The sequence below is a fragment of the Carcharodon carcharias genome, chromosome 1, assembly GCF_017639515.1.
Source record: "Carcharodon carcharias isolate sCarCar2 chromosome 1, sCarCar2.pri, whole genome shotgun sequence".
Classification (NCBI taxonomy): Eukaryota; Metazoa; Chordata; class Chondrichthyes; order Lamniformes; family Lamnidae; genus Carcharodon; species Carcharodon carcharias.
This window is the reverse complement of record NC_054467.1, coordinates 106,524,722-106,781,976: the sequence shown is the minus strand read 5'-3', so window position 1 is coordinate 106,781,976 and position 257,255 is coordinate 106,524,722. Positions and strand designations below refer to the sequence as shown.

Here is a 257,255-nt window from a genome sequence, read left to right as displayed (position 1 = left end):
GTTTCGGACTAGGATCATAATCTAAAATTTTAACATCAGTCTGAATCCTTTTCAAAGATGACAGAAAGAAATAACAGTGATCAGAAAAGGCTCAGAGATAGAGTGAGAGAATATTCAAGCACTGGAGGAGGCTATTCGGCTCATCCAAATGAGCTGGCTGATTTGAAGAGGAATCCAGTGAGGCCTAACTCGTGCCGGATACAAATTCAACATAACCACCTTGCTCTTGTACTCTATGCCCCTGTTAATAATCGATGTTCCCTGGCTATTGACCTCTCTTTGTCTCTCTATCTCTCTCTCTCTCTGGGAATCTGTAAAAAAGAAAATTCAAAAACATCAGTCAGCCATTCTAAGTTTTTTCACAGTGGCCATTTTCTCCCCAAATCCATGTCACATCGGAGCAAGATTTACTCTTGTACACCAAATATCTGGCAATGCAAAATAATTGCAGATGGCACTTGTTGATAAGTCATTTGTTAATATTTAAATCAGGAGACACAAGCACATGTATTTTCTCTCTCTCACATACACACACATATATTCATTCTCGTACAGACACACACACACACATTCTCTCTTATATACACCAATTCTCTCTTTCTCTCACACACACACGGTCACACTCACAAAGATATATTCTCCCTCTTGCGCACATACACACGCATTCTCTATCACACACATACACACACATTCTCTCTCTCACACACACACAGACAGACTTGCTCATGCAGGCACACGCACAGATATATGCTATCACACACACAAACATACACACATTCTCTCTCTCACAGAAACACACTCACATAGATATATTCTTTCTCATGCATAGACACACATACCCACACATTCTCTCACTTCCATGCACACGTACAAACTCGCACAGATATATTCTCTCACACACACAGACACACACACACACACACACATCCTCACACACAGTCACCCGCACACAGATATATTCTTTCTCACACATAGGCAAACACACATTCACATACTCTCACACACACACAGTCCCACTCATAATATATTGTCCCTCACACACACGCACATTGTCTCTCACTCTCTTTCACACACAAACACACAGTCAGAAGCACAGATAAATTCATCCTCAGACACACACACACACACACAGTAACACTCAGATATATTCTCCCTCACACACACATCCTCTCTCTCTCTCACACACACACACACATACTCTCTCTCACAAACACACACACACACAGATATATCCTCCCTCATGAACACATACACACCCTCACACACACACAAACACCCACACCCACGGTCACACTCACAGATATATTCTGCGTCACACACACACACACACACACACACATTCTCTCTCTCTCTCTCAGACACAGACACACACATTCTGTCTCTCTCACACACACAGATATATTCTTTCTCATACACACACACAAATACACACAGTCACACATATATCCTCTCACGCATACACACATTCTCTCTCTTACAGACACCAATTCTCTCTCTCACACATGCATACACACAGAGACACACACAAACACCCTTACAGACACACACACAGTCACACTCGCAAAGATATATTCTCCCTCTCGCACACATACATACACACTCTCTCTCACACACACAAGCACACACACATTCTTTCTCTCACACCCACACATACACGGGCACACTCACAGAGATATATGCCCTTACACACACAAACATGCACACATTCTCTCTCTCACACAAACACACCCACACAGATATATTCTCTTTCACACGCACCACGTTCTCTCTCTTACAAAAACCAATTCTCTCTCTTTCTCTCTCTCATACACATGGTCTCTCTCACACACACACACACACACACACACACACACACACACACACACACACAAAGTCAAACTCACCAAGATATATTCTCCCTCTCACACAAATACACACACATTCTCTCTCTTTCCCAAACACACATTCTCTCTCCCTCTTTCCCAAACACACACACACATTCTCTCTCAAACACACACACACACAGATATGGCCTCTCATACATGCAGACACACACATGCACCCTCACACTCAAGAAATATATTCTCTCTCATACACCACATACACAGACACACAAATTCTCACTCTCTCTCACACGCACACTCCTACACAAACACACACAATCACACTCACACTGATATGATCTCTCACACTCACACACATTCTCCCTCTTACAGACATCAATTCTCTCTCTTTCTCTTCCCTCACACATCCAGGCACACACATACACAAACACCCTCACACACAGTCACACACACAGATATATTCTCTTTCTCACACACACAAACATCCTCACCACACACATTCTCTCCCTCTCTCTCATACTCTCTCACACACACACACACACTCACACAGAAACACTAACAGCCACATTCGCAGATATGTTCTCTCTCACATGCACACACATTCGCTCTCTTACTCTCTCACTCACTCTCACACACACACACACACACACACACACACAAAATCAATCACATTCACGGATATATTCTCCCTCACACACAGACACGCTCACATGCTCTCCCTCTCATACAACGCACACACAGGCACGCACACATACCCTCTACCCTCACACATACATTCACACAGATATTTTCTTTCTCACACACACGCACATTGTTTCTCTCTCTCACACACTCACACAGATATATTATTTTTCCTACACACACGGACAAACAGTCACACTCACACAGATATATTCTCTCACACACACACATTCTCTCCCTTACAGATACCAATTCTCTCTTTCTCTCACACACACACAGACAAACACACACACACCCTCACACACAGACCCTCACCCCCCCCCCCACACACACATTCACAAAGATATACTCTCCCTCTCGCACATACACATATATCTTCTCTCTCACACACACACACACACACATGCATGCGAGCACACTCACACAGATATATGCCCTCACACACACAAACATGCACATGTTCTCTCTCTCGTACAAACACACACGCACACACATATATTCTGTCTCACATGCACACACATTCTCTTTCACAGACACCAATTCTTTCTCTCATACATACAGTCTCACACACACACACTCAAACTCACCAATACATGTTCCCCCTCTTGCACACATACAGACACGTTCTCTCTCACACAGACACAGGCACGGTCATACATATATTTTCTCTCTCATAAAAACACATACACACATAGATATATTCTTTCTCATACTCCGGCACACACACACAGTCGCAGATACATTACACCTCACACACACAATCTCACTCACTCACTCTCTCACACACACACACACACCCTCACACAGTGACACTCACACACAGATATATTCTCTCTTTCACACATTCATTCTTTCTCATGCACTCACACAGTCACACTCACACAGATATACTTGCTCTCACACATGCATGCATTCTCTCTCTTACAGACACCAATTCTCTTTTTCTCTCTCTCTCTCTCTCTCTTTCTGTCACACTCTCATAGAGTGTCACATACAACCATGTGTGGGCATAATCACACAGATATTTTGCCACAAGCACACAACTGTTTTGCTGAGACCACACCTGGAATACTGAGGAGAGTTTTCATCCCAAGGAAGGATAACAGATATGTGACATGTGGGAATTACTCTCTCCCGTGTGTGTGTGTGGGCTGTATTCATACAATGGTTGAAGGATGGACAGGATTAGCAGATAAACGTTCCAGGATTAAGATGTTTCAGGCAGGATAGAGAGGGATGTAGAAGAGGTGGGGGAGTTGCACTGCTGGTTAAGGAGAATATCACAGCTGTACAACAGGAGGACACCTCGGTGGGCTCATGCAGCAAAGCAATATGGGTAGAGCTCCGGAATAGGAAGGGTGCAGTCACAATGTTGGGGGTTTATGATAGCCTCCCAACTGCCGGCGGGAGATTGAGGAACAGTTATGTAGGCAGATTTTGGAAAGATGTAAAGCAATAGGGTTGTTGTGGGTGATTTTAACTTTCCCTATATTGACAGGGAATCACTTAGTGCTTGTGGTTTGGATGGTGCAGAATTTGTAAGGTGCATCCAGGAGGGCTTCCTGAGACAATATGTAGATAGTCCAACTAGGGAAGGGGCAATACTGGACCTGGTATTAGGGAATGACCCCGGCCAGATGGTTGAAGTTTCAGTAGGGGGGCATTTCGGGAAAAGTGACCATAATTCAGTAAGTTTCAAGGTACTGGTGGATAAGGATAACAGGAGTCCTCGGGTTAAGGTGCTTAATTGGGGGAAGGCTAATTATTACATTATTAGGCAGGAACTGAGGAATCTAGACTGGAGGCGGATGTTTGAGGGCAAATCAACAACTGACATGTTGGGGGGGCTTTCAAATGTCAGTTGATAAGAATTCAGGACCGGCATGTTCCTGCTAGGATGAAGGATAAGCATGGCAATTTTCAGGAACCTTGGATAACAAAGGATATTGTGAGATTAGTCAAAAAGAAAAGGGAAGCATTTGTAAGGGCTAGAAGGCTGGGAACAGATGAAGCCCGTGAAGAATATAAAGAAAGTATGAAGAAACTTAAGCAAGGAGTCAGGAGGGCTAAAAGTGGTCATGAAAAGTCACTGGCAACCAGGAAAATCCCAAGGCCTTTTATACATATGTAAAAAGCAAAAGTGTAGCTAGGGAAAGGGTAGGCCCACTCAGGGACAGAGGTGGGAAGCTATGTGTGGAGCCAGAAGAAATGGGAGAGATACTAAATGAATACTTGTCATCAGTATACACCAAAGAGAAGGACTTAGCGGTCGATTTGTCTGGGGAAGAGTGTGTAGATAGCCTGGATCATGTTGAGATCAAAAAAGAGGTGTTAGGCGTCTTGAAGAATATTAAGGTGGATAAGTCCCCAGGGCCAGATGGGATCTAACCCAGAGTATTGAGGGAGGCAAGGGAGGAGATTGCTGGGGCCTTGACAGAAATTTTTGTATCCTCACTGGCTACGGGTGAGGTCCTTGAGGACTGGAGAATGGCCAATTGTTCCATTGTTTAAGAAGGGTAGCAGAGATAATCCAGGAAATTACAGGCCGACGAGCCTTACGTCAGTGGTAGGGAAATTATTGGAGAAGATTCTTCGTGACAGGATTTACTACTATTTGGAAGCAAATGGGCATATTAGTGAGAGGCAGCATGGATTTGTGAAGGGGAGGTCGTGTCTATCTAACTTGATTGAGTTTTTCGAGGAAGTGACAAAGATGATCGACGATGGAAGGGCAGTGGATGTTATGTACATGGATTTCAGTAAGGCCTTTGACAAGGTCCCTCATGGCAGACTGGTACAGAAGGTAAAGTCGCACGGGATCAGAGGTGAGCTGGCAAGATGGATACAGAATTGGCTTGGTCATAGAAAACAGAGGGTAGCAGTGGAAGGGTGCTTTTCTGAATGGAGAGCTGTGACTAGTGGAGTTCTGCAGGGACCAGTGCTAGGACCTTTGTTGTTTGTAGTATACATAAATGATTTGGAGGAAAATGTAACTGGGCTAATTAGTAAGTTTGCAGATGACACTAAGGTTGGAGGAGTTGCAGATAGTGAAGAGGATTGTCAAAGAATACAACAGGATATAGATTGGTTGGGTGGAGAAATGGCAGATGGAGTTTAATCCGGACAAATGTGAGGTAATGCATTTTGGAAGGTCTAATACAGGCAGGAATTATACAGTAAATGGCAGAATCCTTAAGTGCATTGACGGGCAGAGGGATCTGGGTGTACAGGTCCACAGGTCACTGAAAGTGGTAATGCACGTGGATAAGGTAGTCAGGAAGGCATATGGCAGGCTTGCCTTCATTGGCAGGGGTATTGAGTATAAAAGCTGGGAAGTCATGCTGCAGCTGTATAGAACCTTGGTTAGGCCACACTTGGAATATTGTGTGCAATTCTGGTCGCCACATTACCAGAAGGATGTGGAGGCGTTGGAGAGGGTGCAGAGGAGTTTTATCAGGATGCTGCCTGGTCTGGAGGTTATTAGCTATGAGGAGAGATTGGAGAAACTCGGATTGTTCTCATTAGAGCGACAGAGATTGAGGGGCGACTTGATAGAAGTTTACAAAATTATGAGTGGCATGGACAGAGTAGATAGTCAGAAGCTTTTTCCCAGGGTGGAAGAGTCAATTACTAGGAGACATAGATTTAAGGTGAGAGGAAAAAACTGTAGAGGAGATGTGCGGGGGCAAGTTTTTTACGTAGAGGCTCGTGAGTGTCTGGGATTCGCTGCCAGAGGAGGTGGTGGAAGCAGGTACGATAGCGGGTTTAAGAGGCAGCTTGACAAATACATGAATAGGATGGGAATAGAGGGATACGGACCCCAGAAATGCAAAATGTTTTAGTTGACGGGCAATATGATCAGCACAGGCTTGGACGGCCGAAGGGCCTGTTCCTGTGCTGTACTTTTCTTTGTTCTTTGTTCTCTAAGGAGAACAGCACCAGTTTAATCATTCTATCCAAGTAACTGAAATCTCTCATCCCTAGAATCATTCTTGTAAATCTTATTTGTACTCTGCCTCCATGTTCTTCCTAACATGTACGCAGAATTGGACACAATGGACAAAATCTAACGCCCTTCCCCTATGGTGAGTTTTGTGTTGGGGTGTATTTAATTGGGCAGGTGGGTGGGGACCTGTGGCTGAGCCAACCCCCCTGCCCTTGGTGCTGACCCTTCCTGTCCTGCCATCACTCACTTGTGGCCTGGAATCCAGCAACAATACTAGGGGCTCAATTTGGTGTCATAACTGTAGCTCTTGGTGGGAAGGACTCCCACCAACTGGAACACTTGAACCTGGGGAAGGCCCACCACAGTCCGGTTAAGTGCCTGACCACCACTTAATTTGGTGGGACTTCCCTAAATGAGGTGAATTGTGGCTCTCTCCAGCTGGTGGGCAAGACGCCCATCACCTCCATTAAATACCACCCAATACTCCATTTGAGGCCAAACCAGTGTTTTATAAAGTTTCTCCATAACTTCCATGCTTTTATACTCAATGCCCCTACTTACAAAGTTCGGGATCCTATTTGTCTTGTTAACTTAAAGAATAAAAGTTTACACGGATGCAAATTTACAATATTTGTCATTTCTCATCCGGACCGATATGGGTGAGCCTTACTTAACATGTATATATGGTACAGGATTTCCAACTGTAGTTTACTGAACAGGAAAGAGACCTGGGAATTGTAGTATTTGAATCTCTAAAAGGATTATGGTTAGGGACACAAAGTTGTAGTAAAGGCTGATGAAGTACCAAGCATCAAACACAAAATACTATACACCTTTACACAAGACCATTTTACAATACAATGTACAATTTGTGACCCTATCACATGGTGGCCCATATAGAGGTTAAGATTCAAAGAGTTACTAGAATAATTAATAATTTACAACTAGTTTTATAGCCTATCATTATCACAATAGACTCAGAGAATTATATATTTTTATACTCTTATCACAGAATCGCAGAAGGAGGCCATTTGGCCCATCGTGTCTGCACTGGCTCCCCAAATGAGCATTATGACTTAGTGCTATTCTCCTGCCTTTTCCCCTGTATCCTTGCACATTGTTTCTATTCAAATAATCACCCAATGCCCTCTTGAATGCCTTGATTGAACCTGCCTCCACCTCACTTCCAGGCAGTGTATTCCAAACTTGAAACATTCGCTGTGTGAAAAAGTTTTTTTCTCACATCACATTTGCTTCTTTTGCAAGTCACTTTACATCTGTGCCCTCTCGTTCTCGATCCTTTTACGAGCAGGAACAGTTTCTCCCTATCTACCCCTGTCATGATTTTGAACATGTCTATCAAATTTCCTCTTAGCCTTTTCCTCTCCAAGAAGAACAGTCCCAACCTCTCCAATCTATCTTCATAACTGAAGTTTCTCGTCCCTGGAACCATTCTTGTAAACCTCTTCTGCACACTTTCAAATGCGTTCACATCCTTCCTATAGCGTGGTAGCCCAGCACTGTACACAATACTCTAGCAGAGGTCTATTTAGTGTCTTATATAAGCTCAGCAAAACCTTCTTGCTCTTGTACTCTATGCCACTATTGATAAAGCCCAGGGTACTATATGCTTTATTAACTGTTCTTTCCACCTATCCTGCCACCTTCAATGATCTATGCACATACACACCCAGTTGAACAGGATCAGGGTCAAAACGCGACATTTGAAAATAGAACACATTGGTTGCCCTCTGTTACATATTGGCATTGCCACTATTATGCCAAAAGGTGCTCAATGAAAACTCATGTGATTTACCAACAAACATTACATTTATAACACCTTGCTGAGAAGGTTGAGATTACAAACTATGGGTGGAATTTTCTGAGCCCGCTGGTGGCGGACGTGAGAGCTGGCACGCGTGGAAAAATTGGCACGACCTGCTTCACGGTGGCGTGAAGGCAGGTCGCAATCGTCCACTCAGCTGGCTGACGGCGGGCCGTGTTTCCCACCATCGGTCAGTGGGGAGCTAATTATAATACATCAGCATATAATTAAAAGACCATCCCGCCAGGATCTTGGAGCCCCTGTCCGTATCGTCCGTCCACATTGGCAGAAAAGCACGCTGACGTGTTTCACAAAAGCACACAGGCGACAAGCGCTTGGTGGCCCTCACTTTGGGGGAACTGAGGTGAGTGAGCAGCAGCGTTCTCCACAGCTCACCTGATTGTTTACAGGCCTCAGGGGCACCTTTGTGGGGGGGGGGGGGGGGGGGGGGGGGGGGGGGGGGCAACTGATGCCTGGCCCCAGAGGCGACTGCTGAGGGGATGGGGGATCCAGGGGCAAGTGCTGGCCAGCCTCAGAGACGACTGTTGTTGTTGAGGTGGTGGGGGTCCGGGGGAGGTCGTGCTGCCCTGGCGCTGCATCCCGCACACAAGCAATCAAGGTGGGGGTCAGGGTAAACAAGGGAAGTGGTCACGCATTAGGAACACCTGTATAAACTGACCATGCCTTTGCAACTGAGACATATCAGGCGCAGTCAGAGTGATATGATTGGGGTCAGGCTCCTAGCCTGCCCGCCCATGCAAGCAATGCGGTGGCATCCAAGGGCCACCAGGGGCTCCATACCTTACCAACCCCTGCACCTGCCACCCCCCACCCACCCCCCCCGCCCCCCCACAACACAGACTTCGAGTCTGCCCACACTTTATTGAAGCAGTTGGACTGCACACATTGTACAATCTCCTCACTAATGCTGGCCATGTAGCAGTCACTGCTGGAGATGCTCACAGCCCCTTGCAATCTCAGCATCCCAGTTTGAGCCACTGTCCCTTATGTCACAGGTTGACAGGGCAGCCATGCAGCACACTCACCTCTGGCCATCCGAGGGGTGACCAGCACTCTCCGGAATGCTTTAAGGGACAGTCACACAGGGCCAGGAAAGGTGGTAAGTACAGCCATGATAACCATGTCTCTCTCTCTCTTTCATGCTGCAGGAGGACCATATCAGGATCATGGACCCTGGTGACCTAGCTGTATGCCTGATGGCCTCCAGAGACTGTAGAAGATTGAGGAGAGAGTGACTGAGGCCCCTGGCTGCACAAAGGCAGGAGCAGCAAACTCATGAAGAATGGGCAGCAGCCTATGTCCTGAATGGCTTGCAGATCCCTGCAGGACAGCGAGCCATGGCTGGTCGGCACCTAGCGACACCCAGGGTCTATAGATGCCTCCTGCCATTCCTGCAGATGACTGAGAACCAGTGTCACCGACGACTGCACATGTCTGGGGACCTGGTGGCTCACATCTGCCACTTACTGCAGGACTTGGCGCCAAGGGGACATGGAGGGCATCCACTGCCAGTGGCTGTGAAAGTGACTGCGGCACTCAATTTCTATTCCAGTGGCTCCTTTCAGGGCTCCACAGGTGACGTCTGTGGGATTTCACAATCTGCCACCCACAAATGCATCCATGAGGTCACAGATGCCATCTTCTCCTTGGCACACAACTTTGTGCATTTCGCCCAGGACCGGGACAGCCAAGATGCAAGGGCCATTGGATTTGCCCTGATCTCAGGCTTCCCACAGGTGCAGGGTGCGATTGACTGCACTCATGTGGCGCTCGGATCTCCATCGCTACACTCGGTGAACTTCATCAACAGCAAGGGCTTCCACTCACTGAACGTGCAGGTGATATGCAACCATAAGAAATGCATCCTGTAGGTGTGTACACAGTTTCCAGGGACTGTGCATGACACCTACATCCTGAGTGGTTTGCAGATCCCTGCAGTCTTCCAGGGTCCACAGAGGCTGCAGGGTTGGCTCCTTGGGGACCAGGGCTACCTGCAGTGGCCGTGGTTGATGACATCCATGTGGTGGCCTCAGAATGCAGCAGAGCAATGCTATAATGAGGCTCATGCAGCAGCTCGCAACTTGGGATGCTAAAGATGCCGTTGCGGTGCCTGGACTGGTCTGGTGGAGCCCTGCAATACAGTCCACAGAGGGCGTCACGCATCTTCTTTGTCTTCTGCACCCTTTACAACCTGGCACTCCAATGGGGAGATGAGTTGGCTGAGGAGGAGATGGAGGAGCTGGAGGTATCCTCAGATAAGGAGGATACCGATGGGGATGGGGGTGAGGGGGTCCTCAGTGGTGACGATATGGGAATGAGGCTCTCGCACTGGCTAGATGAGGCAGGCACTCAGGATTTGTGGAGGATGATGATGACATGCAGTGAGTTGTCCCTGTAGATCCTCACATCTCAGTTGTGAATGTTTGACTTCAGTCTGACATCGCTGCGCCAATACCCTCTGTGAGGATGCTCCTGTCATGGAGATGCAGTGGAGGGTCTAATAGCCACTCGATCGCAGGAGGATGATGTTGACATGCAGTGAGGACACGCCATAGATCTTCTCACAGCCTCTGAGAATGTCTGATCCTGTCTGGCCAAGGGCAGCTCACTTGCGCTCCATGATCAGGTCCATCACAGAGATGCAGCCATGAAACTTTAGACGCATCTGATGCTGTGTCCACCTTCAGCTCTTCAGGAGCTGGTGCACAGCATTACTGGTTGCAGATGCTGGTGTGATGGATGCCAGCCCTACCTTAAACTGTTGAGAACACAGACAGTATGAGAGAACTCTGTGGTGCCTGCGCAATACATTCTGGCAACAATGACCAGCACCACTGAGGTGCAGGCATCAGTAATGTTTCCAGGGAGTGTGATTCTGGACCATCGCTGTGATCTGAAGGCTGCACAGAGCACAGGGAAGAGGCCCTGGATTGAGACGCCTGCCTTTTATCTTGTGCAGAAAGGTTTCACATCTGAGTGACACTGCTCATCAGAACAAGGAGCCACAGGCAGGGTGACATTCTTAGGAGTTTATTGACAATAGTGAACAGTATGTACAAGTGATTAACACCCCGTGCCCAGGTTGTGCAACTACTTTTACCTAACTTTCCTAACACTACCGCTACGTTTTGGTGCTCCCCAGACATCCACAGCAGATGTGGAGGCAGCCTACTGACTGTGATGCCCTGTGATGACTTTGGCGGGCGTCATCTGGAGGGCTGAGACTTGGTGGACCCCGGCCTGCTTTCGGGGTCCTGCTTTTGGCCGTGGCACTCTCCTTGGCTGGTGAGGCTGGAGCTGCGGAGGTCACAGGAAGAAGAGATCGGATGGCCTGGTCACTCACAGAGTCACCTGGTTGGATGGCCCTGAAGTGTGCACCTGCTGATTCTCCTCCCTATGGGTGCCTAATGGCCCCTGCTGACTCTGCGAGCGGAAGGGGTAGCTGGAGTGAGATCAAGCTGCCCAGCACCCTCCTCACGTACACACTGTTGGAGGCCAAATATGACATCAGGGATGGAGTTCAGCCTACACAGCAGTGCAGGAGTGACATCCTGGACCAAGGTCTCCAAGGCAGCTGCCATCCTGCCAGTGTTAACCTCAGTGCGTTGCAATGCTGGTGCTATCATCTCAGCCTGAAGACAGACGGACTCCTCCATCATGCCTTGCAATCTGAGGAGTGCAGTGGACATCACTTCCTGATGTTCCCTAGCTTGTCTTTGCAGCTCTAGTAACTGTGACATGACTGAGTCCAGAGGCTCGTCATCTGACACGGACTCAGCAACGTTCTGGCCTCCAGCAGTCCTCTGAGTGCTGGGGACCTGGGAAGACCCTGCCTCCACCTGCAGCAGATCAGAAAGTGCAATGTGCTCACCAGTTTGTTATCTCGAGGCTGGTCTAAAGTTAGGTCCCACCGAGGAGTGTGCCTCTGCGCTGGTGGAGAGTGTGGGTGAGCACTGTGACAGGACTTCAGGGAGGGTGCCTCCAGATTCCTCTTCAGAGGTTTCTTCGGGGCTTGATTGGAGGCCCTAGGTCATGGGCTCTGTCGGCTGTTTGGCAGATGTGCCTGCGAAAGCAAGGGGATAATTAGTGCAAGGCAGTGGCCTGAGAAAGAGGACACATCACTCATGGCATGGTTGTCTGATGGATGTTGCACTGCTGGATCCTCATTTGATAGAGCAGCATCGATCTCACCGTCAGCACAGGACTGGTCCCAGTCATCGCTGGCCTGCTGGATGGCTCTATTTTCGAATTCTGTCAGAACTTTGATCTCTGGCATCCCCCACCTGTCTGCGACCTTTCCCTCCTGTTGTGAGCCAGTTTGTCCTGTATTGATAGAGATGGGGAGAGTGCATCAGGACACCTGCCGTGCCAGATGATAAGTATACCTGGCCTAAACAAAAACAGAATTACCTGGAAAAACTCAGCAGGTCTGGCAGCATCGGCGGAGAAGAAAAGAGTTGACGTTTCGAGTCCTCATGACCCTTCGACAGAACTTGCGTTCGAGTCCAAGAAAGAGTTGAAATATAAGCTGGTTTAAGGTGTGTGTGTGGGGGGGCGGAGAGATAGAGAGACAAAGAGGTGGAGCGGGGGGGCGGGGGTGTGGTTGTAGGGACAAACAAGCAGTGATAGAAGCAGCTCATCAAAAGATGTCAACGACAATAGTACAATAGAACACATAGGTGTTAAAATTAAAGTTGGTGATATTATCTAAACGAATGTGCTAATTAAGAATGGATGGTAGGGCACTCAAGGTATAGCTCTAGTAGGTTTTTTTTTATTTATATAATGGAAATAGGTGGGAAAAGGAAAATCTTTATAATTTATTGGGAAAAAAAAAAGGGAAGGGGGAAACAGAAAGGGGGTGGGGATGGGGGAGGGAGCTTACGACCTAAAGTTGTTGAATTCAATATTCATCACTCCCAACTCTCAAACTCACAAACCCATCACACATCCACACGGCCCTCACTCACTGCCAGTGCAAGGGACATCACCATTCACTCTTTCACACAAACCGTCATTGTATTCATCCCATCCTTGGGACAAATCAACACTCACAACAGGCCAGGTATACTCAGAGATAAAAACAAAAAAACTGCGGATGCTGAAAATCCAAAACAAAAACAGAATTACCTGGAAAAACTCAGCAGGTCTGGCAGCATCAGCGGAGAAGAAAAGAGTTGACGTTTCGAGTCCTCATGACCCTTCGACAGAACTTGCGTTCGAGTCCAAGAAAGAGTTGAAATATAAGCTGGTTTAAGGTGTGTGTGTGGGGGGGCGGAGAGAACACCTATGTGTTCTATTGTACTATTGTCGTTGACATCTTTTGATGAGCTGCTTCTATCACTGCTTGTTTGTCCCTACAACCACACCCCCGCCCCCCCGCTCCACCTCTTTGTCTCTCTATCTCTCCGCCCCCCCCACACACACACCTTAAACCAGCTTATATTTCAACTCTTTCTTGGACTCGAACGCAAGTTCTGTCGAAGGGTCATGAGGACTCGAAATGTCAACTCTTTTCTTCTCCGCCGATGCTGCCAGACCTGCTGAGTTTTTCCAGGTAATTCTGTTTTTGTTTTGGATTTTCAGCATCCGCAGTTTTTTTGTTTTTATCTCTGAGTATACCTGGCCTGTTGTGAGTGTTGATTTGTCCCAAGGATGGGATGAATACAATGACGGTTTGTGTGAAAGAGTGAATGGTGATGTCCCTTGCACTGGCAGTGAGTGAGGGCCGTGTGGATGTGTGATGGGTTTGTGAGTTTGAGAGTTGGGAGTGATGAAAAGAGTGACTTACCCTGGTGGAAGGGGAGATCATTCATCCTTTATGGCACTGGGTGGCTGTCCTCCTCTGCAGGGCATTTGCACTGTCCACTGCCTCCCAAGCTGGGTTGGTGACTTTGCTGCTCATCTTGCAGCCAGAGAGGGGGGATAGAACACATCCTGGTGGGCCTCCTCGGCATCCAGCAGTTGGTTGACGGACCTGACGTAGAAGCAGGGGGTTGCAGTCTTTTTTCCTTTGCTGGCCATGTCTCCTGGGCAGCGGTGGTTTGCTGGCGGCAATGAGCATTTTGCCGGCAGTGGCCTTTTGAAAAATGGCGGCCGGTGTGATGCAACAGCGGGGTGGTGGTGTGTGGGTGAATGAGAGCGCCCCCACCATAATGAGGCAGGATCAGGGAGATACGGCGTGAAAACCCACCATTTTCGTCCTCAGGTAGGACTTCATTTTACCTGCCCGCTATTGCACTTAGTGCAATTCCGGGAAAATTCCACCCTTTATCTTTTTTTTTTAAAAAAAGACCAGTCTTAGATTGTGTAAGTTTAGTTATTGTACTATATGTTGTCTTTTTGTTTTGAAGTGTGGTTTCATAAGTCATTAAACCTGACCAAGTGGTGGAGCCCATCTGCAGTGATCTAACAGCATGCTATTGGCTGCTTTCTGAGGAAGAACATGGTGGATTTTCTGCCTCATCAGCTTGGACCAGGAGAAGACCTTTGACAGAATATTGTATACCTACATGATGAATGTTCTCTCCAAAATGGGGTTTGAGGATAGAATGCACAGTTGGATCCAACTGCTCTACACAAACATCAGGAGCAGAGTTTCAATCATTGGGAGGGAATTGGAAAGCTTTCTGATCAAATCTGGAGTCAGGCAGGGTTGTCCTCTTCCCCCATCTTGTTTATGTGTTGTATCAAACCTTTTACCGAGTCCATCAAGAAGGATGTGAGCAAAAGAGGGCCTGCAAACTCAGACACTGGAGGCACTCAGGTCAAAGCCTCCCTGTACATGGATGAGTTGCCATCTTCTGCTCAGATCCACTGTCAGGGTGCGGACTGATGAGTATTTGTGACCAATTCAAACTGGTCTCAGGAGCCATTGTGGCAGGAGTGAGATCATGTTCTTTGGGAACTAGACCAACTGATCCTTTTGTCCCCTTCACCATCAGGCCAGACTACCTGAAGGTGCCTGGGATATGGTTTGGAAGGGCCAGATGTGCTCCAAAAACAGGAAGGAGTATGTAGTCATGGTAAAAATAAAAACTGGGCACGTGGGAGTGACACTCCATCTCCATTGCAGTTAAGAACCTGGTCCTCAAGTGTGAGGCACTCTCAGTGTTGCTGTAGGTGGTGCAGATCTGGCCCATACCCCACTCCTGTGCCACGGCAAACACCTGAGCCGTGTTCTGCTTTGTCTAGTGGTGAGAAGGGTCTTCCCCATCAGATCCTTCCTGCACACCCATTGGCCACCTCCTTCTGGAATGTACCTTTGCAAAGCAGGTCTGGAAAAAGTTTCACCTGTAATGATTTTTGTCAACATTCATCACAAGCTGCCATGTGGCACAGAACTCTCTGCTCTTATGGGCTGTTCCCAGGGACACACACCCAAGATAAACATCAACTGCTGCTGGGGGAACCATCAACTTGGTGAAAGGACCTCTTTAGCATGCCCAAAACTTGTTGGTATTCAAGTGCAAAGAGTTATTCATGAGAGTGTTGCAGACTGGTACATCCCAAAGTCCAGGGCTACATGCAGAGGGGCACACTAAAGCTTACAGCAGCTGGCACCAAGGCAGAATGTGGAAAGGCCACTGTCTAAGTACGGCTTTTCAGCCATAGTGCACCAAGGGGCTGGAAACTATGAAAAACCCCTCAGGCTATATATTTGAAATGTATTGAACATTGCAAGACTGTAATTGTAAATTTAGTGAGTAACAAAGTATTGGAAGAAACTGATCTGTTTTGCATTTTATATAATATCAGTTTGAATAGTCTCAACATCTGCTGCTGTTGCCATCAGAAGTCCTGGGCCAGTGTACTATATGCACATTCACTAAATGAGCACAGCCAAGTGAATAAACTAAACAGCTTCCTGATCCATATGCATCTCAAACAAGGTAACAAAGGAAGCAGACAGAGAATTAGAGAGATTATTTATGGTAAATAATTTTTAAAATACTCTTATTTACAATGGTTAAGTTTGGGTCTTTGGAGCACTTTGATAACTGTTAAACCTATTTAATTGCACTATTAGGTGGTTCATATACTACACAATTTCAAAGCTACATCCCTATACATCACAGAAGTGAAAATAACTATTTAAAAATAAGAACTTAAAGAGTTTATAAGCAGACAATTTTCTGAATATATACAATGATTTCACAGTACTTACAGAGCAGTACATTAATATTTAGATTTGTTGGCACAGCCACGCCTTTAATGGGAGCAACAGAGATAAATTGCCTTGTTCACTCATGATCCCTGGGATACCACTGAATTGAGAGGAAAATACTCCTGTTCTCATTTTTATTGGTTAGAGTACGACTATCCCAGCCTGGCTTTAAATAGGTCAGTTTGTTGGCTTATATTCTCTCTAAATTGGCCTTCAATCTTCTTTGGGGATGTGTCATTACCTTAAAGAGCCCCATTCTAGATGATACTTACCAATTTCTAGGCAGTAGCCAGATAACATTAATTTCAATTCTTATATGTTCCATAAGTGTGAGAATCTCATGTTGGTTTGGGAAGGGGAAAACCATTTCTTGCCAGCTATCATTGAGATAGCCTCTATTACATCAAGATCTTTATTATTCTGCACCAGAGAGGCTCTGTAAACTGAGGCATGGGTCTTTAGAGATTGCAATGTCCTTCAGTTTAAAATAGTGTACAATACATATTACACCGTGCACATGTTTCCCTTTAATTGACTGCTGGAGAAGCTACAAGCAGGTTATTCTTCTTTCACATAGGGACAAGGGCTAGAAATTGGCAATAAATACACAGGTTGCAAATATACAGCAAGTCTGTCACCATCCGTTGTGATTAAGAGCAAGTTAATATTTCAGATATTTTTTCTCAGTTGTCCTTTACACATTATGATCATGTCCTATATCCAACCATTCTAAATTGTAGACCAGAAGGCCAAAAACGACAGTTTTAATAGCAATGTTCCAAGCTTCAGCATTATGTTCAAATCAAGACAAATGAGCAATAAAACAAGTGGCCAATGATACAATTTTATTATAAATGCAGTGATCTTTCATATAAAATTAGCAAAAGTACATATAAAAATCAGTTTCTAATAAACAGAAGTTATAATTGAAATTGATAAACACTAAAATTTAAAATGTAAAGTGGGAAATTATCAAATACCTGTACAATTGATGAACCTTGCAGCCTAACATTCTTATTCATTTTTGTTCTTCCAACTGGAACATTGTTTTCAGCTAAGTAAGCAACTGAAATCCTTTTAATAGAATATAGATTGTGTGGCTGTTGCTTCAAAAGCATATGCCAGTTATAATTAAATCATATGCTATTCAACAAATTGATCTGATCTCAATTTCTTTCCAAAAATTACTTTCAAGAAAAGCAAAATGAAAAATGCTGCAGATCCCTTGTAAGAGGTTGGTTACGTGTGTGGTGTTTAACATGATGATGAATCCCTTCAAATGTGAGATGTAATGAATGATGTGGAGGATAAAGAATTAGAAAACCCGTGGTAGGGTAGTTAAAGCTGATTTATTCTCCACAGAAATATGTGCTGAACAAATTTGACATTCATACCAAGATCATCAAGCAGTGCAGCAAGTCAGAAATCTTTTAGACAGCAGCTGCAATTAAATACATATGTCAGTTTCAGTATAGCACACAATATATATTTTGTTAATTCAAAAAGCAGCATAGGAAAAGCAACACAAATGAAAATGTAATGGTCTATGATTATTTTCCCCTCATTATCAGTCAGAAGCAGATACTCTTTTGAATTTGACGGCAACTGAGCACTGCAAACTCGTACTCTGCCATGAGCACACTGAGTGTACTTATACATGCAAAGTTTTCATCCGTCAGTAAATATTAAATGTTATGACAACATAAGTGAGAACAACTATTTTCTCAGAACATTAAAAATTTTTTTACTTCAGTTCATAAATTTCTCAGGAAGTCCAACAGCTTGACAGCACAACTGCAGTACAGCGTCAAGTCCAAGTGGTGTGAGATACCTCAATGAAGGGCAAGGGCAAAGCCTTCATTGCTCACAATCAAAGTATGACCTAACTTAACATATATAATCACTTTTACAGTACTGCAAAATGGAAACAATGTAGAAGTGTATTTATAACCTTTAAAAAGAAACATCCTTAAGTTTGATCAATTGTTCTTCAATCCCTTAATGAGACATTAGAAAGTTGTGCAATAAAATGGCTCATCATTGCATTCAGTTATATAGAAATACTTCACACACCAGTCTTTGTTACCCCTCTCAGGCAGTGCAACTAGCAAGGTCGTCATTATTTCATCAGGTTTGTTAGGACAATAAATATGTGCACTCATTATAGTCAATGCTTCTTTAAAAAAAATCACCCCTAAAAAGACTATAGAACAGTTTTTGTTAACGTGATTTATAATGGAGAGAATCTGGTATTCCCAAATGATCAATAATCACTAAAGGAGAAAGGGCCTTGTTATAGGTTTAGGATGGGGAAAATAAAGGTTTCAATTCCTGAATTAATGTCAATGAAAGTCAAATACCACAAGAGGATCACAGGGTCAAGTAGGACTAAATTACATTGGGAATCCTGGCACCAGCAACATCTACAGCACTTTTGAAGCAGTGTTTACTTTAGGGAACATAAACCTATTTTTTCCCACATCCTCCTGGTCTGTGCATCAACCATGGCCAACCTCTTCCTAGGCCTTTGCCAATGACATTCTGAATTAGCTGTTGCCAAGTATTCAATAACAGGCTGCTTGCCATCCTTCCTGAGGAGGAGATAGGGAGAGAAGGGAAAAAATGCACCGAGGGGTATTTGGTACCTTATTTCAAAACTGATGGTTCAAACACAAATCTATATCAAGTACATGGTGTCCATGATATATCATCATAGTTGGAATTTTTTTTTAAATCAGACGCCCAGAAATATTTCTCTGCAAGTGCAGCAAGACAGTATTTAACAAGTTTAACGAACTGTTCCACAAAGGCAGAATAAGGGTTCAAACTCAGTTATTTTATGATTCAGAGTCAGTGGAATAACATCCATAAAAGAAACCCATCAAAACCTTGCTTTGCATAACATGCACATCAAGTTGTTTGCCTTCTCCATTGGCTGGAAAATGATGTGTACTGACCAAAAAAGAAGAAATCCAAACACAAAGTAAGGTTAAACCATAAAACATCTTATCCAAATTTACTTTTGGGAAGATATGAAACCCTTTTTTCCCTAAATCATACTCAGAGAGCAAGTGTGAAGGTTGGGGGTCACTTGCTCATTGGTCACTCCAATGCCACATGACCAGTTGGTAGTATGTGTGCAAGAACAGTCTGCAGATGATCTGTGGGAGTGGATAGGCTTCTCTCATTACTTCCCCCTTGTAACATAGCCAGGGAATTGAAACTTAGATCAGAGAATAAAGAATACATGCCCCAGCAATCCATATCATATTCTAGTAACTCCAGTGTGTTACACCCTCCCACCCCCTGCAAAAAACAGCAGAAGAGTCTTTGCAAGACTTCTCTTCCTTTAAAGGTTCCAGGCCAAGACACTTATTTAGCATAAGCACTTCAAAGCTGAATTTTTAAACATGAATTATCTTGTATTTGTCCTCTAAACTTTCTCATTCTCATCCTTTACTATTCCCTTAAAATTAATACCTAAAAATTATAGATAAATTAAGGTGGGACCTCCACCATCCTAAGCTAGTACAAAACTGATTAGTGATTAGCGTGGTGACTCATCAGATAATGAGGGGTTAAATAGAATACATAATTTATCTTGGATCTGTCTGCATAGGGCTCACTGAGCTATGAAAATGACAGCAATGTCAATAATATGTCCTGGTAACCATGCTTTTTGTCATGTCTAATCCTCCCAAAATTAATGAGCTAAAATGCAGTGAACAGTTATAGCATAAATACATTTCAGAAAGTCATATTACTTGGATCACCACAAGCAGTATTAAGGACAAACACTGCTTTACATCTTAACTTGAAACATCTTAACCTGAAGCTTGCATTTGAAATATCAAAAAGTGATGGCTATTTTCTGGAGAGCTTATTTGAATTATCCATTCAAACACTGATGTTCATTGATCTGTCTGCCAGCTTAAGGTGTCACAGGGTGTTTAAATTACTAATTTTAAAAATAATTGATAAACAATATTACCTAAAGTTTTATATCTATCATAATCTTCCCAGTTTGTATGAAATAGAAGTCTAAACAAATGGATTTAACTGAAGTCAACATAAATAAAGCATACTTCTGCTTGCAAAGGTGACATAGAAGGCAATTAATCTATTTAATATTTAGGTTGTTACAAAAAGCTTCTTGCATCGTATCTGATGAGTGTGAAAAGAATAAAAATACACACAAAATGAAGTACAGATAAATCTGAGGAAAATACAGGAAAAAAAGGTATGAAATCTGCACCTTCAAATTAATACCCGAAAAACACCCACAGCAATAGTCTCACTATTTTCACAATCTACACATGTATTCAGAATTCCATTTAGATAACCAAAGGTATTGTATACAATATTTAAATATACATAATACAGCTGCAGAAACGAAATTAACGTAATATATACAAATTAGTATAGCATTTCAATTCCTGGTACAGCAGAGAAAGACTATGCATATCCCCACTTGAAACCTGATAAAGTACAAGCTTGAGAAGCCAGTTAGCTATTAATATACATTTTATACACCAATACTCACTTAGAATAATTAATCTAAGGCAGGTATGGATTTTAATTAGCATCAAATACCCTGTTCTAACATTCTGTAAAAATACCCTTTAAAAACATCCTCGTCTTTCTTTGTTAACAGGCTATTCCTTAAGTTATATGAAAATAGCAGTAATTAACAAAAAGGTTGTGTGAAGTTTAGAACACTAAACTTTGCTGGTACCAAATTTTACTAAGCCGTCTGTTCAATTTTGAGATCAAACAGGCAAACTTTCAATGTCTTTCTACAGCGAAATCATGTTGCAATACTTTAGAAAGCACATTTTTTTTTAGAAGCATCAAGATACTGGAGTTTTAAATGTCAGATTGAAACAAGGGAAATTGTCAGTTTTGCCCACATTTTACAAAAAATGTTTTAAGATTAAAAAAAGGTGTGTCTTGAATTTTTGCATATTGCACTATCACTGTTAATTGAGAGAGAAGCACTCACTTTCAGGTTCCTATCTCCATTTGTCTTATCTTTGAAGTGGTGGTTGCATTTTTATCGAACAGAGCACACTTAGAAAAAGGACGTGCAAATATGCTTTCACGTTAAAAAAAAACTTACCCTAAAAACTTGTGTTGTTTTTCCATAATGTTAGGTGACCCATGTGTGACAAAATTATGTTCCATTGAAGATCTTTTGTTTGGAAAGATAAAAGAGATGACCCTTGTAGTATTTTCTCCCCCTTTCCTGATCTCCATTCGTATTTGAGACGTTGCTTCTAGGCCTCTGCCCATACTGTTCATACTAATCCAGGGACAACTCCTTACTCTGATTTTGCCTTTGGCAAGCAAGTGCCTGTGTCTCTGTTTGGAAGCTTTCTATGGCACAAATGGGCAAGATAGGGAATTTAATGTGGGGGGGGACCAGAATACCCATTGCTCCTTATTCTACTGTGCTACCTTGTGGTCTTGTTAATTGGCAGTCTTGTTCAGAGCCTACAAAGTAGTCAGGGGGGTCAAGAGCGCTGATAACCAATAATACCTACATAGGTGAATTCTGTAATTCCTGATATAAGGCGCATTCATCAGTTGATCATGAGTGTGATAAAGCACCATTACAGTCTATTAATTTCTACCACAAAGTAGGTTAACAGATTTTGAAAGTGCTGTGGACAAATTTACTCAATCCTTGATGATTTATCTTATAAGGAGGTGGGTACATTTACTTTAACAACAAGAAAGGACATATGTAATGCAAAGCTTTACAGCCACAGAAAACCTTATTTCCATCCTTTGCCTCTGTTACATTTTTAGAAGTCATTATGTCAAAAACTTGATCCTCATAGTGCTCTTTGCAAGTAATTTCTGGGAGTATCTTTAATTGAAAGTACTGTACTCAGATCATCCACTGTCAAGATCTTCTACTGTCCAAGGACAGTTTGTACCTCGGGCTAACAGATACTCATTACTTGGGGGATAGAATACCCAAGGTGTCCATGACATCCTAGGGAAAAGAAAGTCAACAAAGAGAAAGCAACTTTGCATAGAGGGATGCAAAATATATAAAATGTCACCACTAGCATCAAAACAGTGTCTCCTTCATGACGGTTTTGCATATTCACACACTGATTTTACATCATAAAATCTACTTTGTATTTTAAGCATTTTAAGTTTAAAAAGGCACCTCAGCCAGACAATGCACTGAAAGTCTGCTAAGAAGGAATAATCTGACTTATTGAAAGTTTTCACTATCTGTACAGCTGTAAAACATCATGGCAAGACCAAAACTCTTCAGTCTTTTATTTTAAAAAATTCTCAGTCAAGTTTTCCCAAGTGATTCTTCCTGTTCAGCTCTCATAGGAGAGCACAAATGGATTAGCAACTCAGAGCACAGGTATCTCCCTTAGCTTTTCCTGCTGAGTTTATAATCTGCATTAAACAGCGCCCAAATTCTTCCAGAATCATGCGTTCAGTGACAGCTTTTGTCTGGTTATTCTTCTCTGCTTCCTCAGCTTGTGCCAAAAGACATTCACAAGTTGCTTCTGCCACTTCTTTTGTCACAAATGTGAATGGCAACCTGAAAACAAAAGATAATTATAAAAAACCAGAAAAAAGGAACAAAATGTACTACAGGCTATTTCTACACTTTAGTGAGGAAAAATCTTAGGGAAGATTTCCTCCATGTTTTTGGTAGTGTAATCAAGTTGTAAAATATATTACACACCTTCATAGTTTGTTGTCTAAATACAAGGTGAGGGGGTGATGGTGGGAAGAGGCAAAAGAGCTAAGTGACTATGGATATTATGGATTTTCTGCAGTGACTATAAAAGTTTCTCATTCTAATTAAGGTCCATTGGTCTGCCTCATTAGTTAAAGATCCCCAAGGTGCAGAGAGGAATCTAGGTGAATCTGCCACTGCAGACCCGAACCACAGCTGGCAAAAGGCAGTGGGTTTTAAATTCAACATTTTAGAATTCTATTAAGTATGCCAAATTCATAAAGATTTTCCACAAATGCTTTTTGGAGGGAGGATTAAACAAAATCTTTATCCACCATGGAGGCCCCTAAAAAAATAATTCTTGAATGAAACGAGTATTTGAGAGGTTAATCATCAATTTGATTCTTGGTCCAAGTTCGAGTAGAGTCTTTCCATAATGAATTAATGGGAAAATGCTGTTGGTCTAAGCAATATTAAACTAGGAAAGCATTGGGTTTAATCTTGGGACCATTGCCAAGTTAACTGACATCTGCAAGAATGCTGAATAGGAAAAGTGAATGACTGTTCAACAGTTGAACAGTGCCCAAATCAAATGTCAATGTTGTACAGATTATGGTTTCATTGCATGCCATTTATTCACTCTCACTTTATACTTAACACCCCCAAGAGAACAAGAATTGAAAACTTATGGTGAATTGTATTATAGAACGACTGATAACATGAAACATTTTTCTATGTAAAGAATTAAAACTGTAAAATTAAACCGATCTGTATAATCAATTTGAAAAGCAAAATTCATTTTTGATAATCATAACTTGACAAGTATATATGAATGAGTACTACAAGATGTGACTACTAAAAATTCTAGTTTACCATCGGGACATTACAAGGGCCTGAGTAGTACATCTGAAAGCAAAACAAATTCAGATCCAACCCAAATAAATGGAATAAAAGGAGTTTGAACAACCTCAGTCTAGTTCTCAATGGATATCAATGCACAGTGCAGAACATCACTCAACTCTAACAATTCAGTAATATACTCTTTATGAGTATATATTGCGAAGGAAGGTGAGGGGGTGATGGTGGGAAGAGGCAAATGGAAGTCTGCTGATTGCTCATTAAATTAACAAACCTATCACAACGATGAGAATGCTGGGATTAAACAACAGCAATCAATAAGAAATATTACTTCCAGCTGGACAATACATGGATATGGATCATATCAAACAGCATGTCCCTTCCGCTGTTCATAATAGGCAAGGTACAGACCATACCCAACTAGCCCGTGCTTGCAAAACTCAAAACAGTGTTCAATATTAGATTTGATTCCACAACTGGACATCATTTGCTAAATAATCCTCAGGGTGCTAAGAATTATGCTGATAACCAATTTAAGATTGTCAGTCAGGCTCGCAGTGTGGTGCACTTGCATGTATTGGAAGCTACATATATTAATACACAGAGCCCTGTTCTTCGCAGACAGAAAGAACATGTATACACATTGCAACTGTTTCAGCTAAACAAAATAAATAATAGCCATTCGCTGGTTCATTCCTCAGCACAATGCCATGACCAGAGTCAAGATGCCTAGTTTAAATTTCAAATAATGCTTAGCAGTTAACTGTCAGTCACCATAAACTGGTGCATTCTCCATGGCAACGCCTCTACCAATCAGAGTCCACTTGCCAACAAATCAGCACTCCCTTCTCATACAGTGTAAATTATTGTTCCCTTTACATTTGGTATTCTTGCGAATTGTCCCAATGAGTGCAGGACGAAAGGTTGACAAAAAAGTCTCTTTTTTCAGCAATACTCAAGTTCTGTACTACCAAATGACTATTTAACAATACAGTTATGCCTAGATTAGCACTTCCAATATGATCCTAAAAATGGCATGCTAAACAAAAACGTGCTAAATGAAAATCACTTTCCCATAAGAAAATATGCAACAAAGGTGGGTTACATTCCTGATCTGTAATTGATGTAACTAACTGGTCGAAAAATCTTCTTACTAATTCTTAATAACAGAGGGTACTAACTCTTTCAACTTAACCTCCTAGTCACAGCTTCCCACCCCGAGTTTGCCACCTCTCCTAATTCTCCAGCTTGGCATCTTTCTTAACTTTCCAGCTTGTCACCACCTCCCTCCCTGCCTCTTTGGCTCACCGCATCCCTCAATAACTGTCCCATTCACTGGCTTCCCTCTCCCGAACTCTTGCTGTGAGCGAGGACCGGGGAGTGGGTGGGGCAGGAGGGATGGAGGAAGCAGGGAAGCGGTAAACGGGAAGGTCGTTGAGGAAAGCGGCAAGCCAGAGAGACCCAGGCCAAACTGGCGGGAACTCAGAGGAGGCCTGGCCCCCAGGCACGTGGCATGCACCCCACCAGTGTGTGGTTACACCCTCGTGTCCACAAACCAGATCCCCTGCTAAGGGTAAATAATCCCACTGCCTTGTATATGTCTTGGGAGACAAGAAAGCTAAGGGAGTAAATCCTAAAAGAAAATCCGGAATAGAGTCTCGTACGCAGTGATCTGTCATCTATCAAGCAGTTTTCTGGCAACTCCTATAGCAGAGCTGGTACCAGACAGCACTGGTTTCATCCTTTACTTTGGACTATACTGGCAATGCCGAGAGGGGGCAACACAGGGTATCTCTATTTGCCTAGGCCTGGCTCTGGAGAGGACACCCCAGCTTTGTGGTTTAAGCTGGCACAACACAAGAAGAAACTGTTACTGGTGATAAGCTCTTACTCGACTGGCATAGAGCATGAACTTCAGGCGCTACTTCCGACAGTGGGAGAGATCATCGCATCTCATGGCATAGATACTGCCCTCCTCAATCTGGGCATCCCCCAGTTAGTTAGGTGCTGTCCTGCCATGGCCTGTTTGCTTCAATGGGTGCTTGGAGCTTAAGAGAGTCATCTCCCGACAGGCGGGTTGCTAATCTATGCAACAGGCAACACAAAGTGATCAAAGGCAGCACCAGTCTTTCACATCGCAACATAAGGACCATGTGTCCTGGCCTCACTGACAACCTTCTGCAGATTGATGATGCACGCAAGAAAGCCATGATCAACAAAAAACTTACAAGTTTCAATGCGGACATTGCTGTGCTGCAAGAAACGAGGCTCGCCGAAAGTGGAGCCCTTAAAAAGAAGCACTACATGTTCTTCTGACAGGAGAAAACTCATGAGGCAAGACATTAGCATGAAATGGATTTCACAGTGAAAAACACCACTTGTGATGACTGAAGGCTCAGAGAGACTTCTTATACTTCACTTGTCAACAAGTGCGGGGCAAGTTAACCTCATGTGCATCAATGCCCCGACACTCACTTCCACCCCAGATTCACAGAATCACACAGTGCAGAAGAGGCCCTTCGGCCCATTGAGTCTGCACCGACACGTGAAAAACACCTGGCCTACCTACCTAACCCCATTTACTAGCACTTGGCCCATAGCCTTGAATGTTATGATGTGCCAAGCGCTCATCCAGATACTTTTTAAAGGATGTGAGGCAGCCCGCCTCCATCACCCTCCCAGGCAGCGCATTCCAGGCTGTCACCACCCTCTGGGTAAAAAAGTTTTTTCTCATATCCCCCCTAAACCTCCTGCCCCTCACCTTGAACTTATGTCCCCTTGTGACTGACCCTTCAACTAAGGGGAACAGCTACTCCCTATCCACCCTGTCCTTGCCCCTCATAATCTTGTACATCTCGATCAGGTCGCCCCTCAGTCTTCTCTGCTCCAACAAAAACATCCCAAGTCTATCCAACCTCTCTTGAAAGAATCAAGAAAACAATAGGTCCAGCAGCAACCAAATCAGCCTCTGTGAAGACAAAGGAATGATCATCACTGAACCGAGCAATCAGATGGAAAGATGGGTGCAGCACTCTCTCAAACTCTGTGCAATGGGGAACATTGTCACCGAAGAATCTCTCAGCACCATTCCAGACACTTCTCTGCCATGGAGGAGTTGGACCACAATAGAGCTCAACAAGGCTAGTGACCTTCTTGCTAGTGGTAAAGCCCCAGGAAACTATAGCATTCCACCTGAAATCATCAAAAGTGGAAAACTAGCACTGCTGCAGCATCTCCATGAACATTTATGTCAATGCCGGAAGGAAAAATTCACGCTTCAAAATATGCATGATAGAAAAATAGTCATCTTGTAAAAAAACAAAGGGGATCGCAGTGACCACAACAATTACTGAGGCGTCTCCTTGTTAAGTACTGTGGGGATGGTCACTGCTCACATTGATCTGACCAGATTGCATATCCTGGCATCACGCATTTACCGCGTCTCAGTTTGGCTTTAGAGCTAGCAGACTAAGTCAATGTGATTTTCACACTTTGGCAGTTACAGGAGAAGTGCCGTGAACAGCACAGACCACTCTACATGGCTTTCGCACACCTCAACAAGGCCTTCAACCTTATCAGCAGAGACGGACTCGGTAAACTGCTGTGGAAAATAGGCTGCCTGCCTGGTATCCTCTGTGTCATTTCTTATTTCTACGAGAACATACATAGTTTCGTCATAGGAGGCTTTCAAAATCAACAGCTGGGTAAAGCAGGGTTACATCCTGGCACCAATTCTCTTTGACGTATTTTTTTCTATGCTGCCTTTGTATGCTTTCAGTGACTCAAATGGGGGTGCCTACTTGCATGACAGAGCTGATGGAAAGCTGGTTAACTTGGCAAGACTGCGTGCCAAGACCAAGGGCATAATATCATGTCACTGTTGGCTGATGGCACTACACTGGCATCCCACACTGATGTTCACTTGCAGCAGCTTATAGGTCGGTTCGGGCTTGTAAGGAGTTTGAACTGACTGTATCAGGGAGACCAACGTTACGGGCCAGGACATAGAGCCTCCACCTTCCATCAACATTAACAACCTCACTCTGGAGATTGTCGACAGCTTCACATACCTTGGATCAACAATGAGTAGCAACCTGTCCCTTGATGCTGAAAACAGCACCAGGATTGCCAACCTCGCAGCTGTCATGTCAAAGTTGAGAAGTCGAGTGTGGACCAACAGCATACTAACCAAAAATACAAAGCCCTGTGTGCATCAGGCTTGTGTTCTCAGCAACCTCCTTTACAGAGGCAAGGCATTCACAACTTATGCAAGTCAAGAAAAGTGGCTGAACAGTTTCCACCTCTGCTGCCTCAGACAAATATTGGACAACTCCTGGTACTGAATATGGAAGTACACCAATGTACAGGGATCCCCAGCATGTTTTGCCTCAAGTCAGTGGTGACTCCATTGGCTGGGTCACGTGAGCTGAATGGACAATGGCTACATCCGCAAAGACATATTTTAGGGCGAGCTTGCTATTGGCACAAGACAATACAAGGGTGTCTGCAAGGGAGACTTCAAGTTGACTGGGATCAGTAAATGCATAGGAAGTCTTCACTGCTGACCAGCGTGCCTGGCGTCAAGCAGTCAGGAGGGATGTGGAAAAAGCGAGTACGAAAGAAATGACCAGATCGTGGAAAAGAGAAGGCTGGAAGGAAAAAATCATCAGTTGACCTCATCTTCTGTGCCAGCTGCGGACACCCATGTTCAATACATACACAAGTAACATACATTTTGGGCGCAGTCTATCATCTCCTGAGACAGACGGATGCAAATAATATTAATATAGTAGGTACCTTCAATGTTAAACTGGGCTGAAAAGACCACAATTCCAAAGATAAAAAAACTGCAGTTATAACAATAGTTGAACAAGAACATAGTCAAATCTCTGCAAAATACATACACATAGAAGAAAATCTCATTTCTCTGGATGATGTTAATCAAAGAGTCTTAATGGCACAGAAGGAGGCCATTTGGCTCATTGTGTCTGCATCAGCTCTCCAGATGAGCATTATGACCTAGTGCCATTGCCCTGCCTTTTCCCCATACCCCTGTACCTTGTTTCTATTCAAATATTCATCTAATGCCCTCGAGTGCTTCGACTGAACTTGCCTCCACCACAGTTCCAGGCAGTGCATTCCGAACTACTCGCGTGAAAAAGTTTTTTCTTACCTCACATTTGCTTCTTTTGCAAATCACTTTAAATCTGTGCCCTCTCATTCTTGATCCTTTTATGAGTGGGAACAGCTTCTCCCTATCTACTCTGTCCAGCCTCCTCATGATTTTGTAAACTTCTATCAAGTCTCCTCTTGGCCTTCTCCTCTCCAAGGAGAACAGTCCCAGCTTCTCCAATCTATCCTCATAGCTGAAATTTCTCATCCCTGGGACCATTCTTGTAAAGCTCTTCTGAACTCTCTCCAATGTGTTCACATCCTTCCTTTAATATGGTGCCCAGAACTGTACACAATATTCCAGCTGAGGTCTAACGAGTGTCTTATATAAAATCAGCATAACCTCCCTTGCTCTATGTCCCTATTAATAAAGTCCAGGATATTACATGCTTTATTAATTGCTCTCTTCACCTTTCCTGCCACCTTCAATGATCTATGCACATATACACCCAAGTCTTTCTGCTCCTGCACCCACTTCAAAATTCCACTCCTTATTTTATATTGCCTGTCCATGTTGTTCCTACCAAAATGCATCACCTCACACTTCTCCGTATTGAACTTCATCTGCCATCTATCTGTTCACTCCACCAACTTGTCTATCTCCTCTTGAAGTCCCACACCATCCTCCTCGCAGTTCACAACACTCTCAAGCTTCATATCATCCGCAAACTTTAAAATTGGCCCTTGCACACCAAGATCTAGATCATTAATATATCAGGAAAAGCAAGGAACCCAATACCAAGCACTGGGGAACTCCACTACAAACCTTCCTCCAGCCTGAACCATTGATCATTACTCTCTGCTTCATATTTTTCAGCCAATTTTGTATCTATGTTGCTATTGTTCCTTTTATTCCAAAAGCAATAACTTTTCTCACAACAAAAACAGAATTACCTGGAAAAACTCAGCAGGTCTGGCAGCATCGGCGGAGAAGAAAAGAGTTGACACTTCGAGTCCTTATGACCCTTCAACAGAACTAGGTGAATCCAAGGAAGGGGTGAAATATAAGCTGGTTTGGACTTAAAACGTCAACTCTTTTCTTCTCCGCCGATGCTGCCAGACCTGCTGAGTTTTTCCAGGTAATTCTGTTTTTGTTTTGGATTTCCAGCATCCGCAATTTTTTGTTTTTAACTTTTCTCACAAGTCTGTTGTGTGGCACTGTGTCAAATGCCTTTTCAAAGTCCATGTACACCACATAAACAGCATTACCTTTATTGACCTTTTCTGTTACCTTTTCAAAAAACTCCAGCAAGTTAGTTAAACACAATTTCCCCTTTAGAAATCCATGCTGGCTCTTCCTTATCAACCCTGTTTCTAGAATCTTGCCCACCACTGAAGATAAACTGACTGGTTTGTAATTGCTGGGCTTATCTTACAACCTTTTTTGAGCAAGGGCGTAATGTTTGCAATTCTCAGTCCTCTGGCATCACCCCTGAGTCTAGGGAAGATAAAGATTATGGCCAGTGCCCCTGCAATTTCTACTCTCACTGCCTTCAATATCCTTGGGTGCATCTCATCCGCTCCCGATGCCTTGTCAACTTTAAGTGCCGACAGTCTATTCAACACTTCCTCCTTATCAATTTTGAACGCTTCTAGTGACAGAGTTTCCTCATCTGTCACCATGGCCTGGTAACATCTACCTCCTTGATAAAGACGGTGCAAAGTATTCATTGAATACCTCAGTCATGGCCCCTTCATTCATGTGCAAATTCTCTTCTGGGTCCCTAATCAACACTACTCATCCTTTTACCACCCTTTTAATACTTACCTGACTACAGAAGACTTTGGGATTCCCCTTTATGTTGGCAGCCAATCTTTTCTCATAATCCCTCTTCACTTCTCTAATATGCTTTTTCACCTCCTCTCTGAACCTTCTGTATTCCTCTTGGTTTTCAATTGTATTTGTTATCTGATGCCTGTCATAAGCATACTTTTTCTTCTTTATTTTAATTTCAATCTCCTTTTCCATCCAGGGATCTCTGGATTTGTTTGTCCTACCTTTCCCTTTCGATGGAATGTACCTTGTCTGTGCCCGAACCAATTCTTTTTTGAAGGTAACCCATTGTTCAGCTACAGTTTTCCTGCCAATCTTTCGTTCCAGTCTATTTGGCCCAGCTCTGTTCTTGCCCCATCAAAATCAGCTCTTGTCCAGTTAATTATTTTTACTCTGGATTGCCTATCATCCTTTTTTATCATCATCCTAAAACGCACAGCACACTGGTCACAGTCTCCTAAATGTTCCCCCAATGACACTTGATCTACTTGGCCCACCTCATTTCCAAGAACCAGGTCCAACAGTGCATCTTTTCTTGTTGGATTGGACACATACTGCTGAGAAAATTCTTCTGAACACAATCTTGGAACTTTTGCCCCTCTCCGTCCTTTACACTACCACTGTCCCAGTCTACATTTGGGTAATTGAAGTCCCCCATTAGAACTACTCTATAATGCTTGCATCTCTCTGTAATTTCCCTGCAGATTTGTTCTTCCACGCCCTTCTCACTATTTGGCAGACTATAGACTACGCTGAGCAATGTAACTGCACCCTTTTTGTTCCTTAGCTCTAGCCAAATTGATTCTGTCCTTGAACCCTCTGGGTATCCTCTTTCTCCAGCACTGCAATGCTCTCCATAACCAATACTGCCACCTCTCCTCCTTTCCTATCACATCTGAACACCTTGCACCCAGGAATATTTGACACCCAGTTCTGCCCTTCCTTGAGCCAGGTCTGTGTTATCACCACAACCTCATATTTCAACATAGCAATCTGTGCCTGTAACTCTCCAATCTTATTTACTTGACTCCATACATTCACATACATGCATGGTAACCCTGATTGAGATTTTGTTACTTTCTCCCTCACCCCAACTTTACCTATTAACTTACTATTCTCTAAACTAGTGCTATCTGTCCCTCCCAGTATTTTGTGCACCCTGGTATTCCTCTATAATATTTTTTCTTCGTTCCCACACCACTGCCAAATTAGTTTAAAGCCCTCCCAATAGCACTTGCAAAACACCCCGTTGGGAATTCAGTCCGAACTCTGTTCAGGTGCAGTTAGTCTGGCTTGTGCAGGTGCCATCTTCATCAGAGCCAGTCCCAGTGTCCCAGAAATCTGAAGCCGTCCTTCCTGGACCATCCTTCCAGCAAAGCATTCATGTGCCTTATCCTCCTGTACTCACTGGCACGTAGCACTGGGAGCAATCTGGAGATTACTACATTAGAGGTCCTGTTTGCTAATTTTCTAGCTCCCTAAATTCTGATTGCAGGACTGCATCCCTCTTCCTACCCAAGTCATTGGTCCTAATGTGGACCATGACCTCTGGCTGATCTGGTTAAGAGGCAGCACGCAGATGAAAATGAGATGGCCAAGGATAGATCCTTGTGAGAATCTGCATGCAATGTTCAATACAATGGATGGGTAATGCTATGATTGGTAGTTAAGAGTGGAATCAAGCTAGGGTAGATGCACTGAACAATGGAGGAAGATTGCATGGTTGATCTTGCTTAAGGCTACAGAGGTCAAGGAGGGTGAAGGAGGACAGTGCACTGGCATAAAGAGTGCTAAAGATTGGATAAGACCTTTTCAATGTTGTGGTCAGGATGGAAACCTCAATGGAAAGATTCAAACATGGAGTTGTTAAAAGATGGACACTGTTTTGGGACATGACAACATATTCAACAACTGAGAGAAAAGCGGGTTTTGGAAATGGAGTGGTAATTTGCAACTACAGCACTGTTGAGGTACTTTGAGGGAGGGAATGATGATGGCAGATTTGAAAGTGGGAGGGGGGGGGGAAATAGAATCAAAGGTGAGGTAACCACTTAAAATAGCCTCCATAACCTCAACAAAAACCCATTATTGCTGAAAGAAGATACATGCTATCAAAACTTTTCATCTTGCACTCATCAGGACAGATTTGGAAGACTTCCAAATAAGGGAACATTATACTGCATGAGGAAAGGGACCAAAAGGCTGGCAAGTGGACCCCAATTGGTAGAGGCGTTCCCATGAAAAATGCATTAGGGAAAAGCCAAGCTTTTGTTTAAATTCAAATAAGGCAGGATGGCTCTGATTGGTCAAGGTATTGCCATGGGGAATGAGCAGGGAATGGCTGTCCTCCAAGCTTTTGTTTAGTTGAAAAAGGTACAATGAGTGGACGTGTTCTTTCTACTTGCCAAGGACAAGGCCCTGTGTGTGAATATTTTTAGCTTCTTGCACGCTTAAGTGAGTCACACTGTGCGTCCGACTGATAATCTTAAATTGGTTGTCAGTGCAGTTCTTAGCATAATCAGGATTGATTAGCAAGTCTGTCTGATTGCAGAATCTAATGTTGGACACTATATTTTGAGTTTTGCAAGCATGGACAGGTTGAGTATGGTTAGTACTTTGCCTGATGCGAATAGCTGAAGGGACATGCTGTTTGCTATGATCCACCAGTCGTTGGGACGCAGGGCCTGCATACCTGGCATCACACCAGCACTGAAATTCATAAAACACATTACTCATTTGTGTGATAGGCAGAACACCTTTTCAGCTTGACAGCAGCATCCTGTTAAGGGAGAAAGCCATTCGTGTTGCTATTGCATTGTAGCAGCGTGAACAGCTGGCTTCACCTGTTGCTGTAATTTTTGAGACACCTTACCTTACTAGGGTAATCTGAGGTAGACTGAGCACTTTTCAGGGCTGAAAGTGGCAGCCTTAGGTCCATGAGTTTGTGTGATATACAGCGAGCAATAATCTGAATTTCAGTGCCAGTGTGATGCCAAGTATGTAGGCCATATGTCTCAATGACTGGTGGATCGTATCAAATGATGAGTGCAAAATGAAAAACTTTGACAGCATGTCTCTTTTATCAGCAGTACTCAAGTTTTGTACTACAAAAATAAAAACCATTAGTTAAAAGGAATTAAAACATTTAAAAACTTGTGGGGAAACCAAGTAAATGTGCTAAGGTAAAATAGTTTGATACTTTCACTCCAACAACCATGAAACAATGATATTTTCAGATTGAAGCTAAAATCTGACCCAGGACCCAAGCTCTGGAATCACTGAATGACCTACTTTCCTCCTCCACTTGTAACTGCTGGTGTTGTTCTGGTCAGTAGATCGGAGATCTGTGATGAAAGCTTTGTTTTTGCAGCAGTCTGTTGCTGGACACGCACTTCTGCAGCATCTGCCAAATGCATTAGGGTCTTCCGCTCAGGGCTCTCCTCAAAATTTTTACAGCCGATACATTTACATATCGATGAGCACATGATCTTTGCCTGAGGAACAAAATATGAAAGGAAAATATTAGATCTCAATCCAATTCGTTTCACTCATTTCTCATCATCTGACAGATGGCAATTATTTTGTATTTTTAATGAGCTGAACTATTTTGATAAGATAATGTTACACCTCTTTAAAACAGAGAGCATTCCCAGCAGAACTGTCACATTCTGATTTAAAGATCCACCCAAGACACTGTATTTTCAAGATATCTTCCAAGACCACTAATCCCATCTGTCATTTTAGTCAGAACACACAAGAAAGGCAAATGTTCTTGGGTTAATCAGTCAGCTTGTGTCCTAAACTGCTGTTATGATTGCACCAAATATCAAGTCAAATATCAAGGCTGAGGGGAAGTCCTACATACTCCTCCCATTATCTCACATCCTATGTGGGGATTGCTTTTCTTCAACTAAAAAAAATGTACATTTTAGGTATCAATGTCTGCAACTAACTTATCCATTTCCATCAAGGCAACATTGAGACAAGACAATCTGCACAAAGTAAAAAAAGCACAGGTTCCATACACATTAAACTCTTCTTCATGAGAAGTCATGTTGAACTCGAAATGTTAACTCTGTTTCTCTCTCCACAGATACTGCCAGACCTGAGGTTTCCCAGTGTTTTCTGTTTTTATTTCAGATCTCTAGCATCTGCAGCATTTTGCCTTTATTTCTGCATAAGTTTTGTGTAGTCTACTATCGTAAATGTACTCAAAGGTTTTTCCAAAGGTTCCATTTTACTCTTATAAAGCTTGACATTCGGGTTAGGGCCTTATGAGGAGATTCACAGGTAGCAGAGGAGTAGTTGCTTGTTATACACACCCCACAATTTTTATTTTCATTAATGGGAATTTTAAAAAATTCACATGAGGTGTTTACAGGCAGTGGTTCTGATATTGTGTGTTTTACGCCCCCGAAGCTAAAAATTTCACCCACAGAGTTGAACTTTTATTTGGAGAAAAGATGATTGAGTGGGGCATATTCCAATAAATGAAAGACTATGAAGCACAGATGCATACAGTCTATTTGACAGAGATTGTGAGCACAGGAAAAGGGGAAAAAGATTCAATATCCACAAGTCCCAAGTGAAACCAGAATTTAGAAGAAACATTTTCCAACAAAGCAGCAGGTATATGGAACAGAATGAGCAAATGAATATGACACTATGTTCATTAATTCCTTCATTAAAAATGACGACTAGGTCTCAGTTCATATTCCTAACCTAATAAGCATAGACTAAAAGGATCAAATACTTCACAGGATCCAACATTTGCCTCCGGATTATCCTGGTTATTGTCATTCATGACCTTTTGTGTATGACTGCACTAACATGCTAACTTGGACTGAAATTTGGCATGTGGCTGACAACATTATTGAAGCTTCTCCCTGCCTGGCAGACATTCCATTATCTACAGTGACAGCAAGGCCAAGTATTACTTTTGTCTCTCTTCCAATTCCTCTGGTACCTTCTCTAAGCACCTTATCTTGTTCCACCCCTTCACCACTTTAAAATTCTCAGTGTCTACTGACCCTTCAAGACCCATGCCAAATATCATGTGCTGATATTCCCTTTCAAAATCTGAAACAATCCTTATGCTATGATTTCTCTTTCTCAGCTCCACATGCCTTCTTTCCTCTGAATATATTGCCCTCTTATTCCTCCTACCTAACATCTGCCTCCATAAAAACTCGTGTGCTATTTGCAGCCGTTCCCTCATCTTTGCCATTGTCCATTGTCCTCTGCTCCCATGGCCATTTATGACTACTTCCAGGTACCCCTCAACCACATGCCCTTAACCCTTTTCAATCCTTTTCTGTTCTGCATATGTCCTCGGGAAAATGAAACTCTGCTTAGGCCCCATGTTCTGGAATTACCTCCACAAACACCTTCAACGTTTTCACTTCCCTTTTCTCTGTTAAGACCTTCCTTAAAATTATTTAACCTCACATTTGGCCATCCCTCCTAACATCTTCTCCTTTAAATTGCCATGGGACAGGTTTTCAATATTAATGGCAATATATAAATAAATTCAAGGAACTTGGAGAGGCGGGATTAAAGGATATGGAAAGCAACTACCCTGGGCAGTATAGTACAAATGTAGGAATAGATATTCTAGTGTGTCGTATTACCATTAAGAATCCAGATTTAATAATGTTAAAGTTCCCATAAAAGGTTAACAAGTGGGATGGAGTCATGATAGGGAAAATTGTACATCAGGAATATTCAAATGGCAGATCCTGGTCTGCATCCAGATTGATGCTAGAGTCTGAATGCTCTGATCCAGTTGCCGCATCTGTTTCAAGTCTCTCCCACATTGCTGTACTCTACAGCTCTTTCAATATTCCACAATACAATATTTTTCACTGTAGAGGATACAAATAACATTACAGAAACAAGTGTGCATCAAGAGGTGAAAGTGGGGGAGGAACTTAAAACAATTACAATCACCAGGGAAAGAGTAGTGTGAAAATTATTAGAACTAAAAGCTAACTTGTCCCCAGATCCTGATGAACTTCGCCCTAGGGTCTTAAAGGAAGTAGCTGCTGAGTTAGTAGATGCATTAGTTTTAATTTTCCAAAATTCCCTAGATTCTGGAAAGGTCCCATCAGGTTGGAATATCGTGAACGTAATTTCTCTATTCAAGATAAGAGGGAGACAGAAAGCAGGGCCTGGGGACTTGTACAGTTACCACGTATAGAGTAGTGTACAATTTTGGTCTCCTTATTTAAAAAAGGACATAATTGCATTAGAAGCAATTCAGAGAAGGTTTACTTGACTGATGCCTGGAATGAGGGGTGTTTATCCTATGAGGAAAGGTTGGACAGTTTGGGCCTGTATCCCCTGAAGTTTAGAAGAATGAGAAGCACTCTAATGGAAACATTTAAGATCCTGAGGGAATTTGACAGGATGGACGCTGTAAGGATGATTCCCCTGTGGGAGAGACTAGAACTAGGAGATACAGTTTAAAAATGAGGGATCTCCCATTTAAGATGGAGATGGGGGGAATTTTTTTTCTCTGAGGGTTGAGAGTCTGTGGAACTCTCTTCCCAGAGAGTGGTAGAGGCCGGCTTATTGAATATTTTTAAGGCCGAAGTAGACAGATTCTTGATTGACAAGGGAGTCAAAGGTTATAGAGGGTAGGAAGGAAAGTGGAATTGAGGCCACAATCAGATCAACCATGATCTTACTGAATGGCTGAACAGGCTTGAGGGGCTTAATTGCCTACTCCTGCTCAGAATTCGTATGTTTGTGCACCATGTGCAAAGTACTGTAACCCAACATTGGAACGCAACCCAAGCAGCCCAGAACACAAGAAACAGGAGCAGGAGTAGACCATATGGCCTTTTGAGCCTGCTCCGACATTCAATGCAATCATGGTTGATCTTGGGCTTCAACTCCACTTTCCTGCCTCTTCCCCATATCCCGCGACTCCCTGAGACTTAAACGTGTTCAATGGTGCATCCACAATCCTCTGCGGCAAGGGAATTCCAATGATTCACAATCCTTTAAGTGTAGTAATTTTCCCTCATCTCAGTCCTAAGTGATCATTCCCTTATCCTGAGGCTGTGCCCCATGTTCTAGGTTTCCTGACCAACGGCAACGATCTCTACACTATCAAGCCCTTTCAGAATCTTGCATGTTTCAAAGAGATCAACTCCTCATTCTTCTAAACTCTAGAGAAAATAGACCCAATTTGCTCAGCCTCGCATCATAAGACACCCCCCTTAGCCCAGAGACCAATTTAGCGAACTTTCTGCTGTACAGCTTCCGATGCAAGTATATCTTTTCTTAAATGTGGAGACCAAAACTGCACTCAGTACTCCAGATGTGGTGTCACCAAAACCCTGTACAACTCTAGCAAGACTTCTTTAGTCCTGTACTCCAATCCGCTTTGCCTTCCTAATTGCTTGTTGCACCTGTATGTTAACTTCTTGTGTTCCTTGTATGAGCACACTCAAGTCTCTTTGAAAATCCACACTTACAAGTTTCTCACCTTTTAAAAAGAGTCAGTTCTTCTATTCTTTCGATCAAAGTGGATAACTTCACACTTCCCTACATTATAATCCATCTGCTATCTTGATGCCCACTCTCTTAACCTATAGCCTTGACCTGTATCAATTTGCAGCCTCTGTGTCCTCCCCACAGCTTACTTTTCCATCTATCTAGGTATCATTAGTAAACATACATTACTCTGTTTCTTCATCACATCTCAACTCATTAGTTTGGTTAGGATAGATTCAATTTATAATAAAACCTTCAATAAATTGAAACAAAATAAAACTTCTGCATGAAGCAAAAACCAGTGAAGAAATGAAGGTGTTAAGTCAATGTTAGGCAGAAGCTGTTTCCATGTAAAAGGCAAATTGATTAAATTTGCAGGTGATATCAAACTAGCAGCAGTAGGAGAGTCAAAGGAGGCAACTCAGAAATTGAGTTAGACAGAATATGAATGGGCAAAATACCTGAAGTTTAATGCAATTAAATTTGAAGTACTGCAAATAGGAAAGAAAATAAGTGTCCTATATAATCCATGAATGGTGCTGAAATAGCAGGGATAAAGCTGCAAGAGAGCCAAGAGCCTTAACAGACTCAACACATCCAACCAATAGGGAAAACAACCAAAGCAGCTACATAGCCAAAACAGTCAAATAGAAAATTATACAAATTTTATAGTGTGCTGATCAGATTGCACCTGGAGAAACATGTCTAATTAAGGTCAAAGAAAAGAAACAAGCACACAAAGCAATGTAGAAAACAGCCATAAGGCAGATTCCTAGCATTGAAAGCCTTCATTTTTTGACAAGACTGGAGATTTGGGTTTTTCAGCCTGGAAAGGAGATTTTCTTTTTATATTCATTCATGAGATGAGCACGTTGCTGGCAAGGCCATCATGGTCCATCCCTAATTGTCCTTCAGAAGGTGGTGGTGAGCAACCTTTTTAAACCACTTGTCCTTGTGCAGTAGGTACATTCACAGTGCTGTTAGGAAATGAGCTCCATGATGTTGACGCAGTGACAGTAAAGGAATGCTGATATAGTTCCAAGGCAGGTTGGTGTTAACTCTCAGGTGGTCGTGTTCTCATGCACCTACTGCCCTTGTTCTTGAAAATGGTAGAGATAATGAATGGTCAAATAAGCCCTTAGGGAGTTGCTGCAGTGCATCTTGTAGACAGTACATACTGCCGCCACTGTGTATCATGGTGCTGTAGGTGCATGCTTATTCCTGCTGGATGGAGTGCCAATCATGCAGGCTGATTTGTCCTAGATGGTGTCACACTTCTTGAATGTTGTTGGAGCTGCACTCAACCATGCAAGTGGAGAGTATTCCATTACACTCCTGACTTGTGCCTTGTAGGTGGCTTTGGGAAGTCAGGAGGTAAGTTACTTGCTGCAGAATTCCTAGCCTCTGACCTGCTCTTGTACACCACAATATTTATATAGCTGGGCCAGTTTGAATTTCTGATCAATTGTTATGCCCAGGATGTTGATGCTGGGGGATTCAGCAATGGCAATGCCATTGAATGTCAAGGAAAGGTGATTAGATTTTCTCTTGTTGGAGATGGTCATTGCCTGGCACTTGTGTGCTGTAAATGTTACTTGTCACATCACTTATTAGCCAAGCCTGAATGTTGTCCAGGACTTGCTACACGCAGCCATGGACTGCTTCAGAATCTGTCATTTAATGCCTCCTGTCTTCTGACGTATCACAGAATTTCCATTTTGATTTTTTTCTAACCCTCCCCCCATTTCACCTACTTAAAAGCTATTACATTCCCAATTCTGATAAAAGGTCACAACCTGAAATGTCAATTCTGTTGCTCTTTCCCCAGATGCTGCCAGACCCACTGAGTACTTCCAGCATTTTCTGTTGTTATTCCAGTATCTAAGGAGTTGGGTATGGTACTGAACACCATGCAATCATCAGTGAACATGTTCAACTTTGGGAAGGTTATTGATGAAGTAGCTGAAGATAGTTGGGCTTGGGACCATACTCTTGAACAACCACAACCACCTTCCTTTGTGCAAGATATGACTCCAACCAGCGGAGGGTTTCCACCCGATTGCAACTGACTTCAAGTTTGCTAGAGATTATTGCTCCTACACTCGGTCAAATGCTGCCTTGATATCAAGGGCATCATTCTCACTTCACCTTTAGAAATCAGTTTGGATAAAGGCTGCAATGTGGTCTGGAGCTGAATGCCCCTGGCAGAACCCAAACTGAGCATCGATGAGCAGGTTATTGCTGAGTAAGTGCTGCTTGATGGCACTAAGAATGGCACCTTCCATCATTTTTCTGATGCTGGGAAGTAGATTAACGGGGTGCTGGGGGAAATGGTGAGATATGTTAGAGATGACCTCAAAAAGGCATCCAAACTATCTAAAGGAACAGAAAAAGCTAAATCCAGACTATTATTTCAAATTAACTTAAGAGTAGGCTCAAACTACTGAAAAGTGAATTTAGGTCTGATTTCAGGAAGGGGGGAGGGGAAGGAGAACAAATATGTTCATTTTAAAATAATTCATCTATAAAGTCAAGTGAACTGGGTTGAGATTTGGAACCTCTGGACTTTGCTTCGTAGTCAAGTAAACATAAACGTATAAAAATCCAAATGCCCTGAACAAAATATCTACCAATCATTCTTACCTCATAGCATTCACAATAATTCTTCAGACACCCTGATCTTTTACAGTTACATCCTTTGCTGTGCCGTCTATCAGATTCACCTTCCTTTCCTTTCCCAATCTTCGGTTTAAATGCTTCTGGATTTCTGTCAAGACATGCCTGGAAAGGAAAGATGATTTTAGGGCATTTAGAGATCCAGATTTATAATGAAGTTAAATGAACAAAAATAGTGCAGTACCCTTCTGTGGTGAGATGGTATCCTGAGTAAGCGTACAGCTGAAACACAGACTTCAACCAACGCAAGAGTTAACAGACACAAGCTAGGTTTGTGATGATAGTATCCTACCAACTGTCCTTGTTAATCCTTGGTTTAAATAAAAAGTGGGAAAAGAAAATTTTTTCATAACACCAGAAAGTACTAAACCAAAAAATGACTATTTTGGCCTGCCCTAGAGTCGAATGCACAGTTCACTGCCTCAACACTTAATTAATTCTCAACAAATGTCTTACAGCTCCCCCTTCTGGAATCACAGAATTGTAATAGTGAAAGGAGGCCATTCAGCCCATCATATCTGCACGAGCCCTCCAAATGAACAATTCACCTAATGCCATTTCTCCGCCTTCTCCCCATAACCCTGCACATTCTTCCTTTTTAATTAATTCACTCTTAAATGCCTGGATTGAATTTGCCCCCACCACACTTGCAGGCAATGCATTCCAGATCTTAGCCACTCATAATGTGAAAAAGTTTTCCTCATGTCGCCATTGCTTCTTTTGCTAATTATCTTAAATCTTAGCCCTCTAATTCACAATCCTTTCATGAGTGGAAACAATTTCTCCCTATTTGCTCTATCCAGGCTGCTTCATGATTTTGAATACCTCTATCGAACCTCCCCACAGCCTCGACTTCAAGGAAAATAGTCTCAACTTCTCTAATCTATCTTCATAACTGGAATTCCTCATCCCTGGAACCATTCTTGTGGGTCTTCTCTGCACTCTGTCCAATGCCTCATATGTTTCCTAACTGGATATAATATTCCAGCGGAGGTGGAACTTGTGGCATTTAAAAGTTCAACATAACCTCCTTGCTCCTGTACTCTTATGCCCTAATAATTAAAGCCTAAGATATTGTATGCTTTATTAATTGCTCTCACAACCTGTTCTTCCACCTTCAATGACTTATGCACATTTAAAAAAAATTCATTCATGGGATGTGGGCGTCACTAGCTAGGCCAGCATTTATTGCCCATCCCTAATTGCTCATGAGTAGTGGTAGTAAGTTGCCTTCTTGAACCGCTGCAGTCCATGTGGTGTAGGTACACCCACAGTGCTGTTAGGGAGGACAGTAAAGGAACAGCGATATATTTCCAAGTCAGGATGGTGTCTTGGAGGGTAACTTGCAGGTGGTGGTGTTCCCATGTGTCTGCTGCCCTTGTCTACCTAGTTGGTAGTGGTCGTGGGTTTGGAAGGTGCCATCTAAGGAGCCTTAGTGAGTTCCCGCAGTTCATCTTGTTGATGGTACACACTGCTGCTACTGTGCGTCAGCGGTGGAGGGCGTGAATGTTTGTGGTTAATGTCAAGCTTCTTGAGTGTTGGAGCTGTACTTATCCAGACAAGTGGAAAGAATTCTATCACACTCCTGACCTGTACTTTGTAGATGGTGGACAGGCTTTGGGGAATCGGGGGGGTGAGTTACACACTGCAGGATTCCTAGTCTCTGACTTGCTCTCGTAGCCAGTTTTTATATGGCTAGTACAGTTGAGTTTCTAGGTAACTCCAGGATATTGATAGCGGGGTATTCAGCGATGGTAATGCCATTGAATGTCAAGGGGCAATGTTAGATTCTTTCTTGTTGGAGATGGTAATTTCCTGGCACTTGTGTGGCACAAATTTTACTTGTTGCTTGTTAGCCCAAGCCTGGATATTGTCCAGGTCTTGCTGCATTTGAACTTTGGCTGCTTCAGTATCTGAAGAGTTGCGAATGGTGCTGAATATTATGCAATCATCAGTGAATATCCCCACTTCTGACCTTATGATGGAAGGAAGATCGTTGGTGAAGCAGCTGAAGATAGCATGGCTTAGGACATTATCCTGAGGAACTCCTGCAGCAATATCCTGGACTGAGATTATTGACCTTGAAAAACCACAACCATCTTCCTTTGCAGTCATACCTAGTACAATCAGCAGAGAGTTTTCCCAGATTCCCACTGACTCCAGTTTTGCTAAGGGTCCTTGATGCCAGTCTCGGTCAAATTGCTGCCTTTATGTTAAAGATAGTCACTCTCACCTCACCTCTGGAATTCAGCTCTTTTGTCCATGTTTGAACCTTGTCTGTAATGAGGTTAGGAGCTGAGTGACCCTGGTGGAGCCTGAACTGGGCATCAGTGAGCAGGTTATTGCTAAGCAAGTGCCGCTTGATAGCGCTGTTGGTTGCCCCTTCCATCACTTTACTGATAAGCAAGAATAGACCGATGGGGCGGTGATCGGCCGGGTTGGGTTTATCCTGCTTTTTGTGTACAGGAGATACCTCAGCAGTTTTCCACCTTGCTGGGTAGATGGCCGTCTTGTAGGTGTACTGTAACAGCTTGGCTAGAGGTGTGGCAAGTTCTGGAGCACAAGTCTTCAGTACTATTGCTGGAATATTGTTAGGGCCCATAGCCTTTGCAGTATCCAGTGCCTTCAGTCGTTTCTTGAATCGAATTGGCTGAAGACTGGCATCTGTGATGCTGGAGCCCTCAGGAGAAGGCCGAGATGGATCATCCATTTGGTACTTCTGGCTGAAGATTGTTGCAAATGCTTCAGCCTTATTTTTTGCACTGACTCCCCCATCATTGTGGGTGGGGATTTTGTGGAGTCTCCTCCTTCAGTGAGTTGTTTACTTGTTCACCACCATTCACAACTGGTAGGACTGCAGAGCTTAGATCTGATCCATTGGCTGTGGGATTGCTTAGCTCTGTCTATCACTTGCTGTTTATGCTGTTTGGCATGCAAGTAGTCTTGTGTTGTAGCTTCACTGGGTTGACACCTCAGTTTTAGGTATGCCTGGTGCTGCTACTGGCATTCCCTCCTGCACTCTTCAATGAACCAGGGTTGATCCCCTGGCTTGGTGATAATGATAGAGTGGGGAATATGCCAGGTTACAGATTGTGGTTGAGTACAATTCTGCTGCTGCTGATGACTCACAGTACCTCATGGTTGCCCAGTCTTGAATTGCTAAATCTGTTCAAAATCTATCCTATTTAGCACAGTGGCAATGTCACACAACACAATGGAGGGTATCCTCAGTGTGAAGATGGGATATACAGCCAGGTCTCTCCTCTTGAACCTTCTTTGGAGTTATATCCTTCTATATTGTCTCTCCATGTCCTTCCTACCAAAATGAATTGGGTCACATTTCTCTGCATTGAACTTCATCTGCCACTTGTCTGCCCATTACACCAACTTGCCTATGTCCTTTTGAAGTTCTACTTTACCTTCCTCACATTTCACAATACTTCCAATTTTATGACATCCCTGAGTTTTGAATTTGTGCCCTGTACACCAAGGTCTAGTTCATTAATATATATCAGGAAAAGCAAGAATTCCATCACTGACCACTACAAACCTTCTTCCAGTCTGAAAAACATCCATTAACCACTACTCTCTATCGTTTCCTATCGTTCAGCCAATATCCATGCTACTACTGTCCTTTTTATTCCATGAGCTACAACTTTGCTCACAAGTCTGTTGTGCGGCACTGTATTGAATGCCCTTTGGAGGTCCATCCATACCACGTCAATAGCGTGATCCTCATCAACCTCCCGTTACCTCTTCATAAAACTTCAGCAAGTTGGTTAAACATGATTTTCCCTTAACAAGTCCATGTTGGCTTTCCTTAATTAACCCGCATTTGTCCAAGTGAATATTAATTTTGTTCCAATTTATTGTTTCTAAAATGTTTCCCGCTACTGAAGTTAAACTGACTGATCTCTTTTTTATTCATTCACGGGATGTGGGCTTCGCTGGCTGGGCCAGCATTTATTGCCCATCCCTAGTTGCCCTTGAGAAGGTGGTGGTGAGCTGCCTGTAGTCACTGGGCTTATCTTTACACCCTTTTTTGAACAAGGGTGTAAAGTTTGCAATTCTCCAGTCTTCAGGCACCACCTGAGTCTAAGAATGACTGGAAAATTATGGCCAGTGTCTCCGCAAGTTCAACTCTCACTTCCCTCAGTATCATTGGACGTATCTCATCTGGTCCTGGTGCCTCAATGTTAACGGATCCAAAATCTCCGCCTTATCAATTTTAAATCCTTCTAGTGTATTAATTACTTCCTCTTTCACTGTGACCTGGCTAGCATCATCTCCCTTGGCAAAGACAGATCCAAGGTGTTCATTTAATACTGGTGTCATGCCCCTGCCTCCAGGCATAAATCAACTTTTTGGTCCCTAATCGGTCCTGCTCCTCCTTTTACCACCCATTTACTATTTATATCTGTAGAAGACTTTGGTATTCCTTTTCATGTTAGCGACTAACTTCTTCCCATGCTCTCTCTTCGATTCTCTTATTTGCTTTTTCACTTCCCCTCTAAACCTTCTATGTTCAGTCTGATTCTCTGTTGTATTTTCCACCTGACATCTGTCATAAGCACACTTTTTCTACTTCATCTTAATTTTTATGCCTTTTGTCATCTAAGGAGCTCTGGATTTGTTTATCTTACTTTTCCCCTTTGTGGGGAAATACCTCGACTATACCCAAACTCTCCATTCTTTGAAGGTAACCCATTGTTCAGGTAATGTTTTTCCTGCCAACCTTTGATTCCAGTTTATCCGACCCAGATCCATTCTTACCCCAATGAAGTTGGCTTTCCCCCAGTTAATTATTCCTATCCTGGATTTGTCATTTCCCATAGCCAACCTAAATTTTATGATACAGTGATCACTGTCCCCTAAATGTTCTATTCATACTTGATCAACTTGGCCCACCTCATTCCCAAGAATCAGGTTCTAACATTGCCTCCTTTCTCATTGGACTGGACACACTGCTGTAGAAAATTTTCCTGAACACACTTTAGGAACACTTGCCCCTCTCTGCCCTTTACACTACTACTATATTTGGATAATTAAAGTCTCCCCATTATAACAACTCTATAATTCTTACACCTCTCTGTAATTTCCCTAAAATTTGTTCCTCTACATCTTCCCCACTAGTTGGTGGCCTATTGACTGCACTGAGCATTGTTATTGCTCCATTTTTGTTCCTTAGCTCTAGCCAAATAGGTTATGTCCTTGACCCCTCTGGAATATCCTCTTTCTCTAGCATTGCAATGCTCTCTTTAAATCAATACTGCCACCCTCCAAACTTTTCTTCCTTTCCTGTCTTTCTTAAACTTTATATATCCAGAAATATTTAACACCTAGTCCTGCCTTTCTTTCAGCCAGGTCTCTGTTATAGTCACAACATAAGAACATAAGGAATAGGAACAGGAATAGACCATTTGGCTCCTCGAGCCTGCTCTGCCATTCAATAAGATCATGGCTGATGTTCTTGTGTTTCGGTTACCATGTTCCCATCTAACCCCGATAACCTTTGACTTCCTTGCCTAGCAAGAATCTATCTACCTCTGCCCTAAAAATATTCAATGACTCCACCTCCACCACCTTCTGAGGCAGAGAATTCCAAAGTCACACAACCCGCTGAGAAAAAATTTCTCCTCATCTCTGTCCTAAAAGGGTGTCCCCTAATTTTAAAACAGTGCCTCCTAGTTCTGGACTCACCCACAAAAGGAAACATCCTTTCCATATCCACCTTGTCAAGGATGTTCAGGTATCAATCTAGTAAACCTCCTTTGAACTGCCTCCAATGCATTGACATCCTTCCTTAAATAAGGAAACCAAAACTGCATAGTATTCGAGGTGTGGTCTCACCAATGCCCTGTATACCGTAACCACAACATCCTTAATTTTATGTTCAAACCCTCTTGAAATAAAGGATGGCATTCCATTAGCCTTCTTAATTACTTGCTGCGCCTGCATACTAATTTATTGTGACTCATGTACTAGAACACCTAGATCCTCTGCACCTCTGAATTATTCAGCCGCTCTCCTTTTAAGTAATACTCTGCTTTTTTGTTCTTCCTGCCAAAGTGAACAACTTCACATTTTCCTACATTAAACTCCATTTGCTAGATCTTGCCCACTCACTTAACCTATCTATATCCATCTGCAACCTCATGTCCTCTTCACAACATACTTTCCTACCTATCTTTGTGTCACCTGCATCATATTTCTACATGGCAATCTGAGCCTGTAACTCACCAATCTTATTTACCCGACTTTGTGCTCTTATGACCACAGACAATGTTAATTGCTGCTTAAACCAAAACCCAAAGGGAAACTTGGCTTACAGGCCACAACCTTTATTTTGTATTCTAATAATGAGAAGACAATGTACCAATTTCAGCAGTAAGAGTAATTCCAGTAACACTTTTGGTTTTTAAAAATTGAAAGTAAAAATATTATTAACAAAGAATAAGAAAACTTAATCACACAAGATTACAGTTACACAATTAAGGTCAGTCTTACAAAACATTTCCCCAAAACTCTCTAACTGGTCAAACCCACAAGTAAACACTTTCCAGACAACACTCCTTTATTGATACTTAAATATTTAATCCAGTAATATCACACAAGGCAAACTGCTGTAGCATCAGTAAAGGTGTAACACATAACCTGTACCCCCTTTCACTTTGCTATGGAATTCACTTCAGAGTAAAACTGCTTGTTGAAGCCCAATACTTGTCAACAGCTCCAGCCATCTCCAGCTTAATAGCTCAACACCTATTCAGCTCAAAGGCTATCTCTAGCTCTCTTTACTTCAACAGCTTTCCACAGTAACTCTAATATACCTTTTTTCCCTGTACCATTATTCATACACCCTTTTGAAAGTCAAACCGTTCCAAATATAAGATCTTTCATGTTTCCACCTTGCCTTTGCTTTTGGGTCAATAAAAATATTATCTTGCCACTACTATTTACCTATGGACTCTTGCAAGATGAAAACATTTTCCTTGTTACCTCTGACTCTCCTTTGAAATTCAACAATCTCTCAACTTATCTAAAAATGCAAATATTAGATCTAACCCAAACTTAACACCTTTAACCTTTTCATGCTTCCAAACACCCAGGCAGCCTGACTCCTATCAACCTCTTGCCCAGTTTAATAAAATCCCTCACACACAGCCTTCTTGATGGAATACCACAATATTGCCAAAATACATTTTTAAAATTCATTCTCAATGCATTCATATACATGCACAATAACCCTGATTTAGACTTTATTACTTTCTCCCTTACTCTGCCCCCACCTATTAACTTACTGTTTCCTAATCTAGTGGTATCTATCTCTCCCAGTATTTTGTGCATCTTGGTATTCCTCTCTGATATTGCCTCGTGGTTCCCACTTCCCTGCCACGTTAGCTTAAACCCGCCCCCAACAGCACGAGCAAATCACCCCACAAGGAACTCAGCCCCATCTGTTTAGGTGCAACTCATCTGGCCTGTACCGGTCCCATCTCCCCCAGAGCCTGAGCCAATGTCCCAAGGATCTAAAGCCCTCCCTCCTGCACCAACTTTCCAGCTATGCATTCATCTGCTTTACCCTCCTATTTTTATACTCACTTGTGCATGGTCCTGGGAGTAATCCAGAGATGACTTCTTTTGAGGTTCTGCTTACTAATTTTCTGCCTTGCTCCCTAAATTCTGACTGGAGGACAGCATCTCACTTTCTGCCTGTGTTGTTCATGCCAATGTAGACCACAAATGCTGGCTGTTCACCCTTCCCCCTCAGGGTGCTCAGCAGCTAGTGACATACTTGACCCTGGCACCAGGGACAGAACACATCATCCCAAATTCATATCTGCAGCTACAGAAAGACTTGTCCATTTCCCTAGTTATTGAATCTCCTATCACTAATGCTCTTCCCTTATTCTTTGTGGCCCCCTGTACATCTGAGCCACCAATGGTGCCATGGACTTGGCTCTGGCTACACGCCCCAAATGAACCATCACTCTCACTGGTATTCAGAACTGAATACTGGTTATAGAGTGGGATACATTCCGGGGACTCCTGCACCACCTGCCTGCTTCTTCTTGACTGTCTGGTGGTCACCCATTCCCCCTCTCCCTGCATACTCTTAAGCTGCAGGGTGACATCTATAAACGTGCTATCCATGAAGCTCTCAACCTCAGACTCACTGGAGCGATGCCAGCTTCTATTCAAGTTCCGAAATCTGAGCTCTAGCTGCTGCAGCTGATGACACTTCCTGCACAAATAGCTATCCAAGACACAAGAAGTATCCTGGAGTTCTCACATTGCAGAGGATGTCCAGTCTAAATGTCCAAATAGCCCTGCCCTTCCTCTATTAGTTAGTGAACATGGTTACTTTTAATAAACCTTACTACTGCTGATAAACCTCACTAATTCTAATAAACCTGACTGCTATTAATAAGCCTTTACCAATACTAATAAACCTTACTAATACTGATAAACTCTTCCAATACTATGCACCTTACTAGGAGTAATAAATTTTACTTACAAATAAGTGAGGAGACTCACCAGCTACCCACTTGTTATTTGCTATTAATACTTAATATTTTTAACATTTTTTAACTTCTAGTTGTTTAGACTCAGTCCCTAAGCAGCTATACTCACCAGCCAATCAACACACGACAGTTTGATGTTATGCTCCAGACACTGTTCCCTCAGGTCCACTCTTTAAACTCCTGCCATTGTCTCACTGCTCCCTCTCAGGTCCACTCTTTAAACTCCTGCCATTGTCTCACTGCTCCCTCTCAGGTCCACTCTTTAAACTCCTGCCATTGTCTCACTGCTCCCTCTCAGGTCTACTCTTTAAACTCCTGCCAATGTCTCACTGCTCCCTCTCAGGTCCACTCTTTAAACTCCTGCCAATGTCTCACTGCTCCCTCTCAGGTCCACTCTTTAAACTCTTGCTGCTGTCTCTTAAAAATGAAATCTTTTCCTTGCTTTATTTACAAAAATGGATACTGGATTACATATGGGACAAAATTGCCTGTAATAAAAGATTTGTGTATAGAAGCAAGATAAGGATGGATACTTACACTGTTGTACACAGTTGCATAGAACAATGATGCATATTGTTTGATCAATGGTTTATGTGGCATCAGCTCATCTGGTCAGCATTAAGGGTGTTACAATCAACAACACCTTGTTCAGCTGACGAGAGTGAGTGTGTGGTGGGAAGAGGAAGAATTGTAACAGGAAAATCTGATAGGGATTCCACTTTTAAGTTATAAGCCATTAACAAGCAATACAAAAGATAAATTTGTCGATGCAAAGGAGGATCAGGTTTGGCAGTGAAGTCCCCACAGCCAAATAGCCTGCTCACTGTGTAGACTCGCACAAATGTTGTTTCATCACCAAGAATTCATTGACGGGCAATAGTGGCCATCATCTACCACTGAACATGATTTTGTTTCAAAACCAGGGACATTTTGAAAGGAAAATACACGAGTTGAATCTCACTTTAAACGGATTTGAAGAAGAAAGCCAAATTAAGCAGACCAACAAACCTGAAGCAAATTAGATAGTTCTATTTTAATACCATCCAATATTCAGGTAGGAACTTGAATATTACTCTGATTTCTATTTTGCTTGTCATTTTAATTTTCCACCCCACTCCCAGCCTACACTGTTCAAATGGAACTCAACGGAAGCCCAGCATTCTGGACCTCAGCAGGGCATAACAGGAAAGTACAGCAACACAGTCAGATGCCAAGCTCCACACACTGACTTTCCTACCACTCTCCTGCAAAACATGCCTCAGGGTGACAGACTTTGCAGCTCCACTCAATCCTCTTTCTGCATGTCCCTCAGATCCTCATCTGTCTACTTGCATGCACCCTTAAACAGTCATCATATCCAAAGGTATGTCCTTCACTCCTCTGAACATAAGCTATTCCTAACATTCCCACCGCCCTGTTTTCTGTATTTGGAGGAGGGCAGATCACATAACTTGGTAAGAATCAGGGTTGTGAGCTTTAGAGGTGGGTAGCCCTCCAGTGACAGACACCTTGGTTGGGCACTGGCAATGCAAGGTTGCCTGCTCCACTGTGAATGTGGTCTGGTATCATAAAGAAGCAGGTGTCAGCAGCAAGCTGCTGTGAGCCTCCTGAGTAGCTTGAGTGTTTGCATGTCAGGTTAGAACCTCTGTCAGGGGCTGGAATCTTTCTACCAAAACCTTGGGTGGAACCGTCCCAGATTTGCACTAGATGTGGTAGCGGGCAGGAAAAGGACATGTTATCCACTGGCCGCAATGGCAGTTTTCGTGCCGTATCATCCCCTTCCTGATGCAACTCACCTCATTAATAATGCATTCCTGAGAAACACATAGGGTCACTAGGGAAGCGAGCTCTGATTCACCCGCCCCATCCATGGCTCTGCTCATCACACGAACATTCCACGCAGTGCCATGCGTCCTGCTCACATTCTCTCCACCTGTTTTCATGGCTGAGAAGCTGACTTACAACAGCAGGGAGAGGTTCCAGGCCGAGGGGTGGAGTGGCCCACTTTAGACCCCTCACTCACTTTGAGGAGTGTGCCATCGTGCTGACTGGTAAGGACGAGGACAGTGTCTGCGACAACGGTGAGGTCAGCGGTGAACACCCACATGACGATCCTGCAGCACATCGTCCCTCTCTCAATGCAACTGTGAGTGCTCTCTCTCCTGCTTTTGACTCTGCTGCCATGCACTAATTATCTCTACTTTGGTTCACAGGGAGCTCTACCAAATGACCAATGCCCTCAGCCAGCCAGTCCTTCAGCTCCATCCACGTCCTCACCTCCAGCCAAGAGGACACCTTCTCCATTGAACAGCTGTCACAGCACTTAACCACACTCTCTACAGCACAGATACACATCACAGTGGGACCTAGGACTGGAGCAGACTCAGGTTCACAATCTAGTGGTCTCCGAATAGACATGTATCCACAGCAGGAGGAAGCAGGTTCAGTCGAGCTCCTCAGCACTTGGAATACTGCTGAGGCATCTGTGAGGTCAGAGTCAAATGACGAGGATTCAGCCTTCCAACTCATCATGGAGAGTCAGCAGGTGTGGAAAAATCATGCAGAGCTATTGGAAGCCCACAACAGAGTGGCATGTGAATCAGAGGAGTGCATCCGCCTGCTCTCTGAAGTGGTGCCCACTTGTGCACGCATTGAGGTCTCCATGGGGAGGGTGACAAATGCCATGGAGACCCTTGTCCAGCAGAACACGGGGATGCATGCAGACTCCATCGCGGTAGTCATGGGTGAGTTCCTGCAATGGCAACGTGAGGGGGAAAACGTGGTACCTTGACATTCCTCCAGGTACTCCTTCCCCTCAAGGATTCAGGCCAGGGCCCATGGGAAGCCAAAGGGAGGAAGAACGGCAGCTGGACACCCCAGGGTCATCCACTCAAGAATCTCAGAGGCTGTCCTCTCCCTCTGAATCCTTTGCCTATGACCCCCTCAACCTCATTCCCTGTCAGCACAGAGGGTGCAGCTGGCCCACAGGAGGAGAGGCAAAGCAAGCCAGGGCCCTCAAGGCCTTGGCTCTCCAGAAGACCCATGCCAAAGTCATCAGAGGCAATAGGATCAAACATTGCACAGGATGTCTCCATCCCATCTGTGGATGTCAGGGCAGTACCCAGAAGTGATAGGCCTAGAAAAGTTAGCAATTTCTGACCACAAGTGGTTGCACAGGTGAACACATTCTGTTACTTTATAATCTGAAAATATATTCACTTGCACTGAGTAATGTTAATGATGTTTTTCAGCTGCACGCAGCTGGACCATGAGAGATTGGGGCGGGGGGTGGGGTGTGTGTGTGTGTGTGTGCGCACGCGCACGTGTCAGTGAATGTGTGCATCTTTCGCAGACCTGTGCAAGCATTCTTGCATGCATGTGGAGCATACCTTCATCATATTCATCTCAATATCCTGAGCATTTTTAATGCTGCCTGCGGGGGCTCTCTTTCAGTTGCTCATCTGAGCTGACCTGCATCTATGCCCACCAATGATCGTACTCCCATGCAGCACCTGTGCCTGCCCAACATGAGGCTCCTCTCACTTTCAATTTAAAAAACAGTCCTTTCCCCTCCCCCAGTCACCTATGTCCTTTCCCCCATCACAGTTGACCAGCCCCCAGCATCACCTTCCACCTCCCCACTGTCACCAACAACCAGAACCCTTTTCTTTCCAGGATGTCCAGGTGAACGTGCACATTCCCTACCTTCCCGAGAATCCCACGCCCATCCACATAGACCTCCCCGACCTCCTCACCCCCAGTGTCTGTGTCTACCTCCAAGTCCCCACCAATCACCCTTGCCATCCCTTCTATCACTACCATCACACTCTCACCCTCGGGCTCACTCTTCCCACTCTCATACTCACCATTCCCACCATTGCCTCAGTTCGCTCCTCAGGAGGCAGTCAGTGACTCCACAGACCTCGCCCTTGCACATTCACCTGGACCTTCTCCCCACCCACCAACTTACTCCCTCCTTCCCCCATCTGGACTCCTCCCCCATACCTGCCCTCCCCCAGCCCCAGACTCCCTTAACCACCCCCTTGGACTCCTCCCTCCCCAAAGTCCTGCCCACCACCCCCTCCACAAATGCCTTTCCTTACACCTTCTTCCTCCCTTACACCTATTTCCTCAATTGCCACATTCTCCCCATTTACACCCTCCTCCCCCCATTCTCCCTCCCCCACTTCCAATCTTATACCCCACCCTCAGTACATCTTCCTCTCCCATTCAAATCTAGAGATTCCTCTCCCGGCCCGACTGATACACCACCCTCTCCCATTCACATCTGGACCTACCACTCCCCACCCTCGACAAATATCCCTAGCAGCCCACAGTCAAGACTGCGATGTAACCCAAAGCAGATCCCAGCCATCTAGTGGAGCTATGTCCATATGAATCCACCCAGCATACGATGCACATGTTTCTCCACAGTGCGGTAGCTGTAGGACTCCAGCATCTTCTGCTCCTCAGATGTCTGCAACGTGAGCAACACCCTAACAGTAAGTCACAGCTTCTGCGGGTCACACTTGTCAAGGTATGTTCTGGGCTGGTGTGTTTTCCCACCGACGTGGGTGCTAAATTTGATGTGGGGTGATGATTCCAGTGAGCAGGCAAGATGATGAGATGCAAATGCATTGAAATTAGGTTCCTGTCATCCTGCAGTGGGAAAGGCGGCCTGCCAGTGACAGGTGGAGCAGACAATTGCAAACTGGTTTCATTACGGTATGAAACCGATTTTTGGCCTTCTTGCCATATTGTCCACTCATACCCGCCAAAATGACTGACACCAATGAGGCCGGAATTTGGTTCCCATTCTCTCTCCCTATGGATAGACAGATGGCTGCTTAGAAGATAGCTGGATCATTTAACAGGACAAACCCTATGCCCTCAGCAGAGGAGAATGATGCGTTCTCAGTCTGGCAGCAAGGATGTGCAATTGAGGATGGGTCAAGTGCTGGTCAGGTGACGTGTCTTCTAGCCAGTTGGGACGTACCTGCCAAGCAACGAAAGCATTCTCTGACAGAATCAGTGCTGTGCAAAGTACCCTCTCAACCTAGGCATTTCTGTATCTGCTCAGTGTAACTGATCAAAACCTTCACAATTTGTCAGTTTTACTGATGCAGCTCCTCTGCTGTGCTCTCATTTTCTCCTTGCTACCAGATTGGGAACTCCGTGATACTGATTCCCTGTTGAAAAAGAGGAATTTCACTGGGGACATCCCTCTTAATTGGTTTCTTAAGTTCAATTGGCTTCCTGCCACTGTTGGGTGGTTAACCGTCAGCACATTCAACCTGCCCCATGGAAAAGTGGGAGGATGCTTGCCCATTGGCAATTTTTCTCATTTTCCTTCTCCCCTATAGCTCTCACCCTCCATTGACCTGGGGAAAACTCCCCGCTGTGTATCAGACCAAATTTCAAGTTTAAAATATTAACATTTACTTTACAAAAGCTAAACGTACAATCAAACCATATTTGCAGTAGACTTTTCACTTAAGTGGAAAAAATAATTGGGATCACACTTTTTAAAAACTAAGCTAACTCTTTGTACATTACTTAAACATGATAATTCCCTTTCATTAAATTTCTTGAGCACTGTGAAGGCTGAATAAATCTAAACTGTTTTATTAAATATTCAAGCTAAATTTTCTCTTTCAGGAGTTTCAAACTGATGGGTTCTCTAGAGATTTTCAAATCAGACTCAGTAACTTGAATCACATTTTAAAAAAAGATAATTCTTGGGGTTTTGACGTCACTGTGAGGTTGATATTTATTGTCTATCCCTAATTATTCTGTACACCTGAGTTGCTTGGTAGGCCACTTCAGGTGTTATAACCATGTTTGAGAGAGGCTGGAGTCACATATAGACCAAGTGTCAGGTTTCCTTCTCTAAAAGGAGATAAATGAACCAGTTGGGTTTGTATGACCTTTCAACAACTTCCCAGTTATTTTTACTGAAATCAGTTTTTTATTCCAAATTTATTTATTCATTCTTTTAAAAAATAAGTTTAAATTCTGAAAGCTACCACAGTGGGAATTGATCTAATATGTATTGATTAGTCCAGTCCTTCAGATTACCAGTCCAATAATTTAACAACCACACAACACTATTAGTCTTTATATACAAAGCAGACTATCTGAATATTTGCAGACAAATGTAACATGGAACGGCTATGTACAAACTGAACTAATCACATCAAATTGTTTAAATTTGAATTATTCCTCTGACAAGAGTTACAATATTTTATCAGGATGTGCGTAATACATGATTCTGATTTTTTTTTAAATGTAAAACATATCCAGTGACATGATTTATGAGAAGAGCCATTAAATCAAAGAGAGGTAAAAACGTTGTCACAAGTAATATGAAAAAGAAATTGCAGCTAGTGTATTAGAGAAGTAACAAAAGCTTCAAAAATTAAGGTAGGGAGACAATATGATGGATATTTAATCAATATTTTTGCCTCACAGGAGAGTGAAACAAGCCTTCAAAGACTTGAAGATGAGGACATGGAAGTGCAACTAATTTTATGCATGAACAGAAGACTTCAGGAAGTAAAAGTCGCAGGAGCAGAGCAAGACCGGCGAGCGATAACAAATGGTGACCTGAGGTCCGAGAGAAGAAACAGAGAGAGATCGGCAAGGGTATAAAAAGCTAGGTTTGGAGTGGACTGATGGCGTTCCAAAAAATAAAAATCCATGTGCAACATCACAGGAAAGCAGATAAGTGGATTGGTTGGTGGGTATTTCTTTTTTTCCTCTGTAAACAAGGGCATTGGTTTAAACTACAAGCCAGGAAATCAAAAATTACAAATTGGTGCAAGTATAATAGAAGTGAATTAATAAGAAACAGTATTAACACGTATCAGGTCTAAAGGCATTAATTAAAATTAATTGTCACAACAAGGTACTAACTAGATTCTAAAAGGGGGAGTAGAGTTTTTTTAAGATCATGGGTGGACAATTGAGACCTGCTGCTTGCAATTCCTGCACCATGTGGGAACTTCAGGACACTTTACGTGTCTTGGGTGACACACGTGTATGGTGTGTCTCCAGTTGCTTCAGCATGTGCTCAGGGCTCCCGAGCTTGAACGGTGTCTGGAATCACTGCCGAGCATCAGAGAGGATGAAAGTTACTGGATTGTATGTTCCAGGAAGTGTCACACCACAGGCAGAGTGTGTTCAGGATAGTTGATGGGTGGCCACCCAGAGGAGTAGGAAAGGGTAATTGATGCTAGGTCAATTACAGCATGCAAAAGATGCTGAGCGAAAAAAAGATGTGTGGTAAAAACAGTGGAAAGGAGTGTGCAAAATCCCTTCCGATGTGGAATCTAAATCACATACGTAAAGTTATCGAAGTGGCTTCCTGTGCAAAAATCTTTAAATTTGCTATGTACAGGACCTTAAGGGAGACCCATGGCGCATAGAGGATAATTTTATTTTGGGATTATGAATTCACCCAAGAATAAGGGCATTTACTTCATCCATTTGAGTACTTTAACATCTTTTGGCTGGCACATTCCATGCTCAACTTTCAATAAAAGAAGCCAATCTAACCACTGAGCTCATTCTCCCCGAAATACAAAAATAAATCTGCAAAATTCCTACATCACTGCATCAACACATTCATTGGGGTTAGCTGGAAAAATATTCATCAACATTTCTATTTAGGACCTCTAGTCAGTTGGTTACACACACACTTGGCAACACTGGGTCATGACATCCAAGCCCTTTTCTTTTATTTGTTCAGGGGATGGGGCATTGCTGGCTAGGCCAGCATTTACTGCCCATCTCTAATTGCCCTTCAGAAGGTGGTGCTGAGTTGCCTTTTTGAACCTCTGCAATTCAAGTGGTGTAGGTACACCTACAGTGCTGCTAGGGAGGGAGCTCCAGGATTTTGGCCCTGCAACATTAAAGGAATGGTGATTTAGTTCTAAATCAGGTTAGTGAGTAGCTTGGAGGGGAACTTCCAGGTGGTGCTGTTCCTATGTGCCTGCTGCTCTAGATGGTAGTGGTCGTGGGTTTGGAAGGTTCTGTCAAAGGAGGCTTGGTGAGCTCCTGCAGTGCATACTGAAGATGGTACACACTGCTGCTACTGTGTGTTAGTGGTCGAGGGAGTGAATGTTTCTGGATGTGGTGCTAATCAAGCAGACTTCTTTGTCCTGGATGGTGTCAAGCTTTTTGAGTGTTGTTGGAGCTGCACTCATCCAGGCAAGTGAGGCGTATTCCACACACTCCTGGCTTGTGCCTTGTAGATGGTTGTCAGGCTTTGGGGAGTCAGGAGGTAAGTTATTTGCCACAGGATTCCTAGCCTCTGACCTGCTCTTGTAGCCACAGTATTTATATGGCAAGTCCAGTTTAGTTTCTGGTCAATGGTAACTTCTAGGATGTTGATAGCAGGGGATTCAACGATGGTAATGCCATTGAAAGTCAAGATTCAAGATTAGATTCTCTCTTGTTGGAAATGGGTAATTTTGTGGCACGAGTGTCACTTGCCACTTGTCAGTCCAAGCTCGGATATTGTCCATGTCTTGCTGCATTTGGGCATGGACTGCTTCGGTATCTGAGAAGTCACGAATGGTGTTGAACACGGTGCAATCATCAGTGGACAATCCCACTTCTGACCTTATGTTGGAAAGTCGGTCATTGGTGAAGCAGCTGAAGATATTCAGCCCCAAAATCACATCCGACTCAACAGCCAGGAGTTGAGTTTTGCTGAGTTTTTCCAGCTATTTTTGTTTTCGTTTCAGACTTCCAGCATCCGCAATATTTTGCTTTTAGCCAGGAAAAGAAATTAGTTGTCAATGGTATTTTTTCCTTTTTTGTCCCTTTGTCAATTCTCTAATTCACTCGTTTTCTGAAAGCACTAAATACGTGCTAGTACAAATTTGAGGTTTCCATGCACCCTCTCATACCCTGCCCAAGTGTCTAATCTTCACACATGAACTTTAACTATTGAGCTACTGGGACATCATAATCGAGTCCAAACCAATGTCCATCTGTCAGTAACGTATGCATTTTCAGCTGGGCTTGCTGGAAGGAAATGCAGACAGCAGAAGCGATTGTTCATTCATTGGCAGAGTCCGAAATGGGTACTGGAGGGTGGAGTGAAAAGGATGAAAGTAGATTGGTGAGGTTAGTGGGCATCCTGGGCAGAAAAGATCCCAAGATCAATCCTGGGCATGCCCTTGTCAGATAACTTTTAATGCTGCATCTTTACATTCTAGAGGTACAATGACAGAATCTCACCTTTATTGCTTTTAGCCGCTCAGCTTCATGTTCCAGATTGTTGAAGCAGTTAGTACAATTGCAGTTATTGCAAAATTCTCCATTTGCAAAACAATCACAGTATCTAAAACGAAAAGTTTAAATTTTATATTAATTGAAGGTTAACAATGTCCATTAATACAAAAAGTCCACAAATACATTAAAATGACAATATGTTAATCACTATCATAATGTGTACCATTCCTGGTAGCTTGGGCAAGGAGGTTAAATAAACTCAGCTTAAATTTTATAAAGGTACTGCAATATAAATACAACAACAAAAAGGGCTGTCACCTATTTTAGTCTTAATAATCTTCTGAGCTGGTCTAGCTGAATGAGGCACAGTGTGTCTGCCATGACCCGTCATGCTGCCTGTATTGAGTGCAAGTGATCAGCTTAATTCCCAGCTGGCAGATCAGCTGTGAACGCAAGCTCCAATGTTGCCTGAATGATTTTCATAGGCAACAGCTTTTCATTACTTGCACTTTTCTCTTAACTGTGGTTTGGCTGGAGGGCGTCAATGGAGTCTGCCAATGTGGCTTCTCCATCACTTGTGGATAAATGGCACTGGGGGAATTCTGTCACTGGCTGGGAGTAGAGAGGGTTAGCCACACCAGTTTTTACATTTAAAAAAAAGGACAAAATTATCAAGATACAAATAGAACGCAAAGAAAAGTAAAGCACAATTATTTTAGCATTGTCAAATGTTCTGTGGCAAATTGCATCAAATGTGCAAGATGAAAATGTGATGTGATGATCAATTGCATTTTTCCCAGCATTAAATTGACCAATTTGAAATCTCTTATTCTTGACATTCACCAAAATTTATTTTTAAACATTTATTAACCATATGTTTTTTTTAAAACAAACATACTTTAAGTTTAGGGTGCCATACATCATAATCTGCTGTATGCAACACTTTTATTCAGTATGTACAAAATTTGTGAGGGCGGAGGGGAGGGGAGTGTTGGAGGTGGTGAGATAAACAAGAATGGCATAGCAGATGAATGATCAAGTTGTCAATTTCAAAAATACCCATAAATTGCTGAGATATTATGTAAATTTATGGCTACAATGGACAAGCCTAGAATACATTATTCAACCATGGAATTACAAGGTGAAATGTCGTGAAGAAATTATTTTTCAAGACTTTTCTTTTTCCCAGGCTGAAGCTTCACACACCAACTTTTTTCTTTTGTTCATCTCAGCACATTGCTCACCCACTGCCCTCAGCTCATTTGGCCATGCCACAAACCCTACCCCTCTGCCAGCAGTGCCTCCCTGATCCCGTCCCCCACAATAATTTATCGAACCTTTTTTTTAAACCAGCTTTCCAAAGTCTCACTGTTCCGCCCTCAATATTTTCAGTCTGTTGAGGCTTCAATCACTAGCTCTCTCTTGGCAGCAATTCCAACTGTATTACTCTTCCAGTGACCATCTCATAGGGCCAGCCTCTCTAATCATCTCTCTATCTTACCTATTCCACTGACTGACTACTGATTCTGCGGACAGGTCATAAATCATATGCCTGTTCCATACTGTCCTGGAGAGTGTTCACTCTCTTGAAAACAAGGCTCCCATTACCTATAATCTAACAGTGAATGAATCTATCACCATCTTGGTATTGACAAAAACCTTGTTTAGATGTAGGGACGCATGCTCATCTGACTACGATTACGAGTATCTCCTGCTCCTATTTCTTATGATGGTGGATCACCACCTGCCTTGCTTAACAGTGATGGAATTAGCATAACTCTTGTCAAGCCCCAGCTCAGCTGCATTCCTTACTACCTTGGTATCTTCACTTCCTCTGGCGAGCTCACTCTCTTCCATTGATCCCACTTCCCTTAAAACTTGCGTGTAATAAACGTTTAAAATTAAATATTGGTGAATGTAACGAATAAGAGATTTCAAATTAATCAATATAATGCTATGGAAAATGCAACTGATCATCACATCACAACTCCTGACATTCCTTGTAAAACGTTTTCAACTTGCATATTTGATGCAAGTTGCTGCAGGGCATTTGACGATGCTAAACTAATTGTTGTGCTTTATCTTTTTTTCTTTGCATTCTATTTGTTTCTTGATAATTTTATCTTCCTTTCTTCTCATGTGAGAACTGGAAGGGCTGGCCCTCTCTACTCTACCAAACTCTATGCCAACTTCCCCACCAATGTCTTTTTACTTTGCACCATAAAACTCCTCACTTTTGCTGATATTAACCTATGCCTCAACTCCCCTGGAATTTCCCTGTTCAATCTTAACTCAATTTCTGCTAAATAAATTCAATCATTTTCAGCCTCTCCACTTTAGAGGTCCCAAACATCGATGAGGTTATCTCTAGGATTACTTTCTGTTCACTCTTACATCTCTTTACAGTCTGCAGCCCCACTGCTGAATAACTCTCCCCAGTTCCTTCACTAATTTATTCTCAAACTCCCTCTCCCCTGAGTCTTCAATTGTGACAAAACCGCTCCCATTATGAATCTTCAGTCTTCTGCCTTTGATGCCCTCATTCTCATGAAATCATTCACCCCTGTTATTTACTGCAAAAATCTCCAGCCTCCCTTGAGTTCAAAGGTCGCCAACATGAATGAACTGGTATGTGTGTGCTAGTCATTCATCACCAAACCTGACTGAATCATATTAAGTACCATCATGTCTTGCTATCTTCAGCAAAGTCTTCCTATTACAGCATGATCAATCTCTAGGTCAGGGATGACCCATGGGTCCTTTTCAAGCATTGGAAGCCATGGTAGAGCAGTCAGGGGAAGGGAATTGAAGGACAAACCAATCATGTATTTGGTCATTTCTAAGATTTAGACCATTCATAAGCTGTGTCAACCGTCATCTGTCCCCCTCAGATCGTCAGAACTCCCACCTCTTCCCTGACCCCCTAACTCCCTTACTTGGAAATTCCTCTCTCATATATCCTACCGTCTCCATAACCAATCCCTTTCCTTAATTCTCTCCCTACTTTCCGTCATTTTAAGTAGTTCTCAATTTAAGTTTCTTCCTATCCATAGCAAAACTGTCACTAATCTCTACACAAACACCTTCGTTTAAGCTCTCCGCTTTTCTTTCTACCTTAAAAAACCCAGAAAAATATTTTGATCAAGCTTTTGTTCATTTCTTCTAATTCTCTCATTATACCTTGCTGCTCAGTCCTTCATCTTTTATTTCTACTCCACTGAGTCATCTTGATATGCTTTCTGCTTTGAAGAAACGATATAAGTTAAAGTTGCTGTTTTTATTGTTGTATATACCCTAGAACTACTTGTGCTATTCATCATCTCAATGTTTGACCACCTGTACTGCACTAGGAAAGCGGAGGGTAGAGGGTGGGGAGGGAAGGTGCTGTTCTGAAATACAGAATTGCAGTGTACTCTTGAATCAGTCTTATTTCTCATCATCTGCAGCACAATACAGATAAAATTAATTGTAATTACAAATTCAGAGGAATATAGTAGCTCTTAAAACAAGAGGCATCATTGTAGTCTAGGTCAGAGGCTATGAAAAGATAGAAAAAAGCAACCAGAAATGCTCTTCAGTAGTCAGATGGAACTTATTCCGACCAATGGGTAATAGATCTGAATAGTTATCAATGAGTATTGAACCAGATAATATGAATTAATTTAAGTAGTAATTAATGATTTCCTGCGGAGAAACATGGTTAAAGGAAATGGCAAGGAGAAAGAGACCTTGATTTTAATTTTAATTAAGAACTGATTTGTTGAGCACAATGGCTGTTTTTTGAACCCAAGAACCTGAGGCACTGTACTAGTTAGGCTGCCAACTGATTGGCCTTTGGCCCTCCATTTGCCATAATACTTCTGTAATCTACTCAACCAATTCCTCATCTCCATCCTCGATGCTCTGTATCAGCAAAGCTTGAGCTGACCAATTGTGAGTAATGTTCATAAATAGGAGAGGAATATCAGACAGCTGGTCTAGCTTGCTCTGCCATTCAATATGATCATGGCTAATCCTGGGCTTCAACTCCACTTTCCTGACCATTCCCTATACCTCTTGATTCATGCATAAGAACCAGGCAATAGCTGTCTCAAACAAAAGAGTGCTTAGCCACCTACCTTTATCGTTCAATGACATTACCATTGCTGAGTACCCCACCAACATCTTGGGAATTACCAATCATTAGAACTCGATTAGCTCAGCCATGTAATTGCTAGAGCTACTAGAATGAAGGCTGTGCAGACTCCAGCAAATAGCTTACCTCTTGTTTCCAAAGGCTCTGCATCACCTTAAAGGCACATACAGAGTGCTGAAATACTCTGCCGTTGCCTGGATCAGTGCAGCTCCAATGCTCAGAATGCTCGACACCATGCATGATAAAGCAGTTCTGCTTGATCCACTAGCCTAAACATTCTCTCCTTCTTCTTCATTTTTCCAGATGAAAATGACCACATTATCTGGGGTGTTTGGTAGGGTTACAGTGGGTATGTAGGTGACTGCCAAGGCTGATCTGTGCCTGGGATGGTCTGCTGCGAATAGGTCGGGATATCGCAGACAAGTTGCTGGCTCGGGATTTCCTCTCCATGCGTTCTCTCTCTGTCTCTGACGTGCGCTTGCTTTCGAAGGAGGCTGCATTGTTTTTTGGTTGCGCCAGATGCAGCAATCCTGCCAAGCTTCTCCCAGGACTCGAAGTCAATATCAAAACTCCTAAGTGAAGTGCAGCATCCTAAACATCCACCCCTTCCACCATCAGCACACTGTGGTTGCAGTATGTATTACCTGTAAGATGTACTGCAGTAACTCACCTTCGAACTCTCCCCTACTACCTAATACCTAGAAGGGGAAGGGCAGCAGGCACATGGGAACACTATTAACTCCAAGTCACACACCATTCTGACTTGGACCTATAATTGCTGTTCTTTCATCTTTACTGGGTTAAAATCCTTCAACTTCCTACCTAATAGCATTGCAGCAGCATCATCACGACATGGTCTTCAATGGATCAAGAAGGCAGCCCACCACCTTCAAAGGCAAACAGGGATGTGCAAAAAGTTATGCCCCTGGCAGCATTGTCCACAACCAGAATCGCCAAACAATCACCAAAAAAAATCCTTTGGGATCGTGTTCTTTTTGCCTGATTATTTCTTTGTGAAGCACCTTGGAACATTTTTCCATACAGGAAGCATTACATAAATGCAAGTTGGTTTTCTTTGATATAATTGAAATATATAACAGAGAGGTTCGATGAAGGTAATATAGTTGATGTGGTGAACATTGACTTCCAAAAGACAATGGATAAAGTGACACAATAGGGTTGCCAGCAAAGTTGAAGCCCATGGAATAAAAAGCACAGTGGCAGCATGAATACAAAGTTGGCTGAGTGACAGGAAATAGAAAAGTGGTGAATGGTTGTTTTGCCGAACTGGAGCAAGATATACAGCAAGGTTCCCCATGATCTTTGTTTTTATTGATACATATTAATGACAAGACATGGGTGTGCAGGGCACAATTTCAAAATTTGTAGATAACACAAAACTTAAAGTATTCTGGACTGTGGGGAGGATAATGATAGGCTTCAAGAGGACATAGGCAGACTGGTGGAATGAGTGGACACATGGCAAATGAAGTTACACGCAGAGAAATGTGAACTGATATATTTTAGTAGAAAGAACGAGAAAAGGCAATATAAAAGATACAATTCTAAAGAGGATGCAACAGAAAAGGGACCTGGGGGGGCATACATGCACAAATGGTTGAAGGTGGCCTGGTGGGTTGAGAAAGCAGTTAATAAGGTATATGGAAACCTGGGCTTTATAATTAGAGTGTACAAAAGCAAGGAAGTTATGGTGAACCTTTATAAAATACTGGTTCAGCCTCAACTGGAGTATGGTGTCGAATTCTGGGCACCATCTTTTAGGAAGGACATGAAAGCATTAGAAAGGATGCAGAAAAGATTTATGAGAATGGTTTCAAGGATAAGATGCTTCAGTTACATGGATAGATTGGCAAAGCCAAGGCTGTTCTCCATGGAGAAGGGAAGATTGACAGGAGATTTCATAGAGGTGTTCAAAATCAGTTCTGATGAAAGGTCACCTTGAGCTGAAATGTTAACTTGGTTTCTCGCCACAGATGCTGCCTGACCTGCTGAGTATTTCCAGCACTAACTGTTTTTGTTTCAGATTTCCAGCATTTGTAATATTTTATTTTACATCAAATCTCAGTCTTGAATACATTCATTGGCTGAGCATCCATAGGACTCTGGGGTAGAGAATTCAAAAAGATTCACAAACCCCAGTGAGAAAATTTCTCACCTTAGTCCTAAATGGCCAACACCTTATCTGTGACTAAAGTTTCTGTTCTGGGCTCCCCAGTCAGGGAAACATCCTCTCAGCACCAACCCTGTAAGGCCCTCTAAGAATTTTATACATTTCAATGAGATCATCTCTCAGACTTCTGATCTCCAGAGAATACTGGCCCATTCTACTCAATCTCTCCTCGTAGGACAGCTCTCTCATTCCACGATCAATCTAGTGAACTCTTATTGTACCCCTTTGAAGGCAAGTATATGCTTTCTTAAGCAACAAGGGCAAAACTGTACACGGTTTCCAAGTATTATCATAACAAAATGTTTCATAACTATAGTAAAACTTCCATACTCTTACTCTCCAACCTGCTTGCAACAAAGGCAAACATACCATTTGCCTTGCTAATTGCTTGCTGTATTTGAATGTTAACCTTGTGATTCCTGAACAAAGACTATAGAACCATAGAACACTACAGCACAGAAAAGAGGCCATTCGGCCCTTCTAGTCTGTGCCGAAATATTATTCCGCTAGTCCCATTGACCTGCACCTAGTCCATAACCTCCAGACCACTCCCATCCATGTATCTATCTAATTTATTTTTAAAACTTAAGAGTGAGCCCGCATTTACCATGTCAGATGGTAGCGCGTTCCACACTCTCACCACTCTTTGAGTGAAGAAGTTCCCCCTAATGCTCCCCCTAAACCTTTCCCCTTTCACTTTAAAGCCATGTCCTCTCGTGTTTATTTCTCCTAATCTAAGTGGAAAGAGTCTACTCGCATTTACTCTGTCTATACCCCTCATAATTTTGTAAACTTCTATCAAATCTCCCCTCATTCTTCTACGCTCCAAGGAATAAAGCCCTACCTGTTTAATCTTTCCCTGTAACTCAACCCCTTAAGACCCGGCAACATCCTAGTAACTCTTCTCTGCACTCTCTCAATCTTACTGATATCCTTCCTGTAGTTAGGCGACCAGAACTGCACACAATACTCCAAAGTTGGCCTCACCAATGTCTTATACAACCTCACCATAACATCCCAACTCCTATACTCAATACTTTGATTTATGAAGGCCAGTATGCCAAAAACTTTCTTTACAACTTTGTCTACCTGTGATGCCACTTTCAGGGAACTATGTATCTGAACTCCCAGATCCCTTTGTTCCTCCGCACTCCTCAGTGCCCTACCATTTACTGTGTATGTCCTACCTTGGTTTGACCTTCCAAAATGTAACACCTCACTTTTCCGCATTAAATTCCATTTGCCATTTTCTGGCCCATTTTTCCAGTTGGTCCAGATCTCTCTGCAAGAAAGCCTTCCTTGCTGTCCACAACGCCTCCAATCTTAGTGTCATCAGCAAAATTGCTGATCCAATTCACCACATTAAGACACCTAAAGGCTTTTAAATAGTAACATTCATGAGTCTCTCACCTTTTAATATCCTGCTTTTTCATCTTTCTTATCTAAATGAGCTTTCATACTTCCCCACATTATACTCAATTTCCCACCTTCTTTCCAACCACTTAACCAGTCTATATCCCTTTACAGTCACTTTGTGCACCCCTCAGAAATAGGAGCTTGGCTAGGCCATTTGACCCTTCAGGCCTGTTCTGCCATTCACGAGATCATGGCTGATCTTCTACCTAACCTACATATTCTCTTAAAAACCCCAAAATCTATCAACCTCTATCTCGAATATACACAACGATCAAGCATCCACAGCTCTCTGAGGTAGAGAGTTTCCAAAATTCATGGCCCTTTGAATTAAGAAGTTTCTCTTCACCTCAGTCCTAAATTGTTGACCCTTTTTTCTAAAGCTGTGAATCTGTGTTATATATTCCTCAGCCAGGGAAACATTTTCTCAGCCTCTCTCACATCAAACCCCTGAAGAATTTTACATGTTTCTATGAGATCACCTAACATTCTTCTAACTTCTCCTCATAGAACAATCCCCTCATCCCAGGATCCAGTCTGGTGAACATTGTTGCATTCCCTCTTAGGAGGGAGCATCCAGAATGCGAGATGTGGCCTCATCAAAGCTCTGTATAATTGGAGGGAGACTGCTTTTCTCTTCTATTCCAATTTCTTTGCAACAAAAGCTAACATATTATTTGCCTTCCTAATTGCTTGCTGTACCTGCATGTTAACTTTCTGTGATTGACAAGGACACTCAGATACCACTGAATTCAAATATTTTCCAGTCTTTCACCATTCAAAAAAAAATGTTGCTTCTTTATTTTTTTCATACTGAAGTGGATAACTTCACACTACACCACATTTTATTCCATCTGCCATGTTTTTTCCCACTTCCTCAACCCATAGACACTCTTCAGCTGCCTCTTTGCGTCTGCCTCACTGTATACTTCATGACTCAGTTTCCTCATCTAAGTCACTAATAGAGATTGTAACTGAGGCCCAAATCCTGATGCTTGCAGTACTCTGCTAGTTACAACTTGCTAACCTGAAAATATCCTGTTAATTCCTACTTTCAGTCTACTAACTAATTCTCAATCCATGTTAATGTATCACCTCTAATCTCATGAGCCCTAATCTTGTGTACAACCTCTTATGTAATACCTTATTGAATGCCTTCTGCAAATCCAAAATGTGATATCCTTTAGTTCCCCCTGATAGTTACACCCCTGAAAAGCATCTCCCCTGACAGGTCCTGTTTTCTCAACTTTCAAATGGCCAGTATTCCAGGAAGGAACAAAGAAAACACTTCAAAGACAATTTGAAGCTTTGCTTGAAGTGTGGCAGCATTGGCATTAATGACTGGGAGGAGCTTGCTACTAAACATTCAAAACGGTGACAACTTGTCCATCAGGTTGCATCACGCTTTGAGTCCAAACACCTTAATGATGAGGCAAAGCGGTGGCAGAGAAGGAAAGAAAAGGCAGAAAAGGAAGCAAATCCTGCACTCCAGGTCTCCCTACCTCGTGGGATGCCCCACGTGCCCAAAGATTTGCAGCCCAAAAATCTGCCTGTTCAGTCACATAAAGACCATGACAGAAACCCTGAGTATATCATCCTTAAATAGAGGCCGACGACACTCCTCAAAAACTAACAGCGTACTGTCTCTTCCCAAGCATGTTGCAACTTCTCAAGTGTCGTTATCAAGGCCGCATTGTAGATTTTTGTTTAGGAACAATATTCTCCTAAACTGTGCAGTTGTACAGCAGCACAAAAGTTCCAAGCACTGAATACCAGCCATGCAAATAAATATAAAAGTACTGCGCACTTAAATGAATCGGCTAGGCACTACACAAAAAATATTAGAGGGAACATTGCTCAAGAACTGGTTCAACAGTTCCCAACTCCTTCCCCACTGGAGCATTAAGAGAAGACTATCCTGTTAGTCTGGGATGGATGTAAAACCAGGTGCCAGAGGTGATACACAGGCAGTTCATCACCCACTCATTAAAAGGTAGTGCATTTAAAACTGAAGATATTTCACAGTACTTGAAGTTGTGGTGTGGGTTGGGGTGGTGGGGCGTTTCAATAAGATGCTTTATGAAAATCGGACATCAGTGTTTGGCAGGATGACTGAAAACATCTTACTTACAGCTTGAGGCACTGAGACTTTGTACAATTACAAGGTTTCCTAGGCCGCGATCCTGATTCTGATGCTGATGACCTACATAAAAGAAAAAGAGGTGAAGAGAGAAAGAAGAAAGAAAAATAAAGTTAACTTAACTGACTGATAAACAGTGACACTTTGCTTAATGTAGGAATTGTGTTTAACAAAGCAGAATTAATTTCAACACCCAAGGAATTTTTGGGATTAAGATGGGTATGCAGACTGCTCTTCATACAAATTAATACAATGTACAGTTTGCTCAAATTGGTGGTCTTACCTTAATTTTTCTTAAAAGAAATCTAACTGAAGGCATTATAAAAGTATGGAATTGTTTCCTCAAATCAGAGGCAACACTGATGATTAAAGCAAGTGTTTCAGTAAAGGCCCACATCTAACAAGCTGATATTGTCTCAACAGGAGTGAAGATTTCATGAATTACAGCTAGAAAAGTCATTGAAATTTTTGAGTCACCAAATGACCTGACTTAAGGCCACAAATGTGAAAGCGCTTCATAAATGCAGTTCAAGTTAATAATTTAGAAGAGAGTGAAACATCAATATATTAAACTCATATTCCTAAATTTTCCTTCCCTTCAAGTGGTCGGTAGGATTACATTTATGTTCTGCTTTGCCAAAATCTTATGAGGAGGAAGAAAAGACATTTGTATTGATAGTACTTTAACTAAAGATGATGAATACAGAAAGCCTAGTGGCCAGAATTATATCAGTTAACACAGGCAAGTTTCCACTGCCCATCAATACATTATTTTAATGTACAGATAAGCTGAAAAATAAAAGAAACCTGAAACTTAGGTTCAAGGAAGTCAACAGCAGAACTTTGATCAGTGTGGAACCACGGTTGTTCACAATTTATATCAATCATTTAGACTTTGGTATCAAAAAATACAATTTATAAGATTATGGTGACAGCAGGTTGGCAGGGAGGGGTAGCTGTGGTGCGGGAATGGCCAATACTGAGGGGGAAAGCAATAAATTACAAGACAACATTGGTAACTTGCAGAATTTGTATATAATTAGCAAATTAATTTCAACACAAATGTCAGGCATTATATTTTGGTAAGAAAAATAACTAGGTCATAATTTATTTGGAAGAGAATAATCTAAGTGGGATGGAGAAGCAAAGGGATCTTGGAATGCAAATACACAAATCACAAAATAACGATAAGGGTATAAAAAAGCAAACCAGGCACTGGGATTTCATCTCTCAAAGTTTAGAATTGTAAAATGAATAAGTTATGCATTAGATGTATTTGGCATTATACTATTCACCTCAACCACTTCCTGTGGTAGAGTTCCACAATCATTGAACCTTGGTTAGACCACACTTACACTGTGCATTCTGGTTGGTACAGTATAAAATGGATAGATACACTGGAGAGAGTGAGAAGATGATTTACAAGGATGATGTGAGGCTATACCCATCAGGAAATGATGAATAGGCTGGGTCTCTTTTCTCTTGATAGAAATCTGAGGGGTGACCAAATGAAGGTTTTTAAATTTATGTTAGATTTTGATAGAATAGACACAGAGAACTTTTCCATTGGGGATAAGCAAAACTAGTGGCCATCAAGAAAGTCACCACGAAATCCATTAGGAAATTCAGCACAAAATGATTTTACATGGAGTGGTGAGACTGTGGAAGTCCCTACCACAAATGCATCTCAAGGCTAGATAAGCATGAGGGAGAAGGAAATAGAGGGGAAATACTGATATAACATTAGGTGAGTGAGGATGGGAGGAGGCTCAAGTGGGGCATAAATGCTAACAAGGACTGGTTGGGCCGAATGGCTTATTACTGTACTGCATATTCAATGTAATTCTATGTAACTCTGCAATCATTATACATGCTAACATTAAGTTTTTTTTAATGACTTACCCATTGATTGGTAGTTTTGCTTGAGTCTGAACATTGGATGTTCCAGAAAACCCATTGTTACTGGATATTGAAACATATGACGTCTGTTGTAACTAATGAAAGAAAAAATTAAATAACTTGTTGCATATTTTGTCACTTTGCGCATCAATTTACTAACATTTTAAATGCCCCAAAATAGTTAAAAAATTACTTATAAGTGCATTATCAAACCAAACATAGTTTCTATGAAGCATTACTTCAATGTACTTTTAGGGAAAATGATAATGCTTCTCAGTTTTCTTCTCCCTTCTCAAGGATAATGTAATACTGGGTATCTTAATGTATGAATTAAAACAACTATTCAGCTGCTGTAAAGATCACAGGGGCCCCCCATTCTGTCATCTCTTGATCTGTATTCACTTTCCATGAGCAGACACAGAGTGGTGGGAAACCTGAATAATGTTTCCTTTTCATAACCAGGGGCATTAATGCTATTTGTAGCATCACAGTAGCTCTCTTTGCTGAGATCAGCAGTGAAACCTGGGATCTTCCGGGCTCCATGGCTTCGATTAACATTAGAGAACACTTATAAATCTAGGAATCAGGGCACATTCACTTGCGTACACTTCAATAATAGGGAGAATGGAATCCTGATCCAACTGGTCAATGTAATTTGTCAATCAAGAATTGAAAGAAATTATTAATTTATATAGTGCTCTTCATGATTTCAGGGCATCTAAAGCACTTTACAGCCAATGAAATACTTCAGAAGTGTAGTAATGGAGGAAATGCTATAGCCAATTTTCACACAGCAAGGTCTCACAAAAAGCAAGGTGATAAAAAAAAATCAGGTTATCTGGTGATTGAAATTGTTGGTTGAGGGATAAATATTGGCCAGGATACAGGGCCAAGTAGTGGCACAAGACCTTTTATGTCCACTCAAGGGAGACTGTTAGACCTCGGTTTAATGTCTCATTTCAAAGATGGCATTTGTACAGTACTGAGGGAATGCTGCATGGTTGTAATCAGCCAAGACTTTGTGCTGAAGTCTTTGGAGTGAAGCTTGAAACCACAACTTTCTGATTTAGAGGTCAGAGTGTTACCACTGAGTCATTTGTTGACATCTGCTATACATGAGCTGTTCAATTATTATATATACTAATTATTGAAGAGTTACAGGATTAGAGTGAAGAATTTGAAAAATGCTGTTCTGTAGATGGAATAATAATTCAAAGGAATGATGGGTTATCTTCAAGCTTAAAAGAGGTCAGTAGCTTTACGTAAATACTGGAACATTACCAAAACTGATGAAGCATCTTACCTGAAATACTCTCTTCACAGATGCTAAGGATCTGTATGATTCCATCCCATCATTTCAGATTTGCAGTTTTTTTAAACTCTCATTCTTTTTTCTTAAATAAAGATATTTATGGATACAGAAAAACTAAAAAGCCTGTAATTATCAGGTGCAATCAATGACAGGATGATATTCTAATCGAAACGTGTTGTTTACCACAGCATGATAATCAGTGCTCGGTGAATTAACAAACATTTTCTTTTGCTTTCAAGGCAAGGACCAGTACCTACTGCGAGCTAAAGCCATTGTTCTTCAGATCACAGATACACAATACCAGGGAAAAACGTAAATAATTAGTGAATCATGATTACAAATATAGTTTTATAGCTGCTTTTATACCACATAAACCCAATAGTTGCACCTGTCCTTTGGGCATAGCCCTCAGCAAACCTCAGTAGGTTTAATTCCCAGTTGCAGCAGACTGTATGATGCAGCGTAATCCAACAGCGCTATAACAGAACCTTGCATGGTATAAAAGCAGCCTTGGGTTTTTAAAGCAAACAACTGAATTAGGTTACATTCATCTTATATTTATGAAAACAACTTAATTTCTGAAAGTCCTAGCAAAGTAATTCTTCCACTTGCCTGTGTAACGTATTGAGCTGGGACAACTGCATAGCCCATGCTGCCAGTTCCAGGCGCTGGTGCCAGAACAGTGCCTGGTGGGAGATTTGTTAAATTAGGCTGGATCTGTGGCAGTGCAGTTGCAGGCATAATGAGTCTCTGTTGGGGCTGGCTGGTGGTAACTATTTGTGTAGTGCTGCCGATGGGTTTAGGAACCACCTAAAGCCAGAATTTAAAAAAAAAGGTGGGTCTTAAAGTTTGAATACCAGCCGCTGCGAAATAGAAAGTTAGGTTTGGTTTGTACACAATCAAACTCAAAAGCGTTTTTTTTTTAAATTAAGTGTTAGATTAATTTGGGTTTGAATTTATCTGCCCGCATTAAAGGAAACTTCAGCAAGGACCAAAGAATTTTCATTTTAGGAGAGGTTTGCAATAACTATTAATGATTACATCCAATCACTTCACAGACTTAAGAAAACAGGTGCACAAAGTGGAGGGAAAAAGTAATGGAAAGGCATTTCAGACTGAAGGGAAACATGGAGTGCTGCCCCCCCAACCATCGCCACCCCTCCCCACCCCACCCCCAACCACCATCCCCACAGGATGGTGTTAGGACAACCGTTCTCTTTGATATACATTAATGACACGAACTTCAATAAAGTTTCAAAGCTTGCAGATGACATGAAATTTGGAAATGGGAGTCAATAGCAAGGAGGGAACTCTCAGAATTCAATAGGACATGCACAAACTGATAAAAGGAGCAGACACATGACAAATGAAATTAACACAGTGAAATAATTTTGCTTGGAAGAGTGAGGAAAGACATAAACTGAATTGTATGATCTTAAAGGGTGCAGGAACAGATAGGGGTGTTATGTGCACAAATTTTTGAAGGTGGCATGACAGCATGACAAGTTGAGATGGTTGTCAAAAAGGTATCTGGGATTCTAGGCTTTATAGACAAAGGTATAGAGTATAAGAACATAAGAAATAGGAACAGGAGTAGACCATTTGGCTCCTCGAGCCTGCTCCGCCATTCAATAAGGTCATGGCTGATGATCTTGTGTTTCAATTTCCACGTTCCCATCTCACCTTGATAATCTTTGACGCCCTTGCCTAACAAGAATCTATCTACCTCTGCCTTAAAAATATTCAATGACCCCGCCTCCACTGCCTTCTCAGTCAGAGAATTCAAAAGTCGCATAACCCTCTGAGAAAAAATTTCTCCTCATCTCTGTCCTAAAAGGGCAACCCCTAATTATAAAACAATGCTCCTAGTTCTGGACTCACCCACAAGAGGAAACATCCTTTCCATATCCACCTTGTCAAGACCCTTCAGGATCCTGTATACTTCTATCAAATCACCCCTCACTCTTATCAACTCCAGTGGAAACAAGCCAAGTCTGTCCAACCTTTCCTCATAAGACAACCCACTCATTCCAGGTATCAATCTTGTAAACCTCCTTTGAACCGCCTCCAATGCACTGACATCCTTCCTTAAATAAGGAGACCAAAACTGCACACAGTATTTGAGGTGCAGTCTCACCAATGCCCTGAATAACTGAAGCATAACGTCCTTACTTTTATGTTCAATCTCTCTTGTAATAAAGGATAGTATTCCATGAGCCTTCTTAATTACTTACTATGTGCCTGCATACTAACTTTTTGTGACTCATACTAGAACACCTAGATCCCTCTGCACCTCAGAATTATGTAGCCGTTCTCCATTTAAGTAATACTCGCCTTTATGTTCTTCCTGCCAAAGTGAACAGCTTTACATTTTCCCACATTAAACTCCATCTGCCAGATCTTTGCCCACTCACTCAACCTATCTATATCCATCTACCACCTCATGTCCTCTTCACAACATTCCTATTTTCCTACTTATCTTCGTGTCACCTGCAAATTTAGTTACCTTGTCTTCACTCCCCTCATCGAAGTCATTAATGTAAATCGTAAAAAACTGAGGCCCCAGTACAGACCCCTGTGAGACTCCACTCGTCAAACCTGTCAATCAGAAAAAGACCCATTTATGCACACTCTCTGCTTTCTGCCAGCCAGCCAATGTTCTATCCATGCTAATATGTTACCCACTATACCATGCACTTTTATTTTCTGAAATAATCTTTGACATGGCATCTTATCAAATGCTTTCTGGAAATCCAAGTAGAGTACGTCTACAGGCTCCCCATTATCCATTGTGCATGCTATTCCATCAAAAACACTAATAAATTAGTTAAACATGATTTTCCTTTCACAAAACCGTGCTGACTCTTCCCTATTGCCTTGAGCTCTTCTAAGTACCCAGCTTTGACCTCCTTAATGATTGATTCTATTGACTTCCCCACGACAGATGTCAAGCTAACCGGCCTATAGTTTCCTGTTTTCTGCCTCCCTCCCTTCTTGAATAGAGGGGTTATATTTGCTACATTCCAATCTGGTGGAACCTTTCCAGAATCTAATGAATTTTGGAAAATTAACACCAGTGTATCAATTACCTCATTAGTCACCTCTTTTAAGACCCTTGGATGTAGTCCATCGGGACCCGGAGACTTGCTAGCCTACAGCTTCAACAATTTGCTCAGTACCGTTTCCCTAGTGATTTAAATATCACCAAGTTCCTTTCTCCCATTCACCTCCTGATTTGCAGCTAATACTGGAGTGTTTTTTGTATCCTTTATTGTGAACACAGAAGCAAAATATTTGTTCATTTCTTCAAAAACAAGGAAGTTATGGTAAATCTTTATAAATCATTGGTTAGGACCCAGCTGGAGTATTGTGGCTAATTCTGGGCATCGCACTTTAGTATGAATGTCAAAACCTTTGACAGGATGCAGAAAAGATTTACTAGAATGATCAGGGATGAAAGGTTTCCATTATGTGGAGTGACTAGAGAAATTGGGGTCGTTTTCAGAACAAAGAAGGTTAAGGAAAAAATTTACGCAAGTGTTCAAAATGGCAAAGGTTTTAATTGAGTAAATAAGGAGAAACTGCTACCAGTGGCAAAAAAGATCAGTAACTAGATGACAGAAATTTAACACGATTGGCAAAAGAACAAGGGACAAGCGGCACATGGAACAGACAGATCTCTTAAAAGAAATGATGGTGTAACGATGTGATGACAGACAAATTTATAGTTAACATTTTAAATATGTTGTATTGTGTTTACAAATGCTGGATCAAACAAAGCGGCACTATTTTACAAAACTTCATGAGTATTAAACCAGTGAACAGTTATTGGAATGCCAGTTTGTTAGTGATGTGGCTGACATTACAATAGATGTAAAGGCAAACTATATAATAACTTTTGGCTTATTACTCACATTTTTTATGCCCTGTGCTGGTGCAATTGGGACAGACATACGAACTTGTGGATTCAGTACAACTGTCTTAGCTGCTTGAGAGAAGTTGAAATGTGTTATAGAACAGGACAAGGTAGATAACTTACTTTAAATATATTATAATTTTACACAACACTTCTTACCCCACAAAAAAACTATGAAATCATATGCTGCTCAGAATATAATTTATAATAACTGGCAATATACAGAGTGGAAACAACTTTTGTAGCTTTGGAAAACTGCTAGTTCAAACGCACAAAGGATTAAAAATAATTTTTAAAAAAAGTAAAGTTGCTCTGCTTCACCAACAGAAGATATGCATGAAGAAACCATTGAGGTTTAAAACCTTGTTCAACTGTGGTTCAAGAGAACTTGTAATAATTTCACATACATGCGTTTACAAAGAGTAGATGAGACGATCCAGTCAGGTGTCCACGCTTCCCTTTCTATACAAATCTAATGATCCTTCATCACAGCATCCAAACGCGCCTTGAACTAATTCAGATTGTGCCTTCTACTTCTCTTGCCCTTGTGCTGAAATAATTTCACGTGCACTCAGGAATAACTTTCTTTTTAAAGTTCATTTAGCATCTTTCAATCTCTATAATGGTCTCCTATTAATCACCCCTTTTCAGGGTTGAAGACTGACCTTTTCATTTAACTCAGTCTTGACAGAAGAATCAGCCTTGACAGCCTTCTTGATAATGCTTTTCAGGGCTTGTGCTTTGATGACAAAAATGAATGCAGTACTCAAAATGTGGCCTGATCAGAGCGGTGTATGATTTTAGCACGACAGCCCAGATTTATACTTTCTTTATTTGGCAATAGCTCAGCATTCATAAGTAAAAATATGGCAATGTAGAAAGGAATTTGAAGGTTAGAAAGTGCAGAATAATAGTTGATGCATGCTTTTTTGTCTGGAAGGATACCGTGATGTCAGTGTTGAAACCAATGCACTTTTATGGATTGGGCCATTGTTGTCCAAAATCAAAATTTTAGGTTCGTGAGATAAATTTGATTAACTGCAAAACAGTCTCTCTGACTTTTACAATTCCTTTAGATTTTAAAAATTGTTGGCGATCTTGAAAAATTAACAATGTAACTAATTTTAAATGTTTTCTTCTTTTTCATCTCAGTCTCATCTTTCCTTCTATTTCATTTTCTGTACTTTGTTTTACATTAAATACTCTGATACATCCCTTTTCAAACTTAGTGCAGCACATTAACGATTCCTCAATCTGGTTGGTTAAGAAGATTCACAGTCACTTGCCCTTGTCATGAAGAGATTAATGTTTATAATGTTATTGGAAATTGTTTTTTTTTAAATAGAGTTTAGTAGTGTCTGTGTCTTAATTGGATTAAAGCCAGCTAGTCTGGGTGCTTTTATGTATAGAAAGAAATAGGTTTGAAATGGTAATTAGATAAACATGGTGAAGTTAGAAACATAAGTGTTAAAGGTGTATATTTGCATTTGTTGAATAAAGCATTCAAGAGTGGGAGTAAAATCTTGCATCTAGCTGGAAGACGCCAAGCAGTGTTTATATTACTAATAAAATTAGTGGGATGAAAATATTGTTAGGAGGTGTAACGTTACAAGTCTGGTGGTACAATGGAAAATTTACATTCAAAGGAAAATCTAGGCATAAACAGAAAGGAATGTGTGTGTGTAAGGCAGAGGCATTTAAGATCTAACCAGCCTGTATGCCTGCAACTGTGTCTTCAATGAACCTTCTTTTTGAATCTGTACAGTCAAATGTGCTTTGCCTGGGGTCTTTTAAGATCTGAGTTTTACTGTTGCCTTAACAGGGATGTAACTGAGAGTCAGATTGATTAGGGGATTTTTGTAATTATAGTAGTAATTTTGTAGACAGGTATTTGTGCTTACAATTTTTCTTGTATTAATAAATGTTTAATTTAGTTTTATAAAAAAACCTTCTCGAGACTCAGCGGTCTTATTTCTACTGAATTCAAAGCCTGCATCTCGAAACATACAAATTGCAAAAATGGATTATGACAATTGTTTCAAGTTTCCCTCTGGGATTTGAACAACTCAGCCCTTACCACCGGCTGTGTCAAAATACCCTGTTCACACAGGTCCCAGGTCCCCAGTAAAGGGTGCAGTGCTGATATGGCCTCTGATTACTGCAAGTTGCAGAGCTGATTTAGAGTTAGGTTTGAGTGTTGTCAGAATACATGTAGAAGTGGACAACATCTGTGGATGATGTCACCAACAGCTATCAAATAGATGAAAAGAAGGTGAAGGACAGTTCCTTGGGGCACCTGAGGCAACAGTGCAAAGACAGAAAGAGGAGTCCTTTTTAAGAGATATTCTGCCTACAATCAAATTCATGTGAAAGGAAGCAAGCAGGCCTTTCCAATTGAGGTGGGCTGAGGTGTTGGAGGCAGATAGTGACTGTATCAAAGACTGCAGAGAGGTTGAGGATAAAGGATAATGTACTCTGATCTTGGTGGATGTAATTTGGGGGTTAGGGCTATTTCAGTGCAGTGACTGGGGTGGAAACTTGATTAGAGCGCTTCAAACAGAGTTTCAGAGTATGAAGTTCCATTTTGGAACAATCTAAACCCATCAAGAAAAGCTAGAGAACAACTTCCATTTTCCCCCACCCTTCCTGCTCTGCTTGCACCTCTCCACATTATTGAAGCAAATACTGAGAACTCAAGATTAGTAAACTAATTACATTGAGCACAGATGTTCCAAAACACGGCACATTTTTGCTCGCGCTTAAATGATTTCTGGAAATTGTAGTGGGCTGAAAATTGCATTTTGTCCACTTGAGGCTACCATGCACACGTGTATCAGCAGAGGAAGAGATAATAAACAATACATGTTTAACAGTTCCTGCAATTTTAAATGTTCCTGGCTGAATATATAACTGTCTCTGTTCCAAGAACTTCACAGAAAAGCAATGATAGTGAATCCTGTTGTTACAAATTCTAAAAGCATAGAGCTACAATAATATTTTGAAGACTACAGAAAGTTCTGCACCAAAATAAAAAATAAAACAAAGCTTTCCATGTTTCTAAATTATATAATATGATGCCTCAAGTGCCTTTTATACTGGAGAGATTTGACTATAATAGGCAGTAGAATTGGATTTTCATGCCCCTGTCTGTGTCAGAACAAAGATGGGAAAACTTGGCCGAAATGATCCAATTCAGAGGTTCCTGCCCCATTCCCGTGATCAGCAATTTTCAGCAGTGTGGGATAGGGGTGCGAGTTCACAAGGTGCTGCCAACTTCACATGATCCTGAGATGTTATATGTTAATTTATAGTTGTTTGGTCGTACAAAATTTATGTATTGCTGAAAAAAAGACAGTTTGTCAAAGCTTTTTTTGTCTTGCACTCATCAGGACAATCGCAAGAATAAGAGGTCTGATTGGTTGGCAAGTAGAGCCTGATTGGTAGAGGCATTGCCATGGAGAATGCACCAATTAATGGTGACTGATAGTTAACTGCCAAGCAGTGTTTGAAATTTAAACCAGGCAACTTGACACTGATTAATCAAGACATTGCCCTGAGGAATGAGTCAGCAAATGGCTATCACTTATTTTGTTTAGCTGAAACAGGCATGATGTGTGTACATGTTCTTTCTGTCCGCAAAGAACAGGGCTCTGTGTGTGAATATATATAGCTTCCAGTACACACAAACGCGCCATGCTGCGAGCCCAACTGACGATCTTAAATTGGTTGTCAGCACAATTTTTGGCACATTGAGTATTATTTAGTAAATATCCAATTGCGGAATCACACCTAATGTTGGGCACTGTATTTTGGATTTTGCAAGGACGGGCTGGTTGGGTACGGTCTGTACCTTTCCTGTTGCAAACAGTGGAAGGGGCATGCTATTTGATATGATCCGCCAGTCTTTTGGACTTCCCAATGTTATTATGGGGCTCAAAGGTTCTGTACATAAGGAATGCTGGATGAGAGCGCTTAGGGAGGTGGGTAAGTGGGCATGGGGAGTGGTGAAAGGGTTGAAGGGGTGTGAAGGGGGTATGAGGTGTGAGTTAGTGGGGGCTCACATCCACAGACTAAGCCAACGTCCCAAGGAATGGAGGCAGGCCTTGTAACCAGACCAAGGCGCCCGTCAACCTCCGCTTTCTCCTCTGGCCTGCTGCCATAGGTGGCAGGTCCAATTCCAACCTGTCTCCTACTCCCTCCCCTATCATGAAAATAGCATCGGCGGGCACTGCCGATCAGGAGGCAGGAGCATGATGTAGGGAAACCTCCAGGTTCCCAGTTCCCACCTCCAAGGTAGAAAAAGCAGCCCCAGAAGTTTTCATATTTTTCTGAAATAAATTTTCTGGAAGAGAAACAGTTGAAGGATTATATGTGGAACCATGGCAAAGTGCTGTGATTTTTTTTAAACTATGGGTAGGACAAGAAGGCAGGCCAGAGCCTACCTCAGCCAGAATGGGGATTAAACTAGACATAGTTCATAGGGATGGGTTACTAAATGGAGTTTACAAATAAAACACTTACTCTTCACATAAAACTATTACTACTCCTTGTAAATCTACCATTAGCCTTTCCCTCCAAACCTTGTAACCATTATAATTATTGGCAGGAAAGCTTTCATTCTTAATACTGACACGAACCAATTCCAAGATCAGAAAATTGACATTTCAGAGATATTTTAATATTGGTTATTAAACTCCACGACTCAGAAAGAATTCCAAAAATTAAATTTTCTTGAATCAAACCTTGTGATAAGGGTTGAGTGTTGGTGCTGGAGCTGGAGTTGACCGTCTGAGGGGAGCCACTGGCTGTCGTTGCAGTAACTAGGCGCACATAATGAAACTTGCTGCCTGGTACTTGTATCTGCTGAACGTTGGGTGGTGTTGCCAGAGGAATGATGGTTTTGAACTGGGTGGCATTCATTGTTCCCACAGTTAGTGTTTGGGCAGCTGGTTTCACCGTCTGCTCAGGAAGTCCATAGAGTGTTCAGTTAAAAACAGATCATGGTATACTTTATAAACCAGGATTCTCAAACTGACAAAAAACAATTGCATTACCCAAAAACCTTTAAGCGGTTTACTTACTAGGCCATTTAAATAAAAAAACTCAAAAATTGTATGATTTGTGCAATGAAAACAATTTTCTTTGCTGGGCTAGCTTTAAAATTGGTTTTGCATTTAAAGTAGCATTTTTGTTTTAATACCAGATCTCTTGTGACACCGCTTATAGTAATTCGGGAGATAGTCTTCTTTCAACTAGGGTGTTACCAAAGTTTGGCATTGCAGAAAACGACAGGACGTGCAAATAACATGCAAAGCTTTTAATACGTAGCTAGTCCATCTCACATATCAATGTATGTGGCGAATGGAGGCTCATTGTGAAATGAGGTTAAAGGAATAGGGGAGCTTTTGGACCACGGTATAGAGATTATAATTCAGTCCCAATTTTAAGGTAACGCATTTAGGGGAGACAATGGCATAGTGGTATTGTTGCTGGACGAACAATCCAGAGACCCAGGGTAATGTTCTGGGGACCCGGGCTCAAATCCCACCACGGCAGATGGTGGAATTTGAATTCAATAAAAATCTGGTATTAAAAGTCTAATGATGATCATGAAATCATTGTTGTAAAAACCCATCTGGTTCACTAATGTCCTTTAGGAAGGAAATCTGCCATCTTTAACTGGCCTTAACTGTGACTCCAGACCCACAGCAATGTGGTTGGCTCTTAAATGCCCTCTGAACAAGAACAATTAGGGATGGGCAATAAATGCTGGTCTAGCTAGCAACGCCCACATCCCATGAATAAAAAAACATTATTTGTAGTTGTAGATAAACTTGCAGTAATTACTGAGACAGATGTAGAGATGGAGCACAGAAAGCTTTCTAAAGCACAGGATAAGGAATGGTGAGACAAAAAAAAGATTCAACGGCATCAGTGTTGGTTTATAAACATGAACATAGAAATTTATGATAAGCAGAAGCTAATGCAAGTGGCAATGGGAACTAAGTTTTTACATACAGGAAGTGTGTACAGAATAAGTTTTTTAATACATTACAGATTGCACGAGTTTACAACAATCATCCAGAATTGCAATTAACATTTATATAATACAATACTTGATGTTTGGGTTAGAAGACAAGAAAACTAATTGATCCATTAAGTTTGCTCTTCCCATAAGATCACTGTTGTGGTTTCTTCCAAATTTATATAAAATTTGAAAAATTGATAGCAAGTTATGATCAAGCCATGGCAATTATATTTTCCACTATTAACATGTATTTATATAGTGCCTTCAATGCAGTAAAAATCCAAACTTGCTTCAAAAATTGGAAATTGAGTAGACTAAAAGCATGGTTGAGGAGGTTTTTAAAGATGGGGATGGCAAGTGGAGGCAGCGGGCTTTAGAAACCTAGTGAAACAAAAAAAGGATAAAAAAAGCACATGGAACAAGATGAGGGTAGAGGTTATGATCTAAAGAATAGGGCCCAAATGTCTGAAGATTATAAACCCATTGAGTACCAATTTCCAAAATTGTTGTTTACTGACGAAATAGCTTTCCCAGTGGTGATCGAAGCTAAAATGATATATAACAGAATGCATAGTTTCAGGTTTCAGTTTAGAGAACATCCCTTAAATGTGAGGGGTTTAGCTAAAAGTTTAATTAGTTTGCAAGTCTCTTCCCTGCATAAAATGCTGTAATATTTTACAAGGAAAACAAACTGATTTAACTAAATCACCAGAAGAATGAGCTTTACAACAGATTACAGAAAGTAGTATGTGGCCTAAATCATGCCACTTCTAAATACAGTTGGTACTGAGTGTTTTCAGCAATCAAGAAGTACGGAGGTAGAGTTTAAGCTTCGAAAATTCTTCACAATTCCAGTGTTGCTGCAAGATCAAATAAAAGATGTTTTCTCTGGGGTGCATGAGGTCTTGCTGCTTGTCCTTACTCTGTTGTACAGTACTCCATCTAGAGTTCCAATGAACAATTGGATAGCTCAACCAGTAAAGTCAATGTTTGAACATGACTCCAGCTTCTCCCCAAATAGCAACTCAGTCACATGATTAAAATACTTCTGAGCAGGGTAGAATAATGATTAAACATGTCTACTTTTGTTTCTTGACCATGTGATTTTCATCTCCATTACTTCATTTTTTCTTCTTCTCTGCTGCCATTTCACTCCGCATCCTCCTCTCATTCAGTTTGATTCTCTCTCTTTCTGTTCCTTTATTTTTCATTTTTTCCTCTTCTTTAAAAACTTTTTTTTAAAATCACAAATGTGGTCAGGGAGCAAGACCAGTGTCAGAACTCAAGCAAACAACTGAATTAGAAGTAACATTATTGGGATTCAAGGGAACTAGAGACAGTGGCATCAGTGGACAGGGTTCAGTGAGAAAGGATGGTGAAGCAAGTTTAATTGTCGAAAGAATCTGGTCACCTCCAGCTGCTGGGTTTCCATAATCTGTTGAGGCTGTGGTGTTTTCATCCTTGGCATAGCAGCCCTATGTGGGCTCCTTTTTTCAAAACGCTAAATGAAAATAGGTGTACAAGCCCAACTGTAAGCCAGCCTCCTCCTTATGAGGAGGTGATGCTACAAAAAGCAGCCATTTCTGAAAAAAGCCTGCTGACTGAAAATCTGATCTGTTACAAGAATTAAACAGCTAACATTCACTTCCACTGTTGTAAAGCTCGTTCTGCTTTCCTCTCTCAAATCAGGGCCTGTTATATTATGGATTGAAAAACAAAAACTAAGTGAGAAAGATCCAGTGAGGGAATTAAGGTAATTAATATCAGCAGAGAAAAAGTACGAGAGAAACTCAAGGGACTAAAATTTGACAAATCCGCAGGACCTGATGGCCTACATCTTAGTGCTCTAAAAGAGATAGCTACAGAGGCAATGGATGTGCTGGCTATGACTTTCCAAAATTCTGGAACAGTCCCATCAGATTGGAAGTTGGCACATGTAACACTGCTATTCAAGAAAGGAGGGGGAGACAAAACAGGAAATTACAGGTCAGTTAACCTGTCATCGGGAAGGTGTGGGAATCTATTACTAAGGAAGTCTTAACAATGCCGGTAGAAAAGTGATTTTACAGGAGGAAAATCCTGTTTGGCAAATTTACAGTTTTTTTTGAGAACTGGTAGCGCAGATAAAGGGGAAAACAGTAGATGTAGACTGGATTTTCAAAAGGTATTCAATAAGCTGCTACACAAAAGGTTAATATACAAGATAAGAACTCATGGAGTTGGGGGTGATATACAAGCATGGATATGGATATAGGGTTGGTTAACCAACAGGAAGTGAAGAGTAGGCATATTTTCAAGTTGACAGGCTGTGATTAATGGCGTACTGCAAAGAGCAGCGCTGTGGCCTCAGCAATTTACAATCTATATTTACGCCTTAGATATATTGTTCTCTGTCTCTTGGCTTACGTTTGTTGGCAATACAAAGCTAGGTCGGAAGGCAAGCGATGAGGAATTCATAAAGAGGCTGCAAGGAGATATAGGCAGGCTAAATGAGTGGACAAGGTGGCAGGTGGAGTAGTAATGTGAGGGAAATATGAGGATATTCATTTTGGTTGTAAATAGAAAAGCAGGCTTTTTTAAAAAAAAAGGCATGAAACTTGCAAACAAAAGCAAAGTACTGTGGATGCTGGAAATCTGAAATTTAAAAAAAAATACTGGAACTATTCAGCAGGTCAGGCAGCATCTGTGGAGGGAAACGGAGTTAACATTTCAGGCCAAGATGACCTTTCATCAGAACTGAAGATAAAAAGAGATCTAAGAAATTTTAAGCCTGTGGAAGTTGGTGGGGGTGGGGGGAGGTTTGGTGCTGGCAATGGGTGAGGGATGGGGCAAGAACAACAAAAAGAAGGGTCTGTGATAGGGTGGATGGCAGGAGACATTAAATGACAAAATATTTCATGTTGCAACAGCCAAAGAGGGTGGTAATGGGTGTAGTAAAGAAACAAAAATTGTGTCCAAATTGATGGAGACAAGCTAGATGGACCAGTCCAAATGCAGCCTGCAGCTATTGTTGGATCATTTCCCTGCCAACCAGCCACCCAAAAAAGGGGAAAAAAAGTGCATAGCAACCGCCTGAATGCAACATGAAGGGATAAAGAAAGAAACAAAACAAGACCAACCCAGCAAAACAAAACAGAGAAGAAAAGGCACACAGTACAAGATGAAGGCAGAGGTTATGATGCAAGCTCAAGGAACAGCACCATATCTTTCAAATTGGTGCACTGCAGTGTTCTGGACTCAGCATTGAGTTGAACAACTTTTGATCATGACCTTTGCCTTCATCTCATTCCATGTTAGATTGGAGTTGTTTATTGCAGTCATACCCGAATAGCCAATTGGCAGCTTGGAATGTTATAATTTCTGTAAATAAACAGACCCCCATCTCCAAAACCTGGGTTATTTTGAAAGCTTGATTAAATATTCAGCTTTTTTTTTCCCCTTTTGGCTATAAGGGAAGGAAATCTACCATTCATACCTGGTCTGGCCTACATATGACACTCCATACCCATAGAAATGTGGTTAACTCTTAAATGCCCTCTGAAATCGCCTACGAAGCCTCTCAGTTGTATCAAACCTCTACAGAGAGAGAAATGAAGAGAGAACTAACCTTATTTGGAGATTTCAGTGGAGAGATAGCAATCTTGTTGGCTGTCTGTTGTGCTGCAGAGTTGAGATTGGACCCAATAGCACCACCTTCAGAAATGGTGATAGTGTTTGGGGCAGCTCCAAGTGCATTCTGAGGAAGGACTCTACCTGCAAAATATCACAAAACCAGAAGTAAATAGATTTAAATACCTGTATACACATTGTAGAATAAAGTTCACATAAAAACAAATCGGTAAATCACAGAGAACATTGGTAGAGTGACCTGTTATAAGGTTCTTGTTGTGGACGGGTTTGGCAATGATGAATTTTGTGATCATTGGTCCTGCAGCAGATGTGCTTGTGCATTTCTTGGCAATCTGTAAAATACATAAACTTCTGTAAAAAGGAAAATAATATATTTTTAAATTAGTCTAAAGTTTCTTTTGCTAGCTTTGTGAATAGGAGGGTGTCTGTAAAGGTACATACGGGAGAAACAATGCTTGGATGGAGACAAGCTAGATGGACCCGGGGTGGGTGGGGGTGGGGGGGGGGGGGGGGGGGGGGGGGGGGGGGCGGAGAGGAAAGAGGGAAAAAAAGAGATAAAACCAAGAGATATGTGGAAAGTAGTAAAAAAGGAGGGGGGGTTCTCTATCACAGACTACCTCAAGCCTACCTTCACTGATCAGTATACGCATTGGGATTCTTGCAGTTCCACACACTCTAAGGCTGGTCTTACCAGCAACCTTATAAATAGGGCCCGAGCCATTTGCTCACCATGCAAACTTGATGCTGAAATAGGGTGTATCAAAGACGGCAGGATGATGGCTAACCTGATCAGATCATTTCACGCTGTACATCACGCAAACTCGAATGGGCCTGAAAAGTGCCCAGTCTATCTCAGATTACCCTGGAAGGGCAGGGCATCTCAAAAATTTGAGCAACAGGTGAAGCTAGCTGTTTTACGCTGCTACTGTACAGTATCGACACGAGTGGTATTCGCCACTGACAGGATGCTGCCATCAAGCCAAAAAGACGTTCTGCCAATCACACAAATGAGTAATGTGGTATATTAATTTCAGTGCTAGTGTGATGCTAGGTATGTAGGCCATACGTTCCAAAGACTGGCAGTTCATATCAAACAGCATGTCCCAGCCGCTGTTCATAACGGGCAAGGTACAGACCGTACCAACCAGCCCATGGTTGCAAAACTCAAAACACAATGTCCAACATTAGATATGATTCAACAATTTTCAAAATTTGCTAAATAATCCTCAACGTACTAAGAATTTAAGATTGTCAGTCGGGTTTATAGTGTGGCACATTTGCATGTACTGGAATCTATATGTATTAATACACAGGGCCCTGTTCTTTGCAGACAGAAAGAACATGTACACACATTGTGCCTGTTTCAGCTAAACAAAATAAATGACAGCCATTCGCTGACTCAGTCCTCAGGGCAATACCTTGACTAATCAGGGTCAAGTTGCCTGGTTTAAATTTCAAACAATGTTTGGCAGTTAACTGTCAGACACCATCACTGGTGCATTCTCCATGGCAATGCCTCTACCAGAGTTCACTTGCCAACTAATCGGTACTCTGTTCACATACAGTATTAATTGCTGTTTCCTCCTTATACTGGTAATCTTGTGAAGTGCCCTGATGAGTGCAAGATGAAAAGCTTCGACATGTCTCTTTCAGCAATACGCAAGTTTGTACTGCCAAATGACCAAAAAAAAAAAGAGAAACAGAACTATTGAAGAGATAGAGAAACAGCAGGAGAAGAACGACAGAACCAGATAGAGATTAAATCCTCTGACTTGCGCACACACCGTTTGGGGTGGATTAATTAATACATACTTAGGTTATGAGTAGCAGACTTTAAGCAAAAATCAGAATCCAGTTACATCATTTAGCCCCATTATGCCTCACGACTTCATGGCACTGGACACTTGGACCCCACCTGACTTTGTAGAATGCAAAGAGATGGACATATAACTGATGCAATTTAAAAATGCTTTTTTAAGATTCTCTAGAATATTCAGTTTTTGATTTCCTCAATACCAATTTTTTGCCTGAAGAGTCTGACTTATTAGTTTTTGTCTGTTTTATAGATACTATTGAAAAGAAGGAGGCAGAAATCCTGCCAGGAATCAGAAAGTTGGCAAGAGAGGAGATTTGTGAAAATAGCTGGAACACAAAAGGAAGAATGTCTTTCTGCAGTAATTTATCAAGGGGATGGAGGAGTAAGGGAGGAGAGGGGAGAATCAGATAAGTGTTTCATGTAAGAAGATTCATACTGCATATTAATTTAGCATCAATAAAAAAGGAAAGCTCAGTGATTTAACTTTGATTTCCATTTTAGTGACTTAGAAGCTGCACGGGCATTCATAGTCATGACTGCAGAACTTTCAGGTCCAATTAAAGTATGGTGGCCTTAATTCCAAAAAAAACTTTACATGCACTACTGAAATGGCTAAGGAGGAGTGATAATGAGATTATAATGCAATTGCTTTGAATATAGTGGAAACTTCATTATTTATTCTCTACTATGAGAGAGAATGAGTTATGGAAGCTATTATCTCATTGCACTGTCCTTTAACATTAACCTCTCCTGTCGAACATGAATCAATCTCACGGCCTACAACAGACTGAATTCAAATTTTATTGTACTGCACTTGCCCGCATTTCTGTGACTAATGCATTGCTGTGCCATATTCTTCTTATTCATTCACAGAATGTGGGCTTCGCTGGCTGGGCCAGCATTTATTGCCCATTCCTAGTTGTCCTTGAGAAGGTGGTGGGGAGCTGCCTTCTTGAATCGCTGCAGTCTGTGTGGTGTAGGTACACCCACAGTGATGTTAGGAAGGGAGTTCAAGGATTTTGACCCAGCAACAGTGAAGGAACGGCGATATATTTCCAAGTCAGGATGGTGAATGACTTGGAGGGGAACTTTCAGACGGTGGTGTTCCCATATTAGTATGGCCAAATTGTGTGGCTTCTCGCTAACATTCCTATTTGCTTTCAGTGGGGAAATTATGTTCCACTGTATAGTCATTTCAGTTTGAGCTCTCCAACCACCTCAAAAGACATTACATTGAATAGTAAATCCAGCATGATGAAAACGTTCTTCAATCCTTTTAACTGCCTGAGTATTCACCAAAAGTGGCTTTTAAGTCAAAAGTGCACACTGTAGATTTGGGATCCAACTAAGGATATGCAAAGAAATTAATTGTTGCAACTATTAGCATGTAAAAGAAAGCAAGGCATACTCAAGGACAGCTGTATCCTGGTGCCCCCAATCTTCCTATCTCCCACTGCAGACTGTAAAATGAAGCTACTAGTAACATGGCACAATAATATTTTAAACCAAAACTAAATAAAGTAGTTAGCTCTTTTTTTAAGATTGGTTGCAGTTTTTAAAGCCAAATCTGATTGCTTTAAACTGTAAATTTTCCCAAGCCAAATGCCACCTGAGATTTAATATACTTATTAAAATGGATTCCATCTAAAGGGAAAGATTCAGTACAAATCTATAAGTTCTTAACTGGGCATTCATGAGGAGCTGAGGGCCATCAGCAGCAACAGCAAAATTGTATTCCATCACATCTATAACCTCATGGCCCAGCATATCACTCAGTTTAGCCTTACCATCACGCCAGGGGACCAATCCTGGTTCAATGAGGAGCGCAGAAAAATATATCAGGAGCAGAACAGGAATACCAAAAAATAAGGTTGCAACCTGCTGCAGCTGCAACACAGGACTACATGCATGCGAAACAGCAGAAACAGCATGCAACAGAGTTAAGTGGTCCCACAACCAACTAATCGGATCAAAACTCTGCAATTCTGCAACATCCAATTGTGAATGGTGGTGGACAAATGAACAACTAATTGGAGAAGGATTCACAAACATCACCATCCTATAGGCTGAAACATTTGCAGTCATCTTCAGCCAGAAGTGCCATGTGGTGATCCATTTCGGTCTCCTCCTGAGGACCCCAGCATCATAGATGTGAGTCTTTGGCCAATTCGATTCACTCCAAGTAATATCAACAAATGCTGAACACACTGGGTATTGAAAGGGTATGGGGGCTGACAACATCCTGGCTGCAGTACAGAAGACATGTTCCAGAACCAGCCATGCTCCTAGCCAAGCAGTTTCAGCAAAACCACAACACAACTATCCGACCATGTGGAAAATTGTCCATATATGTCCTGCCTTCAAAAAGCAGGATAAATTCAACCTGGCTGTAATAACGGATTTTGTTTTCATATTTTGGGGAATATTCTGTAAAGAAGAGAGTGTGTGTGTGTGTGTGTGTGTGTGTGTGTGTGTGTGTGTGTGTGTGTGTGTGTGTGTGTGTGTGTGTGTGTGTGTGCGCGCGCGCGCGTGCGAGATTTTATTAAGCTAGGCAAGGGGTTGATAGGAGTCAGGCTGTCTGGGTGTTTGGAAACATGAAAAGGTTAAAGATGTTAAGTTTGAGACACAAGTAAATAGATTAGATCTAACATTTTCATTTTTAAGTTGGGAGGTATTTTGAATTTCAAAGGAGTATCGGGGTAACAAGGAAAATGTTTGCATCTTGCAGGAGTTCACTGGCAAATAGTAGTGGGGATTTTTATTCACCCAAAAGCAAAGACATGATGAGACATGAAAGATCTTATATTTGGAAGGGTTTGAGCTTCAAAGGGGTGTGAGAACAATGGGACTGAGATGAAAGGGGGAAAAAATATATTTGAGTTACTGTGGATAGCTGTTGAGTTAGCTATTGAACTGGATAGCTGTTGAGCCATTAAAATGGAGATGGCTGGGAGCTGTTTGAGCTGTTGAGAAGTATTGGCTGCAGCAAGCAGTTTTATTCTGAAGTGAATTCCATAGCAAAGTGGAAGGGGGTACAAGTCATGTGGTACACCTTTATTGATGCTACAGCATTCTGCCTTGTAGGATTACATATTTAAATATCTATAAGGGAGTGTTGCCTGGAAAGTGTTTACTTGTGGATTTGACCAAGTGGTGTGTTTTGGGGAATGTTTTGTAAGACTGACCTTAATTGTATAACTATAATCCTGTGTGTTTAAGTCTTTTTTGTTAATAAAACTTTTACTTTTAATTTTAAAACACCGAAAAGTGTTACTGGACCTCTTACTGCTGAGATTGGTACGCCTTCCTCTCGTTATTAGAATACAAAAAAAAGGTTGTGGCTCGTAAGCCAAGTTTCCCTCTGGGATTTGGTTTGCGCAGCAATTAGCACTGGCTGTGGCCATAACATGGCCAATTACCCTCCCATTCCTCTATTCCTGATCATCAGCGAAGTGATGGAAGGCGTCGTTGACAGTGCTATCAAGCATCACCCACTCAGCAGTAACCTGCTCACCGATGCTCAGTGTGGGTTCCACTCGGACCACTCTGCCTCTGACCTCGCTACAGCCTTGGTCCAAACAAAAAAGCTGAAACCCAGAGGTGAGGTGAGATGAGAGTGATTGCCCTTGACATCAAGGCAGCCTTTGACAAGAGTTTGTTATCAAGGAGCCCGAGCAAAACTGAAGTCAATGAGAATCAGGTGGTGGGGGGGGAGAAGATGGACTCACCATTAGTTGGAGTCATATCAAGCACAAAGGGAGATGGTTGTGGTTATTGGAGGACAATCATCTCAGTCTCATGACACTGCTCCAGGGGTTCCTCAGAGTAGTGTCCTAGGCCCAGCCGTCTCATCAGTGATCTTTCCTCCAACATTAGGTCAGAAGTGAGGAATCTGCTGATGGTGCAGTGTTCAGTACCATTCACAATTCCTCAGAAGCTGAAGCAGTCCATGTCCACATGCAAAAAGACCTGGACAACAACCAAGTGGCAAGTAGCATTTGCACCAGGCAATGACCATCTCCATCTTTCCTTGATGTTTATCAGCATGATCATTGCCAAATCCCTCACCATCAATATCCTGCGGTTTACCATTGACCAGAAACTGAATTGGACAAGCCATATGAATACTGTGGCTACAAGAACAGGTCAGAGACAGGTGAATTCTGTGGTGATTAACTCACTTCCCGACTCCCAAAGCCTGTCCACCATCTACAAGGCATAAGTCAGGAGTGTGATGGAATACTCCCCACTTGCCTTGAATGTTGTTGGGATGGCACTCATCAGGAAGCTTGACACTATCCATAAAGTTACTGAACAGAATTTAATAAAACAGAACCACAAGATAATGCTCTACCACCTCGCTCAACTCCCCACTGGGGTGGCGGTGAGAAACACACAAAGTCTAGGCTGCTGCCTACCAGTGCCGGTCACTCTCAAGGTGCAAACCTGCCCCAGTAGAAGCCAGGCCCAGACACAGTTATGGATCCTCTGGGGTACATGGCTGGGCATAGTGAGCCTCCGTCAGCAGAGGAACATGCACAGGACAGAGAGAGCACGCAGCCTACGGTGACTCCTCCTTGACAGGCAGCGGCCCTAGTGGCTGATACCTGTTCAGTCCAAAGCCAAGACCTACTGCCACAGTTCTCCAGTTCCCTGTCAGCTGCTTTCACCAGTTGCTACACAGTGCACTATGCCAAGCATGTAAAGGCTAGAGTCCTCGTCTACCTGACTGTCAAGATCCTGGAGCTAGCAGAACGAAGAGGACAAACTGCATCATCCCCTACCACCTCCAGCTCACCTTCAGCAATGGCGTGATATCAACAAGCTGCTGAAAGGGTATCATAACCAGGGCGCAGTCCTACGCAACATCCAGGCTATGCTACTACCCAGGAAAACCAGGTACCTCAGCAAGCTAAAAGGACAAGAACAGAAAAAAAGAGTGGGATGGAGGAACCTGTGATTGGACGACCTGGAGCAACATGGGAGAGACATATGATTGAGAGAACAGCTCCTCACAGATTCTCTCTCCTGCACTCACTGGTCCTCCAATCAAAATACCTGGGGTGGCATTTCTTGAATATTTCACCCATAATTGAATTTTTGGGGGCTATATATGTGGTTTCCAAGGCAAATCCATCCACCACTCCCATGTATTTGAACCCTGCTCATGACCACCTTCCCAATGGCAATTAGGAATGTGCAATAAATGCTGGCCTTGCCAAGCAATGGTTATATCCCATCAATAAATACTTTAAAAATTGCAGCCAGTTTCAACAGTCAGCTTTTCAGGATTCTTTGGCTTTGCCATTACACCTCAAGAAAAAATACAGCTATGAGGCATGTGAATTTAAACCTCAAGGATAATATGGCTCTTCAGGAGAGAAACTAATTTAATGACCTGTGAACATGCACTGCAAACAGTATCATAGTTAAACTAAACCTAGCATGCTAGGAGCTTTCCAGGGGAGCCTGATAACCATTGTCTCTTCTAACATCTTCTGCTTGAATGCAAAAAGAAAACAGAAAAGCCCCTATGAACCCCAGCCATACATATTCAAGAATTTGACTTCAGTATTATAAAATAATATCCCAGCTTGGATTTAAGACTGCAACATCACAAATGGCAACAATCAGCTCAAGTTGCTCATCAATTCAAACCCTCCGATGCATTACTGCTTTACAATATTTAGCTTCTGGGTTATCTTAAATCTGGGTGAATTAACTGCAGCTTGTAAATGATACATTGTCAATAAGTTGGAGATAATTTGTTAACTTCAACAAATACAGCTCCAAATGTTATCTGCATTGACCATCCTCAAATATTTAGGGGGAGAAATAGAACAACAAACTTTTGGAAGAAGCTCCACACAACTCCTTGTAGAGGTAAAATGCTTTGCTTTCATGGCGGTTTTTCCACATTTGCCTGGTATGTGAATTTTTTTTGAAGTGCCGCATTTTATATTACTTCCTTCACTTGTAGGGGACTTCACTGTTGGATGTTCAAATACACCAGTTTTGACTTACTCCTCAAGAAAATTACTGATGTTCATACTTTACCTCTGAATGCAAGGTGAATTCTCAATGCAAAAGCCTGTTCCATCGACATAATAAAAAACATAATATTTTTCTTACGTAATAAAAGTAAAAAACTGCGGATGCTGGAAATCCGAAACAAAAACAAAAATACCTGGAAAAACTCAGCAAGTCTGACAGCATCTGTGGAGAGGAACACAGTTAACATTTCAAGTCTGTATGACTCTTCAACAGAACTAAGGAAAAATAGAAAAGGCGTGAAATATAAGCTGGTTTAAGGGGGGTGGGACAGGTAGAGCTGGATAGAGGGCCAGTGTAGGTGGAGATTGCCAAAAGATGTCATAGACAAAAAGACAAAGAGGTGCTGATGGTGATGATATTAGCTAAGAAATGTGCTAATGGGGACATTAAAGGTAGAAAGCAGGACGAGCAAGGTACAGATAACCCTAGTGGGGGTGGGGTGGGAGAAAGGGATTGAAATAGGCTAAAAGGTAGAGATAAAACAATGGATGGAAATAAATTTAAAAATAATGGAACTAGGTGGGAAAAGAAAAATATATATAAATTATTGGAAAAAGGAGGATCAGAAAGGGGGTGGGGATGGAGGACAGAGTTCATGATCTAAAGTTGTTGAACTCAATATTCAGTCCGGAAGGCTGCAAAGTGCCTAGTTGGAAGATGAGGTGCTGTTCCTCCAGTTTGCGTTGAACTTCACTGGAACATTGCAGCAGGCCAAGGACGGACATGTGGGCATGAGAGCAGGGTGGTGTGTTGAAACGGCAAGCGACAGGGAGGTCTGGGTCATGCTTGTGGACAGACTGAAGGTGTTCCGCAAAGCGGTCACCCAGTCTGCATTTGGTCTTTTCAATCTAGAGGAAACCGCATTGGGAGCAGCGAATGCAGTAGACTAAATTGAGGGAACTGCAAGTGAAATGCTACTTCACTTGAAAGGAGTGTTTGGGTCCCTGGATGGTGAGGAGGGGGGAAGCAAAGGGGCAGGTGTTGCACCTTCCATGGTTGCATTGTAAGGTACCATGGGAGGGGGTTGAGGGGTAGGGGGTGATGGAGGAGTGGACCAGGGTGTCCTGGAGGAATGATCCCTGCAGAAAGCTGCCGGGGCGGGTGTGCGGGGGTGTGTGTGTGCGGGGGTGTGTGTGTGTGAAGGGAAGATGTGTTTGGTGGTGGCATCATGCTGAAGTTGGCGGAAATGACGGAGGATGATCCTTTGAATGCGGAGGCTGGTGGGGTGATAAGTGAGGACAAGGGGGACCCTATCATGTTTCTGGGAGGGAGAGGAAGGTGAGAGGGCGGAAAACCTTGGTTAAGGAAGAAGGAAGACATGTCAGAGGAACTGTTTTAGAAAGTGGCATCATCAGAGCAGATGCGACGGAGGCGAAGGAACCGAGAGAATGGGATGGAGTCCTTACAGGAAGCGGGGTGTGAGGAGCTGTAGTCAAGGTAGCTGTGGGAGTCGGTGGGCTTGTAATGAATATTGGAGAACAGTCTATCACCAGACATTGAGACAGAGAGGTCAAGGAAGGGAAGGGAAGTGCCAGAGATGAACCATGTGAAAATGATGAAGGGGTGGAAATTGGAAGCAAAATTAATAAATTTTTCCAGGTCCAGATGAGAGCATGAAGCAGCACCGAAGCAGTCATCGACGTACCGGAGAAAGAGTTGTGGGAGGGGGGGCTGGAGTAGGACTAGAACAAGGAATGTTCCACATACCCCATAAAGAGACAGGCATAACTGGGGCCCATGTGGGGATTGTTTGGGCCTTTTTTCTTCTTGCTTTCATTCTTTCATGCTTTTCTTGCACCCTAAAATCAGTCTCAATAGAAAATAAAATCTGGTCTATTTTTGCAGAAACTTGAGCTCTGAGTTGCGGAGATCGAGCAGCAGCTGGAGTCACTGCGGTGCAACTTCTAGGCTGAGGATTACATGGATAGCACATTTAGAGAGCTGGTCACACCGCAGCTAAGAAGTACACAGGCAGAGGAGGAGTGGGTGACCGCCAAGAGTATCTATGTGAAACAGGCATGTAGTGCAGGAATCCCCGAGACCATCTCGCTCTCCAACCGCTTTTCCATTTTGGATGCTGATGAGTGAGATGGTTCCTCAGAGAGCTGTAGCAAGGGCCAACTTTGTGGCACTACAGGTGGCTCAGCTGCACAGGACGGGAGGAGGAAGAGTATAAGTGCTATAGTAGTAGGGGATTCCATAGTAAGGGGAGCAGACAGGCGTTTCTGTGGCGGAAGGCGTGACTCCAGGATGGTGTGTTGCCTCCCTGTGCCAGGGTCAGGATGGCTGCAGGGCTTTCTTTTGGGGGGAGGCTGAAAGGCTAGAGGTCATGGTCCATATTGGGACCAACGACATAGGTAGGAAAGGGCTGAGGTCCTGAAAGCAGATTTTAGGGAGTTAGGAAGGGAATTAAAAAGCAGAATCTCAAGAGCAGTAATCTCAGGATTACTCCCAGTGCCACATGCTAGTGAGCCTAAGAATAGGAAGATTGAATAGTTCAACACATGGCTGGTGAAATGGAGTAGGAGGGAGGGCTTTAGATTTATGAGGCATTGGGATCGGTTCTAGGGCAGGTGGGACTTGTACAAGGACGGGTTACACATTAACAAATCTGATCAAATTTTTTGAGGAGGTAACCAGAAGTGTTGATGAGGGTAATGCATTTGATGTGGTCTACATGGACTTTAGTAAGGCTTTTGATAAGGTCCCTCAAGGCAGACATGTCAAGAAAATTAGAGCCCATGGGATCCATGGCAAAGTGGCACGTTGGATCCAAAATTGACTGAGAGGCAGGAAGCAAAGGGTGATGATAGGGGGACATTTCTATGACTGGAAGTCTGTTTCCAGTTGGGTTCCACAGGGCTCGATGCTGGGACCCTTGCTGTTTGTGGTGTACATAAATGATTTAGACTTAAATATAGGGGGTATGATCAGGAGTTTGCAGATGACACAAAATTTGGTAGGGTAGTAAATATTGAGGAGGATAGCGTAAACTGCATGAGGATGTCAATGGACTGGTCAGGTGGACAGGGTGGTGGCAAATGGAATTCAACCCAGAAAAGTGAGAGGTAATGCACTTGGGGAGGGCTAACAAGGCAAGGGATTACATTGTGAATGGTAGGATGCTATAAAAGTACTTAGATCAGAGGGACTTTGGTGTGCATATCCACAGATCCCTGAAGGAAGCAGGGCAGGCAGATGAGGTGGTTAATGCATAATATGGGATACTTGCCTTTATTAGCCGAGGCATAGAATACAAAAGCAGGGAGGCTATGCTGGAACTGTATAAAACTCTGGTTGGGCTACAACTGGAGTACTGCGTGCAGTTCTGGTCACCACATTATAGGAAAGATGTGAAACAAAACAGAAAATGCTGGAAAAACTCAGCAGGTCTGGCAGCATCTATGGAGAGAGAAACAGAGTTGACATTTCAAGTCCGTATTATAAGGTGGATAGGAGGGCACTTTTTCCATTAGTAGATGGGTCAATAACCAGGGGGCATAGATTTAAGATAAGAGGTAGAGGGATAAGGGAAGAGTTGAGGAGAAATTCTTTCACCCAGAGGGTGGTGGGCTATGGACCACGTGCTGGGAAATGGGATTAGTGTAGTCAGATCTTTGTTGACTGACATGGACATGATGGGCTGAATGGCCTCCTTCTGTGCTGTAAGCGTCTACGAATCTGTTAACAGGACTGGGGTTAAAGTCCTCGTGGGGAGGTTTGCTGGTACTGTTGGGGAGAATTTAAAACTAGATTAGCAGGGGAATAGAAACCTGAGGGGAAATTCAGAGTGGAGAGGAGAAAAACTAGCAGTGGGAAGTAGAGACGTATCAACTGATAACAAGGACATATCAGAGAGTGATATCATGGTAGAGAGAATAGTTGGAGAGTTTCATAGAATTAGAGTAGGCAATAGTAAGTCATTAGATGGGGTCAGAATAACAGGGAAAATAAAAAAACCTAAATCAGGGTTCATGTACATGTATGTGAATGCACTGAGTGTGGTTCATAAGTTTGGTGAACTGCAGGCACAGGTTGACAAATGAAAATATTATATCATTGCTATAACAGAGACCTGGCTCAAAGAAGGGCAGAACTGGGCGTTAAATATTCCTGGGTGCAAGGTGTTTAGGAGAAGCAGGAAAAGAAGAGAAAGTGGGGGGGTGTGATACTGTTGATAAAAGATGGCATTACAGCACTGGAGAGAGAGGATGTTCCAGAGGGATCAAGGACGGAATCTCTCTGGCTAGAAGTAAGGAATGAAAAAGGTGCAATAACATTGATCAGTGTAGAATATAGACCACCAACTAGATAAAGGGATGTGGAGAAACAAATTTTCAAAGAAATTACAAGAGAGGTGCAAGTATTATAGAGTAATCATAATGGGGGGCTTCAATTATCCAAATATAGACTGGAATAGGAATAGTACAAAGGGACAAGAGGAGTGAATGTCCCTGGAATGTGTTCAAGATAATTTTCTGCAGCAGTATGTTTCCAGTCCAACGAGAGGACATGCACTTTTGGACCTGATTCTGGGAAAAGAGTTAGCCCAAGTGGATCAAATATCAGTGGGCGAGCCTCCAGGTGACAGTGACCATTGTGTCACAATGTTTAGGTTGGTCATGGAAAAGGACAGGGGCATAATCTAGAGCACGGATAATCAATTGGGGGAAATCCAACTTCGATGGGGTGAGAATGCATTGAGTCAAGTGAGTTGGAATCAAATGCTGGCAGAAAGGACAGTAGCTGAATAATGGGCCACCTTCAAGGAAAAGTTATTGCAGGCAATGCCAAGGTATATTCCCTTGAAGGGGAAAGGTATGACAATAAATCCAGAACACTCTGGATGAGAAGTGAGATAGAGGTGAAGATGAAAAGAAAGAAGTGCGCTTGTGACCGATATCAGGTAAAAAAATATAATGGAGAATCAGGCAGAATATAGAAGGATCAGAGAGGAAACTAATAAGAAAAGCAAGGAGAGAGCATGAAAGGAGGCTGGCAGCTAACATAAAAAGGAATTGGAAGGTCTTCTATAAGCATGTAAATAATAAAAGGGTAGTAAAAGAAAGAGTAGGGCCAGTTAGGGACAGAAAAAGAGGACTTACATGTGGAGGCTGGAGAAATGACGGAGGTATTCAATGAGTACTTTGCATCTGTCTTTACAAAGGAAGAAGATGCTACCCAGGCCAAAGTGGGAGAGGAATTAACTGGCACACCAGAAGAATTTGCAATTGGGGAGGAGGTGGTGTTAGAAAGGCTATCTTTACTTAAAATAGATAAGGTACCAGGGCAGGATGAGGGAAGTGAGTGTGGAAATTGCAGAGGCACTAGTGATAATCTTCCAGTCTTCCTTAGACACAGGGGAGCTGCCAAATGACTGGAGAATTGTGAATGTTACACCATTGTTCAAAAAAAAGGGTGCAAGGATAAAGCTGGCAACTACAGATCAGTCAGTTTGACCTCAGTGGCAGGGAAACCTCTGGAAACTATAGTATGGGATAAAATCAAGAGTCACTTAGAGAAGTGCAGGATAATTAAGGAAAGCCTGCATGGATTCATTAGGGGAAAATCACATTCAACTAATTTGCTGGAGTTTTTTGAGGTGGTAATAGAGAAGGTTGATAAGAGAATCGTTGTTGATGTGGTGTATATGGATTTTCAAAAGGCATTTGATACAGTGCCACACAACAGACTTGTTAGCAAAATTCTAGCTCAGGAATAAAAGGGAAAGTAGGTACTTGGATAAGAACTTGGCAGAGTGACAGGAAACAGAGAGTAGTGATAAATGGTTGTTTTTCAGATTGGAGGAAGGTTTGTAGTGGAGTCCCCCAGGAGTCAGTGTTGGGACTCATGCTCTTCCTGATATATATTAATGACCTAGACTGTGGTGTGCAGGGCATGATTTCAAAATTTGCAGATGATACGAAGATTGGAAATGTTGTCAACTGTGATGGGAATAGTCTCGAACTTCAAAAGGACAAAGACATGTTAGCAGATTGGACAAACAAGTGGCAGATGAAGTTCAATGCAGAGAAGTGTGAGGCGATCCATTTTGGAAGGAAGGATATGGTGAGACGATATAAAATAAAGGGAGAGATTAAAGGAGGTGCAGGAACAGAGGGATCTCAATGTATATGTACACGTGTCAGTGAAGATGGCATGACAATTTGAGAAAGCAGATAATAAAGTATATAGTATCTTAGGCTTTATTAATAGGGGCATTGAATACAAGGGTAAGGAAGTCATGTTGAACTTGTATAAGACACTAGTTAGGCCTCATCTGGAGTACTGTGTCCAGTTCTGGGTGCCATACTTGAGGAAGAGTGTAAAGGCATTGGGAAGAGTACAATGGAAATTCACAAGAATGATTCCAGGGATAAAGAACTATAAGGATAGTTTTGGAGAGTTTGGGACTCTCTTCCTTGGAGAAAAGGCAGCTGAGATGAGACTTGATAAAGGTATTCAAGATCTTGAGGGGTATGGACAGGGTAAATAGTGAGAAACTGTTCCTACTCAAGAGAACATCAAGAACTAGAGGGCACAGATTCAAAATAATTGGCAAAAGGAGTAAATGTGATGTGAGGAAAAATTTTTTCACTAGAGGGTGGTTGGACTCTGGAACGAACTTCCTGAAAGGGTGGTGGAGGCAGGTTCAATTATATTCAAAAGGGAATTGGGATTCCTACCTGAAAAGAAACAACATGCAAGGTTATGGGGATTAGGCAGGGGAGTGGGGCTAGGTGGAATGCTCGTTCAGAGAGCCAGTGCAGAATTGATGGGCTGAATGGCCTACTTCTGCACTGTAAAGATTCCGTGATCTGTGAAAGGCTCAGTTCACAACTTCAGCAGAAATTATTTATAAACCATCAAAGCATTATAATTTGCTTTGGGGTCTGGTTAATACAGTAGGTTAGACAATGACAACCTTACACCTCTGGGACCTGGGTTCAAATCCAGCCCAGACTGATGACAGGCTAAATTCAGTCACTTGGCAATGAGGGTCCTATATAAATCCAATTTGACAGACTCAATTCAGTCCAAGTGAGTATGAGCCGACAGCACAAACTGTCCATGAGTGGTTTTCAAACAGCTGGTTTTCAAACAAGGGATCAAAGTATGTCCATAAACAAGATGATATTTCAACATGTCTGGAGCATACTGCACAGCAAGAACAACATCATTAATCTTAATAAAAACAAAAAAACTGCGGATGCTGGAAATCCAAAACAAAAACAGAATTACCTGGAAAAACTCAGCAGGTCTGGCAGCATCGGCGGAGAAGAAAAGAGTTGACGTTTCGAGTCCTCATGGCCCTTCGACAGAACTACAATCTTATACTGTACCAAGTCCCATTCGCCCGTCTGTTCTTGCATCAGACCTACATCGGCTTATGGTCAGCAATGTTTCCAACTGCATTTTCTCAATTTTTTTTGAATCACTCATGACCTCATTCCTCCCTATCTCAACCTCCTACAACTTCCCTACACCACCCCACCCCCACAAACACTCCATACCACCGAGATCTGGTCTTTTGGGGAAGTCCTCCCTTTCTCTACTGTTGACAATGTACATTCAATTATTGTGGCCCTACACTCTGGAATTACCTGCCCAAGCCTATTTGCCTTTCAATCCCCTTCTCTTATTAAAAGCCATCTATTTTATCAATTTTTGAAGCCACTCTTTAACATCTCCTTCTTTGAATAGGTGTTTATTTTTAGTTGGTTACACCCATGAAACATTCTTCCACATTAAATTTGCAATATAAATGCAATGCAAGTTGTTGAAAATGCTGTATTCTTCTATACCTACAGAAAGCTTTTTGCACACTTTCTAAATACGAATTAACATATTCTCCAAGGGTTGCCTATCAGAAATTGGAACATGGGACCTTCCAGAGTATTTTAATATTTAAAGCATTAGCATCTTGGCACTAACATCCTTTAAACCGATTAGCTCAAAACGTCATTGTAATATTACTGATACTATATTCACATTTCTCTTTATTATTCAGAATTAGTTTACTGTTATGCATATCATATTAAATCATTTGTTTCAAGTTGTCAATAAATTGCATTTGAAGTCTATTACAACACTTTCAATTTTAACAACAGTTTCTGTCTTTGAATGGAAGCCGATTGAGCCACAACAGCCAATGGAATTTGAAAGTGCTGTAGCAGCATTTCTTTCAGTACATTTGAGGCCATCCCTTCAGCTGCCTAAGCCTCAAGCTCTGGAATTCTCTGCCTACCCTTATCTGTTTCTCTCCCCTCCTTTAAATTGCTACTAAATCTACCTTGACCAAATTTTTATTCGGTTGTCCCAAAAATCACTGAGACCCGGTACAAATTTTGTACAGTAATGCACCTGAGATGTCCCATTTGGATGCTTTATAGGTTGAAGGTGCTATACTTGCCTGTTGTTTTATTGCAATTTATGATTCTGTGGTCATGCGCACAGACAAACCGTGTATCACAAGAACAAAACAGAGCAGAGCAGGATTTCAATCATGAGTAAAAATCTGATTAATCTAAGACTAAAGACCTTTCATTTTATGGTCCAGAGTAGCACAAAGTAACTTTAAAAAAAGATTTGAGACTGGTGTTTGATTAGGGTTACTGCCAAAATAGTATTTAACAGTAAGGCAGGAACACCTTGCCCTCCCTACCACAACCCAGAAAGAGTACCAAGGAAAAATTCAAAACTTCAATGTAAATGTGATGGAATTATTATACATGATTAAAGTTCTGATAACCAAGTAAATCTTCAGGGTTAGTTGGTATGTTAACCAGAATGTTCAGAGATTTGCGAGACACTGACAATTATGGACACTGCAAGAAACACCAAGAGATCAGAAAAAGGCTAATGTGGTACCCCTATTCAAAATAGGTAACAAAACAGACACAGGCAACTACAGAGTTATTAGTCATACGAACATACAAACAAGGAGCTGGAGTAGGCCATTCAGCCCCTCGAGTCTGCTCCGCCATTTAATAAGATCATGCCTGATCTCACATGAAATCTGCATCCCACATTCTCCCGATAACCTATCACCCCCTTGCTTACCAAGAATCTATCCAACTCTGTCTTAAAAATATTCAAAGACTCTGCTTCTACCACCTTTTCAGGAAGAGTGTTTCAAAGACACACAACCCTGAGTGAAAAAAATTTCGCCCCTTAAATGGGCAACTCATTTTTAAGCAGTGACCCCTAGTTCTAGGTTTTTCCACAAGAAAAAAAATCCTCTTCATATTGACCCTGTCAAGATCCCTCAGGGTCTTATATGTTTCAATCAAGCCGCCTCTTACCCTAAAGTCCAGCGGATACAAGCCTAGTCTGTCCAACCTTTCCTCATAAAACAACCCACCCATTCAAGGTATTAGTCCGGTGAACCTTCTCTGAACTGCTTCCAATGAATTTACATCCCTTCCTTAAATAAGGTGACCAATACTGTACACAGTACTCCAAATGTGGTCTCACTAGTGCCCTGTACAACTGAAACACAACCTCCCTACTTTTGTATTCAATTCCCCTCACGATAAATGATAACATTCTATTACCTTTCCTAATTACTTGCTGTACTTGCAAATTGGCCTTTTGTGATTTATGCACAGGACACCCAGATCTCTCTGCACCTCAGAGCTCTGCAATCCCTCACTATTTAGGTAATATGCTTCTCTTTTATTCTTCCTGCCAAAATGGACAATTTCACATTTTCCAACATTATACTCCATTTGCCAGATCTTTGCCCACTCACTTAAACTTTCTATATCTTTTTGTAACCTCATGTCCTCTTCACAACTTATTTTCCTACCTATCTTTCTGTCACCAGCAAACTTGGCAACCATCCCTTCAGTCGCTCCATCCAAGTCATTTATATAAACAGTTGAGGCCCCAGCACTGATCCCAGCACTCATTACATCTTGCCAACCTGAAAAAGACCTATTCATGCTGACTCTCTACTTTGTGTTAGACAGCCAATCTTCTATTCATGCCAATATATTACCCCTCCATACTGAGAGCTTTTATTTTCCACAATAACCTTTGATGTGGCACTTTACCAAATGCCTTCTGGGAATCTAAGTGCAGTACATCCTCCGGTTCCCCTTTATCCACAACACATGTTACTTCCTCAAAAAACTCCAATAAGTTGATTAAATACAATTTCTCATTCACAAAACCACGTTGGCTTTGCCTGATGACCTTGAGCTTATCCAAGTGCCCTGCTATAACTTCTTTAATAATAGCGTCTAACATTTTCCCTCTGACAGATGTTAAGCTAACTGGTCTGTAGTTTCCAGTTGTCTGTCTCCCTCCCTTTTTGAATAACTGAGTCACATTTGCTGTCTTCCAATCTAATGGGACCTTCCCAAACCTAGGCGAATTTTAGAAAATTAAAACCATTGTATCAACTATCTCACTAGACACTTCTTTTAAGACCCTAGGATGAAGTCCATCAGGACCCAGGCTCTTGTCAGCCCACAGCTCCAGAAATGTACTCAATACCACTTCTCTGGTGACTGTAATTTTCCTGACTTCCTTCCCCGATTTGATTTCCTGGTTTATAGCTACTTCTGGGATGTTACTTGTATCCTCCATATGAGGCAAAATACCTGTTCAATTAATCTGCCATCTCCTTGTTTTCCGTTACCAATTCTCCAGGCTCATTTTTTATAGGACTAACGCTTATTTTGTTAATTCTTTTCTTTTTAAGATATTTATATAAACTCGTACTACCTGTTTTTATATTTCTGGCTAGCCTTCTCGTATACTCTAATTTTTCCTTCCTTTTTAGTCTTTTAGTCATTCTTTGCTGTTCGTTATATTCTGTTCAATCTTCTGACCTGCTACCTGTCTTTGCACAATTACATGTTTTTTCTTTGATACTATCTTTAACCTTTCTAGTTAACCATGGATGAGGTGTCCATCCCTTAGACTTGTTCTGACTCGTTGGAATGTATCTATTCTGTGCATGCCGAAATATCCCTTTAAACCACTGCATCTCTATTGACCTATCCCTCAACCTGATTTGCCAATTCACATTAGACAGCTCGGCTTTCATGCCCTCATTATTGCCCTTATTTAAATTTAAAAACTTAGTCTCAGACCCACTCCTCTCTCCCTCAAACTGAATGTAAAATTCTTAGTCTTACCTCAATTTCATGCAAATTAAATGAATCGATCAGGAGTAAACTTGAGGAACATACGATAAGTTAACAGCAGTTAACACAGGTTTATATATAGAACATACTGCCTGATCAACACACCTTGATTTCTTTGAGGAAGTGACAACCCAGTCACTTACAGCAAACATGACATTGTGCACATGGGCTTCCAAAACATATTTTGTGAATGGCATTGAAATAATCAAGGATGAAGTTTAAAGAAACCCACCTTTTAGAAGACTTAATGTTCAACATGTAGAGCTAATGCACAGCAGTAATCAATAAAGCCAATAGGTGACTGACTGAACCATATTGTCAAAACTGTAGGATGCGTCAGAGGAAATCACATCAAACTGGATAGTGCTCTTGTCAGAACACACCAAATACTATGTCCAGTTCTGGTTGCTGAGCAACAAGAGATATTCAGATGTCAGAGGCACTGCAGAGGAGAGCCATGAGGCTGATCCCTCATCAGGAATATGATCACTACTAAATAGTGGAAAACATAGGGTTTTTACGTCTAAAAATAGGTATTGGAGAAATGATCTTACAAAGTTATATAAAAATAGTATGGAAGTGGTTAATCTTGAAGGTTACTTTAAATGAAATAGTAGCACTTCAACAGGCACTTGAACAAATTCAAACTGGTTAAAACAAAAATTGATATCTGGAGGTTTTTTTCAGGCAATTAATAATCACATGGAATTCATTTCTGTTCAAAGTGGTGGAGGCTAAGACACTGGAATCATAAACTGAAAGCGGCAACGAAATTAAGAGAAAGATAATTTCTTTTATTTTTTTTCCAGGGGATGTAGGCATCACTGGCTAATTCAGCATTTATTGCCTATCCTTAATTGCCCTCAAGAAGGTGGTGGTTAGCCGCCATCTTGAACTGCTGAGCCAAGTGGTGTAGGCACATGTACAGTGCTGTTAGCAAAGGGGGAATGCTAATCCAGCGCTTTTCACAAACTCAGGGCATCCAAAGCACTTTGCAGTTAACTAAGTAACTTTTGGAGTGTAGTCACTGTTGCAGTGTAGGAAATACGGCTGCCAATTTGTGCACAGCAAGCTCCCATGAACAGTAATGTGATAATGACCAGATAACCTGTTTTTAGGATGTTGATTGAGCCAGGATTCTGCTTTGCCCTGCTCTTCTTTTAAATAGTGCCATCTGAGAGTGCAGATAGGTTCTTGGTTTTTAACATGTCACCTGGAAGATTGACACCTCTAGAACGTTGGTCTAGATTTTTGTGCCTGGGTCTCTGGAGTGGGACTTGAATTCATGACCTTCTGACTCAGAGATATGAGTGGTACCAACTGTGATTTGTAAGTGTAAGGCTACTCCATATGAATTAAGTTGGACCAAATCTTGTGATCTCTTATATTTAGCATTTCTTACTAGGGAATGAAATAAACCATCAGAAGTGATGAACCCAGCATTCACAGCAATGAATGTGAAAGCCCTTTAGAAAAGAAACAGGGCTAATCCCAGAGTCAAGCTGGCTGTGGGGCAAGAAAAAGGGAGAGTGAGAGAGAGAGAGAGAGATAGGGAAATAAATTAACGAGACAGAGAAAAGAAGCTGGGAGAAAAGACAATGTTCTAATGCCACTTAGTTGTGGCCTATGACCCACTTGACAGGCACAGCTTACTGCTTTTATCCAACTATACTGCAAACCATCCTCATGCGGCATATTTACTAATGACAATGTCACATGAGGCTTTTCCTATGCTGACACCTACAGGTCTGTCATTAAAGAACTGTCATTCAATAACTTCATCAGCTATACAATCTATAAAGTTTCAGTACAGTCATTGAATCTTATTAGAAAACTCTCATCACTTACCTGGTTTTGTGTAGGTTGAGCTGATGCATTTAGAGATGGATTCCCGGAACTCAACACATTTGATACTCCAGTTACCGCTTTTCCCTCAACTCTTCCACCAAGAGTAACCACCTTTATTTGTTTCTGCACCTGCGGGTCCATAGCTTGTAATTGAGATGAGACTTGAAGGTGGGCTGCTTGACTCGGCGGTAATGAAAGTACAATGGACTGTCGAGACTTTCCGAGAGTAGTTACAACCAGCTGCTGTCCGACTGGCTCTGACTTGATAGTTTGGCTGGAGATGTTGTAATCAGAGGGTTCTGATACTGGGTTAAGGACAATCTGACTTGCTGCTAAAGATATTGGTGTTCCAACAGTTGTGGTTGGGAGGCTGATTTTACCAGTAGTCTTTGATGTACTATCATCAGGATTAATTTCCATTTTTATACTTGGGTCACCTAAAACAAGTGGGGTAGCATTATTTGTCAACACAGTGACATGGTCTGCAATGCTCGACAGAATCTCAGAGTTCTTGCCTTCATTTGGATCTATAATTTCCTCGAGCTCAGTTTCCATGGGAACTGGATCCCCATGCTCTGATGTTATTGTGACAGCCTCAATACTGTCATCTTCAATGATGGTTGTGTCCATTATCTCCTCAGGAAGCAGGCTGTTCACCTCAGCCGACACCACCTCCATGTTAACAACGCAGATACTTTGTAAGGACTGGGTAACTGAAACAAAAAGGGGACGAGAAAAGTAAAATCTGCTTTTGCAACAACTGAAATAACCATAGATCAGGTTTTAAAAATAGACTTGACAAAAAGAAAAGTTCTCTCAGTATTTGCCCTTGGTGGCCAGCTCAATGAGTACTCTACTTTTACTAATATTAACAGTAGGAGAGTTAACAAAAGCTTAGTCAAAGCAAAAGGTTTTAAAGAGGATCTTAAAAGTAGAAGGGGTAGAGGGATTTAGGGAGGGAATTTCAGAACTTAGGGCCCAGACAGTTGAAGGCCACCAATGGTGAAAGTGGCACGAGTGAGGTGGGGTAGGGGGGTTCATTTTATGGTTCCAGGGGGGCTCAAAATGGGTCCTAGCCCACATTGCCCGATATCAGCCCACACAACTAAGGTTGCCAGGCTTCCTGCCTGTTATGGGCCCCTCCTGCCTGGGGTAAAATACCAGTGGCGACAGCATGAGGCCTCAATAGGCACATGGGCAGACTGGCTGCCCAATGCCTCCCATAACATTTCAGACAGGTCAGGGATGGGTGGGTAGCTGGCAGGAAAGCCACCCACTGGATTTTACATCTCCCCCCCCACCCCACCAACAGTCTTCAAAGCTGCCTGGAGGGGAGTACAAAATCCAGCCCAAGGATGACAATTTTATAAAGGAGCTGTTCGGAGATCAGGAGCCAAGGTAGATCAGCAAGCACAGGGCTGATGGATGGGATTTGATGCATTATAGAATTATAAAATGGTTACAGCAGAGAAGGAGGCTACATGGCTCATTGTATCCATGCTGGATCTTGACAAGAGCAACTAACTCCCATACCCTTTGCCCACAACCATGCAAATTTTCTTTCTTCAGGGGCTTATCCCATCTTTTTTGAAGCCCCAATTTAATCTGCCTCCAACACACTCAAGTCGTGAATTCCAGATACTAATGATTCACTGCTTAAAAAAAGTTTCTTTCATGTCACCGTTGATTCTATGGCCAAATACCTTAAAAGTGTCCCATGGTTCTCACCCCTTCCAACAATGGGAATTGTTTCAATCTAATCTGCTTACACTTCTCAATTTTGAATGCCTCTATCAAATCTTGTCTCAATTTCTCCAAGGACGATATAGATGGGTTGGTGGAATGGGCGGTAAAGTGGCAGATGGATTTTAACATAGTGAAGTGTGAGGTCATACATTTAGGGAGGTCAGACAGTTATAGGGATTACACAATAAATGGGAATATACTAAGAAGGGTAGATGAAGTGAGAGATCTTGGCGTACAGGTACACAGGTCCCTGAAGGCAACAGTTCAAGTAGACAAGGTTATAAAGAAGGCATATGGAATGCTCTCCTTCATTGGCAGAGTATAGAATATAAAAGTAAGGATATAATGTTGGAATTGTATAAACATTAGTGAGACCACAACTGGAGTAGTGTGTGCAGTTCTGGTCACCACATTACAGGAAAGACATAATAGCTCTGGAGAGTGTCCAGAGGAGGTTTACAAGAATGTTGCCAGGGTTAGAAAAGTTTGGCTATAAGGAGAGATTACATAGGTTGGGGTTATTTTCCTTAAAACAAAGAAGGCTGAGAGGTGACTTGATTGAAGTGTACAAAATTATGGGGGGGATAGAGTGGACAGGATAAAATTGTTCCCTTGGTGGCGAATTCCAGAACCAGGGGACATAGATTCAAGATAAGTGGCAGAAGGTGTAGGGGGAACATGAGGAAGAACTTTTTTACGCAGAGGGTAGTGGGTGTCTGGAATTCGTTGCCCAAGTTGGTGGTAGAGGCAGGAACTCTAAACTCTTTTAAAAAATACCTGGATCTGCACCTTAAGTGCTGTAAACTGCAGGGCTATGGGCTGGGTGCAGGAAGGTGGGATTAGAAAGGGCACCTGAGTGTCCTTGGGCTGGCATGGGCAAGATAGGTCGAATGGCCTCCTTCTGTGCTGTAACTTTGCTATGGTTCTATGAGAACAATCCCAGCTTCTCCAATCTATCCATGTAACTGAAGCCCTCATCCTTGGAACTATTCTTGTAAATCTTGGTTACACGCTCTCTAAAACGTTCACTTCCCTCCGAAATGTGGTGCTCAGAATTGAAAAGAATACTTTAATTGAGGCCGCACCAGAGTTTTATAAAGGTTTTTCATAACTTCTTTGCCTTTGTGCTCTATGGTCTATTTATAAAAGCCAGGATCCCATGTGCCTTTTAGCTACTTTCTCAAAGTGCCTTTCTAGCTTCATCAATTTGCACACATGTACCCTCAGGTCTCTCTATTCCTGATCCCCTTTAGAATTGTGCCCTTTATTTTATATTGCCTTTCCTCAGTCTTCCTACCAAAATGTACCACTTCACACTTGCTACATTAAATTTCAACTGCCGCGGATTGGCCCATTCCAGCAGTCTGACTATGTCCTCTTGAAGTCTATCATGATCCTCCTCACAGTTCATAATACATCTAAGCTTTGTGTCAATTGCACATTTTGAAATTGTGCCCTAGTCCTAGTCCTAGCACCAATCCCTTAAGAGCCCCCTGTATACCTTCTTCTAGTCTGAAAATAACATTCACTACTCTGTTCACTGTCACTCATTTGACTTCATATCCATGCTGCCATTTCATTTTATTTCCTGGGGTTCAACTTTGCTGGCAAGTCTATTTTGTGGCACTTTATCAAAATGCCTTTTGAAAGTCTAAACACAACACAAGCTGATTACCTTCATCAACTATTTCTGTTACCTCATCAAAAAAACTCAATCAAGTTAGTTAAGCACAATTTGTCATGAACAAATCCATGCTGGTTTTCCCTAATTAATGTGCCCTTGCCCAAGTGACTGTTGATTTTGTCGTGGATTAATGTCTCTAAAAGTTTTCCTGCCACCAAGGTTAAAGTGACTGGCTTGTAGTTGTTGGATTTATCCTTACACCCTTTTTTGAACAAGGATGTAACATGTGCAATTCTCCAGTCCTCTGGCACTGCCGCAGAATCCAAGGAAGACCGGAAGGTGATGGCCCGCATCGCCGCAATTTCCACCCATACTTCCCTCAGCATCCTTGATTGCATCCCATCCAGTCCCGGTGACGTATCAACTTTAAGTACAGTCTTTCTAATGCCTCCTCTTTAGCAATTTTTAGCCCATTTGGTGTCTTAATTACCTCCTCTTTCATTAATATTTGGGCAGCATCTTCTTCCTTGGTAACCTTCAGTACCTCAGCCATGCTCTCTACCTTCATGTGTAGAAACCCTTTTGGTCCCTAATCAGCACCCACTTCCTCTTACAACCTTTTAACTATTTATAAGTTGACAGAAGACTTTTGGATTCCCTTTTATATTAGCTGCCAGTCTCCTCTTCTAGTCTCTCTTTGCTTATCACTTTTCCTCTGAACTTTCTATTTTCAGCCTGGCTTATCAACCTGATGTCCATCACACGCACTCTTTTTCTGCTTCAACTTACTGTGTTTACCTCCCTCGCTATCCAGAAAGCTCTTTCTTTGGTTGCCCTACCTTTCCCCTTTGTAGAATGCACCTTAGTTGTACCCTAATCATCTCCTCTTCAAAAGCAGTCCATCGTTTCCCTACAGTCCTGCCTGCCAATCTTTGATTCCAATTTACCTGAGGAAGATCCGCTCTCCTCTAATCTAGTATTTTTAGTTTTGGTTGCTCCTTGTTCTTTTCCATGGCCAGCCTAAACCTTATATCACTATTGTTTAAAAGTTCCCTGATTAACACTTGATCCACTTGACCCACCTCATTCCCAAGAGCCAGATCCAGCAATGCCTCCTTCCTCATTGGGCTGGAAACATCAATAAAATTAGGATAAGCTCACTCGAGTTTTGGATAAGTCCAAGTTTATGGAGTCCAGAAGATGAGAGTCAGTCCAGGAGATGCTTAGAATAGTCCAGTCTGAAGGAAACAAAAGCGCAGGTGAAGGTTTCAGCAACAGCTGGGCTAAGGCACGGGTGAAGACAGGCAATATTATGGAAATGTAAGTAAGCAATAATGCTGATAGCAAGGATAAGTGGTCAGAAGCTCAGTTCTGGGTCAAAGGTTAAATCAAGGTTATTCATGATCTAATGCAACCTAAGACAGTGGTCAGAGAACATGGACTAAATAACTAGGGAATAGAGTTTGTAATGAGGAGTGAAGACAATGACTTTGGTCTTCCCACTGTTATTTAGAAGACGCTTCTGCTTATCTAACACTATGTCAACAAGCAACGTCAGAGGCAGTTGTGTGTGGGGGTGGGGGGGGTGGTTTGAGAAAGACAAGGAGCAAACAAAAGGGCGGACGAGCATTGGGGTGGGTGACCAAGCAGAAATATAGATGAATTTTAAATAGGCACTTCTAAACTCACAAGCAAAGTTGCATGTTGATTTAAAAGTTATATGCAAATAATTGACAATTAATATGAAAAATGCTGAATGTTTTTAAAAGTTGCATATGAACTTACTCTACTTCAGATTTTTGATTCAAAATATCTTCTGTAGTTACATGTTGATAGTTATCCAGTCTTTGGCATGGACATTTCTTTTGAATACAACAATTAATGGGATCTGTGATGTATTCATATACAGAAATAAGGTGTGTGTGTGTGTGTATGTGTGTCTGCTGCGTAGATATATATAAATATATATGTGTGTGTGTGTGTATATATATATATATATATATATAAAAATAAATAGTGTTGATAACAACTTGTGCCATGAACTCATCTTTGCAGACCTAGAATCTGAAATACCTAATTTGAACACTAGATCAGTGAGGTTTATGTCCTTGCAGATGGAGAACCTGGCACTGTTGGGAAATGTGCTTTTTTTCCTTCATTTTGAAGCTTTGTTTATATCTGTTACTGGACCAGCACCACTGCAATATAGTCATGGAATCCAAGAGGGTCTAAACTACTCCAACAGCACTATGTTCATAATTATTATGGACACATATGCAGCCAAAAACAGATAATGAGATTAAATCGACAAATTACACACAGGTTATGACCAATACTTGTAATTTTTTTTGGAGTGCGTGGGTGATTTTTTTTCTTTAAGTGCGCGGCTCCTATCATTTTTCTTTGCACAGTTGCACACACATGGTAATTTGATGTGTGGCTTGTGTGGGAACCTTTGGCTTGCTGTATGGCTGCACAGCTTAAAGGGAATATTGTTACGAAAACCATTAGGCCAAATAATGGCATATTTCATGGACAAACGCTAACATTTGGTTGCACACACCAAGCTCAGAGCTCACGGCTGAAGCTCATGATAATAGCAGTGAATTAAAACACCACAATACTTAAATCAGTGGCTGAGAAAGATGTGCCCTTGTGTTGGAGTGGAGGAGAAACTTAATACACACTCCTCAGTTGCACCCGAGGCATCTCCTCCAAAAGCAGCCCATTATTCTGCTACAGTTTTCCATAGAGGGACAGTAGCCTAGTGATAATGTTACTGGGCTAATAATCCAGAGGTCTGGACTAATGCTTGGGAGAAACAAGTTCAAATTCCACCATGGCAGCTGGGGGAATTTAAATTCAATTAGTTAATAAATCTGGAATAAAATGCTAGTCTCACTAATAATCATGCAACTATCAGATTGTCATAAAAACCCATCTGGTTCACTAATGTTTTTCAGGGAGGAAATCTGCTGTCCTTGGCTGGTCTGGCCTATATGTGACTCCAGATCCTTGGTAATGTAGTTGACTCTTAACTGTCCTAGCAAGCCACTCAATTGTATCAAACTGCTACAGGAAAAAAACACTCTCAAGGGCAATAAATGCTGGCCTTACCAGTGATGTTCACATTTCAAGGATCAATATATATTCAAAAAAATCACTACTGTGGCCTTATTTGTTTGAAGCATATACTCAATGGGGAAAGCGGAATGCATTTACTAGTTCAAAGGAAAAAAGGAGTCTATTCCACCCCCCTACATCCAAGCATGCTAAACCATGCCCTCCGATAGTAGTTAGCATAGGTTGCCATGAATTTTTAACATGCTGTATCAGTGATAAAGAGAAGAGGCATCAGAGCTGCACCTGATTTTTCTTAATCCATTGCCCAAAGGAGTCCCAGGTTTGATCCTTGATCCAAGCTGAGTTACCTCATCTCATTATGAGTAGCACTAAGGTGCTAAAACTGACCTCTGGCCAAGGGAGGGAAAAATCCTGGATTTCCCCGAATTCATCAACATTCAATGAGACAGGCTGGAATAAAAAAGACAGACAGAAGAAAAAGCATATTATAGCCTGGTTGGGATACTCTCTGCAGCTGAACAGCCCATCAGCAGTTCCCATATAGACTGGTTTACCAGATTAAGAGAAGGCAAGGAGACAGGGTGTGGGAGTCAAGAGATTTTTTTTGAGGATTGGGTGATGACAGGGAGAGCACCCAAGGAGTGTGAACCATTTACAATTAGCTGCCATGGAGGCTTCATCAATGCCCTTGAAACTGTTGTCACCTTTTAGGTTCACTTCAGTTTCCCCAGTTAGGTTCCTACCCCACACGGTACAGTGACCAATAAAATCTGATTCAGTGATCATGGTGCATTATTTCTCCATGACTTTCTGCAGCTTTTGACACAGTTGATAATGTCATCCTCCACCAATGCCTTTCTACTACCCAGCTCAATGGGACTGCTTTCATTTCGTCCTACTGTTAATAATCCAATCATTGCCAGAACATTGTAGCTATACCTCTGTTACAATCGCTGGACAGTCACCTTGGGAGTCATCCAAACATTCATCCATTGACTATACCCCAACCTCTCCTCCACCCCCGACCCCTTTATCTAAATGTCATCCTTTGGTGTCATCATCCACATAAACTGAGTCAGTTTACATACGTATGCGGATGTCCACTGATAACCTGGATGGCCACAATTGCTTTTCCTTCTAAACTTCAGTTCACTCAAATTCCTGCCCATTTCCTGCTCCGCACCAAGTCTGAGTTGCTCATCACCCCAGTCTTTGCTGTCCAAAATTGACTTCCAGTTTCACATTTAAAATTCTTAGCTTTTTTAAATTCCTTCATGGTCTTGTTCCTCCCCATTTCTAAAGTCCTCCCCCTACCCCTTGCTAGAGAGAAAAGGGAGATTGGGATCTCACTTTGTGAGAAAAGATAGGGATGCGGGGATGATGACAGCAATTTTCAAAGGGAGTGGAAGCTGTAAGCGTATGTTGGCTAGCTAGCAGTTAAATTATGTTCTTATGTTCTAAATGAAGGTGGGATTGAGTGAGCAGGATATTGATCTCTTGGATGAGATAAGCTTGAAGAGAGCATGGGGGGAGATAGAGAAGCTTGAGAGACAGGCAGAAGTTCAGGGCTAGGTTGAGAGGATATGTGGGAGAATGTTTGACGTAGTAGGAAAAGACAGGAAAGTAGCAGTAGAGGCAATTGAAGGGGTGGTGCCTAAATGACAAAATAACTTTGTTAGTAATGAGGATGAAGGCACTGGCAGAGAGGTTTAAAGACATAACTGACAACAGATAAAAGGAGCCTGGTCTTATCGTTGTTTTCTAGGTTAAAGCAAGCATAGTGGATTGCTTTTTCAGAAAACAAATTATAATGAAGGATTCAGGGGAATGAAGAGAGTCAGGGTGCACTAGCTAACTTAAGGAGAAACACACTATCATAATATGGGCCAAATGGCACCTTTGAGTACAAGACTCCAGAGCCTCAAGTGGTACCTACAGGAATGTTCCCTCTTTCTCTTTTCCCTATTTCTCAGAACCTGTTCCTTCATCAATCTGGGGGTGCATTTGGTCAGTGGTCAGCTCCGTCCGGGCCAATTAATTACTTTTGATGATTCGTCAAAATTCATTATAATGTCACGGGATCTAGCCACCAGTTTGCATGCATCAATGTCCCACAAACAGCGAGAAAAATGATCAGTTAGTCTGTTTTCATGATGTTGATTGAGTAATAAGTGCGGGCCAGAGCATAGGAAGAATTCCCCTGCTTTTCTTTGAACAGTGCCACGAGACCATTTATGACCCACAGGGGGCAGGAGGGATTAAACATTTCAACCAAAAGGAAGTTTTCCATTGTAAATAGCTTAAGTGATAATACATACTAGAGATGTTTTTCATGAGATCTAGTTTGTCAATATTTCAAAAATAATTGTTGCCCTTTTTAGGCACACATTTTAACCCAAAAAAAAATATGAGCAGACAACTCTAGCTTTTTCCACACAAAGTGGTGGAATGGGGAAGTAGCAGTATGACTTCCACAAACTGTCCTTCAATTTTCTTTGGAGAAAGCAGGTATTTTTTTCCCCACAGAGCATCTTAATGGTGAAGAATGCATTATGGAAATGATGGGCATAAATGCGCATCTATTATTGCAATGGTACAACTCATTAGGAAGCAATGTATTAAACCTTCCAAATAGTGATGTTTCACTCAACTGACAGGATTTACAATGTCAACCCAAGGTTCTAGAAATAATTGAAGTGTACGTCAAAATGGTAGTGACGCTACAGCACTTTATACAAGTTACTTCCAGCTGAGCAGGCTAACAGGCAGCCACTGTTAGCACAACAGCTGTTGTCTCTGTACTTTTGCATCAAAAATTGCATTGGCCCTTGGTTTGCTACACATTCCTTCACTTTAACAGGCCATACAGCAATTGCAACCAAGAGGAAACACAAGTGGCTTGCTTGATTTCTGCTAAATAATCTCTGAACCAATCACCGAGAGGAGTGTAGAAGCAGCAAGGGAGATAACATTACTCATCCACACTGTGGGAAACTACTTAGTCTCTGAACAGCTATTTCCTACAACACAACTGAAATAAGAACCATATCACATAGCAAAATGCCAAGGAGCACATTACTGTAACACATGATGGTGCCCCAAATTGCTGCATCACCATTCCAGAGTAACATTTTACCATGAAGTTCCTTTACAAATTGGCTTACAAAAAATAGATAGCTGACAGATAATTTAGGAGTTATCGATTTTCAGGATGTTGTGGACATTCATAAATTATAAAAGATTGCCTGTTATAATATGATTTCTATTAATTACATGATAACAATTAATATCATGCCAACCATCTATTATTACTTTATATATATTTCAATATATTCTTTCCAGAAAAAGTAGTCAAGTTGTTTAAATAGCCAAACAACTACAACATTATAGATCAGCTGAAATGAATAAGGTCCTTTCTTCCCTAATAGTATTTATGCTAGATTCTTTGGAGTTTTAATTTTCTAGTTTCTCCAACCCTTTGCATCAACTGTGACACATACTGGCGCAAGAAATAGTTTGCATACAGAATGTGATTCAAACAACAAGTTTACATCTTGAACCTTGACAGCGAGCATTAGCAGGCTCTTAGACTTATTTTCTGGGTCTTCTTTGCATTTTGTTGATCTGAAATAAGCTAAATAATAATGGCTAATTCAATAAAGTGACATAATTAACTGGTTTCCTACAATTTTGCTCATCCCCCACGTTTCAGTGTTGGATAATTTGGAGACTAATACAGAAGCACAAAACTGCGGGTGCTGGAAATCTGAAATAGAAACACAAAACGTTGTAAATACTCAGCAGGTCAGGCAGTATCTGTGGGGAGAAACAGCGTTCATGTTTCAGGTTGAGATGACCTTACATTTCTATCTTTCTTCAGTTCTGACAAAAGAGCTTTTAAGCCAGTGGAAGGTGGGTGCGGGGTGATGGAGGGCAGGAGATATTGAGTAACAAAAGATTTCATGATGCAGCAGCCAAAGAGAGTAGTAATGGATATAGTAAAGAAAAAGTTGTGTCCAAATGAGGCATAAATGGCTACATAGCAGCCATCTGAAACATGAAGGAGTAAAGAAACAAGGCAAGACCAACCTAGCAAAACAACAAAATAAAAGATAAAGCACACAGAACATAAGGAAGACAGAGGTTATGATCTAAAGTTGTTGAACTTAACGTTGAGCCCAGAAGGCTGTACAGTACCTAGTCAAAGGTTAAAGGTGCTGTTCCTCGAGTTTGCATTGAGCTTCACTGGAATAATGGAGCAGACCATGGACAGAAAGTCAGCATTGGAACAAGGTGGAGAATTAAAATGACAAGAACCGGAAGCTCAGGGTCGTGCTTGTGGACTGAACAGAGGTGTTCCGCAGTGATCACCTAGTCTAAGTTTGGTCTCCCCAGTATAGAGGGGGCTACATAATGAACAGAGGATACAGTATATTAAATTGAAAGAGGTAAATCACTGTTTCACCTGGAAGGACCCTTGGATGATGAGAAGGGAGGAGTTGAAATGACAGGTGTTGCATCTCCTGCGTTTGCACAGAAGGGTGCTGCAGGGAAGAAACGTGGTGTTCAGGGTGACTGAAGAGTTGACCAGGGTGTCACAGAGGAAACAGTCCCTTCAGAATGCTGAAAAGGGAGGGGAGGGAAAGATGTGTTTGGTGATGGATTTATGCTGGAGTTAGCAGAAATGGTAGAGGATGATCAGTTCAATACAGAGGCTGGTAGGTTGGAAGGGGAGGACAAGGGGAAACCTATCATGATTCTGGGAACGAGGGGAAGGGGTGAGATAAGCGCATGAAATGGATCGGACATGGTGGAGGGCCCTGTCAATCAGGCAGGGGTAGAAAGTTGCATCAGCGGAACAGACAAAATGGAATCAAGGACTTATAGGAGGTAGAGTGTCAGGAAAATAGTTGAGGTAGCTGTGGGAGTCTGTGGGTTTGTAGTGCACATTAGTTGATAGGTTAACTCCAGAAATAGAGGCAGAGAAGTCGAGGAAGGGAAGGATAGAGTCAAAGATGGACCGGGTGAAGGGAACAAAGTTCATGGCGAGAGCAGGAGGCAGCACCGATTCAGTCATCAATATACTGGGAAAACAGATGAGGGAGGGGACCTGAGCAGTACTGGAATAATGAATGTTCCACATATCCCACAAAAAGGTAGGCATAACTAGGACTCATGTGGGTACTCATAGCAACACCCTTTATTTGGATAAAGGGAGTAAAGTCAAAAGGGGGAGTTGTTCAGAGTGAGAACAAGCTCAGCCAGGTGGAGGAGGGTGATGGTGGGTGGGGGCTGGTTTGGATTCAGGTTGAAGAAGAAGCGAAGAGCTTCGAGACCTTCCTGGTGGGGGATGGAGGTATAGAGGGATTGAATGTTGAATGTCCATGGTGTAGAGGAAGTGGAAACTGTTGAAATCACGGAGTGCATTGGAAGAGTTGTGGATGTAGGTAGTAAGAGTTTGTACAAGGGAAGAAAAAATGAGTCAAGATAGGAAGAAATAAGTTCAGTGGGACAGGAACAGGCTGACATAATGACGTGACCAGGACATTCTTGTTTATGGATTATGAATAAATTGGAATTTTGCTCATCTAACCATGTGAGTACTGAACACAATAAGCAAACATAGCTTGTTGGAAGATTACAGCTTTACATATTTGCACTAACCTTCATTATCTCCAGTTACCATCCCTATTCCTCCTTCAGCAAGGGGAACAGTTAGTGTTTTTAAAAGTCATACTTATCAAGTTATCTCGTTAATCGTGTTAATGCTCAGACTTATTCTTCTCCACCACCATGTAGAGAAAACAATCAAAACAGATCAAGCCAAACAAACAATCTCTTTCCAGCTAACCCATAGATAAAATATCTCATTAACTCAAGTATGGGTCATCATGGTTGAAGTAAAGAAGCAGATTTTATTCCTCTCTGGAATTTCCTTCCAATACTCTTCCTCCTTTCCATTTCCCCTTTTCTTAAGGAACTCCATACACCCAGCTCTGGCTAAGCGTCTGATCACCCCTTCAAATCACTCCTCCTTTGGTTTGTGCCCATTTTTGTCCGATTACATCCGTGTAAACCTGGAGGCATTCTTCTATACTAAAAAGTGCTTATATAAATACAAGCGGTCATCTTTCAAATACTTCACAGAAAGAGACACTGAACCTTTGTCAAGGAATGAAGAGCAATGCCTGGAGGTTTGCTTAACCAAACAGATGGGTTTTCAGGAAGCTTTTAGAAATGTAGAGAGAAACGAACCTTGGAAGAGGTTTAGGGAAGAAGCTCCTATGAGTATGACTGAAGTGATTGAAGACTGTGTCACAATGATGGAGCAGGAAGAGGGGAATGGAAATGTAAAGAAGGTCAGTCAGAACACCTGAAGCAGCCCAAGGGGGAAAAAGGTCCAGCTGAAAAGAGAAGTGAGGTCATGATGGAATTTGTAGGAGATTGAGGATTTTTAAAGTCAATATGTTGGGGAGTGAGAATTGAGAACAGGCCAATGAGGAAAGGGGTAACAGGTAGGAGAGGCAGTGAAAAGACATGAGTAGAGGTGACTGATGTTTTGAAGTGGCAGCTAGCTGCTTGATGATGATTAGAACATGTATGAAACAGATGTGGGTTGGACAGGGCAACAAGACTTTGCCCAGCCTTGTTTAGCTTGAATGTGCAGTAAGCAAATGGAATGGAGACAAAGCTAAAGGGAGCTAATTACTTTACAGAGATGTTTTTTATTCTTTCATGGGATATGGTGTCACTGGCTAAGCCCACATTTTTTTTGCCCATACCCAATTTCCCTTAAGGCGGTGATGGTGAGCCGCCTTGTTGAACTGCTGCAGTCCTTGTGGTGTAGGTACCCCCACAGGGCTGTTAATGAGGGAGTTCCAGGATTTTGACCCAGCGACAGCAAAGGAACGGCAATATAGTTCCAAGTCAGGATGTTGTGTGGCTTGGAGGGGAACTTGCAGATAGTGGTGTTCCAATGTGTCTGCTGCTCTTGTCCTTCTAGATGATGGGAGTCAGGGGTTTGGAATGTGTTGTTGGAAGAGCTTTGGTGAGTTGCAGTGCATCTTGTAGATGCTACACACTGCTGCCACTAGGCATCAGTGATAGAGGGAGTAGACGTTGGAGGTGGTGAATGGGGTGCCACTTAAGCGGGCTGCTTTGTCCTGGATAGTGTCAAGCTTCGAATGTTGTTGGAGCTGCACTCATCCAGGCAAATGGAGAGTATTCCATCACATTCCTCACTTGTGCCTTGTAAATGGCAGCAGGCTTTGAGGAGTCAGGAGGTGTATTCTCCCAGGATACTGATAGTTACAAACACATGAACTAGGAACAGGAGTAGACCACTCGGCCCCTCAAGCTTGCCTGACCTTGGCTCAGTCATTCCTTCTGGGTCAAAATCCTAGAATTCTACCCCTAACTGCATCTTGGGAATATTACGTCACAACCTTCTCGTGGACAACTGGGAATAGGCAATAAATGCAAGCCTCATTAGCAATGCCCCATCCCATGAACAAGAAAAAAAAAGTGAAGGTTACAGATATGTATTGACAGCCAGAGTTAAAATAGGATACAGTGCTTGTTGTGACCAAGCAAACTGTAATCTGTTAAAAACAGCCACAGGTTTGAAACCCATCTCATTCACTTAAGCCTTTTATGGAAGGAAATCTGTCATCCTTACCTGGTCTGGCCCACACATGACTCCAGACCCGCAGCAATGTGGTTGACACTTAAATGCCCTCTGAAATGGCCCAGCAAGCATTCAGTTCAAACATGGACAAAAGAGCTGAACTCCCGAGGTGAGGTGAGAGTGACTGCTCTTGACATCAAGGCAGCATTTGAGTGTGGCATCAGGGAGCACTAGCAAAACTGGAGTCAACGGGAATCAGGGGGAAAACTCTCCGCTGGTTCGAATCAGACCTAGCATAATGGAAAATGTTTGTGGTTATTGGAGGCACGTCATCTCAGCTCTAAGACATCACTGCAGGAGTTCCTCAGGTTAATGTCCTAGGTCCAACCACCTTCAGCTGCTTCATCATCAATGACCTTCCTTCCACCATAAGGGCAGAGATGCTCGCTAATGATCGCACAATGTTCAGCAACATTCGCGACTCCTCAGATACTAAAGCGATATCCAGGCTTGGGCTGACAAGTGGCAAGTAACATTCGCACCACATAAGTGTTAGGCAATGGCCATCTCCAACAAGAGAGAATCCAAACATTGCCCCTTGATGTTCAATGGCATTACCATCACTGAATCCCTCACTATCAACGTCCTGGGGGTTACCACTGACCAGAAACTGAACTGGACTAACTATATAAATACTGTGGCTACAAGAGCACTAACTAGGAATCGTGCAACAAGTAACTCACCTCCTGACTTCCCAAAGCCTGTCAGGAGTGTGATGGAACACTCCTCACTTGCTTGAGTGCAGCTCTCACACCGCTCAAGAAGCTTGACACGACCTTGGATTAGTGCACTTGTAACGTCATGGCATACGAGGCAATGGGCCTAGTGCTGGAAAATGGGATTAGAATAGTTAGGTACTTGTTTGACCAGCACAGGCTCGATGGGCCAAAGGGACCTTTTCTGTGCTACAGACCTCTATGACTCTATGACAAAGCAGCCTGCTTAATTGGCACCACACCCACAATCATTCACTCCCTCCACCGCCGACACACAGTAGCAGTGTGTACCACCTGCAAGATGCACTGCAGGAATTCACCAAGGCTCCTTCAACAGCACCTTCCAAAACCATAACCACAACCATCTAGAAGGCCAAGGGCAGCAGAGAGACAGGAAGAGCACCACCTGGAAGTTCCCCTCCAGGTCAGTCACCATCCTGACTTGGAAATATATCATCATTCCTTCACTGTCGCTGGGTCAAAATCCTGGAATTCCCTTCCTAACAGCAAATGTGGATGTACCTACACCACATGGACTGCAGCAATTCAAGAAGGCAGCTCACCACCACCTTTTTAAGGGCAACGAGCGATGGGCAATAAATGCAGGCCCAGCCAGCAAAGCCATGAATGAATAATAATGAAGAAAAAATATCAGTGAGAGTATACAAATACTGTGGAGCTACACTCAACAACCTCACAGGTCAGGGCGAAATTATATTTGAATTTTCTGCATGTGCTAAAATAGAAAGGGGATTAAATAATTGGGCAAGAATTAATGAAAGAATAAGCAGTGGGGATCGTAGGCTTGATGGAATGAATAGCCTGTACTTGTTCTATGCTTTTGACTAACCCCAAGCTAAAAAGAAAAGCATCCTGTAACTAAGTCATTGTGACATTTCAATTTCCCACACCAAATATTAGCTCCTTTTACATGAGTGCTACAAAGACAAGAATGTAGCCAATGACAACTTTGCAATTCAAAGAGGACAAGCAAGTGGTTTATAGTTGTTCCCCAGCAGAAATGTCAATAAAAATAGACAAGTAGCCACAGACAAAAAAAAAACTCATTGGTTGAAAGCATTTGCCACAGGCTACTGCATATAAATACAAGTTCTTTATTATTCCCATTTTCAAATTCATCCAAGGCCCTGTTTCCCAACCCTCTCCCCAAACAAACTTCTCCAGCCCTCTTTCCTCGTCTGCACCACCCTCTGATAGTTCGACTTTTGCCCACAGCATGTTACCTTCTCCTTTCCATATTGCCATTGGTCACACAACCTACATCACAGAATGATGCACACAGGAAGCCATTGTGCCAAAGCAATTTTGCAACATTCTTTGTAATTTGCTCCTTGCTAGATCTCTCACTAATTTTAAAACTTTTGTCGACTTTCTGTAACCTTGCCCCCAAGTGAGATGTTTTGCTACATTAAAGGTGATAGACCGTTAACTTGTAGGTGTTGAAGTCTAATAAAATATCTGAAAATTGGAGCTAAACATCCATGTCCACAGACAACATCACCAGCTGTTAAACAGGATCATTGCCTCCAATGTTGAAACAGAGCTGATAATGTAATCAGGTTAACAGTTGTGAATATGACCATTACAATTTAGCTGTACATTCTGGGAGGGGGATGGGGGTTAATGTCTATATATGCGGTGTGCGCTCTAAAAATTAATATGACAGCTGGGTAAAGAAGAGGTCCAGGAATTAGGATTTTTGCGACATTCATTTTATGCATGACCTCTATTTGCTTTACCTTTATTGGTAAAAACCCTAAACAGAAATGCCACGAAGTACTGCTTCTTGGCTCATGAAATTTATCATACATTAAGTGAATGATCTCACATCGTACTTAGAACGGGCAAACTTGATGGCTAGACAACTTCCAAACGTAACCTTTGTGAGGCGGAATCTGGGCATACGTTACTGTATCTTTAAGAGAGCCACGTCTCTCTAGACGATCTCAAAAAGGAAAACAGAACTGCAGGCCTTTGCAGCCGAATTGTTCGTGCTTGGCAAGGAAATCTGACGTGTTACAAGCGTGACATCTGGGTGTAAAAAGGGAGAATGTGTCATTTTGTGATTGTGCGGCCGGGGAGAGTCCAAAGCCAGCTCAGGCTTTTCAGACTAGGCTCGGGTGTATTATTAGGCAGGGATTGCATTTCGAAAGGTCCGCCATTTTCACCTCGTCATCACATTTCCAGAGAAAGGCAGGGCCTGAACGAGACTGGGAGACACACAAAATAATACGAAAAAACCGCGGAAAAAAAACTTAACAGGAAATAACACAGTTGTCAAACAAACCCCACAAACATTCAGTCTGACGCCCTGGCGTATTCCCCCACCCCTCCACCACCACCACCACCCCCCCCCCCCAAAAAAAAACAAACTTACAAATCAACAATCTACCTGCTGGAAATAAAATCTCCAACACAAAAATACACTTCTCCCTCCAGTTCAAATCGCTGGCGGCTAACGGAAATGATTCCTGTATATAGACAGCACGAAAAGAAAACTAGACTCGGGATTTGTTCTGCCCGTTCCTGATAACATTGACAGTACAAAGCCTTTTGGATCATTATCCCAGGGGCGGGGGAATCTGTAACTAGGGAGATCAGTCAGCAGCCAAGATTAAACTCCATCATGAAATGTTACAACTGCAACACAAATCCGGACACAGCAACTACTTAGATTAATAACATTTTAAAAACGCAGATCATTTTTGAAGTGCTCACCGGTGTAAATATATTTTCTGAACAGTGAGTTATGATGTTGACCGTGAACCTCTCATGACCCAGAAATGTATTAGTTACACAATATGAATATTATGCTTCAATATAACAAAAACGAGACCCACGGCTGAAGTATGGGGGAAGGAGTTTCAAACAAATTAAGGTGACATAAAAGGAGGAACAAAGGGGTAAGCGGACGATCAAAGAACTGTCACCAGAGCAGAGTCTCGAAAAAGGAGAGTCAATGAAGCGACTGAAGCAAGACCGGGGACAACTTCAACTGGAGACATCTCAGACTGAGCAGGGGGGGCTCCGGCCCCAGCCCGGATCGGGGGGGCTTCACTCTCATTTAAGCACAGGGGCCATCAGCCGGTGTTCCCGAAGCTCTGGAAGCCGCCCAGCCCCTGTCTCCTTGCCCGCTCGCCGTCAGTCACATCAGGGCCAGAGGCAGTGCTGAAGCCTCTCCCCCACCTTCAGACATAAACACACCCGTTTCGCTGACGGCGCTCTCAGTAACTCACCGGCTATGCTGCCCGGGCCGCTCGGAGCTGAAAGCGGGCGGCATGGAGGATCCTGCCCGCTGCTTGGTGCCTGGGGCCTGAGGCGGCGCTACTGCTCCCGGTTACCACACACACAGCCCTCGTCACCGGGAGACCGACCGTGTTTGTTCAAAATAACGCGCCCAGCGCCATTCCTCCTGCTCTAACATCCCATAATATCACACGGCACCCCGGGAGACCACGGTCCCGCTCCGCGGAGCACGTCACCGCCCCTCCCCCGGCTTTCGTCATCGCATGGTGGCTCTGCGGGATTGCGTCATGACGTTCATCATCTCCCCAACACGCACGGCGCGGCTTTCGTAACCCCGCCCACTCTGTTACCAGTGTGCTCAACATTGACAAAAATAAAAATACCTGGAAGAAGTCAGCAGGTCTGGCAGCATCTGCGGAGAGGAACATAGTTAACGTTTCGAGTCTGTATGACTTTTCAACAGAACTAAGTAAAATAGAAAAGAGGTGAGTTTTTCCAGGTATTTTTATTTTTGTTTTGGATTTCCAGCATCCGCAGTTTTTTACTTTTATCTTAGTGCTCAACATTGACCCTGCTCACTTTTCCACCACTATTGTTGAGGGTCACCATGGGTTGGAGTCATGCGAATATACGAAATAGGAGCAGAAGTAGGCCATTTGGCCCCTCAAACCTGCTCCTCTATTCAATAAGATCATGACTGAGCTGTTTGTGTTTGAGTTCTACATTCCCATCTATGCCCGATAGCTTTTGATTCCCTTACCTAACAAGGATCCAACTACCTTTGCCTTAAAAATATTCAGTGACCCCACTTCTACTGCCCTCTGAGGCAGATAGTTCCAAAGTCACAGAACTCTCTGAGAGAAAAAAATTCTCCTCATCTCTGTCCTATAAGGGTGACACCTAATTATAAATAGTGTCCCCAAGCTCTGGTTTCACCCACAAGAGGAAACGTCCTTTCCACGTCCACCTTGTCAAGACCATTTAGAATCTTATATACTTCAATCAAGCCTTCTAAACTCCAGTGGAAACAAGCCCCATCTGTCTAACCTTTCCTCATAAGACAACCTGCTCATTACAGGTATTAATCTAGTAAACCTCCTCTGAACCGCCTTCAACACATTTACGCCCTTCCTTAAATGAGGAGACCAAAACACACAGTATCCAAGATGCGGTCTCACCAATGCCCTGCATAACTGAAGCACCCTTACTTTAATGTTCAATTCCTTGCATAGTAAAGGATGACATTCCATTAGCCTTCTTGATTACATGCTGTACCTGCATATTAACTTTCTGTGACTCATGCATGAGAACAAATAGATCCCTCTGCACCTCTAAATTCTACGGTCTTTCTCTGTTTAAGTAATACTCTGCTTTTTTGTTCTTCCTGCCAAAGTGAACAACTTCATATTTTCCCACATTATAATTCATCTGCCAGATTTTTGCCCACTCACTCAACTTATCTATATCCATCTACAAAGTCCTTATGCCTTCTTCACAACACACTTTCCTACCTATCTTTGTGACAGCTGAAAATTTAGCTACCATTCCTTCACTCCCCTCATCGAAGTTATTGATGTAAATTATAAAAAGTTAAGGCCCCAGTACAGACTCCTGCGGGATCCCTCTAGTCACATCCTGCCAATCAGACAAAGACCCATTTATGCATACTGCCTATTTTTCTGCCTCATTCCCTTCTTGAATATAGGGGTTATATTTGCTACCTTCCAGTCTGATGGAACCTTTCCATAATTCAGGGAATTTTGGAAAATTAACACCAACGCATCTACTACCTCATTAGCCATCCCTTTTAAGACCCTAGGATGAAGTCCATCTGGACCCAAAGACTTATAAGCCCACAGCTCCATCAGTTTGCTCAGTACAGCTTCCCTAGTGATTATAATTTCACCAAGTCCCTCTCTCCCCTCCACCTCCTGATTTATATCTATTACTGGAATGTTTTTTATATCCTCTCATTAAAATCTGGTTTATTGAGAATTACATAGAAATTACAACATTCAAAAACTGAACTCCAAGTCATTGTCGACATTTTCTCTGAAGCATATGAGGAACTGGGCCTTTCATTAAACACCCAGAAAATAAACAGTCCTCTTCCAACCAGTTCCCACAGCAAGATGCCTCCCCCAGTCGATTAAGATCAATTGCAAGATCCGGAAAATGTGGACCGTTTTCTATATCTTGGGAGCCTTTTCTTGACAGAGCCAAACAGAGATGACAAAATTCATCATTGCCTTCAATGTGCCAGCTCAGCCTTTGGCCGACTGAGGAATGGAGTATTTGAGGATCAGGATCTCAAACCCAAGACTAAGGTCATTATTTAGCAGGCAGCAGTGGTCCTCGTGCTTTTATACCCTGAGGAGACTTCCACAACTTACAATAGGCATCTCAAAGCACACTGGAGAACTACCACCAATGGTCCCTTCGCAAGGTCCACCAAATCCAGTGACAAGAAAGGTGGCCCAATAGCAATGTCCTCTCCCAAGCCAACCTTCCTGGCATCAAGGTGCTAATCACTCAAAATGAGCTTTGCTGGGCAGAACATATAGTTCGTATGCCTGACACCAGAGCCTTGAAGTCACTGCTCTATTTGGAATTTGGTCGCAAAAGAACACTTCCAAATGGACAGCAGAAACGTTTCAGGGATGTCCTGAAAGCATCTCTGAAAAATTCAAACATCCCCAATGACTCATTGCAGACCCTGACTTGTGGCTAACCAAAATGGAGAAGACTTACCTGGGAAGGCACCAAACACATTGAGACCCTTTGTCAGGAACATACAGAGGTGAAATTAAGGCATTGGATGGAGCACACAAACCTTCAAACAACCCATCTTCCCAACTCTTTAAGCACCTCCTGCCCTGCATGTGGCAGGATCTGCGGATCATACATTAGAAGTATCAGCCATCTCAGAACTTATCAAACTGGACTGGAAGCATGTCATCCTCAATCTCATGGGAATGCCCAAGAGAAGAGAGACAATAGTGCAATGGGCTAAAGAAAAAACAAATTCTGCAATGGATTTCCTCTCACTCCACACCTGCCCCCCCCCCACCCTTTACCAAACTAATTACTCTAAATTTCTTCCAAGTTTTAGAAAAATTCAACATTATCATAAACATGACCACCCTCCAACTGGGTCATCCCTCTGCTCGGTTCTTTGTGTGATACCATTTACAGTAACTGTCTCTAAGTGTTTGAAATTTTCTCTGTTGCAAATAGCTGCTGGCAAAACCCAGCCTAAGAACCACTCTAAAGGTGTCTGGATCTACAAAATAATGTTTCTTCTTCCATTTTACTCCACTCTGAAAGTGTGAAATAGCAGGCCTTCATGAACTAATGCAGACAGTACAGGGATTGAACTAACGCTATTGGCATTATTCTGTCTCATATTCTAGCTGTCTAGCCAACTGAGCTAACCACAGTCTGATTTAGGCTTAGGCTGTTGCCAGGGAGAGGGTTGGAGTCAGTAGCCATGGAGAAAAGTTTGGAATGGAAACCGAAAACAATGGCCTCTGTCTTCCCAATATTTAATTGGAGGAAATTTCAGCTTATCCATACTGGATGTCAGAGAAGCAGTTTGATAATTCAGCAATGGGGAGAGGTGAAAGAGGTGGTGGTGAGGTAGAACTAGGTATCTTCAGTATACATGTGAAAAGTAACACAGTGAATAGAAGGGGGCCTGTCTAGATCTTTGGGGGAAACCATAGGTAATAATGTGGGAGCAGGAAGATAAACCATTGCAAGTGATATTATTACAATTAGATAGATAAGAATGGAACCTTTTGTGAGCAGTCCCACCCAGCTGGATCACAATGGGGAGGTATTGGAGGGGGATGGTGTGGCTAACCATTTAAGAGGCTACAGAAAGATGAGGAGTGATAGTTTACTTTTTTCACTGTCACATAGGGCGTCATTTGGTGCTGTGGCAGGGACAAAACCTGATTGGACAGATTCAAAAATGGAGTTCTGGTAAAGATGGGCAGGGATTTGGGAGATACGAGACATTCTTGGACCTTGAAAGGGAGGTTGAAGACGGGACTGTAATTTGCAAGGATGGTGGGGTCAAGAATTTTTTTTGCAGAGAGCATTGATAACAGCAGATTTAAAGAGAGAGGGACAATACCTGAAGAGGGAGAGACATTGGTAATAGTGGCTAACATGGGGCCCAGGAGGGAATTGGGTGGTCAACTGCTTTATGGGAATATGGTTGAGGAAGCAAGAGGTGAGTCTCATGGATAGGATGTACTCAGAGGGGACATGAGGGGAGATAGGAGAGAAACTGGAGAAAGATATGAGTTCAGAGTTAGGGTTAGGGGGGGGGTTTTGGAGGAAGTTTGACCCAGTGGGCTAGTGGAAGACAGGGATGCAGCAGATGCAGCTAATCAGATGGAATTGATCTTTAGTAACAAAGAAGTCCAGGAGCTTCTCACGCTTATTGTTGGAGGTGAGGGTGGAGGAGACAGGGCAGAATGGTTTAAGAAATTTGCGGTATAGAAAAGAAGACAGAAGTTACCTTGTATAACCCTGGATGGTGAGCAGTTTTAGCAAAAAATCCACACAGTCATATAAAAAAATGGCCTCTTGATGAGAAAATAAAGGTTGCACAGTATCCAACACTGTACTCTAAAAAGGAGTTAAAGCCTTTTGAAGAGGGGAGATAAAAAGGGACAAGGATTGTCAACAAAAGGAAGGAGAAAATGTGATAATAATGAAAAAATATTCATGACTGTCAAAAATAAACACAGCTCCATATACTAAGAGGTGCATAGCCATTCAGCTCCTTAACTTATTACAGCCTTGATGCAAACATGGACAAAAGAATTCAACTCAATGGGTGAGGTGAGAATGACTGTCCTTGACATCAAGGCAGCATTTGACCAAGCATAGCATCAAGGAACCCACAGAAATCCAGCTCTGAACTGTTCTTATAGCCCCACAGCACTTATATGGCTGATCCAGTTAAGTTTCTGGTCAACGGCAACCCCAGCAAGATGCTGATATTGGGATATTCAGCGATGGTAATGCCAATGAATGTCAAGGAGAAATGGTTAGAGTTTCTCTTGTTGGAGATGATCATTGCCTGGCACTTGTGTAATGCTATTGTTACTTACCAGTTATCAGCCCAAGCCTGAATGTTGTCCAGGTCTTGCTGCGTATGGACATGGATTGCTTCAGTATCTGAGGAGTTGTGAATGGTGCTGAACATTGAGCAATCATCAGCGAACATCCCCACTTCTGACCTTATGATGGAAGGAAGGTCATTGATGAAACAGTTGAAGATGGTTTGGCCTAGTACTCTCCCCTATGGAACTTCTGCAGCGATGCCCTGGGACTAAGATGATGAACCTCCGACAACCACATTTATCTTCCTTTGTGCTAGGTATGACTCCAACCAGTGGAGAATTTTTCCCCTGAGTTCCAATGACTTTGTTATGCTTGGTCTCCTTGAAGCTACACTCAGTCAGAAAAAAAGAGCCAACTGTCTGATTTTTTTTCCCCTTTCAAGTTCAGAGGTACTGAGACCAATTGTAATATGCTAATTATTGCCCTATATGAGGTCAAATAGTTCAGCTCAAACCAGGAATTGATTTGAGTTCTGTCTGGCACTGGGCTACAAATATGTCTAGCATCAGTTACTGAAGTTCAACCTCATGATACAAGTTTGAAAAGATTGATGCAGTACTGAAACAAAATACAATTTCACAATAGCATGTTATCATATTTTCAGGTCATATATCAATGATTTGTGTAGCAGGAATATAATCATGAGAAGAGAGTTAATGCACAACTTCTTAGTCTTTGCCTTGGATAAGTGGATGATACAGTGGGATAAATACTGGGATTGAAATATAGCCCAATCTACCTGCTGATTGAACGTAGACCTGTGTTAAATGAATTGTTTAATTTCTAATGAAAAATAACTAATCTTTCTAAACCACAGGATAGAAGAAGGCTGATGTAGGAAATGACAAAACATCAGATAAGTGTATCAAGAGAGTACTGTGAGTTAGAACTGAGGTTCCTTGATGGGCAGAGAGCAAAATTTATTCTATGTTTAACTGTGTTTGATGTTGGATCCCGTAAAATTGATTTTTTTTCTCATTTGCCACCTATAATATCAGAAAACATACCAAAAAAGTGCCCATATAATTTAAAATAACACAGCAGACACAACAGAATTCAACTTTCATGACTGTATGTTAACATTATTTTTATGTTGACATTACTATTGGTTTGAAAAGTGTTGCGTGTTTTAGAAAAACAAATTTATTAAGCCTCTATCCAAAAATTGGTTTTGTATTGAGCTCGCAGTACAGAGCTCCTGGAGCTGTACAATGCTTTAAAAATTGCCATATCCATATTGACGAGTCAGCCCAATTTAAAATAATACAATCACTGTTCAAAGATCTGGTGACAGAGATATATATGTTATTATCATTGGCCTTCAATGGACTGAAATAAAGGTTTTGTGGAGAGAAGATTGTGAGAGGGATTTCATTTTGGTTTTGTGCCAGAACTGAAAATTCTGTGATTATCTGGAGAGAAAATTATCACTGAAAACAGATTAAGGTATCTTATTTCAATGTTTCTCTATCATCAAACCCTTTCCACCTGGAAAAAGATAACATTAAAAGTTCATGCCTTGAAAAATCACGTCTGTGAACACAGGACAGCATTTCAGAGTAGGGAAGTAATGCTAGAACTCTATAAAACATGACTTAGGCTGCTGCTAGAATATAGTGTACAGTTTTGTTCACTACATTACAAAGAAATAGATCCTTTCTATCCACTCTGTCTCGGTCCCTCATTATTTTATACACTCAATTAAATCTCCCCTCAGCCTCCTCTATTCCAAAGAAACCAACTTCAGCCTTTCCAGTCTTTCCTCATAGTTAAAATTCTCCAGTCCTGGAGAATTCTGTACCCTCTCTGGTGTGAATAGGAAGGTCCTATTTCCCTTAATAGAGAGGTCAATAGCCAAGCAACATAGATTTAAAGTAATTGGCAGAAAGATTAAAGGGAAATGAGGGGAAATTCTTTCACCCAGAGTGTGGTAGAACTCACTGCCTGAAAAGAGGCAGAAACTCTCAACACTTTTAAAAAGTATTTTGACATGCATTTGAAGCGCTGTAACCAATAAGGTTATGCACCAAAAGCCGCCTTCTGTGTTGTAAATTTCTATGATTCTATATGTAAGGAATAGTTATCTTCAAAGGTTTCCTAGTGTTTTGATCTTTTCAGGACTACAGGTAAATTATACAGTACAACACACTTCTTATTTTATCATATTTAAACATATATATGTTTCTTAGTGATTTGGAACAACAACTTGCATTCTATAGCATGTTATGCACAAAAATGCACTTCACAAAGGGGAAACAAAGTGTTAAAAGGGATGACTGAAAGCTTGATCAGAGAGATATCCTTTGAGATTTTTAAAGGTAGTGTGGAGAGATTTGGTGAAGAATTTGGAAGAGCATAACTGAAAGCTCTGCCAGTGATGGTGGAGTGGAGGAAGGGTGAATCACAAAGTGTCAAAGTGGGAGGGTCCTAGGACATGGAAGTGGATGCAAGGTTGGAGAGAACTGTCAAGAAAGGATGAGGCATGCAAGAGTTTATTGATGAGGGCAAGGACTTTAAATTTGATCTTTTGAGGAAAAGAAGCCAATGTATGTCAGTGTGGAGATGGAAGATAGTTGATCAGCTCTTAATCCAGAACAGAATGTGACTGGTGGAGTTTTGAATGATGGAGTTTGGTAAGGAGACGGACAGGGAATTCAAGTCTGAGATGATGAACGTGAAGGCATGAATAGGAAAGGTAGGGATGGAGGTGGGTAATGCTTTGGATGTGGGAATAAAGGATCTTGGGATGGGATTTGAAACTCAACTCTGATGAAACTGAAAGCAAGAAAGAATGGATGAAGGCTGTGGGAAAAGAATTGGTAGAAAAATAAATTCTACATGACACCTGGATGCACTGTACTGCAAACAGAAGAATAAAACATGCTGTTTTAAAAGCTTGCACACTTAACACTAAGAAACACAGCAGAAAGCCTGCTTTCACTCAATAGGTTTGGAATTAAAATATTTCAATATAACTTTAGATATTATGTTCTCTTCTGCTTTCTGTACTACGAGGGGCTAAATCTCCATTCTCTCTTGCAATTTAGCGGCTTTATTGCCAGTGGAGATTTCATGTACATAGCCTATGTAAATAACACAGACAAACTGTTAGCATCTATTAATTAAGTTGCAGTTGCCGTATGTTACTCACTAAGTGTGCTCCATGATCACTACATTGGAAACATTATCAATGGCTACCATTGCACTACCTAATGGGATACGGACTCTGTCTATACATCAAGCAACCATGACCGTTCCGAAGAATGGTATAAGAACTGGCACAACTTCAACGACATTGGAGTAGCTGAATTATGATATATTTGATCTATTAATTACAATTGCACCAGAATAAAATGTATAAACTTACAGAAAGTAGAGGAACGTTATAAAAATCCGATAACACTGAAACTGAAGGATAAGTAGATTGGGATGACCTTGATAAATTCATTGATCCGTGCTGACTTCAGACTATCCAGGGTAATGGATTCCACAAACATCATATAGAAATTCTTATCAGTGTTTATTCTGCAGAGGAAGTTAGCCACGGGCGGATTTATTCATTTCCATAAATAGGAACATAGCACCTAACCATGATAATACTAAATAATAGTTTTATTAATATTCTTTGTGGTAACACTGCTGATAACATTGACACATCGCCCATTCCTAAAATAATCCCTCCAGTCACAATTTATTTTGTGGAAACAGCCGAAGATCGTGCATCTATCAACTCATGCAGGACTATCTTTCCCAATCTTATTTTATATTTGCTAAGTTCTTGTCTGAGACAGTGGAAATTCTGGGAATAGGGTAAAGCAGCTGCATTCACCACATTCTATGAAGTCAAGGAAAGACTGGGATATGTGGAAATGCTGAGGAAAAGTAAACTGCAATTTTTATTTCCCTCAATGCAGTTGCAGCACCGATTGGATTCCCTGCCCCTCATCCAATGGAGATTGCTGTGAAGTGAACTCAATACTTTCATCGAATTGATTTCAACCTCTTGTTAACTTCAGCTGATTTGCTGCATTCACACATTTTGTACTTTTTTTCTCTCCTGTTCTGACTCTCACGAGGGAATAGTTCCACAGGCTCCAGCAATCGTCCTGTATTTCAGTCTGTGGACCTTCTTCATCTTTGACCTTAGACAATTAGTGGGGGCAGGACATCCCAAAGTGGATGGTGATGAAGCACAAGAGTTGCCTCACTTCACATCTATAGATCCAGCAGAGATCGTAAGAAAGTAACCAAGAATGTCAACCCCTTCCTATATTTCTCCTTCCTAGTTCGAATTACCGAGAGCATCGTTTAGGAACAATTTCAACACAATACAGAGTTATTTAAGCGAGATGGAAATGGAAATTGAGATCATACACAACTGAAAACAGTTACTGGTTTTAAATTACTGGATAGATGTGGTCCGAACGCAATCTTACTGGAAAAATTAGAGGGTAACTTAAGATGATAAAGTTGACCCTTCAGTCCATTTGATCTTATCTGAACAGAGGTCCTATCTCTCTATTCAGATAGACATTAGGCAAACAGTGATGGGAAGGCGGTCAGTTTGGTATTGGGGAAGGGATAAAAATCGCAAATGCACAATGTGTCACGTATTGATTTAGTTGCGAGCACCAATTCTCTGAATCCTCCCTTACAGGATGCGGTGCTACTGCTACTGGAGGATTACTACAGACCTCCAAAGGGCAGATGGCGCTGTTGCTCCGGGTGACGGACGGAGAGCAGCTCTTGTGGTCGGGAGAAGCTCGTTGCTGGAGGCGGGGGAATATGGCGGCGGCGGCGATGAGGCAGGAGTTAGCTGTGTTGATGAACTCCAGCGGCTCCCACAAGGATCTGGCCGGCAAGTGAGTAAAACAAGGAGACTGGGTGAGCGTGTGCAGGCCGCGGCCCGATCGCCGGCAGCTGGAGAAGGCAGTTGGTGGAGCTCTGGCTTCTAACGGCCCAGACTCAGCAGCCCTCCCCGAGCCTGGAGACCGGTTATCATTACAGAGCCGTCAGCCAGGTTGATGTCTCAGTGGTAAATGTGACTCGGCGCTCCATGGGCTTGTGTCAGTCTTGTCTAGTGAAACTATCTCGCCTCTTGCCTCCAGGCTGGGATCTCCAGGTTACCTGAGGTTTAAAATCTATTCTCACATTTGATAGATTTGGGTGGGGGATCAGATTCCTCCTGTCAATTTTTAGCAAAATATCTAAATAAGTATCATTTTTTACTCATTAACCTTTTTTGCTAAAATTATTGACAACATGGATTTTTGTTTCCACCATTCATGGATTTCATGATTCAAGGAGCTCCCTAACCCCGTGGTTTGAAGACATCAACCCATGTTTATCATGATTGCCCCAGATCCAATCTTCAGTCTGTGTGGTGACTGTTATCGGGTACCCAAGATTAGAGAGGGATTCTTGCTGTACGGGTTTAAGCTGGGGCGTAATATCCTTTGCAGTTAAATCTCCTTCAAGGACTCATTGTCCAGGCTCTCTCATAAGAAGAATGACCAATTACGCACAGTATTTGAAGGTACTAATGGCCATGGTGTGACCATGGCCATAGATGAACGCAGATGTGGGATTTGTCCCTGAAATGCTGAGATTACTGGTGCAAAGCACCATTATTGGCCAATATGTTCATACCATGTCAGTTCGATACAACTGATGTGAGCACGACTTTGTGCTCTTTAATTGTGAGCAAATAGTGTGGTTTTTTTTCAAGCGTAAATGTAAGGATGTTGATCCTGAGGAAAGAACAAGTAGAGCTGGCAAAAGGTAAATGGGAAATACAATTCTTCCTATTTAGACTGAGAGTTCTTTTTTACCAGTTCTTGACTACAGTGTGTTATTTCCTTGAAAAAGGGAATTGTGTGAGTGGGACATGAATCTCCAGAAAGAGGATTCAGCAAAAAAAAATGTTTTGAGAACCTCTATCCTAGCATGTCAATCACTGCCTTAGCAGAGAAAGAGAAAAGATTGGAAGAAAAAAAAGATACTCTTTAAATTATAAAGAAGAACTGTTTCTAAGAAGAGCAACTTGATTTTATACAGCTTGTATTTATTATATCTGGTACTATATATTCCTGCTATTATGTTCAGTGGAATTAAGTTAATTGCATTTTTAAATGCTATAGGTCGCAGGAACCTATCTGTTGAGAACAAAAAACAAACTGATTATAAGTCACCGCATTTCAAAACATAAAATGGCTTTAAAACATTTTTAAATGAAAACTGGTATATGAATGCAACAATTATTCAATTTTGATATTGTCACTAGGATTTCATTCAAACATAATGTTGGACAGCCAATTATATTTTGACTGTCCGAATTTAGGTGTGTCTTGAAAGAACAGTTTGAGCTGTAGAATTGTAGGGAAAACATGCTTGAGTTATTAAAACACGATGTCATTTGATATTATGATTTATGGTGGCACAGCTTTCAGTGGCCTTTGCTTGGAATGGTTTCCTTTCCAGCAGCATTCATTGTGATTTTCACATTGTTACTGCTTTGGAGAGTTAGAACAATAGTAATGGTTGGACTTTGTTCACACACAAGATGTAATAGAATTGGTATCTTCACTTAACCATTCCTTGTTGAAACATATATTTAAGGAAGAAAGCTTTCTTAAAGACTTTACATTAGTAGTACATTTTTGAGATTGTTGCACATCTTATTTTTAAGTTGTCACAGCTTATTTTTATAATGTAGGCTCTGATGTTAAACCTAAGACTTTTCTGATTTGAATGTAACAAATGATATACTGAGGCATCAGGATAGACTATAAAATTCCTTTAAAAATTGTGCAGCTGCATTTTAAATTAAACCCCTTGGACTTAGACAACCCTTCTTGATATTCCTGTGGAAATGTAATTACATTATGTGCCGTTCCCAACTTAATTCATGATGGCATTTGAAGTTTTTAATTCACTTGCTACCTTAACCCGATTGCAAGTCCATCCTCAGTATCTTGCAGATTGTCACTTAAGGCTATCTTTGAATAGGAATTTGTGAAAGTAGTACTGTCCTGTATTCAGGGAAGCCTTTGTTATTTGCTATTTTCTAGATGTCATGTTTGATTTTTGTTCACTTGGGGTAACCTTAGCAATCAGATAAGCCTCTGTCAAATTTTACTCCCTGGTGCTGATGAAACCAGATGAATACAGGATAGACATCAGGGTTTTGAGGCACAGGATGTTTATTCAAGGCTGATTCTGGTTAAATAATCTTACAAGTGATTGCAATATCAATCACGTTTGTGCCTTGTTATTGTTTGCTCCATGGGTCACAGAAATTTTTAAAATTGTATTTGGGAGGAAAAACTGAAAGTAGGTGCAGGTAACATGATGAATGGTAATCACACCGAGAAGTACAACTGTCAGCATGGTGATAGTGGGAACTGCTTTCCTGGTATAAGATCAGTCTCTTCCATGTGCTTACGTTGATGGTATTTAGTTGCAAAGAGAGAATGTTTTTCATACCTGATATTTTCCTATAATAGGTTGATGAAAGAATACTGGCTACCTTTAGTTTATAAAATCAGCATGTCTCAAAAAGAACACTGCTGAACTGGAGAGGCCTCAGAAAAGCAACAAGGATAATTTAGGACTTTGGTGCTCTAAATTATTTACAGCATCTTGTGATACTGATGTGTTTTAGCTAGAGAATAGATATAATGTCGGTTTTTAAAATGCTATATAGATAATATAGTGGCAAGCAGATTTCTTAAATTGCACTGGGAACGAAGACCTGGAGTAAACAATATAAAATGAACAAGCCTCAGGCAAGATGTGAGACTAAAATTTTTCCTTCAGAGCTTTGGATGTGTGGAATCAATTCCTGGCTAGTAGTGCCTAGATCTTAAACAAAAACAAAAACAGAATTACCTGGAAAAACTCAGCAGGTCTGGCAACATCGGCGGAGAAGAAGAGTTGACGTTTCGAGTCCTCACGACCCTTCGACAGAACAGTTCTGTCGAAGGGTCATGCGGACTCGAAACGTCAACTCTTTTCTTCTCCGCTGATGCTGCCAGACCTGCTGAGTTTTTCCAGGTAATTCTGTTTTTGTTTTTGTTTTGGATTTCCAGCATCCGCAGTTTTTTTGTTTTTATCTCAGTGCCTAGATCTTGCCTCACTAGCCTCATAGACTGTTGTTAAAGAGGATATCCTGTTGACTGGATTTTCCCCCCTTTGTTGGTGGGGGTTTGAAGGGAGAGGGGGCCATTAACAAGCTGTAAGACCTGTGTATCTAGACTTCCAAAAGAGTTTTTTTAATTAAAGCACTGCGTGTAAACATTCTTTACAAAATATGTGTAGTGTAAGCAAGGGTGGATGCCAATTTATTAATTAGTAATTGACTAAACAGAAGGCAGGCAATGCTAGTAAGAAGAACTAAATTGCCTTGAGGAGAACTATTGAATGAGGTGCTGAGATGTCTGTGATGGGATTCCCTCCCATGTTTGGTATGAATAAATGATCTGGAACCAGGTTCAGCAACCTGTGGCTCCGAAGCCATATATAGCTCTTTAACATCCATTTTGTGACTCTGAACCTAATCCTGTTGAATTGCATTAACATGAAAAAAGCCTAAAAAAATTAAGAGCTGCATTTTTATTGTCATAATGAAAGGCTAATGATGCTTCATATTATGGTTTCATATCATTATTTTAGCAAAAAGCATCATGTTCTAAATAAACCTGTTGGAGTGTATAGCTATACCATGGTTATAGATAATGCATTTTGGTTGAAGGAATATAGCTGAGATGATAAATTCTTCTGAATGTGCTGAAATAAGCTTTTTTATCCCCAGCATCAATTGTCAAAAAATGGCCTTAATTCTACACCACTTAAATTAAAAGTTTGTTTTAAAGATGACATTACTGACAAAGTTCGGGTTTAAAAAAAGGTCAAATCAGTGTTAGATCTACCTTAATTCTAAATATTTTTCTATTTATATATGTAATTTATGTATTCTACCAGAGACACCTGCAATTTGCCAAGTATTTGCTTCATAAATGCCAAATTTTCATCTTGCCACTCCCAGTAGCTTTTATCTTGGGCAAATATTTTTTAAATAGTTCTTCAGGTAAAAATGGTTGCTGACCCCTGATCTGGAGTCAAAGCTGGAATTTCAGGAAGACATTTAAGACTGCTGCAGGGACGGTTTTGTGAGGTATGTGCCCATTGGATCAATGGCAAAGTAGTAGTGTGGATTGTTGTGTGGCTGATTGGTCAGCAGAGGAAAGGTGAAGTGTGGAGAGCTGTTTGAGGGAAAATTAATTGCTGGTGTGCAATCCCACCACAGGCATTTGTATTGGAAGTGGTGTTTGTTTAACAAATTTTATAAATGGTTTAACAGAATGGAATATTGTCCAAGATGTTTTAATTTTGTGAGTGACAGCAAATTAGATATGATGACCAATCACAATACTTACTGATGTTTGCTAATTCAAAGGCATATTGATCAGACTTCGTTTAGGGACAGATAGGTGGCTGGTGTTACTTTCCACCTGTGCGAAATTCCAAGATCAGGACGAGGAACAAAGAATGTAGTTTACACATTAAATGACAAATGTGCTTGAGGCAACAGCAGGAAAGAGATCCGGGGGTTTGTATGGATATGTTGTTAAAAGCATTGGTTCCATGTTTGTAAATGTGGAGGAAACCAATAAAATGCAGGATGTATTGCTAACTGAGAGGTTTGTAAGTCTAAGCATCTGGTGACGTAGTTATGTTTTGCCTTGACGATGCCATACCTGAGTGCATTGTTGAGTTTTGTTCTCCTTATTACATGAAAGATGTATAATTTTTGGCTGGAATCCAATAGCAGGATAGGAGGTCAATTCCTGAGCTTGGAGGGCTGATTTATGAGGGAGGATTCTCTGCCTTAGTCTCTGCAGAAGAGGAGGGAATTTATCGATAGAGGTCTAAGAATTTCACTTGTAAAGAAGTTCTTCTGTTGAGTACAGCATTCAGAAGTTGAGGAACACAAATGTTGAGTCTCAAAAGAAAATAGGAACCTTGGGTAGCACTTTTTTTCATAACAGGGTGATAGAATGACAAAACATTACCAGTGGAGGTAGGGGAACAGAAAACCATGGCAGGTTTCAAAAAAGGATTGGATGAATTCCTGATAATGTCAACCTTGGCTCAGAGGTTGCACTCTCACCTCCGATTTTGAAGGTCATAGGTACAAGCTTTAAGCTGCAGGCTTGGCACATAATCTAGACTGACCCTTCAGTGCAGTACTGAGGGAGTGCTGCACTGTTGCAGGTGGTTTAGTCTTTCATCCAAATGGATGTAAAAGATCTCTTGCCACTACTTGAGGAGGAGCAGAGGAGTCCCAGCCAATTTTTGTACCTTAACCAGTATCACTAAAGCAAATTATCTGATTTGCAACCCATCTTGTTGTTTATGGACCTTGTTTTGTGTAAATTAACTGCTATATTTGCATACATTACAATAGTCATTGTGTTTATGTAGGAGCATAGCAGGAGTAGGCCATTCAACCTCTTAGGCCACTTCAAAGGTCCTTCATTAGAAGCTTGGTGCTTTAGGACATTCTGAGGTCATGAATGGCGCAATAGAAATGCAAGTTTGGGATGAAAGTGGGGAGGCAGTGACATAGTGTAATGTCACTGGACTAGTCATCCAGAGGCCCGGCTAATGCTTTGGGGACATGGGTTCAAATCCCACCTTGGCAGCTTTCGAAATTTAAATTCGATCAGTAAATCTGGAATATAAAGCTAGTCTCAGTGATGGTGACCATGACAACTATTATTGATTGTTGTAAAAACCCATCTGGTTCACTCATATCCTATTGTCTTTAAATCTGCCATCCTATATGTGACTCCAGACCCACAGTAATGCGGTTGACTCTTAACTGCTCTCTGCAAAGGCCTAACAAGCCACTCAGTTCAATTAGGGATGGGCAACAAACGCTGGCCTTATCAGTGACGCCCATATCTCATGAAAGGAAAAAAAAAGAAATACAGAACTATGGTAAGGAAACTGCAGACTCTGACAGCTTGATCTAAGACTGTTGATAGGGTTGACTGAGGAGAGGGTGGCCATAAGGGCCATAATGGTCTTTTGCCTAAAGCATTACTATGTAAAGATAAGCTAACAGAATTAACAAAGTGAATCTGAAATAATAATTGCACGTATGCTAGGAGAGTACGTTAGGTGGATTGAGTGTGCAGGATGTACATCAACATTTCTTTTGGTGTGATCTACTTCACAAACAGGTTGGCAAGAAAGGTACTTGAGGCCAACATATTGGACTCATTTAAGGAACAGCTGCTATAATGGAAATGAAGGTGTGATATGCCAGAAGATATTAAATATGCTGAAGAGCTTTCTTTATCTGAGCTGATCTTGTGGTTAATTGATGTCATGTGAATAAACTTGTTAAACACGGTACCTGAATATAGGATTGCAGAATAGGATAAGTATTGAGTTGCACAATTAATCAAATGCCCTGTGCAACATGATGGTTTCTGAGTAGCTAGGTCACAGATATCACAGCAAGGAAAGCAGCTGGTATGGAATGCACAGTGTGGAATCAAAGGTCAAATCGTTTTTGCAAAGTTTTATTTAATTTTTCTTTGAACTTTTCAAAAGATTAAGTGATTTTGTGAATGAATGATCTGTGGAAGGAATGGTCACAGTGGGCAAGTTCCATATTTTCCTACTTTCAAACATACTCACATATGGAGTAAAAATAGTTCTGTGAAAATCATTCCCAGAATGATTGCATGAATGTGATGAATATTACAGCATATTATAAAGATCTAGCCTGAAGCATACTGATATGAATGTGAGGTCAGTAATTATAGATAACATGACCACCATTGCAGCTATATTGATAATTTTTTTCTAACTGCATTATGATATGCTTTAAGAACATAAGGAGCAGTGTAAGCCATTTGGGCCTTCAAGCCTGCTGTACCATTCTATAATGGCTGATCTGATTGTGGCTTCAAGTCCACTTTTCTGTCTGCACACTCCACCCCACCCCAACAAACCCCATAATTTTGACTCCTTTAATTTAATTTAATTTAGCCAACCCATCTATCCCTCAGCAAACTTCTTTGCATCCTCCTCATCATTTACTTTCCCACTTAACTTTATACTATATTGTTGCAAACTTGGATACATTTCACTCAGTTCCTTTATCTAATTAATTAATATAGATTGCAAGTAGCTGAGGCCCAAGTGCTGATTGTTCAGTACTTAGTTAGCTACAGCCAACCAACCTAAAAATGTCCCAGTTATTCCTACTCTCTGTTTTCTGTTCATTTACCAATCTATTCATGTATACCCCAGTCATATTACCACAGTCAGATGAGCTCTATTTTTGTATAATAGCCTCTTGTGTGGCACATTATTGAATAACTTTTGAAAATCTAAATACACTATGTAAGCATTTAACAGAAGGGATAGGGAGAGGCCTTATATATACTTGATGGCACCGTTGTAGGGAGTGTGCAGGGACAGAAGGACCTGAGGACTTATGAGTGTAGATCTTTGAAGGTGGATGACATATTGAGAGAGATTAGCAAAACATTTGGGATCTTAGGCTTCATAAATAGAGGTATTGAGTGCCAAAGCAAAAAAGTTATGCTGAACCTTTATAAAGCTGTCGTTAGGGCTCACCTGGAGTATTGCATCCAGTTCTGGCACCACGTTTTAGGAAGAATATGAGGGTCTCTGAGTTGGTCCAGAGGAGATGTACCAGAGTGATTTTAGGGATGGGGGATTTTAGCTACATTATTGGATTGGAGAAGTTGGAATTGTTCTTGGAGCAAAGAAAGTTGAGGGGAGATTTGATAGAATTGTACAAGATGATGTCAGGTTTAGATAAGGTAGACAAAGAAATGCTATTCCCATTAGCTGATGATGCAAGGACCAGAGGACACAGATTTAAGGTTTTGGAAAGAAATAGAGGGGGGAATGTGAGGAAGAACATTTTGACATAGCAGCTAGCAATAAGCTGGAAGTGGAAGTGATGATGATCAATGATTTCAAAAGGAAATTGGATGGGCGCTTCAGGGAATTAAACTTGCAGAGCTACGGGGATGGAGTGGGGGAATGGTATTGACTGGATTGGCCTACAGGGAGCCAGCATGGACTTGATGGGCAGAATGCCAGCCTTCTGTGCCATAATAACTCTGTGACTACATTCACTGTTTCCTCCTTATCCATTATACTAGTTACCCCTCAAATTTGTCAAAAATGATTGCCCTTTCATAATTCCCTGTTGACTCTGCTTAATCATATTATGATTTTTTTTAAGTGCCCTGGTACCATGTCTCTAACAATAGATTCTAGCATTTTATCTACTACTGATGTTACGCTAGCTAGTCTTTCTCTCTTCCTCTTCCAAAGAACAGGGTCATTAATTATTTCCCAGTTGTTGTGGGGGGGGGGGGGTTCTTGTCTGTACATGTGTGTGTACTTATGCAAGTGAACAGGTTACATCTAACATAAGAGGAGAGTTTATTTGAATATCAGAGGAGATTCAGAGGTGTCAAGTAACGTGTTTACGTCTTGCAGGAGTTCCATAGGTAAAAAGGAAGGGTTTATTATATTTTATTGATCTAGAAGCAAAGGCAAGGTAGAAACATGAAAGATCTTATATTTGGAAGGATTTGAGTTTCAAAGAGGTGTGAAAGCAATGGAACCTGAAATGGAGGGGAAAATAGGTACTTTAGAGTTACTGTGGAAAGCTTAGGTAGGTTTTCAGCTGTTGAGGTGGAGGTGTGAGATGTACCAGCTGGAGCTGTGGCTGAGAGAGGATGCAGTTTGAATCAACCAGCCAGTCAAACCAGAAAAATCTTGGGCTGGAAAAAGGAGTTTTCATTTGAAGCTTGGATTTTCACAGCAGAGTGGAAGAGAGTTACAGGTCATGTAATATGTCTTTTTTGAAGCTACAGCAGTTTTCCTTGGGTAATATTACTTGATTTTTTTTTAAATAGATAAACATCAATGGGGAATGTTGCCTGTAAGATGTTTACTTATGGGTCTGACCAAGTGGACAGTCTTTTTGGGGGAATGTTTTGTAAGACCAAATTTAACTGTGTTACTGTAATCTTGTGTGCTTAAGTTTTCTTTCATTCTTGTTATTAAGACTTTTAATTTTTAAAATCCCAGAAGTGTTACTGGGCTTCTTACTGCTGAGATCAGTATGCCTTCTAGTTTACAGAATAAAAAAAAAGGCTATGGCCCATAAGCCAAGTTTCCCTCTAGGATTTGGTTTACGCAGCAATTAACATCGGTTATGGCCATAATAATACAGGGCGTCAGGTTCAGGGGATTTGTTGCCACTTGGTACTGGAGAAATTAATGGGACTATCTCTTAAATTGATTTCAAGTTCTCATTCTCAATAAACTATTGGTTTCCCCATTATTTCGGGATCTTTTTGTGTCTTCTACTGTGAAGCCAGATACTAAGTATTTGTTTAATGTCTCTGCCATTTCCTTACTTCCCATTATAATTTCACCCGTCTTTGCCTCTAATGGGCCTACGTTACCTTTCACTTATCTCTTCCTAGTTACATGTCTATAGAAATGTTTACCATCTGTTTTTATGTCTCTTGCCATTCTACTCTCTCGTTCTCTTCTCTTTTCTTATCAATCTCTTGTCCCTGCTTTGCTGAATTCAAAAACCTTCCCAATCCTTGGGCTTATCACTCTTTGTGGCAACATTATATGCCTCTTCCTTTGAACTAATACAATCTTTAACTCCTCTAGCTACAGTTGAGCCACTTTGCTGTGGGCTTTTTATGCTGTAAAGGAATGCGTATTTGTTGCAAGTTATGTATTAATTTTTTCAATGTAGTTTCCAAATCTACCGTAACCACTCACCCCTCATACCTGTGTAGTTTGCTTTTTTCGGATTTAAGACCCTAGTTTCGGAGTTAACTGAGTCACTTTAAAATTCTATATAAATTTCTTATCATATGGTCATTTCCTTAGAGGCCCCTTTACTATGAATATTAAATAACACTTTCTCATTGCACAATATTCAATCCAAAATAGCCTGTTCCCTAGTTGGTTCCTCAATATACTGACCTAGAAAACTATCTCGTATGCATTCCGCGAACTCATCCTCCACATTGACTGCAAAAGCTCGTCGTAACATAAACTGAATGCAAAACACCACTCCAAGATTGTATTAAAAACTTTGTTTTCAAAGCCCTGTGAATTTATTAACCAATGTTCAGTATTGTAATAAAGACAAAGTGCTGGAAATACTCAGGTCTTGCAGCATCAGAGAAGGAGAGTCATATTCGATTCAAAACATTAACTCTGTTTCTCTCTCCATGGGTGCTGCCAGACCTGTTGAATATTTTCAGCACCGTCTGTGTTTATTTCAGGGCTCTAGCATCAACTGTATTTTGCTTTTAGTTCCATATTGTTTAGTGGTCAGAAATACAAACAATAGGATGTAATTTTATGTGTATGAATATGTTTTCTGATTATGGTACAGATTTAGCCTTTTATTATTTCTGTCTGATTTGTTCAGTTAGCCAGCTACACTCGAGTTCACATCAGGTCTGTAGTCTAATAAATCTAGATTATAGCTGCCCTAATCATCCTGTGCTAAAGTGCTTGTTCCAATTTCCTTCTCCTATCGCTTGACTGGCATGCTGAGATACAGTTCCCTTGTCAATGTAACCTTCCAGTACCTTGCGCAAATAACCATTTTTCATGTGTCTAGATGGTGAGTGCTAATAAGCTATTTAGGTGTGGTATTATGATACAACTGATGGTAAAGGCTGAGTTGCTCAAATCCCAGAGGGAAACTTGAAACAACTGTCATAACCCATTTTTGCAATTTGTATGTTTTGAGATGCAGGCTTTGAATTCAGTAGTAATAAGACCACTGAGCCTGAAGAGGTTTTTTATAAAAAAGCTAAATTAAATATTTATTAATTCAAGAAAAATTGTAAGCCCACACATTTTCCTACAAAATTATTACTATAATAACTACAAAAATGCCCTGATTAATCTGACTCCCAGTTACACCCCCTTTAAGGTAATAGTAAAACTCATAAATTTTAAAGAGACACCTGGCAGAGCACACCCTGGACTGTCGCATTCAAAATGAGTTTCTTTCAGCCCGGGGTCCTTGCAGACAGACTTGAGGTATACAGGCTGGAGGCTTCTTGATGGATCTTAAAATGCCTTTGACTTACACACAATCTCCTTTCTCCTTTATACAGACCTTTCTCTTTGAATGTAAATTTTCCATTGTATTACTGGATTTTTAGCTTTTCTTCTAACAATAATATCCTTTGATTCCACCAATTTTATTAATAAGCTGAAAAAATGAACACATTGCTTGGCGTCTCCTAGCTAGGTTCAAGATTTCACCCATTCTTTTGAATGGTTTATTTAAAAATGCAAATTTCCCCCTTGACACCTATGTTTCTTCCCCATGTTTATCTAATTACCATTTCAGACCTATCTCTTTCTATACATCAAAGCCTCTAGACCAGCTGGCTTTAATTCAATTAAGACACACACAGATACATACACATAGACACCACTAAACTCTATTTAAAAAAAATAATTTCCAATAACATTATAGATATTAATCTCTTCATGACATGCGGTGTGGATTATAGCTGAATGCAGCATCCACAAATGTATACTTTGGAGTGAGAACCTTGAGCTGTCCCCTCTACTCTTCTCAGACAGGGAGGTCATTTGGCCAATTGCAGCACTTTTACTGTTGCTCTGCTTGAGTTTGGTCAGCTAAACTGAGCACTGTCTATGACCTGATTCTGGGATCCCCTCATTCGTAAGGCTTAGAACTTAAGCTAGTAATTTTAATTCTTCACTTTGACACAGATATCCTTGACGCCAATTAACTTTAACTGGAACTATTGTTTATGTAGGTTTATAAAAACAAGAAATGATATAATCTTTAAAAATTGTAACTTCCCATAAAAGCCCTGAAATACAATTTTGTGTAAAGACTGTGCCATTTGATTCCTGACAGCTTTTTGTCCCCTTTAATAGATATCGCCAGATCCTGGAAAAAGCCTTGCAATTAACAGGGGCTGAGCAACTGGAGGCTTTGAAAGCCTTTGTCGAGGCTAGTGAGTATTGCATTTTATATATTGTGTACTATATTCAGCAAAGATTGTATTATGCCTTACATGCTATATTTTTTATCAACACTCTGATCAAAAAATATCTCCATCACACTCTCCCAGTTTGAGGTGGCTGTCTTCCCCTGTCCATTGACACACCTGCCCCAAGTTCAAACTAACAAAAACAGAATTACCTGGAAAAACTCAGCAGGTCTGGCAGCATCGGCGGAGAAGAAAAGAGTTGACGTTTCGAGTCCTCGTGACCCTTCGACAGAACTTGAGTTCGAGTCCAAGAAAGAGTTGAAATATAAGCTGGTTTAAGGTGTGTGTGTGGGGGGCGGAGAGATAGAGAGAGAGAGAGGTGGGGGGGGTGGGGTGTGGTTGTAGGGACAAACAAGCAGTGATAGAAGCAGATCATCAAAAGATGTCAACGACAATAGTACAATAGAACACATAGGTGTTAAAGTTAAAGTTGGTGATATTATCTAAACGAATGTGCTAATTAAGAATGGATGGTAGGGCACTCAAGGTATAGCTCTAGTGGGGTTTTTTTTATATAATGGAAATAGGTGGGAAAAGGAAAATCTTTATAATTTATTGGGGAAAAAAAAGGGAAGGGGGAAAACAGAAAGGGGGTGGGGATGGGGGAGGGAGCTCACGACCTAAAGTTGTTGAATTCAGTATTCAGTCCGGAAGGCTGTAAAGTCCCTAGTCGGAAGATGAGGTGTGGTTCCTCCAGTTTACGTTGGGCTTCACTGGAACAATGCAGCAAGCCAAGGACAGACATGTCCTTCAAACTAACAATCTTCTCATCTACATCCCAGCTCATGATGACATTTTTCTCCCCTTGTCCCCCTTTTCATCTGATCCCCCCCTGCACAATTGTGCTGACACTGCAATGTATCCCATCACCACTCCCCCCAATTTCGGAGTGGCATTCTCTTCATGTGACTTATCTTACCTACTGCTGACCTAAGTAACACATTTCACTATATCCTATTGGCAAGAACTTTCTCCATGAGAAAGGAGGGTGGACATGGGGAGAGAAGGGCAGAGAGAGATGGAGAAGGAGGATGGAGGGAGAGAGAGGGGAATGCAGCGATGGTTGGGAAAAGAGATGAGGCACCAGTGTTTTTCCTTTACAGGGGGAAGTGGGTATGTGGCTTAATTTTTTTTAGTGTAGTAGTTTGCCAGTTTTCTTCAGTGGTGGGGGGAAATGGGATGCGTGCAGTGTATGGGTACCAGGACTTTTTTTTTGCTTCAGTGTGATGGTGGGTTGTTGGGTTTGCCTCAGCAAGTAGAGGGTGTTGGTGTTTTCTTTGGGAGTTTGGAATTGCTGGTGGTGGTGTTAAGTTGCTTTATCAGCGGAAGGAAGGTTGCATCTCATGCAGTCCCAGTGCCTTGTCAACTTTAAATACAGGCAATCTATCCAATACCTTCTCCTTATAAATTTTAGACTCTTCTTGTGACTGAATTTTCTCCTCTTTCACCATGGGTTGGTTAGCATCTTCTTCCTTAGTAAAGACAGATGCAAAGTATTCATTTAATACCTCAGTCATGCCCCCTGCCTCCATGTATAAATCTGCTTTATGGTCCATAAATCAGCTCTGCTCCTCCTTTTAACCATCCTTTTACTATTTATATGCCTTTGGAAAACTTTGGGATTCCCTTTTATGTTAGCTGCCAGTCTCTTAACATCTCTCTCTTTGTTTTTCTTATTTGCTTTTTCACCTCCCCACTGAATCTTCTGTATTCAGCCTGGTCCTCAGTTGTGTTTTCTACCTGACACCTGTCATAAGTACTTTTTCTTCTTTATCTTAACTTCTACTTCCATTTTCATCCAGGGAGCTCTGGATTTGTTTGCCCTACCTTTCCCTTTTGAGGGAACATAACTTGACTGCCCTTACCTGATCTGGCCTATATGTGATCCAGACCCACAGCAATGTGGTTGACTATTAACTGCCCTCTGAAATAGCTGCTCAAGGGTAATTAGGGATGGGCCACAAATGTTGGTCTTACCAGCGATGCCCACATCCCATGAAAGAGTAAAGAATATGAAGTGTCAGACTTTGTTTTTTAAAATGATGTATCAAATCTTAAAAGAACTTCAGTTAGGGTTTATAAGCACTGCAGGTGAGGAAAAGAAGCCTTTATTGTTCATCAGGTGAAGGCTTGAAAATAGTGATTTTAAAAAAGGGAATGAAAGACTCCTTCGAGCTTGAGCTCTGTCAGCTGACATTCTGTGCATGAGCGCTCTGGCAAGAGTGCTCGGAGTAAATTAAATTACTTAGTTTAGTTGGTCTATACTTTTTTTAAACAAAGACTTCCTGTAAATGTGAAGATTTGGACAACAGTCTTCTAGTACAAATCTGTATAAGAATCAAATAACATTGTAGCTTACTGTAGGGTATTGACAACAGTGGAGGGGATCAATTAAGAATACCATGTAGAATTAAACTATATTTGACTCCTGTGCAATCTTTGCTATTGTATATCAGTACGTTACATAAGCCCAGTGACAACATTGTTTTCTTATAAAATTATGATTTATGTTTGTCATCAAACGTATGATTTTAGGATAGATTATGCTGAATAGAATTTTTAAGACTATTAAAAGCTCAGGTTTTGAAAGTTGATTTGTCTGCATAATAAATGGTCAGTCATGTTTTAAGTGTTGAACTGGAAAGTGTGTCGTCAAATGATAGCTCCAGAGTGTGTCATATCCTGATTAATAAACTCCTCTGTCTAACTTGTTGTGGTTTTGGATCTTTTCTACCCTTCTCACTCGGTTATTTTGGCTTTCTTGTCTCAGATCGTTTTGAGCAAGCCCCAACTCCTTATATCCTCGACAGTATCTAAGCTGGTCTTGAGAATAGTTACGTTTTCAATAACATGCCTGGGATAATGAACAGCACACGGTGTGTGGTAATTTTTAAGCTTCCACAGGATCTCTCCAGTCTTCGAAAGCGTCATATAGTGTCATTTTAAGTTTAAAATATTGTTCAAATGATATACAAGTGCTTAACTTAACATTAATATAATACAATTATACCTTTACAATAGGAATATTATCTTCAAGTAAAAGTAAATTAATTCTAAGCTATTCTGTTATAGATAACTTTGATAAACGTTCTTCTCTCATAATCCTTTCTGACTTTGGGATTTCTACCTTTTCTTGTGAAAGTTCTAATTCATTTAATTATATTCTACTAACTCAACTTACTCAATACAACCAGCTATGTCTCCATCTCACTCCTTGACCTGGCTTGTATTGATTGTCATAACTGGCACTCCGGTTCAAAAATAATTGACTGCCATATTGAATTAAACAAATGACATCACCTGTATTTCATTAAACTGCCATCAAACTATTTGTTTTGGATTCAGGATTTTTTTTCTGTCACTGGTATCAAGCAATAGGCACATGACAGCAGAATTTAAAGGTATAGGCGCCAAGCCTAAACAAAGTACTACATTTTTGTCTGTACTCAATGTTAAAAACCTACAACAAATAACAGCTTTTTCATGATGAATCCTTTATAAGTGAAGAATCTGATTTCAATCAAATTATACTTGCGACATGTGAAAAGAAACTGCAGTTGTCACATTTCAGGCAGTGAGCTGAAATATGTACATTGATAATTGTGAATTATGTTTTTCAAGGAGCTCTTCTGACAAACCATAATGAAATATAGCAGCTAGTCTCAATAAATTGTTAGTGCTATATTAACCGTGGAAGGTTTGTGATTCAATGTTTTCCTTTGTTTTTATACAGTGGTTAATGAAAATGTCAGTCTAGTGATTTCCCGGCAACTGCTGACTGACTTTTGCTCCCACCTACCGAATCTTCCAGATGGCACAGCCAAAGAAATATATCACTTTACTTTGGAGAAGATCCAGCCTAGAGTCATTTCGTTTGAAGAGCAGGTATGAGCATGATGGACAGCAAGCGACAATATTTCTTTTCATTAAAATAAGTGCGGTTTCACTTTTAATTGTGAAAACGTTTAATTGATTTCTTTTATTTGAACCATGTAAAGGAAACAAAACCTCAGAATATTTCGTAAATTTTCTTGTCCTGTGCTGATATGAATAAATTGTAATGTGAAATATCAATTGCCCTTTGCTTCAAGCCACTGGAAAACAATGAAAACAGGAACTGAAGCAGAGAATCTTCACAGTCTCTAAATTCAGAATACGTGTATTTAAATATTTTGGTTCAGAACATAAAAAACTGTGTGAAGGCTTCCAGAATCAATGAAGCACAAAAATATCTTACCCTTTCTGACCCAGTTCAAATCAGCTGAAAATAACACCTTGTAATGCATTTAGGACCTCTAGCTCATCCATCCTCATTTTAGGTTTTAAAACAGGACAGTACCACTTTTATTCTATTTTCAGACATCTCCATTTAAATGTTCTATGGCGCACATGCATGGAACCTATAGTCCATTGTTTATACTCACAGCTGTCCTTCATTGAGGATGATTAAATGGACGTTCCCAATCATACCTGAGTGAGTTACATCAGTCAGTTTTCTATGTATTCAAATGTATTCTTCAGTTCTTGGTTCAATTTTTGTTAGCCAATTTAGTGTCATAGCCTGCTCATTGTTGCAAGTGTGGCTGGTGAATTGGGTGTGACCGTAAGACTGGTAGTAAGCTTGTCTATGCTGCCGTGGTATAGCAGGTTGATATTCAAAGATATTCTGCTGCTGAATGGGACATAACTGCATTTCCATATATAATCAGTCCTGTGGGGTGATGGTGAACAGCACAACTTAGGTCTGCATAGGCAGGGAAAATTTGCAGGTGAGTTTCCCACTTCCTCGTTAGTTACCTGGATCAAGGGTAGCATTCATATAGCCTTTGGAGCAGATCCTCTGATGCCATTTTTGATTGTGGACGGTCATGGAGGCCTAATAAGAGGATGAACAATCTTGAGAAAAATATTCTTATATTCCATGCAATGATATAAAATAATTTTTATTTTAAATAAAAGTGTATAATCTTAAAATAGGTTCAAGGACAACTTATTCAGTAGCTACTAATCATTTACCTTGGTTTTTAGTTTTTTGGTAAACGTCAAAGCTTCTCATCTTGCACTAATAAGGATATTTCACAAGAATACCAATATAAGGGGAAAACAACGATTTATACTATATGTGAAGAGAGTGCTGATTGGTTGGCAAGTGGACACTGATTGGTAGAGGCGTTGCCATGGAGAATGCACTGGTGATGGTGACTGACAGTTAACTGCCAAGCATTGTTTTTAATATAAACCAGGTAGCTTGACCCTGATTGCTCTGAGGCATTGCCCTGAGGAATGCCTATCACTTATTTTGAGAACTAGTTTAAGATTATCAGTTGGGCTCGCTGTGTGGTGCGTTTGTGTGTACTGGAAGCTACATATATTAATACACAGGGCCCTGTTCTTTGCAGTCAGAAAGAACATGTGCACACATTGTGCCTGTTTCAGCTAAACAAAATAAATGGCAGCCATTCATGAACTCATTCCTCAGGGCAACGTCTTGACCAATACTTGGCAATTACCTGTCAGTCACCATCACTTGTGCATTCTCTATGGAAATGCCTCTACCAATCAGAGCTCACTTGCCAACCAATCAGCACTCTGTTTACATACAGTATAAATTGTTGTCTTCCCCTTATATTGGTATTCTTGCAAAGTGTCCCAATGGTTGCAGGATGAAAAGCTTCAACATGTTCCTTTTTTCAGCAGTACCTTTTGTTTTTCTTATCATGAATTGCTTTCATTGTTGTGCTTAATTTCTCAGGTGGCTTCCATTAGACAGCACCTGGCTACCATCTATGAGAAGGAAGAAGACTGGAGAAATGCTGCTCAAGTTTTGGTGGGAATTCCATTAGAAACTGGACAAAAGTGTGTATTGGATGAGTTTCCATTCTCCTTCAAATGTAGTGTGCAGTATTGTAGCTATTTCAAACAAAGTGGTTGCTTTTAAAATTAGTGTCCACAAATCATTGCACAAAGAAACATTTCAATATTTCCCTGAAATAACATTATAAATTGCAAACAGTATACAACTGATTTAGTTGACAGCTATCTTTGGTTCCTTTGGCACCCTCGAGACAATTGTATAGTCACAGATGGCATATTTAGATAGTTGATCATAGACAATCAAGAGTTACTGCCTTCCCAATGTATAGAACGTGTTTTTGCAGCATATTTTGCTATCTGTCTGCCTTTCCCCACCAGGGATCTCTGGGCCATATCTTTTGGGAAGAGAGTGAGTGGATGAATTACCTGTTCTCAGCCCTCTGCCAGTATCACTGTGAAGCTATCCACTGGGAATTGTGTGAAATTGGCTTGGCAATGTCTCCTGATTTCCCCTTACTCCTTATTGGGAATGTTTTGGTGTTTCCTATGTTCCTTCTGATAACAACAAAATCAAGATAAAAAGCTCACTAGAGTGGGGAAACAGGCCTCCATTCCCGTCATTCCATAAAATGGTTTTATATTTGTGCTGCCTGAATTTACCAGTTGCTTCTGCTTCTTGGTTGAAATTGTGCCTTACAACTTAACAAAGGTTTAAACAACCTCATGGTTTGACATGTCCTTCACTCTACCATTATCATCAGGCTAAGGGACCAGCCCTGGTTCAATGAAGAAGTAGGAGAGCATGCCAGGAGCAGGATCAGGCATACCAAAATGTGAGGTGCCAACCTGGTGAAGCTACAACACAGAACTACATCCATGCTAAACAGTGTAAACAGCATGCTCTAAACAGAGTGATCCCACAACTGACAGATCAGGTCAAGCTCTGCAATCCTGCCACATCCAATCTTGAATGGTGGTGAACAATTAAACTACTAACCAAGGAGGAAGCTCCATAAGTATTCCCATTGTTAATAACAGGAGAGCCCAGCATGTCAGTGCAAAAGACAAGGCTGAAGCATTTGCAACCATCTTCAGCCACTTGTACTAATTGGATGATCCACCTCAGCCTAGTCCTGAGGTCCCCACCAGCATTGATGTCAGTCTTGAGCCAATTCAATTCACTAGACAGAATTTTCTGCCTGCTGGGCAGGCGGGCCTGACCCAATCTACGGCGGGCAGGGAGATGGGCCCCGCCGCCATTTTATGTGGGCGAGCTAATTAAGGCCCTCCCAGCGTGACACCTGGCGGGTGGGAGGGGATTCCCCAAAAGCGAGAGTGTGCTCTTTCGCGCATGTACATGAAAGAACGCACATCTCCCTGAGGCTAAGTGCTGCCTCAGGGAGATCGCTAACACTTTTAAAAAGAATAAAAATAGAAAAAAAAAATTCCCTAAGATGTCACCCTCATATTAAACATTTCAGAACCCTTCATGAAACCTCATCCCGCAGGTGGATGAGGTTTTGTGTTTTTTTTATTTACCGCCGGGGCTCCTGGCCTGCCCGCCAACCTTAAGGTTGGACGGGCAGTTGACAGGACGGCGGGCGCACAACTGATTTTGCTGTGCGCCCGCCTCCCTGAAAATTTAAATGGGGCAGGATGATGTTGGGGGTTCCGCCCAACGTCATCCCGTGTCATTTTACGTGTCGGCGAGCAGGCCCCGCCCCCTGCTCACTGACGGCAAAACTCAGCCCAATGTGTGCGATATCAAGAAATGGCTGAAGGCATTGGATGTAGCAAAGACAATGGCCGTGGAGCTCAGACTGATTTCTGACAGTTGCAGGCCCCCTTTAAATCCTTGCATTTTTTTGTTGGTGGATGTGGCCTAATGGACTGCTCTCTGAGGCCCACTTGCTGCTGCAGAAACAGCCTGTAACAAGATGGGTGTTCATTACTTTTACAGAAAGCCCATTCCTTCAATAATCAGAATCATCAGGATCATGATGCCTTAATAATCATGATTCTATTACATTAAAAATTGAATGCTATGGATCAATAATGAGGATCCAATTACGTCATTGTGCATAATCCTATTACATTAATAAATAGGTTCTTATCGTTTTAAGATTCAGAATGCTACAACATTAATAATCAGGGAACTATAATGTTAAAAATCTGATGCCTATTGCATCAGTGGTCAGATCTTATTGCATAAACAATCAGTGTCCTATTATGTTAATAATCAGGATCTAATTACTTTAATAATTAGCTGCCTATTGCTTCAATAATCAGGGAATTATTGCATCAAGAATATGGATGTTAATACATTAATAATCAGCATTATTTCAATTAATAATCAGAGTCCCATTGCAGCTGAAGTCACCATCACTCCCATCCCACCACTCAACAAATCTCATACCCCCAAATTTTCACTCTGGATTGCACAAACTATGAGGCATTAAATGAGTCATATCGGGAAAAAGTTTGGGAAGCACTTGGCTGTGGGCTCTGACAACATCCCAGCTATAGTACTGGAGTCTTGAGGCATTGAAACACCACTACCTCCAAGTTCCTCTTCAGCTTGTTGACCATTCTGACTTGGAGATATATTGCTTTTCCTTCACTGCCAATTGTTCAAACTCCTTGAACTCCCTCCCTACCAGTACTGTGGGAGGACTTTCGTTAGATGGGGCAACAATTGAAGAAGGTGGCTCACCGCCACCTTGTCAAGGGCAATTACAAAGCTCACATCCAAAGAACAAATAAAAAAGGAATGTTGGAACTTTTAAAATAAAATCATAAATTTGCTGAATGTTAAGTAAATGAGCAAATGAACAATAGCTACCTTGAGTTTAGTATTCAAAGGAAAGCAAAACTTTTCTAATTTGAATCCTGGAGGTATGTTCATAGTCTGCAAGACATCAGGTAATTTTCATTGGTTTTTAAATTTAAAAAAAAATCTTATTTGTTTACTTTTAAATCTTCCTATTCTTTTTAAAGACAATATAATGTGGACTATAAACTGGACACCTATCTGAAAATTGCTCGTTTGTACCTGGAAGATGATGATCCTGTGCAGGCAGAAGCTTACATAAACCGGGCTTCTCTACTTCAAAATGAATCAACCAATGAGCAGCTGCAGATACATTACAAGGTAGAATTCCGCTTTTGAAAAATAGCTGTTATTTACATGGCTAAAGACCAGTGGATCAGTGCAAATATTTCTACAGTCTGAAGAGTCCCATCTTTGTGACCATCTCAAATAATGTGAGCCTCAAGTTCAATTCCCTATCTGATTTGAGCTAGCTGATCAAGCTAAGAGAGCAGTGTGGACATTATATTCATCCTAGAACCATTGGGTCAGAGAGGGGGAGAGTCAGCTGGGGTTCCCACTCCTGCTCATGATTCAGTGACTGTTGCTAAAAAAAATTCTCTTTCGACATCAAGTTAGATTGTGCTCCACTCTCGTGCCTCACTGTTTAAGATTGCCTATTGAGTCTGCTTCATTCACCCTTTCAGGGAGTACATAACAGCTCACTTTGGCTTCAGCTTTAATGCTTTGTTAACAGTCCCAAACCCCCCCCAATCTCTATGAAGGTAGTTAAGTGTTTATGAATTAATTGTAGAAAATACTAAGCACTTTTTCTCTCATCTTTTAAAAATGTTTTCATTTTTAGCTGCTGTTCAGTCTATAATAAGCAGTTGCTTGTTTGGGGTTGGAGGGGTTGAGGAAGAAAGATTAAGAGGAATAGGTTAAAAAATAAATTTAAAAATGGATAACCGGAGGAAAAAAATTTATGACCCAATTATGTAACCCACAAAAGTATGATGCATCAGTCTTTGCAGTTTCCCAGGAGATTGATCTTGACTGATATGTATTTTTAATGTTTTCTATTGTTTCCTACATTTGTATTTTTTTCTTTTTATCTCTTCTTAGTTATAATTAAATTGCATTGCTTTCAGATGTATTGTGTGTTTTGAGAAACACATAATGACAAACGTACAGATAAGAAAAAAAAGTCCTACTAATTCTCATAGATCTTGGAATTAATTATTTTATTATTTGTACTCACCTTTTTAGCTTTTAATCATTATTCTACTGTATAAGTTGTTTATTTACAAACATATCACTCATTCCTTCCCTTTCCCATCCCTTGATAAAATATTTTGTACCAGTGTACATTTTAGTTTGTGATAGACTAACCATCAAATTTTAATTCATTATTTTTAATGCTAATCATCATAAATAATCATTTTGATATCTAGCTTGGATGTTATGTTATCCAGAAAGATAAGATGAGTCCATGTTTATCACCTAGTTGCTTTAGAACTTCATAATGGTTAGGTTTTTTTTTCTCTGAGAAGTTAAATGTTCTTCTATGATTTTGTCTTCAGGTATGCTACGCTCGTGTCCTCGACTACAGAAGGAAATTCATAGAAGCTGCTCAGCGATATAATGAACTTTCATATAAGTCTATAGTACATGAGACTGAACGACTAGAGGCATTAAAGCATGCACTACACTGTACCATTCTCGCATCAGCAGGTAATATATTTACGTTGTAGGCCAATAATGCCAAGGCTGTGGGTAGTTCTAGCAGCAATGTGGACGATAAATGTTTAATTGACTTGACCTATTTTGGTTTGCAGTTCCAAATTTGAATCAGCGTGCTTGTAGATTAGGGACCAATGTCTTTGTCTCCATCAATCGAAAAGTGCGCCAACAAATTAAAAGTGGAGTTCTAAAAATTATAAATATATCTTTAGTGTAAATTTACTCTCGTTTGATCCCTTCTTGAATTTCTGCATCAAGACTCCTCCTGAATGAGGAACACAAGAATGGCCTGGGCTCCAGACTCCTTCACAGCAGTCCTCTATTCTCTCAAGTAAACCAGTTGCAAGCTCAGGAAACATTTCCATAGAGAGTTACTTTTAAAAATTAATGTATGAGATATGAATTTAACTGTCTTGTTGCTGGGATCCAAACATTACTAATAGAGCAATTAACTAGCTTCAATAACAAAATTTAGAATATTTTAAAGATTCTGCATTTCATTGTCATGCCATCAATTCAGAAAACCATAAAATTATAGCTTTGCGCTTCACGTTAAAGGTTGACAAATCAAATGGCTGCTACATAAGCATATTTGAAAATGGCAAGCCAATTGTTCAGTTCTGAAAGCAGGTTTATTGTTGGTAAATAGTTTTTTTGAACCATCATTTATTTCAAATATAAATGCATCAGATGAGATGAATTTCATGTGTAACATGATACACAGTCAAAGTTTAGTGTGGAAAATATACTAGTTTTGTTATTCTTTCAGCTTTGGAATCTGGACCCTGATCAGCTTTTTTGGTTTTGATTTCAATGTTATAGCGCAAAAATACAGAACTCTGAGAGAAAAAAATCAAAACTTTCTTAAGTGGCTTTTTGGCAAATCAGAATTGATCCAAAAAGAGCCCAAGCACACATTAGGAGCATTTTTTGGAATAGTGAATCATCTTGGCATTTGCATTCAAATAAAATTTAGAATTTGAATATCAATAAGACATTTGCTTGCCTAAATATATGCATTTGGTGTGGTCACGTTTTGCTTTTGGGAACGTCTATATTGAAATTCATAAGATGGAGGGGTCAAAGTGAGGCCAATGGCTAAATACAGGACATGCATATAAATAATTTTTCTCCATTTTGGAAAGCTATCTAGATGCACACCATAGAAATTTATTCAAGTAAGTTTGGCCAATGTTTCAATCAGGTACATCTAGGCCTTTATGTTTCCACAGTTTGTCATAGGTTTGGCAAACAGGCTTGGTTTAATCCTTCCAATCATACTAATAAATTTAAAGCTTTGTTATGTGAAATGTCAGGTGTTATTAAAAAGTGGATGTGTCATAGAAATATTTATACATCTAAAATAAGACATTAAAATAGAATGAATGTAAAGCAGATGATTTTTTTGGCAAGAATGAATGGGAAGCTCAATTCCATGTATGGATGTAACATTGTAAACAAATACTGCAGTGTAACAAAGTTCAGTTTTAAAATTCACAGCAATCCTGTTGGTTGTATTTCCCCTGCAGGACAGCAGCGTTCCCGTATGCTGGCAACCCTGTTTAAGGATGAGCGCTGCCAGCAACTTGCAGCTTATGGCATTCTAGAGAAAATGTATCTGGATAGAATTATTCGAGGGAACCAGCTGCAGGAGTTTGCTGCCATGCTGATGCCTCACCAGAAAGCAACGACTGCTGATGGTAAAGTCTTCACAGTCAGTTTTTGTCCTGAAGGTGTGTGTTTCACACCTTTTTTTGGTAGTGTGTAGCAGAATGATTTGTGCATGATGAACTTAAAGCATATCTTTGGAACTGTAAATTTTATTTTTAGGTGAATATTGGCACCCTGCCAGGCCAAGGACACACGTGCGCACTGTTGTTTTAAGTCCAGCCCAAGTGTTAATGCTGTGCTGTGTTGAAGCACGATATATGTTGAAGCACGATATATTTTGAAGCACAATACATTGTTGAGTCCTGCATCAAACCACATGGAGAACTTCAGTGCAGTACTGTCTGTCTAAAGCCTGACTGCAAAAAATTGCACATTGCACTTCTTCATTAGTTGTATTATTGTCGTCTTCCTCCCTGGTAGTGCAGCTAAAATTCTTGTTAATAGTTGAGTGATGAGACTAAAGGCAGACTGATGTACATTTAAGGGTTTAGTCAAGGTCACCTTATTTATTGTTTTAAATTAAAATTAATGGAATTGCAGAAAAGGTTTCACAATTCTATGTAATAAAAACATATTTTAACATTTTTAGTTAAATCAATAACCTTTGTTATATTCATTCATCCTGTGGTTGCTAGTGAATTATTTTAAACCATTGTGGAATAGGCACCCTCGACTCAGCTGATCCACTTGCTTCCAGTATGTGTCTGGGAGAAGTAAAGCAAGAGATATAATATTCTTTTCCTGTGCAATGTGGCACAGTAAAGGAGACCAGCAATCTCCATAGCTTGTCTATGTTGAAATTAGTGATCCTGGTCAGAGTGGCAAAAAGCTATACATATATATTTTAAAATTCATTGAGGGCATCTTGGGTGAAGAAAACAATGATGGTAGTACAGAAGAATGCAGATTCAATCCCATTGTTAGCTGATTTCAACTGGATAGCACTTAAGGTGCTACAATTTCCTTGTGTTGGGGGGAGGAATCAGCCAGTTTCCATTTCTGATCAGAGTTCAATGGAAAGTTTTTTAAGTGGAGAGCATCTGAGAATGTGATTAAGTGTAACTGTGATGCCCTGCACAGTAGAATATCCCACCTTTACTCACTGCCAAGGTCCATGTATGAAGATTAACCACAGAGTTAATGTATAAAATGACTAGTATTTCCATTGAAACTGTACCTTAGCATGAATCAGTGCCTTCAGGTGAGGGGCAGGGACAAAATTGGAAGTTTTTAAAATTCAAAATCTTAAAACAGTATTTGTACGACAGTTTGTTACTGGTTGAATTAGCATGTTAACAATTCAGGCACTGATAGCAATTAAAGCTTCCCATCCCTTTAATTGGAAAACCGTTCAATAAATGGAGGCTATGTAATGGCAAACCATTGATTCATTTATCTCCTGGGATGAATTGCTTTGTTTCAGTTCATGAGTGGGATAACTTGTCTGTACGATGCCTTGTCACCAAGTATTCCATTTATACTTTATGATATCAAGGATTTTTTTGTTACTGTTTAAATTTTGTTTTAGTCTAGACTATTGTGGTAAGTACTTTGACATCTCTGTTGATTTTTATTATGTTTTTTGCTCACAAGCTTGAAATGACCAGAGGAGAGATTGTGAGCAGGTATAGCTATTGAGTCTAGATCTATCTGCCCACAACTTCTAATTTATCATGCCTTTTTCATTTTGAATTTGCCAACTCAGGCACTATCTTTTGTGCTCTGTGCCACTGTTTAACTAACTAGCTCAGAGCTATCCACCTTTTTGCTTTTGGAAACTGTGTAGATGCATATCAAGGAGCCTTAGGCCACACACCATGTTTAAATTCATGCTCACATAATTTGCATGTATTTCAAGCTGCTGATACCAACAGATCTTGTGTCCTGATTTTGATTTGTTCATCAATGTGTTAACAGTACTAAAAACAGCCCTATTCAAACCTCCAGCCCAATAAAGTTCAAATAGGATGAGCTAGTATATCAGAATTACAAGTACAAGGAGAACAAGGGATGAATTCCCAGATCTCAGAGACTGTAGTTTGAAGGCTGTGAATTAGGCATCTGAGGTATTAAATGTTTAGAAGTGCCTGATATTGTTTTTATGTTTGCAGTGGCCTGCCAATACAGATCAGGTGCTTTGTCTCATCCTTTGTGGCATAGCATTTTGGATCACTTGCGTGACACTAGTGTTTTTAAAATGTTATGGAACTAATTTAGATTTGTAGAAAAGAAACTTAGATTTTTAGGGTATCATTTGAGCTACTAGTATGGTTGGAATGGTGTCGAGTAAAGTACTTGCCATATCCACAGCTAAATAAATCATGCAAGTTCAAGGTGATATTAATGCAAATAGTCTCTGTTCCACATGTGCTATAAATGATGGGTCCTTCAATAAATTTTGTGTTAAATGTTTTCCTCCTTCTTAGAAATGGAAAATTTATTTGCATTTATTTAAAAAGGTCACTCCAGCTTTTCTTTAAAGGAGCTGTTAATTTATTATGTCACCATAGATTGATAAAAATGTGCTTATACTCATGATTCTCCATATTTAAGCTACTTCTTTAATAAGATTTGTCATGGAATGTGTAGAACAAATCAGAAGCTCACCTAAAGGGAAAAGTAAAAACCCTAGACTTTTATTTAGTGGTTGGATATGTTGCAGCTTTGTGAGAGGCATAAGAACTGTCCACAGACATATAAGTACAGTATGGTGAGGGTTTCTCTTCTGACTGTGTACCTCTCCTGAATGTTCCTCCCAATGGGGAAGCTGAGAGCTCGCCAAGTGTGAACTACCACTGTACTTCAATTACTGCACTGTCCCTAAGTTGAATGCTTATTGCAGTATTATTCCCCTCTCTGGTGACTTCAAATTTAAGACTTTTGGCCAGCAACTCCCAACCCTTGGGTTTCTTTGTAATCAAAGTACAAGTGTTTTAAAAATTTCTGTGACATTGTATCTATTGTAATGATGTGATGTTTCCTCCCTAATACCAGGTTCCAGTATACTGGACAGGGCAGTCATTGAGCACAACCTGCTTTCTGCCAGTAAACTGTACAATAATATTACATTTGAAGAGCTTGGAGCTTTGCTAGAAATACCGCCAGCCAAGGTAAGCTCTCAAAGTACTGACTTATTTTTTCATGTTTAACCTTGAAGGAAAATCCCAGGCAGCCAGACGCCAAACCAACAGACAGTATGAGCCTTCAGTGTTTATGTCCCGGCATTAATTCATTTTATTTATACAAGAAAAACAGCTTTTAAAGTGAGCATTTCCTACTTACTGAGAGCACTACTTTGGATAGATTATTTGAACTTGTTTTTCATGCTTTTTCCTACTAGAGCGATAAATAGATGCTGGGAGCTAGATACTGCAGCAACATTGACAAAATAAATATAAATTCTTGGCAGCTCGGTATTTTCTTTCAGATTTAAGGTTACAGGAGACTGATATTGCAATGGATTAGGGTGCTGTGTTTTCACCTTCCTGCATTCTCAACTATCCTAGATTAATGAACAAGAGTGCACTTAAAACTGTATAACTTAGTATTACTAGCCAATCCTACTGAGAATTGGCGAGGATTGGAAATATTTCACCATTGAAATAGGAGATACTTTTCTAAGGTTTGAATTAATCCTGACCTCATTATGTAAAATCATTTTAATGGAGGCTGACTATACTTCCATTATGCTGGACTGTGTTAAATTTGGTTTCTTTATCAAGTGTAAGTTGGAAACCACTTGCAGCATAATTAGGTATCCAGCATCATTAAAGAAGTGCTCTTTGGACCCAAGTGCTCCTTAAGGAGAGAAGGGTAATTTTGACAATAATTACCCATCCATCATCTATCTGGAAAATAACATCAGTAATATAAAATCATCTAATGGTTGACTGTAAAGCAAAGAAACACTGTCCACTTTCCTGTCCTTCTTTGTTACCAGTTGCCTTACTGAGCTATATTGTTCCACATCAAGCAATAATCCTATTTAGATTTAGCATTTATTAACTCCCCCTATTATTTGACAGTGCTGAACAAAACACAACTTACTTATGACCAGACCTTGATGCGCATCCAAACAATACAAAATTATTGGCATCTTGAAAGGAATGCCAGGTACAAGAATTGTTTTTTTTTGTGGAACTAATTAGAACAGTCTCAGATAAGGATGTCATCTTTGGAATTGGGATTTCACCTAACACTGAAACATTTGGGGATTTATCTGGCTCAGTAAGACTATTGTATCTGATGATGTTCAACTCAATCGAACAGCTAAGCAGTGGCTCATAGCCTGGATCTATGAAAGATATGGTGCAGCATTATCCAACAATTCAAAGAAACATAGAAAATCCTATGGCCAGAAAAGACCAAGGACCATCTTCCTGCTATTCTGTGTAATCGATGTGTTTCTCTTCTAGATGTTTGTACATTTTCTACTTGCTACTTACTCCCACCATCTTGAGGTATTCTAAAAATTGACCAACCTCCTACTGATGTAATGCTTAACCTCTATATTTCAGCTTATACTTGCCTACTGTTCTATACTGTGCCAAATCAAATGTCCCTGACTGACCCTCTACACTCTTAGCCATTAGTAATTTGAATACCTCAATCATGCCCCCCCCCCCATGTTTTTTTTTATCGCTCATGGGATATGAACAAGGCAAGGCCAGCATTTATTGCCCTTCCCCAATTGCCCATGAAAAGGTGTACCAATCTTTCATAACATTACCCATCCTTGCTGTTTTGGTGTAATATACAAGCTTTATGGTGAAGCTGCTGACACCCTCTTCCAGATTATTTCTGAAAATATTTGAGTGCAATTCCCAACACCAGTTCAGAAATGGGGGTCATTAAACAATCAATTTTGAATAATGAATGAATGGCATCAGCTGTTTAGCAGCACAAAGCTGTGATAAACACCAAAGCCTGATGAATGATAGTCAGATCTGTTGCCAAGCCAAAGTCACCTTCACTTCTCTTGGAAACAGTTTGCTTGCCAAACCTTGCCAGATAAGACAAATGTTAAACACCATAAGGCCCAATTTTTCTAATGTGAATGGTCCATGTGCACGGGGGATAAAATGGAGCAGAAATTCATCTGTGTCCCAGCCCTCTTGAGATAAATTCTTTTTGCCTTTTTGTATCTGTGCATGAGCTTTTAGTGACCTGTGAACTTGAACACTCAAATGTGGTATTACCTTACATTTCAGAAGATTAATTCAGATGGATGTTTAACATCCATCTCAGAGAGCAGATAGGGCCTCGATTTAATGTCTCATCCAAAAGATGGGTTCTCCAGCAATGCAGCATTCCACTAATACTATGCCAAAGTGTCAGTCTATATTTTGATCTTAAGTCTTTGGAATGGCTCTTGAATTTACAACCTTCTGATTCGGAGGGGGAGAGTGCTACCAGCTGGGCCACGGTTGACACTGCCATGATTTGTGACAATGCATGAAAAAGTCCTGTCAAGATGATCATCAGCCAGCAAACTGGTTAATTCTCAAGTTATCGCAAGCTATTTTTGCATGTAGGTAGGTGGAGCACCTGTCTATAATTGTGGAGGACTGACTTCACAGTGTACAGGTTAACAGAGAACTAAATGCATAGTTGTTTTTTTTTATCTGAAGGGGCTGCGTCTCAATTTCTGGTAACACTTCAGTTCCGTGTTCCTGATCTTTGGCCATCTGATGTGGAAGGAAGCGGGCAGATCAAGAGACCTGCTCATGTGACTACTCCTGGGTCTGACCAAGGTGGCCATTATTAACAGGTGCAGGCTGTGGGCAGTTGAGGGGGTCATTCAGCCTGCCTCTTTTCTGCAGCTACGCCTGCACCTGGTTGCCCTTGGTTTGAGGCCTACCACTACCGGGGTGGGTGGGGGGGGGTACTGGAATTCATCATCAACCCCAGGAATATAATTTTATAACTTTAATTTAAGTTATTAAGTTTCCATTCAAGTTTTGGTTACAGTGGAGTAGTATCGCCCCTTTCAAATGGGGCACTTAATTGGTTATGGGTTCAAAAGTGTATAAAGACAGAAATTGCAAAGGCTGAGTTAGGAGGTGCATGTAAATGATGTGTATCCCTGTAAATAAAAGCCCATACAAGTATGTAAAAATTGGCTCCAGTTCTACCCTTCATCGCCTGGCTTTCTGTACCATAAGATGCAATGGATGGTTGCTTCAAGGTGAAGGTTGGAAACTAAAAGTTTTTCAGACAGAAGGCTAAAATCCCAATAGCTATTGTGGAAAAAGGCAGTAGCAAGTGTAAATTGGGATAGAATTGTTTGGTAGTACAGAACCTGAGTATTGCTGAAAAAAGAGACATGTCTAAGCTTATCATTTACACTCATAAGGACACTTGCAAGCATATAAGGGGAAAACAGCAATTTTATTCTATGTGAAAAGAGTCCTGATTGGTTGGCAAGTGGCATTGCCATGGACAATGTACCAGTGATGGTGACTGGTATTTAACTGCCAAGCATTGTTTGAAATTTAAATGGGATGAGTGCAAGACGAAAAGCAGAGACATACTTAAATTGAGATATGATCATCCTCCAATGTTCTCAGACTCTGAACCATATGGCCAGTGAAAGAATGTGCTGGGAATGCAAACCCACATGTCACTATGAAAGAGAAAACAATGTATGCCCTTGGCATTGTCACTTCCTATAAGAAATAAAGTCAGAAGTAAAGTACTTTGTGAGCTGAAGGCAAAATACTATGGATGCTGGAAATCTGAAACAAAAACAAAAAATGCTGGAAAAACTCAGCAGGTCTGACAGCATTTGTGGAGAGAAAGACAGAGTTAGGGTTTCGAGTCCATATGACTCTTCTTCAGAGTTAAAGGGAAGTGGAAATGTGGTGAAATATATACTGTTTAAGGGGGTTGGGACAGGTGAAGCTGGATAGAAGGCCAGCGATAGGTGGAGGCAAAGGAGACATTGCAAAAGATGTCATAAACAAAAGGTCAAAGGGTTATTAATAGTGGTGGCACTGGCTAAAGGAGGTGCTAATGGTAACATTGAATGGAAAGCAGAATTTGATAATGGCCGGACCATCGTAAGCACTCTGGAAAGTGACAGATGGCCCTAAATGGGGGTGGGGTGAGGTGGGGGGAGGGGACGGTGATGGGAAAAAAGATCGAAAATAGGCCAGATTTCAAAATAGTCCTGATACTGGATACAGGTGTCAATATCATGGAAGGATTAAAGACAGGCAGAATAAAGATGAAAACTTCTTTAACAGGTGCTCTCTCTCACACTCTCTCACATTCCCTCTGTTGTCTCTCACATACTCTCGCCTCGCTCGCTCACACAGGTGGTCCCCTTGCTCTCATATATACACACCCCGCTCTCTCTCATGCACACACACACATACTCTCCTCTCTCTCACATACAATCTCCCTCTCTCTCTCACTCACCCTCTCCCTCTCTCCCTCTCTCATTCACTCTTTGCTCTCTCTCTCTCTCTCCCTCTCACACTGACTCCCCTCTCTCAGACACTCTCCCCTCTCCCTCTCTCTCTCACACACACACGCTCCTCTCATGCTTTCACACTCACCCCTTTCCAACACAGGCACACACTCCTCTCTCTCTCACACATACATATGCACACTCTCACATGCTTGCTTATTCGTGCTCTGCCTCACTTGTGCACTGCCTCGCTCGCGCTCTCCAATTTCTGACCCCATACACACTCTTTCTTCTCTCTGCCCATGCACACTCTCTCCTCTCTTTGCCCATACACACTCTCTCCTCTCTTTGCCCATACACACTCCTCTCTCTGCCCATACACACTCCTCTCTCTGCCCATACACACTCCTCTCTCTGCCCATACACACTCCTCTCTGTGCCCATATACACTCCTCTCTGTGCCCATACACACGCCTCTCTCTGCCCATACACACGCCTCTCTCTGCCCATACACACGCCTCTCTCTGCCCATACACACGCCTCTCTCTGCCCATACACACGCCTCTCCCTGCCCATACACACGCCTCTCTCTGCCCATACACACGCCTCTCTCTGCCCATACACACGCCTCTCTCTGCCCATACACACGCCTCTCTCTGCCCATACACACGCCTCTCTCTGCCCATACACACGCCTCTCTCTGCCCATACACACGCCTCTCTCTGCCCATACACACGCCTCTCTCTGCCCATACACACACCTCTCTCTGCCCATATACACACCTCTCTCTGCCCATATACACGCCTCTCTCTGCCCATACACACGCTCTCCTCTTTCTGCCCACGCACAATCCTCTCTCTGCCCACGCACGCACACTCCTCTCTCTGCCCACGCACACACTCTCCTCTCTCTGCCCACGCACACACTCTCCTCTCTCTGCCCACGCACACACTCTCCTCTCTCTGCCCACGCACACACTCTCCTCTCTCTGCCCACGCACACTCTCTCCTCTCTCTGCCCACGCACACTCTCTCCTCTCTCTGCCCACGCACACTCTCTCCTCTCTCTGCCCACGCACACTCTCTCCTCTCTCTGCCCGCGCACACTCTCTCCTGTCTCTGCCCACGCACACTCTCTCCTCTCTCTGCCCACGCACACTCTCTCTTCTCTCTGCCCACGCACACTCTCTCTCCTCTCTCTGCCCACGCACGCGCTCGCTCTCTCTCTCTGTCCTTCCACGCTCTCTCCTGCCCACCATGCCCCCTCCATCCCTGTGCCCCCTCCCCGCAGCCCCTGCCCCCTCCCTCCCTCTCTCTTTCTCACGCACACACTCTGTATGACCTTATGTGACCATAACTATGTAAGATTTAAGGTAGTTATGGAAAAGGACAAAGATGGGCCAGAAATAAAGGTCCTGTATTGGGGAAGGCAAATTTCATTGTGATAAGACAGGATGTGGCCAAAGTGGACTGGGAGCAGCTAATTGTAGGAAGTCTATATCAGACCACTGGGAGTCATTCAAAAAGGAAATAGTGAGATTTCAGGGCTAACGTGTTCCCGTAAAGGTGAAGGAAGGATCAACAAGTCCAGGGAACCCTGGATGTCAAGGGATATGGAGGATTGCATAAGGAAAAAAAAAGGAGGCTTATGGCAGCTACAGAGGGCTGAAAACAGCGGAAGCCCTAGAGGGGTATAGAAAGAGTAGGGGGTACTTTAAAAAGTAATTAAGTGAGTGAAGAGGTGGCATGAACAAACACTGGCGGGCAAGTTAAAGGAAAACGGCAAAACATTTTGTAATTATATTAAGGGCAAGAGGATAACCAGGGAAAAAGTAAGGCCTGTTAGGGAGCCGGAGGGTGTAGCTGAGCTTTTAAATGATAACTTTCATCTGTGTTCACTATGGTGAAGGACGATATAGGTGTAGAAATCAGGGAGGGGGACTGTGATATACTTGAACAAATTAGCATTGAAAGGGAGGTGGTATTAGTGGTTTTAGTGGGCTTAAAAGTGGATAAATCCCCAGGCCCAGATGAGATGTATCCCAAATTGATATGAGGCAAGGTAGGAGATTGCAGGGGCTCTGACACTAATTTTCAAATGCTCTCTAGCCACAGGAGTGCGGTGCCAGAGGACTGGAGGACAGCGAATGTGGCACCATTATTCAAGAAGGATAAACCAGGTAATTACAGCACAGTGACTTCAACATCAGTGGTAGGGAAACAATTGGAAAAAATTCTGAGGGGCAAGATTAATCTCCAGGGATTAATCAGGGAGAGTCAATGTGGCTTTGTCAGGGAGAGGTCATGTCTAACAAATTTGATTGAATTTTTCTAGGAGGGGACTAGTTGTGTGGATGAGGGTAACGTAGTTGATATAGTCTACTGGACTTCAGTAAGGCTTTTGAAAAGGTCCTGCATGGGAGAATAGTCAAGAAGGTAAGAAAAGCCCATGGGATCCAAGATAATTTGGCAAATTGGATCCAAAATTGGCTTAGTGGCAGGAGGCAGAGGATGATGGTCGAAGCTTGTTTTTGCGAATGGAAACCTGTGACAAGTGGTGTACCGTAGAGACCCTTGTTGTTTGTGGTGTACATTAATGATTTAGATGTGAATATGGGAGATATGGGAGATCTACCTGTCCCGCTACCTTAAGGGACCGGTGGACATGCACACCAAGATCCCTCTGACCCTCAGTACTTCCCAGGGTCCTACCATTCATCATGTATTCCTGTGCCTTGTTTGTCCCACCCAAGTGCATCACCTCACACTTATCTGGATTAAATTCCATTTGCCACTGATCAGCCCGTCTATATCCTCCTGTAATTTTAGGCTATCCTCCTCACTATTTTCCACCCCACCAATTTTCGTGTTATCCGCGAACTTACTGATCAACCCTCCTACATTCAAGTCTAAGCCATTTATATATACCACAAAGAGCAAGGGACCCAACACCGATCCCTGTGGAACTCCACTGGACACAGGCATCCAGTCACAAATACACCCCTCGACCATCACCCTCTGCTTCCTGCCACTCAGCTAATTCTGGATCCAATTTGCCAAATTTCCTTGGATCCCATGGGCTCTTACCTTCATTATCAGTCTCCCATGTGGGACCTTATCAAAAGCCTTGCTGAAGTCCAAGTAGACCACATCAAATGCATTGCCCTCATCTACACAGCTGGTCAGCTCTTTGAAAAATTCAATTAAAGTGGTCAGACATGACCTTCCCTTAACAAAACCATGCTGACTATCTTGGACTAAGCCCTGCTTCTCCAAGTGTAGATTAATTCTGTCCCTCAGAATTGCTTCCAATAGTTTCCCCACCACTGAATGGCCTGTAGCTCCCTGGTTTCTCTCTTTCTCCCTTCTTGAATAACAGTACCACATTGTAAGCATGTCCAATAAATTTGGTGGACTGGGTAGAGAGAGGTTACAGGTGGGAATGCAGCCTATAGGCCACTAATTGGACAGCCTGGCTTAGATATTAAGTAAAATAGGCCTGTAGTTGCTTTAAATACAATGATCTATTTTGAGATAACAACAGAAAATTCTGCAAGAACTCAGCAGGTTTGACAGCATTTGCATAGAGAGAAACTGAGTTAATGCTTCGAGTCCGTACGACTTGTCAGAGTTAAAGAGAAGTAGAAATGTGATCAGATTTATACTGTTTTAAGAGGGGGTGGAGCAGGTGAAGCAGGATAGAAGGCCAGCGAAAGGTGGGGGCTAAGGAGAGATTGACAAAGATGTCATGGGACACAAGACAAGGGAGTGTTAATGGCAGTGGTAAGGGCTAAAGAAGGTGCTGACAGTGGCATAAAGATAGGAAAGCAGAATGTGTGAATAGCAGAACAATGGTCAGCACTCTGTGGAAAAACAACATGATGCCACCACCAAACAATTCTTTTCCTCACCCCCCCCCCCCCCAGTCAGCATTCCGTGGGCACAGTTCCCGCCGGGACACTGTGGTCCACTCCTCCATCATCCCAACAAACCCCCTTCCCATGCAATCGCAGAAGGTGCAACCGCTGCCCCTTTATCTTCTCCCTCCTCACCATCCAAGGCCCCAAGCACTCCTTTCAGGCGAAGCAGCGCTTCACTTGCATCTCCTTCAATTTGGCCTACTGCATTCGCTGCTCCCAATGTGGTCTCCTCTACACTGGGGAGACTAAACGCAGACTGGGTAATTACTTTACGGAACACCTTTGGTCTGTCCACAAGCATGACCCAGACCTTCCTGTCGCTTGCGATTTCCAACACACCATCCTGTTCTCATGCCCACATGCCTATCTTTCGCCTGCTGTAATGTTCTAGTGAAACCCAAGGCAAGCTGGAGGAACAGCACCTCATCTTCCAATTAGGCACTTTACAGCCTTTCGGACTTAACATTGAGTTCAACAACTTCAGACCATGAACACTCTCCTCTATCTTCACCCCTTTTTTTTAATCCCTCTTTAAAAATTATTTTTATTTTGTATTTACTTATTTTTATTTTTATTCATTTTATTCACAGTTTTATCTCTTTTTATCCCCTTATCCCTTTTTCTATCCTTTTTCCCCACCCTCTTCCCCCACCCCATCTCCAAAAGGGCCATCTGTTACTTGTTCTATGTCTATGTTGTTCTTTTACAGAGTGCTGATCCTTGTTCAGTTATTATCACATTCTGCTTTCTTACCTTTATGCCACGATCAGCATGGCTTTTTAGCCCTTACCACTATCATTAACTCTCCCTTTGAGTTGTGTCCATGGCATCTTTGTCAATCTCTCCTTAGCTGTCATCTATCACTGACCTTCTATTCAGCTTCACCTGCTCCACCCCTCCTAAACAGCATAAGTTTCATCACATTTCTACTTCTCTTTAGCTCTGAAGAAGACTCATATGGACTCAACATTAACTCTATTTCTCTCTCCGCAAATGCTGTCAGCCCTGCTGAGTTTTCCCAGAATTTTCTGTTTTTATTTCAGGTTTCCAGCAAGCGCAGTATTTTGCTTTTAGTCTGTTTAGACAGTATTGTTTCCATCCCATTTAATCGTGCTTGGCCTTCACAGAAAGAAGAGTCTTATGGACTCGAAACTTTAACTCTGTTTTTCTCTCCACAGATGCTGCCAGACCTGCTGAATTTTCCAGCATTTTCTGTTTTTATTTCAGACTTCCAGCATCTGCAGTACCTTGCTTTTATCTTCACAGAAAGGTGTTATATCTGAAGAAGAGACAGCAATTGCAAAGCTTGTTTGGTCAGTTTAACTGGTTGTGGACTCGGGCTAGAACAGGTGCTAGTTTTGTTGTTGGCATTAAGTAAAACACCCTAAAGGAGGGAATATTTTTAGGGCAAATGAAACATTAAGAAAATTAAATCTGGAGGAATGTGTACTTAAGTTCCCATCCTTAGGTGGCCCAAAGAATATAAAGCTAGTCATTTTTGGCAATGCTTCACATGCTAATCTTTCTGATGGATGTTCTTGTGTGGCTGGTTTCATAATATTTTTGATGGCTGAGAATGGGAAATATTGTTGTTTAGCTTGGGCAGCGAAGAAAATGAAAAGGATTGTGAAAAGCACTCTATCTGCTGGAGTACAGGCACTTGTGAAGGCAGTGGATGTAGAATTCTCTAAGTGAGATTCTGTACAAAGTAGTACACCCATTGAATGTCATATGGATAATTGTTCATTGTGTGATAATTTATACTCTGTGAAAAGTGACCGTGAGAAAAGGTTATGAATTGACCTTGCTAGCTTGAAAAAATACTGGAGGGAAGGGAAATCTTTGAATTTAAATGGGTGGATGCAAGTCATCGACTACCTGATAGTTTTACAAAAAGAAGTGCATGTATGGAGAAATTTTTAGGGGTCCTGGAGGAGGGCTATCTCCCAATTCAATGCTTTTTACTGAATATAGAGGTCCTTTGATTTAATTTGTTTTAAAATTTTGGCTGTACTTGTAAGCTTTATTTTTGAGAGAGTAAAGGGAATCTAATCCTTGTATATTAATTAGAGTTAATTATATGTAGATAGTGGGCATAATCTAGGGTTTCAATTATGCTCCTATAAAGAGGAACAGTCAGAAACCAGGATGGTTAAGGTTAGGAGGTACATTTAGCTGAGGTCTAAGTAAAAGCGTGTAAAAGTAAATTAAAAACAAAAACAGAATTACCTGGAAAAACTCAGCAGGTCTGGCAGCATCGACAGAGAAGAAAAGAGTTGACATTTCGAGTCCTCATGACCCTTCAACAGAACTTCTTGAAAGGTCAACTCTTTTCTTCTCCACCGATGCTGCCGGACCTGCTGAGTTTTTCCAGATAATTCTGTTTTTGTTTTGGATTTCCAGCATCCGCAGTTTTTTTGTTTTTATGAAAGTAAATTAAGATTGGCTGCAGTCTATCCTTCACCACCTGGCTATCTTGGCTATCATAACAACTACTAGTTGGTTGTGGCCTCAAAATTGTATCCATCTCCTTCCAGATATGTTGCAGTACAGACTTATGGAAATGTGCTGTAGAGTGGCATTGAGGAAATCCTCCTTTAAAGCCACCTTATCTTTAACAGGAAGCTTTGTGCTTCCCTGCAGATACAGCCACACCTTGCATTTCTTTTATTTTCAATTGTACCTGTTATTTCTTAATCATCTGTTCCTTTAGTATTGGCAATGATTGTTAATAGATTAAGACAACCTCTGTCTTTCTAAAGTCTTTCAGGATCTTGAGACAATGTAAATGGCATGGAAGGGGACTCCTGTGAAATAGCACCAGTACAGAGTAGTTGGCCCAAAAGGCCTGTTTCTGTAATGTATATTCTATTCATTTCCTTTTAATTGTTCTTATTGTTTTAAGTTTCACTTACACAATTTTCATTTCCTATGGCCAGTATGCTCCAGAAACTCACCTAGATTTATAGCTGGTTTTGCTAATAATTATGCACATGTATTACCTGAACTCAGCATCAATAAGCAGATTATTGTTGGATAGGTGCCTTCACTTTGCTAATGATTGAATTTTGGCTGATGGGGTGGTAATTGTTTGGATTATATATATTCTGTTTTTTGTAGACAGGATATACCTGAACAACTTTCCATGTTGCCCGGTAGATGTCAGTGTGATAGCAGTACTGAAACGACTTGGCTGGAGGCACAGCTCATTCTGAAGTATGAGTCCTTGACGTCATAGCCAGGATACTGACGGCGCCAATTGATATTAATGTATTTAGTGCACGCAGCATGTGGAGTGAATCGAATTGACTGAAATGGTAGGAACCTCAGGAGGAGACAGAAATGGAAAAAGTGAAAACTAGTAAATGTACTGTATTCATAGGGATTTGGATGCTTGTACATGAAACACAAAGTTAACATGCAGGTACTGCAAGCAATTAGGGAGGTAAATGGTATGTTGGTCTTTATTGGAAGGGTGTTAGAGGACAAGAATAAGGATGCCTTGCTGCAATTGTATAGTACTTTGCTGAGACCACACCTGAAGTACTGTGTACAACTTTGGTTTGTTACCTAAGGAAGAGTATACTTGTCTTAGATGGGGTGCAATGAAAGTTTACTAGATTGATTCCTGAATTGAGAGCTTTGTCCTATTGGAATTGAGTAGAATGAGTCTATACTCTCCAGTGTTTAAAAGACTGAGAGGAGATCTCGTTGACGTATCTAAGATTCTGAATGAGCTTGATAGGGTAGGTGCTGAGAGGCTGTTTTCCATGGCTGGTGAGTTTAGAACTAGGGAAATAGTCTCAGGAGAAGGGATTGGCCATTTAGGACCGAGATTAAATATTTCTCCCGAGAGGATTGTGAATTTTTGGAATTCTGTACCTCAAAGGGTTGTGGTCGTATTCAAGGCTGAGATCAATAGATTTTTGCAATCTAAAGGACGTAAGGGTTATGGGGGTCTGGCAGGAAAGTGGAGTTGTGGTCCAGGATCAGCCACAAACTTACAGACTGGCGGAGCAGGCTTGTGAGGCCATCGGACCTATCCCTGCTCTAATTTCTTATCTATGTGTCTGAGTGAAGCAGTCTGGATGGACAGTTACTCGTCATATTAGGTTTGATGAGAATTAACTGCTTTGTGTCAAACTGAAGCTTAATGGGCATTGGTCTTCTACCAAATAATGACTGAAGCAGTATGGCAACAACTTGTGTCACTTAAGCTGGATACCATCTGTCTGTCAAGATCGCAAAAACAGTATAGCCATGTATTGAAAACAAAAACAGAATTACCTGGAAAAACTCAGCAGGTCTGGCAGCATCGGCGGAGAAGAAAAGAGTTGACGTTTCGAGTCCTCATGACCCTTCGACAGAACTTGAGTTCGAGTCCAAGAAAGAGTTGAAATATAAGCTGGTTTAAGGTGTGTGGGGGGGCGGAGAGAGAGAGAGAAGTGGAGGGGGGGTGTGGATGTAGGGACAAACAAGCAGTGATAGAAGCAGATTATCAAAAGCTGTCAACAAGAATAGAACAAAAGAACACATAGGTGTTAAAGTTGGTGATATTATCTAAACGAATGTGCTAATTAAGAATGGATGGTAGGGCACTCAAGGTATAGCTCTAATGGGGGTGGGGAGAGCATAAAAGATTTTAAGATATTTAAAAATAATGGAAATAGGTGGGAAAAGAAAAATCTATATAATTTATTGGAAAAAAAAGGAAGGGGGAAACAGAAAGGGGGTGGGGATGGGGGAGGGAGCTCACGACCTAAAGTTGTTGAATTCAATATTCAGTCCGGAAGGCTGTAAAGTGCCTAGTCGGAAGATGAGGTATTGTTCCTCCAGTTTGCGTTGGGCTTCACTGGAACAATGCAGCAAGCCAAGGACAGACATGTGGGCAAGAGAGCAAGGTGGAGTGTTAAAATGGCAAGCGACAGGGAGGTTTGGGTCATTCTTGCGGACAGACCGCAGGTGTTCTGCAAAGCGTTCGCCCAGTTTACGTTTGGTCTCTCCAATGTAGAGGAGACCACATTGGGAGCAACGAATGCAGTAGACTAAGTTGGGGGAAATGCAAGTGAAATGCTGCTTCACTTGAAAGGAGTGTTTGGGCCCTTGGACGGTGAGGAGAGAGGAAGTGAAGGGGCAGGTGTTGCATCTTTTGCGTGGGCATGGGGTGGTGCCATAGGAGGGGTTTGAGGAGTAGGGGGTGATGGAGGAGTGGACCAGGGTGTCCCGGAGGGAGCGATCCCTACAGAATGCCAATAGGGGGGTGAAGGGAAGATGTGTTTGGTGGTGGCATCATGCTGGAGTTGGCGGAAATGGCGGAGGATGATCCTTTGAATGCGGAGGCTGGTGGGGTGATAAGTGAGGACAAGGGGGTCCCTATCATGTTTCTGGGAGGGAGGAGAAGGCATGAGGGCGGATGCGCGGGAGATGGGCCGGACATGGTTGAGGGCCCTGTCAACGACCGTGGGTGGAAAACCTCGGTTAAGGAAGAAGGAGGACATGTCAGAGGAACTGTTTTTGAAGGTGGCGTCATCGGAACAGATGCGACGGAGGCGAAGGAACTGAGAGAATGGGATGGAGTCCTTACAGGAAGCGGGGTGTGAGGAGCTGTAGTCGAGGTAGCTGTGGGAGTCGGTGGGTTTGTAATGGATATTGGTGGACAGTCTATCACCAGAGATTGAGACAGAGAGGTCAAGGAAGGGAAGGGAAGTGTCAGAGATGGACCACGTGAAAATGATGGAGGGGTGGAGATTGGAAGCAAAATTAATAAATTTTTCCAAGTCCCAACGAGAGCATGAAGCGGCACCGAAGTAATCATCGATGTACCGGAGAAAGAGTTGTGGAAGGGGGCCAGAGTAGGACTGGAACAAGGAATGTTCCACATACCCCATAAAGAGACAGGCATAGCTGGGGCCCATGCGGGTACCCATAGCCACACCTTTTATTTGGAGGAAGTGAGAGGAGTTGAAGGAGAAATTGTTCAGCGTGAGAACAAGTTCAGCCAGACGGAGGAGAGTAGTGGTGGATGGGGATTGTTCGGGCCTCTGTTCGAGGAAGAAGCTAAGGGCCCTCAGACCATCCTGGTGGGGGATGGAGGTGTAGAGGGATTGGACGTCCATGGTGAAGAGGAAGCGGTTGGGGCCAGGGAACTGGAAATTGTTGATGTGACGTAAGGTGTCAGAGGAATCACGGATGTAGGTGGAAAGGGACTGGACGCCTTCTCCTCCCTCCCAGAAACATGAAAGGGTCCCCCTTGTCCTCACTTATCACCCCACCAGCCTCCGCATTCAAAGGATCATCCTCCGCCATTTCCGCCAACTCCAGCATGATGCCACCACCAAACACATCTTCCCTTCACCCCCCCCCCATCGGCATTCCGTAGGGATCGCTCCCTCTGGGACACCCTAGTCCACTCCTCCATCACCCCCTACTCCTCAACCCCCTCCTATGGCACCACCCCATGCCCACGCAAAAGATGCAACACCTGCCCCTTCACTTCCTCTCTCCTCACCGTCCAAGGGCCCAAACACTCCTTTCAAGTGAAGCAGCATTCCACTTGCATTTCCCCCAACTTAGTCTACTGCATTCGTTGCTCCCAATGTGGTCTCCTGTACATTGGAGAGACCAAACGTAAACTGGGCGACCGCTTTGCAGAACACCTGTGGTCTGTCCGCAAGAATGACTCAAACCTCCCTGTCGCTTGCCATTTTAACACTCCACCTTGCTCTCTTGCCCACATGTCTGTCCTTGGCTTGCTGCATTGTTCCAGTGAAGCCCAACGCAAACTGGAGGAACAATACCTCATCTTCCGACTAGGCACTTTACAGCCTTCCGGACTGAATATTGAATTCAACAACTTTAGGTCGTGAGCTCCCTCCCCCATCCCCACCCCCTTTCTGTTTCCCCCTTCCTTTTTTTTCCAATAAATTATATAGATTTTTCTTTTCCCACCTATTTCCATTATTTTTAAATATCTTAAAATGTTTTATGCTCTCTCCACCCCCACTAGAGCTATACCTTGAGTGCCCTACCATCCATTCTTAATTAGCACATTCGTTTAGATAATATCACCAACTTTAACACCTATGTGTTCTTTTGTTCTATTGTTGTTGACATCTTTTGACGATCTGCTTCTATCACTGCTTGTTTGTCCCTACAACCACACCCCCGCCTCCACTTCTCTCTCTCTCTCTCCGCCCCCCCCCACACACCTTAAACCAGCTTATATTTCAACTCTTTCTTGGACTCGAACTCAAGTTCTGTCAAAGGGTCATGAGGACTCGAAACGTCAACTCTTTTCTTCTCCGCCGATGCTGCCAGACCTGCTGAGTTTTTCCAGGTAATTCTGTTTTTGTTTTGGATTTCCAGCATCCGCATTTTTTTTGTTTTTAGCCATGTATTGAGTCGTTTTGATCAAGAAGATGTACATGGAATATCAATAGTGAAGCCTCACATGGTACTTGTTATGCCATTGAAGCAATCCTACATTGTGTGCTATCACCTTAAACTTTATTCACTCTATACAGATTTTAAAGTAATCACTTGTTGGACCAGAATTGCATGATAATACATTACTACCACTGGAATCGTTTGAGCCAATCCATTTGTCTACACAGCCACTTCTGGAATATCCAATGTTGCCATTCTTTGTTCGTTTTCTTTCTTGTTCTGCTGTTCTTTGAAGGTGTTATCCACAGATCTTCCCTTCAATATTCATATGTTCGTTAATGATGACCTTCTCTGCCTTTTCATGACCACCTCTAACTGTCAGACTATTAAATATTGAAGTTTTGGCTCATGCACATTAAGAAAGTCTAAACCTGAATTGTTCGACTCTGACTCAACATCTTTGTTCCTCATGCATTTCCCCACTTTTGCTGTTAATTCAGATTAAACTAGAAAGTGCACAACCTCACATTCTTACTCAACCTGGAACTGATGTTTAAACCCTATATCCTAACCGTTATGAACACCACCTCAGTAACACTACCTGCCTTTGTACCAGCTCATCCAATCTGGTATTGAAATCCCTATCCATGCTTTCCTTCCTTTCCAAACATTCTCCTTGCGACTAAACTGCTTCCTACATGCACTCAAAATTTTCCAACACCGCTCTACCTACTTCCTGTCCCACTCACCTATCATCCCCTGATCTTGTTGAATTTCAGTGGCTCCCTACTTCCAAAGAGTTGAATTCAAAATCATTCAAAAGCACTATTTGAAGAACAGCAGCAAGTGCTCCTGGTGTCCTGATTAACATTGTTTCACCAGAAAACTAATTAAGTGGTTATTCATCTCTTTTCTATTTCTGTGCACAGTGGCTGCTACACATGCCTGTTTAGCAACAAGTACTGAATTCAAACAAATCAATTATATGCAAAATATTTTGGGATTTTTAAAGAGACCTGATAAGTCATACAAATGAGTTTTTCTGCCTCTTCTCAGTGGGGTTGAGTTGTATCCTTTCATCTCTTTCTCGCTCTCCCCCTCTCTCCTACTCCATGGGCTCTAAAATCATGCTTTTTCTTCTCTTCTGCTGTCTCCATTGTCTGTGTGAGTAGTTCATTCTCCCCTGCCAGCACCTAGGGGCAACAACAAATGAAAGGGGGGATTCTTTGTTGTAGAAGGAGCAACAGTAGAAAAGGGAAAACTCCTGGCATAGAATACGTATGAGCAAAACATCAGTGGAACACTTCGTACATGCAGTAACTGACTTAGATCAAGGCCTACAAATTGATGCTTTGTTGGGGTGTAAACACTTACTTTTTCTCCTGATCAGGCCTCAGCAGACCATACCATAAGATTTCTAGAGGATCTGCTTTCAGACCTGTGCAAAGCTGCTCTTGATCTGGCTGATCGGTACACAACAGCAGACAAGCAACAACTTATTTTTCTCCTTGCGATGCAGCACTGTGGTACATTGTGTTGGTGCATCCAAGCAGCAATGATGCATAGACCACTGGAGTTTAGAACTGAGTGCTATTATAAGTCATGAATGATTGTTAGGGAATCAGTGTTCTTCCTTACAGGTTTATGAGTTACTGCACAAGATAATAAAATTCTATGGCATTTATTGGATTTCATAGGGAATAAGTATACATTAATAACTAGTATTACTGATAATGACACAAATGCTGTGACAATTATAGATAGTTATATATACATAAAGTCACACTTGCAATGGAAGACCAGAAAGTTCACTATGTTACTTATTTTGAGCTTGAAGATTTAATGGCTGATCAGGCCACTTCTGAAGTATCTATTCTAATGTCCCTCTTTTTATAGCTTTCTTTTACTCTGGCGATGGGATAATCCATATGGTTCAAAGTATTACTTAATCCAATTAGCTGGGCTAATGTTTTGATAAGAATAACTCCCATAATTTGACTCACACTCCTTATTTTCCAGATCTATGGCAGTTACCTTTCTTAGTCTAGAGCTAACAAAGACGGTTCGTTTTTTCTGCTGAATCTTATCAGTAAAGATTGTCCCTATTGTGCCTATGTACTAACTTGTTAACAGCAAGCCTCCGACTTGCATTTCTTTTAATTTAAATTGTCCTTCTAACAGAAGCTTACATAATAGGTAAAAGTTAATAAGTATTAATCACTTCCTTACAATTCTCTGATGTGTAAGTGCACTTTGTGCTGTGGTACAGAGCCAGGTAAGTTATTGGTTTGATTCTTTGCTCTCTGCCAAGTTTGCTGATCTCAGTCAGGGCAGTAGTGAAAGCAACTGCAACAACAACTTGCATTTATGTAGCACTTTTAATGCAGTAAAATGTTCCACGCTGCTTCAAAGGAGTGTTATCAGGCATAATTTGACACCAGGCCACATAAAGAGGTATTAGGGCAGGTGACCAGAGCTTAGTCAAAGATTTAGGTTTTCAGGAGCAACTGAAGAGATTAGAGAGGCAAATAGGTTTATGGGATGGAAGTCCAGAGATTAGAGCTTAGGTGGCTGAAAGCATAGCCACCACTGGTGGAGTGATAAAAATCAGGGATGTGCAGGAGCCAGAATTGGCAGCAGCACAAACTTCAATGGATTTTAGAGCTCGAAGAGTTCATAAAAATAGGGCGGGGTGAGGCCTTGGAAGGATTTGAACAGAATGGGAAGAATTTTAAAACCTAAGGTTGCTGATCTGGCAACCTGTGTCGGTGAACGGGTAGAGGGTTGATGAGTGAGCATAGGTTGAAGCGAGTTAGGAAGTAACAAAGGCACGGATGAGTGTTTTAATAGAAGATGAGCTGATGCAGGGGTGGAAATGGATGATATTACAGAGGTGGAGTGGGGTAGTCTAGGTGATGGAGAGGATATGGGGTTGGACACGTAACCCAGGGTTGGTGATTAAGGAACAGAGTTTGTCATGAAGGCAACAACTTTGGTCTTCCCAGTATTCAATTGGAGAAAATTTCTCTTCATCCAATACTCAATATTAGACAAGCAGCATGACAAAAAAAGTGAGTGGAGGAGTGGAGAGAGTTGATGGTGAGGTAGAGCTGCGAATCATCAGTGTACATGTGGAATCTGATTTGTTTGTGGTGATGTCACCAAGCTGTAGCATTTGATGAGAACTAGGCTGGGGCCAATGTGAGAATTGTTATTTCTTCTAAATATTTTTGGGGAATATTGTGTTATCCTGTGAAGAAGTGTGTGTCTTTGTGTAGGCATTAGGTTTGAGGTACAAATGAGTAGGTTGGATATAACATTTGCATTTTTGGATAATTTGAGAGTTTGAATATCAAAGGGAAGCCAGAGGGTCAAGAAACATGTTTGCATCTTGCAGGAGTTCCATAGGTAAATAGAAAAGGGTATATTATGTTTTATTGACTCGAAAGTAGACACAATAGAAACCGGAAAGGTTTTAAGTTTGGAAGGATTTGAGTTTCAAAGGGGTGTGAGAGCAATGAAACATGAGTTGAAAGGGGGTAAAGGATATTTTAGAGTTACTGTGGAAAGCTTAAGGTAGCTGTTGAGCTATTGGCTGTTAGCTGTTCTCTGTGAGGAAAATTTCTTGGAAACAGCTCTAGGCTAGGAGAAGAGGCAGTTTGAATCAGCCATCCGTTCAAGCCAGAAAAGTCTTGGACTGCAACAAGCAAGAAAAGAGAGTTTGGAGATAGCGCTAGTGCAAAGACTGCGGGAGTGGGGGCCTGGGTCAAGCATAGGTTTTTGAGGACGGTGGTACTGATGGCAGATTTTAAGGGGAGAATGATAATACCTGCCCATGGTCTCCCTGAAGATTGAAAAATCAGTCATCATTCCCATTTCTGTTCACTTTCCAGTGAAGTGTGTTGGGAGTTGAGCCCCACAGTCAAAATAGCTGCTGATACTCACTGTCTGTACATAAACATGAAGGATCACCAAGTGCGTGAGATTTTGTTGCACATTAGAGGGCCTGTGAAACCTATTCTCCAGTGTGATTCCACCGGTATGAATCATTGTCTTTAGTAGGATGGGGAAAAAAACTGGAAAAGCAAATTGATAAGCAAGATATTGAATCCTTCTTATCCTACCTGTGAACTTTATGGCTGATATTTTGCTTTCAGCAGCAAGCGAATGGCATCACCATTCATTATACTTACAGCTACCATAGGGTAGCTTTTTTTTCCATAGGCTTTTGAGTGTCAACTTATGGCTGTTGAGTGTCTGAAAATGCAATATGCCCTCCGTAGGGGTTCTTGGACCTGTATGAATGTGGCAAGCAACAATCAGACTGAAGAATTCCCATTGAAACATGCAGATTTTAAACCAGTAATAACGGTCATGTTCAGAAAGCAAAATAAAGAAGGAGAAAGAAAGAAGGGATAGAAAGAGATGAAAGATCAGGACAAAGTTTTTTTAAAAATCTGCAATAGTTAGTTCCTGACGGAATAAAACTTCACACTTGTAAAAATTAACTTTCGTTGTTAGAGAGGTTATTAGATGGTAATTAAAACTTCTGCGTTTGCGGGTGTCAGAAGTTTCTGTCCAATTTACTCATTAACCATGAATGCTGTAATCTCACTGTTATTCTTAACGCAAAATCCAGGCCTATGTTATTTATACCATCCTGTAGAATGCTCTCAAGTGTGTGTTTCAATTCGGCTGTTCGGCTTATTGACCTTTAATTATCAGGTTTGAGCCATTCTATTTCCTTTCAATATTGGAGCTACATTTTTGTCCTCCAGTGTTTGGAACTACCCCAGTGTTTATGGATGTTGAAAAAATATCTGAACTGTCATTCATCAAGGATTCAAACATGTATCTCATCTGGCCCTGAGCTTTGTGGATATTACAGCTCTTCAAGTTTTTGCAACACTGTTCATTAACCTACCTGTGCTTTGGATCTTGTAACCACGTTTGCAATAACTGTAATTTTTAAATGTATTTTTCATATTATTTCATGGGATGTGACAAGGCCAGCCTTCGTCGCCCATCCTAATTGCCCTTGAGAAGGTGGTGGTGAGGTGCTGGCTTATACAGCTACAGGGCAAGTGGCGTAGATACACTGAGTGCTGTCAGGAAGGGAGTGCTGGGTTTTTAGCCTAACAAGGAAAAAAGGCAATATATTTCAACGTCAGGATTCTGTGTGGCTTGGAGGGGAACTTGCAGTGTTCCCATGCCACTGCTGCCCTTGTTCTTCTAGGTGATAGAAGTTGCAGGTTTGGAAAGTCACAGAATCACATTCAGCCCATCAAGTCTCCACCGACACATAAGACACCTGACCTACCTACCTAATCCCATTTACCAGCAGTTGGCCATAGCCTTGAATGTTATGATGTGCCAAGTGCTCATCCAGGTACTTTTTAAAGGATGTGAGGCAACCCGCCTCCACCACCCTCCCAGGCAGCGCATTCCAGACTGTCACCACCCACTGGGTAAAAAAGTTTTTCCTCACATCCCCCCTAAACCTCCTGCCCCTCACCTTGAACTTATGCCCCCTTGTGACTGACCCTTCAACTAAGGGGAACAGCTGCACCCTATCCACCCTGTCCATGCCCCACGATAATCTTGTACACCTCGATCAGGTCTCCCCTCAGTCTTCTCTGCTCCAACGAAAACAACCCAAGTCTATCCAACCTCTCTTCATAACTTAAATGTTTCATCCCAGGCAACATCCTGGTGAATCTCCTCTGCACCCCCTCCAGTGCAATCACATCCTTCCAATAATGTGGCAAACAGAACTGCACACAGTACTCCATCTGTGGCCTCACTAAGGTTCTATACAACTCCAACATGACCTCCCTACTTTTGTAATCCATGCCTCGATTGATAAAGGCAAATGTCCCATATGCCTTTTTCACCACCCCACTAGCATGCCTCTCTGCCTTCAGAGATCTATGGACACACATGCCAAGGTCCCTTTATTCCTCAGAACTTCCTCGTGTCAAATTACTGCTTCCAAAGTGTATCGCTTCTCACTTTTCTGGGTTAAATTCCATCTGCCACTTATCTGCCCATTTGACCATCCTGTCTATATCTTCCTGTAGCCCAAGACACTCAACCTCACTGTTAACCACCTGGCCAATCTTTGTGTCATCCGCAAACTTACTAATCCTACCCCCCACATAGTCATCTATGTCGTTTATATAAATGACAATAGGGGAACGAGCACAGATCCCTGTGGTACGCCATTGGATACTGGTTTCCAGTCACTAAAGCTATCCTCCTGTCATCACCCTCTGTCTCCTACAACTAAGCCAAGTTTGAATCCACCTTATCAAATTACCCTGTATCCCATGTGCGCTTGCCTTCTTTATAAGTCTCCCATGTGGGACCTTGTCAAAGGCTTTGCTGAAATCCATATAAGCTGCATCAACTACACTACCCTCATCTACACACCTGGTCACCTCCTCAAATAATTCAATCAAATTTGTTAGGCATAACCTCCCTCTGACGAGGCCATGCTGACTATCCCTGATCAAACCTTGCCTCTCCAAGTGGAGATAGATACTGTCCTTCAGAACTTTCTCCAATAGTTTCCCTACCACTGACGTGAGACTCACTGGTCTGTCGTTCCCTGGCTTATCTCTACGACCTTTCTTAAATAGCGGAATCACATTAGCTGTTCTCCAGTCCTCTGGCACCTCCCCCGTGGCCAGAGAGGAATTAAAATTTGGGTCAGAGCCCCTGTGATCTCCTCCCTTGCCTCCCTCAGCAGTCTGGGACACAAATCATCTGGACCTGGAGATTTGTCCACTTTTAAGCCTGCCAACACCTCCAATACTTCGTCACTCCCTATCGCAATTTGCTTAAGAACCTCGCAGTCTCTCTCCCCGAGTTCGATACCTTCATCCTCATTCTCTTGGGTGAAGACGGATGTGAAGTATTCGTTCAACACTCTAGCGATGGCCTCTGGCTCCACCCATAGATTGCCCCCTTGGTCCCTTATGAGCCCTACTCTTTCCCTGGTTATCCTCTTCCCATTGATATACTTAAAGAATATCTTGGGATTTTCCCTACTTTTACCAGCCAGAGCTTTCTCATATCCCCTCTTTGCTCTCCTAATTGCTTTCTTAAACTCCACTCTGCACTTTCTGTACTCCACTAATGCCTCTGCTGTTTTGCTTCCCTTGTACCTGCTAAAAGCCTCTCTAAAAGTCATGTCAAATGATGCTTGGTAAGATATTGCAGTTCATCTTTGAGATGGTACACACTGGCACTGTATGCCAGTGATGAAGGGATTGATGTTTAAGGTGATGGATGAGATGCTGATCATGCTAGTTGCTTATCCTGAATGGTGTTGAGCTTTTTGAACGTTATTGGAACTATACTCATCCAGGCAATTGGAGAGTATTCCATCACACACCTGACTTGTGCCTTGCAGATGGAAAACAAGTTTTAAGGAGTCAGGAGGTAAGTTATTTGCCACAGAATTCCCCACCTCTCACCTCCTGTTGTAGTGATAGTATTTATATGGTTGATCCAGTTCAGTTTCTGGTCAATGGTAATTCTTCAGGATGTTGATGTTGGGTATTCAGTGACAGTAATGCCCTTGAACCACATGGAGAGATGGTGAGATTCTCACTTGTTGGAGACATTGTCTGGCACTTGTTTGGTGCGAATGTTACTTGCCTTTTATCAGCCAAGCCTGCACTTTGTCCATCTTTTGCTGCATATGGACACAGATGGCTTCAGTATCTGAGGAGTCATGAATGATACTGATCACTATATCTATTTGCAATTATAAACGTGAATGTGAAAAATTAATTTAATATACCCAATCAACTGCAATAGTTTTACTCATGTTATTCTATAATTGAATCAATTATCCCGTTATCTTTCCATTAACATAGTAAAACTTTTCAGTGGATTTTAGTACAAGCTTTCCATTAGATCACCTAAATTAACATATTTGGTGAACTAATCAGTTCTTTCTGTCTTGAAGAATATTAAGGTGGATAAGTCCCCAGGGCCAGATGGGATCTACCCCAGAGTACTGAGGGAGGCAAGGGAGGAGATTGTTGGGGCCTTGACAGAAATTTTTGTATCCTCACTGGCTACGGGTGAGGTCCTTGAGGACTGGAGAATGGCCAAAGTTGTTCCATTGTTTAAGAAGGGTAGCAGGGATAATCCAGGAAATTACAGGCCTGGTGAGCCTTACGTCAGTGGTAGGGAAATTATTGGAGAAGATTCTTTGTGACAGGATTTACTACCAAATGGGCGTATTCGTGAGAGGCAGCATGGTTTTGTGAAGGGGAGGTCGTGCCTCACTAACTTGATCGAGTTTTTCGAGGAAGTGACAAAGATGATTGACGATGGAAGGGCAGTGGATGTTATATATATGGATTTCAGTAAGGCCTTTGACAAGGTCCCTCATGGCAGACTGGTACACAAGGTAAAGTCGCACGGGATCAGAGGTGAGCTGGCAAGATGGATACAGAATTGGCTTGGTCTTGGAAAACAGAGGGTAGCAGTGGAAGGGTGCTTTTCTGAATGGAGAGCTGTGACTAGTGGCGTTCCGCAGGGATCAGTGCTGGGACCTTTGCTGTTTGTGGTATACATGAATGATTTGGAGGAAAATGTAACTGGGCTAACTAGTAAGTTTGCAGACAACACTAAGGTTGGAGGAGTTGCAGATAGTGAAGAGGATTGTCAAAGGATACAATGGGATATAGCTCGGTTGGAGACTTGGGTGGAGAAATGGCAGATGGAGTTTAATCCGGACAATTGCGAGGTAATGCATTTTGGAAGATCTAATACAGGCAGGAATTATACAGTAAATGGCAGAACCCTTAAGTGCACCGATGGACAGAGAGATTTGGGTGTACAGGTCCACAGGTCACTGAAGGTAGCAACGCAAGTGGATAAGGTAGTCAGGAAGGCATATGGCATGCTTGCCTTCATTGGCAGGGGTATTGAGTATAAAAGCTGGGAAGTCATGCTGCAGCTGTATAGAACCTTGGTTAGGCCACACTTGGAATATTGTGTGCAATTCTGGTCGCCACATTACCAGAAGGATATGGAGGCGTTGGAGAGGGTGCAGAGGAGGTTTACCAGGATGCTGCCTGGTCTGGAGGTTATTAGCTGTGAGGAGAGGTTGGAGAAACTCGGATTGTTTCCACTAGAGTGACGGAGATTGAGGGGCGACTTGATAGAAGTTTACAAAATTATGAGTGGCATGGACAGAGTAGATAGTCAGAAGCTTTTTCCCAGGGTAGAAGAGTCAATTACTAGGGGACATAGATTTAAGGTGAGAGGAAAACACTATAGAGGAGATGTGTGGGGCAAGTTTTTTACACAGAGGCTAGTGAGTGTCTGGAATTCGCTGCCAGAGGAGGTGGTGGAAGCAGGTACAATAGTGGTGTTTAAGAGGCAGCTTGTCAAATACATGAATAGGATGGGAGTAGAGGGATACGGACCCCAGAAGTGCAAAATGTTTTAGTTGAAGGGCAATATGATCGGTGCAGGCTTGGAGGGCCGAAGGACCTGTTTCTGTGCTGTACTTTTCTTTGTTCTTTTCTTTCTATCCCAGTGTACATTAAAGCAGAGGTCTATGCTAACCTTTTTGCTGAAACTATATTGTTTCATTTCAGTTTATCTAAGGACTGCACTCTCAGATTAATTGAGAGCTTTCTATTCTTCTGCGTTTATTTTTGCAAAAACTGTTTCTCTTTTCTTTAGTCAGGTGGTGTTAAGTTTTCAATGTCTGTGATACTTTTATTCCAATATGGATCATACTGATGAGGTGCTAACTGAAAAAGCAATCGATGAAATGAATTTGTGCAATATCAATCCAGTTCTTAACGTGGAAAAATAACCATAATCTCAGATTGTTTGTCAGGCTGACTTAATTCAGCAGAATAACTGTTATCAGAACTGGAATTGTCATATTGGTGTAGCAGGAGATACTTTTCTAAGTCTGAGGCACATTGGACAAAATAAATTAATCTTTGCTCTGCAAATAAAAATTGCCAACACTGGAAATCTAAAATAAAATCAGGAAATGCTAGAAATGCACAACAGCTGAGGCAGCACTGGCAAAAAGAAAAGACAATTCAATGTTTTTGGTATAGATGCTTTGGCTATACAAAAATGTGAACTTGTGTTTTCTCCAAACATATACTGACTAGACTGCTGTATAGTTCCAGTACCTTTGCTCTTTACTCTGCATCGTGTCTATGCTATCCTTAGCCTGATATCCTCTACCTTAATGAACAGGTAAGTAGTTTGTGTTTAAATTTTGGTGTTAAAGACACAAATATAAAACTTAGTCATCTTCATTTATTGTCAAAGACTGTTTTATCATATGGTTTTATATGATCAGACATATCAGAAGTGATCATATCTTTTGTGATATGCATCACAGCATTTATTCCAGCTGTTTTCTCTGGTACTTTCATATATGGATGCATTTGTGCAGGAGTTTATACATCAAATAAGGGTTGGTTTTGACATCTAAAAAGGTAAAAGCATGAACTTGAAAAATAATCTATTCTGGTGCATAGTTTCACTTCTTGCTTTAGGGAAGATTTATAAAAGTGAAATAGGCTAATCTTTGGTAGCATCAGAACTTATTCTAGATTTTGATATACAATCTAAAGCTGTTTATGAAGGGAAATTGACTCATTGCAAACTTCCTCATATATACTGGTAAATAAAAATGTGCATATCCCATTTTTGTACTTAACTCCACTATTTATTCTAAATAAAGGCTACTTTTATGTAAATATCTGGGCCTTGACATTAACAAGGTGAGAAGAAGTGTTTAATTGGTTGAAGAACTCAGCAAGGCTCGGGAGGTAAAGGCCTGCATGGCGCTCATATTGTTGGTCTGTCTCTGGCCTGGTAGACGTTCAAAATAATAGCCTGGCTGGCAGGCAGTGGGGAAAACTAGGGGCAGGAAGCCGTAGCCAAGGATCCCAGCACTTGGAAGGGAATCGGTACCTCTAGTTGAGATTGGGAGGAATGCTGGGAGGCTAAAAGTTGGAATCAGAGTGCATAGTCAGCATGGGGGGTGCGGTGGTGGGGGAGAGTGATCGGAGAAGGGTTGGGATGCCAGGCTCCTCCTGGCCTACAAAGAGTGCTAAAAGAGCAGCTCTTCAGCACATATCTTTGGGAATTGTCAACTCTTGCCTTGGATCAGCAGCCAGGCAGCTGACAGCTCAAGCTACCCCCTCCCTTTCAGTTAAATAAATTGTGATGCTGATGATGTCTTTCAGTCACAACTTTGGAATATCATTTAAAACCCCACCTGACTTTTGCAGGAAGCTTGTCATTGGCCTGATTCCTTTATGTTAAGATTGAAAGAAATCAAGTTGGTCAACACTGATATTTTAACCTGAGACCCTAGTCTCCATAGCAACATCCGCGAATTCAGAGAGAGTTGGTGGCGTAGCACAATTAAAAAATAACTGAATCTGCAGAAAGCGTTGACCCTTTAAGTACCATAAATGAGGACAGAGTACAGTAAAAAGTATTCCTGCAGATCACAGGGGCAAGGAACTTGGCATACTAGATGTGACACCAGGATGGAATGTTGCCTACCTAGTGCAAGGGTCAAGGATGTCACTGAGCGGCTGCAGGACATTCTGAAGGGGGATGCTGAACAGTCAGAGGTCATGGTCCATATCGGCACCAATAACATAGATAAAAAAAAAGGGATGAGGTCCTGAAAGCTGAATATAGGGAGTTAGGAAATAAATTTAAAAGCAGGACCTCAAAGGTAGTAATCTTGGGATTACTCCTGATGCCACATGCTAGCAAGATCGAAAATAGACCAGATGAATGCGTGGCTGGAGAGATGGTGTAGGAGGGAGGGATTTAGATTCATGAGGCATTGGGACCAATTCTGGGAAAGAAGGGACCTGTACAAACTAGACAGGTTGCATCCCAGCAGGACCATGACCAATATCCTCACAGGGGTATTCGCTAATACTGTTGGGGAGGGTTTAAACTAGAGTGGCAGGGGAACTTGAGCCAGGAAACATGAGAGGGAAGCAAAGACAAAAAAGAAGAAAGCAAAAGTGGAAGGCGGAGGAAACAAGGGCTATCAGAAAATAGGGCCATGGTACAAAAAAAATCTGTAAAAAATTTTAAAAAGACAAGTCTAAAGGCACTGTGCCTGAATGCATGGAGCATTTGTAATAAGGTAGATGCAGTTACAGCGCAAATGATGTTAGTGGGTATGATATTGCAATTACGGAGCCATGGCTGCAGCATGACCAAGGCTGGGAGCTGAATATCAGAGGGTATTCGATATTTAGGAAGGACAGCCAAAAAGTAAAAGGAGGTGGGGCGCTGTTGTTAGCTAAGGATGAAATCAATGAAGTAGCGAGGGATGATATTGGCTCAGAAAATCTAGATGTAGAATCAGTCTGGGTGGAGCTAAGAAGCAACATGGGGCAGAAAACATTAGTGGGAGTTGTTTCTAGGCCTTGAAACAGTAGTGATAAGATAGGGAATGGCATTAAACAGGAAATTAGAGATGCATGTAACAAGGGTGCTACAGTAATCATGGGTGACGTTAATCTACATATAGACTGGCAAACCAAATTAGCAATAATACTTTGGCCAGTGAATTCCAGGAGTGTGTATGAGATAGTATTTCAGACCAGTACATCGAGGAACCAACTAGGGAACAGGCTATCTTAGATTTGATATTGTGCAATGCGAAGGAGTTAATTAATAATCTTGTTGAGCAGGCTGCTTTAGGGAACAGTGACCTTAACATGATAGAATTCTTCATTAGGATGGAAAGTGAAGTAGTCCAATCCCAAACTATGGTCCCAATTCTAAACAAAGTAAACTACGAAGGATGAGGTACAAGTTGACTACGATAGATTGGGGAATTCCATTAAAGGCATATTGATGGATAGGCAATGGCTAACATTTAAGGAATGAATGTACGCATTGCAACAGTTATGCATTCCTTTCTGGCGCTGAAACACAACAGGAAAATACATCCTGACTTAAAAAAGAAATTAAGGATAGTATTAGATCCAAAGAGGAGTCATATAAAGTTGCTAGAAAAAGTAGCAAGCCTGAGGATTGGGAACAGTTTAGAATTCAGCAAAGGAGGACTGAGGGATTGATTAAGAGTGGAAAAATAGAGTATGAGAGTAAACTTACAAGGAACATAAAAACAGACTGTAAAAGCTTCTATAAGTATGTAAAAAGAAAAAGATTAGTGAAGACAAATGTGGGTCCCTTACAGTCCAAAAGGGGAGGATTTATAATCGAGATCAAGGAAACGGCAGAGCAATTAAACAGCTACTTTACTTCTGTCTTTACAAAGGAAGACACAAGTAACTTCCCTGAAATACTAGGGAACCAGGGTCTAGTGAGAAGGAGAACTGAAGGAAATTATTATTACTTAAAATGTACTGCTGGAGAATTAATGGGACTGAAGGCCAATAAATCCCCAAAGCCTGATAATCTACATCCCAGGGTACTAAAGGAGGTAGCCATGGAAATATTGGATGCGGTGGTTGTCACCTTCCAAAATTCTATACATTCTGGAACAGTCCCGGCAGATTGGAGGCTGGCAAATGTAACCCTAATATTTTAAAAAGGAAGGAGGGAGAAAACAGGGAATTACAACCTGGTTAGCCTAACATCAGTAGTAGGGAAAATGCTAGATTATATTATAAAAGATGTGACAACAGGACGCTTAGAAAATATCAACAGGATTAGACAAAGTCAACATAGATTTGTGAAAAGGAAATGTTTGACAAACCTACTGGTTTTTTGAGGACGGAACTAGCAGAATAGCTAAGGGAGAACCAGTGGATATGGTGTATTTAGATTTTCAGAAAGCTTTTGGTAAAGTCCCACATAAGAGGTCAGTGTGCAAAATTAAAATACATGGGATTGGGAAGGTATTACATTTGCATGAATTGAGAATTATTTAGCAAACAGGAAACAGAGAATAGGGATAAATGGGTCTTTTTCAGAGTGGCAGGTGGTGACTAGTGGGGTACCACAGGGACCAGTGCTTGAGCCCCAGCTATTCACAATATATATGAAGATTTTGATGAGGGAACCAAATGTTATATTTCCAAGTTTGCTGACAGCACAGAACTAGGTGGATATGTGAGTGGTGAGAAGGATGTTAAGAGGCTTTAAGGCGATTTAGACAAGTAGAATGAGTGGGCAAACACATGGCAGATGCAGCATAACATGGTTAAGTGTGAAGCTATCCACTTAGATAGGAAAAACAGAATGGCAGAGTATTATTTAAATGGCAATAGATTGAGAAATATTGATATACAGAGGGACCTGGGGTCCTTGTACACCAATTACTGAAAGCAAGCATGCAGGTACAGCAAGCAGTTAAGGCAAATTGTATGTTGGCCTTCATTGCAAGAGGATTTGAGTACAGGAGCAAGGATGTTTTACTGCAGCTGCACAGGGCCTTGGTGAGACCACATCTGGAGCATTGTGTGCAGTTTTGATTTCCCTACCTAAGAAAGGATATACTTACCATAGAGGGAGTGCAGTGAAGGTTCACTAGACTGATTCCTGGGATGGCAGGGTTGTCATATCAGGAGAGATTGGGTCAACTTGGCCGGTATTCACTGGTGTTTAGAAGATTGAGAGAGGATCTCATTGAAATGTATAAAATTCTGACAGGGTGTGACAAACTGGATGCAGGGATGATGTTACCTCTGGTTGGGGTGTCTAGAACAAGGGGTCACATTCTTGGGATACAGGGTAGGCCATTTAGGACTGAGATGGGGAGAAATTTCTTCATTCAGGGTGGTGAACTTGTGGGGCTGAATTTTGCCCTTGATGGGCGGGTGGGCCTGACTGACTCGGTGGCAGGCGGGCAGCCAATCGCCACTGCCAAAACGAGCCCTGCCGCCATTTTACATGGGCGGGCCAATTAAGGCCCGCCCAGTGTGACGCCCAATGGGAAGTGCTATGTGCTTCCAGTGTGGGCAGGGGGGTATTCCCCAACTGCGAGAGTGCGCTCTTTTGCGCATTCGCGCGAAAGAGCACACATCTCCTTGAGGCACCACTTAGCCTCAGGGAGATCGCTGAAAGGTTGTGAAAGTTGAAAAATAAAAAAGTCATTAACATGTCCCTCACATGAGATGGGACATGTTAATAAAGTACACAAAAACTTTATTAAATTTTTTAAAATCCGAACTCAAACCTCATCCCGCCAGTGGATGAGCTTTGTTAAAAAAAAATCACTTACCCGCCTGCCTGTTGGGCCCGTGCGCTGAGCTGAAGTTCGCATGGGCCCTCAAAATTGTTGCACTGCATAGTGCGCTCGCCGATTTAAACATCGCGATGCCGCGTGCTGACGTCGGGACGCTTGTGTGACGTCAGCGCGCAACATTTCCACCACCCGCACGTCAGCCAGAAAATTCAGCCCTTTGAATTCTCTACCACAGATGACTGTAAAGGCCAAGTCACTGAATATTTTTAAGAAGGAAATAGATTTCTGGACTCTAAAGGCATAAAGGGGTATGAGGAGAGTGCGGGAACATGGCATTGAGATAGAGGATCAGGCATGATCACCTTGAATGACAGAGCAGGCTTGAAGGACCAAATGAGTTACTACTGCTCCTATTTTCTATGTTTAGTAAAAGCTAAAACTGTTAACAAATACAGATGGAGATCAAGTCAAAATTTTGAAAGCTTTAGTTGAACTTTTTTCCAGTTTTTCAGTTCAAAATGCTTTTCTTATGATACTGGTAGATGAAAATGGCAATCTTCACAATTAACCTTTTATATAGGGCAAATAAATTAAATAGTTCAGTAGCATGAGAAACAAAGTCTTTGTTTAGTCCCAGTAGGTCTCTTAGAATTTCTCCCAACTATAAGTTTACAAGGTCATTCATTTAGTATCTCGTTTAACTAATAGAAAAGTTATAGTTAATTTGAAAAACTTCTATCGCTTTTTCCTCATTTAGGTTTGATGATAGTGTTAATCCATTATTTCCTCAGTATACTGAACTGTTGATTAACATAAATTTTTTGCCTTTTCCGCTTTAGTGATTATTGAGAGTGTTGAGCCCGGAAATTAATTGCTCGTGTCAGCTCCAGCACGATGCCATCACCATACACATCTTCCCCTGCCCTCCCCTGTAAGCATTCTGAACAGATTTTCGCCTCTTCAACATCCTGGTCCATTCTGTGACTACTCCACTCCTCAGTCAACCCTAATACGCCCTGCCTTCCCTTCAGCACCAAGACATTCTGCTTATCTCCAACGAGATTCTCGTTTGTCTTTTCTACCTTCTTCACTTCCACTTCTCGTGTTTAATCAGGAATCTAAAAAAAAACACTTCCACAGCCACATTTTCTTCCTCAAAACAGTCTCTGACTTCAACTTATCTCATAAGGATTCCAACTTAAATTCCACTCTTTGTGTTATGAGTACAGATATCTCTAAAACATCCAGTAGTCCTCAAATCACTGTTCTCGCACTCTCCATGCCATGTGTGGTCATGTGCATACTCTTGATCTCTCCCTTAAGAAACATCAACGCACCCTACAATTTCATTTTGTGCTTCGCCTCATTCAACACTTTAACAAAATATTTTTCTCTTCCTTTCAAGCGTGAAGGATCGCAAACTTCACCAGCTCATGGGTATCAACACCCTTCCGTCTCTTTCCTCCCTTTTCCTTCCCTCCGACCCCTCTCACCCCATGCCGTGTTTTCACAATACTTTCTGATCTTTCCCCTCTCTGACTCAGTAAAAGCCTTGATTTCTTTCCCTTACGTCTCTGCCTCAATGAATTTCAAGCTCAGCACGATGCTGAGCTCTTCCTCCATTGCTTCTGTGCCCACTTCTTTGACCAGGAGTCCTCTCCCCATTCAACAGACCCTTTCGCCTGTCCAATACTCTCCCTCCACCTGGACTCCTTCCTCTGGCCTCCTACCCTCACTAGATCTTTTCTTTGACATCTGCCAGTGTGACATTGGCCATCTCAATTTCTTTACTTCTCTCATTCATTCTAGCCTATTCCTCTCTGAACTTGCTGCATTCCATTCTCTCTGATCCAATCCTATTATTATCATCAAATCTGCTGACAAGAGAGGCAGTGTTGTTGTCTGGCGTACTGACCTCTGCCTTGCAGATGCCGAACAACAACTCTCCCTGGTCCATGACCCCACTACCAAACATTGGCCATTGTGTCCAAGACTGTCACTGACCATGTATCATCTGGAGATCTTCCCTCCACAGTCTCCAATTTCATAGTCCTGCAACCCTGAAGAGCCTGCTTCTACTTCCTTCCCAGGATCCATAAACAAGAACTGCCCTGGTAGACTCATGTTTCAGCCTGTTCCTACCCCACTGACCTTATTCCTTCCTATCTCAACTCCATTTTTTCTCCCCTTGTACACTCTTTTTCTACACCCCCCCCTGCCTGGCTGAGCTTGTTCTCACTCTGAACAACTCCACTCATTTCTTCAAATAAAAGGCGTTGTTATGGGTCCCAGTTATGCCTGCCTTTTTGTCAAATATGTGGAACATTCATTATTCCAGTCCTGCTCAGGCCCCCTCCCCCATTTCTTTTTCTGATACACTGATGACTGCATCGATGCCGCCTCCTGCTCTTGCCATGAACTGGAAAACTTCATTGACTTTGTTTCCAATTTCCACTCCTCCCTACTCTTCACCTGGTCCATCTCTGACTCTTCCCTTCTCTCCTTTGACTTCTCTGCCTCTATTTCTGAAGTTAGGTCTTCAACTATTATTGGCTGCAAACCCACAGACTCCCACAGCAACTACTTATCCTCGCACTCCGCTCAATGTAAGGACTCAATTCCGTTCTTCTAGTTTGTCTCAGTCACACCTGTTCTGATGCTGAAGGGAAGGCAGGGCGTATTAGGGTTGACTGAGGAGTGGAGTAGTCACAGAATGGACCAGGATGTTGAAGAGGCAACGATCTCTTCAGAATGTTGAAAGGGGAGGGAGGGCAGGGGAAGATGTGTATGGTGGTGGGATTGTGCTGAAGCTGACACGAGCAATTAATGAAAAAGCAAGACATATCAGAAGTGCTGGTGTGGAAGGTTTCCAAGTGAAACGGTGATTTACTTGTACTTTCAATTTAGTATACTATATTCGCTGCTCATGATGTGGTCGTCTCTACCTTGGGGAAACCAAATGCAGACTGGGTGACTGCTTTGCAGAACACCTCTGTTCAGTCCGCAAGCATGACACCAAATTTCCGGTTGCTTAACGTTTTAATTCTTCACCTTGCTCCGATGCTAACCTTTCTGTCCATGGTCGGCTACATTGTTACAGTGAAACTCAGCACAAGCTCGAGGAACAACACCTTATCTTTCCACTCAGCACTCTACAGCCTTCTGCACTCAATGCCGAGTTCAACAACTTTAGATCATGACCTCTGCCTCCATCATGTTCCATGTGTTTTTCTTTTTTTTTGGGTTTGTCTTGTCTTGTTTCTTTCTTTATTCCTTTAAATTGCATCCAGACAGCTGCAATGTACCTCATTTGGACACAATCTTTGTGTCTTTGCCATACTCATTACCACTTTGTTTGGCTGGAGCATCGTGTAATCTTTTGTTATTTAATCTCCCCTGCCCTCCAACCTATCACAGACCTTCTCCTTTGTTCTACCTGCCCCTCCCCTCTTTCCACTGTCTTAAAATCTCTTTCATTTCCACCCTTCTTCACTTCTGATGAAGGATCATTGACCTGAAGCGTTAACTCTGTTTCATTCCACAGATGCTTCCTTACCTGCTGAGCACTTATTTGATTTTATTTCAGATTTCCAGCATCTGCAGTATTTGGCTTTTGAATTAATTGCTTCCTTTTGTTTGTTTCTCACTAGGCAGAAAAAATTGCCTCTCAGATGATCACTGAAGGGCGAATGAATGGGTTTATTGATCAAATTGATGGAATTGTCCACTTTGAAAGTAAGTGCATTTCTTCTGAAATTTTTCCTGTTTCTATATTTTGGGTTTTCATAACACATAGAATCCTACACGTTTAAATTTAGATGCTGACCTCAGGCAAATCTACTCACAAAAACTAACGTTCACTGTTTTGGGAATTTTCCCCTTTTTCCAACAACAGTTTAAATTTAGTACCAAGACAAGGGGGATATCTTGGCGTGCAGCAGCAGTGATTTAGCAAGCAGCTAGGCAATCAATCACATTGCAATATACATATACAGCAAACCAGGAATTTGAAAGCACTTAAAATCTTTCACTTTTTATTTTAATTTTCAGAAAGTGAAATAAATGTATGACTGTATTGCGATCGAAGCTAAAATAAAGGCTAATGGGCTTTAAAAATGTTATGTTTTTATATCTTTTTTTGAAATTTTTTAAATCATTGTGGAGACACTTAACATTTCACAAATATAAAATTAACCAGTCAGGGTTACTAAGGCCGTTTTGCAGTAATTTTGAATTTTGTATGCTATTTAAAAGCTCCGTTACACCCCATTCAGCAAGGTGTAACTTTTTTTTAAGGGCTTTTATAGTGGGACAAACAATGTATAAGTGGAAGTTCTCATCAATTCGTGGTTGAAATGGAGATTGCCGTCTGAGAACTTCGAAAGTGCACCCTTTGGAACAACGTAGACTCTCAGGCAGCAACTCTGGAGTTCTGTGTTACTCGGAGCATGCCCAGACTCTCAAAGTTACCACCAGTTTCAGTGGACTCATGGTGGCCATGCTGACAGTTTCGCCAACATTATCAGAGCAAAACCTGCTTGATAGTATAATATGTCAGGGTATAGCTGCCTATTGTTTTCAATACAGCAAACTCCCACCTGTTATAGATTAAGGATATTTTGAAAGATATTAGATCAGGTCTTGCTGGAAAAATTATGCTAACAATTGCTAATGGCTTATGTCATTATTGATACATAAATTTGTCAGCAAATTGAGGGAATTAAGAGATAACAGTATGAGTTGCAAACCTCCTGAATTTGCTGGTGCATTTAGAATTATAGAGTCATAGAAATCTACATCACAGAAAAAGGTCCATCAGCCCATCGAGTCTGTACCAGTCAAACAAGTACCTTACTATTCTAATCCCATTTTCCAGCACTAGGCCCATAACCTTGTATGCCATGGCATCACAAGTGCACATCCAAATATTTCTTAAATGTTATGAGGGTTTCTGCCTCTACCACCCTTTCAGGCAGTGAGTTCCAGATTCCCACCACCCTCTGGGTGAAAAAATTCTTCCTCACATCCCTCTAAACCTCCTGCCCCTAACCTCAAATCTATGCCCCCTGGCTATTGATCCCTCCACCAAAGACATAAGTTCCTTCCTGTCTACCCTATCTATGCCCCTCATAATTTTATACACCTCAATCATGTCCCCCCTCAATCTCCTCTGCTCTGGGGAAAATAACCCCAGTCTATCCAATCTTTCCTCATAACTAAAAATCTCCAGCCCAGGCAACATCCTGGTAAATCTCCTCTGCACTCTCTAGTGCAATCACGTCCTTCCTATATTCCAGATTCCAGAACTGCACGCAATACTCTAGCTGTGTTTTAAGCCATGCTCATAGCATCATACCTTTAGCCATCCCATTATTTCTAAGAACCTGCTAGATTTCCACATTAATTGCCTAATAAACCCGCCTCAGAAAGTTAAATTGATAATTAAGAGCGTAAGTACCCCTTGAACAATATAATTATTAATGTAATGCCAATCAATCTCTCTGGCCCAGAAAGGAAACAATTTAAAATAAAACAAAAAACACTGGAAAAACTCAGGTCTAACAGCATCTGTGGAGAGAAAGACAGAGTTAACCGTTTCAAGTCCGGATGACTCTTCTTCATAACTGGTTTGTCTAACGTGTGAGTCCAGACCCACAGCAATATGATTGGCTCTTAAATGCCCTCTGGAATGGCCTAGGAAGCCACTCGGTTGTATCAAACCACTACAGAAAAGTTAATAAGGAGTGAAACCGGAGGGACCACCTGATATCGACCTTGGCAAAGCCAGTCCTATTGACCTTGCAAAGTCCTCCTTACTAACGTTTGGGGTCTTGCGCCAAGATAGGGAGAGCTGTCCCACAGATTAATCAAGCAACAGCCTAACAGAGTCATGCTCACAGGATTATACCTTACAGACAATGTACCAGAAACCGCCATCACAATCCTTGGGTATGGCCTGGCCCACCAGAAGGACAGACCCAGCAGAGGTGGTGACGTGGTATACAGTTGGGAGGGAATAGCCCTGGGAGACCTCGGCATTGACTCCGGACTCTGTGAAGTCTCCTGGCATCAGGCCAAACATGGGCAAGGAAACCTCCTATTGCTTAACACCTACTGCTCTCCCCTCCTCAGCCTATGAATCAGTACTCCTCAATGTGTAACACCACTTGGAAGAAGCACTGACTGCAGCAAAGACACAGAATGCACTCTGGGTGGGGGACTTAAATGTCAATCACCAAGAGTGGCTCAGTAGCACCACTGCTGACTGAGCTAGCCAAGTCCTCAAGGATATAACTGCTAGGCTGAGTCTGCAGCAGGTGGTGAGGGAACCAAAAAGAGGGAAAAACCTACCTGAGCTCATCCTCACCAGGATGCATCTGTCCATGACAGCATTGGTAGGAGTTTTTTAAAAATTCTTTCATTGGATGTGGGCATTGCTGACTAGCCCAGCATTTTTATTGCCTATTCCTAATTGCCCTTGAGAAGTTGATGGTGGACCACCTTCTTGAACTGCTGCAGTCTTTGGTGTAGGTACACCTACAGCGCTGTTAGGGAGGGAATTCCAGGATTTTGACCCAGCCACAGTAAAAGAAAGGTGATGAAGTTTCAAGTCAGGATGGTGTGGGCTTGGAGGGGTTTTTGCAGGTGGTGGTGTTCCCATGCATCTGCTGCCCTTGCCCTTCTAGGTGATAGAGGTTATGGGTTTGGAATGTGCTGTCACAGGAGCTTGGTGAGTTGTTGCAATACATTTTGTAGATGGTACATACTGCTGCTGTGTGTCGGTGGTGGAGGGAGTGAATGTTGGAAGTGGCGGATGGGCTGCCAATCAAGTGGGCTGCTTTGTCTTGGATGTTGTCGAGCATCTTGAGTGTTAATGGAGCTGCACTCATCCAGGCAAGTGGAGAGTATTCCATCAAACTCCTGACTTGTGCCTCGTAAATGGCCTGGAGTGACCACTACACAGTGCTTGTGGTGACGAAGTCCCATCTTTACATTGAGGACACCATCCATCATGTTGTTTGGCACTACTGCTGCCTAAATGGAATAGATTTCAATCAGATCTAGCAACTCAAGACTGGGCATCCATGAGGCACTATGGGCCATCAGCAACAGCAGAATTGTACTGAACCACAATCTGTAGCCTCATGGCCTGGCATATCATGCACACTACCATTACCACCAAGCTGGGGGATCAATCCTAGTTAGATGAAGAGTGCAAGAGAGCATGCCAGGTACAGCACCAGGCATACCTAAAAATGAGGTGTCAACCTGGTGAAGCTATAGCACAGAACTATTCATATGCCAAACAGAATAGCAGCATATGTTAGACCGATCTAAGTGATCACACAACCAACAGATCAGATCAAAGCTCTGCAGTCCTGCCACATCCAACTCACTGGAGGTGAAGGAGGCTCGACGAATACCCCACCCTCAATAGTGGGAGAGCCCAGCACATCAGTGCAAAAGATAAAGTTGAAGCATTTGCAGCCATCTCCAGCCAGAAGTGCCGAATAAATGATCCATTTTGGCCTCCTGAGGTTCCCACCATCATAGATGTCAGTCTTCAGCCAGTTCAATTCACTTCACGTCATATCAAGAAACGGCCGAAGACATTGGATACTGCAAAGGCAATGGACCGTGACAACATTCCAGCAATAGCACTGAAGACTTGTGCTCCAGAACTAGACGTGCCCTAGCCAAGCTGTTCCAGTGCAGCTGCGACACTGGCAATTACCCAGCAATGTAGAAAATTTCCCAGGCATTCCCTGTCCACAAAAAGCAGGACAAATCCAACCCAGCCAATTACTACCCCATCAGTCTACTCTCCATCATCAGCAAACTGATGAAAAGTGTAGTCAAATGGCACTTACTCAGTAATAACCTGCTCACTGACACTCTGTGTTCTGCCATGGTCACTCGGCCCCTGACCTCATTACAGCCTTGGTCCAAACGTGGACTATAGAGCTGAACTCAAGAGCTGAGGTGAGAAAGACTGTCCTTTACATCATGGCAGCATTTGGCAGTGTGTGGCATCAAGGAGACCTAGCACAAGTGGAGTCAATAGAAATCGGTGGGAAAACTCTCCATTAGTTGGAGTCAAAGCTAGCACAAAGGAAGATGGTTGGAGCTGTTGGAGGTCAATCATCTCGGTCCCGGAACATCACTGCAGGAGTTCCTCAGGGTAGTGTCCTCGGCCCAACCATCTTCAGCTCCTCCATCAATGACCTTGCCTCCATCATAAGCTCAGAAGTGAGGATGTTTGCTGATGATTGCACAATATTCAGCACCATTCACGACTCTTCAGATACTGAAGCAGCCCGTGTCCATACACTGCAAGATTGGGACAACATTCGGACTTGGGTTGATAAGTGACGTAACATTTGTGCCACACAAGTCCCAGGCAATGGCCGTTTCCAACAAAAGGGAATCTAACCATCTCTCCATGGCAATCAGTTTATTACCATTACTAAATCCTTGACTATCAACATCCTGATACCATATATCAGAAGCTGAACTGAACCAGTGGCTACAGAAGCAGGTCAGAGACTGGAAATTCTGTGTTGAGTAATTCACCTCTTAACTCCCAAAACCTGTCCACCATCTACAAGGCGCAAGCCAGAAGTGTGATGGAATACTCACCACTTGCCTGGATGAGTCAGCTCAAATAACATTCAAGAAGCTCGACACCATCCAGGACAATGCAGCCCGCTTGATTGGCCCGCATCCACCATCTTAAACATTCACTCCCTGCATCACTGATGCGCAGTGGCAGCAGTGTGTACCATCTACAAGATGTACTGCAGCAATTCACCAACACTCTTTCAACAGCACCTTCCAAACCCGTGACTGCTACCAAGTAGAAGGACAAGGGCAGCAGATGCATGGGAACACATTCCCTTTCAAGCCACACACCATCCTCACTTAGAAATATATTGCCGTTCCTTCACTGTTGCTGGGTCAAAATCCTGGAACTCCCTCCCTATCAGCACTGTGGGTGTACCTACATCAGATGGACTGCGGCGGTTCAAGAAGGCGGCTGACCATCACATTCTCAAGTACAGTTAGGAATGGGCAGTAAATACTGGCTGAATGCCCCCATCCTATTAAAGTATAAATATAAAAAAAAATCTTGCTGGTAGCTCAAAACAGAATAGACATCAAACCTGGAACCTTCCCATTTAGTATGGCTAAACTATATGCTGCCTTTATGAAAAGAGCCACTAGGAAAATTAATTTACATTTTGTAATAATTAATTTCTTTACTTTTGAAAGAATTAAAATTTTTGGAGAGATTGCAGTTGAAGAAGACAATGCAGTTTTCCTAAGTTTCTTGTGGAAAAAATAATCTTAGCAATATTGAATTATAGTTGTAGATTTATGAAGTTTCACATAAGTACAGAGTACACTATTGCTTACTTTCCTGAAAATTTTAATGATGCTGGAAATTGAGTATATCCGTGTACACAGAGTGCTTATTTCTGTCATGATCTCCACTATTTTTATTTTTATTTTTTAGTGCTATTGTGGAAGCAGCAAGCCTTTTTATACAAAATGGTATTTTTTAATGGGTATGTTCTGCGCAGCAACTTTGACAGTTAATTTGCTTATAATTCATTAAAATTATTTAAATCTTGGTGCATTTGCAAATGGAATTTTTTAAAAATCCATAAAATTTTGAAAGTGAGTTTACTTCGGGAAAGAGGTCACTGTGTTAGTAAAATGAGCTTAATTGATGGCTGTGTTTTTATGTATTTTGGAAATCTTAGTTGGTTAACACATGAGAGTTCCAGGTGAAGAAAAAACTCTGGAGAGAATTAATGGTCAAATATCCATAAATGTAAATGAATAAAATAACATATTAATCATATTCTTTATACATATTTTAAGTGTAAGGTATATTTCTGATGCAATTTATTAATGGATGCACCTAGCATGGAATGATTTGAATTGATTCATTTTTCTCACTAAAATGTGTAATTTCCCTCTGCCTTCACCAACCAGTCTATTTTCTTCTCAAGTAGAGACAAGAAATTGCCATTAGCTATGCCCATGCTGATTTCCGATATGGCAATGCATTATGTTCTTCAGCATTTAACAATACTACTGATTTTAAACCAATTATTTCCATTCTCCCCCTTCCTCCCAATTCACTTACCCATTTTGGATGGAGTACTCTCATTTCACAACTTGACTAACAGCTAACTAGGCACCTCCATTGAAAACAAAAGTTTAAATGCCAGAAGAATCTCATTTGAAGTACATCCAAACTGCTGAATAGAATATACAAGAAATGGACTAATTTAATTGGTAATAATTAATTTAGTCTGGTAGTTTGGGGTAGGAGAGAAAAATGGAAGAGATTACTTATGTTTTAAAAAAAACGTAATGATTAAAGTGATTTTTTTAAATTGGAAGGAAGGTAGCATTAAGATAATCTATAGTGGCTGATATTAGCTTATCAGAGGTGAGTTCATCTGTCATCTGAACCAAGGTCCAGGGAACAGTGATTGAGCTGAAATGAGTGCATGTTATGTGTTTTTTATCCCCTCACTCAGTCAGTGAGGTGAGGGGAGTGTGCAAACTTTAATATACAATAGATTTTCTGGCCTCTTGAGTTGCACAGAAGAAAAACAAATATTTGAATTAAAGTTTCTTTAACTACCTTTTAATTTTTTTCCCTTCTAATTTTCGCCCTTTCCTGGTTTCTTCTGATGCTGGGAAATTGTTATGGCCTTTCTTGTACCTCACCTAAGTGACATTGTTCTTGTGATAACTTGGATTAGTTGACTGATTTAATCCAGTTCCAGGAGAGGTCAGTAGATAACGGTCAAGACTTGCTGCTTTGACTGATTTCATTCCCCTTTCTGTAGGTCATTAAGACTGGGTGCTAGGGTCAATTGATATTTTCAAGACTGAGATTTTTATTGGATAAGGGTATCAAGGGATGTGGAGCAAAGTTGGGTAAATGGAATTAAGTATATGGTGGCCATGATCTGATTGAAAAGGGAATAGGCTCAAGGGGTTCACTGGTACTTATCTTAGTATGTAACTTGCCTGCTGCCCCTGCTTCACATTGTCATAACTAACATCAGAAACCTACTGTTAGGAGAAGTCACAATTTTATCATTCTGGCACAATACATTGGTACACCAGCACTCTTCAAGCAACACATCTTTTGTTATTGGAGTAGTTGACTAGTACATTCTATCTATCTCTTATTCTTACAGCTCGTGAAGCTTTGCCCACATGGGACAAACAGATCCAGTCCCTTTGTTTCCAAGTGAATAATCTACTGGAAAAGATCAGCCAGGCTGCCCCCGAGTGGACAGCACAGGCAATGGAAGCTCAGATGTCACAGTAATAACTCCAACCAAATTTATGGAATTGCAGCCGCCATCAAGATTCCAAGATTCAGTTGTCCCTGTATTTAAAATATTGAATTTGTTTCTTCCAGAACTTAATTTGCAGTTGTGGTTATTTAAAGTCTTTATACAAGAATAGGAAGCTCACTTCCACTGTGTCTGCATTGAATTTGGAAGTATTTTCTTCAATTACACTGGATCCAAAATAGCACCATAGTCACTATTAAAGGGGGTTCTGTTTGTGAATGTAGCAATGAGATTTGTTTCTGGTGAGTTTGGTTGCTCTTTGTTGAAGGACTGTAGCCCAGTTTGTTATCAAACAGTGTGGTTTAATTAGGAAGCTGCAAACCTTTATTTTTGACCCTCTATCAAAGGAAGTCAATTCATATTCTTTGAGAATTGTTTGCCGAACTCTGAAGAAAAAAATGGATCGAATCTGAGCTAACACAGCTTGTCATTCAAGAAAATAAACCCTTAAAGCAGTCAGTGGCACTAACTGTATTACTTTGAGTGTCATCTTTTTCCACTGAATTAACTGTATATTTAAAAAGCCCCTTTGCCTTTGCTATTGCGATGACAAAACTGTTTTTGTTTTACAGATTTTCTTTTTTAAAAAAAAAATAAAATGTTGATTTTTCTTTTGCTCTTCAAGATGACTGATGTTCATGTTTACGAATGAAACATTTTTTCCATTAGTTCTATTTATGGTATTTATTTATTTATTTAGTTGGTTAGTTAGTTGGTTAGTGTGTGCAGAGTCACAGAGTCAAGTAATAGCCCTGTCAGTGGCTAAGTGGTGTTCTTTAATCCTGCCTTCAAGTTCAATCAGTGGACAGTCCTCAACAATGTGAGTTACTGATTGGACTTGAGATAGTTGAATATCTGATATTTGAGGAAGTAAGAAACACAGGTAGTGGGAAGAATGGTATGGGGAAATGCAGTCAGAGGTGAGGAAATGAAATAAAGTTGACTAGTTAGCAGAAACACTGCAACCTGTATGTGGGTGAAGTTGGAAAGGAGGTGAACTTGACCTTTAGGAAGGGGAGATGCAGCCAGTTAATTTACTGCTAAGTTGGGGGAGGGGACCTCTGATTCCTGCTCAGGTCAGTGGACCCCTATGTTCAAAGGATAAGCAGATGTAGTGGCTTATTAAGAAGGGAATTTATGGTTCATGTCCTAGTTTAATTTTTGCCAATTGTTTCCCTGATGCTGTAGCTTCAAGAATTCTTGCTGCTTGGACTCGCTGTTATCCTTCAAGAATTTTAAGGGGCTCTGTTTCTCTTTCTTCAATATAGAGGTTTGTTTCCACTCATGGGCCACATTCCTTTGTGTATTCATGAACGCACACCCTGAAGTACTTTTACTTTGATTTCAATTTAAAGGTGCAATCATTGAAATTGGATTAAATATACTACTCTTTTCATTTGTCTTTTTTTTGATACCATAAGTACTGATTGTTTTCTGAGACAATTATTTATTCAGAGCACCTTTTGGGGTAATACACAACATTAGGTGGTGCATCAGTCTTTTCAAAAGTCACATAATAGTGACTTGACAGCTCCACTTACCAAGACAACACTACTGAAATCCTGAAACCACTTATCTTCTGAGGGAAAGTTCTGCATAAATATATCCTGATTCTCAAAGCCAATTAATCAAAATTCAGAATATTTTTCCATCCCCAGGTGTGTTACTCAGCTTTAGCCTGCTGCCCTGCACAGATGATGAACACCTACCTTTGTCTTAGTAACACACTGACTCTTGTATCCCATTAAATATTTGATCATCTAAGTATGTGTTTATGCCCGTTATAACCCACCAGCTTTTTGTTCCACTTATTCACTACTCTATGTGGATAAGAAGCTACTTTAAGTCTCTGATCTTATTTTAAGGCATACTATTGTTAGACCCATGTCCTAAACTCTTGCAGATTGGAAGGTAGCAAATGTAACTCCGCTATTTAAGAAAGGAAGGAGAGAGAAAACAAGGAATGACAGACCTCCTGACAGTGGTAGGGAGTATGCTAGAATCTATTATAAAGGATGTGATAACTGGACACTTAGAAAATAGTGATAGGATTGGGCAGAGTCAACATGAATTTATGAGATGGAAATCATGTTTGACAAACCTGTTGGAGTTTTTTGAGGATGTAACTAGCAGAATAAGTAAGGGAGAACCAGTGGATGTGGTGTTTTTGGATTTTCAGAAGGCTTTAATAAGTTCCCATGCAAGAGGTTAGTAAGCAAAGTTAGAGTACATGGGATTGTGGGTTATATACTGGTATCGATTGAGAATTGGTTAACAGACAGAAGACAGTGTTGGAATAAATGTCTCATTCACATGTTGGCAGGCTGTGGCTCATGGGGTACTGAAAGGATCAGTGCTTGGGCCCCAGCTATTCACAATCTACACCAATGATTTGGATATGGGGACCAAATGTAATATTTCCATGTTTTTGTGGGCGATGCAAAACTTGGTGGGAATGTGAGTTGTAAGGAGGATGCAAAGAAGCTTAAAGGGGATTTAGGAAGGCTAAATGAGTAGACAAGAACATGGCAGATGGAAGATAAGGTGGAAAAATGTGAAGTTATCCACTTTGGTAGGAAAAACAGAAATGCAGAGTATTTCTTGAATTGTGAGAGATTGGGAAGTGTTGATGCCCAAAGGGACCTGGGTTTCCTTGTTCATAAGTCACTGACAGCTAACATGAAGGTGGAACAAGCAATTAAAGGCCAACATACCATTTGCTGCCTTATTGCAAGGGGATGAGAGTACAGGAGTAAAGAAGTCTTGTTACAATTGTATAGTGCCTGCACTTGGAGTATTGTGTGCAGTTTTGGTCTCCTTGCCTGAAGAAAGATACACTTGCCATGAAGGAAGTGCAACAAAGGTTCACCAGACTGATTCCTGTGGTGGGAGAATTGTCTTATCGTGAGAGATTGAGGAAATTGAGCCTATGTTCTATAGCGTTTAGAAGAATCAGAGGTGATCTCATTAAAGCATACAAAATTCCTTCAAGGCTTGACAGGTTAGATGCAGGAAGGATGTTTCCCCTGCCTGAAGGGGATCTAGTACCAGGGGCCACAGTCTCAGGATAAGAGGCTGGCCATTTAGGACTGAGATGAGGGGAAATTTCTTTACTCAGAGGGTGTTGAATCTTTGGAATTCTCTACCCCTGAGGGCTGTGGAGGCTCAGTCATTGCCTACATGCAAGGCAGGGATCAATAGATTTTTAGATAATAAAGATATCAAGGGTTAAGGGGATAGTGTGGGAAAATGGCTTTGAGATAAAGATCAGCTACGATCTATTTGAATGGCGGAGCAGGTTCGAGGGGCCAAATGGCCTACTCCAGCACTGATCATAGAACACAGGAACATGGTAAATAGGAGCAGAAGTCAAATAGCTTGCCTGATTCTGCAGCAGCCATCCCCCCAAGCTTTCTTTCTGTGATTAAAATCAAATTAAGTCCAACAAATCACCCCTCATGATGTAGAAGTTCTAAATCCTTCCTGATGATTCAAGCTGTATTTTGCCTAGATTCTAAGGGGCCATTATGTAGCCCCTCTAGTGCAGTAACCTGGCAGAAGTGCAGCAGAAAGCTTGCAATAGAACCTTGCCCTAGTCTTTCTGTCTGACCTTGTGAGGTAGGAGGGGACTCTGCTCATCCTATATTAAGCTACTGATGTAGGCAGGGGCAGAGAGTCTGAAAATCAGAGCTTGCACATTTCCAATCTCTGAGCTATAGACTCATAGATGTTTACAGCACAGAAGGAGCCATTCAGCCCATTGTGTCTGCTCTGGTCAGCAAAGATCTGACAACACTAAGCCCATTTCCCAGTTCTTGGCCCATAGCCCTGGAGGCTATGGCAATGCAAGTGAATACCTAAATACTTCTAAATAAATGTTGCGAGAGTTTCTGACTCAACTGCCCTTTCAGGCAGTGAGTTCTAGATTCCCATCACCCCCTGACTGAACAACTCGCTCCTCAACTCCCCTCTTAGCCTTCTACCTCTGACCTTAAGTCTATACCCGCTGGTTATTGACCCCTCTACTAATGGAAAAAATGCCTTCCTATCCATCCTATCTTTGCCTTTCATAATCTTATACACCTCTATTAGGTCTCCTCTCAACCTTTGCTGTTCCAAGGAAAATAACCCCAGCCTATCCAATCTTTTCTCATAGCTCAGACCCTCGAGCCCAGGCAGCACCCTGGTAAATCTCCTCTGCACACTGTCCTTTGCAGTCACATCCTTCATATAGTGTGGTGACCAGAACTGCACGCAATACTCCAGTTGTGGCCTAACCAGCGTTTAAACAGTTCCAGCATAACCTCCTTGCTCTTGTATTCTATACCTTGGCTAATAAAGGCAAGTATCCCATTTGCCTTCTTAACCACCTTATCCATCTGCCCTGCTATCCTCAGGGATCTGTAGATATGCACACCAAGCTCCCTCTGATCTTCAGTACTTTCCAGGGCCCTACCCTTCATAGTGTAATCCCTTGCCTTGTTAGGCCTCCCCAAGTGCAGTATCTCACACTTTTCTGGGTTGAATTCCATTTGCCACTGCTCTATCCACCTGACCAGTCCATAGATAACCTCCTGCAGTTTACAGCTATCCTCCTCATCATTTACCACCCTACCAATTTTTGTGTCATCCATGAACTTCTTGATCATAACCCCTACATTTAAGCTAAAATCATTTATGTACAGCACAAACAGCAAGGTCCCAAGCACCGAGCCCTGTGGAACGCAGAAACATATCTCTACCATCACCCTCTGCTCCTTGTCTCTCAGCCAATTTTGGATCCCATGGGCTCTTACTTTCTTGACCAGTCTGTCATGAGGGACCTTATCAAAAGCTTTGCTGAAGTCTATGTAGACCACATCAAATGCATTACCCTCATCAACACTCTTGGTTACCTCCTCAAAAAATTCAATCAAATTTGTCAAAACTGACCTTCCCTTAACAAATCCATGCTGACCATCCCTGATCAATCTGTGTCCCTCCAAGTGCAGATATTTTCTAGCCCTCAGAATTCTTTCTAGTAACTTCCCCACCATGAGATTAGACTGATTACCCTGTAATTTCCTGGCCTATCCTTCCTTCTTTAATAATGGGACAATGTTAGCAGTGCTCTGGCACCTCACCTGTAGCCAGAGAGGATTTGAAAATGATACCTCTTCCCTTGCCTCAACAGCCTGGGATACATCTCATCTGGGCATGCAGATTTATCTACTTTTAAGGCTGCTAAACCCACTAGTACTTCCTCTCTCTCTATGTTAATTTCCTCTAATGTTTCACAATCCTCCACCCTGATGTCTATACCTGCGTTGCCCTTTTCCATTGATGAGACCAATGCAAAGTATTCATTGAGGACTGTACCCACGTCTTCCGGGTCCAAACACACATTACTTCTATGGTCCCTAAGTGGCCCCACTCTTTCCCTAGTTATTCTCTTGCTCTTTATATTTTTAAAAAAGCCCTTTGGGTTTTCCTTTATTCTACCCACCAATGCTTCCCCATGCACTCTAATTTCTTTTATAAGTTCCCCCCCTACACTTTTTATACTCCCGTAGGGATTCTGCCAGATGGAGCCCTCAGTTTCTGCCACAAACTTCTCTTTTTTTCTTAATTCCAACCTTTATGTCCCTTGACATCCAGGGTTCTCCGGACTTCGTTCCCCCCGCCCCCCTTTGTCTTTACGGGAACATATTTGCCCTGTACTCTCACTATTACCTCCTTGAATGCCTCCCATTATTCTGACACAGGTTTATCTGCAAGTACCTGCTCCCAGTCCACTTGGGCCAAATCTTTTATCATCTTAGTAAAATTAGTTTTTCTCCAGTTTAGAACTTTTATTCCTGGCCCAGCCTTACCCTTTTCCATAACTATCCTAAATCTAACTGAGTTCTGGCCATTATCTCCAAAATGCTCCCCTACTGATATGCCTTCCACCTGCCTGGGCTCATTTCCGAATATTAAATCCAGAACTTCCCCCTCCCTTGTTGGACTTTCTATGTACTGGCAAAAAAGTTCTCCTGGATGCAACTTGAAAATGTTTTGCTCCCACCCTACCTTGCACACTAAAACTATTCCAGTTAATAATTGGGTAGTTAAAGTCCCCTAATACTACTGCCCTATTATTCTTACATTTCTCTGAAATTTGATTACATATTTGACCCTCTATATCTCCCTGACTGTTTGGGGGCCTATAGTACCCACCCAACAGTGTGTTTGCCCCTTTTATGTTTTTTACTTCTACTCATATGGCCTCAGTTGATGATCCTTCCAAGATATCCCTCCTCACTGCTATAATTGATTCCATGATCAATATTGTGATGCCCCCCTCCCCCCTTCTATCCCCCTTTTTCTCATCTGAATACCCTATAACCTGGAATGTTGAGCTGCCAATCCTGCCCTTTTAGTCAAGTCTCAGTCATAGCTATGATATTATATTCCCATGTGCCTGTCTGTGCCCTCAGCTCTTGTGTCTTGTTCCTCAGACTCTTTGCATTAAAATATATCCCATTTAGCCTTGCTAAACTCATTTATTCATTATCTAGCCCATGTTTCCTCTGCCCTCCAGACTCACATACTAGCTTTTTAACTCCTAATTCCATCTCAACTACCCTCCCCTCTGAACTACTTTTCAGGATCCCACCCTCCTGCCAATTTAGTTTAAATCTGCCCCAACAGCATTAGCAACCCTCCCCGCGAGGATGTTGTTCCTGTTCCTGTTCAGATGTAACCAGTCCAACTTGTGCAGGTCCCACCTCCCCCAGAAATGATCCCAATGCCCCAGGAATCTAAAGCCCTCCCTGCTGCACCATCTGTCCAGCCACGCACTCATCTGCTCCATCCTTCCGTTCCTATATTCACTGCTGTGTGGCATCGGGGGTAATCCGGAGATTACTATCTTTTGAAGTACTGCTTTTCAATTTCCTACCTAACTGCCTAAAGTCTGCTTGCAGGACCTCATTTCTTTCTTCCTATGTCATTGGTCCCAACATGGACCATGACTTTTGGCTGTTCACCCTCCCCCTTCAGAATGCTCTACAGCCATTCCGTGACATCCTTGACCCTGGCACCCGGAGGCAACATACCATCCTGGAGTCACATCTACGGCCGCAGAAGTGACTGTCTACTCCCCTCACTAATGAATCCCCTACCACTATTGCCCTTCCACACCTCTTCCTCCCCCCTTGAGCAGCTGGACCACCCACAGTGCCATGGCCTTGGCTCTGGTTGGCCTCCACAGAGGAACCCTCACTCTCACCGTTTTCCAAGGCTGAAAAACGGTTTGCGAGCGAGTTGCACTCGGGGGGGATTCCCTCACTACCTGCCTGGTCCCCTTCTTCTGTCTGGCAGTCACCCACTCCCTCTCTGCTTGCACTTTCTTAAGCTGTGGGGTGACCACATCCTGAAACATGCTATCCACGAACCTCCCAGACTTGTGAGTGCACCGTAGTGCTCCCAGCTGCCGCTCAAGCTCCAAAACCCAGAGCTTGAGTTGCTCCTGTTAGAGACACCTCCACACACATGGTCATCCAGACTGCCAGTAGTGTCTAGGATTTCCCACATAGTGCAGGATATGCAAATCACGGGACTGAGCTTCCCAGACATAACTAAATAGAATATGGACCCTTGCTTTTATTTTACCCTTATTCCTACTTAAGTCCCGCTGTTTTAATCTCTCTCTCCCAAAGTTTCGCTGTTTTAACTTCTCTGTCCCGAAGGCTCCCTGTTTTAACCTCTCTCTTCTGAAGTTAAACTGAAGACCCCGCCGCTCTCTGGTATTCAAACTGAAGTGACACATTAGCAGCCAGTGTGCTGAATAGAACCAAATATACGAACTATTTGGTAGTTGTTGGGCCCCCCAAAAAAGGAGTGTCTGTTTTTTGCAAGAAACTTTAATGTGGGCCCCCCTTTCTGCTTCTTTCCTCAACCCTACATTTTTCTACCAGGCTTTCAGGTTTCTGTAGTGAAGTAATGCCATTAGAATGCAAATTAGGGAACCTCTCTTTAATTCTGGAAAGACTGCTGCTGACTGCATAGATGCTGGGTTTGCTGTCCCATAGGCTTTTTTTAAAAACTCTCTTGGCATTATGGTGATATAGTGGCAAGGGCTCCCACAAGTACTAGAATAAGCTAACCGAAGTGGTCCTCTTCTGAGCCACATGTATCTCTTTTGCTCCCGTCCCAATGCATCTATGCTAGCTTGGAACATTTATCTCCCTTTTTCTCTCAATCTACTGATTGGATCAGTGCAAGCATTAGCAGTCTTCATGAAAATTATTACTTTTTCTATGGAATAAAGTTGAACTTTAGCAACTTGAATTTCCTAAATATGTTTTTTTGCAGATTTAAAGTTTATAATCTACTTGAGACCATTATCACAGTGAAAAGGACGCTTGATTGTTGAGATAAAAGCAAAAAACTGCGGATGCTGGAAATTCAAAACAAAAACAAAAATACCTGGAAAAACTCATCAGGTCTGGCAGCATCTGCGGAGAGGAACACAGTTAACGTTTCGAGTCCGAATGACCCTTCAACAGAACTAAGTAAAAATAGAAGAGAGGTGAAATATAAGCTGGTTTAAGGGGGGATGGGACAAGTAGAGCTGGATAGAGGGCCAGTGATAGGTGGAGATAACCAAAAGATGTCACAGACAAAAGGACAAAGAGGTGGTGATATTATCTAAAGGAATGTGCTAATTAAGGGTAGAAAGGACAAGCAAGGTACAGATAGCCCTAGTGGTTAGCCTTTTTTGATTCCTTCACCCCACCCCACCCCCACTAGGGCTTATCTGTACCTTGCTTGTCCTGCTTTCTACCCTTAGCACATTCCTTAGATAAAATCACCACCTTCAACACATCTTTGTCCTTTTGTCTGTGACATCTTTTGGTTATCTCCACCTATCACTGGCCCTCTATCCAGCTCTACTTGTCCCACCCCCCTTAAACCAGCTGATTTTTCACCTCTCTTCTATTTTTACTTAGTTCTGTTGAAGGGTCATTCGGACTCGAAACGTTAACTGTGCTCCTCTCTGCAGAAGCTGCCAGACCTGCTGAGTTTTTCCAGGTATTTTGGTTTCTGCTTGATAGTTGAGAGTTGATTGCACAGTTTAAAGTAATGGAAAAGTTTTGTTTATGGTGAACTGTGAAGTTCTGAAATGTTGTCAGTTACCTGTCACCCCTAATATTTTCATGTTTTTGTTAATTTATCTGCTGACATTGAATAGTTATGCAAGTCTTTTTTATTAATATTTTAAAAGTTTTTAATGGTCTCTCTACCGTTTCCTGACTGAGGGGTGGGTCGGGCTGAGAGATGTCTGCTTCTCCTTAAACTGATCACAAAGAGCATGCAAGTTGACTTATTTTTATTCTGTTTACATCTGGGTGATTATTGAGTCTCCGTTTGGCACTTCCTATTGATGATCCAGCTAAAGCTGGAAACCCATTCTTTATGGAATTAGAATATGAAAGAAAGACTGAAGTGAAATATCACAGTAGTCAAACTGTTAAGTGACAATTGGTTTAGTCCTAGAATTTAATCTGCAGCCTCTAATGCGAGTGTAATCTTAAGAGTTTAAAGTGGTGTTGCAATGTTGTCCTTGAACAGTGCTTTTAACAATTTTTGTACCCTCCCTAAGTTATTGCCTTGTGAATCACCTAAAGCATTACTTTTGTAATATCTAATGCTAGAATATGGAAAACAAGAGGTAAGCAATCAATCACTGTACCAAAGCAAAAACAGAATTACCTGGAAAAACTCAGCAGGTCTGGCAGCATCGGCGGAGAAGAAAAAAGTTGACGTTTCGAGTCCTCATGACCCTTCAACAGAACTGAGTGAAATTAGGAGACGGGTGAAATATAAGCTGGTTGGAGGTGGGAGGCTGCTGTGTGATACAGCCATTGCTATAAAGTGACTAAGTAAATCAAATTTTATTACTGCATAGGATTCAGAATTTTTTCTGGTGTCATGGATTGTGCTGTCGACCTATCTGTTTGTAAGAAGAGCAAATGCTTTTATGGCTTCTGAATAAGTATAATGTTTGCTTTTATTTCATGGAGAATGCAATCTCACTGAAACAAATAAAATCCTTAGAATGCGCGACAAGCTAGCTGTGGAGAGGATGGTTCCCATGGTTGGAGAGCCTAGAACAACAGGTTGGCCACTTAGGACTGAAATGAGGAGAAATTTCTTCACTCAGCTGCAAACCTTTGAAATTCTGTACCCAGAGCAATGTGGATGTTCTGTTGTTGAGTATATTCAATGCTGAGGTTGATAGATTTTTGAACAATAAGGGAATCAAGAGATATGGGGATAAGCAGAAAAGTGGTTGGAGTTGATGTCAAAGTTTAGCAATGATCTTATGGAACAGTGGAGGAGGCTGGAGGGGCCATATGGCCTGCTCCTGTTATTTCTTACAATGAAATTGCGATGAGTCATATCTTTGGATGACACAAATTTCCGGTCTTATCAAAGTCAATCATTCCTGCCGGCAAAATAGCAAATCCCACAGAACGATGCCCGTGATAAACTGAAATTCTGCACTGGTAACTCTGGATTAGCCAAGCTTGTCTAAGATTGTCATATGACAGCGCCAACTAATCAGAACAGAGTTAAACCAGACAAGAGTGTGCATCAATAGAGCACTGCGCAAGCTGTCATTTGACGTCGAAATCTCTCTGTGAAAGGATGTGCAAAGCCTGCGAGTATGGCTAAACTTGTGAGAAAGTTACAAGCGTTGTCGATGGGAGAGAAGGTAGATACTGTGGTGTGAAGTGGAGAAATGGACATTGCAAAGGAGTTGGAGATTCCACCATTGAGTTTGTCCCACCATTATGAAACACAAGGCGAACATCTCTGAACAGTTTGACAAGCAGACATTCTATTCAGCAAGGAAGAGGATGAGAATGGCTGCCTATCCCGACATTGAAGAAGATCTGCTAACATGGTTCAAGGCAGCCCAAGCATAGAACATTCCCGTTTCCAGTCCAATTCTGCAGGAAAGGGGAGTCACCCTTGCAAAGAAGCTGGGCCACATGGAGCCCACCTCCAGTGACGGATGGCAGGACCAATTCAAGACAAAGCATGCTAAGCAGAAAGAGATTACTGAGTTTTTCCGGAGCTAGCTCCTGACATTTTTTAATGCAAAGCTCCAGCCTTTTACAAAGTCAGGCCATTGTAAGGTGTAAACAAAATTAAAAGACTTTTCCACACATGTACTGCTTTACTGTGTTTTCATTTGGCATTTGAATCTGTAGTTTTTGACATAGACCGCATTTAGTGCCAAATCAGGTAATATAGAGATGCATTCATGTGAAAATGGGGTCTCCTCGCAAGGCTTCACTTGACATGAATTTGTGGACAGTTCCCCTGGGATTTGATTCATTGGGATTTTACTGTATTTTATTATATCTCCTTGGATTGGAAAAGCTGCCAAAGTCTCTCCATTATTTGAGGAGGAGGAATTATTGGATAAAGCATGATGTTTACTGGTGATTTGGAGATTGTTTTCCACAATTCCATCCAATTTTCTGTGTAAATCATTGGTCTTGGAAATAGAATATTTTCTTTTCATGTTTCAGCCAGCCAAGTAATCATTACTCGTGTTTTTCTTTCAAGTTCACTAGAAATAAAGTGTATTGCCTTGGGAATGTTTAGGTAGATTTTTAAAATTTGGGAAAAGCTAGTGGAATTCTAGGGACTGGACAAGTGCCTGTGCTGTGTAGGTGCCAAAATGGGGCTGTTTTTTTTAAACACTTTGTCTCATAATAGCCAGTAGATGGGGCTGTAGCAAACCTTTCATAACACCATTTGTCACTGAGCAAAAATGTTTTTCTGGTATCTGTTCTAACTTTACTTTTCATTGATTCCTGTTTATACTCTGCAGCACAAGTTTATTGGCCTACTGCAAAATAATTACCTGTGTTTAATTTAAAGCATTAAAGTTATATATCCAGTTTAACCATCACCTTTTTGGACTATAAGGCAAAAGCTGCTCTAATTTCTCCTAATTCATCTGTTTTGCGTTTGGAATCTAGTCTTTTTCAACTGTTCTGTACTCTTAATGTGAACCTATCTATTTTGTGATATGGTGCAGTGCCCAGGATTGAGCACAGTATTCCAATTGGTCTGATCAGCATAATGTAAAATCTCAGTATAACTTCTGCAGATTTTATATTCTGGGTATATATCTTAACTCCTATTAATTAATTTTTAGTTGCTTTATGTTCTATGTATCTATTAATAGTCACTTCATAAGTCAGCCTGTGCTAACTCAATTCCATTAATTGCTTGCATATATGAGTAATGCTTTACATTTATCAGTTTTAATTTTCAATTACCATCCAACTTGCATAACCCTTTTGAACATGATTTACTGCATCCTCTAATGTCAACAAATCATAGAAATTTGCAATTGATTTTTATTTTTTTGGTTATATATGTGAATTAGAAATTAAAATTAACTGAATCCAGATGCTTCTTGGTGCCTGTGAAAGAGGGAAGAGCTGTACAATACTGCTTTAGCTTTTGCAGAGTGGTTTTTTATTGACTAGAAACAGATGTTACAATATATTTGAAAAATATAGACATTAATTATAGTATTATGGAGGAAGAATTTTACGTTAGTGAAAACATATGTAAGATTAAATTGCAAAAAAACCCAAAAAGATTAACTTAAATTACTTGGGAAAGATTAACTAAATCAGTGATTCAACTATAATTAAATAGGTTAACAATTATTTCAAATAAAAACAAAAATACTCAGGTCAGGCAGTATCCGTGGAGAGAAAAATGGGTTAATGTTTCAGGTTTGTGACCTAACAGAATTGTTTTGGAACAATTATTTCATCTCAGTTTTAAGAACATTCTAGCAATGATGTCAGAATTTGAATGAACATTCACATGATGCTATAATATTGTAATGTATAATCTTTTAGCTATACATAAATGCAACTGACCATTATATAAAAACAAAAAAACTGCAGATGCTGGAAATCCAAAACAAAAACAAAAACAGAAATACCTGGAAAAACTCAGCAGGTCTGGCAGCATCAGCAGAGAAGAGCACAGTTGACGTTTCAAGTCCTCATGACCCTTCAACAGAACTAAGTAAAAATAGGAAAGGGGTGAAATATAAGCTGGTTTAAGGTGGGAGGGGGGGGGGGTAGGTTGTTGGGACAAGCAGCCAGTGATAGGAGGAGATAACCAAAAGATGTCACAGACAAAAGAACAAAGAGGTGTTGAAGGTGGTAATATTATCTAAAGGAATGTGCTAATTAAGAGTAGAGAGCAAGACAAGAAGGTACAGATAGCTCTAGTGGGGGTGGGCTGAAATAATACTAAAAGGGCATAAAAGGTATAGATAAACAATGGGTGGAAATTAATTTAAAAGTAATGGAAATAGGTGGGAAAAGAAAAATCTATATAAATTATTGGAAAAAACAAAAGGGAGGGGGAAGAAACAGAAAGGGGGTGGGGATGGAGGAGGGAGTTCAAGATCTGGAACTCAATATTCAGTCCAGAAGGCTGTGAAGTGCCTAGTCGGAAGATGAGGTGCTGTTCTTCCAGTTTGCGTTGAGCTTCACTGGAACAATGCGGCAAGCCAAGGACGGACATGTGGGCATGAGAGCAGGGTGGAGTGTTAAAATGGCAAGCGACAGGGAGGTCTGGGTAATGCTTGCGGACAGACCGAAGATGTTCTGCAAAGTGGTCACCCAGTCTGCGTTTGGTCTCTCCAATGTAGAGGAAACCGCATTGGGAGCAATGAATGCAGTAGACTAAGTTGAGGGAAGTGCAAGTGAAATGCTGCTTCACTTGAAAGGAGCGTTTGGGCCCTCGGACAGTGAGGAGAGAGGAAGTGAAGGGGCAGGTGTTGCATCTTCTGCGTTTGCATGGGGAGGTGCCGTGGGAGGGGGTTGAGGAGTAGGGGGTGATGGAGGAGTTGATCAGGGTGTCATGGAGGGAACGATCCCTACGGAATGCTGCTGGGGGGGTGAAGGGAAGAGGTGTTTGGTGGTGGCATCATGCTAGAGTTGGCGGAAATGGCGGAGGATGATCCTAATTTGACCAAATCCTTTCATGAAATAATTAAGCATAATGAAAGTAATGCAGTTTATATTGTGTATATGGACTTTCAAAAGGTGTTTCAAAGTGCTACATAATAGATTTGGTTAAAAAATTGAAGGGCGTGATATTAATGGAACAATAGTAGCATGGATATGAAATTGCTTTCAAGGAGGAAAGCAGAGAGCAGTAAACTGGATGGAAATATGCCAGGTGTTCCCAAACTGTGGCTTGCTGAACAAGATTTTCGGGTTGTGCAGCAATGGCGAGTGTGGAGAGCAGATTGAGTTTTGACAGCTGTGAGACCTCTTTAAATGTTTGTGTTCTTTTCTGTCGGTGGGTGTGATTTAACCATATGTTCTCTGAGGTTCGATTGCTGCTACAACCACAAGTGGATCTTTGCTGGAGGATCATCAACTTGGTGAAAGACGCTCTTTGGTCTGCCCGAAACTTGTGGTCTTCCAGTGCAAAAAGTTGTCCCTGACTGGGTGTTGCAGACTGGCACATTCCAAGGTCCAGGACTACGTGCTAAGAACCACCTTCATGGTCATGGTTTCTCCCCTGCCAGATAAGTATGCTTAAAACTCTCACACGTTGCCAGCCGGAATCAAGCACTACCTCTCATAGTCACATTCCAAGGTCCAGGACTACATGCCGAGGGGCACACTAAAGTTTGGGGCAGCTGTCGCAAAGGCGCAATGGACCTTGGAATGTGCCAGTCTGCAACACTTGGTCGGGGACAACTCTTTGCACTGGAAGACCAACAAGTTTCTGGCAGACCAAAGAGCGTCTTTCACCGAGTTGATGATCCTCCAGCTGTAGTTGATGTTTGTCTTGGTGTGTGTCCCTGAGAACAGCCCGTAGAGCACAGAGTCCTGTGTCACAGAACTGCTCAGGATGAACCTCGACAGAAACCACTACATCTCTCTCTCCAGACCTGCTTTGCAAAGGCACAATCGTAGCTTGGCTGGTGGTGAGAAAGGCCCTCCCCGTCAGCCCGTCAGATCCTTCCTACACTCCAGGAGTCTCACCCCCCCTCGGCACGTTACCCTCAAGGTGGCTGTGATGGGGAAGAGACCATTGTCCACCAGCAAAGGGTTGAGAACCACTTTTTTTTTTGCAAAACTATACTTTATTCATAAAATATCTTCAACAACATTTCAAACCATTTCAAAACCACCATCACAAAAATACAATCAGGTTCAACTTTTACAATGTGTATCACGAAAATGCATCAATACAATAAATGAATATTACAACCATTTGCAGACATTCATTTTGAGCTGTACAGCCCGAGGGAACTGTACAGTTCCCAGTGGATTACTAGCCCAATGATATTACTACTACCCCACCGTCTCCCCAGCTCCCAGAAGTGAATGCAAGAAAAAGCTTGTGAAGGGATATCAAGGATGATACTAAACATTTTTACAGGTATATTAAGAGAAAGGATGGCTAAGCATAATGTGGGTTCCTTAATGATGTGCATGTAATACTGTAATTGGAAGTCAGAAAATGACAGACTTACTAAACAGCCACTTTGTATTGGTCTTAAAAGTATTTTTAAAGATAAAGAACTAGAGATGCAAGGAAAACTAAATCAAAGGGAGGAACTTACTAGATACATAAGTTTTTTTTTAAAAAAATGGTGCTGGAGAAACTGAAATTAAAGTTAGACAAATCTCCAGGGCTCACTGATTTCCATCCCTGAGCATTAAAAGGAGTAACTTCCTTGATTTGTTTTTTTTAAATAGCTTTATCAATTTGTTCTTCCTCCTTCAAAGATTTGTGCACGTGAGCCCTGAGTGTTCCTGTTCATGTACTCCCTTTAAAATTGTACCATTTAGCTCATACTGCCTCTTCTCATTTTTCCTTCCAAATCGCATTACTTTACATGTCTCTGCATTAAATATCATGTATCTGTCAATCTCAAAAATTGTCTTTGACCTCCTTAAGTCTGCATTTATCCTTCTCATTGTCTACTACATTTCCATGCTTTATGTCATCAGCAAACTTTTAAATTATGCACTCTATCCAATTCCAGGTCATTAATATATATCAAAAGAGCACTGGTCTTATACCGACCTCTGTGGAATACCATTATACCCTTCAGTGTTTCCAAAACCTTTTCCTTGATGTAACCGCATTTTAATGCACCAGGTTTTGTGTGAATCCAGTGTGAAGTCTGGGGGTCAGGATTGAGAGTTGTTCAGTTGGATTGGGGGTATATTTGTTGACGGTGGGGGTGGGAGAGGTGGGGGGGGGGGGGATTGGGGGTTGTGTTTAAAACTGCTGAAAAAAGCAAAGATCCAGGTAGAACCTCAGCACGTAGTGACACTTGGTGTTTTCGTACTGCAGGTCTGCGCACCGCTTGATGCAGCCACACACAAAGGTGGCCATCAGTATGAGGGCAGTGTTGGGCACGTTTTTCCCCCCTTTATCTAGAGGCTTGTACATTGCGTCCCTGTGGACACGATCCATTTTCGACCTCCAGAAAAGCAGAAGATGGCTCGGGTGATCGCCACCATGCAGGAGTGTGGAATCGGCCAGACCTGCACCACCTACAGCAACAGCGAGAGTGCCTCACACCTGATGACCAGGTTCTTACCCGCAATGAAGAGGGAGCGTCGCTCCCACATGCCCAGTACATGCTGAGGTTCTACCTGTCCCCGGTGTTGCGAAGGATGGGTCTGGCCACGCTGACGCGGAACACACCAAATAGTTGGACTGTGCCATACCACCTGTCCCTCGTGGAAAAACTTATGCAGAGAAACAGCTTTGACCACAAGTCCATCAGGCAGTGATCGGCACGTAACGTCTTAGAGGCCCTGCGGGAAAAGGAGAGGGTGGATCCTGTGGGATGGTTCCCCGAGCAGACTGTCAAAGTCATTTGGCAGAATGCCTCATCGCCAGAACTTTCCAACAAGCACCAAGACGTAGCTTGGCTGGTGGTGAGAAAGGCCCTCTCCGTCAGATCCTTCCTACATGCCAGGAGTCTCACCCCATCTGCACGTTGTCCTCGAGGTGGCTGTGGTGGGGAAGAGACCGTTGTCCACCTCCTTGTAGATTGTGCCTTTGCAAAGAAGGTCTGGAGAGAGATGCAGTGGTTTCTGTCAAGGTTCATCCCGAGCAGTTCAATGACACAGGACTCTGTGCTCTACGGGCTGTTCCCAGGGACACACACTGAGACAAACATCAACTGCAGCTGGAGGATCATCAACTCGGTGAAAGACGCTCTTTGGTCTGCCTGAAACTTGTTGGTCTTCCAGTGCAAAGAGTTGTCCCTGACCAAGTGTTGCAGACTGGCACATTCCAAAGTCCAGGACTACATGCTGAGGGACTCACTAAAGCTTGGGGCAGCTGCCGCAAAGGCGCAATGGGGAAAGGTCGCTGTCTCAGACCTTTCTGCCACAGTGCACCGAGGGACTCGGAACTGTTTAAATCCCCTCGTGCTGTACAGCTCAAAATGAATGTCTGCAAATGATTGTAATATTCATTTATTGTGTTGATGCATTTCGTGATATACATTGTAAAAGTTGAACCTGATTGTACTTTTGTGAAGGTGATTTTGAAATGGTTTGAAATGTTGTTGATGATATTTTATGAATAAAGTATATTTTTGCCAAAAAAAAATAAAATGGTGGTTCTCCCAGTATACTTACCTGGCAGGGAGAGACCTTGATCACGGTTCTGCCAGGGAAAGGTCGTGAAGCAATGGCTATAACCAATTGAAACCCATACCATGGAGTACCTAACACCATCCGAATCATAGTGAAGGGCAGCGAAGAAGGAGCACCTATGGATCGGGCCTTCTTTACCAAGAGGATCCTGTTAAAGGTGTGTGGATTCGAAGCTGCGGAGATCTACAGCCTGCAGGACTTCCCCAGCACTGGATATTTCGACGTGACGTTCAAGCGAGTGGCAGCTTGCATCAAGTTCCTGAAGGTGTTCGAGGAGAAGAGAGACCTGCTGGAGATGAAGATCCTGACGGTGGAACTGCTCTTTGATCTGCCGTTGCAATGGGACCGGGTGGTGACGGTGCATCTTTACAACCCCTACATCCCTGTCACCGATGTGCTTACCTTCCTCACCAGGTACTTTGACAAGGTTGGGAGTTGCACCAAGGTTAGAGACGCTTTGGGAATCTGGACATGCAAATGCTCAAGACCGACGGTAAGGGAGCCATCTTCCACCCTCCTTCGAGCTTCGCTATCGGGGGAAGCCGTGGCTACCTTGTCTACACTGGGCAACCCAAGCGTTGTCGCTCATGTGGCAAGGCTGGTCATGTGGCGGCCAACTGCAGCGCGTCCTCTGCAAGAACTGCAAACAGGAAGGGCACCAGACAAAGGACTGCAAACAGACTAAGTGCTGCAACCTGTGTGGTGAGGCAGGTCACCTTTACAGGACCTGCCCCAAATGCTGCCTCACTTATGCACAGGCAGCCAAAGCCAATGAGGGGGAAGCAGAAGAAATGTTTCATGTCACTCCAGCCATCAAGGCCCCCATGGAGAACAACGGGACAAAGGAGGACACAGAGGGAGACAAAGTGGAGGAAAAGATTGAGGCAACAGATAGCCAATCAACAGCACTGCCCCCGAACCTCCCACTCCTCAGGAGAGTGAATCAATGGAGGAGGGGGAGGCAGCAGCAGAAAATCAGCAGGGGGAGTGGCAGCTGGTGAAGAGAGCCAAAAGGAAGAAGAGGCTAGGAAGGGACCAAGCCACTTCCCAGACAAGTGGCAAGAGGCATCTCCCATCCGACATGGATGACAAGGGCAGCTGCTCTTTGGACAAAGCAGTGCCAGGGCGGCACCAACAGAAGAAGCGGCAAAGTTCTAGGGAGTTGGAGGACAAGACACCCGAGCTCCAGAACATTGGAGACAATGAGGAGACCAGTGCACCCCAACTTTCCCCACAACCTGAAGAGGCCAGCGCACCCCAGCCCCAGGAATCTGGGAGCAGTGAGGCGCTCAGCGCACCCCAGCTCCGGGAAGCTGGGAGCAGCAACGCCCCAGAGGGGAAGAAGATTGGAGAAGCTTCTCCAACAAAGGTCATTTCAAATCCCGTTCTCTGCACAAACCCCCAGATGCCACCTGAGCAGAACACTGCCAATGGGGAGTTTCAGGACAGTTTCCTCAGCCCATCCAAAGTGAGGCAATTTGCGCACACTATGGGTATGAAGGAGCAGACCAAAGGTCTGGAACTCTCAGAGACAACAGGTTTGGTAAGAGAATAAATGCTTTAAAGTGAGTTTAAAGATTGTATCCATAAATGTGCATAGCATTAAATCTACTACGCGATGTGTTGCAACTATGGACTACCTTGCCAAGGTCAAAGCTGACCTGTTGTTTCTGTAGGAGTGTGCAATATTGCACCTCAGTTCCTACAGGCAATGGTCATGATAGTGGTCCCATGGGCCATCGATCTGGTTGGGCGGAAACAACTCTCGTTCCTCCTGCCTGGGTATTCTGCTGCAGAGCGCAACTTCACCGTCTCCCAGGTTAAGGAGGTGGTGGGCGGGCGCCTCCTCGTAGCCGACGTAATGTACCAGAACACTCCACTCCGGTTAATTGACGTGTACGCCCTGGCTCAAAGGGCCGAGTGGCTGGAGGTTTTTCAGCAGCTCCCACTGCTGCTGGCGACCTCCAGGCCAGTCATTCTGGGTGGTGACTTCAACTGCATCATCGATGCGGCTGGACGATCCAGCAGGGTCGATAGCAGATTGGACGCTATGTCCAGATCCCTGATGGAAACAGTTAAGGATGCCAAGCTGCACGACGGCTTCAGCAACCCTGCAGACGGAGCGCAGAGTAGATACACCTGGTCGTGGCCAGATGGGTCCATCCATTCCAGGATAGACTTCCTGTTTGTGTTCCGTGCATTCGCGGTCAGATCCACTGACATCAAGCCGGTGTTTTTCTCTGACCACTGCCTCCTACTGGCTGACTGCCACTTAGAGAACACAAGGACCAGAGAGTGGACAGGGGGGCATGGAAGCTAAACATGCAACTGCTGATCCCAGAGAACATTGAGGAGCTCAAGAGAGATTACAAAGGTTGGAGAACCATGAAACCCATCTTTGAGTCCCTGACACACTGGTGGGAAGCGATCAAGGGAAACATCAAGAGGTTTTTCATCCTCAAAGGCACCCAGAAAGCTAGAAAGGAACAGAGGGAAATGTCCCGACTCCAGAAAAACATGCAGAATCTGTTCCGGCTGCAGCCGACGGGGGTCAATGTCAAGGAGGAACTCCAAGAGGTGAAGAGCCAGCAAGCCTTGCTCTTTGCCTTGGAGGCCTCCAAGATCATCTTCCGTTCTAGAGTCCGCTCCGTGAAGCAGGATGAGACGTGCTCACGTTTCTTCTTCCAAAAGGTACACAGAGAGAGCTCTGTGATCAGCAGCCTGAAGAAAGGAGACGGCTCAGTAAAGTCATCACAGTCTGACATTTTGAGGATCAGCAAATCCTTTTATGCCGGATCGTATGACGTCAAACCCACAGACCGCACGGCCTCCCGGTCCTTCCTGTCCTCTATCACAGAGGTCTTAGACGACATTACATGGGAGAGCCTGGACAAACCACTAACTCCTGACGAACTGACTAAGGCCCTTGAGTCCTTCGAGAAGAGTAAAACTCCCGGAAGCGACGGCTTGCCGGCGGAGTTGTATTCGGCTCTGTGGGACTGGATCGGCCCAGGAGAAGTATATGCTCCTGAAGAGTGTGATGAGAAGAATGCATCTGGACAAGGCAGTCGGCCATCATGCCCTCAGAATCTAGAAGCACAAGGTGTAGAAGGATTCACTTATGGCTCAGTAATTCATGTCAAGGTGTCAGATCCAATCAGAAACCCTGCATCTGGTGACCATCCCATGACTGACACTGGCAGGAATGTTCTGGCAGCCTCGAGGGCTAGGAAATGCTCAGTGAACAGGTGACCTCAGATACCTCATGTGATACAGGCTTGAGCTCCTGGAGAGAGGATTGCATGATCCATCTATCGCACTAGCAGGCAGATTGCGCCAACAATGGGGCATGTGAGGAATCGCACATGGAACCATGCACTGCTCACATGAACTTACGAAGTCTGCACATCATGATCAGATGGCTCGGGCATAGATCTGGGAGGAACGGAGCTCCTCACTCAGCTGCTCAGACTGACCTATCAGTAGCTGTGGCTACAACCACAGGTTTGCTGAGTCCATCAGGAATCAGCCTATCTGACAGGATCAGAGGCCTGGACAGGCAAGATCCGTTCACGTCCCTTGTGCATGTGTTGTCAGTGTTCTCGTCTGAGTGTGATAGACGGGATGGGAGAGCAATGTCTGAGTGAGTGACGAACTTCCTGGCTGGAGCCAAGGCATGAATAGCAGCAGTCTTAAGTCACTTGGGTGGATGTGGATGAGTTCCCTTATCTGGAGTCAGGCAGACTGTCCTGTCTGGTGGCAGTATGGTGTGGAGCAGAGACCCTTGGCATGAGTCCATCAAGAAGATCTGGATAGGAAGGACGAGTACTTCGTGGGGTGGCTCAAGCAATGGAGGAGGCCCTGCGTGATTAAACCTGCGTCCTGCCCATGATGTGCGCCGGGCTTGCTGCTGCGAGTATTTGCTGTCTGGGGTGCCATTCACACAGTCTGGGTGGTTTGAACAGTCTGATCCGACGGGAGCCATTCGTGTTGGGTCATAATGGAGGGGTGCAAGCATCTTGAGACTCTGGGCGAGTGGAAAATGATCGTCTCAGAGTCAGATGAGACGGCCTGAATATTGGGGAGAGGGTCGTGAGCAGTGACTGCAGGTTGCATGTGGCTGCATTACACGAGCGGTAGGAGTGTCACTATGGTGAAAAGAAAACTGGTGCAGTGGTCGGAAATGCATAGTGCGCTCTCTATTGCGAGGTGTCTAAGAACCTGGTCCGTGGAGCACATTTTGTGTGCATGATCTGCATGTACTGGGCCAGCTGGCCCAATTTCACACTCTGCGTGGTGGTGATCACCAGCCACTTCCACTTTGATCAGTGAGGTCAAAAATGCTTAGGACCTGTCCGAGGGCAAGCGATGTACAGAGTCCTCGAAAATGAGGGGAAAAAGTGGCCCACGGGAGCCCTCATTCTGGTGGAAGCTCTGCCAGTTGGACGTGCATCAAGCTGTTTGCGGAAAACCGCAGTACGAAAACACCATGTCACTACGTGCTGAGGTTTCCCCCTGTCCCGGTGAGTTCTGCAGAAGAGGTGGGTGTCTGGACCTCCGGAGAGCTGCTGTGGAACGCTCCAAATAGGTAGAGTTGCCGTGCCTGAACTATCCTTGCTCTGCCTCGTGAGAGAAATTGATGCAGAGCAACAGCTTGACCACAAGTCCATCTGGCAACACGGTCGGCTGTAACGTCTGAGGCTGAGAAGAAGAAGAGAGACATGGAGACTGGTGTGGATGGATTCAACGAGCTGTGAGCAAAGATCTTTGGCAGAATGCCTGCAGTGGCCAACACAGTGCCACAGAGCACTTGCTGTTCTGTGGCCATCTGAAGAGGGCAGACAACGCCGCAAATCAGTCAAACATGCAGGAGACTTACCGCACTGTACTTGCTGAGGGCGCCGCAACAAGTGGCGCTGGAGAGAGGTGAGAAGACACGTTGTGAAAGACTGCTGCTACAGTACAATGTGCCACAGTGCAAATGAAGACTGGAAAGAGGACAGCACAATCTCTCAACTGTGCTGTACGGATCCTCGAAACACATTGTCGCACATAGACTGTACTAAGAGGTCCTTTTCCTGTGGTGCATGCATCTAAACCAGGGAACCATGATTGTAAAAGTTGATGATTGGTGACTTTTATGGTGTTTGAAATAATATTGTGCCTATAAGAAGTTTGAATGAATATACGTGCAAGGGAAGTTGCATGCGGCAGACGTCATGCCACTATGCATATGCTGGACTGGTATGGTTGCTGATTGAGGGACGGGAAATTTGTCTGAAAAATATGGATAGCTCGACTACAATTGATTGTAGGTAGTTGGTGGGACTGATGTGAGCTGCGTTGTGCTCGCAAATTGAGGATATAATTAAAAGTATTAGAAATTAAACTACTTTGAGTGAGGAGGATTGTTTCATCTTAGATTGTATGACAGTCTTATCCAGGTGACTATGTTGAGTACAAGGTATTGTGCGATTAATAGACTATCCAATGGTATTAATGTGATTTAAATTAAATTAGATAAGTTTGTGGTTTCTCTGATTGAGATTATCTTGTTTTATGTGCTGATTTCTTAGACTTCTTTATCTTTACTTTTTGTGAAGATGATATATTATACTTATAGCAAAGAATATTACATTTCAATATTAGATTGTTAATTCAATATATCTGCATCATATTAATCCATGATATTTTGTATAAAAAAAAAGTATTCTTTTTGTTAGGAACAATTATTACTAAACCATTATTGTGTAATATTTTTATGGAATTTATTTAACAAAAATTCATAAAATCAGAACCATTATTCTCTTCAACCCTTCTTAGAATTTCATAAGTGGGCTTAATCATCATATTTCAAAGTTCAAAGCTTATTTAAAATGTTTTATAAAATCAAATTAATAAAAATTAAAATGACATAGCATTTCTGTTATAGATATATCATTCTTTTAATATCATTGAAATTAGTTATTCCTCTACTCAATCAAAAGCAGCCTCCCAACCCCCCCCTTTTATATCTCCGAAATCAACAGTACCCTCTGTCTAATCCCCATGTTCAAAGTCTTCCTGCCCTCCTGAGCTCCCATGTGTAAAGTCTTTCCCTGCCCCTTCTGCAGCTCACTTCCCCTGCTGTGGGTTTATCTCATAAACAGGCTTTCCATTCACTTGCCATTATTTCTTCAAGACTTCAATAGCGCAAAGCGAAGAAATAAACAGAGAAAGAAAGCTGGAGTGAGACAGAAAGAAATCTAAACCCAGAACCTCCGTAAAATGAATAGAAAATGACCAACGGGAATCCCGTTTCACGGTCAGGATGATTGCACAGCCTAAAACACACGCATTATCCCTGAATAATAATACAACTTTAGACAGCTTCACATTAGGACTTTTCACTTTCTCTTGTGGGGCTCCCACTTCTCACACACCAGAGCTAACATGTATGTTTTAGATTGCAATGCCAGGCTACTTTACCCCAGGATTATCTTTTTGAAACTCCCAGGATGTTGGTTGTTGGGGAGGCAGCAATAGTAATGCCATTGAATGTCAAGAGGAGGTGGTTAGATTCTCTCTTGTTGGCGATGGTCATTGTCTGGCACTTGTGTGGCGCGAATGTTACTTGCTACTTATCAGCCCAAGCCTGGATATTGTCCAGGTCTTGCTGCCTATGGACACTAACTGCTTCAGTATCTGGAGTCATGAATGTGCTGAACATTGTACAATCAGCCGTGAACATCCCCACATCTGACCTTATGATGGAGGGAAGATCATTAATGAAACAGCTGAAGATGGTTGGGCCTAGGACACTACGCTGAGGAATTCCTGCAGCAATGTACCAGGACTGAGATGATTGAACTCCAACAACCACAACCATCTTCCTTTTGTGATAGGTATGACTCCAACCAGTGGCGAGTTTTCCCCCGATTCCCATTGACTCCAGTTTTGTTAGGGCTCTTTGATGTCGCGCTTGGTCAAATGCTGCCTTGGTGTCAAGGGCAGTTACTCTCACCTCACCTCTTGAGTTTAGCTCTTTTGTTCATGTTTGAACCAAGGCTGTCCCTGGAAGAGCACAAACAGTGCGTCAGTGAGCAGGTTATTGATGAGTTAGTGCCACTTGAGAGCACTGTTGCCAATACTTTCCATCAGTTTGCTGAAGATCCAGAGCAGACTGATATGGTGGGAATTGGCCGTGTTGGATTTGTTCTGCTTTTTGTGGACAGGAAATACCTGGGCAATTTTCCACATTGCCGGGTAGATGCCAGTGTTGTAGCTTTACTGAAATAGCTTGGCTAGGGACGCAGCTAATTCTGGAGCACAAGTGCTCAGTACTTTTGCCAGAATGTTGTCGGGACCCATAGCCTTTGCAGTATCCAATGTCTTCAGCCATTTTTTGATATCACGGAGAGTGAATCTAATTGGCTGAAGACTGGCACCTGTGATGCTGGGTACTTCAGGAGGAAGCTGAGATGGACCGTCCACCCAGTACTTCTGGCTGAAGATAGCTACAAATGCTTCAGCCTTGTCTTTTGCACAGATGTGCTGGGCTCCGCTATTATTGAGGATGGGGATATTTGTGGAGCCTCCTGCTCCAGTGAGCTGTTTAATTGTCCACCACCATTCACAACTGGATGTGACAGAGCTGCAGGGTTAGATCTGATCCGTTGGTTGTAGGATCACTTAGCTCTGTCAATTGCATGCTGCTCCCTCTCTTTGGCAGGCTTGTGGTCCTGTGTTGCACCAGGTTGATACCTCATTTTTAGGTATGCCTGGTGCTGTTCCTGCCATGCCCTCCTGCACTCTTCATTGAACCAGGGTTGATCTCCCCGGCTTGATCATCATGGTAGAGTCAGGAATTTGACCCATGAAGTTGCAGATTGTGGTTAAATACAATTCTGCTGCTGCTGGTAGCCCACAGTGCTTCATGGATGCGCAATTCTTTGAATTGCTAGATCTGTTTGAAATCTATCCCATTTAGCATGGCGATAGCGCCGCACAACACGATAGAGGGCATCCTCAATGTAAAGACGGGACCTTGTCTCCTTAAGCACTGTGTGGAGATCACTCCTACCAATACTGACATCTGTGACACATAGATTGTTTTGTCCTCTTGTTGATTCCCTCACCACCTGCTTGCAGATCCAGTCTAGCAGCTATGTCCCTGAGGACTCAACCAGCTCGGTCTGTGGCCGTGCTACCGAACCACTCTTGGTGATGGGACGTTGATGTCCCCCACCCAGACTACATTCTGTGCTTTTGTCACCCTCCTCCAAGTGGTATTCAACATGGAGGAATACTGATTCATTAGCTGAAGGGAGATGGTAAGTGGTAACCAGTAGGATTTCCTTGCCCATGTTTGGCCATGTTTTCTATAATTCTGTGGATCTATACAACAGATGAGCTTGCAATGGGAGAAGATATACTAATGATGACACCTTTTTACAAAAAAAGCCCCTGAGAACCAGATAAAAATCAAAAACAAATAGCCATGACTTGAAATTCCCCAGAATGGCTCCCACTCAGCCGCTGTAACCTTGCTAGCAGTGTTGTGCAAACCTTGTTGGGGTTTATGCCATAAGAGGGAGTTTTTAGACCATAAGACATAGGAGCAGAAATTAGGCCATTCAGCCCCTCGAGTCTGCTCCATTCAATCATGGCTGATAAGTTTCTCAACCCCATTCTCCCGCCTTCTCCTCGTAACCTTTGATCCCCTTACCAATCAAGAACCTATCTATCTCAGTCTTAAATACATTCAATGACCTGGCCTCCACAGCCTTCTGTGGCAATGAATTCCATAGATTCACCACTCTCTGACTAAAGAAGTTCCTCCTCATCTCTGTTCTAAAAGATCTTCCCTTTATTCTGAGGGTGTGCCCTCTGGTCCTAGTCTCTCCTACTAATGGAAACATCTTTCCCACGTCCACTCTATCCAGGCCTTTCAGTATTTTGTAAGTTTCAATCAGATCCCCCCTCATCCTTCTAAACTCCATTGAGTATAGACCCAGAGTCCTCAAACGTTCCTCATATGTTAAGCCTTTCATTCCTGGGATCGTTCCCGTGAACCTCCTCTGGACCCTCTCCAGGGCCAGAACATCCTTCCTGAGATACAGGGCTCAAAATTGCTCACAATATTCTAAATGTGGTCTGCCCAGAGCCTTATAAAGCCTCAGCAGCACATCCCTGCTTTTATATTCTAGTCCTCTCAAAATAAATGGCAACATTGCATTTGCCTTTCTAACTACCGACTCAACCTGCTAGTTAACCTTAAGAGAATCCTGGACTAGGACTCCCAAGTCCCTTTGCATTCCAGATTTCTGAATTCTCTCCCTATTTAGAAAATAGTCTATGCCTCTATTCTTCCTACCAAAGTGCATGACCTCACACTTACCCACGTTGTATTCCATCTGCCACTTCTTTGCCCATTCTCCTAACCTGTCCAAATCCTTCTGCAGCCTCCCCTGCCTCCTCAATAATACCTGTCCCTTCACCTATCTTTGTATCATCTGCAAACTTAGCTAGGATGCCCTCAGTTCCTTCATCTAGATCAGTAATGTATAAAGTGAAAAGTTGTGGTCCCAACACTGACCCCTGCGGAACTCCACTAGTCACTGGCCGCCATCCTGAGATCCCTTATCCCCACTCTCTGCCTCCTGCTAGACAGCCAATCTTCTTTCCATGCTAGTACCTTGCCTCTAACACCATGGGCTCCTATCTTACTGAGCAGCCTCCTGTGCGGCACCTTGTCAAAGGCCTTCTGGAAGTCCAAGTAGATAACATCTATTGGCTCTCCTTTGTCTAACCTACTTGTTACCTCCTCAAAGAATTCTAACAGATTTGTCAGACATGACCTCCCCTTGAAGAAACCATGCTGACTTTGCCCGATTTTACCATGCACTTCCAAGTATTCTGAAATCTCATCCTTAATAATGGTCTCTAAAATCTTACCAATGACCGAGGTCAGGCTAATCGGCCTGTAATTTGCTGTCTTTTGCCTCACTCCCTTCTTAAACAGGGGTGTTACATTAGCGATTTTCCAGTCCTCTGGGACCCTCCCTGACTCGAGTGATTCCTGAAAGATCACCACTAATGCCTCCACTTTCTCTTCAGCTATCTCCTTCAGAACTCTGGGGTGTAATCCATCTGGTTCAAGTGATTTATCCACCTTCAGATCTTTCAGTTTTCCTAGCACCTTCTCCTTAGTAATGGCCACCATACTCACCTCTGCCCCCCCGACTCTCTTGAACTTTGGGGATGTTACTCGTGTCTTCCATCGTGAAGACTGACGCACTTGCAGCAAAGTTATGGCAAAGAAACAGGAACAGCTTCAAATGTGTATTTTAAAACCAAAAGATATTTCAGTATAGTTGCCTTCAGTTCATGACTTTAACAAATAAAATATACCAACACAAAATATTCAAATGCAATATCTGCATTGCCACATTAATTCAGTTTACAGCTAGAACATGTACAACAGTTAATAAAACTAATTGAAAACATTGTCGAATTTGGCAAGAATGTTGTACTAAAAGTAAATGACTGCTCTATTAATAGACTTACACATTCTAGCTGTTGAATTTTGGATCTTCCAAAGTGTGAAACTCCAGCAAAACGACTTTCAGAGAGTTCAAGGTTAAATTTGTAAAATACCAGAGCAGTACAGAGGGAGGGTCACTGGTATCACTACTGCATGATAAGCTGTTGACTAGAGAGCCAAACTCTGCTGCCAACTGTGTGTAGCCAATTGCTTAATATTAGGTGACTATATTAGTATATATCTGGGCATCACCAGAATACATATTGGTGCAGACGTTTTTCCCTGACAGAGCTGACACTTTTCCCTCTTCCCAGCCCTACCCTTCTCCCAGCAACTCTGGAATAGCGGTGGGTGTTCTTTGATGGACCAACATCTGTCTTGCATGGTCAGCAGGTGTTTTCAAATGGTGGTCTGTGAGATGGTTTCAAGGGGTCTGCCAGTGGCTCCTTGCCTCCCCTCTTCAGAAAATTTAAAATCAATTTAATGCTGAAGCCTGAAGGTTACACTATCCAGAGCATAGAGTTTTACCTTCCATCCCTGAGTCACCAATCAATACCACCCCAGTGGCCATGAAGAACCAGAAACAACCACTTGGTCCCAGAGGCATATGTCATCAGTTCACTATGTTGTCAAAGAGACAGCTTCCTGTCTTAACAGGCACGTTAAGTCAGCTCTCTAGTAACAGACAAGAAAGGAAGCAAGGGCTGGTATGGCTGTTAACACCATCAGCATTCTGTCAGCTCCAGTGACAACTGACCAACCTGAATGGCAGTCAGATAACTTCAGCAGAGCTCTACCAACTTCAGCAACAGTCTGCTAACTTAATTAAAACTCTACCAACCTTGGCAACAGACTACTCAGCATAACTGAGCCAGGATGAATATTGAGTATGACAAGCATGTGTGCTTGTCAAAGACATCTTCACGTCTTAAAATAATTGTTGCTCAGCAGCGGCAACCAGTTTGGCTTTAAGTCATCGTCCAAGTGCCATGCTGATGGCATGGGTGACCATGGTCTTCCAAACTTTCTGATCATAGCAACAGTGGATTACTTATTTGGATACTGGTTAAGCCAGTCTTTAATGTCTTGCTGCTTCCTTCACCATCAGCCTAGATCATATTGTTAGTCACAATAAGAGGTTGTGGTGGAAGAATTAATCCAGGCTGGTCTTTTGGTTCAGGCTGGTTTATTTTCAAGACAACTCCTCAGTGCTACTGACTTCGAAGTAGCTTCCACACAGTGTTCCTGCTTTATCATTTTATTCTATTTAGATGGGATAACCAATGCCAATCACCTGTTTAACTAGCACAAAAACAGAATTACCTGGAAAAACTCAGCAGGTCTGGCAGCATCGGCAAAGAAGAAAAGAGTTGACGTTTCGAGTCCTCATGACCCTTCAACATCATGAGGACTCGAAACATCAACTCTTTTCTTCTTCGCTGATGCTGCCAGACCTGCTGAGTTTTTCCAGATAATTCTGTTTTTGTTTTGGATTTCCAGCATCCGCAGTTTTTTGTTTTTATCTCTTTGTTTAACTAGCAATTGTCTTTTACAATATTGCCATGCAGTGTGATTATTTATACATTGACAGATTCCCATCTTTTATTTTTTAAATTAAAACTTTGAAAAAAAATTTAAAGAACATTTTTTTTAAACAAACAGAAGGAAATAATGTCACGTATTTCCATGTTTATAGTTCCCATATTTCTTTTACTAAATATATATATATAAACAATTATAAAACAAAAACATCTTTTTTTCATTACATCTTAATAAGACACGCCCCTTCCAATACATTAATAATTTCTCAGGGCAGGCACTTCTTTTCACAAAACAGCCTGATAGTTGGTGACTTGTGTCAACCTATTTTATCTTAGAGATCTCCCTTCTCGCTAACATTTCTTTTATGCTGGCTAGGTCCATTCTTAGCCTTTTCTCAGTGACACTTTTCATGGAATGAATGTTGTCCCAAAGGGACCGGTTATCAACATAACATTCTATGGGCAAACTTTTCTCACACTGCCCCTTATATAATATTCCTGTCAGTATATTGGATAATTAAACCCTATATCTAATGCTTCTACCAAGGCTAGTGTTGCAGCAGCTAAGGTGCTTTTCACTACCCTTTTTATTTTCTTCACCTCCCAAGCCAGTGGGCACCATTTATTATTCTTTCCCACCAAGAATATGATGAACCCTGCTGAGCTAGAGTACCCATCTGGAAGATTGAAGCCTCACTAAAAATGACCAACCTCATATCTTCTGGATCACCGAAGGCTGGAAACTTGAGCACACGTCTCTCAGAATTTAATTTTTTAAGTGTTTTATTTGCTCTCGGAACTTGCTTAACTGTAGCATGTTTCATCATGGTACTCAGTTCCAACACATCATAATTAGCGTCAGGCCTAGTCTGAATGCACAACCAGTTCAACTGCCCAATCAAACTTCTCAACTGTTTTGTTTCTTTCTTGATAGCATGGATCCCCTTTTTGTAAGGATCTAACCCGAGTTATTGGGATATGATTAACATTTTCTAGATAAGATTGTTGATTCCACGTCACTCCGAACGTGCTATGCTTAATGTCCAAATCTATGTATTTAAAGGCCCCTGGAGCCTGACTTCCAACCTTGAATTCCTCCTTTATCTTCTCAATTACCTATTGTTCAAACTCTACACAGCCTCCCCACAGGAAATCATCAACATGCATGATAAAGATTCCAGCTAGTTTCTCCCTATGGTACCAGTGGAGCATCGCAGGGTCTGCCGTTAACTGAATGTAACCTGTTTTCAACAGGACAAACCTCACAGAAAAATACCAAACTCTTGATGTATCATTCAACCCATAAACACACTTGTTCAATTTCCATAGCTTTCCTTCTACATCCCCGGCTTCTTTGGGTGGTTTCAAAAAAACTTCCCTTTGAAACTTCTCCCCCTGTAAAAACACAGCCTTTACATCAATTGATTTGCACTCCCAAGAACAGGATACCAAAATATCAAGAAAAAAAAACTTCAAACTCACTTTCCCCGCAATAGGCGCGTCTACTCTGGCATCCTGATTGCCAAGTCTCTCTTCAAAGTCTCGAGCTACTAATCTTGCTTTGGCCTTATATGTGCCGTCTGGGAGTACCTTTTCTGTATAGATCCATTTGTGAAATAAAGTTGGCTGTCCTCTGTCAGGTATTTCAGAATATACCCCAAATTCCTTCCAACTTTCTAACTCTTTCTGTTTGGCTTCCTTTATCAGCTTATTTTCTTTTCCCCTCAGAGGATTGAGACAAAAATCTTCATATACAGCAATCAATCAGCAAAGCTTAAAGTTCATCCTCTGCTACCATATTAGTCACAATAAGAGGTCATGGTGGAAGAATTAACCCAGGCTGGTCTTTTGGTTCAAGCTGGTTTATTTTCAAAACAACTCGTCAGTGCTGCTGACTTCCAAGTAGCTTCCGCACAAAGTGTTCCACAAAGTATCTTTTTATTCTATTTAGGTGGGATAATCAATGCCCATCACCTGTTTAACTAGCATTTGTCTCTAACAAGGTGATTGCCATGCAGTGTGAATATTTATACATTGACACATATTTCTCTTCTTCCATTAATCCTTCCAGTGGTGATTAGACACTCTAATGCTTCTGCCTGGATAACATGTCTAAAGAACTCCTTTTATAATATTATTTGAGTTCTTTTGTTCTTCTGACCTCATTCAGTATTTCTTCATTAGTTGCTTTCTCCACCCAGCTTACCCTTAGGGTCCTTCTTAAGCTCCACATTTTGAAACTGTTGATTTTCTTTCCTTTCTCCTCAGTGCTCCAAGCTCCATATCCGTAATTCACTACAGACCAGACAGACCATTTTAGTATTTCAGTCTTTAACATTATCATTACCACTCCCTTTACCTTGTGTCCATGACATCTTTGCCAAATCTCTCCTCAGCTCCTGCCTATCCCTGACCGTCTATTTTGCTCCATCTGCTTCAACACCTCTCTCCAACAGCATAATATCGTTTCTACCTCACTTCAGCTCTGAAGAAGTCATCAAGACTCAATATGTTAACTCTGTTTCTCTCTCCACAGATGCTGCCAGACCTTCTGAGTTTTTCCAGTGTTTTCTGTTTTTATTTTAGAACATTTTAGTACACGGATTCTTGTTACAAGACACAAACCAATGTTTCCTAGAATGTTGTTTAATTTGTAAAAACACTTTTGACGTGTTCTAACTTGTTTCCATTTACTGTGACATTGTATACTGAAATGTCCTTTTCCTTTGTCATTACCATAGTGTAGGTTTTCTTGCAGTTGAGTGTAAGCCTGTATCTACCACTTTCTTGAAGAATTGTGTTGATTATTTTTGCAAGTCTTCTTCGTTTGTTGCTATAATACGGTATCGTCAAATAGCGGATGTTGATAATTATCCCTCCTACCTTTATACCATCCATCCCTTTAATTTTCTGGGAATGCAATCATTGTATAGGGAGAAACAGTTTGGTGAGAACACAGCCTTGTCTAACTCCCTTTTTGGTTGCTTTATAATCACCAATTTCATTCTCATATCTGATTGTTGCTGCCTGATTCATGGAAATATTCCTGATAAATCAAAGATCTTTCCTGTCAATGATGACGCCTTCCAACATTTTCATCAGATGATTGTATTAGATTTTATCAAATGCTTTAGTATAATCAATAAAACATAGATAGTGATCATTTTGCATTTCAGTGGCTATTTCTGCCATAGACTTTTGAAGATAGATTGTACTTTGCGTTCCTTTATCTTCTACAAAGCCGCACTGCATGTCTGAAATCTCTAATTTAATTTTCTCTCTAAATCTGGTCTTTAGGATTCTGAAGATGGTCTTTACTACATGATTCAATAAGCTGATTGTAGCTTGCAATCTATTGTGCCAGGTTTCTTTGGCAGAGCAATAAAAACAGACTTGGTTAGATCATCAAGGATAATGCCAGTTTTGTAGATCTTGTTAGTGATTAAAGTTGCTTTTTCATTTCCTACCGCTCCTGTTGCTTCAATAATCTCTTTTGTTATTTCATCCAGTTCTGGTCCATTCTTCACCTTCTTCAGAACAAGTTTCACTTATTCTTGCAAAATTTCTGGGCCTGGGTCTTAATTTTTGATTAGTGGTCGAGGTCCCTTATCATCGTTGTACTGTTCCTCTATGTATTCACTCCAGCTTTCCCTGATTTTGTACTATTCCATTAAAATCGATCCATCATTTGCTTTCAAACATCCATTGAAGCTACAAACTGTTCTCTTCCCTGAAATTTCATTAATAAGTTGGTGAATGATGCAAGTTTTTCTTTGTCTCAATTGAAATGTATTTGTCTTTTAGCCATTTTTTAATTCTTCTGCGCGCTTCCTTTTTTTTCCTCATTCAGTCTGTTATGTTCCACTTCTGACTGTTTTGCTTTATCTCCTTTCTTCCATTAACTCCATAAATTCTTCTGTCATCCATTTTTGTTGGAAGTGCTTCGCTCTTTTTCAAACCTTCAATTTTCGCACTTTTCGTCAAAACCTCCTTGAACATGTTAAATTCCTCATCTATGTTTATTGTTTCTTCTACCTGTAGCACTGCAAAGTATCATACAAAGGGTTAATATCTATTATGTTAATAGCTAATATACATCATCAGTGATGCCAGGTCACATGCCACTGAAACTCAGAGAGAGATGCTTCTGGAAGAATCCTCATGCTCATCCACCCCTGTGTGTAGTTGTATATAGTTAATAAATGTTTGGAAGTTCCTGGGCGCTTTGTTTCCAACAGTCTCTACTAAATGCACCCTGGGACCATTTATGATCATACTTCATGGTGACAGCGGTAAACCTACCAAATAGCAAAGATCCCCGATGAAACCATTGGTAGTGGGGAAGTGAAAGCCATTGAAAATAAAGCAACAAGGAAAGTCTGTGGCAAAGAATCAGAAGGAAAAGCACCAACAGAGCTTCAAGACAAGCAATTAAAGTCATAGACAATCATGGAAAAAGTCCTACTCTAACCAACTTCTTTGACCATGTGGAAGGCCCCAACCAAGTAGCACACTTCCAAAACTGGCATCACAAGTTCAACAAGCATAGAACTGCTTTGGGGTTAGTACAGAAGCCTGATAAATGACAGGACAGCACACTCCTTTATTCCGATGCCAACAGTGCAGGTGACATTTTAGTAAGACAGGGTGTTAATGAGGACACAGCAAACTATGAAGAGATTGTTAAGGTCTTTGAATCATATTCTAGTCTTCAGAGGAACATTACTATAGACCAAGCACATGAATCATTGGAGGCACTTAAGCCACGGATGCTTTTGCCAGTCAATGAAATTGCTGGATCAGAAGATTGCAGACCCACTACAGCTATACAATGTTAACAGAAAGTGACCAAATCTCAATTCTTCTAAAAAGAGCAGCCAGCAGCACAACCACTAAAGGGAGTTAAAAAAAGGAAGAAGAAAAAGAGAACGTCGATTCATCCCTTTTATACTGTACACCAGAAACAGGAATCTGTGCCTACTGATTTAAGTGCGTTCCAAGAAAAATATGGAGAACGTACGTCCTACACATACTCTAAGAGAGTCAAGAGCACAGTTATGGATTGACGTCATCAGCGCAAGTGACTGTGAAGTGTGGGGGGTGGGAAGTAGGATGTGTAAATATTTAATGAGTGGAATGAAAGACCTGGGGGGGGAGATGGAGTATAAAGGGTTTATAGCTATTGTGCTAATAGCTCATGGACATCATCAGTGATGTCAGATCAAATGTCCATGGGAACTCAGAGAGAGATGTTTCTGGTAGGAGCCTTGTGCTTATTCATCCCTATACAAAGTTGTATATAGTTAATAATTGTGTGGAAGTTTCTGGATGCCTTAGGTTATGATATGGCGGATGATGTATGTCAGGCAGACCAAATCCATAAGGGAAACTTGGTCGCGCTATGACAACAGTTTTGCATTTTGTATTTATTGTGATATTATGTGTCCACTGAATTCAGAAATAATGGGCAGAATTTTGTCCTTGATGGGTGGGCAGGCCCCACCAGCTCAGCGGCAGGTGGGCAGCCAATTGCCGCTGCCGAAACAGGCCCTGCCGCCATTTTAAGTGGGTGCCCAGCAGGCCGGCCAACGGGAAGTGCAAAAATTATGTTCCAGTTGTAACCAGGTCTCTGTAATAGCTACTATGTTGTACCCTTTAAGCTGAATTTGTGTTTCTAACTCACTTGTTTCATTTCTTATGCCAGGGTGGGGAACCTTTTTCTTATCAAGGGCCACTTACACATTGTCAAAATCAGTCACGAGCCACACACGCATAAAATCCAATTTATTATTTTAGAGAGAGTACAGAAACGTTCAACTCAATCACTGCTTTAATGTGATGGCTGAGTTTGCTTTTCCTTAATGACCCTTTTATGTCTGCTGGCACTGATGATGTTGCTACTCACAACTGGCTTTTCTCTTTGTCTCTCTCTCTCTCTCTACTTTCCCACGTTGTCTATCTTTCTCTCTCTCCCTCTCCTTTCCCACTCTTTTTGTCTGTCTCTCTCTCTCTCTATCTCCAATTCCCACTCTCTCTCTCTCCTTTTCCACTCTGTCTGTCTGTCTCTGTCTCCTTCCTCACTCTCTCTCTCACTCTTTTTCCACCCTGTTTGTCTGTCTCTCTCCCTCTCTCTTTTCCTATTCTATCTGTTTGTCTGTCTTTCCCTCTCTTTTCCCACTCTGTCTCACCGCCAAACCAGCCCAGGGCACTGAGTCAACAACCCAAGCCTCTGGCCAACTCCCAGGCTGCTTTGCGTTTCATGTGCAGGCGGGGGGGGGGGGGGGGGGGGGGGGGGGGGCGGGGGCGGGCGGATTCCCCAACTCTGAGAGTGCGCTTTTTCGTGCGCACATCTCCCTGAGACTATGTGCTGCCTCAGGGAGAGCGCTGACAGTGTTTGAAAGTTTAAAAATAGAAAAAAAAATTATTAACATGTCCCCCTCATGTGACAAAGTCACACAAGATGGGACATGTTAATAAATATCGCATAAAGTTTATTAAAGTTTTTTAAAACAAACATGAAACCTCAGTGGATGAGGTTTCATGTTTTTTCAGAAGCCCGCTGGGTCTCCTGGCCTGCCCGCCAGTGTTAAGGTTGGACAGGCAGGACCTTAAATTGATTTAACTACCCTGTCAATGGCCTCAGTTGGTGAGCAGACAGCTGATCACGCTGTCCCCCCGCCTTCCTGAATATTTAAATGGGGGGGGATGACGTTGGGAGTTCCCCCTGACGTCATCCTGCGTCATTTTTGCGTCGTGAGCGGGCCCCGCCCCCTTCTCGCTGACAGAAAATTTCTGCCCAATGAGTCTACCAAGACTTTTAGAGATTTTAAAAGTTAAAATAAAATATTTATTAACAAAATAAAAGATTTCAAGCACGTACATAAGACTACAATTACTTACTACTACAATAACTCCTTGGGCTGAATCTTCAGCTCAGTGAGTGGGGCCGGGTCCCGCTCGCCGAGGCATAAAATGACATGCGGTGATGTCGGGCGTGCATCCCAACGTCGCCATGCATCATTTAGATTTTCAGTTCTCAGCTGCGCGCCTGCTGAACTGTCAAAGGCCTATTAAGGCCATTTAAATATCAATTAAACTAATAAGCTGAGCTGCCCGTCCAACCTTAAGGTTGTCGGGCAGGTGAAGAGCCCAGGCGGCCTTCGCATTTTTCATGGAACCTCATCCATGGGCGGGATGAGGTTTCATGAACATTTTTAAAGTGTTGTAAAAGTTTTTAATAAAACTAATGGACATGTCCAAGCTCATATGACAGTTTTGCATGAGGGGACACGTCCTTAAAATTAGTGTTTACCTTTAATCAATATTTCATAAGCTCTTTCTCGTATGTGCACTCCTGACTTAGGGCTCCCCCACCCCCCGCCGGTCAGCGCAGGTAGCGCTCAGCGCTTCCGGGCGCGCTTCACACTGGGTGAGCCTTAATTGGCCCGCCCATGTAAAATGGCAGTGTGGACCCGACCGGGGGCGCCAATCAGGTCCACACCCATCCCCGCACAATCCCTCCAATGGGGGGAAAACTCTACCCCTAAAATCCCTAATTAACACACACCCCCCTTTAAGGCAATGGTCCAAAATAGATTTTAGATTAAAAACAACAGCAAGTTAACACAGTATCCACTTGACAGTGGAATTCCAAATAGCTTTTCTCAGTTACTGAACACAGCCGACATATGCACAAATGTCTGGAGGCTTCTGGAGGATGTTTCACACACTCCTGGCCCTGTCCTCACAAAGCCTTTCATTCCCCTTTATATATGTTTCTCTCTATTTAATATGTAAATTCTATTGTTCCATATGTTTTTGGAATGGTACCTTTCCCATAATATAAAAATTTTCATGTTGCCAATATTGTCAGTAACCTTTGAGAAATATAAGCACACTCCTTAGCCTTGCTTTTCTGGCTAGTTGTAAACAGACTAACATCCCTTTGAAATCCAAACAATCACTTCACTTATCTCAAAATGCAAATTCCCTTCACACCTTATATGCTAAGCCAGCATCCATGTTCGCTCATTAGCATTTCAAACAAATTTCTATACCTAGCTTCTTTCGATGATTCCAAATTTGTAGTCTCCAAATGTAATTAACTCTCACAGACAGACTCAACTATTCTCACACCCATAAACCTACTGTGCAATAAACCAGAAAAATATTTTGAAAATTATTGTACGTTTGTAACACTTTTTCCAGTAGTCTCTATTAAATGTGCCCTGAGACCATTTATGATGATACTTCACAAAGCAGTTTTTCATCTCTACTTGGAATGCTTCTTTAATGACAGTCTTTCAATTGTTCAATGTCCTATCTTGATTTTCCTTTTGTTTTATTAGTTCATCGTAGCAACCACTGGTATGTGATCATTGTCACAGTCTGCTCCAGGATAGGATTTTGACTGTTTAATGGAGTTTCTGAAGCATCTATTTATTGTAATAAAGTTGATCTGCTTTCTTGTTTGGTCACCCGGACTTTTCCATGTCCAACTTTGCCTGGAGTGATGCGTAAACTGTGTGCTTGTAATTACATGATTGTTCTGTAAGCATCAATCAATCCATGTGTCATCTCTGTTATGTTGTCCATGATCATGTGGGCTGACAATACCTTGTACACAAGAACTTCCAACCTTTGCTTTGAGATCTCCCATGTGATGATGATATCTTGAGAACTGCACTGTTTTCTTGCTTTATCTAGATGTTCATAGAAGACTTCAAGGTACTTTGGAGTGAGGCATATACTTTGTATAATGGTCAAGTTGAAAGGTGTACCTGCTGTTTTGACAAGGAGAACTCTTTTTGAAATAATCCAATATCCTAAAAGGGTCTTTCAGTGTTTTTGATTTTTAAGTAAATAAAACAAAATTAATACCTTTTGAGATAAAACCTAATGCTCCATTAGCCTTTTGATTATTTATTTGTGATTCTTCTACATGGATACCCAAATTTATCTGTTTCTCTACAGGTCCTAGTCTCTCACTCTTAAGATAATCTGATTTATCTTTGTCAAAGTAGGTGATGTCACTTTCTCATGTTAAATTCTATTAAAATATGCTTAGAATAAATATATATTTAATAGTTAGCTTGAAATAAGTGTAAGTTTTGTTTTACTGGAAACTGCCTTAAGGTTTTGTTGCTCTAGAAACAAATCAGTGGAATGATTATTCTTAGGTGATGACAACTGAGCTAGCCTGAAAGGGAGCCATAGTCAGGCAAGGCCCCTGTAATAGTGGAACAGCGACTGGATAGGTGCTTAAAAAAAGCTACAAAACTATTAGGATTTTCGATTAACCTTGCTTAATTAAAATGTTTGCTGAAATGTGAAAGTAGCGTGTGACATAGAATAGAAGTTACTTTGGTGAACAACCCTATGATTTAATAGTCTGATAAGGAATTAAACCACATAGATGAATTATGAATAACTCATTACAGGCCTTACAAACAGCTGTGGTCATGAATAGCCTCCCAATTACCATTGTTCATTATATAGTCTTATCTTCAAATATAAAGAACCCATACTATTGTTTTGCCAATCCTTGTTGTACGATTGGTATGTTCGCGATAAACAGAAGAATGCAACATCCACCATGCTAATAACTTTACAACTTCAACTAGATTAGTCAGACATGACCAACCATTCTTAAGTCCATGCTGACTCTAATCAAATAATGCTTTTCCAAATGTTCAGTCACTCTGTCTATTCTGATGGATTTCAGCAAATCTTCCACAATTGATGCCAAACAGGTCTTTAATAACCTGTTTTCTCCCTTCTAAAACAACAGAGAGATGTTTACAATTTTCTAATCCAAAGGCACAATTCCTAAATCTGGAGAGCCTTAGAAAATTATGATTATCTTCAATTTCCTCACCTATTTAATTTTCTTTTAATACCACAGCTTGGAATAATCAGGTTCTGGAGCCATGTCTGTGTTGAATTTCATAAAATTCTCCCTTAATGTTTTTTAATAACTTGCATTAAATCCAATAAGTTCCTCCTCTTGCCATTTTTAGATTCTGTGCACTGCTGGTACTTTGCCTGCTTCCTCCACTGCAAAAATGGATACAAAGTTTAGTTAAACCAGTCTATTTTGTTTTCAGCTATTGTAGTCTAATTTGCATATATCTTTAGTGGGCCCCTTTGCTCTTTAACACTCTTTTTCTTAATAAATTTATAACTTGTTGGTTTTAATATCCCATGCATGTTTTAATATTTCTTCTTGTACCTCTACTTTTTTTATATCCCTTTGTTGCTTTTTAAAACTCTCCCAGTTTGCTCAGGTTCCAATTTTCCTTGCGTTGTGTAAACCTTTTCTCTTAATTTGATACAAAAACAAAAATGCCTGGAAAAACTCAGCAGGGCTGGCAGCATCGGCGGAGAAGAGCAAAGTTGACGTTTCGATTCCTCATGACCCTTCAACCGAACTAAGTAGAAATAGGAAAGGGGTGAAATATAAGCTGGTTTAAGAGGGGGTGGGGGGAAGAAGGCGGGGGGTGTTGTTGGGACAAGGAAGCAGTGATAGGAGGAGATAAGCAAAAGATATCACAGACAAAAGAACAAAGAGGTGTTGAAGGAGGTGATATTATCTAAAAGAATATGCTAATTAAGAGTGGAGTGCAGGACAAGCAAGGTAGCTCTAGTGAGGGTGAGGTGAAATAAACCATGGGTGGAATACATTTAAAAATAATGGAAATAGGTGGGAAAAGAAAAATCTATATAAATTATTGGAAAAAACAAAAGGGAGGGGGAAGAAACAGAAAGGGGGTGGGGATGGAGGAGGGAGTTCAAGATCTGGAACTCAATATTCAGTCCAGAAGGCTGTGAAGTGCCTAGTCGGAAGATGAGGTGCTGTTCTTCCAGTTAGCATCGGGTTTCAGTGGAACAATGCAGTAAGCCAAGGACAGACATGTGGGGAAGAGAGCAGGGTGGAGTGTTAAAATGGCAAGTGACAGGGAGGTCTGGGTCATTCTTGCAGACAGACCGAAGGTGTTCTGCAAAGCAGTCACCCAGTCTGCGTTTGGTCTCTCCAACGTAGAGGAAACCGCATTGGGAACAATGAATGTAGTAGACTAAGTTGGGGGAAGTGCAAGTGAAATGCTGCTTCACTTGAAAGGAGTGTTTGGGCCCTTGGATGGTGAGGAGAGAGGAAGTGAAGGGGCAAGTATTGCATATTTTGCGTTTGCATGGGGAGGTGCCATAGGAGGGGGTTGAGGAGTAGGGGGTAATGGAGAAGTGAACCTGGGTGTCATGGAGGGAACGATCCCTACAGAATGCTGCCGGGGGGTGAAGGGAAGATGTGTTTATCTCCCTGTCGCTTGCCATTTTAACACTCCACCCTGCTCTCTTGCCCACATGTCTGTCCTTGGCTTGCTGCATTGTTCCAGTGAAGCTCAACGCAAACTGGAGGAACAGCACCTCATCTTCCGACTAGGCACTTCACAGCCTTCCGGACTGAATATTGAATTCAACAACTTTGGATCTTGAACTACCTCCTCCATCCCCACCCCCTTTCCGTTTCTTCCCCCTTCCTTTTGTTTTTTTCCAATGATTTATATAGATTTTTCTTTTCCCACCTATTTCCATTATTTTTAAATGTATTCCACCCATGGTTTATTTCACCCTACCCCAACTAGAGCTACCTTGCTTGTCCTGCTCTCTATTCTTAATTAGCATATTCTTTTAGATAATATCACTACCTTCAACACCTCTTTATTCTTTTGTCTGTGACATCTTTTGGTTATCTCCTCCTTTCGCTGCTTGCTTGTCCCAACAACCCCCCCAACCCCCCTTAAACCAGCTTATATTTCACCACTTTCCTATTTCTACTTAGTTCTGTTGAAGGGTTATGAGGACTCGAAACGTCAACTTTGCTCTTCTCCACCGATGCTGCCAGACCTGCTGAGTTTTTCCAGGTATTTTTGTTTTTGTTTTGGATTTCCAGCATCCGCAGTTTTTTTGTTTTTATCTCTTAATTTGATACTGTCTTTATCTCATTTGTTGACCGCAGTTGCTGAACTGTACAAGTGGAGTCTTTCTCATTTAAGGGTGTGTAGTGTTTTTGTATTGTGGCAAATACTTTGAATATTTCCCAATGTTTGTCTGTAGGTTTAGGTAGTTTAACAGTTATAGTTTACATAGTAACAGTTATTGTGGTCAATTCATTTTTCAGACATTCAAAGTTTACCGTACTTTAAATTTAAAACCTTGATTCATGGCTCTCCATCCTCCCTATCAAAACTAATTTAAAATATAATAATATTATGGTTGCTATTTGTAAGATGCTCCTTTACAATCAGATTGTTAACTAATTCTGGTTCATTGTTCAAGACTAAATTTAGGTTGGCCTGTTCCTTATTGTTCTATTGGCCTGGAGTTTTCTCTTGGTTGTTTTTCTTTCCAGTGGAATTGATTGAACATTGGCCAAACCAATGCACAAGATTAAAGAATTTTGAGCACAAATTACATCCAGTGCAAATCAACTTCTGCCATCTTTTGCGCTAGTTTGAAAACATTGCGCTAGAAGATAAATGTGAGCCCTCTCACATAACTGACTAAACATGTGTACAGGTCGAATTAACTGCCATATTGCAAGTTTCTGCTAATTGTGCCATTTTCAAGCTTTGAAGAGGTTCTAAAAATTAAATGTTTTAAAATATGCTCAGAGACAATTCTGGGGCATCTTAAAAACTTTTGAATATGTGTTTTTTTTTAATTTGCCAATTTGTTTTAACTTTCCTAAACCACTTTGATTGGTAAAACCTCATTAAAAATGCAGGTTATACAAACAAACCCACAGACTTGCAGGCAACATTCTTTAAAGTGAAACTGGACTCAGGTTTCACTCTTTTAACCCACAAATAAAACATATAACTTACTAAACTTAAAGCTAAAATTTAGGAATAAGCTATAGTTTTAAGTTTAACACCCACAAACACCCGTAAACTTTAGTTCCTAGCAATTAATAAAACTGCACTAAGTTAATACTTTTAAATACATCAAGGAAATTTTTTTAAAGCAAAATATCAAAAAATACACTGTAAAACATTATGCAATTGTGCTGGCTCTCGGCAAATTTTACCTTGGTTGCTATGCAAATAAATTTGAGGGGAAACATGAGAAAAGGAGCACTTCACAAAATTAGCATAATTTTGGTAGCAATTTGACCTGCTGGATTTCCGATTGTGCCCAAAGTAGAAACTCCAGGCCATTGTTCTAGAAAGTTCTCCTGAATACATTCAAGAAATTATTTTTACTTGAGTTGCTCTGCTTCCCCCACTCCATATAAAAATTAAGATCATATATATATATAAAACATTGTTTTTGCTACATGCTTCCCTGATCTCTATATTTATACATCACTCCCCACCACTCCATCTCTACTACCAGGAGGCCTGTAGACAACATATACCAGAGTTTTGCATCTTTTTCTGTTTCCACTGGCCAGGCACCCTTACTGAAATCCCTTCTTCCATCTGCTATAATTGTGCTTTTATGCATTCAATATTAGAATTTCCCATCTTTCCAAATTTTCTCAATACTTAGCTCTCAATTATGTTCCAGTTGTAACCAGGTCTTTGTAATAGCTACTATGTTGTACCCTTTAGGCTGAATTTGTGTTTCTAACTCACTTGTTTCATTTCTTATGCCAGGGTGGGGGACCTTTTTCTTATCAAGGGCCACTTACACATTGTCAAAATCAGTCACGAGCCACACACGCATAGAATCCAATGTATTATTTTAGAGAGAGTACAGAAATGTTCAACTCAATCACTGCTTTAACGTGATGGCTGAGTTTGCTTTTCCTTAGTGAGCCTTTTATGTCTGCTGGCACTGATGATGTTGCTACTCGCAACTGGCTTTTCTCTCGGTCTCTCTCTCTCTCTCTCTACTTTTCCACTTTGTCTGTCTTTCTCTCTCTCCCTCTCCTTTCCCACTCTTTTTGTCTGTCTCTCTCTCTGTCTCCAATTCCCACTTGCTCTCTCATTCCCACTCTATCTGTCTCTCTCCAATTCTCACTCTCTCTCTCTCCTTTTCCACTCTGTCTGTCTCTGTCTCCTTCCTCACCTTCTCTCTCTCACTTTTTTCCACTCAGTTTGTCTGTCTGTCTCTCTCCCTCTCTCTTTTCCTACTCTATCTGTTTTTCTGTCTTTCCCTCTCTTTTCAAACCCCGTCTCACCGCCAAACCAGCCCAGGGCAGTGAGTCAACAACCCAAGCCTCTGGCCAACTCCCAGGCTGCACCTAGCCTGGAGCCTGGGCCTCTTCCTCAGTCTGCAGGGGCTGAGCCCCTCTCCTGGGACACCAATGGAGCTGGGAGGAGGTGGGGGGGATGAACCACTGATGGAGCCGGGTGTCCTGCTCCCTTTTTCTCCCGCCTTGCGTTACTCATACTTCACCACCCAATTGGCAGCAGGCAGCTTCCTGTCCCTGTTTTGCACTCCTGCTCTTGGATCTCGGGTCTTGCACTCTTCCCATAGCCTGGGCTTCTGGTGACTGTGGCCGAGGTTCAGGCATCAAAATATGGCAGCGGCTGGCCCAGACTGCAGCACGCGGGGGTGGGAGATAAGGCCAGATTTTGAAATCTCACTATAGCCCAGATGAAAAAGTGCAATGGGCCAGATCTGGCCCCTGGGCCAGGGATTCCCCACCCCTGATAAGATACAACCAATTTTGTACAGCACTGTTATTAATCTGGGTAACTGTTGCCATCTTACTCATATATTTTCCTGGTCCTATTCTTACATTTTTGGGCCTGTGGCGTGGATTTTCCAAAAAGAGTTGAAAAAAAATCCAAAGAGAGAAAGAAAGGAAAAACCTAATAAAATTACTCAAATTTCAGTAAGAGTTTGAGAGGATAAATGATCGTAGATTATTTTCACTGGTCAGTGAATTGATACGGAGGAGCATGGAAGGCTATGATGAAATTTTGGTCCACACAACTATGGAATGTATCTTCAAAGTGACTGCAACTCCAGAGAGCCAAATACATGAAGAGGAAACATAATGGACATTGATTTGCTATTGCAAGGGAGTGAACTGCACCTGTCGTTAGTTAGAAATGCCCTTGCAAATTTAATTTCAACCATATTTTGTGCTGCAAATTGCTGAAAGTACAAGGTGGTAACACAGAGAAGTAGATTGGACATGTGAAACCTGAAATTGTGTATTTCCTTAAATTTCTCAATCCTTCAATTTGATTGGTTAACAGAGGGAAGTGTAAATTAGAGCGTGCCAATTCATTGTTAATCAGGTACAGAAAGAGAAATTAAGAAAGGGAAAGAAATATTGGATCAAGAAAGGGTGAACAAAGACAAAGGAAAAGTTGAAAAAATGCAATGTTAAATTTTACATTTTTAAAATGTCCAACTACAATTAAAATTTGAAGGAATGACAATCCACAGTTGCAATAGTTAATTTTCTTTGCCAGGGAGGTTCATTGGCAGTAAACAACATGTTGAACATTATAAAAAGAATATCTGATAGCTGATCAGACTTAATCAAATATGTGCAGAGCTTAAATGGCTCCAAAACAGGCTGCTTGTGTCATTTCAGCCCACTGTAAATTTGTTCTGAATTTAGCTTATACCTACCATGCAAGTACAGCAACTTCACGCCATTCAACTCTGAAGTTGCTGCAGCATTTCTGTATGAATAGTGGTGAGTGCAATTAGCCTTGCCATTATTTTGACAGCAAATTTTGGACCATAAAAGAGCACAATCACTATAAAAAGTATACTAGGCAATTAACAATCATCATAATTTGCCATCAGCATAGAAATCAATTTAGATGGCACCATTTACAATGTCTCAAGAGACACATCAATTTTGGGCAATACAATAAACTATGTTGCAGCTTGTTGCTGATGGACAGAATTTGAATCTTCTAAAACACCCTGATTTTTTAGTGGCGAAATGAATTAAGCAGAACAAAACAAACTATATGCACTCATCTCACAATACAAGTGGTTAAAGGGCATTGGGCAACATTGGTTGCTTTCTATGAGCTACCCCAGTTATTTCAAAGTTTCTGAACCTTCTTAAAATTTATTCTTACATGGGATGTGAGGATCACTGGCTAGGTCAGCATTTATTGCCAGCCCTAATTGCCCTTGACAAGTTGGGTGGTGAGCTGCCTTCTCGAACCACTGCAGTCCATGTGGTGCAGATACACCCACCGTGCTTTCGGGAGTTCCGGGGTTTTGACCCAGCGACAGTGAAGGAACAGCGATATCATTCCAAGTCAGGAGGGTGTGTGGCTTGCAGGGGAACTTGCAGATGGTGGTGTTCACATGCATCTGCTGCTCTTGCCCTTCTAGGTGGTAGATACCATGGGTTTGGAAGGTGCTATTGACGGAGCCTGGTTGAGTTGCTGCAGTGCACCTTCGATGGCATACACTACTGCCATTTGTGAATGTATTTCAAATATTAACACTTAATAAAGGAGGTGATTCAAATATATTAAGACCACCTTAAGTATTAACACTGCTTTGTGTAACTTTTAAGGATCTGGAGGATTTGAAATGTAGGGTTTCTACAGCCTGTGATGGTTTTACTGTCCAACTTTTACTGGCAACTTGATGAACACCAGTGCATCCACAATAAGTAGTGCGAGCTGTACCTGGAAAGAGCAGGGAGGGAGTTAGAGTAAATAGTTCTCATGTGAACTTGCAACAGCACAGTTCATTGGGCTGAATGCCTTCCATTTGTACCAACATTTCTGTGATGTCCTGGTCTTATAGAACACTGTTCTAAATTATTCTTATAATAAAACATAAAGTTAAGTTTGTATTGTTTATATTTGAATGCAAAAATAAGTATACTTGATTTGTTGATATCTGCAATTAATTGGAAAACAATTTCATAAATAATAACCGTATTTTTCTCTTTTCTTGGTTTCTAGAATATTCTAAAGGTGACATAAGCTGGGCATTTTTTCCTTCTGCGTTGCATGACTTAAGAGAAGCAGTATGCTACTAAGTGGCCTTCAAGGATTGAAATTCTAGTGTGGTCGGGGTGGGGGCAGGAAAGGGAGGAATTGCAATTTGGAGCAGTCATCATTTTTATACTGTCAACGTGATTGTTCGTGTCATTCAAATTGTTGTTCTGCTAGTGACTTCTTTGAAAAGCATTTTTTTAAAAACTTCACGATATACTTGCCGTTCAATATGAAAAAGCAATAAAAATCTTCATTTTATGAAAGTAATTTCAGATTTGGATGTTTCATGGAAAATTACCCGTAGGAAAATAATTCTAGAAAATTTCAAATTTGGAATCTGACATGGGGAAATGAATTCTGTATTTGAAGCAAGCCTAATTGGGCCATTCTGCATTCAATCGCTAACATCTGACTTTTGCCCAATTTGGATTAGCCTCGTTTCGGGTTGGTCTGTTTTCTTCAGCAACACAGATGGAAGAGTTCACTTTCCCAAAAGTTAAAATCAGTGACAGAATCTGTGGTGCTGTTCTGTATAGCACTAGAGCATTTACAGAGCATAACTGCCAAAAGCTGAGAATTCCCATGCAAACTATGACATGCTATGCGACTCTGGCAGATAACTTCAGATTTCAGGGCAATGACTTAATAAAAGGAAAAACAAATAACACATATATTTTTAGTTGTCAGATCTTAATCTGTTGTTGATGCAATTTTCAATTTGTTTGCTCCTGCTGATTTTTCCGTCAATCTTCATTTTGTTATTGGAGTAATTGGCATTTAAAGATTACGTCTGTCAGTAAAGAAAGAAAAATTAGTAGAAAGTACGAATACTAATCAAAGTAATGCATTTTGTATGAATATTCTTGGAAGATAAGAAGTAGAAGCAGGAGTAAGCCATTTGGCCCTTTGAGCCTACTCCAGCATTCAGTATGATCCTGGCTGATTCTCTATCTCAATTTCACCTTCTGAAACTGATAGAAATGTACTCCTCTCCCCTTCTAACCCTCTATCGGTGCTGACTCCTCATGTTTCCACAGGCACTGCTAGTGTCCCATCCTTCATATATCAGACTAAACAGCAAGTGTGAGCAGACTATTCAATATAGAGGAAAGGCCAGTTTCTAGTCATACTCACATATAAGCAGATTTTAGCAGAGTTCAAACACGATCAGAAAATGAGACCTTAGCTGATTTTAAAACCTCCTTTGCCTAGGAATATGATGGGTAGCTGTAGTGCTCCACCTGAGATTAAATTTTAGCACACAAGGAGGATTGAACACAGGACCTTCCTGCTTTGGCTGCCATCCACTTGCAGCTGAAAGGTAACAACCTGGTGAAGCTCTTAAAGCCACAATCAAATCTACCTTGACCAGTCCCAGGCAGTGCATTCCAGAACCTAATCACTCGCTGTGTTAAAATGATTTTCCTCATATCTAGTTTTCTCGCTAATTATTTTAAATCGATTCCTCTGGTTCTCAACCCTACTGCCAGTAGGAAGTGTTTCTCCCTATCTACTCTGTCCAGACCCCTATGATTTTGAATACCTCTATCAAATCTCCTCTTGACCTTCCCTTCTCCAATGAGAACAGTCCCAGCTTCACCAATCCATGCACATAACTAAAGTGTCTCACCCCTGGAACCAATCTTGTAAATCTTTTCTACACCCTCTCCAGTGCTTTCACATCCTTCCTAAACTGTGGCATTCAGAATTGGATGCAATACTCCTGCTGAGGTTAAACCAGTTCTTAAATTTTTTTTCATATTCTTTCATAGATGTGGGCTAGGACAATATTTATTGCCCATCCCTAATTGCCCTTGAGAGGTAGTGGTGAGCTGCCAACTTGAACTGCTGCAGTCCATAGCACTGTTAGGAAGGGAGTTTTAGGATTTTGACCCAGCAACAGCGAAGGAACTGCAATGTAGTTCCAAGTCAGGATGGTGTGAGGCTGTCCTTGTCCTCCTAGGTGGTAGAGGTCACAGGTTTGGAAAGTGCTGTCGAAGGAGCCCTGGTGAATTGCTGCAGTGCATCTTGTAGATGGTACACATTGCTGCCACTGTGCATCAATGGTGGAGGGAGTGAATGTTTAAGGTGGTGGATAGGCTCCTTTGTCCTGGATGGCGTCGAGTGTCACAAAGGTGTATTGATGTCAAATATAAAATTTCAAATTTCATCTGCTGTACTCACATATGGAATTTTTTTAAAAGGGCAATTTCAACTGTTAAAACAATGACACTGACTTATGATAGCTGCCAAGGGTCACCTGACATGCCTGCAACAGTAAGTTGGTCAAGTTTCTGGAAGTTACAACTAAGACATTCCCAGGAAACCCTCCTGTGGAATTTCGCACCACCTGATGTCAAGAATTACTTCAAAGATGAACTGAAACTTAAAATGGTTCAAATGTTGATGCCATTTGCATCACTATAATAGCAGCATTCCATTCCATCAGGCTGGCAATGGAGAGTCAACAAAGACAATGGTTACCTTGGAGATGCTGATATGTTCTTCCTGGCTCATTACATGGAAGAATGAATCAATCAGAAGTGATGGCTTGGACATTAAAAATTAACGTAGGCCATAACACAATAGCCAAGATCTGTCCAGGCATGAACGAATCAATTACCTCTATGGTATACTCAATCATTATGGAGAGGGAGGTTATCGTGATCAGAATCACCATTTTGAAATATTTTTTATTACAAAACCTTAATTGCTAAGGGCAGTCTGGAGAAGGAACAGCTGAAAGCAACAACAAGGCTGCTTGCCTTACTCTCTCTTTCAACTAAAGTGAACCCTGCCTGTTTACACCAGACTGAGAAATTCTAACAAAATCTTCAACTTCCAAAGCAGAATTTTCAGAAGAAAAATCCAAAGACCACAGAGAAGAACTGCCTGAGCCATGAACAACAGCAATGACAGTGATGTCAATCAGTCAATCAGTGAACTCTTTATTTCTTTGCTGTTTGTTGTTGAATCTTAATTTGGCAAAAAGTTAACCTCCTCTATTTTGCAACTTGTATTGTTTCATAATTGTGTTGTGTTGCAGCAGTTGGGATGTGTGTTTACCTTTTTAAATATTTTTAATATCTTTACCTGGGTGGGTTTTTAAGCACAATGAAAACCAACCTTTTCGTGGTTAAACTCAAAAAAGCCTGTCTAAGTTCTTTGCAATTATCACATAAAGAGTTAAGTAATCATTCCCTGACACTTATGTGGCATGAATGTTACTTGCCACTTTTCAGCTCAAGCCTGGATATTGTCTAGGTCTTGCTGCATATGTTCACAGACTGCTTCAGCATCTGAAGGGTCACAAATTGCAGTGAATATTATACAATCATCAGCGAACATCCCCACTTTTGTCTTTATGAGGGAAAGTCACTGATGAAACAGCTGAAGATAGTTGGGCCTGAGGAACACTTACAGCAATGAACTGGGACTGAGACAATTGACCGCCAACAACCATAAGCTCTTCCTTTGTACTAGGTGCCCCACTTTTACCTCCTTCTGCTCCTGTCTGTTCAGACCTTACTTCAAAATGGAAATTGAATATAAATTGTTTTCTACAGCATGAAAACACATTGGGCAGGATTTTGCCCTTGGTGGAGGTGCTTGGCAGGGGCAGTCGGGATGCTGACCGCCGGCCATGCTTGGCTCCGCCTTGCAATTTCATGCTGGCGGACCAATTAAGGCCCACCCAGCATGGAATGCAAGATGCAGCGCTGCCTATACGGGTAGGGGGAGGAGGGCGAGTGGGCCTATCATGAAAAAGCACTTCAATCTCCCTGAGATATGGGGCTGCTTCAGGGAGATGAAGCGCTGTTTAAAAAAAATAAAATGCCATAAAACATGTCCCCTCATGTGATGTCACATGAGCTGGGACATGTTTTTAATTCAAAAAGAAAATTTTCGTTTGATATTTATTTGCTTTAGGAAACCTCATCTCGCCCGTGGATGAGGTTTCCTAAAAAATGTAAAGGCCACTTGGCCTTTTCGCCTGCCCACCAACCGTTAGGTTGGACGGGTAGCATAAATTTGAATTTACTTAGCTTCTTAATGACCTTAATAGGCATTTTAATTGTTGGCGGGCATGCAGCCGACTCTGGTTCGCGCCTGCCGAACAAAATGTTGCGAAACTGCGCGATGATGTTGGGACGCTCGTCCGACGTCACTGTGCATCATTTTATGCTCAGACGTGCTGGGTGCGTGCCCGCATGCCGAGTGTAATATTCTGCCCATGAAAACCATTGTATGTATACATCATTTTATCACATCTGATTAGGCCTCAAATCGCTTCATATATGGTAAATATCTGCAGTACAGTGATGATTTTTACGTAGGCCAACACAGCAGACTTATGTGTACAACAAAGTATCCCCAAAAAACAATGAGATAAATGATCATTTAATCTGTTTTGCTGGAGTTGGTAGGGCAAGAGGAAAGTTCTCCAATATATTGGGGGAAGTTCCCACTCTTTTCTGAATAACACCATAGGATCTATAACAATCTACTGATCAAGAAAATGGAACCTTAGTTTATTGTCTTATCTGAGATTTTAATCTGGTGTCAGCCTAGATTTTGTATGTACATTTTGAGGTGGAGCTTTTTCAAGGCTTGGATTCAAGACAAGAGTATTGCCAATTAAGCCAAGCTGATACTGCCTTCAATTATCCTTATAAAAAATGTTTATAACTGGTTCCTCTACTTACCATATAGACTGTAATGTAAGCAGAAAAACTCAAACCACATCAGCGTTGAGTATTTATTTCTCTTTTAATTTGGCAAAGAGAGCATGGGAGGCAAAACATGGTTGTACACCAATCATTGCAAAGGGTTCCCTGTAAAACAATAACAAATGTACAAAAAGGTAAATAAACACTAACACTCTCACTTCCCTGAGTATGCACAACTACTTTTGCTTATTTTGATATATTTCTGTAATCTTACTTCATTTTGTCGTCAATCCATTTCTTGTAGTGCAGCTTGGGTGTGAGAGACAGGAAAAACGTGTTTTGGTTGGTCTGGTCAATTTAATTCTGTGGTCTGTGAGGAAGGTTAGCTGGTATTGTCACTTTTCCCCCCTGTACCTAAAATTGAGCCTTTTACACTTCAATTATAATACAGTAAATAACATTTACAATTATATAGTATCTTGTTACTACACGGCATTCAAAATTCTTCACATAATTAATGCTTTTGCAATCTCCTGCCTGTTGTTACATAGGCAAATGCATTAGATATTAAGCAGGCATCATCTGAAATGTTAACATATCTGATTAGTGTGTTAGGAGTGTTTAAAGATTTGTTATATCTAATGACAGATGAATTATCATGCCTGGGCTTAGAGAGATAGCTGACCAAACTCCCAGTAAGCCCAAGATGCTTCAGATTTCTCTAGCACAGTAGTGATTTAAGATTAGAGGATAAACAACTGTCATCAACACTACTGCTTTGTTCTGTTAAAAATTACAGCTGGTAGTCTCTGCATCAATCTTGCAGACTTACCCAGTGGACATGAGACTTTTTGCATCAATGGTCATTGTTTCCCCTTGTGGGTCCTTAATAACAGTTTAAAGATTTCCAGGTTTCTCCTGCTGGATGCTCGAGGCTCCATTAGCAATTATCTGTTTTTCATTAGTGGATGCTCCATGCTCAATTATCACTCATCCAATATTTTCATAGAGAGGTTATACCAGGAGACCTGTCATGGCTTCCTGGGGATGCACTCTGACCAGCAAACCCTCACATCGGCATTGACCTCAGCTGGTCAGTGCCAGTGTAAGAGATGGTTTGGGCATCAACTTTCACAGCTTGGTGCCCATCCTTCCATGGTGAGCAGGGATGTCCGAAGCAACCTCACGTCAGAGCAGCAGCTGCCTGGCATTGCTGCGGGCACCTCTCAGAGCGCTCCGGATAAGGGCGGCAGCTCCTCCACCCCTCTTCCAGTCACCATAGCATCGGGTGAGGCTGTGACGACTGGGGAGATGCCAGCTGAGAAACTGGTAACTCCGTCCCAGGTGGGGCCAACACAGGATCCACGGGCCACAGGACGACTGCCAAGGTCATCAAGGCCAACAGGACAGCAAAGCCAGCAGGCTGTCTCAGATGCCACTCCCAGCGAGGGGGCAGCACCAAGATGTAGCACCCAGAAACAAAAAGGCACCTTAGGCACACCACGGGTTTTTCACTGGTGCTTTTGTGTTGGCCCGAGATGAGGTCCTTATGGTTTGCTTTGTTTGGTAACACTATTCTCTTTTTTTGGAATAAGTTGGTTTGCTTGACAGAATAAATT

The 257,255-nt window shown here is 41.9% G+C and overlaps 3 protein-coding genes across 11 annotated transcripts in view; 1 reads left to right on the top strand and 2 right to left on the bottom strand.

Moving 5' to 3' along the window:
* Window positions 1-17,796: 17,796 nt before the first annotated feature.
* On the bottom strand, window positions 17,797-124,813 carry lin54 (lin-54 DREAM MuvB core complex component). 5 transcript variants are annotated; one of them, XM_041185228.1, is made up of 15 exons: window positions 124,585-124,813; window positions 113,207-113,374; window positions 110,923-111,078; window positions 106,471-107,183; window positions 85,832-85,925; window positions 85,571-85,716; window positions 80,678-80,894; window positions 75,934-76,004; window positions 72,632-72,829; window positions 70,711-70,802; window positions 68,800-68,871; window positions 58,936-59,038; window positions 41,129-41,266; window positions 34,274-34,476; window positions 17,797-23,037 (listed from the first exon to the last, which is right to left on the bottom strand). In XM_041185228.1, exons 4-15 carry the CDS (start codon window positions 107,146-107,148, stop codon window positions 22,836-22,838), a joined length of 2,214 nt encoding a protein of 737 aa, XP_041041162.1. In that variant the 5' UTR covers window positions 107,149-107,183; window positions 110,923-111,078; window positions 113,207-113,374; window positions 124,585-124,813; the 3' UTR covers window positions 17,797-22,835. The 5 variants fall into 5 exon arrangements, with proteins under 5 accessions (XP_041041162.1, XP_041041165.1, XP_041041166.1 ...); XM_041185231.1 differs by having other exon boundaries at window positions 113,312-113,374; XM_041185232.1 differs by lacking the exon at window positions 110,923-111,078.
* A 217-nt stretch (window positions 124,814-125,030) lies between these two features.
* cops4 (COP9 constitutive photomorphogenic homolog subunit 4 (Arabidopsis)) lies at window positions 125,031-204,855 on the top strand. 3 transcript variants are annotated; one of them, XM_041198723.1, is made up of 11 exons: window positions 125,031-125,079; window positions 134,394-134,597; window positions 146,771-146,850; window positions 150,620-150,771; window positions 152,639-152,742; window positions 155,698-155,851; window positions 157,093-157,243; window positions 158,782-158,952; window positions 161,918-162,033; window positions 196,492-196,576; window positions 204,070-204,855. In XM_041198723.1, exons 2-11 carry the CDS (start codon window positions 134,395-134,397, stop codon window positions 204,201-204,203), a joined length of 1,350 nt encoding a protein of 449 aa, XP_041054657.1. In that variant the 5' UTR covers window positions 125,031-125,079; window position 134,394; the 3' UTR covers window positions 204,204-204,855. The 3 variants fall into 3 exon arrangements, with proteins under 3 accessions (XP_041054657.1, XP_041054665.1, XP_041054662.1); XM_041198731.1 differs by lacking the exon at window positions 125,031-125,079 and having other exon boundaries at window positions 134,429-134,598; XM_041198728.1 differs by lacking the exon at window positions 125,031-125,079 and having other exon boundaries at window positions 134,429-134,598; window positions 158,782-158,985.
* Window positions 204,856-249,358: 44,503 nt separating this feature from the next.
* The window catches only part of LOC121275934 (placenta-specific gene 8 protein-like), a 24,687-nt gene continuing 16,790 nt past the window's right edge, over window positions 249,359-257,255 (bottom strand). For all 3 annotated transcript variants that reach the window (XM_041183947.1, XM_041184010.1, XM_041183862.1), the window contains exons 4-5: window positions 255,673-255,801; window positions 249,359-251,756 (exon numbers count right to left, since the gene is read on the bottom strand). In XM_041183947.1, coding sequence (XP_041039881.1) covers window positions 255,712-255,801 — 90 coding nt within the window. In that variant the 3' untranslated portion in view covers window positions 249,359-251,756; window positions 255,673-255,711. The remainder of the gene's footprint in view (window positions 251,757-255,672; window positions 255,802-257,255) is intronic.

Coding starts and splice junctions, on each gene's coding strand:
- lin54 (XM_041185228.1), bottom strand. CDS start 107,148: ATGGAGGTGGTGTCGGCTGAGGTGAACAGCCTGCTTCCTGAGGAGATA. Junction 72,830..75,933: donor CAGCACAGGGCATAAAAAAT/GTGAGTAATAAG, acceptor TTCTGGCTTTAG/GTGGTTCCTAAACCCATCGG. Junction 68,872..70,710: donor GCAAAACTACCAATCAATGG/GTAAGTCATTAA, acceptor TCTTTTATGTAG/GTCATCAGCATCAGAATCAG.
- cops4 (XM_041198723.1), top strand. CDS start 134,395: ATGCGGTGCTACTGCTACTGGAGGATTACTACAGACCTCCAAAGGGCA. Junction 152,743..155,697: donor CCATTAGAAACTGGACAAAA/GTGTGTATTGGA, acceptor TTCTTTTTAAAG/ACAATATAATGTGGACTATA. Junction 162,034..196,491: donor TAGAAATACCGCCAGCCAAG/GTAAGCTCTCAA, acceptor GTTTCTCACTAG/GCAGAAAAAATTGCCTCTCA.